This window comes from Sciurus vulgaris, assembly GCF_902686455.1.
Source record: "Sciurus vulgaris genome assembly, chromosome: 10".
Taxonomy (NCBI): domain Eukaryota; kingdom Metazoa; phylum Chordata; class Mammalia; order Rodentia; family Sciuridae; genus Sciurus; species Sciurus vulgaris.
This window is the reverse complement of record NC_136470.1, coordinates 17,710,168-17,998,525: the sequence shown is the minus strand read 5'-3', so window position 1 is coordinate 17,998,525 and position 288,358 is coordinate 17,710,168. Positions and strand designations below refer to the sequence as shown.

At 37.4% G+C, this 288,358-nt stretch overlaps 1 protein-coding gene across 1 annotated transcript; it reads right to left on the bottom strand.

Annotated features, from left to right (window-relative positions):
• Positions 1-65,782: 65,782 nt before the first annotated feature.
• On the bottom strand, positions 65,783-189,230 carry CYYR1 (cysteine and tyrosine rich 1). The gene is made up of 4 exons (XM_079100530.1): positions 188,735-189,230; positions 183,953-184,055; positions 89,558-89,715; positions 65,783-71,304 (listed from the first exon to the last, which is right to left on the bottom strand). Exons 1-4 carry the CDS (start codon positions 188,805-188,807, stop codon positions 71,171-71,173), a joined length of 468 nt encoding a protein of 155 aa, XP_078956656.1. The 5' UTR covers positions 188,808-189,230; the 3' UTR covers positions 65,783-71,170.
• Positions 189,231-288,358: the final 99,128 nt, after the last annotated feature.

Below are 288,358 nucleotides of genomic sequence, written 5' to 3'. Positions count from 1 at the left end.
AGATTAAACATCAGTATTATTCTAAAAGCAATCATCTGCAAAATTTGAATTTTCTGTACAATGACTGCCTTGAAAAATGAAAACTTCAGTCACAGGATTGGTTTTTTTGTATTGAGAATATCAAACAGTGTATTTGACTGACTTTCACAAAATTGACTATTTAGTCACTGGTGAATGATGTGTCCCTTAGGTAGGACAGCTTGGGAAATTGCTTCCAAAGCATTTAGGACTCTTTCACCCCAATTTTCGTCACAGTTTTATGACCATCTGCTTAGCTATCAAATATCTTCCAGGTAGAGACAGTTCTATACAAAAGGTTGATTAAGTGCTTTGCTCTGCCCTCTCCAGAGTGGTACTTCAATTGCTTATTGAAGACAACTGGTCTTATAAGTCCCTTTTCATTTCTTTATAATCCATGGGTTTTCTCACTTTTGTCCCAATCAGAGGTCAGAATGTTTTCCTTCCATTCTTTGGCATTTTCACTCACCTGTGGTCACCATTCAAAAGTACCCTGGAAACTTTCCCCAGTATGGTATAAATTTCTACAGGCAGTGGAGTCCTGTGCCACGCATGTCCTGTGCATGGTTATCATAGCTCACACAGCATCCAGCTGGTTGGTGATCAATAACTATTTGTGGAATAAATGAAGAAATGATTGAATGAATATAACCCAAGAACCAATCTGCAATGATGAGGCTAGGCATTCCTCCGGTAATCAGACACCATAGGCATCAACTTAAATATTTTTACTAGATTTCAATTAAGAATGAATTTCATCATTTCCAATGTCAGGCCAACTCAGGATATCACCCAAGGTCCAGATAGGAAATAACAAACTTAAAAGGACTGTAGAAGAGAGTTTAAGAAGGAAACATTTACATAGTAGATAGGGTTCAATGCAGGATTACATCAAAGAATAGTGTGGTACCCTAGAGCCAGCAAAAGTCCCAGAGCTGAGCGGGCAGGGGTAGGGGGCACTTGGTTACTGGAACATACAGAAGCTAGATGAAGAGTTTGCCCAACAGGAAATGGAGCTTTGGATCAGAACCAGAGCCAATTTGCAATGACCTGGCATAAGCATTGCTATTCGATAAAAGACTTAACTCATTCTCCACTAATCCCTCGATTTCCTGGCAATTTTGTCTTTCATTGGCAGAACTGGAGGCTAGAGGGCAAGGAAGCCTACTGGTGCAATCCCCAGAGGTTAAATTCTTGAGTTCAGAGAAGGTTAGAGAAAGGGGAAGTGTGGGTATAGAGGGGTAAACCGAAAATATCCAGAAACCTTCTCTCTTAGCTGACGTGGCTAATTGGTGATCTCTAGAGTACTGATGCTTTTCTTTTGTTCTCTGTATAAGCAGGATAATCAGAGGTAGGGAAAACATAATTGAAAACCTAAATTTCAACCATGAAAATGTCACAATAAGAAAAATAAAGTCCTGTGACAGAAATAAAATACAGAACTTCAGGGTTTTCGATTCCTATTGGTCTACATTAAGACAATCAAAATTAAACACTATTGATCTCTCTCAAGTTTGTTTGATTGAAGGTCTAAAAATTGTCCATAGGATTTTTTGCCACGTATATTTAAAAAGCAAAATATCTTCAATTTCTGTCTTTTGAAAAATGTACTGGGTTCTCTAAAAGGGGAGTCTGGTTAGGGATTCTTTAAATTAGTGCTTTCTGGAGAAAATTGTAAGAACATGAGGAAGGTAGGAGAGTGCAGGGGAGGAGACTGTACGAGATGCTGTTATAGCTGATGGGCAGCCTCTGCTAACTCCAGGGGCAGCTCGGGAACATGAATGGTGCCCAACACTGTCCTGTGGGGGGGGGGGCCCACCACCAGCACTGGGCTGCTGCTCCTCCAGTGATGGTAGAGGCTTAGCTCCCAGAAAGGTCCAGCAAGGGGCCTTTCCTGGACTGAGGGAAGTTTTTCAGAAGAGGGTGCATCTGCAAACCACTAGAAGTCAATACTTTAAACAACTGGAAGATGAGGGCCTCAGTCAGTAGAGGGGACGGCAGGGCTGGGACCAAACATCTACCAGATACCTACAGGCGGGTAGGCAGAATCCTTCAGACCCACAAATATTGTCAAGTTCCAACAGCAGAAGCTGAAAATGTCTCTGGTCACTTTAGAGAACACAGTAAATCACCTTGTCACTGAGAAAATCCCATAGAGCAATTAGGGAATTGGCAGAGATAAGGTTGATCTGAAAGAAAAATGTGAAGTAGAAGAAGTTTGCTTGCAAATATGTTTGCTTTCAAGACTCCCATCAGAAACCCTCTACCTATCCTTTCCCCTCTTTTCTCCCTTGTAGTTTTTTCTTCTCTCATGTTTTCTTTCTGTATATTCAAGAATTGTTCCAAGACCTATTCTGCGACAGTTTAAGTATATTTTGAGTGTCCCCTAAAGGTCATGTGTGAAGTCTTATTCTCCAGAGTGGTGGAATTGGGAGGTGCTTTGAACCTTGAAGAGATCAGGCCTAATGGGAAATCATTAGATTACTGGGGGCATGCCTTCTAAGATCACTGTGGGGCCCTGTCTCTCCTCCCCACCCTGCTTTAGGTGGAGATGTTGTTCTACCTTACATTGTTCTACCCTATGCTGGTCTCATAGGAGACCAAGCTGAAGCAAAGGTCCACCCAGTCTTGGAACCTTCAAAACTGAGGTAACTGAAACATTTTTCTTAATTTTTTCTTAATGATTAGTTGCTTCCCAATAAGACCATTCAGTTGTGAACTTTGAATCCTGAAAACTGTGAGCTAAACGAACCTTTCCTCTTTATAAATTTAGTTGCTTCAGTATTTCATTGTAGTCATGTGAAGCTGACTGATTTATATTCTCACTTGGTTTTACTGTCTCAAAGATAAAATATTAGCTGAAATGGAAACTGATAAGATATAGTAAGAAATTACATAAAAATATTTATGACATATACATTTACCAATCAGTAGTGCCAATCAAAACATACCATGGTTGGAGCTCCCCAGCTGGAGCTGACCTCTAAATTGCAGTCCTTTAGAGATGGGCATTTTGGAAGAGGAGCTGAGTCAGCCCAGGTGGAGTAGCTGGGCACTGAGTTAGAGAATGCTCAGGGTAGAGCTGATTTTTCAGCCCATAGAAAGTATTGCATTATGGCTTTGTAAGTTCCTACTGACAAAATATTAGCCTGGGAGAGCTTCTTTCAATGTATTTTTGTTGTTGTTGCTTTAAGTGAAGCTTTAATAACTGTGACAGTCACTCAAGTCACAAAAAAGTCAGAAACTCATAAAACTAGTCTCAGATGCAATGATAATCATAGCTGTAACTGATCTCCAAATTTTTTGCTGGTATAAAACAAAAATTAGAAGCTAAATAGGAACAAAGTAACGTGCTTATCATTGCAAGTCATTTTTTAAAATGCATCTTGACAGCAAGGTTGATAAGCTATTTCTAACAAGCTATAACCTTGAAGCAAAGAAAGAGATATGAAGCCATCTTAGCTGGTATGTTAGTAGTCTATGCCTTTTCTATTCAAAACATTTTGTACTGTGGCACCTTACTGCATTGCACTGCTAATTTATTTTTTGGTATCATTTGTACAAGGTCTTCTAAAATCCATCAGAGTTGAGAAGAGAGTCTAGACAGTTATTATGATACAATCAAAAAAGATGATGGCAAAATAAATAAATAAATAAGTGAATGAAAGGAGAGTGAATAGAAGTGCTGATTAAAATAACAGCATAGTTTATATGAGGGCTATTTTAAATTGGCATTTTCCAAATTTCATTTTTGGAAGACTTGAATCACACTAAAATCTTTTCATATTAGAGGTTGGCTTTATTTTACAGGTCTAAAAAGAAAAAAGAGTTGCATTTATTTCTCCAAAGAAAGAGTTCAGCAATCTAATTAAATAAATATTGTGGCAGTGCACATAAATAGTATTCTTATCAATAAGGAGAGAAAATGCTCTCTTTCCCCAAAGCCACATGTTTTTGTCACCATTGAGAAAGGGCAAGTCAACCATTGCTGAATGAACGGTTTTGTCACGTCTATATTTGATTTGATGAAGTCAACTTTTTTTTTATAGGAACTAAAAATCTGAAAGGCACATTAATCCAGTCGCTGCACATCATCTTTCTTTTTAATTTTCCAGAAGATCTCCTATTTCAGCTGTATAACCATCTGCTATTGCCTTTTGCCACCAAGGATGTGGATAGATAATTTCTCAGGGTGCAGTTAAAGGAATATGAAGAAACTAGTTCATGCTATAAAGGGATCTGAGAGAGCTAAACCATAAATGATAACATCTGTGCAAGGTATGGAGCAAGAGAGGAGGTAGAAGCATGCAAATTAGTCACACACTGTCAACACAGAAGTACAAGTTCCAGAAAGCAAGCCGAATGGGAAGATATTTTAAAAACGCACCGTCTCCTCTGTCAAGGGATGCATAATTGGTCACATGCATTCATGTGGCATGAAGAGGCTAAAGTAACTCACTCAATTATGAAAAACACCCCAAACACAAAACAACAGAAAAACAACTATTCCACCCCTCCCTGCCCCTAGCAAAAATCAAAAGCAACACAGGATGCATGAAAAGACTAGTTTAAAATATTCTGATCTTAGATTTGAAATGACTCAAGTTGTTAACATGTAATCTCATTAAGTCCCAGTGTCACGGAGGAGCTAGTCATTGGCAGGTGCGTGCTGCGGCAATTCACTTCCTGGAGGTGGGCTACTGTCCTTCATACCCGGAAAGTCACAAGTTTGGCTGAGTGTGAAGAGATTTAATTTCACTAAAAGCTTATAGTTGAGGTTTCATTCCCATATTCAACACAAAGGCTGCCTTCTAGACGATTAATGTAACTTTTACATCCTCTTCAATTTGGCTCTAAAATGTCTCTTTCAATTACCATAATTCTCTGACTGATAACTCTTAACATTTCCGGATGGACTATTTGAAGCTTTTTTCACACTTCGGACTAATGTTAAGAAAGTTCTTCATTAAGTTTTTGCCTTGGTAGAAAATTCAGGATGTTTTTCTTTTTCTTTTTCTTTGCAGTACTGGGGATTGAACCCAGAGCAAGCACTCTACCACTGAGCTACATCCCCAGCCCTTTTTATTTTTAATTTTGAGGCAGCCTGGAACTTGGAATCCTCTTGCCTCAGCCTCCAGAATCACTGGTATTACAGGCATGTATCACCATGTCTGCTGTGCCAATGGTCTTAAGTATCTTATCTTCAGGGTCCTTCCAACCTCAGGGTAGTACAATGTTTGGACGTCAAGTACCAAGCTAAGGATCACCAGGACAGGAACGTCCACTCATGTTATTTCTGTATCTCTGACTGCCTCTCCTCCCTCTCACAAACCACCCCTCTTTTAGGGCAACTCCCATTTCTCCCTTTTAACATTCTTCTATCATTCTCTACTCATTAACTGCACTGAACAATTTATAGCTACACTCTTGAACCTTCTCATCTACAGCAGGGCTGGACAGGTTTCAAACTCTGACCTGCCTCAGCATGACATGGAGGCCTAAACACAGATGTTTGGGCCCCACCCCCAGAGTTTCTGATTCAGTAGGTGTGGGTTGGAGACCAAGAATCTGCATTTCTAATACATTGCTCACCTGGGATTGCACTTTGAGCATCACTAATGTAGAAAATACCTTTTCCCTCATTTCCTGCTTCCCACATTCCACTTCATCCATCAAGATTCTCCTCCATGTCCAGGGCCACTGGTGTGCCTATAATCCCAGGCTGCAAGGGAGGCTGAGGCAGGAAGTAGATCACTTGGGCCCAGGAGTTAGAGCGATTTGAGCCTCGGCAATATAGTGAGACTCAGTTGAAAGAAAGTAATGGAAAAGAAAGCAAAAGACAAGAAAAGAAACATTGATTGATTACCCTTTGTGTAACCTCCTCCATGAAAGGTACTCCTGTCAGAGTTAGGATTCCTTCAGTCTATATCCTCACTCACAAATTAAGGCAAGGTAACAAACTCAGACACCTAATAGGGCCAGACAACATGAATATGTATTTGGTGAGACGGAAGACATGAAAAATTAAAAGTGTGTCTACTGGGTTGGTCCATGACCTATTCAGTGGATCATCAACATGGTCACAGAATTATAAACTGTTCAGACAGGTCTACACTGTGAACAGGTTTGGCACAAGACAGGACAAGGCCACATGCAAACAAAATGGCTGAAGATCCCTGCTTTGGTCTTCTACTTTCCCTGTGACAACTCTAACCTCAATTTAACCTTGATACCTGCCTCACAGATGAAAGTTCATATGCTTAGCAGTCATAGAAAGACCTTGACAGCCTCTATTCCAGATATGGCTCGGATTCCATCAATCCTCCTTGCACTCCTCCAGCCAGGTCCACATCCTGTAAGAAGCTCCGTCCGATTCCTCCTGACTGCCCTAAGAGGGCTTTTGGTTCCTAGCAGAGTGTTTCTCCTGTGCCACAGCCAAGTCAATAACATGAACTCTTTGACTCCAGCTTTGTTCCTGGTGCTCTTTGATCAGTGAGCTTTTTCAGACACTAGGAATGATGTGCCTGGCTTTAACAGGAGAGGGCATGCCCTCTAAAGGCATTCAAAATAAACACAACATTTTTCATTGCAGAGGACAAATCCCAGGGACAAATCCCACGTGGAGCCAGCAGCATGTCGCCAGCTTGTGGTGTTGCTCAAAGTTCAAGACCAACTTTCTGGTTTTGAGTTCTCTAATTCTTGTCATATTTTTCTCTTCTCTTGACTGTGTTAACTTTCTGTTATGATAACAAAATACTTGAGACAATCAGTTTACAGAAAGGAAAGGTTTGTTTTGACTCATGGTCTCAGAGGTTTAAGTGGATGGTCAGTAGGCCCCATTGCTTTGGGGCCTGTGGTGAGACATCACATCATGGCAGGGAATGTGTGGTGGAACCAACTGCTCACGTCATGGCAGCTAGGAAGCAAAATGAAGGGAAAGTAAGGGGTCAGGGTCTCCATGTTCCCTTCAGTGACACACCTCCAATGACTTAACATCCTTCTACCAGGACTTGCCTCTTTAAAGTTCCCCACCTCCTAATAGCACCATGGGCTGTGGACCAAGTCTTTTTAGACATGGGCATTTGGGGGACACTTATCAAAACCATAATATTTACACATTAATAGTTATATAAAGAGCATCAAATATTTGCATTATCCCTTATGATTTATAAAGCAAGTTTATAACCATTACCTCATTTAATTTTCATAACACATCTGAAGATAAGTATAGCAGATGCATTCGAAAGATGAAGCAAATGATCCTCAGAGATGTACTTGGGTTGACCAACCACACATAGAGTGATCAACCTCATACAGAAATTTAGTTAAAAACAAAAAGGGGGGGGCTCTGAACTTGGTTTTGGTTGCTCTGTTTTGCTATACCTTGCTACCTCAACAACCTAGGAGCATGGAGTTGAGCAAAAAGATGTTCTCCTATGTTGTTGAATGTTTTATTTTCCTTCCTATCTAGCCTATAATGTCCTTATAGTTAGACACTATGTTATATATTTCTTTGGCATCTCCTGTAACTAGATCTAGTGTAATACTGAGCACATCACAGACCCTCAATAAGGAGTTACTGATTGATTGAAACCCATAAGCATTTCCCAGAAGGAGAAAAGGGAAGAAATTGTTTTAAAACAGAGGAACTTTTCTTTGTCTTATAATTGCAAAGCCAGAGGCTGCTGCTACTTTAATTCTTCAGGGTTTTTGGCATCAAAGCATTTTTCATGTTTAGCAACTTTTTCTTTTCCTGCTATGGTTTCTAAAAAAGAATGAAAGATTCAAACTTCAATTCCATGCTTGTTTTCTGAAATTTTCTGAATCTTGAGAAAATGTAAGTTGGGCTTGTAGTATTCCTTGTGATGACTGTCCAGATCCTGGGGAAGGTGGTCAGCACCAGCCTTCACCTGCCAGGCCCTGTGGGGACTTCAGAGCCACAGTGGGCTGCCCTGCCTAGGGTTGTATCCACTCCTGGATTGGCCCAGTGAGGTAGTGAAGGTATAAAATCCATCTCTGAAAGGGTGGTCTTAACTCAGAGCTGCCCATGGACTGGTCAAGGCTTCCATTTTTTCACTGTTATGACTTAGTGTCTTCTGCCATTTCAAGTTTCCTTTTCCTTCCTTGCTCAGCTGTTGAAACTATGGGCTCTCCTGGCCAACGGTATTTCATGTGGAACTCTGTCTCAGAGTCTGTTTCCTGGGAACCCAGCCCAGCAGGAATGCTCAATGAGCAGTGAGGAGGAAGAAGTGCTCTGCCAGTCCCTATAAAGATGATGAGCACTCCATGAACCACCCAGAGCAGCTCTATGAGTCTGTAGAATATGTTTGGCTGGGGCCTGCTCATGTCTGTATCTTTTCCCCTTCAAGCTATGTGGATGGTTCCCTTGATTGTGTAATGTGTGTGTAATCCTGCTGGTTCTTGATCCACTCAATGGGGTCAGTGTTTATCATGACAGCCCTCATATTTTTTTCCTAACATTGCTTCTGATTGGTGTTCATGACAAGACATGTTTTTTAATTTTCATCCAAGTTCAAGTCTGGTTATAAGGATTTTAAATGTTCATTGGTTAATACTTGGAATCTTCACTTTTTCTCTGGAATTGAAGACACATCTCTTCTAATTAGCACTCTTTTGGCTAGGATGTCCAAAATGGCAAAGAAAGGGTTCTATGTGCTTCTCTAAGTGTCCTGTCACTTAGATAAATTTCAGGGCACTCCTTGGCTCCAGGGTTCTCTCTGGAGTTTCCTCAACAAGACTAATTTGATATATTGCCTCAACAAATCCCATCAGCCCAGCCCGATTTGGAGCTGAGGGTGAAAATGGTTTATAGGGGCAATAACAACAGAAATGTCTTCTCTGAGACAGGCAAATCATTTCCTCTCTGCTCCAGTCCAATACTATTTCCCTTAATCTTTTTAATGCTAGGGAAGCTGCTGCTTCCTCTGTCCTTAAAGCCAGTTTTCTCCCTTGAAAGTTAATGTATTGAAAAGAAAGCACACCCACTGTTTCTGCTCCTCTGGGCAGACACCCTATTTCCTTTACTTTCTTTTGTCATTATATTCAAAAGGCTTATTTAGAGTTGGAACTCATGATTCATATTCACTGGTGTTCCAGGTTAAGTTAAAGCCCCAGGTTTCCTCATGCAAAGGTCCTTTGAGACAGTCCCAGTTGGCTTCCTTGCTATCTCTTTCCACCTGGGCAGGGCTGCTGATGACCCATGAACCTCCTTACCTGATTCGTGCCCTTGATGCTGTTAGTTCTCCACATCCCCTTCCATTTTTCATACATTCCTGCTGGCTTTATTCTTACTTGTCATCCTACATGGGCTTTCCTATCCTTCCATCTTTCCTTGACTGCATGAAAGAGACCTCACCTGGGATTTTAGACCTCAGTGCCATCAGCTGACATCTTCCTCCCTCATAATAACCCCGTGTGAAGGAAGGAGGTTCTGGACCCCAAGGGGGTGAGCACCTCTCTGGATCTTCAGGGACTTCAGGGAAATCTATTGCATTTCACTATTTAGATAGTGCCTCTGTTTACATAATTTAAGACACTTCCTTTCCTTTTAAAAACAATTCCTGAATTTAATACAGAATATGTGCCATACTTGTCCAACTATCCTTGCATTTTTCTCAGCTCTCTTCCTGGAGGAAGACATGTTGTGTTCTGTTGCTAAAATGCAATGGAAAAGGTCCAGGGCACCCTTAGATTGGATGCCCTTTGTCTGCAACCAATTCCTCCAGGATTCCATAACTTTTTTCCGTCATTTTGATTGAACTTAAAATGCATGCAAATTTTTGGTAACCTTATGGTAATCATCAATGTGGTACATGTATCATTAGAACATAAAACTTTAGCTCTAGAGCATTATTTTTACTATTTAAAATTTTCCCTGATCTTAGTTTCATTCATAAATAGGGAATGTACTATTGAGGTTCTTGGATTAATCACCTTTTTAATGATCCTCTGTATTAATAGCTGGATTCAAATGTTCTCAAGGCCCAGATGGAGTTAAGAAGATGGAACGGGGAGTGGAATACCCCAGATCCTCTACCAACTGGAAATGGCAGCAGCATGACCCTGGTCCAGTCTCTGGCTTATCTTGGCCTTAGTTTATTCATGAACAAATGGGCACTTTGTATCAGAAAACCCTTAGATTCCTTTCTAGGTCTTGCATTCTCTATATCTGTGATGATGGTCAACATTTCAAAGTTCTCAAATCACATTGAACCTGATATTTTGAAAATCATTATGATTCTTTTTTTTTTTTTTCTTTCTTTTTTTTTAGAACAGTTTTTCCACACCCTAATTGGGGAATTGCTTGAGGCAGTATCTCTCTCCCAGACTCAGGTAATAAAAGAGAAATGGGGAGGACCTTGAGAGCCATCAGATAATTGAATGAATGAGCCTTTCGAAGATTGTGAACTGCTACTTTCCAGCCTGCTATGAATGCTTGGAAAGAAGAAATTGAAGAACAAAGATTAAAACTAAGTATTTGGTAGATTTTCTGGTTCCAACAATGCAGTGAGAATCAGAATTTACTATTGGTTATATTCACTGTGATGGTCTCAGTGTAAATACCCCTTCACTGAAAGTGACAGCCTAGTCATCTGCACGTGAGTCCTCCTCATGTTCCTTTCTTAGTCATATGTTTGATAGGACATATTTTATACACACACATACATGTACACACACAAGAATATACATACATATTTATATACACACACACACACATATATATATATATACTATACATATAATTTAGTTACAACATGAGAGATATCCACACATATTATTTGTGTTAGATATCTCTGTTTTGGCAGTTAAATATTAAGTGTAGCATCCTGCTACTTTTCTAGTTGGAAATAAAAAGCTTTGCATGGAATAGAGAGTTAGCTCTTAAAGACATTAATTTTTCATATCACATTTTTCTCCCATTCTTGCTTCTAATCTGAATCTTGGCAATCCTTCTTTTTTGAACCTTTGATAACTAACGGCATTTGTTCCTTTCTATGTAATCTCTTTGAACCTCGTAATCCAGTTGAGAATGCCTGTCTGACATCTTGAGCAATAATTAATTCCCTTAATAGCCATTTCCACGAGCGAGTCTTTCTCTTTCCCAGACGTTCTCTGTTAGTCTGGACATGATTTTTTCAGCAGCTGTCTGCGGCTTTCTGGTGTTGCTCTTTGTACCTGATTTACTTCTGCTTGCTATAGTGCTGTGATTTCTACCTCACTCCTAGCCCTTGGTCCTCTGTCCCCAATCCAAGTATTGGATTGTCTCCAGTTCAAGTATAAACATTTCCTTGCCTTACAGATTTATTTGTAATCAAAATTTTAATTCTTCTAAATATTATATGTATATTTAATGTTATTTCCACCTAACACTGGAGCAAAAGTGTATACAATGATATTTTGGACACCTGTATATATGCTGGGATGAGATATTTCTTCCAGAACTCTGGAAAAATAAGATTTTCTCCAGTGCCCAAGGACTGACCATCTAAAAGAGACAACATTTTAAAGACATATAGTGTAGGGCTAGAGAAGGTGTAAATGGTGATCATTTCACATTCACTGTGGAATTTCATAAGCCACGGCTGGTGAGTGAGGGAAGATGTTTGCACAGGAAGGCACTTGTTCCTGAATTCCTCACACTGTTTCGTTGGTGTCTGTTTGCAAGGTCCCCATCATGGTAGAATGTGAATTATTTGGAATCTCGCACCTGCATGTGATAGGAACCAAATTGGAGCTATGTTAAGCAGAGGTGGGCACGAGAAGGTAAAAAGGAATCTCTTGCTCTCCAAAGTCTAGGATTCAGGGACACTTTCAGGTCTTTCTCATTCTGTTATTTATATACATCTATTTAATTCCTCTTTCCCTAAAGACTTGCTTTTCATTTTCCCATAAATGAGAAATTAATAAACAAGTATAAATGCTTCCACAAATCAGGCCTTACAAGAGAGACTGAGGCTCACTTCCAGGTCCCAAAGTCTTATAAGGAACACAAGGAATGTTTTTATCCATCTTGTGTGAGGTCATCCCCCGTAGACTTATCGCTGAGGTAGAGATCATGGGAAAGACACTTTTGCACTTGAACCCTGGGACCTCATACTCTTTAGGTGTATTCCTCCCCTATCTACACATCCTTTTTAGTCCTTGGTCTCCTTTGCTAAAGCCTCCTGGCTCTAAACACTGGAGGGTATCACACTTGGATGTTTTTTTCTGTCTATACTCACTTGCCACATAGCCTCACCCAGTCCTATGACTTCAGGTATCAATGAAATGCTGATGTGTGTCGTGTTGATGCCTTTGGTCTTTTCTTCATCCTTGAAGGACACACTCATATATTCAGCTGCACACCTATGTGTAGGACAGGAGGCAGAGAAGAAAAGCACAGATTTTGGAATCATGATGCCTGAGTTCATGTTGGCCAGCCAACTTGAATGATTGGTACAAATTACTTACTTTCTCTGTGCTTCTTTACTCTCATCTGTACAATGGAGATAATAATAGAACCTACTCCAAAGGGTTGTTGTACGAATTAAATAAATGAATATATTCGGAACACTTAGCACAGTGCCTGGCAGATAGGAATTACTACATACACGTGTACTGTTATTATTTCTAGGCATCTCAAATGTAACAAAACTTAATCTAAACATTTATCTCTCATCTTCTTTAAACCTTCAGTCTACAGGGGTGATAGATATTAGTTCAATTAGTTCGGACAATTAGTTCTCCTCTCTTCTCAACCTTCAACATCTCTCTATTCTTTTCTCCTGGATTTCCTGTTTCTTACTTCACTGAATCAACCTCCTCCTCTTGCGTGACTTTTTCAACTGAAGTAAAGTCAGCTCTTTTTTTCACAGATAAAAAATTGGTGGTGTCATAATCTTGCCCTTTAATCTGGTCCACTTTTCACTTTACCATCCCAGGTCTAATCTGTTGGTGGATCTAATTGGTTCTACTGAAATCAGTGCTTTTCACCACCTTTTCCACCAGACTCCAAGATGCGTGCCGTCACCTCTTGCTTGGACATCAAGTGAGTAACTGATTTCCCTCACTTTTTTCTATTCTTTTTACCCAATATGGCACAGGTGTTTATTGTCTGCTTTCCTTAGTACAGTGTCACCTCCATGAGAGCAGGAATTCTACATGGAAGGATATGACAGGATAGAACATGACATGTCTCCAGAGACTGGAGAATGGGTCTAGAAGATTTCAGAGGAGAGGGAGAAAGACCCAGGGACCTTAGCTTGTCCTTCTTACCTCCCTGTTCTCTCTTTTCCTTCATCCTACTTGCACTGAGCATGGAGTACTTAGTGTGTGCCAGGCATCGGGGGAAGTGAAGACAGAAAAATCTGTGCATCTGTGGAGTTCATGGTACTAGATTTTGGGAGAAGGGAATACGGTCAACCAAAGAAGCACAAAAAGAACTGAGTGGTAGAAGCTTTGATATAGTGACACACAGAGCTAGGTACTCCCAAGGTATTGTTCTCACACACGTGGGGGGAACCTCTAAATAAGACTCAGGGGGAAAAGGGCAGTTTCCAGAAGATCTGATTTCGATTTTAAAGAATGAATAAGTAGCTTCTAACTGAAAGAGATAGAGAGAGAAATTTAGATTGACAGATATTTTAGATAAAGGTGTCAGCAATGTGGGCTATGCTGCAGATGCACCAGGGTGTGTTTGAGGAGTCACAACTGTCTGGGGGAGAGTCTGGGGAACAGATGGCATGTGAGTGTGATGAAGGAGAAAGGTAAACATAGACAAAGAAAATTAAAATGTTCATGGAAGCTAAAATGAGAAATCTAAACTAATTCTGGGACCTTTGGAAAGAAATGTTAAGATTGATATCAGGAAAGTAAAACAGCTAATCTGACTGATGTTGTAGTCAAATAACTTTAATAAAGGAAGGGTTACTCCATTTATTGAGGATTTATTTTATTCTAGGCAATGTTTTAAGAACTACTGATATAGTATTTCATTTAATTCTTCTAACAAGCCTCTGAAAAAGGTATCATTATGTTCATCCTAGAGTTAAGGAAACTGAAACTTAGTAAATTTTCCGATAAAGATATGGTCAGAATTCACAGACCTCTAAATGAAAATCCCAATTCTTTACCACCATTATCAAAGTTGAGACTAGAATACAGCTCAAAGTGGGAGAGAGGCACTGTGGATGCAGGGAGATAACATGCTATTTCACTAAACCTGAAGTGAATTGATAAGAGTATGAACTAAACTAAATGACACTGAAGATTGGGGGAAAGAGGATCTGGAGACAGTTGGAGACAATTCATAGGGTGGCAACTACCTTGATATAAAAGAGCAGTGAAGGAACGTGCTTAGCATGACTGTGAGGTGTATGGTTTTGGTGACTGGGCAGAAGCAAGGAGGAGACAGAGGAGGATCAGCCTTGGGTGGGTCCACCTGGGCTCTCTTTAGTGGCCTGCAGGACATGAGAAGTCAGATACAGAGGACTGAAACCCAATAGAGGGTGATGAGCTTGAGGATGACCATCAGCACGTGGCCCAAGGTCGGTTGGTAGGCAGATTAGAGCTGATGGTTTGGTATAGATCCTTGATCACCTCAATTGTTACTAGGTTATGAGGGAAAAGAAAACTGAAGAGAGAGTCCAAAAGGGAGCGGTGGAAGAAGTAGGAGTAATGGAGGAGAGAATACGATCCCAGAAGTTGAGGAGAAGGGAGTCCAGCTCAAGGAGATCATCAGCAAGAACCAGTGAAGTACAGACAGAAATATGCTCTTTTTATTGGAGGATATCAGGGCCATTGTTCAAATTATCAAAAGAATTCTGCTCAGTTTGAAGGCGTCTGGGCCTGTCAGATGGAGAAGTGGATGGAAATGAGGGACTGGAGTAACCAAGATGTCACCAAGGGATGGAGGTGACAGACGGTGGCAGGATAGGGCCAGGGGAAAAAATTGGGGGTGGAGCTATGGAAGTGATTTTCCACAGGGTACTTTCCACAGAAACAGTGGAAAGATTATCCTTGAATAACAATGAAGTTGTCAAACCTCAGAGACAGATTATTGACTTCTTTCTAATGATGCTAACTACATCCTTTTAGCCTTATTCAGGCTTGCAACCTGGACTAATGCCATTTTCTCTTTAAAAGTGAAACAGGAATTTAATTATTTTCCTCTCCACCTCCTCCCTGTTTACCTCCCTTTCTTCCTACCAATGAAAGCACAGGAGCTTGGAAAGTAGAGGTTCTGATCTGAATTCTCCACCAATCAACTATTTTTCTCCACTGAAGTTTATATTTTCTTTCGGTAAGTTAGTAATAACTCTCCTCATCACAAAGCTGCCAGAAGAGTTTGAGCTGGGTTAGGAGCCCATTTGATGTAGTGCTGTATCTAGAGTTATCAACAATATCAACTGACTTTATTTCCATAAGCCCTGATCCTTCCCTCAGAAGCAGGCTGGATCTTTTATTCTCTGACTTTAGTTCTTTTTGATTAAAAACTAAACAATGTGGTACTTTGAGTATTTTAATACAAGAACCAGAAAACAGCTTACTCCATTCTTACCCAGATTAAGGGCCCAGGCATTTATAATCATGGAGAGGAACCACGGTGAACACTCTATCTTGTATTCAAAAGTGAAAACCTTAAGTTGGAGGTCCGTGGTTTCAGAAGCATTTGATTCTGGTGGGGAAGGAAGTGCTGACCATGGAGGTGAGATGTCAGGAAGCTTCCTCAGACAGTTGTTTATATCTCAGGGAATGGGGATGTTGGCAGATGTAGCGTCCCAGGTCGGATCTGCCCCTGGGTGATTGCATGTAGGCTCTAACTTTTCCTGAGGTGAAGTGAGGCACATCTCAGTGCCAAAGACTTCACTTGCAGGCAGTTAACAAATAGCTGATGATGGCACTTGCTTGTTCTCTGGTGGGTTATGCCAAGCCTCCTTGGAATCTACAGTCATTGGGTAAGGAAGACTTAGACCATCTGGTCACCACTGGCTGTGTAAAGACTCAACAAATCTCATAGTTGCTGGTGGACACTCCATAATAGTTTAAAGTTGCTACTTATTGGGCTGAAACTTGTAGCTGGTCAATCAATAATAGTGCTTTGGAGCCTCAGTTCACCTTGACAAGTGTGTGAATGACTGTGGCGAATTGTTTGTTGTATGTTAGAATTGCGGTTTGCCTTCTCTCCTGTTTTCCCAAGAAGCCCAGGGCATGGATATCACTGATAATTTGCATACTTGTGCCACCCTTGGTAATTATTAAAAATGACAACTGAAATTTGTATGATGCCTTCTGTTTATAATAATTTATTTCTCCACATTTTATCTTATTTAAAGCTCACAACTCTGTTAAGCAGATAGTAATTACTACTGCTAATTTAGAGATGGGAGCAAACCATGCTCAGAATGCTCTAATGCTATAACTAAAGTTATAAAAGCAATAAATAAGAGGCCACAAGGGAACGTGATTTTCTGCCTCCCATGGCTTTACTCTGGCTACAGTTGTTCCCACTCTGGGATCAGGAATCTTTCAGAGTTTTAGTAGCCAGTGATGTTAGTCGGCTCCCGCAGTTAGAAGTTCCAGGGCAGAGAGAACTTGGAGGTTGGTAGAAAATGGGTTTCTTTACATTGGTCAGCCTTGAGGTCAAATGCAATAACTGAAGCAATAAATAGCTTTGTCATCCACGGCCAACTTGGGCCTCAAGGAATCAAAACTCCTATGCCTCCAACTAGGCTTGTATAAAATCTATTCTTAGTTTTCATAGAGCATCATATGAAGAATCTAGAAAATTCTATTTTAATGTAAAACATAGAAGATTAATTTTTTTTGCATGTTATCAGACAAATCATGTAAAGGAAGAATGAAAATAAAAATAACTGGAATAATAATCAATCCCAATACATTTTTTTCTGATTCAAGCATAGCATTTCCATAGGTCAATCTTCTAAAGGGAAAGCGATTTTTAGAATGAACTACTCTTTTAATAGATGGTCATCAAAAATAACACGTTGGTAGAGTAAATGATGGTGCTTCCACATGATGAGTCGCTACAGAATTTTTAAACTTGATGGTGCTGAAAATATCTTTTGAAACAGAAACATATACAAAATATTATGTCAAAAAGTGTCCTATTAAGCCTTATGAGTGTGTGGTGTATACATGTGTAGGGAAAGAAGAAGAGAGAAAAGGAGAGACAGGGACAGAACTGGGTGGGTAGATGCAAAATTTTAGTATCAGATGTGGGATGGTCTGGTTGAGTTATCTGGTGGATTTAAGAGTGTGAAAAAATTATTGTGGTCTCAAATGGTTTTGGGGAAACAATAACCACATGCAAAGGAATATTTTCATCATATACAAAAAATAAATGCAAATAGGTGAAAAACCTACATGAAAAACCTAGGACTATAAATCTCTTAAGAAAAGATAGAAGAATGGGGGTGTTGCTCAGTGGTACGAAACTTGCCTAGGATGCGTGAGGCCCTGGAGGTTTGATCTCCAGTGCTGCAATAAGCAAGCAAGCAAACAAACAAACAAAACAAAAGGACATAGGCAAGAAAATAAAACAGTGTCGGGGTCTTAAGCCCCCTTGCTCTTCTCGACCAGCGACAAGGGAAGGGAACACTCCCCAACAAGGTCAGACCTGGATAGGTAGGGCCGACTGACTGCCCGCTCCCAGCCCTCCGGCGGAGGACAATCAGACGTGTCAGGGAGACCAGTCACAGGAGGAACTCGTTTATTGAGGAAGTCACACAGCTTTTATGTAGGGTGGGGGCTAGGCGGGAACCAATCAGCTTAAAGGTCAGCAAGGCATGGGAGGTTCATGCAGGCGAGAATCCCATAGGACTATATGGCAAGCAGGAGGTGATCACGTACGTCGGAATTGTTGTTAACCAATTCCTGATGGTGGTCCGATTCATCGTCACCAACCCTTGAAACCGCCTTTGAGGCCCTGATCCTGCTCACCCATCAGGAAGTAAGGAGTCAGCCTGAGTTAGTTAACGTGTCATTAGTCCCAACAAAACAGGTACTTGATGACACTGTATTTGGACAAAGATTTCTTGGGACAACAAAGCACAGGTAACAAAATTACAGAAAAATCGAACTGCAGTAAAAATAAAAAAATTGTGTATTAAAGGTTACAATCAATATAGTGAAAAGGCAGCTTATGGGACGGGAAAAACCTTTGCAAATGTATCTACTAAATGGTTAATACTCAGAACATAGAAGAACTTCAACTCAGCAACAAAATACCAAATAGCTCAATTGAAAGAAAAGATATACAAATGAACAACAAGTATATGGATATGTATTTAACATCACCAATATTTAGGGAAGGGAAAAAGCAAAGGAGGTAGGTATCATCTCACACCTATTAGGATGGCTATTAACAACAACAACAACAACAACAAACTCAAAACAGGAAATAATATGTCATCAAGGATATAAAGACACTGAAATGCTTATGCATCAACTGTGGGACCGTAAAATGGTGCAGTCACTATGGAAATCAGTACGTCGGTTCCTCAAAAAATTAAAAATAGAATTGCCGTATGACCCGACAATTCTATTGCTGGGCATATATCCAAAAAATTGAAAGCAGAGTCTTAAGAAGATTTTTCACCTATGTTCGTAGCATCATTATGTACAATAGCCACCAAATGGAAGCAACCCTAGTGTCCATTGACAGATGAACGGATAAAAAAATGTAGTATATACATACAAGGAAATGTTATTCATTCTTGAAAAGGAAGGAAATTCTGGCAGAAGCTAAAGCATGGATAAACTGTGAGAACATTAGGTTATGTGAAATACGTCAGTCAAAAAAGAAAATATGTATGATCCACTTACATGAGGTAATGAAATTCGTAAAAACACAAAGTAGATGAGTGGCCTCTGGGAGTTGGAGGGGAGAAAAATGGGAGTTTGTTAGTGGGTAGAGTTTCTGTTTTGCATGATGAAAAGGTTCTGGAGATTGGTTGTACAATGTAAAAATGCTTAACACTAAAGTACTTAAAAATGGTTATGATGGTAACTTTAATGTTATGTATACCTTATCACAATAAAAATCTGAAAGAAGCAGAGGGAAGAAGAAAGAGAATAGGCAGGGGATCTATCTGATGCAGACCTGACCCTCTACTAAGCAATGGAGCTTTAGGGGCAGATGGCTCATTAGAGGCAGCTGTGTGAAGCAGCAATGGCTGGACCTTTGCATACTTCAGCTTCCCATCACCTCCTTGACTTTGGCTACCACGGCCTTGCCCAGTCCTTGACTGGGATCTGTTCTGTAGGAGCAGGACCTTGGACACTGAGACAGATGCCAAAGGAGTTAACAGCTGGAGCCTGTCAGTCAGGCATAGTTCTTGCAGCTGGGCAGCATGTCCTTCTTTGACAGGAAATCTGTGATAAATCTTCGTATCTGCTATATGAGAATTAGGGTGAGTTTTCTTTTCCCTTAGTTTACATTTTTATGTATTCTATATTTTCAGGAATGAATCTGAAAAGAAGTAAAAGTTATTATTATGATATATGGCAATCAGTAATCTTCATTGTTGAGCAGTTGGTCACTTATTAAATATCTACTTCAGATCTTTAGGTACAGATTCCTGTCAAGTAAACACCTGACATTAAAATAAACCAAGGACTTATTAATTCTCTGTGAAATTGAAAATAACAAAAGATTGCTCTGCTGTCTCAGTTGATATCATGTTTGATACTGGCATATGAATTAGATATCAACTTTAGATATTGTCTTCACTTTATTCTGACCTGTGTCAGGGTGTAAAAGGCATGGCTCACTGCAAAAATATTAAATGCAAAACACCAACCTTGGAAAGAATCATTTGATCATCTGTTGAAACAATGGAGTTTTCATAGCAGACTTAAGACACTGATGAATATTTCCAAAGTGGGCCAGGGTAGAAGCAGAAAGTTATGTATCATCATCTAACAATGGTGAAAAATTGTCAGATCATCACAAGAAAGAGACCATCTAAGAACAGATGCAAGTGAAATCATCAGAGTGATGGCTTTTTAACTATAAATTATTTATGAGTTAAGTACCTGGATCCTGGGAAGGTTCATGTCAAGAGGACTTCATTCACAAAAGAATTAAGTTTCCTAATTTCAACGAACTAAGGGAACGAGAAAATTACAGAGTGAATTACAGACTCATAGTCTGAGAGAGATGCAGGGCTATTGGCTTTTCTACAACACTCAGGAATAACTGCACTGAGATATTGGGAATTCATCCATGCAAAATTGCTTGAGTAAAAAATTACTTTCCCCTACAAACTCACAAAATAGAGGATCAATAAACTGCCAGGAGATAGAAAACACTGAGTAATCACATGTATCAAACTGAAGCTGTTGCTGCTGTACACTCCTCAGACCTGGTTTTAAGTCTAATTAAGCAACTGAAATGATTTATGGACTATAACACGCACTTTAAAAGTACAGTTTGAAGGGCATGTCTATCTTTTTGAGACTTTACCTGTTCAAATAGAAATCTTGAGTCTCCGGGGGTGAGACTCAATAAAATATCTAGTTAAAGACTCGCCAGAGTTTGGACAAGACTAAACTGCTCAGACTCATTTACCAGAACTTGCAAACTCCACAAGCTCTCTATGTAGGGGCTTAGGAGGGGTTTTGGTGTGTCTAGTTTTGTTTTTTATGAATTAAAAAAATGTTCATTTCATGCTGACTACCTGAAACTAGGCACTGTTTTAAGTATTCATGGTGTAGCTAAGAATAAAACCAAGCAAAAACTCCTGTCCCTGAGAAGTCTAGTTTCCAGTAGGGGTAGATAGCCAATAAATCACACAAATTAAGTGGATATTTTGAAGAATAGTGAGTACCATAAATTAGAATAGAGTAGAAAAGATACATAGGGAAAAGGGAGAGAGGAGAAGTGAAATTTCTAGTTTGTGAAAGAGGAAGTGTCTCAATGAAAAGGTGACATTTAAGTAAAAACTTGAAAGAAGCAGAGAGTATGGGATGTGTCTGGAAAAGGAGGGTTACAGGCAGAGGAAACAGCCAATTTAAAGACCCTGCATCACCAAGAGTGACAAGTGACATTTTCAAATCGGATCTTTTGAAAAGTTGAAAAAATTGATTATTTATGAAGCTGTGGGTAGGTTGTAGGGAGACACAAGGGTCTTTGCAGTGTTGAGGAGACAAAGTCTGTGAAGCATTATCTCATCACAAACCTGGGTGAGTGACAGATGTGTGGATATAGGGACTTGGAGTAATAGACAGCTGTGTTGGGAGGAGCCATAACTTTGGGGTTGAGGGGTGCAGCACCTGCACAAACAACCAGGAAACAGACACTGGAGTAAAGACCCTGTCCTCCCTCTCATCCCTCCTCAGATCTGCTGGGCTCCCCATTGTCTGAAACCACCTGGAAGCAGAAGTCCAGGGAGACCATTGAGGTGGATCTTGGAGTTCATCTTTCCAGGACACAGCAGAGCTGAGAAGTGTGGAGAGTTCATCAGGAGGGATGATCAGAGGACATCTGGCACAAGCAATAAGGATCTCACTGTGATTATGGAGGAGTGGCTGAGGAGAGTTCCCAGAGATGAGGTCAGGTAAGTAGTAGACTAGAACTGATGGGCACTCTCAAGCACTATGGAGTCCTTGGCTCTTACCCTGAGTAAAAATGAACTGGATAGTTCTGTGTGAGAGGGTGACATGAGCTAATGTAATTTACCAGATTCTCTGGCTGTCAAGTAAGACTAGACTGGAGCAAGGGTGGGTTTCATGAGATCAGTGAGGATGTGCTTGACTCCCTCAATTGGAGTGAGTTAGGAGGGAGAGAGAAGCCAGGGAACTGAGATGACTCTAGGTGGAAGGATGGAGCTGCCATTGACTGGTTTGGGAAGACTGGGAAAAGAGCATAACTTTTGAAGAAAGCTCAGCAACCAATTTTAGACTTGGTGAGTTTGAGGCCTCTCTTAGGACCTGGTAGCTGGCTTTATGAGTCTTGAGTTTAGGCGGAAGGTTGTAGCCAATTGTTTTAATTCTTTGTTGCTTCAGCATCCATTTTGAATGTGAGCTGGACTTTCTCATGCCAGAAGCAGGGTCTAGCCACCCTTGACACGGATTCCATTCTCTACCTCCTACCTGTTCCTCAATGTGCAGCTATCTCTCTAATACAGCCACCTCCCACTGACCATCTATCTATTGGACCTCTAGATACACTCAACTTGACCCACACCACACTGGCTGCAGGAATAAGTGACCACCTCTCAGTCACATCTTGATTCTGTGCAACTCGGGCCTATTTGCTATAAACCCACCAACTAGAACTCCCCCCGGGAAGCCTGGTTGGGTAATGCCCTGGGCCACAATCGATGCTTTGGCCCAGTGGCCTTATCTCTCTTTCTTGTTCCCTACCCATTGATTGAGTGTGCCTGTCTAGATGGCTACCCACTTCCCACTGACCCTGCTAAACATGCCTTTTCTCTCTGGGATCTGTAGGTAACATTTACTGTTTGTGTTATTCCATGTGTTTTTGTTGTGCTGACTCCTCTGTGTCTTGCCTGAGCAACACCCCTGAAATTATTTCTTTCTGGTCAGGGCTATCTTGGTAGGAATAAACTGGACAATGGTCAGACAAAAGCATGAGGGCATTTGCCAGTATGAACAAGTTTGCTGTGAGAGGGAAAAATGTTTCCCAAATGGCTCTCGAACTTCAGCATGCATCAGAATTCTCTGGAGGACTTGTTAAAACACAGACTGCCCCCTGCCCCAGAGTGTTTTATTCAAGAGGTCTGGAGGATCGATAATATGCATTTCATTTTTATTGGTGCATTATAATTAAACATACAAGTTGGATTCATTGTGATATAAATGCACCTACCACAATTTGGTTAATTTCATTCCACAGTACTTCTCTTTTCCCTCCCATCTTTATCCCCTAACCTCTAACCCCCAACCCCTTCCTCTACTCTACTGGTCTCCCTATATTTTCATGAGATTCCGTTTTTATTACTTTTTCCAGCTTGCAAATAAGAGAGAAAACATATGACCCTTGACTGTCTGAGCTGGGTTTATTTCAGTTAGCATGATGTTCTCCAGTTCCATTTATTAACCTGCAAATGACACAATTTTGTTCTTTATGGTTGAGTGAAACTCTACTGTGTATATGTAGCACATATACTTTACCCATTAATATGTAGATAGATACCTAGTCTGGTTCCATAACTTGGCTATTGTCATTTGTGCTGCTATAAAAATTGGTTTGTATGTATCACTGTAGTATGCTGACTTTAGTTCTTTTGGACTAAGGAGTGTTATAGCTGAGTCATATGGTGATTTCATTCTTAGTCTTTTCAGGAATTTCTATATTGATTTCCAAGTGGTTGTACTAATTTACAGCTCTACTAACAATGTATAAGTGACAACTCAAAGTGAATTAAAGACCTAGAAATTAGACCCCAAACCTTGCAATTGCTAGAAAAAAAACAGAGGCAATGCTCCAATATATAAGTACAGGGGTCAACTTCTTTAATAAGTCTTTTAAATCTCAGGAAATAAAATGAATGCTCAAGAAATGAGATATCATCAAATTAAAAAACTTCTGCACAGCAAAGAAAAGAATTCAGATCAAGAAGAGAGAGCCTACAGAATGGGAGAAAATATTGCCGTCTACTCTTCTGAGAGAATATATGAAGAACCCAAGAAACTTAATACCAAAGAACCAAAGAGCTCAATCAACAAAAGGGCAAATGAACTGGACAGATGTTTCTCAAAAGAAAAATCACAAAGGACCAACAAATCTTTGGAGAAAAGTTGAACATCTTTAGCAATCAGGGAAATACAAATAAAAAAAAAATGACACTAAGATTTCATCTCACTCAGGTGAGAGCGCAATCATCAGAAACCAAATAGTAATAAGTGCTGGTGAGATGCAAGGAGAAAGAGAACTTGCATTCTTAACACCCCAGGTGATGCTGATGCTGGTGACCTGAGACTGCACTTTAAGTATCCTGGATGTTTAGTAGCAGGACAGTTGCAGGTTAATGTAGTGGTGGTGGGGACTCAAGGAAGTTCCCTTCTGGTTGAGAGTGAACTATTTCAGTGAAGGTAAAAGAAAGGTCATAATTTGGGAAGGAGAAAGAGTGGGAAGCTGTTGAAGATTTGAGGAGAAAGGAGAAAATGCCTTACAATCATTTAATAAATGAGAGTATACATATATTAGACTAAAGAAATATAGCATACATTTTGGGTAGCAATAAGGGCCCACTAGAGGTCAAAAGTCATGAATTTAAAATGAATGCAACCAGAATGTTTGTACATTTTATTATAGCAATGTTTAGTTGCATAAATGGAAGTTTAGACAGGTGGAGAGATGAATTTGTCCAGGGTTCAAGTTTTGATTAGAGAGTGGTAAGAAGTGAGGACAGAACAAGGGATTGAGAATGCTTTCAAGGAAGGATATATGATGGAAATGGAATTTCAATTTGATAAGGAGGAAAAGCAAGAGAGTAGAAGACTAAGGGACAGTGGAAAGGGAGCAAGTGTGAGGGAAGGTTTTATTATGGCTGCGGCATCATTGAATATTAGAGAATAGAAAGTCTGAAATTAAAATTAAGAAAGGTTTGCATTTAATTAGCATAATAAGGTATGGTTTATGATCATGGAATTTTGTGGTTGATGGAAATATTGAGATCAAGATGACAGATAAGAGGAGTTCATGATCCCAAAGTCCGGGATGTTAGAAACACCATTTATATCAACAGTGAAATGACTAAAATTGAAGATAAAAGTAGATTTTGGAGAAAGAGAGTGACAGTAAGTTGGGTGTTCAGGGTTTTGAAAATTGAGACATAAAAACCTGGGTTTTAAGGTGGAAGCTAGGAGAATGGGCTAGAATGGCAGCGAGTGCACTCTTCAACTTCCCTGCCCAGGGTTTGGGGTGTGTGTAAAAGAACAGCAGAGAAGCAGGAACAGCAGGCCCTCGGGAACATCCAGGCTTCAGTTAGACTACGAAAGCCAGTGCAGCCCCAGAGTAGAGGCTGAGATGTTTGGATGTTTTGGTGATGTCTACCTGACATGCCAGAGAGCATGGTGGAAGAGTTTCCTGTTGGGAAGGGATTGGGATTGAGACCAACCAGGGATACGGAGAGTTGTGAGGATTGGAGTAAGAGATGGATCAGCTGGGATTCTTAGTTTCTTGGGGAAACTGATTTCAGTCGTGGCAATGGCCGTCATTTGATGACTCCTGGTGACCTCAAGACAGTGAGTGATGTTGAGCTTATGCATATGGAGAACTGAGGAGGAGTAGGGGCCTGGGACCACCCTCCACCTTCTGGGTAGGGCATGAAGGACGTGGGGTGGGGTGGCCTTCCTCTGAGAGCTTGAGGCTATCTCTGGTCTAAAGATATAATCCTGGATGTACAGAGAAGTAATTTCTGACCCAGACTGCACAACTGAAATTATTTTAATTATAGGAAATGATTTTGTAAATGTTGACAGACAGAAAAGACTCTCAGTCACAGAGGGAATGGATGCAGCATTTTAGAGAGGGCTCACTATTTCTGCTGTGTAAAGGCATAATAGACTCAATGATGGGGAATTCCTATTATCTATCTAGCTCATGATTGGCTAATTTTTTTTTTTTTTTTTTTTTTTAGCTATTAAAATTGGTTTCTTTTTCAAAGTGTTTCTTATCCAGCTGTCCATATAGTTGCTTTGGCTTTGCACTAAACTGTAACAGGGCCATCAAAATTTCTTCCAGAACCTTGATCTATAGGTAACCTCAGATATTTTCTTTTGGTGTTCCTTTAAACTTTAACTTCTATGGCACAAAAAATGAATCCAACAGTGTCTATTTCATGTTTCTGGTATGTGCACAGTAATTGGTTACATCCTCTGGGAGATACAGAAGAACTCCTTAAATGCTTGGTAGCTTAAGTGAAACTAAATGCTGCTTTGCATTTCTCAGCATTTTTTTTTTTTCTTGCTGAACATTTCCAGATAATATCAAAAGTGCATTCTGAGTTTAAATTTATTTTATTATGGCCATTATTAAAATTTATAGTTTAAGAGAAGGCCTGTTCATTTAGAAATTTCCACCTATGAACATTGCATTGATTATAGGACAGAACCAATTTTATAGTTGTGACTGAGAAAATCGAGAATATATAAACAAGCATCACTTCCAGCTACTGCCATATATCTCTGTTGTTTACAGCAAAACTCCTGGAAAATGACTTTATAGTTGATGTCTGTATTTCCATTAACTTGGCTCTCTCTTGCACCTGCTCGGTTTGTGCATTTCCCTATGCTGTCCATGGACCTCAGCAATGCTCTCTGTGGGTTGTCCATTTTTAGCTTCCATCTTCATGTTCATATAATTAACGTTTAGCCCTCATCTTGCTCTCTTAACACACCTGACACAGTTGTTAATGTTTTCCATCTTGAAATATTCCTTCCTTTGTCTTCTGGGATCCCAAATCCTTCAGGTTTTCCTATTTTCCCACTGACCTTTTTTTTTTTTTAAATCACACTCTTGCTTCCTCTCCTCATTTTTTAGATCTGTAAAATGTTATTAAAGACCAGGCTTCTATCTTAATGTTTAAAGGAAGGGTCATGCTGTTTTCCATAACAGCTGTACTAATTTACAGTCCTGCCAAGAGTATGCCCATGCATGTTCTGTACTCTCCATATCCTTGCCAGCATTCGTTATACTCTGCTTTTTTATGGTGGTCATTATAACTGGGGCAAAGGGATATCTCACTGTGGTTTTGAGTTGCATTTCCCTGATGACTGGTGATACTGAGCACCTTTTCATATACCCATTGGTCATTTGTATGTCTTTGGAGAAATGTCAATGCAGGTCTTCTGCCCACTTTTTAAATTATATAGTAGTGCAGAGCAGAATGGAGATTACCAGGGGAAGGGAGATGGGGAGATATTGGTCAAAGGATACATAATTACAATTTGATAGGAGGAATAAATTTCCAGAGCGCTCTTGTACAACAAGGTATCTGTAGTTAATGATGATATATTGTGTTCTTGAAACACAAAAATGAAAGTGAATGTTAAGTGCTCTCGCCACAAAAATGATAGCTCTATGAGGTAATGCATTTGTTAATTAGCTTGAGTTAACTATTGAACAAAACCACCGAGTCACGGTACTTCAGAGCATCATGCTGTACATGATAAAAACATAAATGTTGTCAGCTTAAAAAATGTTTAATGAGAAAGAGAAAATAAAAAGAAAGGAAAAAAAAAAAAGAACAGGAAAGAGAAATTTAGAAGACCAGGTCTGATTTTCTGGTCCTCGTCTTTTTGAATCCACATTCATCCTTCCGGTGCCCTCATCGAGCCTCCTGACTTTAAAATTATCCACAGGATGGAATGCGATGGTTTGTGTCTCCCTCAGCCCACTGTGATTGAAGGCTTGGTCCCCAGGGAGGTGACACTGGGGAGTGCTTTAAGAGGTGGGGCCTTGTGGGAGGCTTTTAGGTGATTGAGGCCGTGTTTTCAGAGGGGATTGTGGGGGCCTGTCTCTCTCTCTCTGAGTTATGGTGATGTAACCTATTCCACACACAGATGCCTCTTCCATGATGGGATGTAACCAAGAGGGAGGGCCTTCACCAGAACCAAGAGGATGCAAGCACCAGGCTGCAGAACCTTCAAAACTGTGAGTTAAGTAAACCCTCTACGTGTCAGCTGCCTCAAGCGTTTCATTGTAGAAACACAAAGCTGACAATATGTGATGCTTCCCAAATCTGTTTCTACCTGCAACCTCTCCCTGAACTCCACACTGAAGTATTCCACTCTTGGGAATTTCCCATTCACAGCAGGTGCCTCAGACTTAGCATGACCCAGCACTGGACACTGGTTTCTTCCTCTCTCCTATTCTTCCCATTTCAGTACCTGGTTTGCTCAGCCCGGATCTTGACAGTGCTGGTTCTTTTCCTTACACTCAAGATCCATGAATAAATATTTTGACTTTACTTCTGAAATATGTCCCAAATCCAGCCACTTCTGAGCACCTCATTGTTATCACCCTTGTCAAAGCCGTCGCCTGGGCTGCCACCAAGAACCGTACAACTTGTCTTCCACTCTTGTTCTCCTGGAGTCTAATTTACATACAGAAAACAAAGTGACCTTTTAGAAATGCCAATCAGATTATGTCCCTTCTTATCTCAGAAACTTCCAAAATATTTTCTGTCCCATTTTTTTTAATCACACTCTAAAACATGAAAGAAAGCCTTTTATTTCCCATTCATTTTCTATCATGCTCGCCCTGTCTCATGCACTCCGTCACACTGTTCTCCTTCCTGTTCAGCAAGCATGATAAGTGTTATGTTCCTACCTGAATCTTTGCCCTCATTGTGCCCTGGGCTGCAATGCTTTCTCTTAACATGTACACAGGCTCACTTTTTAATTTTAACCAGGTCTCTGTGCAAATGTTATCTACTCAAAGAAGAATTCCTGGACACCCTAATTTAAGGAGTTCTCCCTCCCTCTTTACTTACTATCTTTCTACCACACTTTACTCTTCTTTATCAACTGACATTAAATGACCTGTTTGTTACTTTTGTTTCTTCCATAGAATGGAAGGTTTCATAGCTTTCTTTCATAGCTTCCTGAGGTCAGCGATTTTTATTTTGTTTCTCTGTTATATCATAGATTTTATACAATGTCTGAAACATAGGAAAAATTACATTAAGTTATTTCCAGTGAGGTGAGTCAAAGCTGAATCATCTTCCAAACAGAGTTTGGTAAACATTTGATAGCTAGCTTCGAGTTGTTACTTTTTTGAAGAGTTACGGTCTAAATGAACATTTCTGATAAGGAAACAGAAAGAAAAATTTAAGCCCTTTTATATTTTAAATCTTGTGGTGAACCAGGTCGATAATAAATACTCATTTTATTTAATAGATGAGTTAAATAAAGTAATGAGTACAAGTATGTGTGTGTGTACACACACACACACACACAGACACACACACACACGAAGACATTAGAAATTACTAAAACCTCGAACAGTATCTTTCTTGCAAGGACTAGGCTTCTAATGTGAAAGTACTATTGAATGAGGCAAATAAAATGCATTTCACTATTAGAAAGATGTAGAATTCTTCTACGAGAACTTCTCAAAGCTTAAAAGGCAAGGAACTTTTTGTAATTGAAAATAACAGAGTGCATTTTAATTAACCAAAAACATGACCTCTTATACATAAGATTTACTTTGACAACCATTTGAGATAAAAATTATCTGTTTTTCAAACTTTCACATATCAACAGCACATAACAGAATTTCTTGAAAAGCTACACATGCAATAAAATGATTTGCAAATGTAAGTTTTTATCCTGTAAAGATACTAGGGGATGACATTGCTGGACGTGAAGTTCTGTCCTTCCTTACTGTGGTGACAGTGTGCACCTCCCCATCTCTCCTCTGCATTTAGTACACAGCCTAATGACAGGAATTGAGAGTGGACAGAGCAGGGGCTTGAGAAGACTTGGTTCAAGTTGTTGGGAATCGTCATGTCCAGTCCACATTTTAATCCCTAAACATGTATTCTTCAGCAAAATACCTAATCCCTCTCTGGCTCCAAAAAAAAATAGGATATCATTTGAACTTTAAACTGGATTTTTTCATCTGTAACTTGCTAGATTTTTGAGGTCCCAAGTCATTCATTTCAGAGAGATTTCCTCTTCATTAGTGCACTTGACTAATAAGGCCAATGTGGCTTAAAATAATGTGGAATCCTTGGTTTCAAATGATCTTTTCATTACTTCATTGCATGACATTACCTTAACTGTATTAATATTTTTACGTGATTTTTGTTGTTGTTATTGTAGTTTTTTTTTTTTTTTTTCCAGTGGTGCTGGTGGTGGAAGACAGTGGTGTGTGTGCTAGGCAAGCCCTGTACCACTGAGTCACTTTCCAGTCCTAGTTTCTTATGTTACCAAAAAAAAAAAAAAAAAAAAAGAGCTCTTTTAATAAAAAAAAAAAAATCACCTGGATTAGGTAAGATATAAGCAACACTCAAAAAGAGTTGATTACTTTCATGTATAAGGCTGTATGGGACAACTTTTTTGTTGCTTTGGAAATGAGTTTAATATAGTTAGGAAGAATCCAGGACAAAATAGAATTTTAATATGTTCATTGAGGAGCATATTAAGTTTTATTTTACACTAATACACATTTTATAGATATCCAACTTTTCTAAAATTTATTTTATTAAAGTGCAGTTTGTATGTAATATAAGGCACACATTTTAAATAGATGTTATATGGGTTGTGAAAATGTAAAATCATATCTCATGGACTGAATTACATACCCCTCAAAAAGAGAGATTGGAGTTCTAACCTCCAATATCTCAGAATGTGACCTTATTTGGAGAAAAGGCCTTAATAGAGGTAATCAAGTAAAAATGAGGTCATTAGGGTACTCCCTGATCCAATATAACTGGTGACCTTATAAAACGGGGAAGTTTGCACACAGAGACATGTACATGGAAAGATGCCACGTGAAGACTAGATTTATATGCTTCCACGAGCCAAACAGCCGTCAGCAGCTGGGAGGGAGGTGGCATCAGATCTTTCTCAGGCCTTCAGAGGAAGCATGGCATGCCAACATGTTGGTCTTGAACTTCCAGCCTCCAGACCCCTGTCACAGTAAATTGCTGTTGTTTAGGCTACTCCGGTTGTGGCACTTTGTGATGGCAGTTCTAAAAAACTGACATCCATAAAACTCTACTCTCTAAATAAGATATAAACTATTTCCATCACTCCGGAAATTTCCCTGGTATCTCCCTGAAGTCAACCGTCACTCCTTATTCCAAGCAAATACAATCTGATTTCTATCTCTATAGATTAGTTTTGATTGTTCTCAAACTGTGTATGAATAGCCTCATGTAGCATGTTCTCTTTTTTGTCTGCTTTCTTTCACTCAGTGTACTAATTTTGAGATGCTTCTGTGTATTGAGTGGGTCAGTAGTCATTCCTTTTTATTGTCAGATAGTGTTTTCAGTTTTTCTTTTCCCAAGTTGTTACAGTGGACCTGATTGATGATAAATATGTTTGTCTATTTGTGGATTCTCTCTTCTATTCCCTGATTATTTTTAAATACTATTTTATATATTCTGGTACTCTAAATATAACTTGAGAATAAATAATTAGTATGATATTCAAAATGCATTATTTCTGAAACTGAACTTCAAACCTAAAAGAAATGAAATTTATCTGATAAGGCTGTATCGTTTTATCTGATAAAATGATTATTATTAATACATCTCCGTGCAGAGATGGCAAATGATGTCTTCTTTGGGGTCATTCAATGGTACCATTTTGTCTATTGTGTGAAATTCAAATACTTGAAAAAATTAACATGGGCTCCTATTCTGGAATGCGGCTTTCCTCTGCTTCATCTTTTCCCATTCCTGTGATTTTTCCAAAATCCCTCTGCACAGTGAGCTGTGTTATCCTTCAGTGCTGAAAGTGATACATCAAATATATATGCCGGGTTGGGCATGTGGCCCAGTGGTAGAACACTTGTCTAGCATGCATAAGACCCTGGGTTTGATCCCCACCACACCAACTCACACACACACACACACACACAATGTACTCTAAAGAGCTTATTTTCAGCTCTTATCCTGCATCCATGAAGATAATGACTCTTCAAAAGTTGCTATAAAAATTCTTTAATAGGTGGCACCAACCTTAGATGCTAAAATATGCTAATTTTATGTTTTAGGACACACTGTACCCATTATAGTTACAAAATTCTTCAAGCTGTCCCTTAAACATACAAACAATTGTGATTTTTTTTTTTTCTGTGATCTTTTAATTCATCTGGAATGTTTTTTCTTCTGTTACCTACAGGGCTGTACATGGATTTCCATTTCTTCTATAAAGCATTCCTTGATAGTTCCCTTTGACGGTGACTATTCACATGGTCCATTGCATTAACCACTATGTAGAACGCATGATGAGCACTCCGAATGTGTGTTGCAAGAGTAAAAGAAGTCAGCATTGTATTAGTACACTGTAATTTAGATTTGGTATTCTTCTTCTGGACTTCAAGTTCCACAGAGCAAGGCTAATTTCATATAGAGTAGAAGAATCTTTCACGTGAAAAGATAAACTTCAGAGCTCAAGCCACATGATCATTTAAAAATGATTTTCTAATGAGCTTTGATTTGAGAAAATCAAGCACTGGTAACATTTACCAAACATCTATCCTGATTCAAGAGAAAGATGCATGGTAGAGGGTTAGGATGTGATTTTCTGGGGGTTAGAGGTAAGGTTCTGCAGATTCTATGTCTATAAGACAGGAAGCCCTTAGAGGAAGCCTTTAAATGGAGAAGCCTGATAGCAGTTGAAAGCTGGACAGGGTGAATGAAAGTCTGAAAGGAGGAACCAGTTGTAAGAACACAGTAAAGGTTTTGAGTGTGAGGATTTAGATTAGAGAAGTAGCAATAAAAAAGAGAAAGACCAGAAGGGAGACAGTCAAGAGAGTTTCAGTGACCAGTTAGATAGAACTCCACGAGAACTTAGAGTTTAAATTAGAATATTCATATTCCCAGCTGGCCAGTTCTCCAGCTCACTTTCCCCTCTCTCCTTTCCTTTCCTTAAGTGTAAAGAAACTCATAGTAGAAAAGTGGCTTCACAGTTTATCTTCATTTGTAGGAAAGTTTAAAACAATGACTCACACTGTCACTGTATTATGTAGACATTTAGAAATAAGGTATATTTTAATAATGTTTCAATGTATAAGCCAGTGATTTAAATCCTATCATAAGGACAAGAAGACTTACTTGGTAGAAAACCAGGTCAATGAGACCCTTTTGGAGGAGGACAAAGTAAAATGTACCATGTGGGAGGGGGAATGTGTCAAGGGGGAGGGTCACTGGGGATGTGTGCAATCAAGCTGAGCATGCTCACCTTCTGCTAACAATTGCTATGCAGACATTATCTAACAATTGCTCTTAATACGTAGTATTTATGATGAGTCTGATGTTCCAAAATCCCTAATGGTTTCTGTATACTTCATTGCATTGTAGTAAGATTGTAAAGATGTTTAGTCCAGGAAACACATTTCCCATATACTTACATTGAAAAAAAAGATTTGGATTTTTAAAATGTCCACATAGAAGAGAGAATATGCAGTATTTGTATTTCTGTACCTGATTTATTTCATGCAACATAATGTCCTCCATTTTCAGCCATTTTGATGCAAATACCAGGATTTCATTTTTATTTATGACTTAATAATATTCCATTATGTATAACACATTTTCTAGTGCACACTGTATGCATATGTTGAAATATCACACAGAACCCCACTAACATGTAAAATTAATATATGTTAATAAAAAATAAAATAAACAGGGAGGAAGAACAATGAAATCGTAATACCACAGAAATCAAAATGTCATTCATACTATCTTTTTTTAAAAAAATTATTTATTTATTTGGATTCATTGTGCACAAATGGGGTACAACTGTTGTTTCTCTGGTGAATAAGAGACTCATACTATCTTTAGATAACCATAATTTACCTTGTAGTACTACATAATCTTCACATTTCACTTTCTTTTTTTTATTGTAAACAAATGGGATACATGTTGTTTCTCTGTGCATGGAGTAAAGGCATACCATTTGTGTAATCATAAATTTACATAGGGTAATGTTGTTTGATTCATTCTGTTATTTTTTCCCTTCCCCTCCACCCCTCTCACCCCTCTTTTCCCTCTATACAGTCCTTCCTTCATTCATTCTTACCACCCTCCCTAACCCTAACTCTAACCCTAACACTAACTCCTCCCACCCCCCATTATGTGTCATCATCCGTTTATCAGAGAGATCATTCTTACTTTGGTTTTTTAATATTGGCTTATCTCACTTAGCATGATATTCTCCAATTTCATCCATTTGCCTGCAAATGCCATAATTGTATCATTCTTTATGGCTGAGTAATATTCCATTGTATATATATACCACAGTTTCTTTATCCATTCATCAATTGAAGGGCATCTAGGTTGGTTCCACAATCTGGCTATTGTGAATTGAGCCGCTATGAACATTGATGTGGCTGTATCTCTGTAGTATGCTGATTTTAAAGTCCTTTGGGTATAGGCCAAGGAGTGGGATAGCTGGGTCAAATGGTGGTTCTATTCCAAGTTTTCTAAGGAATCTCCACACTGCTTTCCAGAGTGGCTGCACTAATTTGCACCCCACCAGCAATGTATGAGTGTACCTTTCTCCCCACATCCTCTCCAACACCTACTGTTGCTTGTGTTCTTGATAATTGCCATCCTAATTGGGGTGAGATGGAATCTTAGGGTGGTTTTGATTTGCATTTCTCTTATTACTAGAGATGTTGAACATTTTTTCATATGTTTGTTGATTGCTTGTAGATCTTCTTCTGTGAAGTGTCTGTTCATTTCCTTAGCCCATTTGTCGATTGGGTTATTTGTATTCTTGGTGTAGAGTTTTTTGAGTTCTTTATAGATTCTGGAAATTAGTGCTCTATCTGAAGTATGATTGGCAAAGATTTTCTCCCACTCTGTAGGCTCTTTCTTTGCATTGCTGATGGTGTCCTTTGCTGAGAGAAAGCTATTTAGTTTGAATCTATCCCAGTTATTGATTCTTGCTATTATTTCTTGTGCTATGGGAGTCCTGTTGAGGAAGTCTGGTCCTAAGCTGACATGTTGAAGATCTGGACTTACTTTTCCTTCTATAATCTGCAGGGTCTCTGGTCTGATTCCGAGGTCCTTAATCCATTTTGAGTTAGTTTTGTGCATGGTGAGAGATATGGGTTTAGTTTCATTGTGTTGCATATGGATTTTCAGTTTTCCCAGCACCATTTGTTGAAGAGGCTATCTTTTCTCCATTGCATATTTTTGGCCCCTTTGTCTAGTATGAGAAAATTGTATTTATTTGGGTTTGTATCTGTGTCCTCTATTCTGTACCATTGATCTACCTGTCTATTTTGGTACCAATACCATACTGTTTTTGTTACTATTGCTTTGTAGTATAGTTGAGGTTCTGGTATTGCGATACCTCCAGCTTCATTTTTCCTGCGAAGGATTGCTTTAGCTATTCTGGGTTTCTACATTTCACTTTCTTATTTGATGTTTGTACTAATATTAAGAAGGCAACATTATTACCTTAATTTTATAGATAAAAATTCAGTTTCCGAATGTTTAGGCAATGTCGAGGATTTTTTTAACTTCTGAGTAGCACCTCTTCACCTTATTCTTGGTTCAGAGTTTCTTGTTCCAGTGTGTGTGTGTGTGTGTGTGTGTGTGTGTGTGTGTGTGTGTGTCTGTATGTGGTGGTGGGTGATGGTGGGAATCACTGAAGGTTAATCGGAAGACATGGAAGACATAGTTCTTTGCCACGCCCGTTGCTCCAACTTGCACTCTGCTAATTCCCTGGTGGTGGAGAGCACTGTTTTACAAAGTGTGTTCTGCCCAATTCTCCTCCCTCAGACCCTGCAGGTTGCTGTGGCCATCTCTTTTCTTTACTGTCCCTGACTGGGCAAGCTGTGGGTGTACCTGAGTCTACTCTTTGATTGTCTGTTTTGTCTCTGAGGTGGCTTCCCACACCTGATCCCTCTGGCACTTGGAAGGTGATGTTGGCAGTGAAGAAAAACCAGGACAAGAACTAGGCAACATGTGCCCTGGGTCAGAAGGTCCAAGAACAAGGTCCTCGTGGAAAAGAAGAACCATTCATTCCCCGTGTCTTGAGGATCTGCCCATAGCATTACTGTGTCACCTCCATGCCACATCTTTGGGTCCCAGTCTGATCTTGACTTGTGCAGACAGAGCTCAGTTTTGCCCTGACTCAGCTGTCTCTGCTCTGTCTCCGGCTGTTCCCTTCGTCTCTTCTCCCTGGTGCTCTGCCTCCCTGTTCCAGCGTTCTCGCCACCATGCCTCTCAGCAGTTCTAGCTCCAACAGGTGTTGGCCTTCTGCCCTGTGACTACTCATCTCTCTGTTCCCTGTTTCTGTTCTGTCCCAGATTTCCCAATCTATGTGGCATTTTTTTCTTGTCCAACAGGTGTCATGTACAAGGTTCTTGGCTCTTTTCAATGTGAGATTTCCTCCTCTTCTAGGGCACTTGAATTCCATCCTCTGACGCTGTACTTGGGAAAAGAGCCAGTGGATGATACTGGCTATCATGCCTTTCCCCCTGTCCCCACATCTGACTCTGCCTTTCTTATAAAAAAAAAAAAAAAATTGTTCAGTTATACCTGACAGTGGAATGCATTTTGACACATCACACAAAAATGGAGTATAGCATCTCATTTTTGTGGTTGTACATGATGTAGAATCACACTGATCATGTAGTCATATATGCACATAGGGTAATAATATCCAATTCATTCTATTGTCCTTCCTACTCTCGCATCCTCTCCCCTCCCTTTTATCTTATTTAAATACCTCTATTCTTCACTAGGCACTCCCCACCTTTGACCTTATTGTACCTTGGCATCTGCATATCAGAGAAAACATTTGACCTCTGGTTTTTTGGGATTGGGTAATTTCACTTAGCATGATATTCTCCAGCTTTAACCATTTACTGCAAATGCAATGATTTCATTCTTCTTTAAGACCGAGTAATATTCCATTGTGTATATATACCATTGCGTGTATTTTCTTTATCCATTCATCTGTTGAAGGGCATTTAGGTTGGTTCCATAGTTCAGCTATTGTGAGTTGAACTGTATAAACATTATGTGATTGTGTCAATGCTGTATGCTGATTTTAAGTCCTTTTGGTATTAGAGTGAAGAGTGGGATAACTACATGAAATGGTGGTTCCAATTCAAGTTTTCTGAGGAATCTCCCTACTTTCCATGATGGTTGCACCAATTTGTGGATCCACCAGCAATGTTTGAGTGTAACTTTTCACCCACATTCTTATTTTTATTCTTGATAATTGTTATTCTGACGGGGGTGAGATGAAATATTAGAGCAGCTTTAATTTGCATTTCTCTAATTGCTAGAGGTGTTGAACATTTTATCATGTTTTTTGATCAATTGTATTTCTTCTTCTGTGAAGTCTATGTTCAGTTCCTTAGCCCATTTTTTATTGGGTTATTTACTTTTTGGTGTTACGTTTTTTGAGTTATTTATATATTTTGGAAATTAGTGCTCTATCTGAGGTGACTGTATATTTTCTTCCACTCCGTAAGCTCTCTCTTCATGTTATTGGTTGTTTCCTTTGCTGAGAAGAAGCTTTTTAGTTTGAATCCATCCATTTCTTGATTCATGATTTTACTTCTTGTAGTGTAGGAGTCTTGTTAAGGAAGTCAGATCCTAACCTACGTGATGAAGATTTCGGTATACTTTTTCCTCTACTAGACACAGTATCTCTGTTCTGGTGCCTAAGTCTTTGATCTACTTTGAGTTAATTTTTGTGCAGGATGAGAGATAGAGGTTTAATTTCATTTTTTTTACATATGAATTTCCATTTTTCCAAGCATCATTTGTTGATTAAGCTATCTTTACTCCAGTGAATGTATTTGGTGCTTTTGTCTAGTACGAGATAACCATATTTCTGTATTTTCTATTCTGTACCAGTGGTCTATGTGTCTGTTTTGGTGCAAATACCATGCTGTTTTTTTTAACTACTGCTCTGTAGTATAGTTTAAGGCCTGGTATTGTGATTCCTCCTGCTTCACTTCACTAAGGATTGCTTTGGCTATTCTGGGTCTCTTATTTTTCCATATAAATTTCATAATTGCTTTTTCTAGTTCTGTGAAGAATGTCATTGGGACATTCCATTTTAATAGGATTTGCATTATATCTGTATAACACTTTTGGTAGTATAGCCATTATGATAAAATTAATTCTGCCTATCCAGAAGCATGGGAGATCTTTCCACATTTTAAGGTCTTCTTTAATTTCTTTTTTTTAATGTTCTGTAGTTTTCATTATAGAGGTTGCTCGCCTCTTTTGTTGTTTCCCAAGTACTTTATTTTATTTTTGAGGCTATTGTAAATGGGGCAGTTTTCTTAATTTCTCTTGCAGTACATTCATCACTGATGTATAGGAATGGGTTTGATTTATGGGTATTGGTTTTATATCCTGCTACTTTGCTGAATTCATTTATTAGTTCTAAAAGTTTTCTAGTGGAATTTTTGGATCATCTAAATATAAAATCATGTCAATGGCAGATAATGATAGTTGAAGTTTTTCTTTTCCTATTTTTTTCCCTTTAATTTCTTTCTTCTATCTAATTGCTCTGGTTAGACTTTCCAGGATGATGTTGAATAGAAGTGGTGAAAGAGGGCATCCCTGTCTTCTTCCAGTTCTTAGAGGGAATGCTTTCAGTTTTTCTCCATTTAGAATGATGTTGGCCTTGGGTTTAGCATACATAGCTTTTACAATGTAGAGATGTGTTCCAGTACAACTAGTATTTTAAACATGAAGGTGTGCTGTATTTCCTCAAATTCCTTTTCTGCATCTGTTCAGATGATCATGTGATTCTTATCTTTAAACCTATTGATGTGATGAATTATGCTTATTGATTTCCATATTTTGAACCAACCTTGTATCCCTGGGATGAACCCCACTTGATGGTGGTGCACTATCTTTTTTTAATGCATAAGTTAATTTTAATGCTTAAATTCTTTCACTGAGGGAGTTCTGGATTTTTTTAAGCTCTTCATTAAACCTCACCTTCTGGGCAACTTTCTAAGATAATTTAAATAAGTCATGAATTTGGGTACAGACTAAACTTCAACAAGGCAAGATCACATTATGCAATTTTAATGAGGTTGGTGCTCTATATGTTTTGTATGTGATTTGTCAGAATTTTATTGGAAATTTTTGCATCTATATTCATCAGGGGTATTGCCCTGGCTTTCTTTCCTTATGTGTCCTTGTGTGGTTTTGATATTAGGGAGATACTAGCCTTATAGAATGAATTTGGAAGAGTTGCCTTCTTTTCTATTCCATGCAATAATTTGAGGAGTATTGGTGTTAATTCTTCATTGAAGGTCTTGTAGAACTCAGTTGAGAATCTATCGGTCCTGGGCTTTTCTTGGTTGGTAGGCTTTTGATGGTGTCTTCTATTTAATTGCTTGAAACTGATCTGTTTAAATTGTGTGTCCTCCTGATTCAGTTTGGGTAGGTCATATGTCTCTAGAAATTTGTCAATGTCTTCAAGGTTTTCTGTTTTATTTGAGTATAAATTTTCAAAAGAGTTTCTATCTTCTGTATTTCAGTAGTGTGCATGATGATACTTCCTTTTCATCACAAATTTTAGTAATTTGAGTTTTCTCTCTCTTTGTTAGCATGACTGGGGTTTTATCAATTTTATTTATTTTTTCAAAGAACCTACTTTTTGTTTTGTAAATTAAAAAAAATTTCTTTTTTGTTTCAATTTCATTCATTTCAGCTCTGATTTTAATTATTTCCAGTCTTCTACTTTTTTTTGATGTTGATTTGTCCTTCCTTTTCTTTTTTTAATTATTTATTTATTTTAATTAAAAATCATAAATTTACATAGGGCAATATTGTTTGATTCATTCTGTTATTTTTTCCCTCCCCCCCACCCCTCCCACCCCTCCTTTCCCTCTATACAGTCCTTCCTTCCTCCATTCTTACCACCCTCCTTATCCCTAACCCTAAACCTATTCCTAACCCTAACGCTAATCCCTCATACCCCCCCTTATGTGTCCTCATCCGCTTATCAGCGAGATCATTCGTCCTTTAGTTTTTTGAGATTGGCTTATCTCACTTAGCATGATATCCTCTAATTTCATCCATTTGCCTGCAAATGCCATAATTTTATCATTCTTCATGGCGGAGTAATATTCCATTGTATATATATGCCACAGTTTCTTTATCCATTCATCAACTGAAGGGCATCTGGGTTTTTCCCACAATCTGGCTATGGTGAATTGAGCAGCTATGAACATTGATGTGGCTGTATCTCTGTAGTATGCTGATTTTAAAGTCCTTTGGGTATAGGCCAAGGAGTGGGATAGCTGGGTCAAATGGTGGTTCTATTCCAAGTTTTCTAAGGAATCTCCACACTGCTTTCCAGAGTGGCTGCACTAATTTGCACCCCACCAGCAACGTATGAGTGTACCTTTCTCCCCACATCCTCTCCAACGCCTATTGTTGCTTGTGTTCTTGATAATCGCCATTCTAACTGGGGTGAGATGAAATCTTAGGGTAGTTTTGATTTGCATTTCTCTTATTACTAGAGATGTTGAACATTTTTTCATATGTCTGTTGATTGCTTGTAGATCTTCTTCTGTGAAGTATCTGTTCATTTCCTTAGCCCCTTTGTTGATTGGGTTATTTGTATTCTTGGTATAGAGTTTTTTGAGTTCTTTCTATATTCTGGAAATTAGTGCTCTATCTGAAGTATGATTGGCAAAGATATTCTCCCACTCTGTAGACTCTGTCTTCAAATTACTGATAGTGTCCTTTGCTGAGAGAAAGCTTTTTAGTTTGAACCTATCCCAGTTGTTGATTCTTGCTTTTATTTCTTGTGCTATGGGAGTCCTGTTGAGGAAGTCTGATCCTAAGCCAACAAGTTGAAGATTTGGACCTACTTTTTCTTCTATAAGATGCAGGGTCTCTGGTCTGATTCCAAGGTCCTTGATCCATTTTGAGTTGAGTTTTGTGCAGGGTGAGAGATAGGGATTGTTCTTCCTTTTCTAAGGCTTTTAGGTACAATGCTAGGTCATTTATTCATTGACTTTCTATTCTTTAATGAATTAGTTCAATGCAATGAACTTTCCTGTTAGCACTGCCTTCATAATGTCCCAGGGATTTTTATATGTTTTACTGATGTTCTTATGTACTTCTAAGTATTTTTTTTTATTTCATCCCTGATTTCTTCTGAGATCCATTTGTCATTTAATAGCATATCATTTAATCTCCAAGTGTTGGAGAAGTTTATATTTTTTATTTTATCATTATTTCTAATTTCACTTCTTGAAGATCTGATAGAATGCAGGATATTGTCTCTATTTCTTTGTATTTGCTAAGAGTTACTTTGTGGCATACGATATGGTCTCTTTTAGAGAAGGATCTGTGCACTGCTGAGAGGCAAGTGTATTCACTCATTGATGGATGAAATATTCTATGTATGTCTGTTAAGTGTAAATTGTAGATTGAATGGTTTAGTTCTATAGTTTCTTCATTTAGTTTTTGTTTGGAAGATCTATCCAGTGGTGAGAGAGGTATGTTAAAGTCACCCATTATTATTGTGTTGTGATCCATTTGATTCCTGAAATTGAGAAGGGTTTGTTTGATATACATAGATGCTCCATTGTTTGGGGCATAAATATTCATGATTGTTATGTCTTGCTGATGTATAATTCCCAATCAGTATGAAATGTCCTTCTTTGTCCCTTTTGATTAACTTTGGCTTGATGTCCACTTTATCTGATGTGAGGATGGAAACCCCTGCTTGTTTACCTGATCCATGTGAGTGATGTGATTTTTCCCATCCTTTCACCTTCAATCTGTGGATGTCTTTGCCTATGAGGTTCTGACTTTGCTTTTCTGAGATCACATCTTGACTTAGAATGAGGGTCTTACTTTCTTAAAGGTTGGTTGCAGCATGGCCACCTCCTCACAGGGCTTGCACACCATTGCTGGGGATTGCCATAAGGATTGACAAGCTGCAAAAGGAAGTATGAATTAGATTCAAACAATAGTCTTGGATTATCACACAACTGACAGCAGCTCTGATTCCTATCTCAAATCCTCTAAAGATATAATTTGTGGCTGAAGCTCCTTGTTTCTCCTTAGAACACTTTTTCCACATTAAAAATAATATTTCCATGTACATTAGAAATTGCACAAAAACTGACTTGGCCATTAAACACTTTAAGAGGCTCAGGAGGGTTAACCATCTCATTCTCTTGCTGGCTTGATCATTTTTGTGACTGTGCCGCAGTGACACTGAGCACAGCTGACACCAGCGTGAATGGTGTGCCAAGCCACCCCTCAGCACCATTTGCTCCACAACAGGTTTCAGCAATAATTCAAAGTTGAGAGAGTCGAAGGTGAGAAGTGTCACATTTAGGGTGAGAGAGTCCTATCCCAAAGTGGGGGAACCTTGTATTATTTGGGCTGGAGCCTCAAGTCTGATGCTGAACCCTCCAACAATGCCAACTGGTGGGGAAATTCAGGATTGAAAGGAACCAGTGATGGTCATAAAGATGGCTATTAGGACAGTTACGGTGTTCAGAGGGATATGGCTATCTCAGATATGAGTTCCCCTAGAGCCCATTTTAGGAGTGGGTAGAGGGTTGGTGCAGTGAGTGGACGGCCCAGTCTGGGAGGCGTTTCATGGAAGTTAAGGGAACAGGACAACTCACTCCCAAGTGGGTAGTTCAATGTGTTGAAAGAGGATTCCTGCCTTTATCAAGGAATGCAAAGGACAGGTACAGCCCCCATAGTAAGAATGGGGAAAGGGTATGGCAAGTTGTCAAGGCCATAGCTAGGAGGTCAGGGGGTCACAGAAGGATTGCAGACTTAGTATGGGAATAAATTCTCTTTGGACAGGCAGCTGGCCAGGGCTCTCCAGGCCCACTGGATAGCAGCTGTTATAGTTTCTTCTCTAAGACCTGTCTTGGTTGAGATGGAATCAGTCACTGGATGGAACTGAATTTCCTCATGGAAGGAGTTGATAACTGCAGGGAAAGGGAGATGTAGCAGGGAGTGACTGGTGTAATATTGTGATAAGACAGAGTGATAAATTCTCCTGGTTTGCCTGGACTGAGGGGCTTCTTGGGATATGGGGGTTAGAGTTTTTTAAAACTGGAACAGTCCTGGGCAAATCAGGATACACTGGTCATACTATTTGGAAATATATTTGATGGTCTTGGTCAAATGCCTCTTTACATGTTGTTCAAGATTAAATAAGAAAAGCAATCAAACAAAAATAGCTCTCATAGTTTATACAAAACATGAAATGTAGAACTGATAGTAATCTGGGTGAGAAGTAAATATTCACTTGCTTTTTGTTGATATATATACACAATCACAGACCTTCAAGTTTTTGACTTGAGAAGGAAGTTAGATGTCATTTTTAATCTCTCATTATGTGAATGATAAAATTGAGAGTCAGGAAGATTGGATAAATAAGTCAAGTTTTGGTAGCTAATTTAGAGCATGTATTTTCTGAGTTTAGATTCTTTTTCTGCCTTTACTGATTTTTTCTTTTTTTGGTTAGTACCAAATATTTTTCCTTTTTCCTCTTGGCACGAGACTTACCAGGCATGGTCTGGTTCTTTTATCAGTTCAATTCAATTGGCCTTTTTCATAAGGTTATAGTACAATCTACTATAGAACTGTAAGGATGTCAAGGGGTAATGTTTCTGTGACAATTATTACTACCACTACCAATGCATTATGACTATTACCACAGTTAAACAGCATGAAAGGAATATCAGATAGATTTTGTTGTCATTCCATTTCTTAGGTAGGTTGAAATGAAGAACACCATGAATTTAAGGAGTCTAGCAGCACTTCTTGACTACTTGATATCCCTTTGTGGTCCCTGCTGTAAATCTCTGGAATGGAAACTTGGCTCTGGAATCAGTCAATTTACTCTTTCCTCGCTGTTGTCATTTTGGTTACTGACTAGGCTGTAAGTCATGCTCAGGAGGAAAACAAATAAGGTACTGCACAGTGACCAAAGCTTCGACCCTAAAACTGTAACAAGAGAATTCCATACCTGCGGAGTCAGTGAAAATGACAAATAACTCTTTAAACTTCAAAGTTTAAAGGAGCAGATCGATTTCAACTGGAGGGTCAGCTTGGCATTTTTTCATTCCACGTATTGTCAGGTCCATGATGTCTAACATGCCCAGAGTAGCTCCTGGGGGATCGCCTGCCACCGAGAGTCACAAATAGAAGGATGTTTTGAACAAGTCCATGGATAAGATGTGTTTGTAATTTAAAGGTGCTTCAGGTGAGTAGTAGAGAAAAAACATTTCAGATTTTTCACTCCTTACAATTTATGCTAAAAGACTACCCTTGAAAGAGCTCCTTGTTATTTTGCTGGCACCTTTTGAGACTTCAAGAATAAATTTGATTTGGATTAGAAGTTGAAAATACATATTCATCTTTTGGTACTTGAACACTACAAAATTACCAAATGGGTAAATAAATAAATATTAATACCAATGACTTTGTTTTTTGTTTGTTTGATTGTTTACGTGACATCACAGATTTAGTTTGGTTGAATTGACTGATTTCTTTGTCCAACATAATGCCCTGGCTATTTTGGAATTGAGTAGATATTTTTTATGAAAATTCTTCCATCTGTTCCCAAGAGAGGTATGAAGTGTTTTGAAAGGCAAAGAAAGAAAATAGTTGTTACCAGGGGCCAAAGACTGCATATCTGGGATTAAAAATATGTTCTCACATACTAGAATCAAGGAAGACAAATTGATATTTAAAAGTTAAATGATCTGTCTCCAGAATTCCAACAAATATATATATATATATATTTTTTTTTTTCTATTACCCCAAAGTTTACCTTAGTATATTTTCTAGATAGTTCTACAAGTCCCTTGATGGCCAGTAGGTAATCTCTCATGCAAAGTTTTCTCTCTTTTTAAAATTTGGATAATGTCACCTCTATCATGGTCTTACATAAGAGCCTAGCTCAATGTTATGTAAGTTGTAATAACTAAGAGTTTCAGTCTTCAGTAGGTATAAGGTTTATTAAATACAAACTTAGTGAAATTCATTGTTTTTCCTACTTAGTGTTTCACTTTAAATAGTCACCCTCTTCCCCCACTCTGTATAAAAGACCTTGCATGTACTTGTTGAAGGCAGTTAAAAATTAGCTTCATGAGAAGATCGAGTTTAGATAGTTAATATACTCATATTGGGAACTTAGAGATTGCTTTCTCAGACAGAGTAAGAGTTTATCTCTATAATATATTGTTTTCAATAAAGGTTTGGTCCTTACATTAATGACACCAATATTTATTACAAAGGAAAATCCAATACAGCACATCTTGTCAGATTAAGGAGCTCCTGAATCAACCTTCAGAAGACAAGTAGAGCTTCTGAGTGCACAGATGGCATTGCGTGGGGCACTGCCAGCAGGCAATCCTAATTATGCCTTCCTCTGGCATGTGACAATACTTCCCCTGAAATATTGTAGGCAGGCACTCAGGACAGCAACCAATAGTGTGCTTTTTAGGTACTTATGTTGAATTGAGGCTCTTTTCTGCTACGTATAAAATTGCCTAGTTTTATCATTTATTTGATGTGATTCAAGTAATAATTTTATAATTTTATCAAGAATACATTCTTATTTTAATCTATAAAATACAAAAGGAAGTAAGAAAAGCATATTCCATGATATGCTGCAAAAGAGCAGTATCTGTTTTCTGTGGGCAAAATAAAAGTTGAAATCTTCATGTATTTTCCTGTGGAGCTATACTGCAAGAGAGGCAAGTCAAACCACCTTCTCATTTCAGTTTTTCCTATATGTAAAAGTGGAAAAATTGTAGTTAATGCTAGTTTTTAGAAGGATACTGCTAAAAGCAAGAGAATTACTTAATATACTATAAATATTATAACTACGTTTATACACAAAAACACTCCCAGAATTTTTTATCGTAATCTAGATCATGTGAATAGGAAGCTAAATTCGCCAAGTGGACTGGTTATTTGAAATGTCATGATTATTCTTTTATAAAAACAGATTTGCATATCTCATGCTTGCTTAAAGCACAGCAGAGACGATCAATCAAGGAAGCTGCTGTGTTTACAACAGATTTTACGAGGGTCTAAAGTTTCTGTATTTTGCCATGGGAGCCATTCTGCATATTAGATGAACATAGTCCTCCAGTAAAACATGAGGCTGTAGACTGGGAAGGACACTAGCTCCTACGGCCAGTAGGTTGCCAGCTCTTTCAATTCCAGGCTCTGCAGTCCCAGTTGATCCTTCTGACTGGTGTTCTAGCCTTGGTGGAGGTGTATCTGTCATTCACTGCAGGATAGCTCAACCACCCTGACTACAGAGAACTTACTGGAATGAGTGTATTTTTGTTATGTACTATAGAATTTGGATTTTGACCCAATGAACATGGTCTCTCCAAACAAAACAATGCAAAACAAACAAACAAACAAAAAAAAACAATAAGGCTCATATATGTGTGTACTGCAGGGGCTGGGGAGCAAATCAACTTTGTTTAGTACCGACTAGTGGCCTAAACTATAGTGCATTATTTTACATATAGTAACTCATGAGTGAACAGAATATGGTATGGGTATTTATAGGATTATAAGGAGTTGATTTGATTCAAACCTAGGGACCGGCAGCAGAATTATCATAGTGGAATATGGTTAATAGACATAATAGGCTTAAAGACCACGTTTACTGACAATCGCAGTTTTGAGCTATATCTATTAATCTGACAATCTCGCTCCAAAGAAGACCACATTCTATGCTCACTCATGTGGTAAGTGTACTACAGGACATTAATAGATGCACTAGAAAAAAGGATAAGAGTGTCCCCATGGCTAGCATTACTGCCATCATTGTGATAGATTATATGGAAAAATGGTAATTATCAGGGTGAAACTAATCTCATCACAAGATCTTCAAAAGCAGAGTTTTCCCTGACTGGAGCATAACGACGATGTCAGCGGGGGTTGTTGAAGCTGACATCTCGTTATGCTCCAGTCAGAGAGATGGAGAAGGCCACATATAAAGACCAGAGGGCAACCCCTAGGAGACCAGTGTGATCATCAGCTGACAGCCAGAAGAGAAAGGGGGACTCCAGCCTCTGGCTGCCATGAAGCTGAGTTCTTTAAACCACGTGGACAAATAAGTTCTTTTCCAAAGACTTCAGGTAAGGGTCAAGCCCAGGCAACCACCTGGTTTCAGCCTTATGAGATACTAAGTTCAGGACCTAGTTGAGCCCACCTGTGAACTAATATGTGGGCATGTGCTAAGTTGCTAATCTTGTGGTAATTTGTTACATGGCATAAAAAACTGGAACAATGGAAAGTAGATCCCAATCCCATTTTGGGGCAACACTCTTGTTATTGCTTAGAAATTGAGCTGTCTCCCAAAAGCTCATGTGTGAGACAATACATGCAAGAAAGTTTAGAGGTGAAATGACTGGGTTATGAGAGCCTTAAACTAAAAAGTGCATTATACAGTTGACTGGGATTAACTGAGTGGCAACTGTAGGCAAGTAGGATGTGGCTGAAGGAGGTGGGTCATTAAGTTTGAGTGCCATTGAGTTTATATTTTGTCCCTGGTGTGTGGAGCTGTCCCTGTACTTCCTGGTGCCTTCATTGTACTGAGCTGCTTTCCTCTCCAGACCCTTTGGCCATGATTGTTGCTGCCCAAGAGTGACAGTCAGCTGTCTAAAGACTGAGACCTCTACCACCATGCAGCCAAATAAACTTTACCTCCTCTAAATAGCTTTCTTGTCAGGTGTTTTCATCACAGCAGTAAAAAAAAAAAAAAAAAAAAAAAAAAAAGAAACTGACCTAACAGCAATTGTTGTGAAGAAAAACATCCAAGAGAAAACGAGGCTCTAGGCTTTTTATGAAAATGTAGGAAAGTCACCTTGCTTCGGCCTTGGGTTCCCTTGTACAAATCATCTTTGCTATTCCCTGCCTGACTCGAATGGAGACTGCTGAAACTTTTTGAGTCATTGTTTTCAGTAACATCTTAGTAGAACTGGCTTTCATGCTTGAATATGGAATGTACTTGTGGAATGAATGAATAATCCGACCAGTCTTACTGTTACAGGTCTTCAAATGTTCCTTTTAGGTCATCTGTCGTGGCTAACATACGCCCTTCAGCTTCTCTCTTTTGCTTGTAGGGAATGAGAGCAATGGCTCTGGAAAATTCCTATCTGCAAATTGCTCACATTCAAAAAAGAATTAAATAGAATGGTATGCATCTACATCGTGTACAACCATAGAAATGAAATTATGTACCCCATTTGTGTACAATGAATCAAAATGCAGTCTGTAATAAATAAATAAATAAATAATAATTTTTAAAAAGGAATAAAAAGGCAAGCTCAAAATAAGAAAATAATTCCAGGCAATACAAATACCACCAACAGCTGACTAATTGTGTGTTTTGTAGTCAAAGTCTGATATGGCACTAGAAACAAATAGGGTTATTTTGAAAAGAAGTCTATCCAAATCAAAGAATTCTTCCTCTGAAATGATCATACAACTCCATTTGGATTCACTTGAACAAAGCTTCTGTGTAGAATAGCAGAGAACAGTAAAGGGGTACTGTCAGTCAGTTCAGTAGTTTGATGTAAGAGACACGCCTTTCACCCACTTTTAATGCAGAATGAATTTGAAGGTATCAGAAATAGGTTTCAACCAACAGTTTCATATTCCAACATTTCCAACATGTGGTGTTTAAATATAGCCAAAATAATATAATGATTGCTTTCTAAAATGCTAACGCTAAATTCTTAAAAAATAATGTGCTTCTGGTAGATAATTGCTGACAAACTTGATTTTCTTAGGTAATTTCTCAAAGTGACAACCCTGCCATATGTAATGTGAGTTTTCTTTCTCTCCCCAATTTATATGACTGGAATTAGCCTGAATATTAAGGCCTTCTCATACCATATAAGATGTTCTAACATCTTATATGGATGCAGGATACTTTTTTAAAATTTAATTTTATTTATCTTTTATTAGATAGTACATTCACAAAGTTCAAAATTCAGAAGTCATAAAAGAATGTTCATTGAAAATTATCCTCCCACCCTCGTCTTTCATCACCCAATTTTGATTTCCTGGATGCAACAATGCCACTTTGTTGCTTGATTATTCTTCTAGGGATAATCTATGCCCCGTATACAGAAATAGACAAACATACATGTACGTACACACACACACACACACACACACACACACGCACACACACATAGAGTCAGCCCACCATATCTGTGAGTTCTGTATTTGTGGATTCAAACAACCACAGATCAAAAATAATTTGAGAAGAATACTTGTTTCTTTACTGAACAGGTACAGACTTTTTTTCTTGTCTTCCATATTTCCCTACACAGTAGAGTTTAATAATATGGGCTGGGGTTATAGCCTCAGTTATGGCCAGTATAGGGAACTGGGGTTCAATTCTCAACACTGCATATAATACAATAAATGTCCACTGACACTAAAGAAATTATTGAAAATTGACCATTATAATATGTACATTGTATAGTGTATTATAAGTAATTGAGAGCTTTAAAGTGTGCAGAAAGTTATGCATAGGTTATATGCAAATATGGTGCCATTTTCTATAGGAAGTTTGAGACCTTCAGGTCTTGAGGTCTGTTGGGGGGTCCTGGGACCAATCCCCTGAGGCTACTAAATGACTCTGTAGGGATACGTTATATGCTAGGTTCTGTCTGATGAGCCATGAAGTAAGAATCTCAGGTTGTCTCTTTTCCCATGTGGGAAAAGTACCTGCCCTGTACTTCCAGTGGTGTACACCTCTTGGAATGACTTTTCAGTCACAGGTGCACCAGGTGGCAGCAGCAGCAGCATCAGGGAAGCCCAAGAACATGAAATGGCAGGTGGTGGGTACAGGTGAGGAAAGGTGATGTGAGACCACACCTGCTGCGAGGTGGTGGTGGAACAGCAGCAACAAGGTTGAGCCAAGAGGACAGAACACAAGGGACATCCATCACAGCAACCATGCTGGTGTGAGTGTGCACAGCCCAGCAAGGTGAAAGAGGGGCAGGGAACAGTTGTTACTGAAATCCTAGCACAGATCCAAATTTTAATACATTTGAAAAATTCCAGAGGTAAACTCATCGGGAAATTCTCACTTCTTGGACTGGATTTTCCTCCTAGTTGTACATAATGTAAAATTGACCATTTTAAATTTTAAGTGTTCAGTTTGCTGGCCAGTAAATACATTCACATTTTTGTGCAACTCGGTAGACTTTAGTAGATAGAAAAGAAAGACTGAAATTTTTAGTTTTGCTAAGGTTGAAATTTGTTATTTATGCTTTTTTTCACTTAGGACCCTAATGTATTCAAACAGAAGTACGACGCCTGAAGAATTCTGCGAATTTGCTTTCTGTTTGATTCCATGCCATGAAAAATCACTAAAAGATGGTACTATGCCTGGAATTCTAGAACTCCAGAAATGGCTGAAAAATTCCAGAAGCAAAACAAATTCAAAATGGCATTACACACTCTTCCAATTGGCAATGTTTTTCCTTAACAACGTTTTGACATTGCAGTTAGGTGTGAAAATTATATGCAGTCATCAGAGATGATAGTTAGGATTTTTGAATTTTGCGGGTCTTTCAAGTTAGGGATAGGCAGTGGGATGCTTTCTAATGATGCTGGACAGTGGCAGTGAGCCGTGGCTTTTAGTGAGCCATGCTGTTGCCAATGAGAACACTCAGTACTCCACAGTGGACTGATGTTCGGTTCAGGTTAGATGTAATGCATTTTTAACTTATGATGATTTCAGCTCACAATGGATAACCCCATTGCATGTAAGTCGAAGATCATTTGTGTTTTACTCTTTGTTTTGAAAAGTGCCGATTTGTTTTAGTGTTAAAATTATCAACAAATTAATTGTACAAATCAATGGGTTTCACTGTAACATTTCCATATATGCATGGGTTGGGCTTTGATCAAGCCCCCCTTCCCTTCTCCTACCCTCTTCTACTTTCAGGCCATTTTTTCTTTAATTTCTACATATGAGGGAGAAACATCGGTCTTTCTGTGTCTGGCTTATTCCCCTAACATGATATCCTCTGGGAGGTAACCACACAATTTTTGAACCACTGGCTATGGGAAAATACACTGGGAAACGTTTGATTTGAGGCTATGTTCTACCATTGTTGGAATATGGAAATAATTTTATACCATTTGCTGGGTGTATGCTATTCTGAGTCCTCCAGATTTTCTTTCACTTTTCCCTGGGTATCTTCAGGACACACCCATTTCTACCTCCCAAGTATTCAGAGACTCAAGGACCAAGTTTGGCACTAAGCAAAGTACCTCCAGGACTGCCTTATCTGTTAAACTCAATCACACTTTATTTATTAATTTAATTATTTATATTTCTTCTAGTTTTATTATCCCCCCGTTGAACAACTCAGAAGAACCTATTGCACCTGTCTATTCACAGTTGAGTCCTAAGCAGAAAGTCAGATTATTTCTTCCAGTTGTCTGTTCCTACTGAGACGAATACCAGGTGTTTTCCTGCCCTGCATATAATCCGTCTTCTAAAACAACAGCTCTCTTCACCACTGAACACATGATAAAGCATATCTGACTTGAGTTTAGGTTTTAGAAGGGCTTCTTTTGAAAATCAATGTAAAAATATCCAGAGAGGAATCACACTGCAAACGTACAAAGTAAAAATAGCTCCAGCTGAGATGATAACAAAAGCTTCGTCAAATTGCACATCATGTTGTCAATGACAGACGGTGCTTGGAATCAGTCCTCATGATACTTAATAGATTCATTGACAAACTGCTCATGCGCCACCAAAGATTTAGAGACACTGACAGTCCAACTCTGTGGTACCATATTTCTCAGTTTACATTCTTATTTGCAGGATTCTTGAGCATTTGAATATTTTCTTGCAGATTCCCTCTATTTCAAAGAAGTCTCTGTTTTGTTTGAATTTGAAACAGCACACTCCTGTTTATGACTTCCTTAGGAATTATTTACCAGCTGGCTGTGATGGCGCACATCTGAAATCCCAGCAGCTTGGGAGGCTGAGGCAGGAGGATAGATGAATTCAAAGACAGCCTCAGCAATTAGTGGGGCCTTGCAGTAATTCAGTGAGACTCTGTACAATAAAATATAAAAAAGGGTTAGGGATGTGACTATGTGGTTAAGTGTTCCCGGGTTCAATCTTTGGTTACAAAAAAAAAAAAAAAAAAAAAAAAAAAAGAAAGAAAATATTATTTATTAATTGTCTGAAAATTCAAACATTAAAATTTCCCTTTAAATTACATGAAAATAAGTATTTATTTGAATTTTATCTAGATTTAAAATTTTAAGTTAACTTTTTGCTCACAATTTTTAAAAATCAATGTGCTATTTATCCAGAAAATAATATTACTTTTAAAAGAAATAATAAGTCTTTGTACAGCAAACCTAAGAATAAAAATTAAAAAACAATTTGTATCTCTTTTCCTGGATTTTATATGGAGATAGAATTTTTGTTAAAAGCTATAAAGCATACCACATTCCTCTGGTTTTTTTTTTTTTTTTCTCTGCTTTATGTAACGTGGACATAAAATAGTTTTCTTTATGCCTAGTTTGGTCGCTGAAGAGAGTTTCATCGGGTGGATGATCATCTATGTGTAATTATGTTGATTTCTATTTTATGTTATCATTCAACATTGCAATTATGATTAGCCTGCAACAGCTCTGCTTATTTGTCCTATTATTCCTGTAGATAATTTCCTCAAAGTGGCAACGTGGAGTTTAAATGGTATGATGCTTAGTTTGCAACTGGGTGCCTGGTGCCAGGCTTGCTCTCCGGAAGAGCTGCCCATTTCCATTCTAATAGGACCCCAGTGCGCCCGTCTCCCACTTCTTCACCAGACGCATAGTTTTCTAGAATAGGTTTCCAATACATTAAGAAGGTTGCCAAAATTCTGAAGTCTTGAATGGGTTTTTTAGTTTGACTGTGATAGTGTCATTATGTTTTCATAAGCAACTGATTATAAAATTCAGTGTTTTCCCAGATGAAGAATTTCCAGTTTAACCCACAATATAAGGTTGTCAGAGAGTGGGGGAAAGAAAAGAATGCATTAAATCATGGTTAATGAGACATAATACTGAATCCATTTGTCTGATGAGAAGAGTACCAACTCTGTAACTGAACTAACTTTGGTTTAAGTTTCTCCTTTAGAAATTTTGATAAAGAGAGGTGACGGTATTGAAGGCATTGCATTATTTTTATCACCTTCGGCAATAAAGGAAAGCCTAGTCTTGCTTTTCAATTTCTTCTGATGGAGTTATTTTTGAATCCTTTTTCTCTACTTTCTTTTTCCATGCCAGAGGCCCAAGAGAAGCACAGTTTGTTCTGATTTTTGATGTAGATGGTTTCCAGAAACTGGGCCAACAGCTCTCATTTTAAAATATAATGACTGCAGCCAGACTATGGCCCTCTCCTCTGGTGAAGTGAGACCCTGCCTAGGCTGGATCTGGGCCATAATGACAGCTAATGACACACTGGACTTTAATTTTTTTTTGTCGTGGGCAGCTGCTGTGCAGTGAATTGTGTTCAAAAGATGGATCAACACATAGCTCTTTCCTCATGGGAGACCCCTATTTCTCATGACTTCTCTCTCCTTCTACACCCTTTCTTTGCTCTCCCTGCAAAGCCCAAAGGACAAAGATGTTTTGCTTTTAGAGGTAGCCTTACGTGGACCTCCTGTGACTTTTTTTTTGTAAGGGAGAGACGAGGGTAATGCGTAGTAAGATTGAACACTTAGGAAATTTGGACCTTGTACGGAAACTTTCCTTTTATCCATGTAACAACATGAGACAGTATATTAGATTTCTTAGCAAAGAAACCACTAGGGGTCTGTGCATATGTGTGTGTGTGTGTTTGTGTGTGTATGTATGTATGTATGCATGTGTGTGTGGTTTAAGGAATTGGCTTATGTGATTGTGGAGGCTGGCAAGTCCAAAAATCTGTAATGTGATCAGGAGGCTAAAACTTGGCAGGGTTTCTATATTTCAGTCTTCAGACAAAAATTTCTTCTTCCTTAGAATGAAGATGCTTTTAACATCTTCAACTGATTAGAAAAGGCCCCTTTGTACTATGAAGGGTAATTTGTTCACTTAAAGTGAACTGGTTGTAAATGTCAATCACATCCACAAATACCTTAACACAGCACATACACTAGGGTATGACCAAACAACTGGACACTATAATCTAGCCAAATTGGCACAAAATATTAAATATCATGGACAGAGCTAAGAAGTAGAAAAATTAATAATCTATACTAAGTGGTTGATGACTTACAGATGAGGAACACTGAGTCTCAGAGAAATTATGTAACTTCAAGCAAGATCCTGCAGCTTGTAAGGAGTGGAGTCATGATTCAAATCCACCTCTCTGACTGACACCGAAGTCCACAGTGAGCTGAGTGCACACACCGACACACTCCCACACAGCATGCTATGCAGGCCCCCACCAACCACTCTTTTACCTTTTTAGACAAACTCCTGGAAAATTCATGTCATGGTAGAGGAAAATGTCCCAGAGCATCTTTTGTTATTGCTGGCAACTCCAAGGAGAGGCTGTGCCATACTATGTGGGCAAATTGAGTCAGAAAGGAAGGAAGTTGTCACAGGTAACAAATCGAAACCTCCGAATTTTGTTTGGGCCATGTTTTTTAAAAAAAGAATTCCACTGATGTTGGAAAAATAAAAATTTTGGGGGAATTTTATTTATTGCCTGAGTTCTAACATATGCAGGGCAGCATAAGGGACAACACTATCAACCAATCCATTTGTCAAGATATTTCAAAATATTGGGAGCTGTGGTGGGCATCCTCCTGAAGTCTTCAGTACTTTATAAAGTTCCTCCTCTCTCCTTGCCTTCCTTTTAAGAAAATTAGAAGATATTGTTTTTCACGGCTTCATGTTAGGAAATTGGGTGGTTCAGTAATTTCAATACTGGGTTCAATGAGTTTCCGTTCTGTATGTATTGAGGAGATTGTGTGTTCCTTCATCACTCAGAAATATAAAATGGGAACTTTAAAAGGTCAGAAGTGACAAAATGGCACTACTTCATTAGGATATAAGTGCTCAACCCATACCTTACCTTGTGCTGGTTCAGGACTACAAGGAAAATTTATTCTTTCAGAATAAATTGTCTTTAAATTTTATTTAAAATGTCCCCATTTCTTGACTGATTTCATAGGGGTAAATTTTAGAGACAGCTGGAAAATACCATGAATTACTGACTCAAGGCAAAGGGAAATCTTATAATGAAAAGCACTGTAGTTATTTTCGGATTCAAGGTTCTCCTTTCACTCTTCTATAGGATATAAGGGCTTAAATCTGATAATTGTAACAGAAGACATTTGAGTAGTTTGCAAATTTATTTTGTCATTGACTAATTTTGGAACAAGCAATGATTTATATTCATAAATATGTGATGTGTTCTCTAGATTTGACATAACATCCATCTATTACAAATTCTTAAATAATCTCTGATGTATGCAGAAAATTACTCATTATTGATAAGGTAGAGACTTGAAAATTCATGGTATGCTGTGTTAGTAAGCTTTTTGCTGCTGCAACCAAAGTACCTGAGCAGAACAACTTAGTGAAGGAGAAGTTTATTTTGGCTCACAGTTTCACAGGTTTTGTCCGTGGTCAGTCCACTCCAGCTCTCTGGGCCGCAGGCAGAGCATCATGGCAGAAGGGCTCACAGAGGAAAGCTGTTCACCTCATGGCAGCCAGGAAGTAGAGAGAGAGCAGAGAGGAGCCTGGCGACAGGATATAGTTCCCAAGGGCAAACCCCTACACACCCACCTCCTCCAACCACACCCCACTTACCTACAGTTATCACCCAGGACAGTAGTCCTTTCAAATTATTAATCAACTGGATTAATCCACTCTTTAGGTTATAGCTCTCATAATCCAATCATTTCATCTTTGAACATTCATGTATTAATACAGGAGCTTTTGAGGGAACACTTCATATTCAAACCACACATATACTAAAAATTCCTACTTTGGGAGATGTAGACACTTCTTAAATTCATTTTAAGGGGAAAGGACAGTGTGAGGGACAATTGAGTGGCCTCAGACCAACCCACTTTTGCCCCTTTACTGATTTGTAGTTCTATAATAACTGTAGAATGTGCTGGAAATGCAGCTTCCTGAGATAGAGAGGGACCTGAAGGAATAGCTCAGGCCTTGTTCTAGACCCCTGCATCAAACAGGAGGCTTCAGTGAGTGAGTCATATAACCTTGGGGTATAAACTCAGGCAGGTCACTTTCCAGGGTCCTTCAGCCAAGGTGCAAATGGGGCATGCACAGCTTAGACTCCATCTGCCCCTGGCAGCTTTCCTGAGCTTTGGGGGATAGGCTGTCAATAAATCACAGGCTTCTGTTGTTCCTTGCTGCCCATCTGTAAGTGATCAATCCACTTTCTGTAACTTGTTGCATATGAGTGTGTTCTGCCTCATTGGACTCGAGAAATTGGTTACCAGTGCACAATGGGCCTGCTGCACACAATAAAATAATATTTTCCAGTTTTACTTTAGATCTTCCCAAAGGCATGCACAATGGATATTAAATGTCTCAGATCACGATACTGTTAATAAACGAAAGGCCCATATTACATCTCAGTTCTATCAGAAAGCTGGTAAAAGTTTCATAAGAACATTTGTATGAACCAGGGACTCATCTGTCCTCACTTTTATATTATCTTATGCAAACTTTTGTCCCTTTCTGCCTTCCATAGAATGAATGGAATGAGCTGTGTGTTTTGGTGTAGTATGATACAGATGGTTAACATCTGGAAGCACAGATAGACCCACATGAAGAAACTGGTGCTCTAGTCCAGGAAATAACAAATAAACTGGTAGAAAATTTCATAGGTAAGACCTAAGGAATTTTGTTTTCAGTGTTGGGGATCAAACCCAGGGCCTCTCGCATGCTGGCCAAATGCTTTTACACAAAACTACACCCCAGTCCTACCCAAGGACATTTTACAAATAAAGATAAAGTTTTGAGGCCTGATCTTGGGCTGTGAAATTTTATTTTGGGTTGGTTTTGTTGGCAGGCTGAGCAGGGCGGGCTAGAGCTTTGCCAGTATTACCCAGGTATTGGGAGACATTTTGAAGTAAAAAAATCTTTGGGAACAGTAACTTCCCAGCTGAAGCACTCTCCGTTGTATTCTAGTACTACCTCTTTGCCAGCCAGTCCCAGCTGCTCCCCAACAACACAGCTACTTCTCCAGCCCCTTCCAGATTCATGGCAGTGACCTCAAATTTCCAAATGTCCTGTCTCTTCTATAGTTTGCAAATGCCCATTAGAGATGTGCTGGATGAAGCCCTGTAAAGAGAAGCTGTGTATACCACGATGGCCATCCGTGTGCGGTAGTGTCAGGTTATATGTTTACCTTAACTCAATTATCTGTTTCAAGGCCTCCCTCAATCAGCAAGCTCCTCTGTGAGGAGAAAAATACAGTTATATAAGCAGAAGCACTCTGGTACCTGAAGAACAATATATTGTAATGTATACAAAATGTTATACATTGTGACAGAGTGATATATACGAGTGATTTTATTGTTTGAATTAAACACATCATAGTAATGCCATACATCTACCTATACCTCTTTATACCTGTTTATCTATCTTTTCTGTTTCAACATCCTCTGGTGAGTTTGCATTTCACTCAGAATAAATTGCAAAATCCTTACTGTGACTTATAAGCCATTACGTTTCCTGGGTTTGGATTCTCCAGTGGCCTGATCTCCATCCTCTCGTTGTTCAGCTCATTCTGCTGGAGCCACAAAGGAATCCTGGCTCTTCCTTAAATAAGCTGGATCTCTCCCCACTCCAGGTCCTTGGCACTTGCTGTTCCGTCCTCCTGCCACCCTCTTGCCCTAGGTATCTATCTGCAGAGCACTGTATCAAAAGTCTCCTGATCTTCTATCAGGAACTCAGCCTGGGGCTTCCTAACCCTATCATTCTCTCTCTTTTGACCTTCCTTATTTTTGTCAGAGCTTTTTCACATCTGATGTGCTATGTATTTGCTTATTTTGGTCCTTCTCCCCCATGAGAACGAAACTCTAGGGAGTTTTGGTCGTCTGGAGAATCCCCAGCATCTACAGCCATAATAAGACATAGGCAGTGCTCGGTTGATAGATGTTGATCAAATGAAGGACCATTAGCAAAGGTAGGTCTATGAGCATCACTAGTCTTCTCCTTGTTTACTCAAGGATGATTTGTGTCTTGTACAACTGTGAGATAGTTGAGCCATGCTATAACCAATCAGCCAGCAAGTAAATTATAGACGTATAACCAATAGGTATGACAAAACCAAATGAAAACCATCAATCCTGGTCACATTAAATTAATAAAAAAGGAAATTTCACAGATTTCAAAGATAACTATTCTCAAGGAAAATTCTTGAGGTAGCATTAGCTAAAAGCCTAACTTTAGTTAAAACAAAGAAAGAATGGGATTTTGCCCTTTAGTGGTCTGGTCAATCTTATGCACATAGAAGATCCCGTATACGTCATCCTTGTTGCCTAGTGTGAGCACCAAGTCTGCTGTTTCCTTTGTCTACACTCAGCTGAGTCATTCATTCATTGGTCTGTTTTCTGTTGCTATAACAAATGTCTGAGGCTGGGTACTATATAAGGAAAAGAAGTTTATTTGGCTCACAGTTCTGCTGGCCAGAGGCAAACAGCATGGCACTACTGCCCCCCTCGCTTCCTCAGACAATGGAAAAGTGGAAAGGGGACTGGCTGCATGCAGAAAGGGGCAAGCGTGTGGGGTGGCCACACAGTGTAACAACCCACTCTTATGAGGACTAGTGCATTCTGTGAGGTCGTTCCAATCAGTGGTCATGACTCCATCGACCTCATTACCTCCAAATGGACCCCAGCTCTTAATGGTTCTATCACCTTTGAACATTGCCACACTGAGGGCCAACCTTCCAGTATTCAAATCCTCCAAGGGTGCGGACAAATTGTATGTAAACTTCAGCACTGTCCCTTCCACGTCAGCATCCCCACTTCTGAGATCATGACCTCTAAGTTTTCATGTGAATGGTTGTGTCTTCACGGCACATCCCACAATTAAATTTGATGAAGTGATTTTGCATTGACTTTCATTTTTCATGTTTGGTTCACAGAGACAACTGTATTTCTATGAGCCAAGGAACCATGTCCATTTTATTCATTGCTATAACTGCAGCATCTAGGGCCTGGCACAAGATACTTTCTCAGTTATAACCTGTTGATTAAATACCATGCATGAAATAAGGGAATAAATGGGATTCTAGAAAGATGTCCATGAATGTGTCAGGCTTACCTTTTGGTAACTTGCTGGCAAGAAGTGATCTTGCTGTAAAACTCATCAACCTTATTTCAGTTTTAAATTTAGGCCTAGCGATGTCATTATATTAATGGGTTCACTTCATTAATTTTCTTTTTTGTTCTTCTTAATGTAAGTAGAAATGTTTGCCTTTAATCTTTTTAATTTTAGTTCTTTCTTATGGATATAGGACTTAATTCACTTAAACTCATGCTTAATGCATGTAAAAAGCCACTGGTTTTTATTCCCCAAGACATACTTCAAAGCTGGTGACATGGGAACAGCTCTGCCTGATTGGATTTGTCCTAATGAATGGAGAGCATAAAAAGACTTATGCCCAATGTCAATTATTCATACTCCAGCAACTTGTGCATCCACCAACTCACCTCTTCACACAACAATAAAATGCAGCTTCTCTCTGGGTAGAATTCAGGTTGCTGTCAGGTAAAAATATTTGCTGACTCGAACAATGGCTATTTGCATCCATCTCTGGGAGACAGTGGCATGTGGCCATTACCTGGGTAAAACATAGCTGCCAAGCAGAACTGCAACAAGAGACCAAAACATTGCTGGAGATATTCTTGCTGCTTACTCACTGTCTTGCAAGTTTGAAGAAGCGGATTGAGTTAGAATATTTCTTAATACTCCCTTGTTCCCCAGAACAACACAGTCAGCTGGTCTATCTTATGGTTATTAAATATCTGAAACATTTCAGGAGTAAGGATGCCTCAGATAATTCTCCATTTTTCTGGTTGACTTTCAGGCATATTCAGGAAGCAAAATCTTGTGGGAAGTGTGATCCTGGTGTATTTGGGCAGGATGATTCCTTATTGTAGAGGACCATCTCTGACAGTGCACTGAGTACCAGTAGGATCACTTAGGCTCTGCACCAACTGGAGTGTGGGGAATGGTACCATCTCTCATTGTGACTCCTGCCTGTTAGGAAAAGCAGCAAGGAAAAGGAGTGGAAAAGGAGTGGGGATATAGCTTCTTGTGATGATAGTTTCATGCGATGATCACTTTGAACTGGAGAACTTTGGGCTTAAATCCAACTTTGCTTTCATAAGAGCACTTGTGCAATTACATTCTATACCCTAATTTGTAGATCTGTAAACACATTCAATAATTCATTCAACATATGTTTCCTTTTGAATACCTGTACCAGGTGCTGGATAGAGTTGTGCATTAAACAAACATATCCCTGCTATAAAGAATTTTACTGTTAGTAGAGAAAAGGGACAGAACAGAAATAAGTAAGAAACACATGTTTAATTCACCTTGGGATAAGTGCTATGAAGACAACACATCTGAAGTAGAGGTACAGAATAATGGACAGGGTTGTTGGACAGTTAGTTGGGTGGGAATATCAGGAAAGCCCCATATTTAAGGTTGACCTGAAGAATGAGAAAGAGTCAGCTATGTTCCAGACAGGAAACAGCATGTGCAAAGGCCCTGAGCTTGGAAAGACTGTGAATATAACAACCTGAATCAATAATTGTATAGAGAAGTTGCATTGTGTAGTAGATAACAGAAAAGATGCTAAGGTCCCACTGTTCAATGTCAACAATAGAAAAATTACACAGTACACTGTAATACAAGTTTGGTGAATGTGGCTCTCTCTCCTCTGAAAGTGTCTTACTGTACTTTCACCTTTTCACTTACAGGAAACATTTTATAGCTTCTCTTGGCATGTCCCAACTGCCAGCATCACTACTTTTGTTCTTTGGTCCTATTAAGTAAAATAAGGGTCACTTGTACACAGGGACTGGGATACTGTTGCAGTCAACAATCAATCTGAAAATTGAAATGGCTACATTTCAGGTGGGTGGCCTAGTGTAAGGATGCTGGACAGAGGGATGATCTGTGGCCCCCTGGTGGGAGGGAGCAGCTCTGTGAGTTTTTGACATCTTTCCAGAGTACTTTGACATTACAAATTGTTTATTTCTGGAATTTTCTATTATATATTTTGACTGCATATAAATGAAACTATGGAAAGCAAAGCTACAGATAAATTATTGTGTTTGGACTACTGTCCCAATTTTTGTTGTTCTCAGTCAAGCTTACCAGCACTTCATGATTATCCTCGCAAAATTAGGTAAAAGTTCAAATCATTTTGCAGATGTCCCCTTCTATTGCCCCTTTTTGCATAAATACTGATTTATTCCTTCACAGGAAGGAAATATAAGGCATCCATAGAAAGTTCATGGTGGTTTCTAACATGCAGGTGAGTGTCAACGTGGGATGTGATCTAGGGATGGTTTCTGCTGGGACAGGTGCTGCTTCAGACGTAAAAGAGCCCTTCTCTTCTCTGTCTTGTCCATGGAGTACCTAGGAACTGGAGCCGGTGAGGGCTAAATGAAAAATTGCAACAGAAGGACAAAGTGAAGGATGTGAGTCTTCAGACTATTTATACAGGTATAATCATCCGCTTGAAATAAACCAGGCAAGGCAGCTTCCATGACCAGCCTCAAGGTTGTCACAGGTAGCATGTGCAAATAAAGAGCAAATCTGGGTGTATTTCTGTGTAGCATTAAAAGTTTATTCTTACTGAGAGGAAAGAAAAATTGGACTACAGAGCATCCCATTTACAACTTCTAATTCTGCAAAATGGGGACAATGATAGTACCTGCCACTATTATTGGGAGTTGGGAGAGGATCAAATGTAGATTCAAAGCAGAGTTCCTCAGAACAGTGCTCAGCACACAGGCACACAAAACTTGCTAGTATTGCTATATAAGATAAAGCATTTCTAGGGATGATTCCACTGAGAATCAATCTTTTTACTGGGTTGTTGCTGTTTTTCAGAACTTGGACAAATGCACCATTTTGCTCCCTAGATATTTAACAACCCCAGCACCAGAGCTAGTTCCATTTGTTACCCATTTCCAGCCAGTTTTGTTTTTTTCATTTCAGAATATTCAGTAGTTTTTCAATATACCCCAAAGAAATGGCACTACAAAAGCTGAGGCATCTTATTACAGTAAAAAATGCTTTTAGTGAATCCTTTGGACATTGCTCGTGATGTTTAAATCACATTAGAATCCATGGAAATGTGATTTATAAGGCAATTCTTTTTTATGTAAAAAATGAGCAGCTCCGTTTTACTGAAGAATCCTGAAGTGCCTGTCTCATACTGGCTTGTGGGTTTGTACCCACTGAATGAGTCAGAGTAGATGAGCACGTGCATTTATAGAAAATGGACACAATTAACACTGAGCTTAACTTCAAAATTCACCAGTCTCTGGATTGACACAGTTGATGAAAAACTCCCAAATTCCAGCCCTTCATCTAGTTCCCTGATCCACACCTTGGATTGTTGGATTTTCGTCCTTACTCAGAATGTTACTCCCTGTCATCTCACTTCTTCTCCCCCTTAACTTTTTTTTTTTTTTTTTTTTTTTTTTTTTTTTTCAGTGCTGGGGATTAAACCCAAGGTGGCATGCACTCTAGGAAGTACTCTCTTTACTGCAAAACTACATACCCAGCTCTAACTCTTACCACTTTTAAAGGTCAACTATTATTTGCTAATGATACATTCAGCCACTAGTTTCATGATCCAAATATGCAGGTACCCACCTGGAGACTACAAAAGTCTAAGAGAGAGTCCTTGCTCTCAAACAGCTTATAGTCTGAAGGGGAGGCAGATGTTTAAACATCTGTGACGAGGCTGTGAGGGCTGCAGAACAGGTACAAAAAAGGAAAGCGGTGGGAAACAACCCTCAATGGAGAAATTACTGAAGTCTGCTCCCCAGAGTACAAGCCCTTTAGCTTGGTCTGCTTCCATAGAATAAGCTAGAGGCACATCTACCCCAGAAAAGCTGGGAGGGAATGAGCGTTAGAAGCCCCGCGTTGGGGAGGGGCCTGAGCCTTCATATACTTTTTCACCGGCAAATCAGGAGTTGAATTCTGAATATCTAACTCTTCTAGTCAACACAGAAAATGACACACCCCCTTTGAGATAAACAAGACATTAACTGATAATAAGATAGAAAAATGAGGACTCAGATCTCTTGGTTGTCTTTGGATTTTAGTCAGAAAAAAAATTGAGGGATCTGTTTTTCAGGTCATGGAAACAGTGCTAGATCTCTTATTCATTTATCGACCATGGTAAAACATGATTCAGAAAATGACACCTCTGCCTCTTTCTCACACTCAGAAATGGCAGGTGGCACAAACTCCAAAATTACTCATGACTGGGTTAGAACAGAAGCAGAAGAAAAGAGAGTCTGTGAACAATTTTTTGACCAATTGTTTCTTCCTGCGTCCAGTGAAGCTGAACATTCCTAACACATGGCTCTGAAGTTCCAAACATTTCCTTGGATTTACTGTGTCTCCATTTTTAGCAAAGGTATTCAGGATTTGGTTAGGTAGCAACTTGATCCACTGAACACTCATCTGGAAACTGGTCTTTGAATTCTTTTCTTGGAGGAGATTAAATATCTTGGCACGAAGCTGAGACAAAGGTTAGAACTGGGACTGTGTGAACACTTGTCCATAAAGATATGTGGTATGTGGCACATTTCCTTCTCTGCTAAAAGTGATGTGTGGCTCGTCAATGAAGTTTATGAGAAACACAAACCTGGGTGTCTCCTTTCGATATTCCTCAGGAATGGAGACTTACCTAGTTAGTGTGGCCTTTGCATGCTGCCAGCTCCAGTCTTCTCTCCTCAGTTCAATAAAAGCATTTGATCACAGATGGGCAGAGCCCTGGGATTCTTGCAGCTGCTGAGTTGGTTTCTTCTTGTTAGAGGGAAGGTATTACGTTTACATTGCTTAAACTCCAAATAAGGGGGTGAGAGACTGTGATGAAATCTTGGCTCTGGTGCGCTGACTATAAGAGAGCCCCCGAAGCTCTTTCTGTTTTAGTTTCTGCACCCTGGTGTTATCACTCCCCTGCCCAGGCCCACCATCAGGATGTGCCCTGATTCTAAGGAACAGAAGTTGTGGATGTCACTTCCAAGATGAGGAGCCTGGGACTCCTGTCTTGCTAGCACTGTCATTTACGATTTACGAAGATTCTCTCATTGTATGGCTCTTCTTGCGCGCTTGCTTGCTTTGGGGAAGTAAGTTGCCATGTTTCGAGGTGCCCTGTGGAGAAGCCCATATGGTAAGAAATGGAAGGTGGCCTCAGGCTAACAGCCAATGAAGATTTAAATGGGTTCCTTAGTCCAAAAGCCTTCAAGGAACTGAATCCTGTCAACAAGTCTGCATGGGACTGTAACCTGGAAGAGTCCCTGTGCCAGAGGATCCTGATAAGTCATTTCCAGGGTTCTGCTCTGTAGAAGCTGAATTAGCAAATGTTTCAAGCCACTTAGTTTTGAGGTAATTTGTTATGAAGCCGTGAATAATGCAACTGATTATAGAAGGAGTAAGGTTTTGGGTGGGGCACAAAATTTGGAAAAAGAATCCATATATACATTTGCATCTGAGTCACCAATTCAGACAGTGTCTTTGTGACAGAGGCCCTACATATATTCTTTATAATAATTGCAAAGCCTGACAAGGGTAGTTTTGTTCACATATTTTGGAAGAAACTGATATTATGGAAATCCAGTTACTTGACTCAGAACATATGGTGAGAAGATGAGCGTGATGAGAGAGACCAGTGACTTCTGCTCTGAAATCTGGTTCTTTCCTTTACATTAGAGATAAGAGGAGTGGGCAGAGCTGGAGGAGGGCAGTCAGAATCACCTGCTGATCTTTTCAAAGTTACTGATGTCCCTCTCCTTCTCTGGAGGTACTGAGAATGTAAAGTGAAACTTACCACACAGTGAGGTTTGCCAGAAAAACTGGGATCAGTGAACAGACGATAAATTTTGCTCTTTCCTTGCAGTTTCTGATTGAGGATCCAGTAGTCTTTAAAAGCCTGCTTAGAGAAGTGGTCACATGAGTTTGGTGTTCTGGTCTTAAGTTGTTTGATGAAGTTAAAAAATAAAACAATGGCACTCGGAGTCCTACTCTTTGATGGTTTCTATATATCATCCAATGGGGGCTGAACCCTATCTCACCTACAACCAAGATTTAGCAAAATGAACTTGGCTGAACAAGGACAAGTTGGGAATGAAATGGGTGTGTGGCGAGTTTTGCTTCAGTTGGTGTGAGAACAAGACTATTAAAAAAAAAAACAAAACAGAAGGGAACATGGTAGGACAGCATCTCAGGAAGGTGAGCGTGGCCCTGTACTCTCCTGTGATGGCTCTGAGAGCTGAGCAGAATGTCTGGCTAGATCCAGCAGCAGCTCCAAGGTCTCTCTTCTACCATCAGCCCTTCAGCCCTTGCAATGGCGTCCCCATTCTAGCCCTAGAAAGAGGGGGAGATGGGCCTGTGGTTGCTCCTGGGTCCTCGGCCAGGTCACAGCCTTGCTTTCATGGCAATGGCTTCTTCACGCATATTCATGAAGGACGTCACAAGTAACTGACAAAGTCCATAGCTTCTACTGGAGGAGATGAGTGGAGCAGCTTCATCTTTAACACCCTCCTGCTACCTCATTGCTTTTTATTTGCCTCTTAGGACACTGGGGATTCCCAGGGCCTTGCACATGCTGGGCATGCTCTGCCACTGAGCCACACCCCAGCCCTACCTTGTTAATTTTGCATAGAGTTTTCTGGGTACCATTAACCAGTATGGTGGTCACCAGCCACATGAGGTGAGGCGTTACTTGCAGTGGAATTAGTGGGACTAAAGAACTGGAGGGTTTTTTTTTTGTTGTTGTTTTGTTTTTGGTGTGTGTGTGTGTGTGTGTGTGTGTGTGTGCTAGAGATGGAACCCAGAAAACTCAGATATGCTAGGCAAATGCTTTACCACTGAGCTACATCTCCAGTTCAAAAAATGATTTTTTCACCTAATTTACATTCAATTAATTTAAATTTAAATGATTGTATGTAGCTGGCAACTACTATGTTGGATAGCGCAGTTCTAGAGGCTGTTCTCATTATACTGAATTTTTTGCTAATTTATTTTTGGTTCATGTTTATAGGACATTTTCTAAGACTCAGGCAGTATACTTATAAATTTGCGTATATTCATACAATTTTCATAAAACCTGATACAGTCCTTATTATTATTTACATTTTTCAGAGCAGAAAGTTGAATTGCAAAAAGATGAAGTCAGTGGCCTCAAATCACCAGGAGATAGGATTCAAAATAAAGTCTGTCTGGCTCTAATCTTCGTTTCCTGTACAGAAGAATGAGACTGAGTAGGAATGGTGTGCGTGTGGGGGTGTGTGAAACAAATGGACTCAAGACAACTAAAATATAACCCTGGTTATAATGGATTCTTTCATTTTATTGCTTATTGTAAACAGTTTGGCCACAGCAAATAACGTCAGTTTTGAAATCACCATAATTCAGAGCTTTCACATCACTTACTGTTTTCCCCTGAAGTTGCATCATCTGTGAAAATAATCAGTGAACTTCAAAAGTCTATAAGATGCACATTTGTGATATTGTTACCCTAAACACAAGTAGTCAAAATAGTCATCTATCATAGAAATATGGTTTTGCAATATCCCTTAAGAAGGACATAAACACAGGAGACACGGTATGGAGTGAAAAGGCTCCAATGGGCAGTATTTGTAGAACATAGAAGTACACAATAGCAGAAGTGTTGAAAATTCAATTTCCCATGGTCTTTCCTCTCCATGATTTCTTCAGGAATATATAGTGTACTTGCAATCAACATTTGCAAAATTGTGGAGACCCTGGAATGTTGAGTGTCATACCTGCAGTGTAATTGGATCTGATTGCACTTGCAGAGGAAAAATAAATTAAAACATAAGTGCTACTAACATTGTGTTAAATACTACAGTGAGTCAGGGAACCTCTCACTAGAATAGACTAGAACTCTTGAATGCTGTGTATCTTAATAAGTAAGAAAATCATCTGTGCCTAAAAATCAGGCAAGTGATTCCAAACAAATCTAGCCTTTATACTTCATTGGCAGACTATATTTAGCCAGATCAATGTATTTACAGTATAGATATTTGAAAGTATATTATATAACCACTTACATTAACTACTAAGTTTCCTAACTATAAGTGCAGATACTATAATTTATACCTTAAGGAATATCCTTTGATTGTTTTATTTTGCAAAGTTCTTAGCATCATTTGGAATTTCACAAACGATGGTGATGATATTGGATCAAGCATTTTAGGTTTAATTGTATTCTGACACAAAAGTCCTATCATCTATCCCCAAAGTTCAGTATACAATTTTAAATACATGAAAAGATCCATATAAAATATAAATGTTAAGGTCACTTCCAGCCAAATATGGCACATTTAAATTATTTATTAAGTGCTTTTACAGCTAAAGGTAGGCACTTCATAAAATTTACATTTTGGTAAAAGGCAACAATGTGATGTCAATATCTTATCCTTTTCCATTTAGCTATATAACTTTTTCAAGAGAATATATAATCATAGTTTTACAAAAGAGAAATATAAATTTGTCTCAGTTACATTTAAATGGATTCCCACAGAAGGTAACTCAAATTTTATTTTTCCCTTTTCTTCTTGTTAGTCTGTTGTATATTTTCATGGCTAAGTTATGAGATTTTGCTATCTGATATAAAATCTGGATGAATATTTGACTTCTTATCTTTTACTCTAAAGTGAAGTTTTTGTTGCTTTGTAGAATTTGGTACAATTTCTCCCCCAGAGTTGGAAAAAGCTGTCATAATCCACTGTCCAAAGTCAGATGATTTTCAGGAGGTGGCAGCTGACATTGAAGACTGCTTGGCTTTTAGCAGCTGTGGAGTCTCTATGGTTGTGTTTTAACTCTCAAATTAAATATGTAAGATTCAATTGTTGCTTTTATTCTTAGAGTCATAGGAATTCACTTGCATAAAAAAAACACAAGCAGAACTTTTGGTTGTTCAGTGGGCCTATCTACCATTTGATTTAGACATCCTTTCTAGAACATATATTAGGTTCTGTTTGAAGTCCTCATAATGAGACTTTGCAAAGCAATCTTGTCAATAAGGATGCTCTAAATGCTCCTTTTAATTAGAGGGATACCTTGGAGATATTGTGGGTTCAGTCCCAGACCACCAAAATAAAGTGAATATCACAATAAAGTGACTCATGCAATTTTTTGGCTTCCCAGTGCATGTTAAAGTTACGTTCACATTGTACTGAGTCTAACTGTGCAATAGCATTATGTCTGAAAAATATTGCTAAAATTGCTGATGATCATCTGAGACTTCAGTGGGTCATAATCTTTTTGCTGGCAGAGGATTTTTAATTCAACTTTGGTGACTGCTGGCTGATCAGAGTGGTGTTTACTGAAGTTTGGGGGAGGAGTTGCAATTTCTTAAAATCAGGCAACAGTGGAGTTTGCCACATAGACTGACTTTTTCATGGAAGATTTCTCTGTAGCATTTGATGTTGCTTAATAACATTTTATCTACATTAGAACTTTTTTCAAAATTAAAGTAGATCCTCTCAAACACTGCTGCTAATTTGTCAACTAATTTTTGGTACTATTCTAAAATCCTTTGTTGTTATTTCAACAGTGTTCTTCACAGCACCTTCACCAGGAGTAGATTCCACCTCTGTCAACTGTTTCCTTTGCTCACCCATAAGAAGCAATCAGCCACCTACTGAAGTTTTATCATGAGACTACAGCAGTGCATCACATTTTCAGGCTCCACTGCTAGTTCTAACTCTCTCACTCTTTTGACCACATTTCCACCACTGAAGTCCTGAACCCTCAAAATCATCTATGAGAACTGACCTCTTCCAAACTTCTGGTAATATTGATATTTTGACCTCCACCTACAAATTATGAATGATTCTAATGATTCCTTGAATCGTGAATTTTTTCTGTGTGATTTTCCATTACTTCTCCCAGATCCATCAGGGGACTAACTTTCTATAACGACTATTGCCTATGAATAAATGTATTTCTTAATAGCAAGATGTAAAAGTAGAAATTGCTCCTTTATCCATGAGATATAAAATATATTTTGTGTTAGCAAGCATGAAAAACAACTTTAATTTGCTGTGCATCTCCATCAGAGCTCTTGGCTCAGGTGCATTCCAATGAACGGTAGTTTTCTATACAATTTTTTTTTTTTTTCTGAGCAGTAGGTCTAAACACTGGGCTTAAAATATTCAATAAATCATGTTATAAATAGGATTTCTTGTTCCATGGATAGAACACAAGAACAGTATATTTAGTATGGTTTTTCAGGGTTTTAGGATTTTTGGAATGGCAAATGAGCATTGGCTTCCATTTAGCATTACCAGTTGTATTAGTCCTTAAAAAATTGAGTTGTCGTGTTCTTTGAAGCTTTGAAGTCTGGGCATTGGCTTCTCCACAGCTGTGAAAGTCCTAGAAGGCATCTTCTTCCAATACAAGTGTGTTTTATCAACACTGAAAATATATTGTTTAAAAAACTAAGAATAAAATCTGTTTAGTCCTTTCATGAATTACCTGAGCTAGGTGTTCTAGATAACTTGCTGCTTCTATATTGGCACTTGTTTCACTTGTGCTGTCTTGTTATGCAGATGGTTTCTTTCCTTAAACCGCATGAAGCAAACTCTGCTAACTTCAAACTCTATGTCTGCAGCTCCCTCAACTCTCGAAGTCTATCAAGTTGACGAGTAGATTAGTCTTCGGCTTCAAGGAAGGTTGAGGCTGGTGTGATCTTCTGTCCAGACCACTAAAACTTTCTCCATACCAGTAATAAGGCTACCTCTCTTTCTTATCATTCATATGTTCACTGGAGTAGCACTTTCAATTTCCTTCAAGAATTTTTTCTTTATATTCACCACTTGGTTAACTGGTATAAGAGGTTGAGCTTTCAGCCTGTCTCTGCATTCTATATGCCTCTCACTAAACTTAAACGTTTCTAGTGCATGATTTAAAAGGAAATGCTGATACATAATGGGGGGGGAGGTGATAAGGGAAGAATGGAGGGACATTGAATTGTGTAGAGTGAAATGAGGGGAGGAGAGGGTGTGAGGGAAGAAGAGATGGTGGAATGAGACAAATATCATTACCCTATGTACACGTATGATTACACGAATGGTGTGAATCTACATTGTGTACAACCAGAGAAATGAAAAGTTGTACTCCATTTGTGTTCAATGATTCAAAATGCATTCTACTGTCATATATAACTAAATGGAACAAACAAACAAAAAAGGAGAGACCTGTGACTTCTCCTTTCACTTAAACACATAGGGTATTAATTGACCTAATTTCAAAATTTTTGTGTCTCAGGGAATAGGGAGGCCCAAGGAGAGGGGGAGAGACAGGGGACAGTCAGTTGGTGGCACATTCAGAATGTACACAATATTTACCCATTTGTTAAGCTCATTGCCTTACTTGGGCACAGTGTGTGGCATCCAAGCACAACTACTATAGTAACATCAAAGAATCACTGATCACAGATCACCATAATAGATACAATAATAATGAAAATGCTTGAGATATTGTAAGAATACCAAAATGTGTCCCAAAGACAAGAAGTGAGTACATGCTATTGGGAAAAATGGTGCTGGTGAACTTACTTAATGCAAGGTTGCCATAAACCTTCACTCCATAAAAAACAATATCTGCAAAGCACAGTAAAGAAAAATGAGGTATGCCTGTACTAAAACCAAAGTTCCCTTCTGGCAACTTACATCCAGTGCCTTGAATAGTGCCAGGCACAGAGTAGGCCTCAGGTACTCAGTATACATTTCATGATAAAGGAAAGAGTGAGCAATTCTGATTCTGACTCTAAAGCTACCTAGAATAAAGCTGTTGGCTTATGAAGTCCAGGTCATTTTCCTATCCTATGACAGTCTTCTCTTTTACAGAATCAATATTGAAACTTCCTTCCTCTAGTCCTTAAACAACAATTATCAGAAGTTCATTCTCATTCCTTTCCTCTGAATGTGCTTCAGTGGATCCCTTAAATGTGGTTCCAAAGAACTATGCATAGTGCTCCACATGGGGTCAGCTCTGTTCAGGGTGGGAGTGCTGTGTCTTTTAATACAGACATTCCACCAGCAATAGTATCTGACCTATAAAAGTCTTCCTTAGAGCCATCCTTTCCTGCCTGTTTCTGAGTAGAGGCATTTAATCTAGGCAAGATCATTGATTGACACATATCTATTCCAGGAGAAAGATTATTTCCTTGAATGTCCAGGATAAGGAGGGGGTGGAGAACGTTGCGCTGAGGCCTGTGGGGTCGGGGAGTATGGAGGAGGCAAGTCTGCACAGTATTCCATCTCGTGGTCATAACCATAGGGGGGTGGTGGCACTGAAAAATAAAAGGAAAAGACCATCAGGCATTTGGTGAATATTTGTGTCTGCCGTACTTGAACCAATGGACTAGATACTTTGGGAGGGGGCATACCTTTTGTTTGAAAAATAATTATTTCAGGTTAAGGATATGTACCATGAAAGGATAAGTGTTGTGAAATGTGGCATAAGTCCAGGTATTTAGAATTGGTGGCAGAGGGAGAGATCCTGGAAAGTATGGCTGAGGGGCAAAGAGAGAAAAAGAGGAAGAACAATTCAAGTTTGACCCACATCAAAGAAGCAGGAGAGCATTGTTGTTTAAGCAAGATGCATGCAAAGGAGATACGGGGAAGTCCGGCTACATTATCATGGCAGGCTCTGAGTGTCTTTGTGGGGTGCAATGCAGAGTTATCAGAGATGTTTTTGAATATGTTAGGGAATATGCTTTGGGAAGACCATTCATTGTTTCAGCAGCATGGTCAGAGGAAAGCTGAAGAAAAGGCGAACTGATTTAACAGCATACATCAGGAATGTTATAGGCAGCATTTTCACTGCTGTGACTAAAAGACCTGACCAAAACAATTGGGGAGGAGGCAAAGTTTATTTGAGGGCTCACAGTTTCAGAGGTCTCAGTCCATAGACAGCAGACTCCATTCCTCAGGGTTCAAGGTGAGGCAGAACATCATAGCGAAAGAGTGTGACAGAGGGAAGCAGCTCACATCATGATCAGGAAGCAGAGAGAGACTCCACTCACCAGGTACAAAATATACACCCTACTGGCACACTCCAATGACTCACTTCCTCCAGCCACACCTTCAGTTACCACTCAGGAGGTTAATCCACTGATCAGGTTATGACTCTAACAACCCAATCATTTCTCTTCTAAACCTTCTTGCATTGACTCATACGTGAGCTTTTGGGGGACACTTCACATCCAAACCATAACAAGGGACTCATGACAGTGAGGGGAAAGCACTCATAAAAGCCCTGAGCAGCCAAGTGGTTTGAGCGCTTAGGTGATTAGGTGATACCAAAGTATGTGGAAAAAAGGGTGAGAGCAAGAAAGAAAAGGTAAAGTTATGATTGATCAATTGATCTATCAATCTATCATCCATCTATCTCTATCTAATGCCAAGCAGGTTTGGGAATGATGAATTTAATTTTCTAAATATTTGAAAATTTGTCTTAAATTTACTATAGTGCATATTAGTGTGTTTTAAAATCACAACACTTTTTTGATGATTATGTGTCTATTTTGTAGTGATCTCAATTCTGTCTCCAGGATCAGAGGAAAGACTCTGCTTTAAGTTGAATTTCATCCAGGTCTTTGAGAAATTAATCACTCTGCAACAGCTGAGCAACCCTCAGCAGCCAATCTGAAGATATGACAGGAGCTGAGTCGTCCTCAGAATCCTGGCTGTATTGGAAATCGACATGCCTTAATTGGTTACTGTGAACGCAGTCTCAATCTCAAGATTAGTGTTCTGATAATGCAAATAAATGGCTAAGCCTTAAACATTAGAATGCAACACTAAATACATATACATATTTCTAAGTGTCTTCTAAATTGTGCTCTTTCTTTAATTTTTAAGTTTTACTTGTTCTAATTAGTTGTACATGACAGTAGTATGCATTTATGCATTTTGATAGATTGTACATAAATAGAGTGTAATCTCTCATTTCTCTGATTATACATATTGTGGGATCACATTGGTCATGCAGTCATGTATGTACATGAGGTAATAATGTCTGTTTCATTCTGCTCTTTCTAATAAGAACTTAACCATGTTCTGCTAAACAGAACTGCTAGGCCGATGCCAAGTTATGTTTCCTCCTAGATTGCTCTGGCTTGCCTCTCTTTGTCAAGTGCTTGAACATGGAACAATTTACTGACCTCCCTATAGTCGGAGGATATGAGGAAGCAGAACTGAGTTACCTGCAGAAAGGGGAAGAACGAGTCAGAGAACTAAGTGGGATTTTCCTGGGGCAGCTCTGTTGCTAAGTCCCTAGTGGACACTGAGCAGGCAGAGGGCTTTCAGCAGAGGACACAGCTCTGTGAAGAAACTGGTGAAGTTGCTTTCAGTCTTTCAATACTCCCTCAACCTGTGCTACTCTAAGCTCCATTTTTAACAACACTGTGGAATACCTGTGATGGAGTCCACACACTTTCCCTCTGAACTGAACACTGACTCATTGGCTGCATTAAATCTAGGAGGACTGAGAAAAACGGTCCATTAAAAATTTTATCCAAACCCTGCAGCCTCCATGTACAGTGGGGGGTTTCAGTTGGACGCCCACTGCACAGCCCCTGTGACAGTGCAGCCCTACGCTGTTTGAGGATGTCCCCCTTCCTGCTGAAGGAGCACACTCTGACTTATCCTGTTGATTGGCTCTACATCGGCCTCTGTTGGACTCCTGGCGTGTGTCAATGCATCCGTAGCAACGCAGTTACACCGGGTCAACTACACAAAAACGGCTGGAGGATGTTTGTGTGAGAATCCTTAGGGTTTACACTGCTGTATGTTGGACATGAACCTCTCTGGTATGAAACAGTGGTCTTCCGTTAATATAACCTTGAATTTTGATAAAGTAATAACATAATATTGAAAGACGGTATTTTAAGGACTATTCATTATGAAATAAACATGGTACATTTTTATAATAATAGTTGCTGGAAGACATTTTCAAATAATACTTGTATAATGGTGAACTTTGCTTTCTGTCTTATTGATAACAAGGTTGTACTGGGAAGTAAACTTTTTCAAGGTATCAATTATAGAATTCTTGATTAACCCTAAGAGGTTTTGTTCTTTTTTTATAGGTCAAGTAATCTTTGAAAAATGTGTGGATGAAGTGGAGATCTGAGGTCTCTGAAACTCTTTCATAACCAGTATATAAGTCTTTACTATAAGTAGGGTAACTTATGCCGTGTCATGTTGGGGGCTGTGCCATGTTGGCGGCGCCAGGATGGCGCCTGATCACATTGGCAGCGAGGAGGTTAATTGACATAAGCACACTCAGGAGATTTTCTCGTCCACGCACACAATGTATGCACATGTGTTCTCGAGCACTAATTGCCTGCTCAGAGCGACTCGCCTAATCTTTGCGTAAGAGGCGTGGCCCTGCTCTCCGCCTCCTGGAGGTGATATAAGCGTAGGCGGAGCGAGACAGGGACACAGCAGCCATTAGAAACAGCCAGAGGGAAAAACATGGACAGCAGCCATTAGCAGAAAAGCAGGAGAAGGACACACGTGCGAGTAGGGGCAGCGGCGGAAGGCAGATCACGGAACAGAGAAAAGCCTGTCTTTCTTTCAAAGTTTCTCTCTTAACAAAGTTTCTTTCTCTCTGATAAGCGGGGTCTCTCTCTCTCTCCTCTCAAAGCAAGTAAACCTCATTTCCTCTATCCTCTATAAACAAGCAAGAAAGCAGTGCACTAAAGAGAAAGATAGAAGTGCCTCAGTTTCCACTCCACCACCCATAAGACCCGTGCAAGTTGTTGCTGCAGGCAGAGACAAATATCCATGGATTTTGGAACCGCAAAGAGCCAGCGATGATGTCAGATATAGTTGTCTACAATATAAAAAAAATATGGAGGGATACTATAAAATTCAGAGGAGAAATTTAGTATGTTCACCCACTTAGACCACTATCTCTAAAGATGCATGGTGTCATCAAAACTATTCAACATTATTTTATTTGTTTTTAAAATACATATCAAATAATTTATTGTATAGAAAAACATTTTTTAATGTTATTTTCACTGCATTATGATTATACATAATAGTCAGATTCACTGTGACATATTTATACATGCACCTAATTTATTCCAATTCATTCCCAGTATGTCCCCTTTTCCCTCTCCAACTCCCTCTCTGCCCCAGGTCCCCTTTCTCTACTCTTCTGGTCTTTCTTTTATTTACTTACATGTATACATTTTTTTTTCATTGGTGTATTAAACTTATACATAAAAGTGGGATTAATGTGGTATATTCATATGTGGATATAACAGTTAGTCCCTTCATCCCTCCTCCTTGGTCTCCTACCTCTCCTCTACTGAAGGCTCTTGTATTTTCATGAGAGCCCTCCCTGCTTTGTAATACCTTTTACTCTCTAGCTTCTAGCTTCTGCATAGGAGAGAAAACACATGATCCATGAGTTTCTGATCTGGCTTATTTCACTTAGCATGATGTTCTCCAGTTCTGTCTATTTACCCACAAAGGATTTTAGAAGAGTTTTAAGTGGACGAAAATCATCCAGGATTTTGTCATCTCAATTTAACAAATGAGACCTTTAGATGTTATCTTCCAGTTGCTTATGTGTATTTATATCTTTGTAGTCACATACGATGCCAAATGCTTTTCCACTTTGCATTGTGTCCTTTTCATTCTGCTACATATTCTTCATAGACTTTATTTCTATGGTTGCATAAGACTCCACAGATCATTCAGTTATTTTAAAGTTAAAATTCTACCATTTTTTTGGTAGGAATACTGATTTTTAAAAAAATTTTTAAGTGGATTGCAATCAACTTTTCATTTTTAATGAAATAGAGCAGAAGAGAAGAGAAATCTATCTCAGCACATTATTCCTAAAAGGTATTGCACCTAAAATTCTTGTTACCATTACATTTGTTGTGGGGTAGGGGTGGAGAGCAGGTGTATACAATGGCCACTGTATAAAATGTACTTATCATTGTACATGTCAGTCAAAAATGTTTGAAAGCCTCTGCCTTATTTGTCATCTTGCCAAAACAATATGTTTCAACATATTTTCCATTAGATAAAAATATTTGAAGGATCTAGCATGTTGGGGGAGCTTCAAAGCACATCAGTGCTTCTTATTATAAATATGTTGTGATGGATATCTTCTTGAACAGAGACTATTTTGAATGATTTCTTTAGAATAAAATTCCAGAAATTGACTAACTGGCTGAAATAACATAAATTTTATTGTTTAGAGCATACTTTTGATATTATTTTCAAAAGGAATTATTTCAATTAGAAGAAATACAGCTCTTTATTTTACTTTGTCTTTTTTTTTTTATAATAGCTAGGGTTCACATTATTTTACATTAAGTTTGCTGTTAAAAATTCATACCAGGTGAAATTTTTGTTTTGGACTGATAACTTGTAATCTGAGCTTAGAATTAGATATAATTAAGGTAAAAAATATAAACAAGCATACAAAATTACATACTTTTCCTCATAAGGATAATTTGTCAGAATAGTTTATTTCATTATGCAATTTTACCACCTTACCATATTAAAGTTTAAAACTTGTATATAACAAAATGTGGTTTTTCATCTTCATTGTTTCTTCCATGTTGTTTATAAGCATAAACATTAGCCTTATTTTTCAGATATCTGATACATAACCATTTTGAGTTTATCCATGTATGTTTAATATATTTAATGCTGCTTTACATTTGTTATTTTATTAGTTATATATATTTTTTGCATCAAAGTTTATTTTTTCTCAGTTTTTAACTTTTGCTTAAGTCAAATTACCTAAGTGTGGCTTTATCAAATAACCCTCAAGTTTCACTGTTTTGCTGTGTACTTTAGAATATGCAAAATCCTAATATAAAGTTTGTGTTCCAAGAGTAAGTTGTGTTTTTATACCAAAAAATGCCTCATTTTAACTATTTCTGATATTAGATGGTTTTAATGTCTGGTCAACTGTGAATCTCATCTTATTTTTAAAGACAATTTCTGCTTTTATTGCTAGGTGCAGATCTCCTCCTCCACTCTTCCACTCCCCCTCCTACCAATTCACCTGAGTCCTGTCCAGAGCAGAGGATTTAAACAGAAGCCCACACAGCTCCTGCCTAGGCCCCTCCTGCCTGGCTCAGCCACACAAACAGAACCGCCTGTTTCTTCTCCACAATGGTCAAGATGCTGAGAGATATTAGAACCCATTGTTTTCCTTCCTCTCAGATGACATCGAGAAAAGTTCTATTGTGTTTTACATCTCTCTGTCACCAGGAGAAGGACAATCTCCCAGAACAGGCTTCATTGTAGACTTAAACCAGGAAGCCTCTGCACATCTATTCTGATTATCGTTCCAAAACTCCTCCACCCATTTAACTGTGCTCAGTGGAAAACAAAACCTGTCACCGTGTGTCCTGTGCGTCCCGAGTGTCCCTGTTCCGTACTTTACCACTCCAGCTCAGAACACGAGGAAGTCCTTTTCTGATTGTGTCTGTTTCTCTGGGAAATAAGATGTGATGAGAAGACAACTGCTGAGAGTGAGAAAGGCCTAAAAAGCCTTTTTAGGTTCGAGAAGGGACAAGATGGTATGAGACAGTTCTCTCAGGGATGAAGTGAACAACCAAACCACCTGTTTACTCAAACTAAAATCTGATTTTCCACCACAGGATGGCCTCCTCTGTAGCACTGTCAAATTGGAACTGCTGTTTCTCCCACATCCCACAATCTATAGGGTCGGGACTTTTTCAAAATATGTCTCATCTTCCTAGTTATTTTTCCAACTATTATCTATTCTCCCTCTTTAAAAATCTGAGCTCTTTTGTAACACTATGCCACCAGATTACACTGCTTTCTATGTCTTTTTATTGATGTCTCCAGCCCTTCCCGCTCCAAACCCCGATTCACTGGAGACTTAGCATCTGGTCCACCTTTCTTTCCATCCCCTCATCATTCTGTCATTTCAACATCCGGGTAAGCCTGTCTCTCAGTTCCCTACGTTTTTGCCTTCAGTGTTTTTCCTCATCCATATCATTAGTAATAACAGTGCTATTTTGTAAATCCTAATTTTATAAATCTGACCAGTAGCCTTCCTCTTTCTAGAACTTCCATTCTACCACAACTTGGATTACACTTGAATTTCCAGTTTGCAGGTGGTGATTTTAAACCAGTTTAAGTTTATGTCATCTCTTTGCCATCTTCACAAAGTTCTTCATTCAACCTTAGATTTGTGCTTCATCACTAAGATGGTTCCTTTGCATCTATGGTCAATGACCTTATCTATTTCTCTCCTTACTGCCTGGCAGGACCCTATCCTGATTAAATCCAACATTTTGGCCACCCTGCATTTTTATCCAAGAGTTTAATGTGCCTGGAGACAAAGTATAATCATGCTGACTGATCTCACTTTAAATAAATGACCATTTTCTTAAGTGTGGTGACTGTTGGTATGGGGTTGGAAATTACATATAACTTTAGGCATTTTGCACACCTCTTTTTCTGAGATGAGTTTCATGCTTTATTCTTTGTTCTTTACCCTTTTCACTCTTAAGAGGAAGACTTGCTTCTTATTTTACTGAAAAGATAGGCACCAGCAGAAGGGAAGATCTTCATCCTCTGATCCCCACATCTACGTTGACCTCACTTATGAACTGCCTCCCCTTCTGCAGACAGTGATAGTTAATGCACTGTCTCTGATCCCAGCCAAGGCTACCTAGTCCACAGTGTGTTGGATCCTACTCTTCCACATACTCAAGGACCTTGATTTTCAATAATCTCTTCTACCTTCAACATTTATCAGTTTCCTCCTTTACCTTTCCCATCAGTTTATTTATTAGAGGAACCAGACACCATGATCTGGATTAACTAATGGAAAACCCAAAAACCCTCTGACTTCAGGTCCATCCCACTTTTCTTGACCCATTGTATGGCAAAACACTTCAAACATTTTGTATTTGCCATCTCTACTTCATCATATAATACATTCATAAATTTATCTACAGTACTGGTTCTGTACGTACAATTCATATGATATCAGAGAAAGTTTTCCTACCTCATGTTTGAGCTCTCTGAAGCAGGTGACTGAAACATTCATTCCATCTGTTTTGTTTTACTCCAGTATGAGTTGTGTTGTCGAGCTCACAGTCACAACTTTATTACAGAGAACCTCTCCAGTATGGATTTTCCATGTATAAAAAAGTCACATAGGAGTTGGACCTTTTTTTTTTTTCATATTAAGTACAAACACAGGAATTATCTTCAGTATGAATTTGGGGTCTGAAAGAGATTTGGTGAATACTCAGAAGTCTTCCTGTGTACATGTACTAAGTTCCTTAGTAATGTACTAAATTTGCCTTTGTTTCTGAATTCAGTGAGATAAATGGAGCATTGTTCTCTAATGAAGTATTTCCAAGAGATCTTAAAGATCACAGGACAGCTGTTTTAAAGAGTGTAAAATAAAATGAAGTAACTCAAATGAAGACTTTCTAACAGGAAGTGGGAGAGTGTGATACAACTGCACTTAACATTGCTAAAGATCAAATCACAGAGGTTCCAGTAGACTGGATGAACAATTGGAGTCAGAGTCCCTAGTACTCTGTTGGCAGTGCCCCGGTTAACTAGCCAATCAGAACTGGTTTGCAATTTAGGATTCCTGTCTGGCCAATGAACTGCCCTTGAAAACAGCTTTCTGTGGTAATCCCCTATAAAATTTCTCCTGCACCTGCCTTACGGGACACTATTAAGGGCTACCCTGATGCAGTGTACCTGAATTGTGATTCTTTTTCTCCCAGATAGATGCTGTATATTTTTGTCTCTGGGTCAATGACAACTTGGATTTGTCAGACATTTTTCATGCCAAGGTTCAGGCTGTGAACTCACAGAATACCACAGACATGTATTGTAAGACATCCATCTGTCCTTCTACAGTGCTATTAATTTTGATAACCTGGTCAAGATGTTATCTGAAGTTACTCTTTTTCCTCTTATTAGCTGAGAAAATAAATCTGCTAGATACATTAAACACTGCAAATATCTTGCTCTTTGACAACATTATCCTCTAGTTTTAGTGACTATTGATAAAGATTTTGGTCCAAATCTTATGATGATTTTAAAGGGATAATTTTCTCCCAATTTTATAGTTTCCTTCTGTATTTATCCTTGCCCTTCCATCAGGAAGGACCCTGCCCACTTCTCCATTATCTATCCATCTACCATCTCTCTGTCTTAGGAGACTCAATACTGTACTTCGAACTTCCATTTTCTTGATGGCATTGAAACCCCTTGTTTTCTTTTCTGTTTGCATTTGATTTTTATACCTGCCAATTTTTGTTTCAACTTCACTGCATTATTTTCTTTTGGATGTGCATCAGCCAAACCTACTTTTTGAAAAAGTGCTAATATGATCATTCTTCTTTGTTTACTCTGAGGTTTTTGAAAAGAGTGAAAATGTATAACTTGACCATTCTTATCTTCACACTGTTTTAAAAATAATTGCAATTCAAGAAGACTCCTGTTCACTCTACCCAATATGGCTGACATGAACAGCTTAATTTGGGAAGGTCATTCTCTAGGAAAGGGTTAGAAGTGACAGCAGAATGATATTCTCTTCTCCCAGGTGCAGAGCAGTAATGTTCACTGTAGGGTTCCCACTAAGTACTTTCACCATGGGATAAGGCATCTTTCTCTAAATGACGTTCTCATTTATCTGGCTTCTAGGCTGAAGGACTAGACAATACAATGGGTTGGGTTGTTATCTCAATTATCACAGGGTTAATTAATTAATGTGGGTGAAACTCTTGTATTTTCACACATGAAAGATTTTGAAAAGCAGTCAATACTATTATGTGTAGTTTCCTGATCCTTTAAGTAAAAGCTTAATTAGTGACTTTGAGAAAGAAATGAGAAGTAATCAAGCACATTATGCTTTTGAAGGTCTAGGCTTTTTTTTTTTTTTTTTTTTTCAGGGGAAACACTTCCAGTATGGGGTTCATTATGTTTCTTGCATTGCTCTGTTTCCAGAACAGTGCATTTACTGGAATTGCTGTGACATGCCACTATGAAAGACGCCACTGAGAAGCATGAAAACAGGATTCTAGGCACCAAACAAACTGCACACCTAAGAAAACGTGAACCCACTTTAAATTAGTGATGTTTTTAATCTTCCAGTTTGATACAAAGTTTGGATTTGAAGAAAGATAAATAAAATATAAAATATTTTATAGCACTATATTTATTTGATTTAAATTGAATATAATGAAATCCTTTTTGATCAATCAAATGCATATCTAGAATATTAATTATGGAGCACTTCTCTACAATTAATGTCTCTGTTTGATTTTCCTCTGTTCTTCTCTTGGGTTATGGGTCGATTCAAGAGGGTGGATGAGGAGATGTAAAGAATAACAAATAGTCTCATCTCTTCTTTTCCTTGTATCCTAGTCCCAACATTGTTACATTATTCCAATGATATTCTTGAAATGTTGGGTATATTTTAAATAAAAAATTGTTCTCTGTTATGCTTTGGATATGAAGCGTTCCCCAAAGACTCATGCATTGAAAGCTTTTGTACCCAATATATCAGTGTTCTGATGTAGGGCCTTTGGGAAATGACTGGATCATGAGGACTCTGACTTTATTAGTGGGTTAATCCATTGGTAGCTGAATGGAAGACTGAGAGATAGTGGAAACTATAGACAGGTGGGGCTCCGTAGGAGGAGGTAGGTCACTGGGACACATCCTTGGGGACTATATCTTGCCCCTGGCCCTTCCCTTCCTCTGCTTCTTGGCTGCCATGAGCTGAGTAGCTTTGTTCTACTATGCCCTTCTTCTATGGTTCTGCCTTGAAGGCAGCTGACCATGGATTGAAATATCTGAAACCATGAGCCAAGATAAATCTTTCCCTCTCCAGGTTTTTTTCCTTAAGTATTTGTCACATTGACAAAGAGCTAACTAGCATGCTTCCATAGTATGTAAAAGCTACATAGGCCAAGGTGAAACTTAAGGTCAATTCTATAGGTATTGATCTAAGACTAAATCATGTCTTGTCATGAGGTGCGCTTTTCATTTATCAAGCTGCGTTTGCTGTATGCCCACTATGCGCTAAGCCTGGCATTAGATGCTTGAGACAGAGAGGTGAATGACAAGGGTGGAGATCTGCCCCATGGAGTTAGTATTCCAAAAGGGAGAGATGGACAATTGACAATATCATAGTGTTATTAGGTAAACTATATGCATTTTAGAAGATCAAAAGAACCCTGAGAAAAGAGTAACCTAAGGTGGACTGGGATGTTACGAGGTGAGACACATTAGAATCTTAAGAGGGGGGTCATTTAGGATATGACCCTTGAGCAAAGAGTTGAATGAAGTGAGTGAGGCAGTGACCTAGAAAAAGCTCTGAGATGGGAGTGTGCCCCATGTGTAACACAAAGCTGCTCCCCTGCCCTTTACACTGCATCACAACCTAGCTTATCAGTCTGAAAGCTGCTCCCCTGCCCTTTCTGCTGCAGTCATTTCCCCACCTCCCAACTACTTGTCAGTCTGTGAACATCCTAGCTAGCTATTGGTTCATCAGTCAGCTTGCAAGTATCCTTCTCCATTATTGGTCCCCGTTAGCCCTGCAGAATTCAACTGCTTAGGGATAGCACCCCCGCCATCTTTTCTCTTGCTTTCTCTCTCCTACTCACTTTCTTTCTCTCTCCTCCTCACTTTTCACACTCTCTCTAGCATGTGCCCTTTCTCTTTTCCTCTCATTTTCTCTCTTACCCTGTAGGCAGACACTTTGTTTGCTTAATAAACTCCCTTATGTGATTTCCCGTGTCTAGTGTGTTTTTCGTGGGTTTCTTACATTGGTGCCGTGACTCGGATGGGCTCTTCCACTAAAGCAAGTGGGACCCCATCTGATGACCCAGTGCCCCCGGACACAGCCTCACCTTCCATTCTGCCCAGTTGCTCTGCTCTGCTCTGCCTCCATCACCAGACTTCAGATTGGTGATTCCTAGGCGGGCTCCCCTAGGCCGATTTAACCCCCAGCCATGACTTTTATAGTTATAGCTGGCCCCCCTTAGTGGGTCTTATCTGCTGGGTGGGTTCCTGATTTTATGGTGGAGATTCTCTCTCAGGGTTGAGGCTCGTCTTCACGCTTATGCTTGCACTCCAAAGCCCTGGTGTCAGGTCCTCAACTCTCTTTGGCTTTTGCCTGGCACACATTGATGTGGTTGTGTCGACACCATCACTGGGTTGACTCATCTCCACCTGACCACTCTGTGGCCTCAGGACGCCGGGGCACAGACTCGACTGTATCAGTCTCCACCATGGGATCTGGGTCCTCCATTCTGGCAGATTCACCCCGGGACCATTTTAGAACCCTTTGCCTGATCCCCGGCTTAAAGCCATCAAAATTCGTTTGTGTACCTTTAGATAATCAATCCAAAATGGCCACATAATGGCACACAGCTTCTGTGAACGAGCGGGCAGATGGAAAGGGATTCCTTATCTTCAAGTCTCTTCTTTCTTGCTTCTTGGCCCTTCCTGCAGGCTCAGGAGCCTCTGGCCCCTGCTTCTCCATCTCCCCCTGCTTCTCCATCTCCTCTACCCCGTTCTGTTTCTGCTTCCATTCCCCCGCCCAGCCCACCTAGTCCTCCTGCCATGAGGTCCCACATACGCCGCTGTGGAGGGAGTAACCAGTCCAACCATCAGTGGCGTGTCCCAGTAAGGAGTATGATATAGCAGCCCCATTCCCCACAAGTAGTGGGAGATAATGTTTCACAATTTTCTGCATCCAAACCTGAATTGATTACTAACCAGGAAAAAGGGTTAAAATGCCCTAGGCATCAAGTTTCTGCTAGAACCTGTTAGCCCCTTTCAGGTCTCAGTCAAGGCTTACATTGAAATGTAAATGGAGGAAGCCAGAATGCTCAGTGGGAGACCAGTCTCAAACCCAAGGAAAAAAAAAGTGTCCATTTTAAATGTCTCCTGGGTTGCAACACAGAACACTTTATCTCTCCCTTTTACCTCTTATCTCTGACCTTCTCCTTCTCATTCTCTCATGCTATAATTAATGGCCATTATCATTTTTCTTCTAGGACTTTTGTTTTTCTTAAATGCTTTATTTTTGAGCTCACAATTTTGATCCTACATACCTAGGTTAATGATATTTGATCAGTTCTTTTTATCCAACTCTCGAGTTATTTTTGAACATCTGTTACATTGCAATGAAATAAACATTACAAGGCCTTTACTTTTGTGTTAAATATAAGTGCACATAAAATTTAAAATTAAAAAAATGGATCCAAATACTTTTAATTCACGTGATTTAAAATGGTTCAATTTAAATTGGATAAACTAATAGAAGTAAAATGTCCTTAAAATTAACTCACAAGTCTCTAGGTGGTCAAACTAATAAAATGTTGATGTTTATAAAATGTCTAACATCAATTTTTTCTAGGACTTTTCTTCAATAGGAAAGAGATGGCAAATACTGTTGATATACTTGTCTGATATCTTGTTTTTTTTTTTTTTTTTTACAATAAGATGAGTGAATTAGAGTTGACATGTATAGGATTACTCAAATGTGTTTGTTAGAGACATCTGATTAATTTACAAAGTTATTCCATGGAGTAACATACTTAAACATTATTCTTTGTATAATAAATGTGTTCATATTTTCCAGCTATACAAACCTTTAAAGCAGAAAATTTATCAAGCTGCTATTCTCCAAATTAAACTTGTCTGTAATGGTAATTTTAAACTTATAAGAAGAATAAATGTTATTGGGGATTTATTTCTATCATTTAATGTTCTATTAAAAGTTAGTGAGAGCCTGATTTGTTTAAAGGTTTAATATCGTGAAACATGAAAGCATTTTGCCACTTTGCCACACAAAAGGAAAGTTAAAAGCTTTCTCAGCCTTTCTTTAACTTATGTTTTAGATATATGTTAAATTGTGTTACCTAATGTTCATGTAGACTCAGGAGTCAATATATGTAAACTTCTTAAAATGACATTTAAGAAAGAGTGTAATGCGCAGTAGCAAAAATGGGACAACAATGACTGAGATTGGGGTCTCTGACCTCATGACTGTGGCATGCCTGGTGTCTGGGAGTGCTCTTGTGCAGGGGCACAAGAGGCCTAACTGCTGTGGCAGTACCCTCCCTGGGGAGGCTCTATACAGGAGTCCTATCAGCTCTGACATTGATCTCAGGCATATGGCTCTTGGGCAGGAAGGAATTCTTTTGCTAACTGGTGTTTCATTGGCTCCATTCTCAGGTTCCTGCCCACCCTTACAGTAACTTTGGACAGTGGACTTCCTTGAGAGCTACACAGAGCTCCTAACATTGCACTTTGCAGCTGTGAAAAGTTACGTAGATGTCCTAGTCTCTGTAACTTTTCTGAAAACAAAGAATAATGCTTACATAGTCTTTAATCTAATAATAAGACATATATAAAGATTGCTGGCATAACTCTTTAGATCTGCATTTCCATCAGAGAACAGAGCTCCATCTGATCTCAGCTTAATCTTCAAAATCTGTGTTTATAAACCTTTATTTTCTAATACTCCTTTGCCCCTCACTGAACTTGAGAATTTGGTCATGCTGGTCATCATGGCAAAAGAGGAAAAAATTAGCTTCAGGATTAGAACATTTTACTTAAGATTTGTGAAGAGCCCCGCCTTACCTGAGATAAGCTTTGCCTCACCCTGCTGCATGTTAGAATGTCTCCAAAGTAAGCTGGACTTTAACTCATTTAAAGTTGTGTTCAAAAGTTTGATGTTTACTGTAAAGATTACTGTGATCAAACAGAGAAACAACATGTATCCCATTTGTTTACAATAAAAAAAAAAAAGATTACTGTGATCTCAGATGGAATGTAATGAATAACTTAGCCAAAATTCAAGATAGCTATTGCACAAAACTGAATGTTTTACTGTTGGTGATTCCATTTTGTATTTTCCTTGTAAACTCTGTTGCCTGATTAATATTTTGCAGAAGTACTGCTTCAAGAGCAAACACCGTAAATTAACTTGAAATCATATAGGACAGATAATGTAGACCCCAATTAGATAAAAGGGATAAATAACTGTAAAGTCATAGACATTGAAATTAAAGCCCAGCACTCTTACTTTATGACTGGTGAGACTGACTTGCTGGATGGTTAAGATCGAACTTAGAGATTGAGATTAAATACAGAGGCCAAGAAAAGCCAGTATTGGGGTCTTGCCCTCAGTCAGCCTGAATCCAGGGAACAAGAGAACTTTTCTAAGGAGCTTTGCAACTCTGGGTCACAGGACCTCCCGATCAGGGTGATTGATGAGGCCACTAGAGGATGAAAAGCCAATCAGTGCACCTGCTGCAGAGGAGGGTCAAGAAAAAAGGGAGACATCCATGGTGCTTTCAAGGGAAGCCACCTCATCGAGGAGCCCCTGCCTAATGGACGGCACTAAAGCTAAGGCTCTCAAGTTCTCTACGAGTGACCCCTGTGGGAACTCAGCTGACTCTTTAACAGACAGGACCAGGTCACTTTGACCAGCTTAATCTTAAACATTTAGCAAAACAGTTAAAACCAAAATATAGCCATTCTTGGGCAATTAAAAGAAATAATAGCTAAATGTAACTTAAGATGTACACTTGTGTTAGCCCACTAGAATAAAGACTAAAAGCTACAAAAGAGAGATTCTTAGGCAAATGTGCCTGATAACTATCAAGAGAAACTGCCAGAGTCAGAAGTTTTTAGTCAGTTTAAGACCTACAGATACAGGTAGGCTTAATCTATGTTTGCTAGTAACAGAAATATAGAGATCTCTAGTAAATGTTATGTTTACATTCCTGATAACCTGGACAATGTTAAAGTTCCCTAATAAAGGCCTTGTCTTCTCCAGCCTTTGCTCGGCCTTGTTATGAGAATAACCTTCTCAGTTCTTCCACCCCCTGGTGAGGAATTATTGACTTCTGTCATCTTCATGATATTCATTGACATGTTCCAGATTCTGCAACATTTATCTTGTACTAATCTCATTTCAGTACTCATGTCTTTTTGTTCTTATCTCATAGAAGCACCATCCCAGATGCCTTTACAACCTGCTCTTCCCCAACCAGACTTCTACCATGGACCCCTCGATTATCCCTATTTCTAAAAAGGGAACTCCAAACTGCTTGCCCCATGCTGCCTGCTTCCAGTTTGAAGAAGGCAGAGCAGTCATTGACCCTGTTTCCCTAAAGCATTAAAGGAATTCCTAAAATTAGAGGGGTGAATGAAGCCAGAATTGGGACAGGCAGTTAGTGTAGAAATAGGGGATCAGTCAAAAGGAGGAAATGAAGTCCATGAAAACCATCTGCCTCTAGAAGTCTGGAAGTTGAAGACTGCCCCTGGAAGAATGGACGTTTTACATCTCACCTGCAAAACCAGCTCTAGTCACTTAGGCAGGAAGGAGACATATGGCAGGAAAGAACTGGAGAACAAAAGATTTTCTTATAAAAACAGAAATGGGGGAATGTAATACGAAGCTGCTCCCCCACCCTTTGCATCACAACCTAGCTTGTCAGTCTGAAAGCTGCTCTCTCTGCCCTTTCCGCTGCAGCCATTTCCTCGCCTCCCAACTACTTGTCAGTCTGTGAACATCCTAGCTAGCTATTGGTTCATCAGTCAGCTTGCAAGTACCCTTCTCCATTATTGGTCCCCTGTTAGCCCTGTGGAATTCAACTGCTTAAGGATAGCTTCCCTGGCATCTTTTCTCATGCTTTCTCTCTCCTACTCACTTGCTTTCTCTCTCCTCCTCGCTTTTCACACTCTCTCTAGCATGTGCCCTTTCCCTTTTCCTCTCATTTTCTCTCTTACCCTGCAGGGAGACACTTTGTTTGCTTAATAAACTCCCTTATGTGATGTCCCATGTCAGGCGTGGTTTTTGTGGGTTTCTTACACCATGTATTCATGGAACAGGAAGAGATAAAGTGTGCTGGAGACAGAGTAGTAAGGGATAGAGAAGGGAATGAGGCCCAAAAAGTGGTGGGGTTTGGCGGGGAGAAAGAAAAGGAGAGAGCCCCACTAAAGAAATGGCCTTTTACATGGGATAAATCCTTCTAGGAGAAGTTGGGAGCCACTGGAAGATTTTGAGCACAGGAGTGTATGACATCTAGGTAAAGAGTTTTGCGCTGCTGGTTTTGTTGAGAATAGACCCCAGCAGGCCAAGGGAGGATGCTGGAGGCCTGCCAGAACTTTAAGGCAGTGACAGAGGTGAGGGCTGACAGTGTGTTCCCACAAGGGAAGTAACAGTTTCTGCTTCTCACTGTGGGAAGTAGTCAGATACTGAATATATTTTGAAACAACAGCTGAAAGTTTTCCTGGTGGACTGCATGTAGGGAAAAGAGGAATCAAGGGTGACTCCAAGGGTTTTGGTCTGAAACAAAGGGCTAGAGATGCCGCCAGTTGAAATGGTGGAAGTTGTGGGTAGAAGGGATTTGGGGAAATGGTTAGAAAAATAGCTTTAAATATGTCACAACTGGTATTATTAGGCACACAAGTGGAGATGTGCAATATACCCTGGGATAAAATGAATCTGAAATTCAGAGAAGAGGTTTGGATCAGAGATATTATATAACTTTGAGGAGGATTACCATATAAGTGGTACTTTTTACTGCAAGGTCAAATGGTATAGTTAAAATACGTGTGGAAGAAAACACAGACCGTACACTCAGGCACTGCAGCATGAAGATAGTAGAGAAGAGGAAGAGCTGGCAAAGAGGAACCGGAGAAACTATCATTTCCACATTCATTGGAAATTTGCTCCCTCAAACTGATAGAAGATTTAAAAAGGAAGAAAGAATCAGAGGATTGATACATGGGTAGACTGTATTTTGAAGGCACACTGTTCCTTTACTTCAAAGACTGAGAGAGGATGTGAAATTCTATGGTTGTGTCAAAGTAAGAATTTGCTAACCTTTTATATACCAAGTAGTACTTGTGCAGATTGACAAAGAAAGCACTATTAAAATCTCTAATGCACAAATGCAGTATTTTCTTTATGGAATCACACGTAGTCAGTATATTTATATGTGGAACTTCTAGCAGGTTCTCAACAAATGCTTATCAAATCATAATATATTATCTTTCTCTTTGTTGAGATTTTTAATATTATGTGAAAGCTTTTCTTTTAGTATAATGAGGACACATGAAATCTTTTTAAAATACTTTTTTTTTTTCAAGACTATATGCTATTGAATCAGATGCCAGTTTACTGAGACAGGCTTTCTCTGTAATGACCTGGCAGGACTCATCGGCAGGTAGACACAGTGTGTGTGAATTGTCTATTTATCTTCATTCTGGCAGACTGGCAATTAAAGTCAATGAGTAAGCCATTGAAAAATATGAATATCCTCAAATACAAGATGGATTTTCTTCCTTGGGTCTAAGTAATCTCTATTCAAAGCTAGAGCTTCGATCTACATTTACTTAGAAATACCCTAGAAACCCAGAGATGGTTTCGGTTAGAGTCTTTAATGTTTCTTTCACTCTCCAAGGAGTAGAGCATAACTAAGAAATCAGACTCCTCCATCAGGAGGAAGCGCGTTTGCTCACCTGGATAGGAGGAGATGGCGTTGACGTGGGTGGTTCTGATGACGCCCACCCGAGTTCCCCGGTTGTTCTTCATGCACATGCAGATGCATATGGCGATCCCGGCAATGACGCCCATGATGAACACGATCCCAAAGACGATGCCAGCGATCGCAGTGCCCCTGAAAGGCCAAACAAAGCACCTATGTTAAAAAGAACTTCAGGGATTCTTCAGTTGTTCAAATACAGCTCCATGGCTATGTGACAAGTGCTTTCCAGGTGTTCTCATGGATGATTTTTTTAAAAAGAGAATTCCTTGAATCAGTCAAACGGTCTGCATTTCAATAGGTAAGGACAAGTTATGAACGTTTAGGGACTCCTCTTCCAGCAGAGTTGACCAGTGCTTTATTCTGATTCTGGTTTTAAGAATGCATGTATTTGTACAACACACAAGTCTCCAGAAATGCAATCTAAAATATAATTAATACCCCATTCTGCTATGCACCTAGGCAGCAAAGAACTTGATCTATGGAGCCTGGTATGTATGTGTTTAGTGAAGACAATCTGATAAATGACATGAAATCAAATATGATTTGATATTTATTCTCAGTTCAAAGACTTTGTAAGTTTTTTTAACCATGCAATGCAAAACCAAGCCAATCACCCTACCTGTTAATATTCAAAATTATAACAAGCATTCCCATTAAACTCAGGAACAATGTTGTAAGCAAAATCTCTATTCCTACTCATGTTAATGATTTTCTCCGAAATGTTTTAGCTCATACAACAAAATCACAAGTAGAAAAAAATGCATAGATAAAACATTATCATTATTTGTGGATGATTTATAGACAACTATATTCATCTATTAATTTGAAAAGTAATGAAAAAATCTATCAAATGAAAATTTCGACTAGGCAGTATCATTTCCTACAATGGTTCCCTAAATGTTACACATATGTACACAAACAAGGATGTTCATCAACATGATTGTGGTGAAATGCCCAGAGCACATGGTTAACCTAATAGTTATATGATGAATGAAAAAGCAAGTACTAACAGTAATTACAGAACAACTGCAAAGGGGTAAAACTGCATTTCTATATGTTAATCTCTTAAATACATATTGTATTAGTCAAGTTCTCTAGAGGAACAGAATCAATAGGAAGTATGATTTTAAAAATGGGATTTATTAGATAGGCTTATAAGACCAGAAGCTGGATAGTCCAGAATGACAGTCTGCAGGCTAGAGAGCTGGAAGAACCAGCAGCTATGAGTCCAAGAGGTGGAAACCCCAGAACAAAAAGGTTCAACAGTGCTATCTTAGTCTGAGACCAAGGCGTCTGGAAACTACCTGGAGACTCACTGGCAGAGTCCGCTTTGGAAGAGTGAAGAAGCAAGAGTCCTATATCCTCAGATGATCAAAGCAGCAATCAAAGACCCGTTCAAGTAGAGTGGAACTTGCATCTGCATCTGCTTCCTTGTTCTTCCATCCAAGCTACCACCCTATTGGGCAGTGCTGCCCACGCTTAGGGAGGGTCTTCACTTCAGTTCACTATCCCACATTCCAATCATTCCTAGACACACCCTCATTGACACACCCAGAAGCCTCTTAATCATCGGCATCTCTTAATCCAATCAAGTTGACAATTCAAATTAACCATTGCACATATATAGCAGTTATTTTATAAATATGGGAAAATAAAGGAATTCTCCACTTTCTAAATTTGTGTATTCTTCAAAAGCAACTAATTTCAACTCTTTTAGCTACTTTTTTTTCTAGTACTTGTTAGCTTCAAAATGTTTTTATGAATTCCTTTATTTATTTTTTTATTTTTATATATTATCTATTGGTTGCTCTTATAGTATTTAGGAAAGTAGATCTCTCAGGCAAGCTTTATTATTGATTAAATCAGTTATGAGTATTTACATTGCTATGACATTGCTTACTATTGGATCACACAAATCACAATAGTTACCTTTCATTTTTCTTACAACTTTTTTTTTTGGGGGGTGGTGCTGGGGATCAAACCCAGGGCCTTGTGATTGCAAGGCAAGCACTCTACTGACTGAGCTATCTCCCCAGCCCCTACAACTTTTTTTAAAGGAATTTCCATGTGTTTTTATTTTTCCATATACCTATTACAATTTCCCTCCCTTACAATATTCCTAGACATATTTTACACAGTAGTCAGTAACTTTTTCATACTGAAACATAGTAAAAATGCCTTACAGTTTTCTCTACCTGGGCAGATTTCCCTCTGACAGTTCACTGATCTCATCTGTTTCTCTGTTCCCAGACCAGGATTAGTGGTTCTCAAATCAAACTTCTGGACCACTTTCTTGCTATTTATTGATGAACTGCCCTATTTGTGGAGGCACATTCTTAAAGACGGATTCAAACAGAGGTAGTCTTTCAGGTCTTTGCATGCCTATAAACTCTCCTCTAAAAAAATAGCATTCTGTTTTGGGTTTGTGAATACAGTCTTGATTCTTATTCTCTGGGGTACTAATGATAGCGTCACTAAAACTTGCTCTAACTTTTCTATTTCCTCTATCCTATCCATGTTCCTTTTCATTGATTGTTCATTTTGACCTCTTTTATGTTTGTTTTCCTCAAATGTCTGGTGATCTCTGAATTCACTCTACTATGGTTTGCATATGGTTTAAATGTGTACCCAGGGATTCATGTACTGGGAGCATGGTCACCAGTGTGACGATATTAGGAAGTGGTGGGATCCTTAAGAGGTGGGCATGGTGGGAGATTGGGAGGTCACTGGGCCATGTCCATGGAAGGGCTTAAGGTGATTCTCCAGTTGCTGCCTGTCTTCCTGTCTTGTCGTGTGATTGCTCCCATCACGATGCCATCTGCCATGATGTGACATAGTCACAGAAGGCCTTGTCAGAGGGTTTTGGACTTTCAGACTTCACAAGTGTGAGTTAAACAAATCTCTTTTTAAAATAAATTACCTGACTTCAGGTATTTCATTATAGTAATGCAAAACAGACAAATACATCAATTTTTTTTTCAGGGCCAAGGACTGAACTCAGGGCCTTGCATGGGCTAGATAAGTGCTCTGTAACTGAGCTAAATCCCCAACCCCTAAATACATCTTATTATTTTAAAAAAGAGTCTTTAAATAGCTGCTTTGAAATTCAGTATTCATGACCAGAATTTGACAGGTGACCTCCATAGGCGAAGACCACCTGAGGTCAGTTGTCTTATACCTTTCCCTATGGGCTGTTCATTTTTCTCCAAGAAAAGATTCTCCAATATCATATGTGGGAATGTGCATCGGACAGCCAGTATCCTAAATCTTGGACTTTTGTTGGAAAGAAAACAAACTTTCACGAAATCCTCTTGCTTTTATCCCACAGACCCAGTCTCTCACTAGACTATGACTGCTGCTTTGGGGTTTAAAAATATAATCTCTGAACTCAGACTCCTACATTCCAACTGAAGCCAGAGAACCCTGAGCAAGTTTCTTAGCTTCTCCATGACTCAGTTTTCTCATTTATAAAATGACAATCAGTTTGGAGCTTATGGGTCAAATTTCTTGTCATGAGTCTTGTGCTTATGGACTTCTGTGCTAGATAAGAAGTTTCTATGCCCAGTGCTCTCTGAACATCTCTTCTATATTTTTTAGAGAGACCCATAATCTTCCATTGCAGATCACTGGGGCCAGTCACGTTTCACATGTTGAAGAATTTCAGATGTGGGAAATACAGTATACTGCATCTTCTATGACACTTATACAAGCAGCTGTGCAGTATCCTGAGCATATTTACATTTCTCTAGTGAAGGTGGGAACATGAACACTCATGGATTAAAAACAGATTCAAAGAGAGGTAGTCTTTCACATCTTTGCATTCCTGTAAACTCTCCTTGTTTAAAAAATAGTGTCCTTACAGATTACATAGAGACTACCCAAAAGCCCCAGGATTGTTCTGGTCTAATCATGCCACCAATTGATCCTGATCTGCAATTCTGAAATCTTCAAAAACTCTGACAAGTGAAAGTACAGATCGGGATTGTGAACCCGTATTTATACTTTCCACAAGGTATCCTCTGAGATTTTTTTTCCCACTCACTTAAAAAAATAGAATATCATTCAAAATTTCAATAAACTCCTTTAAGATATTTCTACAGGCATTTTCACTTTGTTAGTAAATTATGAAAGCAGAATGTAGGACACATTTGGAGGTGCTGCTATTGGTAATTAAAGAACGTCAGAGTCTATTAATTTATTAAATAAATCATTTCAAGAAAAAAATTATTAAAGGAGATAATTTGAAATAAGAAGATGAAAAATTATCTGGAAACCTCTTTTTTATTGTAATTTCATGTCTAAATAAGATTAAATTGGAGGACTTAATTTATGTTCCAGAAATAATCAATGGCCCAATTATTCAGGCACAGAGTTTTCAAAGTATGTGTTTGGAAGCTTTTAAGATATCCAATTGGGGCATATTTATATTCATTAATTCCTTTTTTAAATGGAAGAAAGTAGAATATGAGTCACATTTCCTTTCCCTGTTGACAGCTGCGGCAAAAGTGTCTGCTCTTAAGGTCAATAATGAAGTTGCAACTAACATGTTAAAGGAGGAAATTTGATTAAATCATGATTTTGGTGTCCTTGATCCTTTAACACCCATTAGCAACTGTAAATTAGAGTTTAACACATGGTAAGTATAGAATTTGTAGAATTATTTACTCTGTTATTAAAGAAATAATGAACAAATAGTAATCTTCCTGTATATAAACACTTTGATTTGGCTAACTGTTGGAAGGAGAAGGTATTGAATTGAGAAATTTGGCACCTTGAAAACATTTTAGGGAATGTGATTTTTTGTTTGAATGAATGCTTTGCAGGATTTGCATATTGCCTGCCTTTTTAAACTTATTTTGGAATAATTTAAAATTCATAGGAAGTTATAAGATTAGAACAGAGAGGTCTGCTGTATCCTTCACCCAATTTTCCCCTAGGATGACATCTTAGGTAACTAAAGCACAACATTAATATGTAAAAGCCAACAGAAGTGTAAAGAGTGTGTCCAGTTCTACGTCATTTGAACACATGCTTATGTTTGTATGATCATTATAGCTAGCAAGGTGCCAAACTATTCCATTACGATACCGCCATGGTGCACCTACTCCATGGTTCACTTATCCTCCCCATCCTTATTACCCGTTGGCAGCAGTAATCTGCTTTCCACATTTACAGTCCTGTCATTTCAAGAATGTTGTACATATGGCATCCCATGGTACTGAACCATCAACGTGGTCAGTTTTCATTCAGCACAATGCTCTTGGAATCCATTCTAGGTTTTTCATGTGAATTACAGTTGGTTCCTGAATGGGTCGGATTCCATGGTCTGGCTATTTCACTATATTGGTATGGTTATAGCTCCATTTGGTTATTTCAAGTTTTGAGTTTTACAAATAAAGCTGCTGTATATACACATGTATGAGTTTCTGTGTGGAGATAACTGTTCATTTCTCAACAATAAAAGTCCAGGAGTATGACTGTTGAGATGTATAATAAGTTTATGCTTAATTTTCATTGAAACTGCCAAACTCTTTTCCTCAGAGTAGCTGCACCATTTAATTTTCATATCAGCTATGTATGAGATCCATGTTTCTTGCATCCTTGCCAGTTTCTCTGCAGCCTTGGTATTGCCATTATAATTGCCATTATTTTAAAAATTTAATTGTTTTAATGGTGATATTTCTGAACATGGTCTTTTTTTTTTTTTTTTTTCCTTTTAAAAGTAGTACTGGTGTGTGTGGGTGTGTGTGTGGGAGAGAGAGAGAGAGAGAGAGAGAGAGAGAGAGAGTGAGAGATCTGTTAATCTGCATTTGATCTGCATAATGGCAAAAGAAAATATTTTATTTTAAGTAGTTGATTTCATGGAACAATTCAAAATACTTTAAATGTGTTCAACTTAAAAAAAGAAGTAAAAAAAAAAAAATAGTACTGAGGATTAAACCCAGAGGGACTCTACAATTGAGCTATATCGCCAGACCTTGTTAAAAAAATTGTTGCTACAGGGTCTTGTTTGAACTTGTGATCCTTCTATCTTGGTATTTTAGTTGGCTTTTGGGTTGCTGTGACCAAAAGACCCCACAATAATAAGTAGAGGAGGAAAAGTTTATTTTGACTCATGATTTCAGAGGTGAATTCCATGGTTAATCCAATCCACAGTTCTGGGTCTGAGGAGAGATAGAACATGATGGTAGAAGGGAGTGGCAGAGGGAAACAGCTCAGGACACAGCAAAACCAAGAAGCAGAGAGAGGGCTCCTCTCACCAGGGACAAAATATAACTCCCAAAGGCAGGCACTCGGTGGCCCACTTCTAGCCACACCACCTTTTACAGCTGTTGCCCAGTTAATCCCTACCAGTGGATTAATCCATTGATTAGGTTATCCCTCTCATAAATAATGACTTCGTCTCTGAACATTTTGGCATTGTTTCACACATGAACTTTTGGGGGACACCTCATATCTAAACCATAATACTCAGCCTCTCAAGTTGCTGGGGTTACAGGTGTGTGCCATCTCCCCTATCTTCATCATGGTCTTAATTTGCATTTCCTCAATGGCAAGTGAGGCTGGACATCTTCCCATGAGCTTATTTGGCATTCCTATATCTTCTTCAATGAAATGTTTCTCCTTTTTTTTTTTTTTTTTGTTCCCTAAGTGGATTGGTTATTTCACTGTTAAAAATTTGAGAAGCCTTAATAAATAATAGATGTAAGTCCTTTATCAGATTGGTGGTTTGCAAATATTCCTCCCACTCTATAGCATTTTTGTTGTTGTTCTCTTAACAGAGAGCGAATAAAAGAGCTTTAAGGAAGCCTCCCCATTGTTTCTCTTATGAATATGCTTTGGCGTCATGTCTACGAACTCCTCACCAAGTCCTAGGTCTTCTTCCGTATCTCTAAAAGATACATTTATAGCTTTATATTTGATATTGAATCTTTGTATCCATTCCGGTTTACTTTTTGTATAAGGGGTCAGGTTTAGGGCTTTATTTATATACTTATTGCCACAGATTGCCAATTAACTGAGTTCCATTTATTGACAAGAGTGTCCTTCCTCCATCGACTTGGTTTTGACCCTTTTTCAAAATCAGTTGGCCATGCTTGTGTGGGACCATTTCTAGGTTCGGTGCAGTTTGCCGTTGTTGCAGAGATGTTTTGTAAATGTTGATGAGGTTCAGTTGGTTGTGAAGTTGCTAAGTTCTTCTGTATCCTTTGCTGATTCTTCTCTGAGTTGTTTTCAAGTCAGTTTTCAAGGTGAGTGTTCAAGTCCTCAGGTATAATTGTGGGTCTGAATTTTCCCCTTTCAGTCCTGCTTTTGTCTTCTTTCTTGGCAGCTCCATTATTGACTCCTGCTGGTTGTCCTTGGAGTGGGGCTCTATTGATTTCTGCCTGTGGTGTCTGACCACAGTCAAATGGTTATGTCTAGAAATTTTCTGTCTTTCTAGGTTGCCTCTTTTTGATGTTTTGGCTGGAGAGAGCGACTTTTCTGTTGGGACTTTTATGATCTGAACCCACTGGTGTTTTCGATTTCCACCTGGAAACTCAGGGAACGCACAGTTGTCTTCTGTAGTCCACAAGGTTTCTAGTTGCTCTACCTTTTTCTCTTCACTTTTCAGAATCTTCTTATTAGGTCTCATTGAAAAATAAAATATTATAATAAAAGGTATTGTTTAAAACTGCAAAGTGAATTTTCCTTAAGAGCACAAGTAATATATAAATACCTTTATAGGCAAGATAAAAAGGTGATAAATGTTTTTAAAGACTCAGCTTTTAATACTGCTTAGGTTTTTCATGTAAAAGCAATGTGATACTGGCCTACATATATTTAATGATTCTGGACCTTTTTCTATGCATACAAATAAGCTATTCAACCACATTTATTTAAGGATCTAAAACCTGCAGAACTTTATAATAGAAATGGCACCCTTTCTTAAAACCACATAAATTCTAAACACAAATCAAACCTGAAGTCATATTTTTCCCTCCTTGGGAAAAGAAAGAAATATAACTTTTTTTTTTTTTTTTTTTCTGTATGGGGGATTGAACTCGAGTACTTGGCCACTGAACCACATCCCTAGCACTATTTTTGTATTTTATTTAGAGACAGAGTCTCACTTAGTTGCTTAGCACCTTGCTTTTGCTAAGGTGTCTTTGAGCTCTTGATCCTCCTGCCTCAGCCTCCCAGGTCACTGGTGAAATACAATTTCTTTTTGACATTGTTAATTATTTTTATTTCAACTGTTGATTTTCTGGATTATAAGGCATAATTTGGGTAAAAATATGGAATGAAAACATTCTGTTTTCAGGATACGGCTGTATTTTCATGAAATCTGCAAATTTCAAAAATAATTATATCTCATTATTTTAATAATTTTGAGTGAACTTAGTACTAAATAAAACATTTAGCTTTCTTATTTACATATGATGATTGACAGCAAAACCCCAAGGTGTTCATTATGGTTTAGATGTGAGGTGCCTCCCAAAAGCTCATGTGTGAGGCAATGCAAGAAAGTTCAGAGGTAAAACGACTGGGTGATGAAAGCCTTTGTCTAATCAGTGCATTGATCCGCTTGAATGAATTAATTGGTGGTAACAATAGGTGAGTATGTTGTGGCTGGAGGATGTGTGTCATTGGAGGGTGTAACTTTGAGTATATATCTTGTCCCTGGTGAATGAAGTTTCTTTCTTTATACTTTTGGGTACCATGTTCCCAGCTGCTTTCCTTAGTCACACACATCCACCATGATGTTTTGCTTACCTCAGGCCCAGAGGATTGAAATTAGCCAGCTAAGAACTAAGACCTCTGAAACCATGAGCCCCAAATAAACTTTTACTCCTCTAATTGTTCTTGTCAGGTATTTTGGTCACAGTAGCAACAAAGTTGATTGAAACAATGGTACAAACAAGTTATTCTTTTTAATCATTCATTATAATTATTCTGAATGAATGCTTTCTTAGTCAATTTAGTGCAAGAGTAGACAGATAAAGACCAGGGGCCAAAAGAGACCCACAAGTTGTTTTCATAAATAATGTTCTGTTAGAACAAAGCCACAGCCTTTCATTTTGTGTTTGACTGCTTAGGTGCTACAAAGTGAAAGTTAAATAGTTGTGACAGAGACCACATGCCTACAAAGCTTCAACACTTATTATCATTGAAAAAACATACTGTCTCCTGACTTAATTCACTCAAATATATTAATGTTGTTTTTCCCTAGATGAATTTTTCAAAAAAGTTATGACATTAAAGATACTATAACAAAGCCAAGTTGTGGCATAAGTGGGGCAATTTGTACTGACAATTTAATACCCTATGGTATTGGGATGTTCTTTTTAGTCCTTTAGTTAGAAACTCATAGGAGTTGCAAAGTTTGAATATTCTTTTTGATTAGTCCTATTAATATTATTAACTGTAGTACATTTCTGATGCTACCTTAACACAAAAAATCATTTATGTTCCATGGAATAATAAAAAATAAGTGTGGGATCTGTTTCCTATTCCTGGCACCCAGCTCCTAAAACCCTTGGAATCTCTGGAGTAATGAGTGTCTTTCTCAAGCTGATGGAATGACTGTTTGCTGGAAGCTCCTAGAAAGCTTCAGGATTGGGGCTGGTCACCAGCAAGATTCAGTAGTTGGAATTTTCGGCTCTACCAATGGACCTTCAGGAAGGGGAGGAGGATTCAGGGTTAAATTTATCACCAATGGCCAGTGATTTTAATCACAGATGCTGTTTTAGTCATCTTTTTGTGCTATCGTGACTAAAAGACCTGACCAGAACAATTGTAGGAGAGGAAAAGTTTATTTAGGGGCTCATGGTTTCAGAGGTTTCAGTCCATAAGAGGCTGCCTCCATTCCTCAGGACTCAGGGGGAGGCAGAAGAGTGTGGCAGAGACAAGTGGCACACAAGATGATCAGATAGCAGAGAGAAAGAGAGAGAGAGAGATGTCTTCACTTGCCAGATATAAATATAAATCCCAAAGTCATGAGCCCAATGTCAACCTCCTCTAGCCACACCCTACCTGCCTTTAGTTACCACTCAGTTAATCCCTAACGAATTAAGACTCTCACAACCAGATTGTTTCTCCTCTGAACCTTCCTGCATTGTCTCACAAATGAGCTTTTGGGGGACACTTCATATGCAAACCATAGCACATGCCTACTTAATGAAGCCTCTGTAAAACAATGACGTCCAGATGGTTTTCAGCTTGGTGAACGCTTTGAGGTACTGGGGCAGTTGTGTGCTGGAGAGGACATGGAAGCTGCAAGCTCCAAGCTCCCCTTGTTCTATGCATCTCTTTCATTTATAATAAACCAGTAATAGCAAAGTTTTCTCCTGAGTCCTCTGAGTAGTTCTTGCAAGTAATCAAACCTGAGGAAACCCTTTGACTTCGTAGCCAAGATTGCATAGAAATGAGGGTGTTCAGTACCTGGGACCTGAAACTTGTTTCTGGTGTCTGTATGCAGTGAGGGTAGTCTTGTGAGACTGAGCCCTCAAGCTTGTGAAGGCTGAGGCTAGCTCCACATAATTAATGTCAGAATTAAATTGAATTGTAAAGGACAGATACCCTGTTGGTGTCAAAACTGGCTGATGTTAAGAGGGGAAAAATATCTTTGCAGATGTATGGAAGTATCAAGTGCCTATTGTTCAGTTTCATGGGTAGATATTGACTACTGGATGATAATGAAAGAAATTGGAACAAAATTATGGATTGAAAATTTGCAAAAAAGTGAGATTTTACAATCCAGACACTAAATGTATTTGTAGAGGCTATAACAATAATATTAAACTGTCTTTCATAACAAGGCCCAGAGATAATTTATTTCATTCAATGAATAACTTTTATGTATAAAAAAGATTCCGATAATGTTGTATTGTTAGAATAATAATAGAATAATACTGACAACACAATTTTAAGTTCATCATTACTGTACAGCAACCTCATACAACCTCATACCACCTCATACATATCTTGACATGATTTTACTATTAAATAATATTTAAGTAAAATAGTAAATGTGAGAAAAATACCAGTGTAATATTTCTATTCTCTGACATGATTCAATTTACAAATGCATTTTAGCAACAAGCATAATAAAATAACTTGTGAATATTCTAAATAATTATTTAATAACATCATTCACAAAAAATAGGAAAATAAAAAAGAACATAGAAGTATTTGATACTCCTATAAAAATTATGCAAACTGTAGAACATTTTTGTTAGGAGAAACTTTTCATATGGACATAGACGGTTTTAAGAAGTATATAGCAAAATGTAAAATTTTTAAAAGAGAGTTTTCTGGAAAAATGACAACAATTTCAAAAGAATAAGTTTGAAATGTGCTGGGGTCCAGCCTTAGCAGGGGTCGTAGTGGTCACAGGTGATGGAGGAGGCGTCGGCGAGGTGGAGAGCAAAGCAACACAAACTCAAGGAACGGATGCTAAGTTCTAAATTTTATTTTTCCCAGCCAACTTTTTATACATTAAAAGGTTGACAGTTACACACGTTTTTCCAGAACAGGAAAAGATCACAAGAAAAAAATAACAAAAATATCTTGTATAATCATTACTAGACCAGGCAATGAAGTATTCTAATTATTTTTAGTAATTGCTTACTCGTGATAACCTACAACTAAACAATAAGACATATCAATATTGTTTAACTAATCATAAAGGTTAAAGCAAGTTCAGCAGAGTTGAGTAAATGTCAGTTGTGTGGCTACTGCTGTGGTTAATAAGTGCTAGACAGTTTAACCTACCAATAATATGACATCATCTTCTACTGTGTGAACTTAACATTGAGGAACTTTTTCTCCGGGGGATAGGTGGCCAATAATATTTACAGCAGTTAGTAAATCCTAATCTTTAAGAAATGGCATATCTTGCACTCTTGTATGTATGCTTTCAAGCCAGATTATAACATGTCCCGATTTTACATCTAAATATCCCGTGGGAGATAAAGGAGAGTCTAAATCCAGGGGCTTAAGAGGCATCCCTCTGTAAGGATGTCATGGCTTTCCATTAATTAAATAAGCATTGTCATAAGGTGTTCTAACTGTAGGAACTCTATTTTCTTTATTTCTTCTGTTCCTGTTAATCATTCCTGATGGGGTTGGAGTATTTGCCTATATACTTCAGGTCATCTGAGAGTAGTCAACAGGGGATCAGCAGCTAGAATCTATTTTTGTATTTTCTCATAACATTCTTGGTTACTCAAAGTTTCATTACAAATGACTAAATCTGAAATCACGGTTCCATTAGAAGTCTGGTTTTTATGTTTTAACCCTGGTTCTGTTAAGACCCCTGTTTTGAGGGAAAACACATAAAATATTAATAGTAAACCTACATATATTAAGCAAGCAAGGAAGGAAAGTCCGCAACCGAATTCCCAAAACAATGAGACTTTGCAAACACCTTTATTACTCAGTGGAATCCTTGTCAAGCACTGAGGGGAATTGCAGGTGGCGTAACAGAAATGAGTTCATTTCTTATCATAATGTACAAATAAATTAGACATGAAACAAAAATTTTAAAATCTTTTTATTAAAGGATATGTTAAATCATTCTATTTATCAAAATCCATATATGATGAATTAGAGCAATAACAAAAATCCTTTCCCAACAATATACACAAGAAGAATACAACCTGGAAAAAATTCCCCATTAGACTACTGTGTTTACCCAACAATTATGTTTTTTGTGTCAGTGCATTGCAGTATTGTAATACCCTTCAAAACCAATACTTTATTAAACTCTTTGGAGATTTGTAAGGAATATAGTTCAGTAAAATTTTGACTTGCTTAACTTTAAAATAATGCATTTTCTTACCTGGTGCTTTAACAAATCATTACAGACTGGGAAGAATGGAAAAACAAACTCAATGGAATGTAGTTTTCAATATTACTTTTACAACTTCCGCTAATAATCATAGGTCCTCAGAACTCTAAGTATCTCTTGATATCTAGCTACATGCACATCTGAATTTATTAAATAGAACTATAATTGAAAATGGTTAAATTGTTTGTAAATATTGTTACTACTCCATGCGTGTAATATTTATGGAGAGTAGGAGTACCTACCTATATGATTTTCCCAATAAGTTTATATTACTTGCAAAAAAAAAATTACTGTGACATTTAAATTTACCAAAGATAACAGTAAAATAAGAAAGTAATGACTCTGAATGGGTAAATGGGTACCTGATTTGCTGAATCAAGCCTTCTGTAAGAGACAGTTGTCTACTTCAATATCTCTCTTCTGCATTTTCCTTGAATAACTCTTGAATGTTAACTGAACATATAGCTATCTGAAATAAATATTTTGATTTTCTAGGTACTCTTCAAGATAGTTTTTTCTTTAATATAATGAAGTTCAGAAAATAAGTTGTAGGTTAAATATTTTGTGTCTTCTCTCAGGGAACCCCCTTAAGAGATGACTTGAATGGGCTTTTTGTCCCACTTCTTCATCCTACCCTCTATTCTGCTTTCTGAAATAAAAGGTGCAGTGACCACCTCTCCATACCATGAAGAAAAAGGCCATATCCTAGGGACAGAGGAGGTATGAATTTGATGGTTTTCTTTCCCAGTAGCTACCTGGAAATGCTATATCAGCTCCCAGTCGCCTATCCCTGAATTTCATTTACACAAGAGATTAAACAATTTTTTTTTATTCGTAAAAATTACTGTTACTTTGAGTCTGTGTCTGTGTGTGTGTGTGTGTGTGTGTGTGTGTGTGTGAGATATGCTGCCTGACCTAATCTGATTGAATATAACTCCTTTGCCAAGGTTATTATACAATCTCAGCTATTGTAAACAAAATGAAATATTTAATGTGGAAATAGCAGTTTCAGGGAACATAGAGATAGTCTGCAAACCTGTAGAAAATTTCTACACCAAAAAAATAGAAAATGTATACCACTAACAAGAGAATAAGAGATCACATTCAAATTCTATTACATTGGGATTTTTCATCTTATATTTTACATAGACTTATATAGACTTATACTTGAAGGTCAGTGAGGACCTTCAAGAAATATCTACATTGCTTAGGCATCAAAGAAGACATAAAAATGAAAATAAAAATAGTCTTGAATGTGTTATGAATTGTTGGGTGATCTATACAATAATACCTCTATCACTAGAGTTCAATGTAAATGTTTTGACTAATGAACAAAGCAAGAATAATTCAAGACAAAAAGGATCCTTTGAGAGTTAATTAGTTTACCCTTATCTCCACTGATCATGTTTTCTGAAAAAATTCTCAATTCCTACCTGATTTGTGCCAATATAGATTCAATGAAGATTAAGTGTTATGTGGTTAAACAAGAGTAATATTAAAAATACCAATTAATATTGTTTTCCAGTTTGCCACATAGAGATATAAATATATATGTATGTACTATCATACCGTTCCTGCCTATAGTTACCATCCAGTTAATCCCTATCAGTGGGTTAACACATTGATTAGGTTAAGGCTTTCATAACCCAATCATTTTACCTCTAAATTTTCTTGCATTGCCTCACACATGAACTTTTGGGGGACACCTCACAACCTCACACCTAAATCATAACAGAAACCAAATGTCATTATTTGATTAGCTGTTGGTATAGCTCTGAGATAATATAACAAAATGTATTCATTGCCAAAATATAAATACTGTAGCTCATGGTTATGGAAGTTTCTAGAACTTTTTCAAGTTATATTTTCATTTTCTACTCAAAAGTTTTTCATTTAACTATTTATTTAACAGTAATATTTGAAAAGGTGGTACTGACCCACAATTGAATAGATTTAATTTTCCAATTTTGATCCTGAAGGGCTTTGATTTATTCCTCAGTCCCTATGCCTACCATTACTCCAAATGGCTGCTACTAGAAAGCACTATTTACTACATCATTCAATAAAATATATATTGAGCATCTAACACATGTTGGCACTGTTCTGGGTACTGAAATAAGAAGTTGAGAAATACATGATATATGAGAAGAATTTTAAAGTCAGATGTTACATAGCAAACAAGGACAGAAATTCTGAGGGCCAACTATCACTAGACATGGAAGACTAAGACTGGAAAACAATGCAAGAATTGATCACAGTCAGCAAAAGAGAACTTTTTTTTTTCCTTCTGAAAAAAAAAAACTGCATGAAGATAACAAACTAAAGGGAGTAGTTATGATTTCTCAATACTTCTTCTCAGTTATATAGAATAGTTTTTGACTCAGATTGTGTTTTGTGAAATTGAATCCAACCCACGTGTTTTGCAGGTACAAAACCCAAATGTGCGAGAGGCTAAAATAAAGTACTTGTGAAAGATCTTGTGTCTCGTTTTGTGCTATGTTTAAGAACAGAGCTTAGCAGTCCTAAATTGTCACCACAAAGCTGTTCAGGGGGCAGTGGATTGTCTTGCTCTTACTCTTTACAGTGTTCATGGTGTTATGATTTGGATGTGAGGTGTTCCCCAAAAGCTCGTGTGTGAGACAATGCATGGTTTCGAGGAGAAATGACTGGGCTATGAGAGCCTTAACCCAGTCAGAGAATTAGGGGGTAACTTATGGGGCGTAGGGAATGCCTGGAAAAGATGGGTTATTGGAGGTGTGATTTGGGGGCATATATTCAGTGAAATGAGCTGAGTCTCTCTCTGCTTTCTGATCATCATGTGAGCTGCTTCCCTCTACTACACTCTTGCACCATGTTTGCCCTTACCTTGAGCCCTAAGGAATGGAGCTGGCTATCTAAGGACTGATACTTCTGAAACCAGGAGCCTCCAAATAAATTCTTCCTCCTCTACCATTGTTCTGGTCAGGTCTTTTAGTCACAGCTAAAAAACTGACTAAAACACATGGAATCTTATCACTGAGTCCAATTCTCTGTGAAGCACTAGGCATATAAAGATGAAAGGAAGTCTAGTTGGGCACTGGAGAGGCAGAGCAGAGAAAGGATTCCTGATATATTTGGAAATTTAAGCTCAGAGATCTGGGGACCGATTGAATGGGGGAGTGAGAAGCAGGCATACATGGCATACAATACAGTATGTAAACTGTGTTGACATGAAAAGAAGATTTAAACAGGTGGACTCACTGCATATGAGTTCTTCTGCCTTCTGCTTTTGAACCCTAAAACGTTCTCAATTACTTCTAGATATAATACTGTCATTTGTATTATGTCAGCATAGGTTACCCTTCTGAAGTAAGGTTTGCTGAAACTTCCCACTGAACTAATCAACTTAACTTGCTTGTGATTACTTTAGCCCAGACGTTCTATACCTTTTATCATGTTTTGAGTCTAAACAAATAAAAAAAAAAATCACAAACCAAGTTTTTAACAGAGACTACAAAGATTTCTATTGAAAGTCCACTTCTTTCTGAGATTAAGTCCTGAAAGCATATTAGACTTAAGAAATTGGATCTTATTATGAAAATTCAGAGCTAATCTGCTTTTCTGTCCAGTTACTCAATGATGGAGTTTCAAATACCTATAGAGTTTCACAGTCTTCTACCTGACAGAGCAGCTGCCTTTCAGGTCCTACAATTTAAAGGGTCATGATGGATCTTGTAAACCTTTCCAAATTGGCTGCCAAAGTGAGTAACAGACTCTGATGGCATGACGGTCTCCTGGCAATGAGTTCCTGTGCCAGTCCAGTATTTTCTTCTGTGGCTCTTCTGACTGCCTGAAAACACATTACAAGCTGGCCTCCTCTTTCTGGGCCCTGGTGAGTTCCATCCTCTGCCAAGACAAGCACGTGATTGATCACTGTCAGTTGGGGAGGTCTTGTGTTCCAGCCCTGCCAGCAATTTACCTGGTTTTGACATTAGTTATCCACACCTAACTCTCAGGAGCCTGAGGCTGCTCAGACCTGGCAGCTGCTGCCTGCTCATGCCTCTCAGAAGGTCTTACTCACCTCACTTATGCCAGACTGATGTGATTGATTGGAGCTGTCACATTTTGATTTTCTCTTAGGATCTAGCCTCTTGCTTAGTAAAGTCATTCACAAGCACTTCAATCTCATCAGAGCATCAATATCATTCACTCGATGTAACTGGTGTAACTGGCTGCTGCTAAGAGCTCCAGATAGTTCCCGCATTTATGTCTTACCATTACCTATCAGAGAAAAACTAATTTTTTTTTTTTTAGTTTTCTTTAATATCTTCTTTAATAAGACATTACAGCACACAACTGAGGCCCCAGTGTGTCAATTAAACATGGGGATATCCATTTGAAGAGAATGGAGACAAGTTTAATCTTAATCCTGTTTCTTTTGGCAACTAATGTAAATACAGAATGGCATTCTCTCTCAGTGTATTTTATCAAATTTTTGAAGACACCATAACAGTGTTTAAATAAACTTTGCTATTATCTGTTATAGAATCTTCAAATTAAGTAATAGAGATATTTAAGACTTGGAATTTTTTCCTTATAGCAGATTTAACTCAAACACAAAAAGGGGATTGTACTAATAATCCCCATATTGAGAATTAATGTCTTATATAAGATCAATTTGTCTATTTCCCTATCACTGAGATACAGTTAAATATGGTGTCTTCAGCTGCTTATAAAAAAGGGTTAAATACAAGAACAAAAATTTTTATTCTGAATTACAGTCAATAAAACAAATGAAAAAAAATTAAACCAAAATCTGTGAATGGGTTTTAAATGATTTGTTACTAAAAATAAACATACATATGCTCAAAGCACTTTCAAAAACTTATAAACTGTAATTTAACCAGAACTTCTACAACAACCACCACAAGAAATTAAGTAGAACTAATGTTCTGGCAATTGACATATTAGGAAACACAGATATTAAGTATGAAACTTAGGAAATTAAATTAAATACATGAAACAAAAGAACTGTATTTTAAAAATAAGGGTCTAAGAATAGGAGTTGCTAAGAAACTATCAGCACTGAAGCTTTTCCTTGCAAACGTCTTATTTTAAACTTACAGTGAAGACAAACAAGGTGGGCAAAATATGTGGAGCTACAAAACAAATGCAGCAATGAGTTACAGCAGGAGGAGGGAATGCAATTTGTAATCCACAGGATCAGATATGTGGCTCTTAGCAATTAGCAATAAATACTTGAGTGTTCTTCCTATCATGTTAATTTTAAAATTTAAACTGAATTACAGCAGTTTCATTTGTACAAGTTAATAGTTGACAAAAGCAAATTAAAAGAACACTAAAGTTCGGATTTCCTTAGTTGGGTAGCATTTACCTTATCCAACAGAACAAAACCACTTCCCCAACCTTAGTTCCAAAAGAATGAACATATTGGCTGACTTTAATACTTTTCTAGTTCAAATGGAAGTCATAATGTACACATGGTCTGATTTTAGAAAACACCAGAAAGCCAATTCCTAAAATCAACAATTCAGGAGAGAGGATTCTGGGAATTAACCAACCACAAATAATCCCAATATTCTTGTTAATGCAAATATTCATTCACAAAGTTGGCCAAATAACTTCCTAAAACTCCTTCAAAAATTAATGCTTCAATCCCAGAGAAGGAATGTGATTGGCCCAGATGGGTTGGGAACAAACCTGTAGATCAATATACAACCAAGGCCAGGGGTTAACATGAGTAGTGCAGCTTAGGTTAGATGTCTGTCCCTAAATCTGCCATTTGTAACCAATGGGGAACATAAAGGTAGTTGATTCAAGAGCAGAAGCAGGAGTTGGCAAATAAGAAATAGATGTTCACCCACATTGTAAACATAGTTGGAATTGTTAGAATTCCAGGTCCAAGTCTGCATCTATAAGTGTAAGTTAGAATTATAAGGAATGAAGGACAGACATGGACAAATGCCCCAAATCTCAGACCCATTTTTATCCTTTACCCAAACATGTAAGTGGCACTAAAAAGTCAGAAAGATAACTTTAGGCAAATTTGCAAGTGTGAGGATTTCTGTGGCCGTCTGTTCTGGTAGACCCTTACTTCAAATAATAGTTTAATCTAAATGTTGGTGAAAATGGTAAATTATGCAACACCAAACATTTAAAAATATCTCTTCTATTCTAAATATAATGTTGAAGGTTTAAGAAAGCAGAGTCTGGGGATAACATATGTATATACACACATGTAATTGTAAAGTAAGGCATTAAGAGCAAATGGGAATCACAGACATCTTACTCCAATTAGAATGGCTATTATCAAGAACAAAAACAATAAGAGATGGTGTGGATGTAGGGAAAAAGGCACACTCATACATTGCTGGTGGAGTTGCAAATTGGTGCAACCACTCTGGAAAGCAGTGTGGAGAATCCTCAGAAAACTTGGAATGGACCCTTTTGACCCACTCCTCGGTTAATACCCAAAGGACTTAAAAACAGCATACTACCGTAACACAGCCACATCAATGTTTACAGCAGCTCAATTCACAATAGCTAGATTGTGAAACCAAACTAGATGCCCTTCAACAGATGAATGGATAAAGAAACTGTGGTATATATACACAATGGAATATTATTCAGTCATAAAGAAGAATGATATTATGGCATTTGCAAATAAATGGATAGAATTAGAGACTATCATGCTAAGTGAAATAAGCCAATCCCAAAAAACCATAGGCTGAATGTTTTCCCTGATAAGTGGATGATGATATATAATGGGATTGGGGGGTGTGGGGAGTGAGGGAAGAATGGAGGAACTTCAGATTATGTAGAAGGAAATGAGAGGGAGGGGGTATAAAAAATGGTGGGATGAGACAGATGTCATCACCCTATGTACATTTATGATTACATGAATGGTATGAATCTACATCGTGTACAACCATAGAAATGAAATGATGTACCCCATTTGTGTATAATGAATCAAAATGCAGTCTATGAAAAATAAATAAACAAAACAAAAGACCAAATAGGATGGCACCTAATCCAAACATGTTAGTTTGTGTGAGGACATGTTTTAATGTGTGATGAGCAGAGATTGGTGTGTGAAGGACAGAAATTGTATGTGCATGTGTGGTGCCTGAGAAAGGATTTCTGAAGGAGGAAACCCTATCTGAATCCTAAAGGATGATACAGAATTAATCAAAGAGAATTGAAGGGATTCAAGCAGAAGCACATTTCACACCAAAAGAACAATATTTAAGTGCCTAGGAATGTAATATATCATGATGTGTTCAAGGAACCCTGAAAATTCAAGAGCTGCTGGAATAGAAGAGAAGGGAGGTAAGGGTGCAAAAGAAGCAGGGGTGTAGATAGATTGGGAAGGTCTTCAATGACACTTTCAGGAGCTTGGAGTTTTTACTGGAGTTCATGGGAAACAAGTGAAAAGCTGTCAGCATGGATTAATCTATGAGTAATGTGGAGACTGGATTTGGTGGTACCAGACTGTACTCAGGAAGCCCTATTAAAAGACCATTGCAATCATCTGAGTAAAAGATGGCAAAAGACTTAAAGTGATAATGGCAGTGAGTCAAGGAAGAAGGTGGGGAGGGGGGAATCCAGGAACGACAGAGGAAACCAATTCATTTATGTCTCAAAGTCACCAAGTTCTAACTCCTTAAGGACTATTAGAACTATACCATCACCGTCACCGGAAGCTGTTGAATAATCCCAGTACTTAAAAGGCACTAAGTCTGGAGGACATGTATGTGCTTGGCTTTGAGAATGAATTTAATCTATCAGATCTCTTAGCTCTCTCCTAAAGAAGAGACCTCTACAGAGGGAACATTCTGACTCCTTATAGGAAAGAGGGTCAGGGTCAGACCCAGCAAGGTGTCATAGAGAGGGCAGGACATAAACTTTTCCTATGAAGCCTTTGTTATTGGTGCTTTCTGGTCTGCCTGTAACCAAGTATGTTTTCCAACATGAACATTTTCATAAAAGGCATGTCTATTTTTTTTAATACTGCATTCCATAAATTTTTGGGATAATGAGCATGCAGACATAGGAGGTTGGTTTTATTCATACAAGCAATGAACTCTTAATTGTCCTTCTCCAGAACTCATGTACTTAAACCTCTATAAAACATAAGTTAAAAAATAATAGTTTTTGAGTTATTCTTAAATTGCTTCATGTAGTCTGATCTTCCCACTCAGGTCTTTGTACAGTTAGAATCTAATTAGATTAGATAATGCTTGAGCTTCCCTTCAGCTCCCTAGTACCATAATTAGCAGAAATTTTACCTTATTGATACAGTTGCTGCAGGTCAATAAAGGAAAGCAAAGCAAAGGTGGAACTCTTAGCCTAATGAACTTGGAAAAAAGATTGGAAGTAAGTAAACTTAGTGTGATTATTAACTACAGTACAATACGAACAAAATTCTATATGAATATTGACTAGTTGTAATTTAAGCTGTATTTATTCACACAATTATCTTCTCCAATATCATCTTTGGTTCTGAAGGGGAGAGAAAATATCTTTTTCCAATAATTCTTATCTCATTTATTGTCAATATAAAAAACAATCTTGTCTGTGAGAGATAATAATCACCAAGGCAGTAATGAATATTTTATATAAGTAATTATAACTGCATCTTGATAGTCAGCTCTAAATCAATGACTTTTAACTTGGAAATGCATAGTTTTATCTCACATGTCTTGACAAAAGAGACTAAATCATTACAAAATACTTGATATAGAAAACTATATCATCTTACATGACACTTTTTAAAATATTCAAGAGCCTGGTTTGCTGATTTCACTACATATATTAAAAGAGTGCATTTTATTCCATAAGCACATACATTTTTTCAATTAAAAAAGAAAGAACATTTTAAAAATGGGTAGATTTTCTGCCTTTTTTAGAGCAGAATGCTTTATTGCATTCTTTGAAATTCTTACAGGCCAGGGAGACTCTTACTCATGAAGCCATATGACTCACAAAGAAGGAATTTATTCCTGGTTGGAGCCACATCAGAGTGATGGTTCTTATATCACAGTTTGGTCTCTCTGTATGTCTCAGAAATCAGTCAAAGTTCATCCTGATCCGTGTATTAGGACAGGCAACAGGGAGGAGTAGCCTGAGAACTGACAATTTTCCTACTAGGGGAGTAGAAATTTAGTCAATATAAGCTCTGCAGATGACTGTCAATATATAACACTATAAACAACAGTTATTCAAGTAACTTATATTACTGGTGTAGATAGGCAGAATAAAGCACATTAGTCTAAGATGTCCCTACAAATTGACGATTCTTCTGATGAATTAAGATTAGGCAGAGATGTGGATCTAATAAGGAGAAACTCAGCAACAGGGAGTAAGAGGTTCCAGAGATCCACCATAATAGGGGAGCAGACAGACATGGGTAAGGACCACCAAACATCCACATGCCTCTTTACATTTCCCACTCTCCCATGTCTCCTGGTGGGCTCTTGCAACTAATGCTCCCCTACTGAATGCTAATGGAGGCAATAGGTCACCTCCTGTCAGCTTCAGTTAGCATCAATGCCTCTTCTTCAACTGTCGAGACTCCCCTGTCTGTCTGTATGACTGGAAGCAATGGGCTCTCTAGAGATGAGAGATCCCACCATATGGAAGGAGGGAGGGTCACTAAGTCATGGACTGAGGGAGAGTCGCACAACTGAGATGGTGCTGTGATCAAGAAATGAAAGTGTGTTGGGTTAAGCCACGGAGATGCCAGGTTTTGTTGTCCTGGAAGCTCTGACTTTTTTCATTAACAGGACAGATGTGAATTCAGCTTACCACATCCCGTGTTTAAATCTAGTTTCCACTAATAACAAACTCTGTGCCTTGATGGCTCTGAGCTTCCGTTTTTGGGGTAAGAATCTTGTTATCTGGATAGACTGCTGTAAGGGGTCCACTCAGGAAGCAAAATGGAAATAGTGGAACACTCTTGTAAGGGTTTTGAGGTGGCCACTAGGCTAATCCAGAATCTAATATAAGAGCTAATTCCATTTTCTCTGAGCGAAGGCTGTGATCCTCAACTCTGGCTCCACATTAGATTTAAATTAAATCACAAAAGAGGGATGATGCCTGGGTCCTAACCCAAGTCAATTAAATCAGAATCTCTGGGGATGAAAGCCAGGCATTGTGATATTTTACAGCTACCCTGGTCCTGTTAATACATAACCAGTGTTGGGAATTACTGAATTGGCACCACTAGAGGCTAAGATTTGCATGATGTCATCTAGAGCTGCTTAAGAGTTGTCTCAGTAGAAATAGGTTCAGAGTCCACGGAAAAGAAACATCACATGGACTCAAACGTGTAAAACTGGAAAAGGAAGTAATTTTAGTAGCAATTTCTCAACAACAAAAAAGAGATAGTGATTTAACTGAAGACATTTTTTACAGAGATTACAAAGAAGAAAAACCATTATGAATATTATTATTATATTCTCCTCAGTCCTCATTTTATTTCATATTCTTTTTTATTTTTCAATTTATTCTGATTAGTTATACATGAACGTAGAATGCATTTTGACACATGGTACACAAATGGAGCACAACTTCTTATTCCTCTGTCAGTACATGGTTCTGAGTCACACCGGTAATATAATCATACATGTATATAGGGTAATAATGTCTGTCTCATTCTACTGTCCTTCCCATCCCTGCACCCCACCATCCCAATTATGGGTCAGTATCTGCTTAACAGAGAAAACATTTAACCTTTGATTTTTTGAGATTGGCTTATTTCACTTAGCATGATATTCTTTGGCTCCATCCATTTATCTGTAAATGCCATAATTTCATTCTTAAGGCTGAGTAATATTCCACTGGGTATATATACTACATTTTCTTTATCCATTCATCTGTCGAAGGGCATGTAGGTTGGTTCCATAGTTTAGCTATTGTGAATTGAGCTGCTATAAACAGATATGGCTGTGTCTCTGAAGTAAGCTGATATTAAGTAGTTTGGGTATAAACTGAGGAGTTGGATAGCTGGGTCAAATGGTGGTTCCATTCAAGTTTTCTGAGGAATCTCCATACTGCTTTCCACAGAGGTTGTACCAATTTGCAGTCCCACAGCAATGAATGAGCGTACCTTTTCCACCAATTCCTTGCCAACACTTGTAATTGTTTGTATTCTTGATAATTGCCATTCTGACCAGAGTGAAATGAAATCTTAGAATAGTTTTGATTTGTATTTCTCTAATTGCTAGAGATGATGAACACTTTTTAATATGTTTGTTGATCAATTGTATTTCTTCTTCTGTGAAGTATCTGTTTAGTTCCTTAGTTCACTTAATGATTGGGTTATTTGGTTTTCTTTGGTGGTAAGTTTTTCAAGTTCTTTATATATCCTGGAGATTAATGCTCTATCTGGGGTGTGTGGGTGAAGAATTTCTCTCATTCTGTACATTCTTTCTTCATTTTATTGATCATTTCCTTTATTGAGAAGAAGCTTTCTAGTTTGAGTCCATCCCATTTATTGATTCTTAATATTACTTCCTGTACTTTAGGAGCCTTGTTAAGGAAAACAGGTTCTAAGTGATATAAAGTTTTGGGCCTATTTTTCTTCTATGGGGTGCAGGGTCTCTGTCATAGTGCCTAAGTCTTTGATCCACTCTGAATTGATTTCTGTGCAGAGTGAGAGATAGAGGTTTAATTTAATTTTGCTACATGTGAATTTCCAGTTCTCCCAGAACCATTTGTTGAATAGGCTATCTTTACTCCAATGTATATTTCTGGTGCCTTTGCCTAGTATGAGACAACTGTATTTATGTGGGTTTGTCTCTGTGTCTTCTATTCTGTACCATTGGTCTATGTGTCTGTTTTGGTGCCAATACCATGCTGTTTTTGTTACTAATACCATGCCATTTTTGTTACTATGGCTCTGTAGTACAGTTTAAGGTCTGGTATTGTGATGCCTCCTGCTTCACTCTTCTTACTAAGGATTGTTTTGACTATCCTTATTATTATTCCAAATGAATTTCATAATTGCTTTTTCTAGTTCTATGAAGAATATCATAGGTATTCTATGAAGAATATCATAGAACTAGGAATTTTAATAGGAATTGCATTACATCTGTAAAACACTTTTGGTACTATAGCCATTTTGATAATATTAATTCTGCCTATCCAAGAGCATGGGAAATCTTTCCATCTTCTAAGGTATTCTTCAATTTTTTTTCTTTAGCGTTCCTTAGTTTTCATTATAGAGGTCATTTAACTCTTTTGTTAGAATTGATTCCCAGGTATTTTACTTCTTTCTTTCTTTCTTTTTTTAGGCTATTGTGAATGGGGTAGTTTTCCTAATTTGTCTAGCAGTGGAGTCATCACTGATGTATAGGAATGGGTTTGATTTATGGGTATTGATTTCATATCCTGCTACTTTGCTGAATTCATTTATTAGTTCTAGAAGTTTTCTGGTGGAATTTTTGGATCTTCTAAATATATAATCATGTCATGGGCAAATAGTGATAGTTTGAGTTTTTCTTTTCCTATTTGTATCCCTTTAATTTCTTTCTTCTATCTAACTGCTCTGGCTAGAGTTTCCAGGATGATGTTAAATAGAAGTGGTGAAAGAGGGCATCCCTGTCTTGTTCCAGATTTTAGAGGGAATGTTTTTGATTTTTTCTCCATTTAGAATGATGTTGGACTTGTTTTTAGCATATATAGCTTTTACAATGTTGAGGTATGTTCCTACTATCCCTATTTTTTCTAGTGGTTTGAACATGAAGGGGTGCTGTATTTTGTCAAATGCCTTTTCTGCATCTGTTCAGATGATCATGTGATTCTTATCTTTAAGCCTATTGATGTGATAAATTATGTTTATTGATTTCTGTATTTTGAACCAACCTTGTATCCCTGGGATTAACCCCATTTGATCGTGGTGCACTATCTTTTTAGTGTTTTAGTATGTGATTTGTCAGAATTTTTATTGAGAATTTTTGCACCTGTGATCGTCAGGGATATTGCCCTGGCTTTCTTTCCTTATGTGTCTTTGACTGGTTTTGGTATCAGGGAGATATTAGCCTCATAGAATGCGTTTGGAAGAGCTGCCTCCTTCTCTATTTCATCCAATAATTTGAAGAGTATTGGTGTTAATTATTCTTTGAAGGTCTTGTAGGACTCAGTCGAGAATCTATCTGGTCCTGGGCTTTTCTTGGTTGTTAGGTTTTTGATGGCATCTTCTATTTAATTGTTTGAAGTTGATCTGTTTAAATTGTGTATGGCCTCCTGATTAAGTTTGGAAAGATCAGATGTCTCTAGCAATCTGTTGGTGTCTGAGATTTTCTATTTTATTTGAGTATTAATTTTCAAAATAGTTTCTAATGATCTTCTGTATGTCAAGTAGTGTCTTATTTCATATTTTTTTCTTTTCTTCTCTCCTTTTTATCTTTTTGGTATGGGAATTGAACCCAGGGGTGTTCAGCCACTGAGCCACATCCCCAGACTTTTTTTATTTTTTTATTTTGCAACAGGGTCTTGCTCAGTTGCTTAGGGTCTTGCTTTATTGCTGAGGTTAGCTTTGAACTTTTAATTCTCATGCCTTAGCCTTCTAAGCCACTGGAATTATTCCATATTCCTAGTCTACTAGATACACGTAAATTAAGAAGAAATCACTGATGCAAAGTGAATGTTCAACGTGGAAAACTATTTTTGTGGAGAGGAGTTGCTAGGAATTGAACCAGGGCCTCAAGCAAGGTAGGCGCACATTTTTATTTACTGAGCAATAACCCTAAACTCCTCAACTTAGGAAATGTTAAGCCTGGTAAATATACAAAGCTAGTAAAACATTAATACAATGTTATAGAAATACAGACATTGAACAATCGCTGGCAATCTTTTCTCTTCACATTTAGTCATTAAAGACATGTTTGACTAGGAAAATTGACCAATTGGTGTTTCCTAGAAAGGGAGAAAATTTAGCCCAGCAAACTAGATATTTCCAGATTGGTTTAGACCCATCATGTATCTGATTCCCACATTCCACTGCTCACCTCACCCACATTCAACAGGGACAATCAATTTACTGCTAGATGTGAATGAATCTTAATGAAAAGGTATATAGTAATTCCTTTAGTCATCTATAACTGTCACTCATAAATTGCCCCTGTTTCTTGAACCACTAAGTGGTGGTGGGAGGAAAAATTTGAAAATATCTTTGGGTAATGAAAGATCAGACAGTAATGTATTATTTATTTATTTATTTATTTGTTTGTTTTTACTTGAGATCAAGGTAAAAATTCTTAATAACTTTGGCCCCCCAAATACTCTCATATTTGGTCATATTTACTCTGCAAAGGATCCCTTTCATACTAATGTACCCTTAGCTGAAAATTCATATCATAAAAATCCCAGGGAACAACACCAATCGCTTACTTTATAGAGTTAGTTTGGGATTATACCAATCAATTCACCAGTTCATGATTTCAAAGATTGTTTCATCAATCTTCTATCACTCAAGTCATAGAACATAAAATAAAACCTTTAACAAGAATCTGGATTTGATTCTTTAAGAAAGACAAGGTCATTTTTTAAAAGCAAATCAACTCCCAAGAGTGCTGTGAGAATTGTGACCACAAAGAAAAATGGTCACAGGAGCCTTCAATCCTGTTTCAGAAATCTTGACCTTTGCTTTTCACTTCTGATACTAGCAGATAGTTTGCCTCTTATATATTCCCTAAGGGAGATTCTAAAACTCTACAGAGCTAGAAAAAAATACAATTTGGTTTCTCACTATTTTAAGTTCAAGTTATTAAAAAGCTGTGAACTCCAGTGAGATGCAGTTCGTGCCCATCTGGCCCACCTGAGAAGGACGTGCTGCCTCCAACAACAATACTGTAAAGATGTAAAATGAATAATTACCCTTTGGGGGACCAATCAAATTAGAATCAAGACCCCTCTTATGTGGTAAAATGCCTGAGGAATGGACATTGTTTTATGCAGAGTCAGATGCAAATATTGACTTTTATGCTTTCCATTAAATTGAAGAGTCTAAGTGGAGTCTCAAACCAAGCCCATGGGTTTCACTTGTATCATATATTTTTATTTGGTTTGAAATTTCAAGCTGCTGAATTTGTTGTCAACTCTATATAATTTCCATCCTTTATATTTCGCAAGTTCTTAAAAGTGAAGAACATGTCTCTTCATATGTTTATCTTCTACATATTTTTTTTTTTTTTTTGGTATTGGGGATACAATGATGACCTAGAAAGTATGACCGGCCTCTTTTAGGAGAGGGAAGTTTCAATAAAGCAAGTACTATGTATGGTTTTATGGTAGGCAGGTGTTTGAGTAATGGTCACACAGAAATGAACTTGATGATAGGCCACAGGTCAGTGGAGACTGTAAAGTAAGAGGCAGTTGGCAGGAAGAAAGCTATCTTTCAGGAGGATGCAAGTAGAAGGGAAAATTGATTAGAAGAGGCAAGACTGGAGACAGGGACACCAGGAGAGAGGCTCTTTTGTATGTGGAGAGGAAAGGTACTGCTGTGTCTAGTGGCTGAATGATGGTCACTAGAAGACATGTCCATGTCCTAATTCCAAGAATCTGTGAATGACACTGTGTTTGGAAAGGGTATTTACAGATGTAATTAAATTAAGTATTTTGAAATATAGAGTTAGTTCTAGATTATCTGCATAGGCAGTAAACCCTGTGTGTCCTTAAAAGAGACACCAGGGGCATTGTGCAGATGGGAAATGAGAAGGCAGTGTGACTGCGGTGGCAGAGTCTCAGCATGCATCAAGGAGTGGCAACAGCACCAGAAATTGCAAGGGGCTAGGAGGGCTTCATGATTAGGGCATCCTGAGGAAATATGGTCCTGCCCGACACCTTGCTCTCAGACTTCGGGTCCCTGGACCTTCAAGAGAATACGTTTGTTGCTTTAAGCTAGAGATTTTAGTAACCTGTCACGGTAGCTATGAGTAACTAATGCAGCAAGGTAGGAGAAGAACCCAGGAGGAGAGTGAGAATCTGGTGCTCTGGGGACTCTGAACAGAAGATCTAGATCTAACAGAATCCATGAGTGAAAAGCTGGAAATGAGGCTGGACAGGCAAGCGGGTTATGTTTCTGAAAAGTTGCTGGGTGTGAATGCACATGCCATAAAATTAGTGAGCAGATCAGGCTGGTTGGAGGAGGATCATGCTTTTGGGAAGTGGAAAGGAAAATTGGAAAGGGAAGAAAAATGAATAGAATGCAATATTTTCTACAGTAGAGTGGCAAGAGAGGGGCCAAGAGCCTGGGTAGGGGAGGGATTTATACCCTGCCCCAAATAGAACAAGGCTGTAGTCACCTTGGGCTGCTATAATACCATACAGGCTGAGTTGCTTAAATAGAGGCATTTATTTCTTCCAGTTTTGGAGGCTAGAAAGCCCCAGGTCAAGGTGCTGGCAGATTTGCTTCTCCGTGAGGACCTGCGTTCTACGTTCAGATGGCTACCTTCTTATTGCACCCTCACATGTCAAAGAGAGGAAGCGCTGGCTTCTCTTCTAAATGGGCACTGATCTCATTACGGGGTTCAACTCCCCTGATCTCATTTAAGCCTCATTGCCTCTCAAAGCCTTGACCATCCTGAGAACATCACCTTGGGAAGTAGAGCTCCAACATGTGCATTTTGTGGGGATCCACACCTTCCATTCGTAATAGACAAGGAATTTGACTATTGTGTAGCTGGTGTGGGACAGAGTCAGCCTGGAGCTGGTTAGGCCTGAGAGATCCACTTGGAAGGGCAGTGGGGTTACACCAAAAGAGTTGTCCACATGGCATGAATGAAGGAAGGACAGGAGGGGAAACAGAGGAAAAGACAGTGGCCACTTATAGTAGATATCTACAAGGTCACCATCCAACAGAGGAGATGCTTTAAGTTTTGGAGGCTGCTTATGCAAGCATTCTAATACTTAGGAAAGTACCTATCAGGAGGGGAACAAGGACTTTCCTTTGCCACTTTCTTCTCTTTTTTCCCTCTGATAGGTCAGGTACTGATGGATCCACACTGGGAGAAAGGGAACTGCTGGATAGACGTGGGTGGGAATAGAGGGAAAGTGTCCACAATCCTGTTCCCAAAGGCAGGTGACCCAGCAACTGCTGGCCTCTGCAGGTACAAGGGAAGAAGCCTCGCAAAAAGTCTGGAATGTTTACCGACACCTTAGGGGAAATGTTTAAATTTCTGAAATTCAGTGTTTTGGGGTTTAAAAGACTTAAGGACTAACAGTGAGCAGAAAAGTCATAGATGTACCACATTTTCAGCCATCAGAGGGCAAAATCTTCCTGTAAACAGAGGAATAGTACTGAGCTCTGCTTCTCAGTCAAGCATCATGGTTGTTTAATGCATGTTCAAACATTGAAGGAAAAGGATGAACATTTTCTCTAAAAAATATCAGTGAGGGACTTCTTTCTTCAGAACAAAATCAATAAGATGCCAAAGGCTTCTTCTGCTTTTCCTATTCCCTAGTGCTAAACTTAGGATGCACAAGTCATGGTATGCAATGCACTAGGTGATTTTATCACTTCTAATTCTTAGAGAAGATTTTATAGAGAACTTCCTAAGCATCACATATAGATTCCACTTATTCTCCCTAGTCAAGGGAGAGGTCTGTAACAAGGTAAATACAAAACATCCAGGATTGAGAGGTGGAATTGAAAAGGCTTTTCCACTTTGCTCACGTGGGCTCTCTGCCCTTGGTTCACCACTTAATCTTTTGGTCTCATTTTCTTCATCTGTACAGTGGAGATAATGGGTCCCAATTTCATCTTATGTTATCTGGATGGAAGGATTCCCAGTTAGACTGAATGGAAATCTGACCAGTAATATCCACTTATCTACCTCTCTGAAATATTGTTAAGAATTAATGACAGCCTGCAAAATGTATTAAAGATATTGAAGATGAAGAGAGAGGGAGCCCAAAGAAGGAAGGGAGAGAGAGGGAGAGAGAGAAAGAAAGAACTGCTGAGTATTAAAGTGTCAGAGGATAAGTATATTTTAATGAATGTGGAAAACCATACAGCAAAGGATCTCGGCTTGCTTGCTCTAGGGCCACAAAGCTGCACAGTAGCATGAATATTGTAGAATATCCGTGTAGAAAAAGTAAAACAATAACAAAGTCTATCTGAGACATTAATAGTGAATTATTCTTTGCATAGTGAAAATTTCATTCTCATATTTTAAAATAAAGCACTGATCGGTACACTCAGACTTTAATGAAATCAAACAACACGACTTGGAAATCTAGAATCATCCATATAGGAAAGCAAAAGATTAAAAACAGAGATATTCAGAAATAGAAACAAGACAAAGGGTTCTCTGCTCCCAATTCAAAATGCACCATGAGTAGAATTTATGTGCTGTGGATGCACTATGTCCTTTTTTTTTTTTTTTTGGTCTTGAAAGGGAGGATGTTGTAAATGCTTCTTGCTTAGGAAGATAGTCAGGGGACACAGGAAATGCATAGTACTTTTGACAGGAAAAGTAACTAATAATTACTTAGGCTAGTACTTAGGCTAGTTACATTCTTACATTTATAGAGCAATAAAAGGGTAAGTTATTCATGAATTTAAACAATTTTAAAGAAAGTTAAAGTCACTGTGTCCTTCCTATGAACTAATTATTTCAGGCTATAAACTTTCCAGAATAAAAATTATTTTGACCCTTACAATCTCTTTTGGTCTTTGCACACACAAGGGTGAGATGGACATGTCACTTTCTTCCCTTAGAGGACTCGGATTCCCTGTAAACATAAAATGGTTGTCCTTGTCTTGCTATATATTGAATTCTGAATATGTTTTATTTTTCCTATTGTTTGTCTCTGTGTTGTAGTACAGTCAGCTATAGATAATGTTAAAGAAAATTTATTTTTCTTAAGTCATTTTTAATATCATGTGGATATGATGGTTTTCTGTTCCTACAGATTAACATTTTTGATGATGAATTTTTTTCTTCTTAGTCCTTATTCACATACACTAGCTTATTTTTGCCAAGATGTTTGTATTCCACCTTGCAAATGTGATTGAACTTTTTTTTTTTTTTTTTTTTTTGCAGTTTTTTGCTGCCATGATCAAAAGAAGACAAGAACAAGTTTAGAGGAGGAAACATTCATTTGGGGCCTCAATGGTTTCTGAGATCTCAGTCCATAGATGGCTAAATCCATTCCCTGGGGCTTGAGATGAGGCTGAACATCAGGGTGGAAGAGTGTGGTGGAGAAAAGCAGCTGGGAATGTGGCTTTTCCAGGAAGCAGAAAGAAGACAGTCACCACATTACAGGCAAAATATAAACCCCAAGGGCACAGCCTCAGCGACCCATCTCCTCCAGCCACACCCCAACTGCCAGTTAATCCCTATCAGGGGATCAATGCACTGATTAGGTTAAGGGTCTCATCACCCAATCACTTTACCTCTAACTTTCTTGAACTGTCTCCCATATGAGCTTTTAGGGGACATGTCACACCTAAACCTTAAAAAATGTATTTCCTATAGTCAAATAGTCTATTTTATACTTGATTTTGAAATAGGTGAGAGAAGAAAAAAAGAGTGGATGGAACTGATAGTTGGGTTAATATTATTATTTTTTTCTGGTTTTCAGGTTCAATTTTAGAGGTGCAGCAGAATCCATGACAAAATGTGAGTCTGTAGGGACTGGGGTTGTGGCTCAGTGGTAGAGCATTTGCTGGTATGTGTGAGGCCCTGAGTTCGATCCTTAGCACCACATATAAATAAATAAATAAAGTAAAGTTTCACGGATGACTAAAAGATTTTTTTTTTAAATCAGTCTGTATGAAAATAGTGTCAATTTCAGTAGAGTAATTTTACCATTAAAAGTACTTGAAAGTAACTATTATAAAGAAGAGACTATGTGGGAACTTCATTTATCTCATTAAAGTGAGGTTGCTAGTGAGGTGATTTGGAATCTGCTCTTGAGTGGGGGACTGATTTTCAAGATGTTAAGCCCTGCGTTCTTTAAACATTTGTTTCAGTCTTGGAAAAGAAAACAGTTATTTGAGGTATATAATCAAAATTAAATAAAAGTTCTACTTGAAAAGCATGCTATTGAGTATTGTATTTTTTGGTAAAAGTTAAAATATTAAGCAGATAACTAAAAATCCTGTAGTCTAGTTTAAGAAATCAATTTGGATTGAAAAATTTCTACTCTTCTAAGATAGTAGAACACACACACACGCACACACACACACACACACACACACATTCGTATGTATGAAATTCTTCCTTTTTTTCTAAATTTACTGCCTCTCATCTAATTTATGTTCACTTTTGTGTCCTTAGCAGTATCTTCCTGGAAGCCTGGTTGCCAGGAGACCATTCTTGAAGAACATCCACTGCTGTGTCCTCTTGGAGACTTAGGATGTCTAATGAGGAGCTGACAGAAATCATCAATTTGCTCCTAAGCAAGTAATAGTTTTTTAAAGTCACCATAAAGTACTTTTCTGTATAATACCTATTCTGGTAACCATAACAATAAAGAATGGGATGCAAAGGAGAAAACAATCTAAATTTTATAAATCCATGCAAGAGGAAACTGGGATTAAAAAATAAAATCTGCTCTTTATTTATAGGAGAATCTTTTTGATTACTTACTTATTATGATTTTTTTAGAACTAATCTAAAAGGATCTATCACCTGTGTTTGTAGCTCTGTTGTCTATTATTGTTTTCTTTAGCCCATGATGATTTCAAAGCAGCAAATTCCACGGAATAGAATTAAGGACGATCATAAATAAAAAGAGAGTCAGTGATAAGGGAGACAAAAGGTAGCTGTAAGAATTCCATATTGACTTGGGGCATTGTGCGTAGTGTCCATTTTAATGGTATCCACATAACTTACTGTATTATGACAAAATAGTGACCAGATAGAGACCTCAAGAACAGGTAAATATATGGTGGAAGGTGTACTCTAGGTGAGAAGTTAGCAAGACAGCCAGCCTGTATTTTTCAGTTTTGAAAGATAGTTAAAATAGTTTTAAAATCTTTGTGCTCAAAGGAAAACAATTCTCTAATCTGTAAAATTTATGTGAATTAAAATACAACTCAGAGATGAAATCAGAAGGAAAACATGTCCCTTCTTTGCTAAATTTTTTTAGTTTTGATACTATTCATTATTACTTTGCTTTTCACGTGATGGCTCATGGTCACCAAGGTATGATAAAGTATTTAGAATGAATATAGTTTATAAACTCTTTATTCCCAAGCATGTAAAGAGCAATTAAAGCCCAAGTTACAAACTCTCCTCTATGAGAGTTTAGCTGCTGCTAGAAGATGCTACAGCTTAAGATTAAGTTTTGATAACCAAAGTTCATGTTTCAGTATGACCATGTCCTGGCTGCTTGACCTCACCAGATTTTGTTCTTTTTTTTTGGTAGAAAAATGCACATACTTAATGAACTTTACTTGTAGGATTGTTTTGAGCACTAAATGAAAGTACGTATGTAACTAGAATACCAGGAACATCATTAAGTACTTAATACACATTAGCTATTATCATTATCATTATGATCAAGTTACATTAAACCAATATGATCATAAAGTTCCAAGACAGGGTTTATGAGAGCAGCCTCAGAGCCACACAGCTAATCATGAACTGAGGTTGAGTAAACAAAAGGAAGTTATTGTCTATCTAACACCATACAAAGAGGACTTTCTGAAGAAAGTAGGTTAACATGGAAAAAACAAACAAGAAAGGGGTCTAATGTTTTTCATAGGTGGAAGAGAGAAAATTGATATCAGATTGTGTTAAGGAACTATTCATTCTTGGGGAATGTCGAAAATCTACGTCTTGCCCCAGTTCTACACACTCTCTCTGTTTTGTTTATCCTTTAAAGAGATAAATTTTACATCAGCATATAAATATTAAATTTGCTGCTTGATGAGTTTATGATTTTTTTAATATACCTATGGAATCATGATGACTTTAACATGTGGGACATACCAACAGGTCCCACTTTCTACCCACTTCTGTTGATTATAGATGGCTTCAGATTCTCTTCTCAATCTGGAAAAATGATCTTGAGAAATCCGAAGCCCTCATTCTCTTCCCTAGCTAGACTTAAATCCTGACCCAGGAATCCCACTTTGCGTATGTTCTGGGTCACCTTGGTTCTAGTTATTCTACCATCAGCATGTCCCTAATCCTAACTCATCTGTACTGTGACATAATTCTGACATTAAGGGGCTTTCTCTCAACTACAATGTTACTGAATTTTCACTTTTTAATATTCACAAGCCCCATAAATTTCACTGTATTTTTAACCATCATTATCTTGTGTTTTCCAAAGCTTCTTGGACCAATACTAAATAAGAAGACAGAGAAAATGTGCTTTAAGAAGACATAAAGGTGAACTCTAGGGGCAACTATACTCTCAAACTCAAGCTCTGGAAGATGGTTTCTTGGTTCTAGTTTCGGAGTTAAGTCAGGATGTAGGAGCAGAAGGTACTCGGTGTTCCTGGAACACTCTCCATGTGCTGCCACCACCCATATCTCCTGTGCCCTCTGTCTTCCCCTGGTCTCCTGAACATGTTCATGTTGTGAATCCTTCCACTCCAGGAGAGAGAGACAGGTTCAAAGGTGCACGGACCTCTGCCGGGTTTCTACTTAATCTAGGTGGGTGCATACTTGCTAAAATGACTCTGGTCCCTCATTTGACTACTGATTCACTGGTTGTTCTACAAGCAAGGAAAGCCCCCAGTGAACAGAGGATCAAGATTTATAACTACAGAGAAATCAAAATCATTCCTAATAGCTTTTTCATGACAGTATCAGTAAGCTGTGGGTTTAGATGTTTCCTAAGTGCTGCATGAAAATACAAACAGTATAATAAAAAGCAACTTTGGTTAAAAAAAATCAAATAGTAGTTCTGAAAATCCTCAGTCCTTAGGTTGCTGTGATTTCCTCTTAACTATGTTCAAGGGTTCATTTTACTTTCAACTTTAAAATTCACACTCCAATTTGACACACGAGACATATGTCTCAATTCCTTATGGCACCAACCCTGTGAAATCCGGGGACTCAGCCACCAGTTATAAGAGCATATTATTGCAGTATTCAACCCAGCAGGCCTTATGTTGACTAGAGAGGGGTTTCAAGTTGATGAGGCAGAACCAGTAATGTCCCGTCGCAGAACATACGCTACTCTGTAATTAAAAAAAAAAAAAAGCCAAATACAAATACTAAACAATATTATAGTGCCGAAATATAATATCTCAAGAAAATTAAGTATCTCTGTTTCTCATAATTTGTTAGTTTTAGAATGGCTCTCTCTTCAATGAAATCTATCCTTATACAAATTTCAAAAATCAGATCTCTACATGAGGCAAGAAGCAGGGGCAGATTTATTTTTTCAACAAGTTTCTCCTTTTACAGTCAAAGATTTCAACATATGAGAGGATGAGGTGAGCCTTCAGAAAAACCGCAATCATTTAATAACAACTGCTCCGAGACAGAGAAGAATAGAAAAGATAAATCGATCCAGGACAACAAAATGACAGACAGACAAATAGGACACAAATGAAGAACCCCATTCTGAGGAAGAACAAATTCCATATTAAAATTCCGTTTATTTTCAAGTTATTAAGCAAACTGCTGAAAGAAATGGCCACAATTTCCCTCACAAAGGACACGTCAATGCAATGCCTTTTTCTACTCAGAGAATCACAGGATGGGTGTTGTGATGTAGTTATGATGTCCTCTTAATTATGTTAATGCCAGGCATTTAACCAGAATGGTTTTTAGAGTTCCACAAGGATCCAATACCATATATCCATCTTTATCTTAGGGGTTTGCCATACAAAGGATTGGCTTGTGGGGCTGCCAGACATAAAGTCACCCCTGAAGAGAAGTGAAGGTGAGGTCAGGGAAAACAAACCTCACAAACGGCATGACATCTAGACAGAGGCTGAAAGCAATAGGAATTTGTCAGTTTGACATCTAGACAGAGGCTGAAAGCAATAGGAATTTGTCAGTTAGACCAGGTAAGAAAATATTCCAGTAGAGAACATGTCATTTGCAAAGTCACAGATGGGTGAAGTAGCTGATGGCGATTGGAAAGCAGCAAACAGCTTTGTTTGGCTGAAGCAAATGCAATCTTGAAGTAGCAAGAGAATGGGCGGAAAACGAAGGCAGGAACAGGATCACAAGGGAAGCTCAGGCCAGCAGAGAGAGGGGAGTCACATGACCAGATCTGTCCTTCAGCGTGACACTTTCTGAAGCATTGTGCAACGTGAGACCCATAAGCAGCGATCCCAGCTATTCACAAGAGAGAAAATGAGGGCTAAATTTGAGGTTGTGTGGGGTTGTGGGAAAGGTAGATTTAAAGATGTGTAGGAGAAAGAACTTTTACAAATTGCTAGGGTGTCTGACTTGAGCTACTGTGGTAAGGGGTATTTTCTGAACCGAAGAGAAGGAATATAATGGGCACAAATTCTGGAGTACGTAGAGAAGGATGAAAACAATTTTATTTTTTGAAAACACTGAGCCAAAGCTGTCTTTTGGGTATTGAGGTGAAAATAACAGAGTAAACTATTTGTGAGATCAATGCATCCACTCTGCCATTGCCTAGGATACTACTACTCCAAGTAATAGTTTCACATGCTATGAAATTATAGCCAATGATTTTTGATTTACACTGGAGGGCCTTGAGAATAAAGACTCTTGCAAAGATCTCTGAAAGTTTTATGGCAGGCATTTCAAGTCATGGAATTGCAGTCTAGGGTCCTAAGAACCTCAGATAGAAGCCTAACTATCATAAATATAAGATAAACTGTGAGCTGATACCACGAGCACTGGTTTGCTCAGAATCACTCATAGATAAAAAAACACCTGATCAAAGGCAGAATTATTATATTGCAACAATACCATCCACTGTAAGTAATTGTTCAGTGCCATAAATACGCTCACAGAAAATAATCTGTCTCAGTCAACATTTTTGCTACTGTGACTGAAAGATCTGACCAGAACAATTTTAAAGGAGAAAAGGTTTATTTGAGGGCTCATGGTTTCAGAGGTCTTAGTCCATAGAAGGCCAGCTCCATTCCTTGGGGCGTGAGGTGAGGCAGAACATCATGGTGGAAGAGCGTGGCAGAGGGAAGCAGCTCACATCATCAGAAAGCAGAGAGAGAGAGAGAGAGAGAGACAGAGAGAGAGAGAGACTCCACTTTCCAGATACAAAATATATACCCCAATTCCAATCTCCTCCAGCCACACCCTATTCCTTCAATTAATCCCACCAGGGATTAAATCACTGATTGGGTTAAGATTCTTACAACCCAATCATTTCTCCTTTGAATCTTCCTGTATTACCTCACATGTGAGCTTTTGGGGGACACCATGCAAACCATAATACAAACCTTTAAAAACATAAATCCAGTCATGTCACTACATTGCACCATACTTCCCAGGGGCTTTCAGTTTTACTCAGAACAGGAGCAAAGTTCCTAAGAAGCTCACATGGCCCTCCATAATTCTCCTTAACTTTCTAACCTCAGTTCTCTTTGCTGTCCCCTCCTTTCAGTCACAGAATTTTAGCTCCTCTGGCCTATTTGCTGCTCCTAAAACAACAGATGCTTGACAATTCCCTTTTTCATAGAATTCACTCTCTGTGGATGTCTGCCTAGGACTAAGTCATTGGACAAATGTTACCTTTTAAGTGAATTCTTTCTTGACCACCTGATTTAAAATCATGGCACCTAAACCATATCCACTCCCTGTCATTTTCTTCTGTTTTATTTTCTCCATAGCACCAAAGAACAGTTGCTGTACTTCCTTTCAACATCATTACTGGAGAAAATAGTATCCTGGGAGATGATAAGGGTATAGTGCTAAGACTAGCTGCAGAAAGAATCTAGATGAGTTGTGTTAGAAGATACGTATATATTGGAATAGACTGAATTTATGCTGCTGTCATAATGGCTCCTAAACTTTAATGAACTACCCGAAAAAGTTTGTTTTCTTCCTCAAAGTATGCTTAAGTCAGGTGACTCACCAGGAAACCTCTCCTTCATGCAGTGACCCAGAGATAGAGGATCTTTTCATCTTATGAATCCACCAGCTCAACATATGGCTTCTGTGATTGCCACCAGAAGGAAAACCCAAAGTGTTGAAAGATCCTGTACAGCTTTTACCCACCTCAGGCCAGAAGTGATGCATGTCATTTCTGCTCATGGTCTATGGTCAGAACTAGTGCCATGGAAAGAGAAGAGACACAGCTATTGGTAAGCAGTTCTCCCTCACTCAGACATTTATCATTTTATCATTTCTTTGTGTTAAGAACATGCAAAATTCTCTCAACTAGCTATTTTGAAATATTCAATTAATTGCAATCAATTCAAATTAATTGTCATCTTACCATGCTGTATAATATTAGAAATTCTTGCTCCTACTTAACACTGTACCTGTGTGTAGTTGTTCAGAGACGGTTTTGCTGAGGGTGAGGGTGAACGATGCCTACCCTACCTAGCCTTACTCAGCGCGCTTACCCAGAGATCAAGCTCTGAAGGCACAGATCTAATTTTATTTAGGGTTGCACAGGACATATATAGACACATTATCCAATCAGGTTAACACACTTGTTAAAGTATAACAGAGTCAGCCTATAGGTGAACTATACATTGAGGGTCCAGGTAGTGTAAACAAATCAAGCCTGCCTAAGCAATTCTGCCCAGCAACATGTCTGAGACAAAGGACTGGGGGAATGGCAAGCTCCAGCACACAGCATGAGGCAAGGCAGTGCAGGGAGCTCACATCACAGCTTTCTGTGATGCATGTCAGAACGAGGCCTCCCCTCAGCTCAAACTCAGCCCAGCAACTGCAAAGACCTTCTTTCCATGGCGAGTCTTTACCATTACCTCAGTTTCTCTGTTCAGACTGTTTGGCTTACTTAGACCATGGTGTCAGTGAGTGCTGTCAGATAAGCTTGAGGAAGGTTCCCTACACCTGTGTACCTGTTAACCTTTCTGTTTCCATCTCTCCTCCCCCAGGGTCTTCTACTCTACTTCTGAGTCAACATTTTAGCCTCCCCATAAGTAAGAACATACAGTGTTTGTCTATGTCTAATTTATTTTACTTAACATATTGTCATTTGGTTCTTTCCATGTTGCTACAAATGATAGATTTGCATTCTTTTCATGGGTGAATAATATTATACTCCATTTCCTTTATCCATTCTTCCATTGATGGACATATGGGTTGATTCTATATCTTGACTACTGTGTGTAATGCTGTAATAAACATGGGAGTGAGGATGTCTCTTTGACAAACTGATTTCATTTCCTTTGGATATTTCTCCAGTACTGGGATTGCTGAATCCTATGAGTTTTACTTTTAGCTTTTTGAGGAACCTCTATACTGTTTTCCAGAGTGGCTACAGTAATCTACATTCCCATAAACAGTGTGTGAGAGCTCCTCTTTCTCCATAACCTTGCCACATTTGTTTGCTTGTTGTCTTTGATAATGGCTACACTAAGTAGGATGAGGAGGTATATCATTGGTTTTGATTTGCATTGGAATAATCTTCTAAGCTTCAATGTGAGGCAATGCAGAGAGCACTGGAGTAGAACTCAGTAGGGCTGGGCGCCAGATCTGGCTGACCAAACCACTACCCTTGTGGGTTAAGTGTTAGGGATCTGTTCTGGGGTTCTGTTTTCAAATGCATGATATGGGGGACACAACACATATCCTGTTTATAATAGAAAGACTTACAAGTCACCAATACAAAAGTCTACACACAGAATTTTTAAAGGTAGGCTACCATTCAAGTGCTAGTGTACAAATAGTACAGTATGATGCATGTACTGACCAGATAGGAGAAAATGAATCATGCTCCTATGGACATAAATATTGAAAAAGTTACCCTATTATTGGAGCCATAGAGAATGTTCCATTTGCACACATGCTGGCTCAAGGGTTGGTGAGGTAAGGAGTTGTGAATGCATTAGCATTGGGCTTATTTCCTCTGTATTGAGCAAGAAGAAAATGTGAAGGAAATTCAGATATATAAAAAACATTAAAGACTGCGAAAACCATGGGCTTATAGACTATGAGAACATTTGTCTCATCATTGCCTTCAATGAATTCAACACTGGCAGCTTGCATGGAATCTTAGGCTCTGTTTCTGGGAGACCCCTCCTGGATGGGCAATTGTACAGTACTGTCAATCATTGTTTCAAGGACTCATGCATATTGAGCACTGACCAAATATAGCTATTTAAAGTCTTAATAGGATCTATTTAAGGATATGTCAAAAATCTTTTAAAAATATTAAGATTTGGATCATTAATGAATACATTTCCTGTCAAACCTCAAAAAGATAGTGAATTTTGTTAGTCACCTCAAAGTTGTTGATGATAATAAAATGTTAATGTTAATAATGACAATAATGATGTTTTGTCAGTTTTATCTATGTGAAAGTCTGATAAATAGCAAAGCTACTTTTAAAAATACCTTTAATGCAAAATGTTCAATTTTGTGGGTTCCTCTATTTAAATTTGGTTTGGATCTTCTAGAAAACTCAGAGTTATTTTACAATATCAGGGTACAGAGAGGACAAGCTTCCTGCCAAATGAACCAATTGCCCCTATGGAGAACTTTTCATCAATTTTCTGTAGCATGTCATTGATTATCTGGGAGAAAGCTCATTCCGTTCACATGTGTCTCTATCTGATGCAAAGTATCTCACATAATAAGCAGATACTTTATGCTCACCCTGGAACTCCACCTGTTACTTACTAGATTAGAAGATGCTTCTCGCTGCTAATGTCCATATTGCACACACACAAACCAAACACTGGAAATATTTTATGATTATTTAAAGGTCACAGATTGAGGTTAAAGTATTAGTAACCACAAAGGTGTTAGTATTAGCCCAACCAGTACACAAAAAGCCAGATGTGAATCTCCTAATTGAAGCTTGTGTAATTTTCCTGCCCACTCATTGGCCTATGTAGGTCTATTGTGATGAACCAAAGAAGATGGAGTCAGGCCAAACACAAATGCACATCCAGAGCCACGTGCTGGAAGGCAGGCAGCTTATCAACAAGGAGATGGATCTTTTTACAACAGAAGTTCTCTGAACCAACATTCTGAGATGTGCCACGTGCTGGCTTAACATGGAGGGTAAGAGAAAGCACAGTGGATTTTATATGCTGTTTTTATATGGTGTTGTGATAAAACAAAATTGGGTTACTACAACGTGAATGCCTCTTTGTTTTATTTTGCTGACAACTTATCCTACTGCTTTCACTCAGGAGTTTGAGTTACTCCCCCTCCTGCCAAATATTATAACCTCGAGAATGATAGTTTTTCTTCTTTTCTTTGGATGCTTCTGCTATTCTCTTTAACAAGAGATACTCAGAGAGCTGGTCATAGTGCCAAGGTGAAAGCACAGTGTGTAGATAATCTAGAGTAAAAAGTATAGGAAAATAGTTGTATAAAAATAGAAGCTCAGTTCAAGAGTCACTTTCTACATGACAGTTCAGAAATATGTCAAAAATATCACACACGCACAGAGAGCTTGTTCCATCGTGGCAGGGGTCTCAGAAGCAGATCCCTTTCTCACATGGCTTCTACTAGTCTATTTCTTATCCTGATTATGTCATGTTTGCTTTAATGAGCAGCACCAATGGCTTTCCACCAGGGTCTGCGTGTTCCAGGGTGTCATTCATATTGAGTCCAGGGGTATCATTCATATTGGGGGTCAGCAAACTACAGTCTGAAGGCCAAATCTGGTCTTTTGCCTGTTTTTGGATAGTCTGTTACCTAAGAACAGTTTTTGCTTTTACATTTTTAAGTGGTTAAAAAAAGTCATAATATTTTGTAAAAATTTAAATTTCAGTGTCCATAAATAAAACTTTATTGGGACATATCCACACTCATTTTTTTCACACATTGTCTACTATGACTTCTGAGCTACAAAGACAGAATTGAGAAGTTGCAACATAGACCACATGGCTTCCAAATCTGAAAATATTTGATATTTGGCCAGATAAAACACAAAAGCTTGCCAATCCCTAGTATAGATGAATGGAGCCCCTGGATTTGGCAGTGCATAAACTGTGTGGCTGTCTACCATGGCTCTGTGCTCAACTATCCACAATGTTAAGTGCTTTTTCACTCTCAGGCATTTAAGATTTTCTGTACTTGGGACCCAGACCAGATTCTTTCTACCTTCCTACCCAGTGTTTACTCTTCCCTTGCTACAGTCCTTTTCTGACATACTTCCCGCATCTGGCTTGTGCTGATCTTAGTCATGCACTCATGCATTATGTGATCCTTAAATATAAGGGCTGTCCCAGTCATCTTTGTATCCTTCAGAATGCTGCAGATGTGGCAGGCCTGGTACAGATAGCTCAGTCCACCCACAATCCCATATTTAGTTGTGAAGTCCTCAGGAAATTCTAGTGGTGTAGCAAAAGACTCAAGTTGGTGTTCTAATAAAACTGCTGTGGGAGGACTCGTTCCATCAAAATCAAATGAGCTTTAAGTCACAAGCCCAGGACTCAATCCAGAAGTAAACCTGTCAGGCCCTAAACATCAAGGAGGTGCAAAATCCTATTAACCAGACCAGTTTGCATGTCGACAGACCAATAGCAAAGAGGATAAAGTGGGGGCTCTGGAGTTGGGCAAGGAGAATAGAGTGGCTGGACCCTGGGCACTGGGACCCTAAGGAGTTGACCGGGTATAAAAGCTGGAGTTAGGATCAGCTCCTCCTTCACTGCTGAGCACCACAGCTGTTAAGCCAGAGGGTCTGCAAATGGTACATTCTCCATAGCTCTAATAATGGGATAACTATCAATATTGATGCAAAATAAAAATATAATTCATTTTACTTTACATGGTCAGGTTTTCTGTGCATCATACAGCATTATCGTGTTAGTATTTGAATGGTAGCCTTTACTTGGGAATTCTGTTTATAAACTTTTATATTTGTGAAGTGCAAACCCCTCTGATATAAATAAGATATGTGTTATTTCCCTCATATTTTGGGTTTGCAAACATGACCCAAAGACGGTACCTTTCTTGACCTCACAAGGGAAGTGATTGGCTCAATCAGATCTTATGCCAAATCCTGCCTATTCAGAAGATGAGAAACCACACTCAAGATCAGGGAGAAACCACTACAGAACAGGTGATCTGAACAGACGTCCAAATATGGAGTAATTTACCCAGGCTCTACAGAGAAGAGAGACCTATAAAGAAGGAAAAGTGGCCCAAGCTGTGGGCAAAGACAAGAGACATAGAGGAAGGGACCAAACTGAGGGAGGAGAGGGCCAGAGTGTGAGGGACTAATTTATCTTGAGCAGTAACCATTTGTGAGGTCCTGTGATAAGGCTGTCAAATTAATATGCACAGTAGCTCTACAAGGAAACCACATTATCCCTATTTTATAGATGAGGAAATTGAGGCTTAGATTCAGTGAGTATGGAACTGAGATCCAAAGGTAGGCCTAAATGAACCCAAACCACTTCTCCCACATACTCCCCACCACCATATCACATTTCCTCAACAAATATTATTAAACAAATAATGAAGATAGAAAGCTATAAATGGATAGGCTTTTTACAATTCAATGTGGTCTGCATGAGAGTATTAATCTTTTCCGTGTGTGTGTGTGTGTGCGTGTGTATGTGTGCATGTGTATTTTCAGTACTGGGGATTGAACTCAGGTGTTCATTGAGCTACATCTCTGTTACCATTGAGCTACATCTCTGTTACTTTTTAAAAATTTTATTTTGAGAGCGGGTGTCCTGACTGATTTTCCCAGGCTGGCCTACAACTTGTGACCTCCCTGCCTCAGGCTCCTGAGTAGATGAGAATTCAGGCATGTGACAGCACACCTTGTCTCTTTGCCCCATGATCTCTTTAGTCTTTCCTTTTAAGTTAGGTTGCTTGTGTCTACTATTGCTGGCCCATTGAACACACAACTCATGTATATTCTGTGTCCCAAGTGCCAAAAGGCACAGGAAGTAACTTAAGAGAATACTGTTTGCTCTAGGGAGTTGCTTTAGATTTCTGACTGTCAAAGCCTTCAACAAAATAGTCCCAACTTTCTTTGCAGGCTAGTTTTATTTCGTTCAGTTCTCTTGGGTTACTTTTGCCATTCAACATTTATACATCTTGCCCACTCCGTGTGCAATGCTACCCCCTCAATAGAATCCACTCTGATCTCTGCATTCAGAAACAATCTTTTCCTATTCTTTCTCTTTTGTTCCAATTAGTTACACATGACAGTAGAGTGCACTTTGACACATCATTCTTCTGGTTGTACATAATGTAGAATCACATCAGTTGTGTAGCCATACATGTACATAGGGTAATAATGCTGTTTCATTCTACTGTACTTCCTTCTCCTCCCCTTCCTTCACTCCCCTCTACCTGGTCTGAAGTACCTCTATTCTTCTTTAGCCCCCTCTTATTGTGAGTTAGCATCCACATATCAGAGAAAACATTCAGCCTTTGGTTTTTTGGGATTACCATATTTCACTTAACAGGATATTCTCCAGTTCCATCCACTTACTGGCAAGTGCCATCATTTCATTCTTCTTGAAGGCTGAGTAATATTCTATTGTGTATGTACACCGCTTTATCCATTTATTTATTGAAGGGCACTTAGGTTGGTTCCATAGTTTAGCTATCATGAATTGAGCATCTATGAACTTTGATGTGGCTGCATCACTGTAGTATGCTGATTTTAAGACCTTTGGGTATAAACCAAGGAGTTGGGATAGCTGGGTCGAATGGTGGTTTCATTCCAAGTTTTCTGAGGCATCTACATACTGCTTTCCATAGTGGTTGTGCCAATGTGCAGTCCCACTAGCAATGCATGAGTGTACATTTCCCCCCACATTCTTGCCAAGACTTATTATTGCTTGTTTTCTTGATAATTGCCATTTTGATGGGAGTGAGATGAAATCTTAGTATAGTTTTTTTTTCTAATCTTATAGCATTTTTCTTCACCATTTATGTGGTATTATAGTTGTTTGGAAATAATACTTGTACATGTTCTATAAAATTCAAGAAGTATACTACAAACAGTATGTACCCATTTTTTACATTTTTGCTGGGTATTTTAGCACCTGCTAAGCAAGTGCTCTACCATTGAGCCACAACTCCTGCCTGGTACTCATCTTTTTATCTTCCATGGTGCCTAACAGTGTCCTACACAAAACAAGTGTTTAAGATATTTTGTAAGTACCAAAGAATGATTTATACATAAAATTTCACTCTTAGTTTCCTCTATATGGATAATTTTCTCCTCTAAAGTTTATTTACACACTTACCCTCTATATTCTGATTTGGTTCTTTTTAATTACTGCAAATCTTTCTGATCACCAGAATTTCTCAGAATTAGCAATTCTTAGAAATGGCAGAAGCTGACATAGTTGTGATAGACTGGATTTTTTCCTTATACTGCTTGCAAAACTAATGTGAAGATTTGAGTCAAAAAACACTTCACTGCCAATAGCATGTTCAGGGTTAGTGGCAGACAATCTGATTTTCAGTCTTCAGTGAAATACTGTGCTGATCTGCATTGGAGAACAAGCATCCTTCCAAGAAGTTCTATTTCAAATCACTGCATAATTTCTTTTACTACATAATTTACAGTGTTTTGATAGTCTCAGAGTTTACGAGGTTCTATGAAAGCCAATTTGAACTGGAGGGCAAAACAAATTTAGGACATTTTAAGGAATATTAAAAGAGGCTTTCTTTCCCATCTGATAAATATTAATGTCCTTATTAGTGGATGACCAATGGATACTAAATTATGAAAAAAGTAATCTTGAGTTTTCAATGACCATGAGAATATTTGCCTCTACTAAAGTTAAAAGTGTGAATATGAATTATTCTGAAAATTGCACCTTAAAAACATTAATGGAAGAATATCAAACTCCAGTATTCTGCTAGAAAATAACTTCCCTAGTTTTGATAAATGTACAGAGGCTTTCCAAAATATAATCAATTTTTAATTATCTGCTTAACTAGGCAATAGTAGATATATGTGTATATATATACATATATATATAAAATGAATGATAAGTCACACTTATATTGTCCTCTAGAATGTGTTATATATTTAAAGAAATATTTTCTTCAAAATTTTTCTTATTTTAATATTAAAATTTGTCTACAAGCTCTCAAAGAAAGAAGGGATTCCAGAGAATAAGAGATTAGCCAGAATTTAAGAATTCACTAGGACAATCTATCCAATAACAATTTTTACTATAATCAACGTTAAAAAATAATGTGCCTATCAATAAAGTGAATTATCATGGAAGAAACAGAAAAGGTTTATATTAAGAATATCCAGGTCTGTTCCTTCTAGAATCTATTTTTCACTTTTCACGTTATTATACTTGGTTTTAGTATATATTACTTCTAATCTTTTAAGTACCTTGTCAGATAAACCTAATTATTTCCCAGAAGGGGCTTGCAACTGAAAGAAAAATGCAGAAAAAACTTTTTCATCCATCTAGAGATATTTGATTTGTATAAAAGTATTGTCCTCTTCATCCTTTTGTTAAAAAGAAGAAGACTCATGGGGAGTCAGACATACTAACCTTTTTGGGTGGGGAGGAGAACCTTAATATTTGAGGTGCTGGGATGATTCTTCATTACACCTCTAGGAGACTCCAGATGATTTGCACATAGGCAGAGACAGGTGCTTTGGGGGAATCCAGAACTTGCTTGTGACCTGAAGATATATTCGTGTTCCTCTCACGTGGCGCTGAGGCCTATGCTTATTGATTGGTGCACAGCCATGGTGAAGACTTTGGCTCTTTAAAAGGAAGGACTGATTTCCTATGAGGGTGGGGCCTCTCCCTGATCTCAGAGGAGGCAGTGTCTGTGTGATGGAAGAAGAAATGAGAAACTACACATGTGCTACCACCTGAAGTTCCAAACTTAGAGACCCTTGACATGGTCATCCAGGCCACTAACTTGAACCTGCTGCTTTCACTTCTCCAATGGAGAGATGCGGAAGTCATACTACTTTGTTCTTTATAGCTCTATGCTTTCCGATGGTCCCAGAATACCAGTGTCCCAGAGCTTATTAACTTTCTGAAACACCTGATGGACCCTTCAATTAATTTTGAACTTAGTTCCTCACCAATTGAGTGCCTTGAGAAACAAACAGTGCCCAGGGTCAGAGTGTCACTCTGAGTTCACAAATGGGACAGTAGTTCACATTTTCAAAGGGCCCACCGAAACCCCCTTCAGCAGATGTCCTTTCTCCAAGGTAGAATAGCTTTGGCAAATCATCCCGGCTCCTTCATCAAGTATGTTTGTTTCCGGAGTAGTAAAATGTTTGTAAACTTTTCATACAGTTTCTAAGGTTAGAGGGTTCGCAGGTTAGTTTTTGGAAAACAAGATCAAATCTTCTTTTCAATCCTTCTATTTTCAGAGTAAAAGAATAAGAAAATCTTAGGATGTACAGCCAATCCATCTATTCGTTTGATTCATCACGTACTTACTGGGAGTGTCTGTGTGCCAAGCCACTATTTTAGATGTTTGGAATGTATCATGGAGTAAAATATCCACCCTTGAAAGATGACATTTTGGAGGGGTAGAGGAACAGGCATCAAATATGAAGAAAGCATTACTATTTTCACTAGTTATTCAACTCCACAGGGAATAACAAAATTAGCAGAATAAGGAGGAACAGGGAGAGGGTTGGGGGTGAACTGAGAAACAGAAGAGGCGAAGGTGGTGATGGAGTTGGTCAATCAGAAAACTGGCCCAGAACATTCCAGAATGATGTCCCTGAGAGAGCAGGAGTCTGAGGAATGCCTGACATTTTTAAGCAAGGAGGTCAATGTGGCTGAAGCAAAGTCCCCACAAGGAAAAATGGCAGCTGGGGACAGAGGCTAAAGGACAGGTCATAGAGAGACTAGTAATTGGTTTAAGGACTTTGGCTTTTACTCTGTTGGAAAATGGGGAGCTCCTAAGGGTTTTGAGCAAAGAGTGACATGTTCCAACCTCAAGTTTTTGAAAGAATATCTCTGGTTCCTGGGTTGAGATGAGATTGACCATAGTGAGGCCAAAGTTAGGGAGATGAATTAGTAGACAATGCAGTATTTAGGTAAAACACTTTTATTTTTTATTTTTTTGGTACTGGGAGATTAAACCCAGGGGCCCTTAACCACTGAGGCCCTTTTAAAATGTTATTCAGAGACGGGGTCTTGCTGAGTTGCTTAGGGACTCACTAAGTTGCTGAGGCTGTCCTTGGAACTTGTGATATTCCTGCCTTGGCTGCCTGAGCTGCTGAGATTACAGGCATGCGCCACCACACCCTGTAGTAAAAACATATTTTTAAAAGATGAAATCTGCAATCTTGGTTTCCCATGAGCTAACCTATCAAACTAACAGCCCAGAGTGAAACTGTTTTATATGTATGCTAAAAAGAAAAAAAAAAAGAGTTAAATAAATATAGTACTGCAATAAACTTTTACCTGGAGATATGCTTAGGTACTTCCTTAGTTTCTTAAATTTTATAAATAGATAAGATTTATTTTTTCTGGATGAACACTGACTTCAATTACATATTCCAGTATGAACTGTCAGGACAAACTTACCCAAAGGAACATTCAAATTAATACTAATGAACAATAGAAAATAATGGCCTCCTTCAACTTGGTCTGATTTTGATATAGAGTGGTATTTCTATCTATTACTTTTAAGGAATTCCTCATATACTGCCACCCCCTATGGAACTCCTACTATGTCTCAAACAAAAAAGGATGGTCAACAAATATTGTTTCATCATATCTGCTTACCCATACTTTACCCATGACACAGCCTATAGGTCAAAGACAGGAAAATCATCACAAAGAAGCAAACATGAGAGACAGGTAAAATACTTGCTCATGTTTGGGAACAAAATTCAATTCATTTCTTCATCCAGAAGAGATGGCATTTATAATGTTTTTCTCTTGTTTTGAAGCTATACTGTCTCTTTGTTAGGTGTTTTGACCTGCAGAAAGGACCTGTGATGGTATGGATTGAGAAGTTTTACACTATCATCATTGTATAGTTAATGCACATGAATGAAAGTCCACCAACAGTTTTACATTGATGTCATTGTTCCATGTGACACTCTGCAAAACCTTAGGCCTTCTAGAACACAGATTGCCATACCTTTGTATTTTTGCACATTAAAACTGACCTACACCTACTGGACACCCATATAGGATGTTGCTAACAACTAGTAATATAGGTAGTATTCCCACAAAGGAGATTATTGTATATTATTATTTTTAAAATTATATTTATTTTTATTTTTTACAGACTGCATTTTGATTCATTGCTCACAAATGGAGTACAACTTTTCATTTCTATGGTTGTACTTGATGTAGATTCACACTGTTTGTGCAATCAAACATGTACATAGGGTAGTGATGTTTGTCTCATTCCATTATCTTTCCTTCCCCCACCCCCTCTCCTCCCTCATCTCCCTCTAAGCAATCCAAATTTCCTCCATTCTTCTCTTACCCCCTCTACCCCCCCATTATGTATCATCATTCACTATCAGAGAAAGCATCCAACCTTTGGTGTTTTGGAATTGGCCTATTTCACTTAGCATGATAGTCTCCAACTCCATTCAATTACCTGCAAATGAAATAATTTATTCTCTCTTTATGGCTGAATAATATTCCATTGTATATATATACCACAGTTCTTTATCCATTCATCTATTGAAGAGTATCTAGGTTGATTCCACAATCTAGCTATTGTGAATTGAGCAGCTATAAACTTGATGTAGCTGTGCCACTATAGTATGTTGATTTTAAGTCCTTTGGGTATAAATGGAGGAGTGGGATAACTGGGCCAAATGGTGGGTCCATTATAAGTTTTCTGAGGATTCACTGCTTTCAGAGTGGCTGCACCAATTTGCAACTCCACCAGCAACGTGAGTGTGTCTTTTTCCCCACATCCACGCCAACACCTATTATTGCTTGTACTCTTGATAATAGCCATTCTAATTTGAGTGAAAATAGCCAGGTAGACCAGTGGTACAAAATAGAAGACATAGAGACAAATCCATCCATATAAATACAGTCACCTTATACTAGACAAAGGTGCCAAAAAACTTTACACAATGGAGAAAAAATAGCCTGTTCAACAAATGGTGCTGGGAAAACTGGAAATCCATGTGCAGTAAAATGAAATTAAACCCCTATCTCTCTCCTTGCACAAAATTCAACTCAAAATGGATCAGGGACCTAGAAATTAGACCAGAGACCCTGCACCAAATATAAGAAAAAGGTAGGCCTGCATCTTCATCATGTCGTCGTAGGAACAGACTTCCTTAACAAGACTCCTAAAGTACAAGAAATCAAAGCAAATCTCAAAAAATGGGATAGATTCAAACTAAAAAAGTCTTTCTCAGCAAAGGAAACAATCACTAATGTGAAAAGAGAGCCTACAGAGCGGGAGAAAATCTTTTCCACACACACTTCAGATACAACATTTATCTCCAAAATTTAATTATAAAGAACTTAAAAAAACTTTACATAAAAAATACTAATAACCAAAAGAATAGATGGGCTAGGGAAATTGTCAGACACTTCACAGAAAAAAATACATGAACAATCAACAAATATATAAAAAAGTGTATATTATTTTTAAAACTTACAGAAGATAAACTAGCCTGATCTTCATCTATTCCATGATTTCATAAGTAGATTTTAGTTTCATTTAGTAGGTTTTAAAGTCATTTGCAAAATTGTCAATATGTTAAATAATCTTAACAGTTTTCTTCTCCTCCTCCTCTCCTTCTCTTTCTTCTTTTTGTGGTACTGGAGATTGATTCCAGGATTGATCTTCCACTGAGCTATAAACAATGTGTGCATATGGGCCATTTGGAATTCTTATTTTTTAGCCACTATTTTTCTCAAAAAGTTCACTCTGACATTGAACACAATTAAGTGTTTACTCTGAATTTGAGTCCAGGAGAATATCCAAATTTTCTATCCCTGAATTTAACCCAATAATTTCAAATAGCTTCCATTTGATGTTTTTGGCTACTCTGATAGCAGTTGATGTTATAAGAAGCAGGAAAATGTATTTGGCCTGTACAATGTAATCCTAATCCCCTTTCCTCAGTAGCAAAAGCTAAAGACGTTTCTAAAATAAAGTACATTGTAGTGGAGAATAATGGCTTAACTAGCTAGTAGCTTAGGCAGTTCTGTTGGTTTCTGAAGCTAGAAGCTGAAGGTGCTTGGTCATCAACTCTGTTAGCAACTAAGTAGTGCCTCTCTCTCTCTCTCTCTCTCTCTCTCTCTTTCTCTAATAGCCACTGTATATTCTTTATGTTAATTTTAAAATCTTGTCAATTTAACAGATTCCATCATCAAACAAAGGGTCACTTCACAGACACCATGTATTCCTCACCCAGGAATAAACTGCCATGAGCATTTGTCACTTGTATCAGATATTTTATTTCTTTAAGGAAAAAATAATTATCACAGATAAGAATATGTCTGTCTAGCTGGACCATATTTTAGACTCTCTTGAAGATATACAGATATAATATGGAAAATATATATGGAAAAATAAACGTAAATTTTTATCTGATAATGTTTTGTTATCAAAATTTTACATATGTATGTTTTCCTACAAGCTTCTGCTTTATTTTACTCAAGCCTGATTTCTTTTCAATCACTGTATCGTACTCTACTTCATCATTGCCACAACTTATCTTTTCCCTTCTTGATTGACATTTTTGATGAATATTTTGTTTATTTACATCTTTTTCCTGCTTAGGATAATAATGATCCAAAGGGTACTTTTCAATGCCCTCTTCATCCCGTGTCAGAAGTTCTGATTTACATTCCTATTAGTAAAAGGTGCAAAAAACATGGTTTTGTCATTTCCTTCCTTGCACTTTCTTTGGGATTCTATTTCTGTATTCAGGCCTCCCGAGATGAATGCTTAACTTGATTATTTTCAATCTTTTTAAGATTAGGCATTTTCCTCTAAGTAGTCTATTTGCATTTCATAAAGTTTGATGTAGTACTTTTGATGATATATAAAAGAGCTGAATTCAAATCATTTTGCAATTCCCATTAAGACTTTCCCTTTATTCTACAATTTACTTAGGAATACTTCTTTCTTTTTTCCTTTTCAGTTTCTAAACTCAGGTTGTTATAGTCTGTGTGTGTATGTATGATATTTAATTTAATTGCATCTTGAATTGTCTGAATGACATCATTCCTTGGTATCTGCTTAATTTTCTTTGTAGTCATAATCTGTAAATGTCCCATGTGTTCTTGAGAGAAATTTGAATCTTCTATTTTTTGGTGCAGAGTTTTTGATTGATAGTCTTACCTTTGTGTCCTAATCTTCTAGATTCTTACTCATTATTTGTCTAAAAGATCTTTTAGTTTCTTAGAGAAGTGTGATAACATCTCCCTTTAACATTTTGGGGCATTACCCATTTTTTGCATAATTCTATCAAATTTAATTTTATATAATTTCAGGAAATGTTGTTAGTTGTGCAGGGTTAGGATTGTGTATTTTTATTATCATAAATGGACTGACAGGTTGTTATTTTCTTCCATAAGTAATAGTCTTCTTTATAAAATAGTGCTGATGGGGAAAGGCAGAAATGAGTGGGGGGTCATGAGATTAAAGGGATAATTCTATAAAATGCACCCCCCCCCTGGTGCTGACCCCCATATGCTTTCTTTTCCAAGAAAGCAATTTACCTGCAGGCCTGCCTAGCTTAAGTAAACAGGATATGTCACATTCCTCAGCAAAATGACCTGTTATCTGAAGGAGAAAATGTAGGCTCCAAATGCCAATGATAAGAAGAACACAGGCTACCCTGAAGGTGGAGGACTTTTGTGTCCCTTGCACAGATGAGATCCCAGCACTCAGTGAGATAAAGGTAATTTCTTCTGACCATAAAATCTATAAGAACAGGTTCCAATTGGAATCAGTCAGCATGGGTCAAGATGACCCATAGCAGTCCCCATGACCGTGGGGACTTGAAAGTCTGATGTCATCCTGCTGTCAGTCGAAAGTCAAGAGGGATACCTGGTGTCAATCTCTGGAAATTTCCCTGGGACCCGGCTAAAACTTGTGAGCAGGAGAGGCTCACACCATCAATTTCCTCTCTGAGAGGACCCAGTGTCCCTTTGCCCCATTCCTATCCATTCCAATGAACTCATGCTCGTTACTCTGAATGGCATGTATAAAATCTTTCTGGCCTGACTACAAAAATCGGGGTAAAGGGGGGGTCTTTGGGCTGCCTCAGTTTTGTGGAAGGCCTATGCCCCACAACAGGCTTCTTGTTCTCAATCTTGCTTAATAGTGCTTTTTAATTTAAAGATTTTTAAAGAGGTAATAAATTGGTTACTGGCATGGAAATTCTAGAACATTTCCTCGGCCATCGCCTTTCTAATGCCCTGTGTGATTTCCCAGTACCATCTTCTCATTCCCTTCATCTTTTCAGAGATTTTATGGTATTGAAATTTTTAAAAATCTCAATGCCATATTTTTCACTTACAGGATTTCTGATGCCTTATCCTCTTCCTCCTACTTCTTAATAATCTACTTTTTTTTCATTTCTGCCTGTTTTCTTGGTTGTGCTTCATATCTTTGAGTGGACTTCTTCCTTTATGTCTTTGAGAATATGAATATATTTATTCTGAACTAGTTACCAATGTCTATCATATCATTCCACTGCAGTCATTTTAGCATCTCTGACAGCCAGGGGAGCTGACCTCAGCCCACAGCAGTCCACAAGTTCTAGCAGTGAGTCTGGCTCCACCCCAGCCATGTGGGACCCCACCATGAGCCCAGAACTTTGGAGCTGAACTCCAGTTGTCCCCACCTGCCTGTCTCCCCAGGGGCTTCAGCACAGACTGACACATGCGTGTTTCTCTTCTTCTTTTTCATGTTTATTTTTTTCATGGAGTTATTTGTGTTATTATTGATCCCTAAAATTTTTTAATTAAAAATGTTATTCTTATGTGTATTTGGGACACTTAATGAGTGAATTTATTAGTACTATGTTAAATTAAAGCTTACCTGTTTTCTGAAGGGATTCTTTTGTTAATTAGAGGAACACTTGGCTATCTGACCCCCCCCCCCCCCGAAACCACTATAATCATGTCTAAATCATTTTACTCTGCTATCTCTGTAGGTAGTTCCCATTGATTAAAAAGTTCTTTCTTTTTTTTCTTTTTAGTCTCCATATAAGCAATCCCTAATTCACTAATGACTGTTTAACAACACATTTTAAACCTCTTATTTGCAAGGTAGTAGCTACTTTCATGTTAAGATTATGACAGATGTTTGAATTACCTGATAAATATGAGTGTCTTCCATACTAGAAATAATTTTTAATTGTTTTGAGTGAAAATATTGAATTTCAACACTACCTAAAGGATTCCAGGAACATATCTTTCCACCTTGGTATCCTGGAGTAAGATTCAGAAAAGCCAAGTTATAATCTCAGATCAACTCTTTTTTAGCTAACTGACTGAGAACACCATATAAGCCTCTTCATCTATTTAATTCTTGGTTTAATTTTTTTCCCATCTTTAAAGTTGTATAATAATTCCTGTCCTTGCTTCAGGGTCCTAGGTATCAGAAGAAATAAGAAAGTTAAAGGCATTTTGAAATTTAGGAACCCATAGGAATACATCAAGTGCGCTCCAGGCATTATGGCCTTGTTCTTTCTCATGCCCCCTGAGGAAGATTTTCCTGTCCCTGCATAATAAAGGAAGCTTGAGTTGATGTCAATCATTTGTAATGAATTAGAAAATAAAGTAAGTTGACCCCAAAGGTGAAGACTCTGGCTTCGTTTTTTTTTTTTCCCTCCAAATATATGATTGTATTCATAACATGAGTGATCAAAAGTCAGGGAAGGGCTGCCCTCACATACTTATTCTGCACAACAAACACATAAGAAAGGCATTCGAACATTTGGACCAAATTAGAGCCAGAGCAAAGGCTAGATGCTCTGCCAGTTTCCCTCTTTTTATCCCTCCACAGTCCAAAATGTTATGAAAATAAGTAGTCTTGTCAATAAACCAGGGCTTGGGATTTAGAACTAACCAAGCATAATTTCTGAAACATTATGGCTACCTCTCTGTCCATTTTATTTATTTATTTATTTTGGGTCAGGCCTGAAGTTGGATAAACTTGATCTATTTCAATTATGTAAAATAATCAACTTACATAACCAAAGGAAATCCAGATCGTTTTTATTTTTACATAATGAATGTCCTAGAAACCTCAGGGGTTAGAACAGCAACTAGAAAGGAATGTCTGATAAGTTAATTTTTAAATTCTCTCTGAATTCAGTTATCTGTCATTATATGGATAATTACTGATTGTTGAATAGATCTGTTTTCATCGTCAAGTAAAAATGGCCCATGTTGGCATGGATATAAGCCACTTCATTGTTGCTTTTGTACATTTCTTTTATTTTGCATGAATATGGCCAGATGAATCACACATAAAGAAAGCTCTGTTCCTCCTGAAGAGTGCTGTTCTACAAAGGAGTACTGCTGCCAGATTCAAAGCTGAATTCAGGTTTGAGGTATCAGAATCTTTTATAGGTCCCAGGAGAATAGTTGTTCAAATAATATCACAGCTCAGTGGTCACCAGGTCTTTTCACCTGTTGGGCATCTAGAAATATAGCATTCTACCAAGTCAGAGAAACCGATGGTAAAGTCACCATTATTATGTAATTGAAAGCTCAGAGAAGTGAACAGTTTTGTAAGAATAACACATAGAAATTTCAAGCAACAGACACTACATTCTATAGATAAAGAGCAAAGGAAAAATTTAGCAGTATCTAAAGTGAGTAAAAATCCAGAGATTTTTCTGGTAGAAATCTGGTTAACATTCAAACAGACAGAACCAGATAAGACTAGGGAAAAAATACTTTGACAAAACAGAAACATAAATATTTGTTTTACATAAAATATCATTTTGTTAATAATTAGATTTCTGCTTTGCAATCAAGAGCTTAGTATTTAAAATATTTTTATTTCTTTTAGAAATTTGTTTAATAATATTTTCTAGAACTTTGTTGATGCAACTTTGGAAAAAGCTTAAAAATAAGGGAAAAGTGAAAGTAAAAATGTAATATTCAGTCCAATCTATTGAGATGGCACCATTATTTATATACAGAAGCCATTTCCTAATCTGAAATCAATTTGATTTAATTTTACCATGGAGCTTGGTTACTAATTATATTTGATCATCAGAGAACAAAACCTATCAGAGAAGGAGGAACATTCAAGTAGATTTCTTATAAACCTTTTCAACAAAGTTTTTCTCAGGCAGGAGGGCAAACACTATAAAGTTTTGTTGGTTTAGGATTTATTTCATACAACCATAGTCCTTCATTAGCAGCAAACAAAAGGTCATAAGTAAAATTAAAATGAATTTGAGTCCTTCTCAATAATTAGAAGGGCCTCTCCATGGCTAGTACATAGATAAGTACTTACTTCTCACAAAGTTGTGCATTAATGCTATCTAACATCTAAAGAGAGTAAGGCTCAGAGGGGTCTCACAACTTGCCTAGGGTTACTTAGTAAGAGACAAAGGCAGCAATTTTAAGAACATATGTTTAATTCAACGTCCATTCTGTCTATCACATCAAATTTTCTCACATATGTTCCTTTTGCATATTTTTTAGAAAGGTATGAGGATTTTTATGAAATAACTGAGCTTCTGATAAATTAGATATAAACATATAACTTGCTCTAAACCGAGTCCCATATTAACATACATTAGAGATATTCACTGTTTAATGAATATCATGCATTATATTGGTAAGTATTCAATTCTTCAAAACAGGTAGTCTTAATTTTTAGTTAAACTTTAGATGCAAATAAACATCCATAGCTTTATCCAAAATGGATCGAATCTGTATACAGAAAGGTTTTTCTGAATCCAGCAGCAGTCATTAGCATGGTTTAGAAGAAAGTGCCCTGTTGCAGATTTAGAGGCTAGCTAAACCAGCAGCATGGCTCATAAAACAGGTCATGAAGGCACAGGTGAGTATTGTTTCTAACAGCCAAGGACAATATCATCAGTTCCTATTTCATTTAATCTGAAATTAATTGCTGTAGGTGGTGTTGTTTTTGACAGAGGTCAGTGTGGTTCATTTCTATTAAATTTTATCTTATTAAGCTCTTAGTTGTTTGCTAGAATGATTGATGGGCAGAGGTATATTCAGAGAGGTTAAGGAGTTAGCCCTTAGACTGTTGGTAATAATAGTTGATTTTCTAAAGTTCTTTTCTTGACAAATTAATGTTATTGTTGCCTGTGTTAGTCAACTTTTTGTTGCTGTGACCAAAATACATGAGAACAACAAATTAGAGGAGGAAAAATTTATTTGGGGCTCATGATTTTAGGTCATGGTCGGTGGACTCTATTGGTCTGGGTCCAAGGTGAGGTAGAACATCATGGCAGAGAAGTGTGGCAGAGGAAAGCTGCTCAGCTCAAAGCAGCTGGAAACCAGAGAGGGGGGGAGAACAAGAAGCCAGGGACAAGATAATCCAAATGTATGTCCCCATGATCTACTTCCTCTAGCCATATCCTACTTTCCTACAGTTCCAACCAGTATAGTAGTTCTTTCAATTTACTAATCCATCAAATAGATTAATGAATTGATTCGGTTATAGCTTTCATAATCTAATCATTTTCGGTTCTGAATATTCCTTCATTAACACAGGAGATTTTTGGGGAACACCTTATACCTAAACCATAACATAATCTATCCTATCCTTGCTAGTGACAACGATGAACCAGGTGGAAGCACATATATATCAACAGGAATATTGATATATGTTGACTTAAATTAAGTATTGGTAAGCAACAGTACAACTATGGTAAGTCAATAAACCATTCTTCAATGGTAGATTAGAACCAACCCAAGCTATATGACTCAGGATGCACTGTGAAGCCTTAATTTGTCAGTTTATTTTCTCGTATTTGTGTATTATGAAAGACACTAGAGTTGAGAAATAGCTTAGGGAATTAGAGTTGCTCATAAGCAGCCTAAATGATTATTTTGCCCATTATGAAATATTTCTAATGGAGGAAAGTGTACTGTTTTCTAGAATTTTGAGTCTTTGGTGTTTTTGGCTACCCTACTGGCACACATTCAAGAAAAAAAAAAATTAACTAGTGTAAGAATCAAAGTTCTCTAGTACCATCATCCATAAATTATAAAAATTGTCTCACAGGATTATGGAGTTTCAAGTGTCCCACAATCTGCCAGGCACAAACTGGAGAATGGGTGTGATTCAGTCTGTCAGAAAGTCTGTTAGGTGGATAGGGGTGGGTGGCTGCTGGTTGATGTAATTTCTGGAGTTTAGAGGACAGGAAAATCCAATACCAAAATCTGAGGGCAGAATTATGAATGTTCCAGATCAGACAGAAAGAGCGATTTTGCCTCTCCTCCTCTTTGTTATTTTAGCAGGGCCCTCGATGGATTGGAGGATGTCCACTCACAGATGAGCCTGACCTTTACTGTAAGGATTCAAATGCTAAACTCTTTCAGAAACATCCTCACAGACGCATCACAAACAATGTCTTATCAGCTGAGTATTTCTGAGCCCAGTCAAGTTGACACATTGACCATGCATCCAGGTTGCTGTCCCCGCCATTTGCCGTTGGTGGTGACTGTGCTTGTGTTCAAGGCTTTGCTATTGGTCCTGAGAGTGAGAACATTTTTATAAAAGTGAAGGTCAGAAAATACTAGTTTACATACGGACCAACTAAAGCCACATATTATTTCATGGCAAACGGCACCAGAAGTGTTTGTTAAGAACTTATTCATATATTTTATAAAGATTTACTCAAATGGTATAAATTTCCTTATCAAAGTCTAATTGTACCAGAGACATGGAGCTCCAAGCATACACAGTATGCCACCCACCACTATTTCTGGCTCTATGTCAGCACTTCTTTCAAATCAGTTTAAGTAATTTGTCCACCAGGATCTTAAAACCAAAATTTCAATAATACTTTACTAATACAGCTGTAATATATATTCTCATTTGCCCCTTTACCTAATTTCCCCACTAGAACACTTTGAGGGTATAAATGATATCAAACTTTGTGGGAAGCTGGCAGTTTCTTTACACATTCAGGGCTTAGTACAGCTCTAATGTTAAATAAGCGGATTAAAGAATGAATCGCTCCTTGCTCATGTCCTCAGACTCAGTGTCAGAGAGGTAGTGGCCATGCCTCACATCTCTGTTATGTGTTCATGTGTTCTTACCCCTCCTGATCAACTCTACTCTTCTCTGTTTTCCTCAGTAGTCAGGACGACTGACTGTCAGTGGCTCTGTCAACCAATCAAGTTGCCCTCGACCTCTGTTGTGTTCAGCCAGTGGAAGCCGGAGGCTGGAGAATGGAGGTGGACGGGGGCGTGGGAAGGAAACCTGTGGTCCTCTGGCTCTTCTTCAGTCTACTGCTGCCAGCTGGCTGCCTTGTTTCTGGACAGCCATCATTCCTGTGGATGGCCCCTTGCATACAGCTGCCCTTTCCAGAGTTTAGGAATTGCTCATTCTCCTTTCTTCTCTCTGGCTTGAGATGGTAAAAGCTCTCTATCGTTGGTAGCCCAGAATGCTGTACCATGTTTTGTTGGTTTCTGTAATCCCTGCCTACACCTTTCTAAAAGGTCCTCTTACCAAACAGCTTTCAATTTCCAGACTGAATGTGCTATTTGTTTTCTGCTATGATGGACTGATAGGACCAGGTATCATAACCGTGGATCATATTGGTTTTACAGAATTAATTTGACTCCTTGCACCTGCAAGGCAAATACGACTATTCTCATTTTACAGGGCAACTGTGATACCTACATGGAATGCCTCTTTTGTTTTATTTATTATTTATTATCCTATTTATTTATTTTATTCATGCATTTTTTTTTGTTTTCCACGTCATTGGAAATTTGTCTTCTGACACAATTGCTAGAAGAGGGAGGCATGGAGACAGTCTGGCCCCAAGTGAATGCATCTATTAGATCAAAGACTAAGTCAGTTTAAGAAGGCTCTTTGTTGAATTCAGGCAAAAAGGGAGGGAGGCTTATGAAAGGAAGGATGGAGGAACTTAGTTCAAAATAATTTTGCTATTATAAGGAACTGTACTACTAAAGTGCTACTCTTTCTATTCATGTGGGTGGAGGGAAGAAAGCGTGGGAGAGTTTTCCTAGCACCTAGCCCCATGGTTATGGATTCAATGTTTTCCAAACCAAGTTTTATTTCAGCACCCTCAGAAAACCAGAGGGTTGTCTAATTTCATTTGTTTTATACACAGTGTCTGCATTCTGAGCTCCTCCCCTGGCCTCTGCTCCCAGGGTACAGCTGTGGCCATTGTCGGAGCCCCAACCTCCAAAGGCTGCTTCAGTTTCTCCTCCAATCTCAAGAGTGGAGTGAACTCTGAGACCTCTGCAGGAGGATGTTCATAACTTCCCTATCCACAGGGATCAGTGAGTTTGGACGTCTCCTGTGTCACTTAAGCATTAAGTTGCCAGAGAATTACGAAAAAGAGGGCAGATGTATCAAACCGCTGAAAGCAGCACGCAGGCGCTGAGCCCCGCTTGGCCACGAGATGCCTTAGTGTGCTTTTAACAAATGGGTCTATGTACAGTCTGTGCGAATGAACAAAGAGAGCACATTATCAAAGAGAGGTAATGCCAAATGACAACGGTTCAACATCAGGGATGGCAGCAACTTAAGACTTTTTTTTAGAAGGTATAAGTCAGTCACTTTAGTCCATTTTAAACACCATTTCCTCCAAACTTCAGAGGTTTTCATGTTAGAAAAGCATGGCAGGAGTCACTGTAATGTGATTATAAAGGGCCTGAAGCTTGGCTTTTAAAATTCAATACTTAGGTAGAAAGAGAATGATAACTGTTTCCTTTTGATTTTTATTCACTATTTTTATGACACTGGCAGTCCTGAGACACCGGAATGAAAATGTATATGCTTTGTGATGTTTCGTGGGCACCATCGCATCACAGTCCTTTAACAGGGTCTGCTTTCATCTGTGCCTTGATCTTTATTTCTGCATTTCCCCCAAACTACGTCATTTCTGTATTCTCTAGATGTATCCTCAGCTTTCTGGATGCTTCGTTTGCTTGTTCATTCATTCATTCAGTAAATAATCTTTGAGCATCTGCTGTGAGCCAGCCCAGATAGAGATTCGGCACTCATGGAGATTGCAGTCAAGCAAAGGAGCCAAGAATGTGTCACCATAAATACTGGGAAGCTGTGAAGCAAAAATATATTGTAGGAGACTAAAGCAAGGAGCCTTCCCCAATAGGTTAGTTTAGAGAAGTTTCCTAGGGAAACAATAGAGGAGGAGCATGTGACTGAGGAGCTTAAGTTAATTAGTAATTTGAAGGGTTTGGGGAAGGTCCAGGGAAGAGTTTATTGGAGAGAGAGAACAGCATCTTCAGAGGCTCAGAGAGTCTGTGATTCTGAAATTAGGTATGGATATATACCATGTTTGACTGAAACCACTGAATGAAACCATTTCATTTAACAGGTCAGGTTTCAGACATGAAGGAATCTCAGTTTGCTTTTTCTATTCTATTTTATTTTTCTGTTCTATTTTGTGCATCATTTCCCTTTAGCTCATATCTTAGTTCGTTTTCCGTTGCCATAACAAAATACTGAACACGGTGTCATTTATAAAGAATAGAAGTTTCTTTGGCTCATGGTTCTGGAGGCTGGGAAGTCCAAGATGACTCTGGCATCTGCTCAGCAACTGGGAAGGGTCTTCTTGCTGCATTGTAACATGACAGAAGGCATCACAGAGTAACACAGAACAAGCATGAGAGTTCAGTCTTCCCCTTTTTATAAAGCCATTAATGCCATCATGGTAGCCCCATCCTCATGACCTTATCTAATCTTAATCACTTCTAAAAGACCCACCTCCAAATACTACTGAGGTATGAATATGGGGATTGATGTTCAAAAACATGAACTTATGTGGGACATATTCAAATCATAGCAGCTCATAACTCAAGATATATAAACAGATACAGGGAGGTAGAAGATAAAGATTCTTGTTCTCATTGTGACACAAATAACCTCAAGCTCTTAATGTATGGTCCAAGCAAAGTTTACCTACTGTTCCATCTTTATGTCCAATTTGGGTTGGCAGAAAGGAGGCCTTGTCCTTAACTGGCATTCTGCAATTTGGGCTGGCAGAGGCTTTACTGTGATAAAGAAGAGCATGTGCCAGACTGAACAATTTCTAAGGGCTTCTCTCCAGAAGTGGCGCACATTTCACTGGCCAAAGCAAGTTAAGGCAAGCCAGGGCTGATGCATAACCTCAAGGGTGAGGAATCCTGCCATGAAACCAGTCATTTGAAAGCTAAGAATGCTTGGTGAATGTTTGTGTTTCCCCCCAAATTCATCCATTGAAACCTGGTCCCAGTGTGACAATATTAGGAGGTGGGCACTTTGGAGAGTGATTAGGTCATGAGGGATGAACCATCAAGAATGTGATTAATGTGCTTATAAAAGAATGCCCTGCCCCATCTACCACATAAAAATACGCAGAGAAGTCCTCGTCTATGAGAAAGCAGGTCATCCGCAGACCTGGAGGTTGGCAGTATCTTGAGCTTGGTCTTCCCAGCTTCCAGAACTATGAGGAATAAATTTCTGTTGAAATTTCTTATACGTTTTTAAAGTACCCGGTTTATGCTGTTTTCACGTAGTAGTTGGAACACAGCAAGAGGAGCAACAGCAGTGACCAACACAGAGACGAACCTTCCTTTATCAGATACTGCAGTCTATGGAAACAGAAAATTACGGGTGCCCTACCAGCACCTAATCCTTTTTCAAAAGGTCCATTATTTTCAGCCATCTGTTTCTAACTACAGGTAGATGGGGGTGGGAGGTGGCATTACACTAGTGTCACAATCTGCAAACTCGGAAGTTAGAAATTATTTACTAAAATGCACAATGTTTTTTAAGTGGAAAATAATCATAGTGGATAAAATACCATTTCCATCTCTTTGACCTTTTCTTCTACTTTCTAGAAAGAATTACCTCAAAGAGTAATTTTGTCCCAAATATTGTTTTCCATCTGCCTCCTGTACGTTTATTCAAGCTATCTTTTTAATTTCCAAGATCTCCTGGTGACTCTCTTACTTTTGTATGTATCAGACTGGTCTCATTTCATGAAAGCAATATAGTCCTTTATTTCTGTCAGGATATCAATCACAATGCTTCCTTCGTGTGTTCATCTTTCCACTTTGTCTCTTTCCCCTCTTGTTCAGTGATGCTCTGTTTTGTTCTGTCTCTACCTTTCATGGCAGAGCCTTTCCTGAAATGTCAGGTTTTCCTCAGATGCCAAATTATATTTTAAAATGGGGCTCAAAAGAACCTGATTTGGCAAAACTACATTGAGATTCTATCTCACTCCAATCAGAATGGCGATTATAAAGAACACAAGCTACAATCGATGTTGGCAAGGATGTGGGGAAAAAGGCACACTCATACATTGCTGGTGGGATGGCGAATGGTGCAACCTCTCTGGAAAGCAGTGTGGAGATGCCTCAGAAAACTTGGAATGGAACCACCATTTGACCCAGCTGTCCCACTCCTCGGTTTATACCCAAAGGACTTAAAATCAGCATACCAAAGAGACACAGTCACATCAATGTTTATAGCAGCTCAATTCAAAATAGCTAAGCTATAGAACCAATCTAGGTGACCTTCAACAGATGAATGGATAAAGAAAATACAGTATGTACACACAATGGAATATCACTCACCCTTAAAGAAGAACAGAATGATGGCACCTTCCCGTAAATGGATGGAACTGGAGAATATTATGTTAAGTGAAATAAGCCAATCCCAAAGAACCAAAGGCCAAATGTTGTCTCTGATATGCAGATACTAATTCACAATGGGAGGGGCTAGGGAAGAATAGAGGTACTATGGATTAGACAGAAGGGAGTGAAGGAGGGGAGGAGGTAGAGGGGTAGGAAGGATAGTAGAATGAGTTGGACATTATAAACCTATGTGTGTATATGACTACACGACTGGTGTGATTCTACATCATGTATAACCAGAAGAACGAGAAATTATATTCCATTTAAATATCATGTATAAAAATGCATTCTACTGTCATACATAATTAATTAGAACAACTTTGAAAAACACTGATTTGGAAGGCTGAGTGTGGCTTATCCGTATGTGACTCTCACTTGTAGATGCTACTGTGGATCATTATTGTGATTGAGAAGAATCCAAATGCTCATGTCCACAGTTCAGAGGCCCTTACACCTCTAGTGCCACGATATCTGGTGATGCCTGTTGTTATGGCTTGGATATGAGGTGACACACAAAGCTCTGTTAATGAAGAAATTTTCAGAGGTAAAATGATTATGAGAACCGTAACCTAATCAGTGCATCCTAGTGTGAAGGATGGAATGGGAACCACAGGCAGGTGGGATGTGGTTGGAGAAGGCTGGTCACCAAGGGCTTGTTCTGGAAGGGTTGTTCTTCCTGTGGCCTCTTCCCCTCTCTCAGCCCTTGCTGCCATGAGGGGAAGGAGCTTCCTTCCCTCAAGCCCTTCCCCCCATGAGGTTCTGCCTTACTTTGGGCCCAGACCAATGGAGTTGGCCTTTCATGAACTGAGACCTCTGAGCCATAATAAACTTTCCCTCTTCTAAATTGTTCTTGTTGGGTGTTTGGGTCACAACAACACAAAAACTGACTGAAATGGCTATGGACCCTGTTTCAGAATTATTTCTTCAGATTGCTAATTTTGAAATAATGATGAGTATAAATGCTATTTTGAGATCAAAGCAATGAGTCAGGTTGTAAGAAAATAACTGAGTGCTATTGGTCACAAAATCATAGGCACAATTATATCATGACGATGGGCCACCTACATTCAGAAATGGAAGAAATGTTCACTTTCAGAGGTGAGTCAAAATGGAGATGAATTGTTGTGCTCCCTCAAGCTCAGGCCCTCTGGTTAAACATTCCTGCTGTAGGTCTTTACTTCTGGGTAGATTGATTTTTCCAGGAAGCAGTTCACCGATCTCTAACCTTAAACTTTAAACCCAGCTGCTGGCCATTCGCGAGGCATGCAAAGAATAAATCTCTCTTCAGTGGGAAGATTTTCCCATAACCCTCAGATTTCAGCACAGTAACTCACCTTCCCATCTCAAATATACTGTCTGTCTCCAAATTCAGGGGCTGTCTGATGAAACCTCTCCAGTAACAGACTTCAGGTTTTCTCTTCATGCAGCAGAGTTGGAGGGCAAACAGGGAAGTCTAACTTGTCTTAAAGATGTTCCATACCCACCCCAGTTTTTATCCCCATTTTTGGCACAACTGTCTTTAAAGCACCAGTTGTCTCCAGTCCCAGAGGATTACTGTACTTTGTGTGGAAATGACTAGCTTTTTGGCTTTCTGCCTCATTCAGTTTTCTGCATTCTCTGGACTGCAGCAGTTACCAGGGCTTAAATTATTTTCCAGATTTCAAACTATCACCTCTTTTTGTCCTTGTGTGTCTTAAAAAATGTCACTGCTTTGTGAAGATTCAGAAGGAATTACAGAGAGACATTTGCATTCAATCTACACTATTTAACCAGAAGCATTGGTGCATTCCTAAGTAGCATTTTATTATGTCTGGGATTCACATCCCCTCTCCCTGCTTCATAATAGCATATCTACTTCTTTCTGATTTAATATAAAAGTAAGCGGAAAAACAAGGTTGATACGTAATGCCACTTCAGGAAGACATCTATTTTGTATTGTAAGTAATCATTTCTTGAAAGAACTTTTCTTGGCCTCTCTCCAGATGCCTTTGGCATCTCTCTTCTGGTCTTAAGACTGAGTTCAGGGATGTAGCAGTATCTTCTATGGGGATGGTGAAAGGGGAGTATTTCCTATTGATATAACCCCACCACAGATAATAACCAGAGGTTATCGACAAATGTAAAAGCAACTCCCTGAAGTCACTGGAAAGAAAGCAAAAGCAGACATGAATAGGAAGTGAGTCAAAACTGGGAAGAAGGAACTTGAATCAAGTGAGTTTGCAATTGATGGGGCTTTTTGCCTAAGGGCATGCTCCAGTCAGAAGAAGCAAGTTAGCTCTAATTTAGACAGAAGCTGAGCAGCACAGTAGGCTTAAAAACCAAGGGAGGGAATTCAGGATTACAAAGTAGAGGGATAGTGAAAGGGGAAATCAGAGAAAACCAAAAAAGGTGGGGTATCATATTTGCCATATAAATCTTGGGAAAAATCTCAGGTAAACCTCAGAATTGTGCCTACATGAAGTAAACTCCCAGCAGCCCACCTTAGGTTCAAAGAACTAACAGAGATTTTAGATTTTTACCCATTGCAGGAGTGACATGAACGAATTTGAGTCCTCTCAAGTGAACTCCCTGATAAATCACACAAAGAAACAAAAATTAACAAGAAGAAATAACAAAATCCAATCCCTACCATGTATTTTTAAAGCAATGTCTGGTATATAATTTTAAATTACTAGACACATGGTCAAGAGGAAAGGCAATTAAAAAAAATCCTGAAATAACCAAGATGCTGCTAGAATTAGCTAACAAGAATTTTAATGGAGATATTACAACCATGCTCAAGGAACCAAAGGAAATATGTTTGTGATGAGTGGATAAATAGAAAATCTCAGCAGAGAGATGGTAACTATAAAAATGTACAAAATAGAAAATTCATCAAATGACCAATAAAATATCTAAAATAGAAAAATTCATTGAATGGGCTTGTCAGCATATTGCAGATGGAAGAAGAACTTGTGACTTGGAGATATTTCAATCAAAATCATACAGACTGGAGAAAAAGAGAACAAAAAGAGAAAAAGATGGGTCTTAGTGCTTTTGTGGGATTGTATCAAAAGGTCAAATGCATGTGGAGCATTAGAGGAGATGAGAGACAAGATGAAGAACTCAATGTTTGAAGAAAGAATGATAAAAACCCTATATTTTACAAACCCTCAAATTTTAGGTTTCCTATGTAGTATACAGGAAAATATAACAACAAAAGCAAAAAAACTCCCGAAACTTTGGAAATGTCATAGTGAAATTGATAAAAACAAAAGATAAAGAAATCTTGAAGGCATCCAGGGGAAAAATATTATCTATATGAGAGCAAAAGTATAAATTACCCCTGACATTTTCAGCAGAAACAGCAGAGGCCAGAAAATAGTGGAATGATGGCTTTAAAAAATGTGAAATGAAACCACCAACCCAAAATTCTATACAGAGCAATAATAATTTCCAGAAATAGAGGTGAAATAGGGGCTTTTTCAGATTAACAAAAACAATGATAATTCTTCACCAGTAGACCTTCCCAAAAAGTAAAGCTAACAGAAGTTCTTCAAGTAGAAGGAAAAGGATGTGAGGAGAAAATTCAGATCTTAACTTCTTTCAAATTCTTAAGACTGTTTAAAATAATGATAGTGTGTGTAATAAACAGGAAAGCCATAGCATAAATTATAATGGCTAAAAGACTTGCAAGACTGCAAATTTATTGCATTTTATGAGAAGTGTTACAACATTAATTTCCAGAATGCCGAAAAATTGAAGGTACATATTGTAATCTGTAGAACACCTCTGAAATAATAATACAAAGGACGCTAAAAAGCCAAAAGATCAATGAAGATGGAATTCTAAAAGCAATCTCAATTAATGCAAGATGGTAGGAGAGATACAACAAGGGAACATAATACTAACAAGACGGACAAAAAAATAGCAAACTGACAGAACTAAATCTAAGCACATCAGCAATTGATTCAAAGTTAAATACTTCAGTTAAGAAGCAGGGATAGTCAGAAAAACTCTAAAAAGCACAAATTATTTGCTGCCTAGAGGAGTGGAGCTTTGAATACAAAAATTAAGGTAGATATACCCTGAATGCAGACTTAGTTAAAGGCTGGGAAGACACTATTGCATTTGGCAGCACAAGTAGCATGAGAAGGTGGTCATGGTGTGTTTGTGTGTGTGTGTGTGTGATAGAGAGAGAGAGAGAGAGAGAGAGAGAGAGAGAGAGAGAGAGAGAGAGAGAGAGAAAGAGAGATTTTCCCCAGGAATGCAAGGCTGGTTTAAAATTTGAAAATCAACCCACTTTTCAGGAGAATGAAATGTGAGCATTTCAATAGCCATGAAAAGAATTTGATGAAATTCAACCTCCATTCCTTAAGAAACGCTCAACAAACCAGGAACAGAAGGGAATCACCACAATCTGATAAAGAAGGATGGGTGGGAAAAAGTAGAGTTAATGTCACACTTAATTGAGAACTTGCTCCTAAGTTGTAGAACAAGGCAAAGATATTTTCTCTAACAGTTCTGTTCAATATTTCCAGAGAAATAAGGTAAGAAAAGAAGACATATTAAAAAAAAACTAAAACTCTATTTTCAGATTATAAATTATATATATATATATACATATATATATAATTTATATTTATAATTTATATTTACATATACATATATATGTATATATACATATATATATATATTGTTTACACAGAAAATTCGAAACAAGGTATGAAATAGTTACTAGAAGTATTAAGTAAATTAGCAAGGTGGTTGTATTCAATAAATGACCACTAATTGCATTTTTATGCTCTTGTAGCAATTAGAAAACATCTAAAACAATGTTCTATATGATAGGGCTCAGAAACAGTTGTACTCCATTAATATGTATAATTTTTATTTATCGGTTAAAATTTAAGCTAATAAACAGAAATTTTAAAAAGAAATTATTATTATGGTAAATTTAATTAAGGCAAAGACCAAATCCTATGTACCTTTATTTCCACAATGAGCAGTAGAGTGCCTGACAATCAAAACATCGAACACATTTTATTGAATAATCAAAGAACGTTTGTCTGTTATACAAGAGGTGTCAATTACTCTTTAAAAATTGTAAACTGTTTTCTCCCTGACCTGTTTTTCTAGCCTTATGTGCACCAGGGATCTGAAGATGGCATGTCCTGTCAGGGGTCTGTGCTCCTCCTGTTCTGCACCTGGACCTGAGCTACTCTTGCACCCCCACCAGAGTAGGCACTGACATTGCACACAATCACCTGCTCACACCCCACTGGCCAAAAGTCAGTCAGATAGTCACATTCACTATCTGACTGTGACATGGTGCACCACCTGCACAGCAGGCTGGAGGAGGTATGTTTATCCCAGAGAGCCATGACACTCTACTGAGATTCAATTGCTATTGAATAAAAGAGATTGGACATTAGGAGACAACTAATCATCTCCGACACCAGTGCTGTCTGCTATGTAGAGTCAGCCACCAATTCTAACTGCAATATTTTACTATTCTTAAGGCTAAAATACTTCAAAATCTTCCATGAATTTAGAACTTGCTTCTACTAACCCACCTGCCAGAATACAGAAAAAGTTCTCAGCTACTCCTTATATTTAACCGAATCACAGGCAAATAATCACTCTCTTCTTCATCAAAATTCTCAAATATGGACTTAGAGACTCAGTGCTAAATGTAGGGTGTTTAGAAAACCCAAAACATAATACTGACCAGGATTTATGAATCATGTGTTAAAACAGAAATTATAGAATAAGATTTATGCCTGATCAAATTATACATTTCAGCATGCTGATTCATAAGTCAGTCAACTGAATTCCAAGGCAAATAAAATGATTTATAAATCAAAGCATGTTTAGGATTTATTAGCTGAATGTCTATCATAAGAATGCCATGTTTATAAATCTATTTTCTGACTTACAAAACTAAATTTCATAAACCCTTGGCAGGCAGGATCCATCTCTAATGACACCAGGGCTGGGAAGACATCTTGGTGACACTTGGAATACACCAATCAATGAAAATGCCAGAAGGAAAGATAATTTTATTCACATTATTTAATATAATAAATTTTAAATATTAAATTTATTATCAAATATTTATATATTTTAATGTTATGGGGATACAGGTTTAAATCTTTAAAGAATAAGATAAATGACTCTTTGGGCATAAAATGACACATATGTGAGAATTTAAATAACCATCAAAACATCTTAAAGTAGTGTTTCAGAACACATCAAAAAGAAGTAATTTCTTTATTATATATTCTGGTCTGTGTCAAATTCCTAACCTGGTAAATATATTTAATTTTATATTAAACAAATTTAATTATAAATATAAAATATTCAAGCCATTTTGAAAGATCTTATTTTTCAGGTTCAGCGTTCTCGAATGTCATGGTGTTCAGAGTCTGGATTTGCCTCCTTCCTGGTGGGACTGCTCTCTTCAAAAGCTTCACAGTGCTCAAAAGTCACCTCCTCAGCACCTCCTATGTGATCCCTCCCAAGTATCCAGTGTGAAGTACACCCCTCCATTCTCTGTCCTTTAGCCCACTTTCTCTTCTTTTATTTCATTGAGAGATACTAACGAACAATTTGAAGGTTTGATCCCCAGATACCAGTTTTAATGAAATGATAGGATGGGCAAACAAGGCAGGGAGGAATGGTTTCTATCTTCTGGCTAATATGGTACATATTCCTAATATTAAAGACAGTTTACATTATTTGCTTCTCAATAATGAAAGATTAAACAGTTAATTGAAACTAATTTAAATAAACAGACAAATTATGTATTTCTTTGGGTCAATAGACTGCTATTCAGGGTAGTTATCAGACATTTCTTAAAAACATGGAAGAAATAGCTTGTACCTTTTAAAATAAAATGCAAGTTCAAAAAATACTTCAGGAAATCACTGATTTGCTTCGTTCTTAATTTTCAGAAACAGTTGGGGTAGCATTTCTTTGAGTTTTAATACTCTTGAGATGTTCTTAAAATTCAGTTTTTAACAAGTGAAATAGGAATTGTGATAATATTTTAAAAAATATTTATATTATTTAACTGGTTTGGTTATTTACATACACACACATGTACCTCATTGATCTTTGCAATATCCAACAATTGTAGTGATAATAATCATCATTGCATATCATATTATTAACCTAATAGGTGAATCTACAGTAGCATGGCATATCCCTTCTGCAAAAACAAAACACCCAAGTTCTGCAATATTATGAATAAAAAGTAATAAGACTTATGGGAAAAACAGGTTTGAGGCAGAATAATTAAAATTTGTGCAACTACCTAATCAAAGCCAGCTGTGGATCTGTTTTCTCAAGTTTGAATCTTATAAAATTCTGGGATTTCTCTTTAAGGAAATCAATACATTAGAGTAACTGCTCAACACAACTCAGTAGTATAAATTCCTGCATGGTTTATTACATTTTTTGGCTACAAAAGTTTCTGATCCCGTGTTCACGTGAGAACAACTTTGTAAAATATCTTTTTCCAAACTGGGATGAGAAAACTAGTATAGTATTCTACTAGCATCAGGGATTATAACTTGCTTTTGGCTATTCCTGGTTTAAGAATTTTTTTTTTCTTTCACAGTATGTTAGTGTCAGTGGGTAAATATGTAGGACTGTTATCAAATTTGAGAAAATTTGTATTAGGTATCATTCATATACAAGTGGTAATACTATATTTGGAAGAATTTTCCACAGACTCTCTCCTTGCTCCTATATTTCAAACTGTGTTTCTCCATCACTATCCATGACTTCTACTCTGCATAGCCGTGGGACACACTTCACTCACATAATCAAGTAATCCTTCCTTTCAGAATGTTGAATAAGTGGTGCAATTGCTACCTGATCATTCTTGGGAGTTTTTCCTGTATAGAAATGACCAGCAACAACTTAACTAACTGTACATGAATATGACTATCACTCACAAGAATACATACTAAAATAAACTCAGAAAATGCATCCATATTTCCAGCCGGATCCCCCAAAGTGGTGTAGCCATTCTAAGCCATTAAAGAGAGAGAAAATTGAAATGGAAAAAAGATAATGATCTTAAAAATTAAAATAATTTCTCAAGTGCTATAAAAATTCATGACCACACATTTGCACCCACTTAGATGCAAGAAAGGGGCCTGCTATATGCTGATCATTGTTTGCCCCACAAAGATTTAACTGCTAGAAGTTTGGTCCCCAGAGTTCTAGTGTTGTGGGCATTTAAAAGATGGTTAATAGGTTTTTAAGAGATTAATGCTTCCCCCATTAGGAGTGAGGTAGGTCTCATGGACTGGATTAGTCAGTATTTTGTTATAGCAATACACAACAGATTAAAAGACCAGGCAGAGGTAGAGAGGAGACCTGAAGAGAAAACTTCACCCATGTTACCATAGATTTCGCTCTGCCTAGTGTACTATTGCAACAATAACGGAAACAGCATGCCCAGCTCTGGCAGGAAGCTAATGCAGCCTGAGACTGCCTCCAGAGGACATGAACAGATGTAGAAACAGTCCAGTAGAAAGATCAACTTGCCAGCATCAAAACATGAAAGATGGAAGTGGCTCTTGAGCATAGGGGAAGGACACGTCTAGAAGTCAAGAGCTAAGCAAGGAGGAGGGCACCTATTTTTGATTTGGAAGCCCTGGAGCCAGCACTCATTTTAGTTTTCATTAAAAAATTAGGGTCCACTCTCTGAAACACTCAGGTTTAGAGTCTGTCCTTTTCAACTCAAGGTTATAATTTTATTTGCACTTTTTTGGTTCTTTTTGCCAAGGAAGGATCACATTTAAACCAATACAACTTATCAGTTATAGCAATACCCACTCCTGATTTACCCATCATGTAGGTATTAATTGATATAAAGGAAGAATACACTGGTAGCAGTAATTACTGAGAACCAGTTCCAAGTGGTTCATAGGTTTGCCTTCATTGAATCCACATAGCAACCAATGAGGCAGATTGTAATGTTATCTCTATTTCACAGTCTATTCATGGTAGAGGTAGAAACTTTGTAAATTTGACCATTCCGACCAATTTGACCATGCTTATGAGATGTCATTGGTCTCCCCTTTCTATTTAATGACTTTGACCAAACCTAAGCAAATCTTTATAGTATTTTATTTTTAATACTCCTGATATATATTTATGAGAGTAATTTTAAATAATCCTTTACATAGGTCTAGGTAAGGGTAAGGAAGTTAAAATTCATGAAATGACATGAATTGTATACTTTAATTTGATACTAAAGAGGGTAGTAAGAATCTGAAACAAAATGCTTTTTGGTGTGGTTTACTTAGCCTAGTGTGGTCCAAGGGAAGCTTTTCTTTCTCTATTTTGCACCTTTTGAATCTGAATTCCTAGATTAGGACCTGAGAAAATGTGTTTTTAGCAAGCATTCCTAGGTGAGTCCATGCATGCTTAAGTTTGAGAACCTCTAATTTAAATGCTATGAAATCTCTACTTTCTGCTGAACAGACAATAATTAAGGCCTGATGTTTACAAATGCAAGACATTTAAAAGCTCAAATGCAATTTAAGAAATAAAGTATGTTTTTGTTTCTCGTATGCAAATGCAAGTTTAAAAATGCTATTTGAAACAAATGGATGCAGAAAAAGAAAAACCCTACAAGATTTTGCACATTTTTAAATCAGACCATTGATTAATTGAAACACCTGGGGGTTGGACTACCTAATAGCATAATCTGAAAAGTAGAACAGATTTCATTGGCTTCAGATAAATCGTTTCAGGATAAGCTCTTTTCCCTTATGAACAACTTTCTTCCTGCACCCAGAAAGGAATGAATTTTTGGGTCTCTACAGTTCTGCGTGAGCTCTCCCTTCTCATAAATATTTATACCAGAAGGCAAAAGCCAGGATCATTCTTTTAAAAAGTTTAATGAATTTTTAAAAATGTATGAACACAGTTGGGGAAGGCTGCCAGTGATTAAAGAGTTTTGGTTTTGTATTACTTTATTTTCCCTTCCAAAATTCTCTTACACATTTCATGAAACAGTGTTTTTCTCTTAATAAGCCTCAGTTGAAACTAATTATTTTAGTATTTACATCATCAAATTTAATTATTGACATCCTTAACTTTCTGTTTCCCATGTCTTTGTCTTTATTCCATGTCATCTATGGGGTTTGCTCACTATATAGCATGAGAAATTAGTATTTCTGCCATCACTTGATGGCTTTTTGGTGCATGAGGGAAAATATCAGAGCAGGCCCACTCCTCAAAGATCTCAACTCCTAAGTGAGGTGTTCACACATGTACAAACTATCAGGGAAAGTCAAATGTTGGACTGGTTTAGAATAGACTGGCATAAATCTAAGTTTTCATGATATTATTTACAGTCTGCCAGCATGACACTCAAGTACAGAAGAAAAAGAGAAATGAATACAATTTCACTTATAGTAAGTCAACATACCCATATTGTCCTCTTTCCCCTGAATGTGAGTTTTGATAAAGTCGTTTCCCTGTTTATTGTTCATTATATCAAATATCAAAAAGTTTTTTTCTTCTGACTTGTTCTTTAACTAAACAAGTTTGTCATGATTTTATTCAACATTTGTTCCACAATGTACGGAGGTTCACTCGGTGTCCTGGTGAAGAATGGTTAGCTCAACCACTTGTTCTATTTCTTTTGAAATATTTAAGATATTTTAACAAGTGCAAATGAAACAGGCCTGAATAGGTTTTTCTTTTTCTTTCTCTAATGATTGTTATAGTGCCACTTATTTGTCCCCTCATACCAATACAGGATAATATGTGCTTTATGTTTTAAGAGACTTTATAATAAGCATGTCAGTGCCAACTGAGAGTGACATTTTGGTTAAGTGAAAAAAATGTTAGATCTTCTTTAAAGTAGATTAAAATATCTACAAAATAATTTAAACGCTTTGCCTCAAGGCTTTTAAAGGGCAGAGCTAGTTTGAAGCTTGATCTCTTCTTTCCTAGCTCAGGGTTTCTCAACCTTGCCACTACCAACATTTGGAGCCAGATACTTCTTTGATGTGGAGGACCAGCCTGAGTCTTGTAGGATATTTAGTACATATCTGACTTCTACACTCCAAATGCCAGTACTCCTATTCTTATTTACCAAAAGATATCTCAAGTCATTTCCAGATGCCCACTGTGGAGCAAAATCACCTCTGGTTGAGAACCACTGATCGAGATATTTAGATTTTTAAAATTCTCTGTAGTACATGGTGACCTAATGGAATATTTTATCACTTTGATAAAAAATCAACAGATACAGCTTGTCTTTCCCAAAGTATACTCAATGAACCATTTTCTCCCTTACCTTAGTGTCTTCAAATTTTTATAATCATTCACCACATCTGGAAAAACATTTTTATAGACAGTTTCAAAATATGTGTGCTTATTAAAAATTATATGTATATATTTCTGCATTACTGTACTATGTATGTACATTATAACAGAGGTGGTAAATTTTAAAATGATAAGACAGAGAAGATAAATCCTATTATTTCAAATCTATCATCTATCTATCTATCTATCTATCTATCTATCTATCTATCTATCTATCTATCAGTCATAGATTGTTTAAGCCAATAGTTGCCCTACTGTGATAAAGGACCAAAAGTAATTCATTCAAAAATGTTTCTATTTCTATGATTTCCTGATGACACCCCAGTGGATCATCTTTTTTTGGGGGGAGGGGCTACTGAGGATTTAACTTAGGGGCACTTTACTTCTGAGTTACACCCCCATACCTTTTTATTTTTTATTTTGAGACAGGAGCACTATGTTGCTTAGGGCTTCACTAAATTGCAGAGGTCGGACCCGACCTTGAGATTCTCCTTTCTTAGCCTCCCTAGCCACTGGGATTAGAGGCGTGCACTACCACATATGTCTAGATCATCTTTATATTCCCAGCTGAAGACAATTTGGACACCACTCTTCTATGATGTAGTTCCAGCTGTTCAGCAATACACAAGCAGCATGGGTTAAGGCATCCAACAATTTTAAGCATCTGCTTTAACACAGGCATGAAATTAAATACTGTTTTCATTTAGACTTTACAAGAAATTCGAAAGTTGATACTATGATCTCCTCTTAAATAAAAGAAAATAGAGAGTCAAAGAGTTTGAATTAGTCCAAATTTATTAGCTAATATGGAGCCAGGAGGCAAACCTGGTTTTACTTGTCTTCACAGTTCTTTCTCGGGATTACACAATCAACTGCTTATTTAATAGTTTGCAAGTATCTACCATATGGTTAGCTATTTGTCAAACTTGAACTATCATAAGACTGGGTATCATATTAGGAAAGAAAGACACTAAAAATGTGAATATAATATAAGTTTTCACTCAGGAATTTAGTCAAATTTATGTCTAAAAACACATAAAAAACAAAAATGGGCAAATACTGCCAGAATTGTGAGAATAAATTGCTATAGGAATCCCCCCACAAAAAAAGAATTATATGATTACTTATTTGCAGTATGGGCAATTGATAAATGAGGGGGGATTTATATAAAATTTAAAAATCAATATGCAATTTTGTATTTTTCTGTATTTTATGACTATGTATCTATCATATTGCGGTGGTGATAATATATTACAAAGAATACCTCAGATATTTCAGTCACTCCTAACACTGGTAATTTATGCCCTTTCTGTTTTTCTCTTGGTAAGTCTTATTGGAGGGTTGCTAATTTCATTAATGTTTTGAAAGAATAAGCTTTGGTTTCACAATTTTTCTCTATTCTTCCCTTTTCATACCCCTATTTTGGGTTTATTTTGCCTTTCTTTTGTGGTTCCTAAAAATAGAAACAGATTACTGATTTAAAACTTTTCTTAATAAATTTAATGCTCTAAATTTCCCTTTGGACACTACTCCTCCACTACTCTTTCCCAAAGTATACTCAATGAACCATTTTCTCCCTTACCTTAGTGTCTTCAAATTTTTATAATCATTCACCACATCTGGAAAAACATTTTTATAGACAGTTTCAAAATATGTGTGCTTATTTCTTATGTTGAATATTCACTTTTGTTTGAAGTATTTTTAAATTTGCCTTAAGACTTCCTCTTGACCATGGGTTATTTTTGTATATTGTTTAGTCTTCAAGTGTTCATGACTTCCCCGCCTGTCTTTCTGTTTTTGGTTTCCAGCATAATTCCAGTATTGTCAGATAACATTTTTCATTAATTTCAGTGTTGCTGTTCTGGGACCCCAGTTGTGGTCTATCTTTAAGAATGTTCCAAGAAGGTGCTTGAGAAGGACACCTTCAGCTTGAGAGGAACATTCCAGACATTTCAACCATGTCCACTGAATTATGGAATCCCTTGGGTCTTCTGAATCTTTCCTGATTTTCCCTTGACCACTTCTATCAATTCTGTCTTTGGAGAGAGAAGTCTACCATAATTACAGGTTTATCTATCATTCCTTTCAGTTCTTCCTGTTTCTGCTTCAGATATGTTCTCTTTCTTGTTAGGTGCATCCACATCCAGGATTGCTACATCTTCATGATTGACTGATGGTGCATCACTCTGCAATGTCAGTCTTGATCTCTGGTAATATTTTTTGCTCAGAACTTTATGTCAATGGAGCCACTCCAGCTTTCTCTCAGTTCATGGTGGCATGGCACATTTTTTCCCATCCTTTTATTTCTAATTTCCCTATATTAGTAGATTTGGGTCAGTTTTAAAAATGTCTATTCTCTGTCCTTAACCTGGTACAGACTATTAATGTACTTATTGATGTTTGAATTAGTCTGTTTGTTCCTCTGTTTTACATTCCTTTGATTCCCCTTTCCAGTTTTTGTTCTGGTGATATGAACATTTATATATTAATTAATTAATATTCTATTTTAATTCATCTATTGTGATTTCAATTATACTGCTCTGTAGATTTGTACTGGTTTTTTTTTTTTTTTTTTTTTTTTTTTTTTTTTGCGGTGCTGGTGATTGAACCCAGGGCCTTGTGCTTGCAAGGCAAGCAAGCACTCTACCAACTGAGCTATCTTCCCAGCCCAAGCACTTGTTTTTTAAATAGTGGATTCTGTAGGGAATTTCAGAATATGCACTTAATTTATCATTGCTTTGAACTGATTTTATACCACTTTAGTTAGAATATAGAAACTTTACCATCTTCTCCATCTCTGAACACATCCCTTTTGTGCTGGAGAGGCATCAACTCTTATGACATCGATACCCATTGAAAGCAGTATCATGCCACTTTTTTTTTTTTTTTTTTTTTTATTTCAGCTGCCAAATGCATCTTAAAGAACTGAAGAGGAGAAAAATCATTGATATAATACTTACCCAGATGTACACCAATGCTCTTATTTCCTTTTTGATATTCTGGTATCATTTGCTTTCTTTAAGAACTTTCTCTAGCATAATCGTTTTAGACCAGGTCAGCTAGTTTAATATTTTCTTAGTTTTTCTTAATCTGAGAAGTGTATGTTTAATGTATTCGGGTGTGGATTTCTGGGTTTATCCTTATGGAATTTGTGGGGCTTTTTAAAGCTGTAAGTTTCTCTCTTTCACCAAACTTGGATCTCTTTTAACACCACACTTCTTTTTTTTTACTTTTTGGTGCAGGAGATCAAACTCACGGTGCTTTACCAATGAGAGACATCCTCAGTTCTTTGTATATTTTATTTTTGAGACAAGGTCTCACTATGTCACTGAGGGTCTTGCTAATTACTGAGGTCAGCCTTGAACATGCAATCCTCCCACCTTAAGCTTCCAGGTTGCTGGGATTACAGGTGTGTGCCACCATGCCTGGACTTAGAATCATGAGCTTCCTCCTCTTCTGAATGACAATGAACTCCAGGCCCTGTCTATATTCATGTCAGTCATTGCTCTACTGACATTAGAGACTTTTCTTTTTCTTTTCCAATTTCTTTTTCTTTTTTTAAGTACTGGGGATCAAACCCAAGGGTACATGTATGCTAGGTAAGCCTTCCACCCCTCATGCACTTCCAAAGTCTCATTGTTTTTCAGTATTTTTCTCTTTTGTTTTGGAAAGCTAGCTGACTAGATACTTTCTAGTAGTTTGTCTTGAAGTTTACTTATTTTTTATTCTTATATCACTATTCTGCTTTTGAGCTCACATAGCATTTTTTGACCTTACTTACTATCTATTTTTTGTTATTGTTCTAAAATTTCATGTTGTCTTATCTTTTTTGAGATTTTTGGCCTTTTCACTAATCTCCAATAGTATTAGTCATTACTTTGTGAATCATTTTTACAATAACTGCTTTGAAGTCTCTGCCAGATAATCGCAACATCTCTGTCGCCTGACTGTTGTCAGTGAGACTGATACCTTGCTTGCTTATGAGTTAAAATTTCCTTGGTTATTTTTATGCTGAGTAGTATTGAATCACAACCTGGGATTTTTGATTATGTCAAGAAACTTTAAGTTTTGTTTAAGCTTATGGAGAATTTTGATATTTTCATTTTAGAAGACAATCAATTTAGATTCAGGTAAGACAATAAGTTCCAACCAGACTTCTATGGGTTGTGGTTTCAATGTAAATTCCATTTCCAAAGCCTTTGTATTGATGTTCAGATGGGCCGCTTTGTAACCACTCAATTACCACTGTGGAATTTTGGTGGCTGTCTCACCTGTATTCAGTTCTTGGGTTTATGGTGGACTGTTCAGGGTCAGATCTATACATGTGCAGCTGGAGGTAAGCCCAGGAATCAAAAGTAACTACAGCAGCCCCTTCCCTGAGTTCTCCATCTCTACGATCTCCAGAGCACTTGTTAGCTCCTGGGGTAACCCTTTCTTTTTCTCTGGCCAAAAGGATGGGCTTTATTTACTCTACTCTAAGCATATGTCAAAAAATGGGCTCATATCCATGGTGGAGTGGTAGGAGGACAGGAAGAAAAGAAAAAGCAATGGGATTCACCCCATCTCCTACTACTAAAAAAGTAAAATATCAGAGAACATCTCCCAGCATCTTAAAGCATAAAGAGCCCTTGCTTACTTTACTGAACTAGAGAGCTTCTCCAGCAGCTCTCTCTAGCCTTAATGCCCTCTAATGTGTTTTGAGCTATTTAGTCCATGGTGGGGAAAAGAAAGGAAAACAGTGATGAAGTCAAGGTTGATTAGGTGGTACTGCTCCCCCTCTTCCCGCTATTCACTTTCCACAGCCCTGAGTAGCTGCTCTCTTCATCCTGCCCAGACCAGAAACAACCCTTCCAGTTAAAGGTGACGAGACAAAAACTATTGCACCACAAACACTAAACAAAATATACAGCTGGTCTAACAGTTGTCTGTGTAACGCCAACAAGCTGAATGAAAGGAAAGTCACTTTGGAACTGATAGACCTCAGTTGGTCCCTGCTTTGATCAATGACTTTTTATTTGGCATACCATCTGGCATTTATCTGCTACCCCTGAAAATATGTGCAGACTGGAGATTGTTGTAAATGTAGGTTATGTGCAATAATGTCAGAGGCAAGTCATTGCCCCTTTTCTTGTAAATTTAAAAGCACTGACTTGTACTGAGAGAACTGCTGATTAACCGAGTTTTTAAAGAGCCTAGTCAGGGTAAATCTCAATGATTACATGCAAAGACACACTCATATCTAGAGAGCACTGTGATCACTACTGATATGACCACCAGTTAAAACATGTGTTGTGTGCACAAATTATTCCCAGAAGAACCAGGCATATGCAAAATAAATATTTCTGAAAAATTGTGCATAAAATAAATTTTGAAAAGAGAACTCATTGGAATTTTATAATGAAACTATAAAGCAAATCATTACCTCCTGATCACTGGTGTTGCATGTGGGGTTCTTCATAAATCAGGTTTATGTACTTTCATTTAGACTTGTCTCTGTTTCTGAGTTGTTTTCTCTAACTCATAGGTCGGCCTAGGGCAGCATGGCAGATTTGTATACCTAATGCATCTGACTTTTCGGGCTGCATTATGCTTTTGGCAATTGCTGGGCAGCAGGACACCAGACTTAATTAGCTACCTTTGCAGTTATCAGACTCCAATCACATTTGATTAAGAGGGTCATTTGTTTCACGCAAGGCCGCGAGTGCACTCTTGGGGGGAGGATGCCCGAGTTTCAGCTGGTGGCATCCTCCTGTTGAGGAAGTCCAGAGGGCCAGGGACAGAGCCTCTCACCCGAAGTGGCACTCTGCCCAGTCAGTCTGTTTAAATGACCTTGGAGAAGTCACTTTGCTCTTTCTCTGTTTCCACTTTTCCCCAAATCCAGATGTTTTCAAAGCCCAATGTTTTCATTAATGACAGAATAAAATTGAAAAGCCAGGGCTAGGAGTTTTTATGTACAATATATCCATTGCCTCAAATATGAGAAGGAGGCAATTTGTTTGTAAGATTTTCCTTTTGTACATTTACAAACTGAAGTTCAGTGATATAAGAAAAATTAAGTTCACATAGCAAAAAAGAGCAACCCAAACTTGATTTTTCTGAATCTAAACCTTTGTGACTTTTCTTTTACAACTTCCTATTGCTAAAAGTACTGGTAATAGAATCAAAGATTTGTTTCCTGTTTGAGTCTACCTGGCAAAGGGTGAGGTCTATCTACTTAATGTCAAGATGGGTATTAGCTGAGATTGTAACCTCAAAGTCAAGTTTTCAGCACTTTTTGATAAATATATATTCTACCTGTTCACAGTAGCTAAAAGATGGAATTAAGATAGGTGTCCATCGATGGATGAATGGATAAAGAAAATGTGGTACATATACAAAACGAGATATTATTCAGCCATGACACAGAATAAAATTCTGTTATTTACAGCAAAATGGATGGAACTGAAGGACAGCATATTAAGTGAAATAAAAGCATATTAAGTGAAATACAGGAAGAATAAATACTGCATTGTTCTCTTTCATATGTGGAAGTTAATGAAACTGAACGTAGAATACTGAGAATACTGATTAATGAAGGTTGCAAAGTGGGGGGGGATTGATAAAGGGAGGCTAGGTTTGATAATTGATATTATATGCATGTAAAATGTCACAATGAATCACACTAACATGTACAATTAATATTAATAAAAATCAAGTTTAAAAAATCCTCAATTCAAATATATTTGTGTGATATTTTGATTATTTGCAACCAACTCTATACTGTTAATATAGCATTTCCCTCCTCTACAAACACCAGATATAACACAAGATCAGCCTCCAAAAAAGATAAGGTAACACTTATCTTTTGCAAAATGCAGCAGAGAGAAATAGTTCATCTTGCCCTTTGACAGTGTGAATGCATACAGAAATACATTCGAAGTAACGTGAAATGTTTTTCTCTATTTTTTGTCTGATTTATGCAAAGGCACAAAATTTTTTTCTCTTTACCTGTAAGGTCTTTTTTCTTCCTCCTCACTCCATAGCAGTGATATAGAAACTAGAGATTGTGTTTGTCTTTGAGTCACAGAGAGTTGGTATGGGTTAAACAGCTAAGGCTTTCACCCATGGCAATTTTGGATGAATTCCTATTAGATTTTATGAGGTTATCATCACCCTCTGCAATCTTCATTAGCTATGGGTGTGTTCAGCCTAACATTTTGCAGTTGGGAGACGGCTGGGAGTCATTGTGCTCTATGCTGCAGCTGCCTGCCAGAATTCTCCCAGTACAAGGGAGTAAAAATCACTGAGAGTATGTAAATTTTCTTCCTCAATTTTATCAATAAAACATGTAATCTCCAAAAATTATAGAAGTGCATTGAGTTGCTCGGGAGCCTGTTGTAATGGTCATAGGTGGGCAGATCACATTGCCTCATTGATTGACAGCATTCACTGGGGAACATGACAAGAAGTTTAATCATGATCATCAAATTGGCAGTTCATTTCTAGTCCCTCTCATCTGATTTTAAGTTATCATAAACAGTGTGATTAGAAAGTGACAACTGAATCCATCACACCTTTTCTTCTGCAATGACATCTAATCTGCATTCCAGGAAGACAGTCTCTGAAACCAATAACATATTCAGATTACGATTTGACTTGTCTAAACAAATATTTATCCACATGATGAATATTAATTTAGGTCCCACAAAATCTCAGGTTTTTCATGTTTAAATGCAGGATTGTCCTGCCTTTAAATGATCTGTCATTGGGTCTTTCAGGCCAACAGCCCCTGTATCTTGGATGGTGAGTTAGCAGATGGACTCCTTGTACTCTTATGTGTGATATGTGAACCTGACAGGACACTCTGATAACTTAGGAACTTGGATAAACCGATAATAGTAACGTGGCCCCGAAAGGATACTGTCATGGCAGCATATAAGAGGGATTTTAGTTCAGATACTGAGGGCAAGAAAAGGCTGTCCCCAAGCACAGTGCAGGTCTTCCTAAGAATAGCAATCATTTCCATTCAGCCTGTCTTGAAATCTCTTTCAGATTATCAGAAGACGGTGAGTAAAGCAGAAAGTACAACTAGGTTTAAATGCTAGTCCACTAAATCACAGCTATGTGAAACTGCACAAATTACACAACTCTAAGCCTGAACCTCAGAAATAATAGCACCTAGGCTACGAGTGCTATTTTAAAGAATAAATTAATACATAAAGCATCTTGGAAGGAGAAAGCATTAAGTAAATTGTAGTGCTTTTCATTCTAACAAATCCTATCACCAAACACACAATCTTTTATAATATAATAACTGTGATTTATATTTAATGAAAAGAACCCTAAAACCTGGAATACATGACCAGATATGAGTCGATCTGCTTTGGGCACAGATTAAATATAGATGGGCCATCTCCTAAACTGCTTTGTTAGGGCGCCATATGCCATTCAGAATGAACTGAATTTAATGAATCCTACATTTTATGCAATATAAAACACAAAAACAAATAAAAAATATAGAGGTATTTGTCCCCACTGATATGGTAGATATATTTAGGTGAAGAGTGAAGGGCAGATCAGTTCTGATAGAGGTGAAGGAGGCTGAAATGGCATCCCAATGTGAAAAAGGAAGACATCCCAGCATGCTCCCAAATTTCTCTGGAGTTACTTGATTGGCTTGCTCTTTTGTTTCTTCCACCTTTCTTCAGCGCAGCTCATTCATCTTGGCACAACTTTTCCATCAGCAGCAATAGGCTCTTCACTTCCAAGTCTCTATGTGATTCTCTGTGTTTTCCACGCAGCTTCAGATTGGGGCATTCCACCATTGAAGGCTCAGACTTTGATGAGTAGTCTACTAGCCTCCCCCCATTCAATAAGCCAAAAGAAGAATCCATTCCCTTCTCTGAACCTCTTGCATATCCTCCTTAGTTCTCAGCATGCCATCCATCCAATCATCCCAAACAGAAACTCCAGAAATTACGAGGACTTGTTCTCCTCATTAAGCCCCAATTCCTAGCCCTACATCCCATCAGTACATAAGTCCCAATCTCTTCTATCATTTCATCCTGTAGCACAAGACATTGTCAAACAACACCAAATGGGGAGCACCAGCATCACCTGGGAGTCATTAGAAGTGCAGAATTTCAGGCCCCACCTGAGCCTACTAAATCAGATTCTGTATGTGAACAAGGTGTCCAGGTTATTGCATTACAACCTTCATCCAAATTTCCATTTCTTTATTATCTTTTTAATTACAAGGATTTTCAAATTATGCATTACTAACACAGAAGCTCCACAACTTATAATGTTATATTTAGAGAAACTCATGATTAATTGAAAATATTATAAGTTAAAATGAATCTAATACCCCCAACCCACAGAGCATTAACGTTTAGTACAACCTACCTTTAATATAAACAGAACATTAAATTAGCCTGGAGTTGGGTGACATCATTGAACACAAAGCCTATTTTATAACAAAGTGTTGGCTATCTCATATATTCTCACAGATGAGCATTTTGTAGACATGATGGGATGCAAAACCACAAAACACAATATCCCAAAATTCTGGGTCAATAGCTTCCATTTGGGATCACCTGGCTGACCAGAGATGGCACTCGCTGTCACTACCCAGTATCATGAGAGTTTTGTATTGCATATCACTAGCTTGGGAAAGTTCAAAATTCAAAATTTTAAGTACTATTTCTTTTCATGTATTTTTTGATGGTATTGGGGATTAAACCCAGGAGTGCTCTACAAATGAACTACATCCCCAGCTCTTTTTATTAGGTGACAATGTCTCGCCAAATTGCTGAGGATGGCCTGGAACTTGAGATCCTCCTGCCTCAGCCTCCCTAGTTGCTGGTATTACAGGGGTGAGTCACAGTACCTGGCCTGAAGTACCATTTCTAGTGAATGCATACTGCTTTCACACCAGCGTGAAGTAAAATCACAAGTGAAACCATTGTTAAGTCAGGGATCACATAAATACCCACATACCCAATCAGAGTCATTGCATTTTAATGATTTGTAATATTTGCTTTGGTTGTTCAATTTAAGTAATAAAATATTACAGAGTTGAAGGCTGTGTGGTCTTACGCTTCTCTCTGTGGTGACCAACTTGTCTCAGTTTGCCCAGTGTGATCTGTTCCTGTTGCAGCACTGGAAATCCTTCATCCCTGTACATCCCTCAGTCCTGGGCAATCTGAAATTCACGTGCACCCTTCTCTCCTTCATACATTTGCACTTTCACCATGTGCACATTTCCATAAATAATACACAGAATTATTTTACGTGTTTATGTAAATTGCATCATGCTGTGCACATTCATCTTCGATTCATTCTTTCTCACACAGCATTGCAGTTTTGAGATTTACTATAATGATATGTTAATATACGCTGATTTATTTTAATCACTTGCCTCTTCCATGGAACAAATATACTGTAATTTATTTATCTACGCCCTTCTGGCAGATATTCACGTTGCTTCCAATGTTTTGTTATCCTAAATAATATGTCATCCAATGCTACCTATGTCTCCTCATATGTGTTTGGAAATTTCCAGGAAATGCTTATTGAAGAGCTCCTGCTAATTTCTAAGGGTTGCTCTTTTCAGCTTTACAAGATGGGGTCAAATTGTTCTCCAAGCGTTTCAAGGGGTTCATGTTCTCCTTTTGGTAGTGTGGGAACCCTCCCTTTCAGTCCACCTTGCTTGGTGCTATCAGGATTATGGAGTGTGTCCAGCTGATGGGGGTGGGAAGGCATTTCATCGTTTCTAATGGCTTCTCCCTGCTTCAGGCAGCCACAGGGTACCTCTTCTGTTCGTGGCCCTTCAGTATTCTGCCCTATGACCTTTTTGTACATGAATTGCTCATTTTCCTATTGAGATATCCTGGATACTAATATCTTATTAATCATAAGAATTGCCAGTATCTTCTCCAAGTGGGGAATTTTCCTCTTACTTCTATCTAGGAATTCTGTTGGCCTATATATTTAACATTTTAAAAAAACCATATAATTCACATACCATAAAACTCACCATTTTAAACTGTACAGTTCAATGATTTTTAGTATCTCTCTCCTTTAACTGTTTGTTCTTTTTATTTTTTTATTTTAAAAACCTTTCTTATCCTGACACTATAATGCCAATCTTCCCTTCTTGTTGGCTTTTTACATTAAATTTATTTTCTGATATGATACATAAAAACATAAAAACTGCATATATTAATTATCATGATGTTTTCATACATGTATACATTTTCTAATGCACCAGGTTAAATATATCTATCTTCACAGAGAATTATTGTTTTTATATGGTGAAAACATTCAAAATTCTTTCTTTTAACTTTTTAAAACAAAATGTACATAATTGTTGTATTTCCCCTTTTTAAAAATTATAAATGTTTGATTTCTGCATTTATGTAATTAGTCCAATAGGAATGGAGTTGTGGTTGCACAGCAATGGACTAATCTAGATTGGTGTTCATTCAAAGGGTAGCTGATACTTTCAGCATCATTTATCTAATAACCCATCCACCTCTACTTGTTTCTAATGCTATTTGTGTTACCTATCAAGCTCCCCCACATATGAGTCAATTTGTAAGCTCTTTATTATTTGCTTTATCTGCGATCCAGTATTACATGATATATTTTCTATGCCTTTATAATAAACCTTAATGTCAATGAGGCATGTCTTTTTACCTTGCTCTTTTTTCACAGTTATCTTCACCTTTCTAGGCCTTTACTATCTCAGATAAATTTTAAGCCTAGTTTTTAAATTTGATTAAAAAAAGAATCCTGTGGATTTTGATTGGAATTACACCAAATTTGTAAATAGTTCAGGAATAAGTGACATATCCCAGCACTGACATCATTATAATATTCCCATCCGTAATTTATATACACTTCTCAATTTCTTTAGGTTTCTCTTTCATACCTTGAATTTTTATGTATTTGTATAATTATATAAATGCAAAGCATATATTATTTGATTTCTTATATCTTACAGTATTTAATGTTGTATTTGAGACTTGTTTATATGTGTATGTACACATATATATATAGTCCATATACCTATAGTGTGTGTGTGTATATATATATCACATATTTGTTGCTAGTATATAGTGATAAACTAATTTTTGTGCACTGACCTTGTATCCTGTGATAGTGGTGAATTCTACAATTAGCTTTTATAACCTGAAGAGTATTGAAAATTATATCATTTGTAAATAAAAGCAATTTAATTTCCTCCCTCCCAATTCCTTTCACCTGTCTTTATACTTGTCTGTTGATTGCTCTGCCAGGGTTTTCAGTACTATAATGAATAATAGTGGCAACAGACACTGGCTTGTCCTATTGTTATCTTTAAAGGGAAGGGTTTCACTGTCCTATCATTGAGTACTGTGTTCAAGGTGGGGTTTTATTTATTTATTTTTTTAAGATTATATATTAGGTTAAAATATTTTTCTGTATTCTGAGTTTCCTAAGTGTTATATTTTGAGTGATGAATTTTATCAATTGATTTTCTACCCAAGTTCTTAAAAGTACTCTTCTTGTAGAAGATGTGAGAGCATTCTAATGTTGAAGTAAAAGCTTCTTCTCACGGATTCTACTGCATTTTGTGTTTTCCATAGCAGTTAAGCTGTCTGCTTAGAGGTCTACAGTCCTCAGTAGCTTCTAGGCAACTCACTGGCAGGAAACTCATTTGTAGGAACCATGTTTGATTCAGCGTTGCCTCATTTCATGGCTTCCATAGGTTACTGAACATCCCTGTGTATATTTGTAGCAATAAACTCTTGAGAATATGTTCTAGAGATTACATTTATTCCATTATAAAACCAAATTATAAATTCTGACAATTATCCTTGATTTACCAAGGTAATTAGGATACACTATCAATTTGATGGAGAAAAGTTTTAGATAGTACATATTTATATTTGTTCTTACTAAAAATAACCCATAAGATGTAATCATGTGTCTCCTGAGAACCACTGGCCTTTTTATTTGTCTGTGTTTGAGGTTTTGAGATCAGACCCTGGGCCTGGTGCTCTACCACTGAGCTACAATCCCAGCCCCTGGCTTTCTTATAGCAAATATGTTATTGTACATTTTAAATCAAGTTTGTATTTTGTAAACATCATATTAGTTACTTTTCTTTGTATCATTATTAAAACAAAAATAAGACCTCACAAACTTTGATTCCCTCAGTATGTATTTTTCAGTTTTTTCCACATCTAAGACTAAAACTATTTTAATTTAAATGATGTCTTTAATAAATGCTGAAGACCTATTAAAATGCATTGTTTCTTCAGTGCTTTAGTAGCCTCCTGTGTTTAATTCAGAACACTCAGTTCATGATCATAGGACCGCAAGTGCCATTTGAAAATATGAAACCTTTATCTTTTAATCTAGTTTTGCTTTCATGCACAGCCTGGCTCTGAAATCACGGTTGTGATATTTATTAGCTGTCTTTGCAAAACCGCGGGTAATACATCTTTCACATTTCATTGAGAAGAAAAGAAACTTAATCCCACCAGGATCTCCATTATTAGTTCTTCCTCTTGATTTTTTTCCCCCATGGGGTTTTTATGATGACCAGATGGTGCTCTGAAGAATCCTTAGACAGATCAGCATTTTAGAATGGCAAATTAGAAAAGCAAAAACCTGTTTCTGAGTTAGTGAATTAAATCCTATATCTTGTCATCTGGCTCACTGTGTCCAAACCAGTCAAGTTTTAGTTCATATTTAATGTTATTCAATTATTCTCTTACTCACATGGCAGAATAACTTAATTTACAGGAGCATCCATTTTTTATTTTGTCCCACTGGGTAACAGTAATTAGCCACTCATTTGTACCCCTTCTTCCCTTGAATTCTACCAATTTTAAAGAGTACTCCATATTCTACAACTTTACTGTGGATCCACTCTTCAGGAAATGTCAATTAAATTTCATCATCAGCAAAAATGTAAATGTCCTTTCCCATATTCATCACAGAGTATTTCATCTTTTATGGAAAAGAGTTACTGAATGAAATGTTTGAGAATCAATCTGGTGGCCAATTGTTTATTTCTCAACCTGGCCAGAATTCTCATTTTTAAGCATACCAATGCTTCTAATCTTCAAGTAGTTGTCCTCCTGGTCAAAAATCTCTTAAGCTGAAGAAATAATTATGAGGTTGCACGTTTGTCATAAAATCTTACATATAATGTAACATCTCAAAGTTTATATTTCATGCTTTTCATCAGTGGAATAAATAAAATCAATCTTCATTTGGAGCCTGCTCACCTTTGTCTAGGGTCTTAAGTGGTGTCTAAGCATGCATGCTTCCTGAATAAATCAGATGACTAGTTTTACCAGAAAAATACCGAATTATTTCTTTGTAGTTTTGGTAGGAATGACCAACAAAAGTACGTTGGTAAGAATCTGTCTTGTACTGACCCAGTTATTCCCATGGTATAGTCGGAATTTAACCCCCCCCCCCCCCCCCCAGCTATGCTGAACAACATGGGTTTTTCCCAACTGATCACTTCCTTCCTCCTATCTATGTCTTTGTACGCAGGAGTCTCTCTGTCCGGAATATGCTTCCCTTTTTTCACTGTCCATTTACATAAATATCTACTCTTCCTTCAAAACTCTGATCAAGTGCCTTTTAGGAAGCTTCTCTAAATATCTTATTCTAAACAAACACACACACATGCACGCATGCACGCACGCAGGCACGCACAGACCATGGACTAGTCTGTTTTCTCTCCAGTCCTTCACTAATACTTCATGGTCACACCAATGATTATTTGGCTGCACTCTCTTTTTAGATTTCCAGGTTTTTAGAAGTCAAGATGCATCTTTTATTCATCTTCGGATCCCAGGACTTTGTCTAGTTCTGCATGATAACAGGCTCTCTGTGTGCATTTATAAATAATTAATTGATTGAATAGTATATGCCAATGAGTGTGAAATTTATTCTTAAATTCTGGAAGATAACACAATTCTATACGGAAGTCAGTATTTGTGACTATAAGGACCAAAAGAAGATATTCTATTTTTTTAAGTTTAATCTTGAAAGTTTTTCATGAGACAGAAATGAATCTTAAAACTCCTAGGTGAAACAGGTAAAATAAGCAACAAAATTGGGGTGAGGGTCCTAAATTTATTTGCCCAAAGTAATTCATGCTTGGTATCAAAAATATCCAAAAAGAAGGGAGAAACAGAGCAAAATAAAACTTTTCAACCAAAAAGTAATATAAGTCAGCTCCTATAATTTCTTTAAAAGTGAATCTTAATAATTAGGTTGCAAAAGAGTAAAATCTGGTGAAGTAAACAGAATTAAGGGCTGAATATCTCTCCACAACTCTGATAACTAGGTTTGTTATGGGGTGACCTCAGTAAGAAGAGTCATGTGGACCTAACTTTACCAACTTAGGAACAGTCTAGAATGTGCCAAATTACACTTTCTACTCTTTTTAGCTCATTTTAAACTCAGCCATTTTTTTACTTTGAAAATAAACAAAAGTAAAGCAAATTATAAAATTACTCATTTAACATATCTAACATTTTATTGTATTATTGCTGTTTTTCCTTATTACTTTCCTGATAACCAGAAAATATTAACTTTCTGTTAAGATCATTAAACTGATTTTTTTAACAAGAATGTGCCTGGATGCTTGAAAGGGGGAACACAGTTTATGAGTTCCAAAACGGCAATATTTGAAAATATTGTGCATGAAAGGGACTCTGGTATGTATTCTTAGAATTGATTATTTTCTAACTACTGCACCTCTCCCACCCTCCCACAACTTAAAAAAAATAAAATAAAGCTTTGGGTGGAGTTAAGAACTCTTTTCAAATGTTAAACAATAACTGGAAATCCTGAAAATGTATTCTTCTTTATCCAGTGGGGAAAAACACTTTAAAGTCTCTCTCTCTCTCTCTCTTTTTTTTTTTTTTTTGGCTAGGAATTGTTTAGCAAGGGATATAGTCAATGGCTTCTATTTTGAACAGAAAGTTCAATTTTAACTGCCAAAAATATAATTCCATCTGTGTTTATTTTCCCTTCTAAAACACAATTACTTTTTTCCCCAAAACAACGAGTACATGGTTCTAATAACCCAAATAAATATATGAATACCACTAATGATTTACTTTAGCTAAAAGGTGAAATTTGTTAGAGCTCTGAAACATGCATCAAAAGAGTGTGGATTTAACTGCATACATAAATCACACATAAAGTACATCTGTAAATTTAAATTTTTAAAATATTGTGATTAATGAGTCATTACACATTCTATGCATATTTACCAGAGTGCAGGTAGTTTGAAGTGAGAAACAGGGATACTATGCCCACCACAATGTAGTTAGTGGACAGAGCAATGGGCCAGGAGATAAGACCAAACAATCCCAGGATCTCTCTGATCTCAAGTTCCCCAAATCTGCATTATCTGCTGGTGCCATCTGGAACAGTACCATCTAACATATGAAGATTACTCAAAAATAAATTTCCAATTTATAAATAAGGAATTTTAAATTGCTTTAAACCCTTTAAATTACTTTAAAACTGTAAACATCATTAAATATTTACGTATGAGCTGATATAATTCCTGTAAAAATCATTCTGACAGTTTTCTAAGGTAGAAGATGGGCTTAACTCTCTTTTCCTACCAAATCTTCCATGAGGGAATATTCAAATATTTAATTTAGCATTTATTTGCGTTTCAAAGAATACTTAAATTCCATATTTCATTTTTTATTTCAGCCTGACATTCCCCCATAGTCTTCAAGAGTGTCCCAAAGTATGACCCTTTTTTTTTAAGCCACGTTCAAACGGACATGATCTCTAACATCAGCCCCAGTTCTGATTCTAGAAAGTTTCTGTGGTGCCAGGTTTTCTATTCTCAGGAAGTGGAGGATGTGTTATAAGCCTGCTCAATGACACGTCCCTAAAGTAGCTGGGCAGGTGACTTAGTGCCTAATAGTTCCCATTTCCACTAGGTCTTCACAGGGCACAAGTTAAGCAGACTGGGAACAGAAATCATTACAACATTCGCTTGAAAAGCAAACGAAGAGGACAGCAGTCTGACCACCACTGCCATCTGAAAGTCATGGCAATTTTGACGGGAGGCCATTTTAATTTCTCATTCTCTACTTGACGGGAGGCCATTTTAATTTCTCATTCTCTACCTTCCTTTCCTCAGCTGCATGTGCAGAGGACTGACAGGTGCACGCTCTTCCACATGCTCAACCCTGAAGGCAGGTCCTGACCCTCATTGCCCTTTGTTTGGAAGCAGCTCTAAAACACATTCTTAATTAGTTACGGGGAAATAGTTAACATATCCTGCAGGTACCTATTTCCATATTGTGTTTATGTCTTTGTGTGTGTGTATGTGGTTTGATTATTTATTATTTTACGCCATTCCACCCATACCTTATCTTGACCTCTAAACTTGGTTTCTGAAGTTGTTTTCTGAGTATTATATAGAGATTTGATATTTTCTATCTCAACTGCCTTTTATTCATGATATCTCTTTTCCCTGGTTATCCACTGGATTGCATTAGACAAAATAATACCTGGATGGTAAAATAAACCAGCCATAATTAAATAATAAATGTTAACATATAAATACTTCATCACAGCAGACGAAAACATATCATTGACAACATTTAAAAATTATCAAGTATGTTAGATCTATTTAAAACATTATTGTAGTACACAAAATTAAGAAATAAAACAATCATTATAAACTCTTTTCTAGTCAAGGCAACTTATACTAACATGCCCATTTTGTCAAATAATACAACATACTCGGTAATGATGAGTGATTAATATCTCCAATAAACACTTTATGCTAATAACCAATCTTCATTATGTTTCCGATCTACCATTTCGAGGCAGCTTAACAATAAAATGCACAATTGCAAATGAATAGTTCCAAGTATTGACTTATGTCCAGTCATATAACCTATACAACAACATGATGTGAAATAGCCCCATCACTCCAAAAGTTCCCACATGGGCCAGGTGTGATGGTGCATGCTTGGAATCCCAGAAGCTTGGGAGGCTGAGGCAAGAGGATGGCAAGTTCAAGACCAGCCTCAGCAACTTGAAATAAGAAAGAAAAGAAAAGAAAAAGGGCTGGGTATACAGCTCAGTGGCAGAGCGCCCCTGTGTTTAATCCCCAGTACCACAAAAAATAAATTAATTAATAAAATTTAAAAGATTTTTTTTAAAGGGCTGGAGAGGTAGCTCAGTGGTAAAGTGTACCTGGGTTCAGTTTCCAGGACCAAAATAATCAACCCATCTTAAATGTTTTAACCCATACCTATAATTTAGTACTGCTTGAAAACAACCAGACGAGATCAATATTGCCAAATTTGACCAATACTCACGAGAGAATGTTCCCAATGTAGGCATAGTAGGAGCAACAGTAGGGTGTGGTTCCATCGCAGCAGTATGACCTGCAGTCTTTGCCACACTGAGCAAGGCAATCCTCTGCAAAAGGAAAACCACAAGAGCGCTTAAGAGTTGTGAGATCATATTCAAATCTTAGTAGGTCGACCATCAGTTTTCAGTACACTTGAGTCTTCTTTGTCAGGCTCCAAATTCCACTACGTTTGCAAGAGTCTAAACTAGCCTTTCTTCACAATCACACTCCAAGTTGGTAAAGGCCAAGACCATGCTTGAATCTCCCGCACCAAGCACAGGCACAGGCAGGCGGTGTCGGTTGACTGAGACAACCAAGGGAGAAATGATTGAATGAGTCACCTAGTCAGTCATTCAATTTGTCAACAGAGTTCTTTGAATAGTTTTTAATTGATAATATTTTCTGATTTTAGGGTGTTATATTCTCAATCTCAATGAATGGAAAGTGTTTTTGAAATGGGTATTACCAAACAGTGATAATTTAAAACTAATGTATGATTGTCATGACAATGCATTATATGCTTTTCCTTTAACCCCCATTTTTACCCTCATAATTACAGTTTGCATACATAGGGCAACACAAATGACTTGGAAGGTGATGAGTTACTTATAGAAAGAGTTCACATAGATAATTAATTTGTGAATAATTAACAGTTTAACATTACAGGGAAGAATTCATAAGCTATGAAAGAAACATCAAGTATAAAGGGGGAAAGGGTGTTTTTGGATTAACAGGATATGTTGGAGTCAACAAAACCAAATTACTATTTTTTTCAATGTATTTTTCAATAAATAAAATTATACCAAAAAATATTGAGTAAAAATTGCACTAGCTTTTGTAATTCTTTATTCTACCTAAGTGATTTATGTCCAACAGTTTAAGGTTATCACTGAGTTATAACCAGTAATATAAATTATAATGGATGTGCGAATTTCAGGCATATGATTAGGAAAATATAAAGTAGTCTGATAATTTAAGTTATATGTTCTAGAATCACCAAATAAGTCATTTTCAACTCAATCCCTGAAGATGATATCAATTATCTATATTATACAAAGTTTTTATTTCCTATAAGTTATAATATTTAAAGTACAAGATATTATATTTGTGTCTACACATCCCTGTATTGCCCTCTTAGAAAAGAAAATTTAGACTGGTTTTAAATTCCCTCTTTGCTAAAATAGTTCTTTACAAAGGAATGTGTTCAGAAGGTCCCAAAGCTCAACTGCCTTCATTAATAATGCATGGCTATTGTGGAACAAGCAAGAAAGTTCACATTATCTTTCCCTCAATTTTCTTTGTACTTTATAGATTAATAAACATGAACCTTGAGGTTTTCAGTAACTTTACTGAAATCCACTCTTAAATTTCAAAGAGAAACACAAATTATTTAGATCGAAGGGAGAAGCTAATGTATGACGGTCACTATTTTTTGCAAAGGGTGTCACACTTTTGAGGCTCCTTATTTTATAATTTTCTCAGTAAGTTTTCTGTAGCTCTCTTTTTTTCTTTAGGGCTATTCAATTTGTTCAAAATTTTAAATTTGGCAATTATCTCTGGACTTAGCAGATACATTGCTTCATGTTCTGAAAAGAGCCACTAAAATCACGAGACAGCCAAGTCCTCACTATTCTGTCAGAGGAAGATACTAATATGTAAATAACTTCACAGGTGCTTTTTAAATGATGATCAGGGCAGTGAAACCCTCTAAAACTCTCCATGAATATCAAAGATTCAATTACTACTATTGCACTCCAATTACTACTATCATAAGAACATGGTGTTATCAAAATATTTTGAGCCAACATTACAGGAAACCAAGCCCAAAATCTTGTAGCCAAGAAACTGGATTATACCTACAGTAAACATCTAGATCATGTCACACATTGTCCATTATTTTTATGGCATTTTCCAGTACTTTGGTCTATGTCCTAGAATTAAGCTACTACTGAAAAGGGCAAATTTAATAGTATGGCAAATACAGTCACAATCACAACCTTTCCAAACCGAGGTTTCAATCATACCTCAAAGCTTATTTTGTTATGTTAATTGCTTTCTCTGGCTGAGTTGATGATAATTTTATGAAGATTAGACTCTGAACGGGGTCATTTTCTCACTTGTGAAAGAATGGAACATTCCAATTGTCCTTGAAAGATAAATAATATTACTTCTAATATCCAAGTTAATATCCCTGAAAATCAGCCAGTTCAAACTTTCTTCAAAGGCTTTTTAATTACAGGCATGATGTGGAAGACGCTTCCCTTACTCACCCCGCACCCCGTTTAAGGAATGTGCAGCACAGGAAAAGCCATATCTGGTTTGAAGCACATGCTTGCAAATGGCTTTTGCAAACTACAGCTAAGGACAAGAGAGGAAGGAAAGGGAGGGGACAGAAGGCACTGGTTACAGCCAGGAAGGTAAAACCTTGACCAAATCCTGCCTTTGTAGCCTGCGGTGGGAGTTGGACAATTATATAAACACTACGTTAGGTCTCTTTCCAAAAGTGACCCCGGGATTAATCATGACACTTCAGATACAGAAATCTTACTGTTATTTGCAAAAATAAATGGAATGTGAATTTTAATGCATTACTTTTACAAAAATAATTGAGAAGATAGGTGGTTTATCTACTTAAGTTTTTGTCCCATGAAACTGTCAATTTATTTACCACTCTGTCTTAACTATTTTTATTTCTGTGGTGTTCCAGCATCCAGCCCCAACAGACACTTGTAATCTTGTATCTTAGTTCCAACCAAACTGAGTTACCCATCATTGCATATACCCAGCTCATTGTTTATGCCGTTGTTCACTCTATATGCCCTACCCCATCTCCTCTTGTCTGGGGCATCCCTATTTTTTGGAAAATCTTGCCAGCAAAATCTCAGAGCATGACCTCTGCTTATTTTCCAATAAGTAGGGTAAGCTTAAAAAGGCCTCTGAAATAAGGAGTTCAGGAATAAACACCAAATAACTCATTAACTATACATTTCTTATGAAAGACACTAAGACAACCTAGCATTGGCTTGGGATTACTTTGCAGTTTACTAGGTAGGAATTGAAGCACAGAAACTGGAATGGAAGCTATCCCTAGGAACCACCTATGCAGTGGGCCAACCCTTCTGGTTTCCTGAGCCCTAGAGAGCTGGGGACCTAGCACTGAGAGAACTGGAAGAAGAGAAGGACAGAAGTGCAAAGTAGAAACTTTCAGTCCACCACAGGGAACAAAATACACATAAGAGTAAGAAAAACTGGTTCAGTGGAGTGGTTGGGTAAGGGCAAGCAAGGATTAAGCAAATTTCATTTGTTTATTGTTTTTCTATTCTTATTTTCTTTTGATAAGCAGAAGAGGAGGAAAGAATCATCACTGTTTCAAATGAACTAATAGATTTTTACACAAAACTAACATGAATGCAATTGATACTCCATCACATATGGAAAGCCTTATAGGAGTTAAGTAAAAGGAATGTTGCAATCTGATTAAAACCGTGGATTCCTCTCATAGAAGGAAACTTTTCTACTTCTACGAATTTCTATATTAGGAAGTCAGCATTTCCCCTACAATAAAATATCTTTAAGTGAGTACTTTTAGACACCCACTGTTTTGCATTTTAATAAACAGATCAAAAATTTCTATTGAAGTTATTCTGACTCCTTTCTGTCAAAATTGGATAAGAAATTCAATTCTCTTGATGCTCAGGTAATGAAGTAGAAGAGCATCTTCATTTCATTTGCAGTATTTTTGTAAAGTCTCAAAAGGTAAACTGCAAAGTTATTCATATATTTAGCATTGCAAGGTCACGGGTAAGACTGTGATTTTTTTGTCATAGGAACTTAGAAACATGAAAACATTTTACAAAGAACTTTGCTGCTGTTATTTTGTGAACCAAACAGATGCAAGGAGCACATGTGGATTAACTTTATACTTGAATAACCAATGAAAGGCCATTGAGGGCTCTGTATCAATCACAAAACATGAAAACTCACTTTGCTTCATTAATTATTAGCCATTCTCAGTAAGAGTAAATGGAAGGAGGAAAATGAGATGCCCTTCACGTACGAGTGCTTAACTACATCAAAGAAAAGAGATTAGACTCTGGGTGAATTCATGCCTCTCAAAAGCTATGTTTAACTCAGAGCATCTAACTGTCCAGCCTTCAATACTTGTGAATCTCCTAAAGAACAAAAACAAAAGTGTAAGGCTTTTATTTCTAAAAGGAAAACGAGACAAAAATAAATAAACAAAAAACAAGAAACGAATAGAATATTCAAGAAAGTCCGAGATGGAAGGGATCATGAGTAAGCTATAACAAAATGGAAATTTCACCAAATTGGATTATTTTTAAATTCAGCAGCGCCTCTCTGCTTCAGGTGCCTTTGGAAAGCGCTTTCCCATTACCCCTTAGTCCCCGCCCTCACCCCAGATTCCCCTTGAATCCTTGATACTTTGTGCCCTGCTTAGAGTGAAATCCCCCAGGACTGGATTGCGGTATCCAAGTTGCTTGGCAGAGAGAAAAAGAGGGGAAAAAGCAACAGGAAAAGTTAAAGGAAAGAAAAAACAAAAATTCAGAAACAAAAGGCGGAGCAGAGGTCTCAGGCGAGCTGGTTTCTGCTGTCGCCTCCCGGGGACCCCACAAGGTCTGCCTCCTACAAAGGTGCTCTTCTGTCCTGCCCAGCCGCGTTGGCCCAGCTGGGACCTAATCGAAGTCCCCAGAGCCCGGACCTTCTCCCTCCGTCCTCCATCACTGACCTGCGTAGACAAAAAGCAGGACCAACTTCGGAAGCAAGACCCCTGGATGCCCGGGCAGCCTCAGGGCGTCCATCCAAGCCGGTGGCCCGAGACTGAGCGCCAGGACGGACGGACTGACAGGACCGAGGCTGGAGCGAAAGGAACGCGCGGAACCGGGAGGGAACGGGAGGATGGAGTGCCGTCAGATGGAGAGAGCAGCCCTCCTGAGAGCCGGGTCAAGCGGGGACCTGGCCATGGCCCAGCGAGCCTGCGAGGAGAGCCGGCCCGCGCGTCGGGCAGGAGGTGCGGGGCTCGGGCTGGGGCGCGGTGGCGAGGACCCGATGCGCCGGGGGGCGGAGGACTCTTTGTCCCTCCCCACGGTGCTTGGGCACCAGGGAAGCGACTGCTCTGGCGTCGGGGGCCACCCAGGCTCACATTTCATCTCCGCGGTGGCACTAACGAGGGGCAGAGGGCGGGGTGGCGCGACTCCTCCCCACTGTGCTGCGCTTCCTTCTGTGCAGTGCCCGCACGGCCTTGTCCTGAAGGAACTTTTCCTGACCCTCTGTCTTGGCTGTTGCTATGGTGTTTCACCAGCTCCTTTTTCTCTCTGGCCTCCAGCACTATTTTTTCCTTCATCGGCAATGGATAAAAAACATCGCTTTTTCTCTTTAAACAAATGAGGGGAATTTTCAGGGTTGAAGGTAATTGGACAAAAAATGACAGTGGTGAAAGTCCAGGAGAATTGGAAAGTCCAGAAACTGTATGGTATCTTTGCTGAAAGCTGATAAAATGTTTTTATTAAATACATGAAGCATGCCAGTAAAGCAAGGGAAAACTAAACAAAACAAGAATGTACACAGTCATTGCTACTGTTGAATAATATTCTGGAGTGACTGCATCGTGCCATTAGAAAAGAGAAAGAAAAAAGATTTTATAAGGATTGGAAGCAAAATTATTAGCAAGTGAGATGCTTGGGTATGTGGAAGATCAAAGGGAACCGACTCCAAAGCTGTCTTCTAAAAAAAATCAATTTTTCTTTCTTGCAAATAAAAATCAGAAAGTACTCAATGTTATGAAGAAAGGAGAGAAAATTGAGGGGGAGTAAATATAGATACTTCTCTTAACTAAGAGATAGTAGGCTTCCTAAACTAGCCTATAAATTTGAGAACAAAACTATTTCAGTAAAAATACCAACATGATTTTTTTTCAAGCCAATGTGATCCTAAAGTTTATGTGTAAAATAAACATAGAAGAATATACATTTTGAAATGAAATAGTGCATGGGACTAACTTTAGCAGATATTAAATATATATTATAATATCACAATAATTAAAACAGTTTGGACCAGTCATTGGAATATATAGGGTCAATTGAAGAGAACAAAGAAACCAAAGGCAGACATAATGTTGTACTATAATTTAATTTATGATAAAACAGTGTAATAATGGGAAATGACAAGTTATCCAATGAATTAAGTTGGGACTATGCATAGGCATCTTTGGAGCCTTATCTTCTTCCATTGAAGTCAGTGCCATATGAATTAAATATTTAAGAATTTTAAACATCCAAATATGAAAATATTAGATAAAAGAAAGAGGGGATGACATTCAAATAATTTTGAAAGAGGAAAGTCTTTTCTAAACATTTCCCAAATTCAGGAGCCATAAAAGAAAATATTGACCAATTTGACTAAATAAGAATTAAAATGTCCTGTTTATAACATGCTAATCATTTGACTGATAAAAAACATTTGCAATTCATAGAATGAACAGAGCTGATACCTTACTATTTAAGGAGCTTAAAAATCAATAAGAAAAACAATCAACAGAAAACCAATAAGAAAAAGAAAATCATCAATAGAAATTGATATTAACAGACATTCCATTAAAGTGTGTGTGTGTGTGTGTGTGTGTGTGTGTGTGTGTGTGTATGTGTTTTGTGTTACAGGAAAAAGCTAATGTGTGAGATGATGCAAGAAGGTATAGAGGTGAAATGATTGGATTATGACATCCTTAACCCAATCAGCGAATTAATTCCCTCATAAGGATTAACTGAGTGGTGACAGAAAGCAGGTAGGGCTGGAGGAGGTGGGAGTCTGCCTTTGGGGTTTATATTTTGTCCTAGTGGGGAGAGCTCTCCCTTTCTGCTTCCTGGTCTTCATGTCCTGAGCTACTTTCCTCTGCCACACTCTTCTGCCATGATGTTCTGCCTCACCTTGAGCTCTGAGGAATGGAATCGGCCACCTATGAAATGAGACCTCTGAAACTTTGAGCCCCCAAATAAACTTTTCCTCCTCTAATGATTGTTGTCAGGTCTTTTGGTCAGAGTGGCAAAAAAGCTGACTAAAATAGAAATTGGTACCAAGAAGTAGGATCACTGCTTTGTCTAACCTAACTATGCAGTTCAGAGCTTTCTGAAATTTGTGGGAGGAATTCTGAAAAGTGTGGAGATGCAAGCTTGAAAAGCTTTAGATTCTGGTGGAAGCTCAGCAGACTCAAATGCCAACAGGACTGTGAATAGTAAAGGGGGAACTCAAGGTTTCAGAGGAAAAGGAAGATGCTTGATATCTGGATTAGAGGCCATTCGTGTTATGTTCTAGTTAAGAAGTTGTCTACATTTTACCCATGTCCTGAGATTTTCTGCTAGGCTGAATTTAAAGGTGATATGCTTCTTAATCTGGTAGAAGAAATTGATAGGTAGCATAGCATTCAGGTAGTGGCCTGGATATTTCTGGTGGCTTTCAATCAAGTTTGTTGTGATAATCAGGAGCAGAAAGCAAAGCAGAAAGCAAAGCAGAAAGATATGAAAAAAATTGCAGTTTGAGCAGAAAACTGAGGCTATGAAAAAATGTGGTTGTTAAAGACATTATAGCCACTAATGAACCTCCAATGACTTTGCCTAGAGATAGTTAGAAAGATGGCTTAAGGGATCTCAGAAATTGGCAAGATCACACTCATCTCAGGCTCAATGAGGAAAAGTAAAAATTCCTTTGAGAAGAGACCAGTGGGGCACCCTGCTTGTACAGGGCAGCCTAAGGAAGTTGCTTCCCCATGCTCAGGCTCACAAGTACTCAAAGACTGCTGCAGTTATGGTCCCTGGAGGCTTGACTTTTGCTCAATATGGCAGCAGACCTTGGTGGCAACCACATGGTACTGGTTCTGCAGGACTGCAGGATGATGGGATTAAAGGGTCATGGAGGCTTCCACCAAGATTTCATAGGAAGACTTGGAAGACCAGGCACTATTCCAGGGTCAGAGTCCCTGCAGGTTGCCCCTGAGAAGGTGATATGTGCATATGTGAGGAGAAAACCAAAGCTCCAGTAGAGAGCCCTGAGATTAAGAAATGCCAATGAAGTAGGACATGGGCTGAGGGAAGTTTCAGGAATTAAGCAGAGGTAAATCAACAGAAAGGCCATGTGGGCTACAACCAGCAAAGCTATAGGGACAGAGCTGTACAAGCCCTCTGGAAACATCATGATGCCATGTGCCCCAGAAACTGGACATGGAGCTGCAGGACCTGTTTGCCCAGCTGGGTTTTGCTCTTGCTTTGGTTCCATTCCTTCTTTCAATGCCCCTATTACTCCCTCGAGGAATGGAAATGTTTGCCTTGTGCCTTTATGTATAGGGTATAGGTAACTGTTGATTTTTACAGGAGTTCACGCTCTGAGATTGCCTTGAATCTTAAAAATTATGAGCATTAATGATATTTGTTTTATTTTTAAATTTTGATTCCTTGTACACGAATGGGGTACAACTATCATTTCTCTGGTTTTACATGAAGTAGAGTCATACCATTTGTTTTGTAATCAAACATGTATACAGGGTAATGATGTTTCTCTCATTCTATTATCTTTCCTTCTTCCGTCTCTCCCCACCCCTCATTTCCCTCTACACAATCCGTCCTTCCTCCATTCTTCCCATACCCCCCCCCCCCCCATTATGTATCATCATTCACTTATCAGGGAAAACATTCGACCTTTGGATTTTGGAATTGGCTTATTTCACCTTGCATAATATTCTCCATCTCCATTCATTACCTGCAAATGCCATAATTTTATTCTTCTTTATGGCTGAATAAAATTTCATTGTGTTACACAGTTTCTTTATCCATTCATCTACTGAAGGGCATCTAGGTTGGTTCCACAATCTGGCTATTGTGAATTGAGCTGCTATAAACATTGAGGTAGCTGTGTCACTGTAGTATGGTGATTTTAAGTCCTCTGAATATAAACTAAGGAGTGTGATAGATGGTTCAAATGGTGGTTCCATTCCAAGTTTTCTAAGGAAACTCCATAATGCTTTCCAGAGTGGCTGCACTAATTTCAACCCCACCAACAATGTATGAGTGTACCTTTTCCCCACATCCTCACCAACACCTATTGTTGCTTGTATTCTTTTTTTTTATTGTAAACAAATGGGATACATGTTGTTTCTCTGTTTGTACATGGCATAAAGGCATACCATTTGTGTAATCATAAATTTACATAGGGTAATGTTGTTTGATTCATTCTGTTATTTTTTCCCTTCCCCCACCCCTCCCACCCCTCTTTTCCCTCTATACAGTTCTTCCTTCCTCCATTCTTGCCCCCCTCCCTAACCCTAACTCTAACCCTAACACTAACCCCTCCCTCCCCCCATTATGTGTCCTCATCCACTTATTAGCGATATCATTTGACCTTTGGTTTTTTGAGATTGGTTTATCTCACTTAGCATGATATTCTCCAATTTCATCCATTTGCCTGCAAATGCCGTAATTTTATCATTCTTTATGGCTGAGTAATATTCCATTGTATATATATATATATATATATATATATATACCACAGTTTCTTTATCCATTCATCAATTGAAGGACATCTAGGTTGGTTCCACAATCTGGCTATAATCACCATTCTAATTGGGGTGAGATGAAATCTTAGGGTAGTTTTGATTTGCATTTCTCTTATTACTAGAGATGTGGAACATTTTTTTCATATATCAGTTGATTACTTGTAGATCTTCTGTGAAGTGTCTGCTCCTTTCCTTAACCCATTTATTGATTGGATTATTTGTATTCTTGGTGTAAAGTGTTTTGAGTTCTTTATAGATTCTGGAGATTAGTGCTCTATCCCAAGTGTGTGTGGCAAAGATTTTCTCCTACTCTCTAGGCTCTCTCTTCACATTGTTGATTGTTTCTGTTGCTGAGAAAAGGTTTTTTTACTTCGAGTCTATTCCAATTATTGATCCTGCTTTTATTTATTTATTTATTTTTTGCTTTGGGAGTCACATTAAGGAAGTCTGATCCTAAGCCGACATGATGAAGATATGGACCTACTTTTTCTTTTATTAGGTGCTGGGTCTCTGGTCTAATTCCTAGGTCCTTGATCCACTTTGAATTGAGTTTTATGAAGGGGAGATATAGAGGTTTAGTTTCATTTTGCTGCATATGAATTTCCAGTTTTCCCAGCACTGTTTGTTGAAGAGGCTATCTTTTCTCCATTGTATGTTTTTGGCATACAATGTATATTTTGTCTAGTATATTTTGTCTAGTAATTATGTAGGTTCATCTCTGTGTCTTCAACTCTGTACCATGGATCTACCTGTCTATTTTGGTGCCAATACCATGCCATTTTTGTTACTATTGCTCTGTAGTATAGTTGAAGTTCTGGTATTGTGATACCACCTGCTTGCTCTTCTTGATGAGGATTGCTTTGGCTATTCTGGATCTCTTATTCTTTCAAATGAATTTCATGATTGCTTTCTCTGTTTCCATGAGGTACATCATTGAGATTTTAATTGGAATTGCATTGAATTTGTATTGCACTTTTGGTAGTATGGTCATTTTGACAATATTAATTCTGTCTATCCAAGAGCATGGGAGATCTTTCCATCTTCTAAGGTTTTCTTCAATTGCTTTCTTTAGTGTTCTGTAGTTCTCATTGTAGAGGTCTTTTACCTCTTTTGTTAAACTGATTCCCAAATATTTTATTGTTGAGGCTATTGTAAATGAGGTAGTTTTCCTAAATTATCTTTCAGAGAATTCATCACTTATGAATAAAAATCCATTAGATTTATGAGTGTTGATTTTATATCCTGCTTCTTTACTGAATTCACTTATGAATTCCAGAAGTTTTCTGGTGGAATTTTTGACTCCTCAAAATATAGAATCATATCATAAGCAAATAGTGATAGTTTGAGTTCTTCTTTTCCTATTCATATCCCTTTAATTTCTTTGGTCTAATTGCTCTGGCTAGGTTTCAAGGACAATGTTGAATAGAAGTGGTGAAAGAGGGTATCCCTGCCTTGTTCCAGGTTTTAGGGGGAATGCTTTCGTTTTTTCTCCATTTAGAATGATGTTGACCACGGGCTTACCATAGATAGCCTTTACAATGTTGAGGTATGTCCCTACTATCCCTATTTTTTCTAGTGTTTTGAGCATGAAGGGGTGCTGTATTTTATCAAATGCTTTTTCTGCATCTATTGAAATAATCATGTGATTCTTAACATTAAGCCTGTTGATGTGGTGAATGACATTTATTGATTTCCAGATGCTGAACCAACCTTGCATCCCTGCCATAAAACCCACTTGATCATGGTGCACTATATTTTTAATATGTTTTTGTATGTGATTTGCTAAAATTTTGTTAAGAATTTTTGCATCTATGTTCATTAGGGATATTTGTCTGAAATTTTCTTTCCTTGATGTGTCTTTGTCTGGTTTAGGTATCAGGGTGATATTAGCTTCATAGAATGAGTTTGGGAGGGTTCCCTCCTCTTCTATTTCATGAAATACTTTGAGGAGTATTGAAATGAGTTCTTCTTTGAAGGTCTCGTAGAACTTGACTGTGAATCCATCTCATCTGGATTTTTCTTGGTTGGTAGGCTTGATTACTTCTCCTATTTCAAACTTGAAATTGATCCATTTAAAATTGCTTATGTCCTCCAGATTAAGTTTGGGTGGATCATATGTCTCTAGAACCCTGTTGATGTCTTTGAGATTTTCTATTTTGTTGGAGTATAGATTTTCAAAATAGCTTCTAATTATGTTTTGTATTTCAATAGTGTCTGTCATGATATTTCCTTTATCATGATGAACTTTAGTAATTTGAGTTTTTTCTCTCCTTCTTTTCATTAGTGTGGCTAAGGGTTTATCAATTTTGTTTATGTTTTCAAAGAACCAACTTTTCATCTTGTCAATTTTTTGAATTGTTTCTTTTGTTTCAATTTCATTGATTTCAGCTCAGATTTTAATTATTTCCTACCTTCTACTACTTTGGTGTTGATCTATTCTTTTATTTCTAGGGCTTTGAGCTGTAATGTTAGGTCATTTATTTGTTGACTTTTTCATCTTTTATTGAATGTGCTCTATGCAATGAATTTTCCTTTTACTACTGCTTTCATAGTGTCCCAGAAATTTTGATATGTTGTATTGTTGTTCTTGTTTACATCTAACAATTTTTTTTAATGTCCCCACTGATGTCTTTAGTTATCTGTGTATCATTCAATAGTGCATTATTTAGTCTTCAGGTATTGGAGTAGTTTCTGTTTTTTCTTTTATCATTGATTTCTAATTTCATTCCTTTATGATCTAATAGAAAACAAGGTTGTATCTCTATTTTCTGAATTTGCTAAGAGTAGCTTTGTGGCATAACATATGGTCTATTTTAGAGAAGGATCCCTTTGCTGCTGAGAAGAAGGTGTATTCAATTGTTGATGAATATGCTATGCATGTCTCTTAAGTCTAAAATATTGATCGTATTATTGAGTTCTATGGTTTCTTTGTTAAATTTTTGTTTGGAAGATCTATCCAATAGTGAAAGAGGTTTGTTAAAGTCACCTGGTATCATTGTGTTGTGGTCTACTTGGTTCCTCGAATTGAGAAGGATTTGTTTAAAGTACATGGATGCACTATTGTTTGGGCATAAATATTTATGATTGTTATGTCTTGCTGATTTATACCTCCCTTAAGTAGTATAAAATATCTTTCTTTATTCCTTCTGACTAACTTTGGCTTGAAGTTCACTTTATCTGATATGAGAATGGAAACCCCCTCTTTTTACTGAGTCTGTGTGCATGGTATGATTTTTCCCATCCTTCCACCTTTAGTTTTTGAGTATCTTTTTCTATGAGATGAGTCTCTTGAAGGCAGCATATTGTTGACTCTTTTTTTTTTTTTTTAAATACAATCTGTCAGTCTGTGTCTTTTGATTGATGGGTTTAGGCCATTAACACTCAGGGTTATTATTGAGATATGACTTGGATTCCTGGTCATTTTGGCTTATTTTTGGCTTTTAACTTGACTTGGTTTCTCCTTTATTTGGTTATTCTTTTAGGGTAGTTTCTCCCTTTGCTGACTTATATTGTTGTTTTTCATTTTTCTTCATGGAATATTTTGCTGAGAATATTCTGTAGTGCAGGCTTTCTATTTGTAAATTGTTTTAGCTTTTGTTTATCATTGAAAGATTTTATTGCATCATAGAACCTGAAGGTAAGTTTTACTGGGTATAAGATTCTTGGTGGGTATTCATTTTCTTTCAGAGCTTGGAATATGTTGTTCCAGTCCCTTCTTGCTTTTATGATCTGGGCTGAGTAATCTGCTGATATTTTTATTTGTTTCCCCCTATATGTAAACTGATGCTTTTCTCTTCCAGCCTTTAAAATTCTATCTTTATTTTGTATGTTAGGTATTTTCATTATAATGTGCCTTTGTGTGGATCTGTTGTAATTTTGTACATTTGGTGTCCTGTAAGCCTTTTGTATTTGATTTTCCATTCATTCTTCAAATTTGGTATATTTTTTGGTATTATTTCATTGAATAGATTATTCATTCCTTTGGATTGTGTTTCTGTGCCTTCCTGAATTCCAATAATCCTTTAATTTGGTCTTTCATGATATTAATTCTTGGAGGTTCAATTCATGATTCCTTACCATCTTCTCTGTTTGACCAACTTTGTTTTCAAGACAAATATTTTGTCTTCATTGTCTGAGGTTCTGTCTTCCAAGTGATCTAGCCTATTGATTATGCTTTCTACTGAGTTTTTATTTGGCTTATTGTTTCCTTCATTTGAAGGATTTCTGGTTTTTTTTTTTTTTCAGAATCTCTCTTTATTGAAATGATCCTTTTCTTCCCTCATTTTCTCTTTTAACTGTTTATTGATGTGATCATTGATCACCTACATTTGCTCTCTTACCTCATGGTTTGCTTCTTGGATCCTTTTAATTATGTACATTCTGAATTCCCTTTCAGACATTTCTTCTTCCATGCTGTCATTGGATTCTATTGATATAATATCTAGGTTTTTTTGGGACACTTTCTTGGCCTGTTTTCTCATATTGTTCATATATCTTCCCCTCTAGCAGTGTGAACTTGAAGTATTACAGTTTTCCCCCATAGGCTTTAGTGTCCCTGCAGGTTTCTAATACCTCACCTTGAAGTGAGAGATCAATATTAGCAGCACACAATACAAACAATGTGCATCCTTAGCCCAAATAGTCCCTATTATATATTAGCCATATTTTCTTAATAAACAGAGCTGATGAGTTCAATTATTATCTACAGCATAACCCAATAGGTTTACAATAAGGACCACAATTTCTAATGGTGGACAAAGTGGATAGGAATGAGTATAGGATATAACATTAATGAGGTAAGAAGTGAGTCTATAGAGGTACTATATCCTAGGAATAAAAAATTCTGAAAGCAGAATTAAAAGAAATAGGTTGTTAGCATGAGAAAAGGGAGAAAGAGTCTCCATGAACCCAAATAGATAAGAGGAAAATAGAGTAAAAAAATATAAATAAAAAAAAGTAGGAATAATAGTAGGTGTAATAGGAATAATTATAATAATACTATTAAAAAATATACAATAAAACTATATTGTACTGTTCAAACTTCCTAGTCTTCAGTAGCCTGATGCCTGAGGGGAACTTGATAATGTGTGTCCCAAGAAGGGTGCTGTCTCACTATGGATGGTGGCCTCCAGGTCAGGAATAATCTATGCTAGCGAGCAGATGCACTCCTGCGTGTTGATCAATGTCAGCTGCAGTGTGGGAACTAGACCATGGACTGGGGCACGCTCCTGGTCTTCGTTTTGGAAACGGTGAGTACTGGGCCTGGTGTCTGGGCTGCTGTAATGATATCTGAATGCTCAGATTTTAAATGGTGGATTCTAAAGAGAATTTTTGAAATGTTTATACACACACACACACACATACATACATATATATATATATGTATTTATATAGAATCATACAGATATATATCTCCTAGAGGTCTATGTTAACAACTATATATTTTAAAAATGTAAATTTCCATATGTGATAAAATTTTTACTTAAAAAAGAATATCAGGTAAACATTAGACTTCTGATTTACAACCCTAAAATTTAAAAGAGTGAAAATATTTCAAGATCTTTGAAAGATGAAGAGTAACATTTTATGAATCCTATTTCCAAATCAGTTTCTATGTCTATGTGAGTCCATGAATATCAATGATTATAACTATTTATTCTGATTTTAAAAGACACCAAAAAACTTACATGTCTAGCAGAGATAGAGTATTTAAGTAAATTAGGATACATATGTGAATTAATATTTAATATTTTTAAATTATGGGAAAATCCTTGTAAGATATAAAGGAAAAATAGGATTCAAAAATATTTCAATAATGAGAAAATGCTCATCAAAGAAAGTTTAGTGCGTCTTTTATTAAACATTTTCTCTTGACCTTCCTCCTAGGTGTCTCTTTCTTTTTTTTTTTTTTAAAGTCTCAGCCTGTGCTGACTTTTACTATTTAATTTTTAAAATTAAACATGTAACAATTAAGATCTTATCTGATCATTCCAATGATGACCTTCTATATAAAGTCTTGGGAGAAAATGAAGTAGGCAGAGTGGCTGTTTCACAGTTTTGATTAAATGTCACATCTTTGATGAGGTCTATTTGGACCACACTTTCAAGATTCCATCCAACCTCTCTTCTTCCCTATGATTGACCTTCCACACTGTGCGTGCTCTACTTTTTTCTCTTTGACATAGCATATTTTATCTGCTACCCTACCATATTATTTATTTATTATGTTTATTGTAGGATATTTAGTATGAATATGTGGGTATGTTTTCTGTCCCAAATGAGAACTTCATTTGTTTGTCCTAGTAATTGATTCTGCTCCACCACTGGCTGGGTATCAGTATACAGCTAGTGGGAATGAATATTGAGGACCTGCTTTCTTCCTACTGGTGCATGTATGTCTCCATGAGAGACTATAGTGCTGCTGAATTGATAGAACTTGGAAGAAGTTTAGGCAGAAAGCCAGGGAAATGGAGCAGACTTTGGGACTCTGGTACTGGCAGCATAGTCCTATCAGGGAGAGAACTGAATAAAACTCTCGGTCACCCACACCCTACCCTACAGCAGCATTCACTTTCAGCTGGTAATGAGGACCATGCCATCTGACTGATATTGCTTATAAAAATGCTTACCTAACGTAAGCCTCTAGGACGGAAGAACTGCAAGGCCTCCTAAGAGAGTTAAAATGAAGCAGACCGTTTATACAGCCAACCACACTGGTCCTGATAATGAAACATTCACATCAGGAACGAAGGACAGTTCTCCAAATGCTTCAGAGCAATATTATGGAACTCTGGTCTCAATCTTGAGCCCTCTAGTTGGTCTTCCTGTTTTCTGAGCAGCACAGGCTGTGGCTGCTATGGGAGAAACTGAAAAGATTAAGAAGTGAGAAATAACAGCGTGGATCACAAAAAGTAGCAAAGAGAGGGCAAAGGAAATACAAAGGGTCCAAATAAAAACGGCAAAAGCAAGATGCCTTCATGCGGGAAGGACAATCATAGACTTTTCTTCCCCAAAGAAATTTACATAGCCCAACCATATGTCATGGGACCATGGGGACAAGTCTAGCCTGGGGGGCAAACCTGACACAGTATGGATGTTTCATGATATTAATGATGCGATGTTAACTTCTGAGTCTTTTCCTCACCTAGAGAAGGCAACTCAAACTGTGTGGTGTATCTTTAGGAGAGAGTATGGACCATTGACCCTCCACATTGCAAGGACCTGGGCTGTCTGCCAAGTATTTGGGGCTATCTGGTTGGGGTATTGCTGTTAAAGATAAAGTCCAAGTTTCCCTATTCCCAAACAGTCACAGAACTTCTTGGGAACGTTAAAATGCTTTTGTCCCTCCAAAGGAAAGCCTGATGGTACTGGGAACTTAAACATCTTGAGATCTTTTCTCAAAAAAATGTAGCCGCAGAGCAATTGCAAGAATCAGGCATGCCAGTCCAGGAACAGCCCTAGGTATTAGATGCTTTTAGCTGCCCTGATGGGCTTAAGGGGATCCTGTGGCAATGGCAGGGCAATAAACAGATTCCCATAGGTCCCCTGTCACAGCTATGGAACAAGGCAAAGATATGGAAAGACATCTGGAAGCAACTTCATTTGAAACTGTGCATAGTTTCTATGGCAGCACACGGCCGTACTCTTCTGCCAGGCTCAGAAAGCAGATGACCTAACAAGTTAAATGACTGGAAGATAAGCCAGTTGAAGATGTAACTGCTTGGCTATCTAGAAAGACAGATCATGAAGAAACAAAGCTTTATGGTCCACAGCAAATAATGGGGCTCCCATGAAGATAATCAGACCCTGTATGTACCTGTGCCTTTTACTCTGTATGTTCCATGCAGCAGCCATGGCTAATGCTTCAGGTGATGGGTAAATAGCTTGAGAAACAAAGGCACCCCAGTGGCAGGGTGACTTCACTGGACCCTTCCCCCCATCAGAGGCTGCAAGTGTGCCCTCGCATGTGCAAACACATACCAGACTGCCTCAGGCATGTGTTTGTGGAAACATCATGACTGTTATTTCATAAATTTCCTAACTTACTGCTTAGCTCTTAAGATAAATGTTACATTTTGCAATGCTATCATATTGTAGCGTATTTAACGACATAGAGCAATGGTCATGGATGCTTTAAAGAGGAAGCAAAACTATGTTTACTATTGGATCATAATTTACTTTTTATTGCTTTTTATGTTTTCAAATACTTATGATAAACATGTATTGTGTTAGAATGATAAAAACTGGTTTTAAAGTTAAGATCTTTCAACCTGATTATGCCTATTAGAGTAGATGTTTCCTAAAGACTAATGTCATGTGAAAACTTTCAAATGCATTTGAAGATTGAATGATTTCACCTCTGAGAAGTTTAAATTCCAGTCATAGTTCTGAAAATGTAAAAGCAACATTCATCAATGAGCATTTATTAGCATATCATGAGTAATTTGGTGTTGTGTTTGTATTACAGTTATGTCTCTAGATGATGTATACTTCTACATTATAAATGCTTGAAGATGATCAAAAAAGCTATAGATCACATATGACAGATGAGCAGTTTTAACCTTTAGTTTTATTTAACTAGAATAAGAGAGAATTTCATACATTGTTGTGTCAGTTTTCTAGTTTCATAGATGGGAAAACTAAGGCCAGAGTACCACATCAATTAGAGGGAGGCAAGATTCCACACAGAGAGGTCACACAGAGAATTTGCAGTTATATAATAGAATGTTCCAAGTTTGATGACAATCCCCATCAGTTCTCTTAACTCACAATTCTCTGTTCAAATAATTTCTTTCTTCATAAAGTTATGCAGATCAGTTTCACTTCTTATGACTAGTTATCCACTAATAAATACAACAAAACACTTTTATATGTACATAAGGCTTCTGCTTCCTCTTCAAGATGTGTGGATGCCAAGAAATCAAAGTGCCCATACAGAAGAAAAAAACTAGAAGAAAGCAAGAAGAAAAATCATGGTTGAAGTGTGGCATTCAGAATACAGAAAGAATACTGAAAGCTATTACACACCAAGACCATTGCTACATATTCTTTGGATATGTGAGTTAAAACTCTCAACATTCCAGTGAGATGGATGCTATTATTACAATCCTATTGTGTGAGTGAAGTCCTTGAAACTCAGAATAGGAAGTAAATTTGCCTTTTAGTCACATATCTAAAGAGAGTGCTTTGAGCATATAACTCCTGAGCAGAGATTCCACCCTTAACCACCAAATCTAAAATGTCAAAACTGAAAAAAAAAAAAAAAAGTTTGGTTCAAGAGAAATTAAAGATTCTTAGTTTGGCTATATCAAAAACAGAAGATAAAGCACTTTCTGAGGGCTTTTCTCAACAGCAATTATCTCAGCATCAATACAGCTCTACTGAGGCAACTCCCTGTTGCAAGACCTGGGATAAAGCATGGGAAATAAAGTTTAAGGAAATAAACTTTAAAGTTTCTTAAAAGATTAATTTGATAAAAGCTCAAAGTTCTATTGATTTCAGGATTTTTCTCATACAATTTTATGTCACACAAAAGCAATCTGCCATTAGCAATGAGTTTTTAATTACAGTTTGGAAAATCTTCACATAACATCTCATTTACTTATCCCAATAATCCTGAAATACGCTATATTATTAATATTAGGTTATAATTTAGAATAGTGGTGCTGAAAATTAATACATCAAAGTCACCGCACACTATAATGTAATGATCTCAATCCCAATTCAGAAGTTAAAGGTTAGCACCTGAGAATTTGCATTTCTAACAAGTTCCCAGTGGCGGATACCATTGAGCACCACAACGAAGTGACTAGTTTTGAAAATTCTGCTTTAGGGAATACCTTCCCTTATATTTAGCTACTTTTAAAAGAAAGAACCAAGTTTTTAAAAATTATTTTAAATTGTCATGTAATATTTATACGTATTTGTGGAGTACATTGTGTTTTGGTATATGTGTGCATTGTGAAACAATCATATCAAAGTAATAACCTATCCATTATCTCAAATATTTATCATTTCTTCATGGTGAAAACATTCAAAATTTTGTCTTACAGCTTTGAATATACAATATGAAGTATACAATATTGTTGACTGTAGTCACCCTACCACACAACAGAACACCATAACATCTCTTCTACCCAACTCTACCTTTGTACCTGGGTTAATCAGCATTTTGCCCCTGTGATGAAAACACTCAATGAAAACGACTTAGAGGAGGGAAAGTTTATTTTGGCTTCTGGTTTCAGAGGTTCAGTCCAGGGTCAGACAATACCATTGCTCTGACCAGGGACGATTCAGAACATCTTGGCAGAAAGTTGCACAGTTTATGGTGGTCAGGAAGTAGAGGGAGAGGGAGAATCCAGGAAGATAAGCTGTAGTCCCCAAGGAAAGTCCCCAGAGACCCACCTTCTCCAATCATGCCCCTCCAGTCTGCAGTTACCACCCAGTATAGTAGACCTTTCAAATTATTAATCCATCACATGGATCAATCCACTCAGTAGGTTAGTGCTCTCACGATCGAAACACTTCACCTCTGAACACTCCCGTATTGCCTATTATAAGAGCTTATTAGGAGATGCCTCATATCCAAACCATAACAATATCTTATTGATGAATCTCTCCCTAATTCCCCTTTCTAACCCCAGCTCCAGCCTCAACTAGGGGGCCTAGAGGACCTACCTTTTTAGATTCCACTTCTGAGTGAGCTACTGTGGTGCTGGCCTTTCTGTGCCTGACTTATTTCACTTAGCATCATGTCCTCTGTGTTCATCCATGTTGCTACAAATGACAAGATTTCATGTTGTTTAATGCATGGGTAGGATCCCATTGTGTGTGTGTGTGTGTGTGTGTGTGTGTGTGTGTGTGTGTACATATATATCACCCTTTCCTTATGCATTCATCTACATTTGGACCACTTAGGTGATTAGGTGATCAACTTAGGTCGATGCCATATCTTGACCATTGTGAACCATGAACCGTGCCACAATAGACATAGGAGGGCAAGTAGCAGGAAGAAGGAGATTTAGATTCCAGGTTTCTGTTTCTGGATCTCAATGTCTATTTGAGTGCACCATTTCAACATGGTTTCACTAATAACTATTAATGTTATTGTTTTTCTGAACCATTCGAGAATAAGTTCTTCATATTGTAGCTCTTTCCTCTTAAATATCTCAGTGTGTATGTTTGTCTGTTAGAAATTTCCAACATAGAGTTGCTATTTTTTCCTTTCCTAACAATATGCATTCTATGGGGATACATTAAGTCATGCAAATACCCTGATCTTCAAGAAATTTTCTTTTTCCATATTTAACATGCATTAATGGTTTTTGCTTGAATGATTTTTACTGTGGTGGCTATAAGATGATTATGTCTTGTACTTCAGTGCTCTCTCTGTGTACACTACTGGGAGCTTGACATGCAAAATGAGAATCCCTTCTTCCTCATTTATTGATTGATTATAGAAGTGGTCTCATGAAGTCCTATTTTTCCAAGGGTGGTTATACCATTTGTTCATTTCAAATTGCCCCGTATTCAGCCAGTGGAGTGCCTTCGAGCTGACTTCTATGTCATTGTGGCAACACCACAGTGGTTTCAGGCACCTTCTAACTATCTGACATAAACAGTGTTCCAGGTTTGAATGGATCTTCCATGTTCCAGCCCTGTACTCAGTCTGTCCTCTGAGGAGACCTGACTATCTGTAATGGATAATGGCATCAGAAGACACTCTCAGCACTAGCTGTGTTTGTTGCCACTGGATTGCCTTTGATTCTTGTCTCTTACAATGGACAGAGCTAGAAAATAAAAACATGTTTTCATTGTCACACATACACTTGTACACACACACACACATACATATATGTCTTAGAAATCTGAGTTCACACTGATATCTCTAATTCTAATCCATCATCATAGGGCTCTTCCTGAAGTTCTCCTACTCCAATCTGTAACTCTGAAGCATTAACTTTCATGTTCACTCCTATAATACATTCAGAACTGTTTCAGAATCGCTTCATCTACATAATTGCCCAGAACTCCAATACATACACACACCAAAACAAAACAAAACAAAAAAAACACACAACAACAAAAAAATCAACAACAAAAGACACACACTGAAAGGATTCAGGGTGTGCTTTTGTTTCATCCTCCACTATATTCCATTCTGGACCAAGGGCATAGATTCAACTAATGTGTTCATAATTTACTTGACCTTGTGCCTTCCCTTCCCCGACTTTAATTCAATTAAAATGCCCTTGGGTTCATCCGTTTCAACTTGCTTTCAGTTTTACTGCTTTGAGGTTCTTACTGTTTGTTTTCTTTTTCCATCCTTGTTGGTTTAATTTTGTTTTCTGAATATGCAGAATATTAGAAAGCTTCTAAAAGCCAAAAACATGCAGGGCAAGGTGGTGCACACCTATCATCCCAGAGGCTCCGGAGGCTGAGGCAGGAGGATGGTGAGCTCAAAGCCTGTCTCAGTAACTTAGAGAGACCTTAAGCAGCTTAGGAAGACCCTGTCTTAAAAAAAGGGGAGTCCCGAGGATGTGGCCTAATGGTTAGACTCAATCCCCGATACAAAAACAAACAAAAAAATAAGAGAGAAAACATGCAGAGGTTTATTTAAAGACGAGTCAGTCCTGCCATACAACCACCACAGTCTCCAAACACCTTGAAAATAACCACCTTCATTATGTGCTGGTTTCTTTTTCTTTTTCTTTTTCTTTTTTTTTTTTTTTCTTTTTGTGACATATTTCTTTTATTTTTTTCTTAGTGAAGACAATCTTGTGCCAAATTAAAAAGGACCATGATATTTATTATACATAAAAATAGACTTATAATTTAGTGTTATCCTTTTTGGGGGACTGGGTAGGCACCAGGATTTAGCCCAGGGGTGCTTAACAACTGAGTCACATTCCCCAGCCCTTTTTTTTTTCTTTTATTTTAATTAAAAATCATAAATTTACATAGAGTAATGTTGTTTGATTCATTCTGTTATTTTTTTCCCTTCCCCCCACCCCTCCCACCCCTCTTTTCCCTCTATACAGTCCTTCCTTCCTCCATTCTTACCACCCTCCTTATCCCTAACCCTAAACCTAACCCTAACCCTAACGCTAACCCCTCCTACCCCCCCTTATATGTCCTCATCCACTTATCAGCGAGATCATTCGTCCTTTAGTTTTTTGAGATTGGCTTATCTCACTTAGCATGATATCCTCTAATTTCATCCATTTGCCTGCAAATGCCATAATTTTATCATTCTTCATGGTGGAGTAATATTCCATTGTATATATATGCCACAGTTTCTTTATCCATTCATCAACTGAAGGGCATCTAGGTTGGTTCCAAAATCTGGCTATAGTGAATTGAGCAGCTATGAACATTGATGTGCCTGTATCTCTGTAGTATGCTGATTTTAGATCCTTTGGGTATAGGCCAAGGAGTGGGATAGCTGGGTCAAATGGTGGTTCCATTCCAAGCTTTCTGAGGAATCTCCATACTGCTTTCCAGAGTGGCTGCACTAATTTGCAACCCCACCAGCAATGTATGAGTGTACCTTTCTCCCCACATCCTCGCCAACACCTATTGTTGCTTATGTTCTAGAAATTTGTTTTGTTTTTTGAGGTGGTATAGGCAAAAAAACAAAAAACAAAAAAAGAATCTGAAACTATCTTATACACATTAAAAGATTATGGAATTGAGAGGAACAAGAAAGAAACTTTCCCTTTCTGTCTTAAGCATTGTATACATTCTTTTGCATTTTTCACTGAAAAATACATCTAGGCAGTCATTCCATATCAGTTCACAGTTATTGTACGCATTCATTTTTTTTTATTGCTCCAAAGTGTAACATTGAGCACACCGAGTCCCTGCCCAGCTACCAGGCCCACTGCCCACCTGCATCTTCCTCGACAAGGCCCAAACCCCAGCCTGAACGGCTGTCTTCTGTGCTCACACCCCAGCCCATGGTCTAGCACCTGCACTGCAGCTGACCACCTATCAACATGTGAGGTAGCCTCTGCCCACTAGCACTGATTATTTCTGACCTGGACAGCACCCTTCTTGGGACACTACATTATCAAGTTTCCCTCAGGCATCAGGCTACTAAAGACTAGGAAGTTTGAACTGTACAGTATAGTTTTATTGTAGAATTTTTAAATAATTAGTAGTAGTGTTATGATTATTCCTATTACATCTACTATTATTCCTACTTTTTCTTTTACTTATATTTTTTCACTCTCTCTCTTTTCCTCTTATCTATTTGATAAGAGTCCTTGGAGACTCTTTCTCCCTTTTCTCATGCTAACAACCTATTTCTTTTATTTCTGCTTTTACTATTCCTAGGACATAGTACCTCTATAGACTCACTTCTTACCTCATTAATGTTATATCCTACATTCATTCCTTTCCACTTTGTCCACCATTAGAAATTGTGGTCCTTATTGCAAACCTATTGGGTTATGCTGTAGATAATAATTGAACTCATCAGCTCTGTTTATTAAGACAATATGATTAATATCTTAATAGGGACTATTTGGGCTAAGGATGCACATTGTTTGTATTGTGTGCTGCTAATATTGATCTCTCACTTCAAGGTGAGGTATTGGAAACCTGCAGGGACATTATAAGTCTATGGGGGGAAACTGCAATAACTTGAATTCACACTGCTAGAGGGGAAGACACATGAATGACATGAGAAAAAGGGGAAGAAAGTTTCCCAAACAAACTTAGATGCTATATCAATGGAATCCAATGATAGCATGGAAGAAAAAAATGTCTGAAAGGGAGTTCAGAATATACATAATTAAAGTGATCAGAGAAGCAAACAATGAGATAAGAGAGCAAATGTAGGCAATCAATGATCACACCAATAAACAGTTAAAAGAGCAAAAGCAGGAAGCAAAGGATCATTTCAATAAAGAGATAGAGATTCTGAAAAAAAAGCCAGAAAAACAGAAATCCTTCAAATGAAGGAAACAATAAACCAAATTAAAACTCAATAGAAAGCATAATCAACAGGCTAGATCACTTGGAAGACAGAACCTCAGACAATGAAGACAAAATATTTGATCTTGAAAACAAAGTCAACCAAACAAAGAAGATGGTAAGGAATCATTAACAGAATCTCCAAGATTTTGAGATATCATGAAAAGACCAAATTAAAGGATTATTGGAATTCAGGAAGGCACAGATACACAATCCAAAGGCATGAATAATCTATTCAATAAAATAATCTATTCAATATCAAAAAATACCCCAAATCTGAAGAATGAAATGGAAAATCAAATACAAGAGGCTTACAGGACACCAAATGTACAAAATTACAACAGATCCACACAAAGGCACATTATAATGAAAATACCTAACATACAAAATAAAGATAGAATTTTAAAGGCTGGAAGAGAAAAGCATCAGTTTACATATAGGGGGAAACAAATAAAAATATCAGCAGATTACTCAGCCCAGATCATAAAAGCAAGAAGGGACTGGAACAACATATTTCAAGCTCTGAAAGAAAATGGATGCCGACCAAAATTCTTACACCCAGCAAAACTTACCTTCTGATTTTTTAATGCAATAAAATCCTTCCATGATAAACAAAAGCTAAAACAATTTACAAATAGAAAGCCTGCACTACAGAATATTCTCAGCAAAATATTCCATGAGGAAGAAATGAAAAAAAAAAAAACAAACAAAAACGATGTAAGTCAGCAAAGGGAGAAACTACCCTAAAAGAATAGCCAAATAAAGGAGAAACCAAGTCAAGTTAAAAGCCAAAAATAAGCCAGGATGACCAGGAATACAAGTCATATCTCAATAATAACTCTGAGTGTTAATGGCCTAAACCCATCAATCGAAAGACAGATTGGCAGATTGGATTTTAAAAAAAAGACCCAACAATATGCTGCCTTCAAGCTACTCATCTCATAGAAAAAGATACCCACAAATTGAAGGTGAAAGGATGGGAAAAAATCATACCATGCACTCATGTAAAAAGCGGGGGTTTCTATTCTCATATCAGATAGGGTGAACTTCGAGCCAAAGTTGGTCAGAAGGGATAAAGAAGGACATTTCATACTACTTAAGGGAGGTATAAATCAGCAAGACATAACAATCATAAATATTTATGCCCCAAACAATAGTGCACACATGTACATTAAACAAATCCTTCTCAATTCCAGGAACCAAGTAGACCACAACACAATGATACTAGGTGACGTTAACACACCTCTTTCACCATTGGACAGATCTTCCAAACAAAAATTTAACAAAGAAACCATAGACCTTAATAAAATAATTTAGACTTAACAGACACATATAGCATATTCCATCCAATCAACCAGTGAATACACTTTCTTCTCAGCAGCACATGGATCCTTCTCTAAAATAGACCATATGTTATGCCACAAAGCTACTTTTAGCAAATACAAAAAAATAGTGATACTAACATATCAAATCAAAATGGAATGAAATTAGATATCAATGAAAAATAGAAACTACTCCAACACCTGAAGACTACATTATTGAATGATGCATGGATAACAGAAGACAACAGGGGAGAGAGATTAAAAGAAAATTCCTAGAGGTAAACAAGAACAACAATACAACATATCAGAATATCTGGGATGCTATGAAAGCAGTACTAACAGGAAAATACATTACATGAAGTGCATTCAATAAAAGTAGAAAAAGCCAACAAATAAATGACCTAACATTACAGCTCAAAGCCCTAGAAAAAGAAGAAGAGATCAACACCAAAAGTAGTAGAAGACAGGAAATAATTAAAATCTGAGCTGAAATCAATGAAATTGAAACAAAAGAAACAATTCAAAAAGTTGACAAAAAAAGTTGGTTCATTGAAAAAATAAAATTGTTAAATCCTTAACCACATTAACAAAAAGAAGGAGAAAGAAACTCAAGTTACTAAAATTTGTGATGACAAAGAAAATATCACAACAAATACTATTGAAATACCAAACATAATTAGAAGCTATTTTGAAAACCTATACTCCAACAAAATAGAAATTCTTGAAGACATCTATAAGTTTCTAGAGACATATGATCCACCCAAGTTGAATCTGGAGGACAATTTAAATAGATCAGTTTCAAGCAACAAAATAGAAGAAGTCACCAAAAGCCTACCAACAAAAAAAAGTTTGGGACGAGATGGCTTCACAGTCAAGTTCTACAAGACCTTCAAAGAAGAGCTCATTCCAATACTCCTCAAACTATTCCATGAAATAGAAGAGGAGGGAACTCTTCCAAACTCATTCTATGAAGCTAATATTTCCCTGATACCAAAACCATAAAAAGACACATCAAGGAAAGAAAACTTCAGATCAACACCCTAATGAACATAGATGCAAAAATTCTTAACAAAATTTTAGCAAATCACATACAAAAACATATTAAAAAGGTAGTACACCATGATCAAGTGGGTTTTATCCCAGGGATGCAAGGCTGGTTCAGCATCTGGAAATCAATAAATGTAATTCACCACATCAACAGGCTTAATGTTAAGAAACACATGATTATTTCAATAAATGCAGAAAAACATTTGATAAAATACAGCACCCCTTCATGCTCAAAACACTAGAAAAAATAGGGATGGTAGGAACATACCTCAATATTGTAAAGGCTGTCTATGCTAAGCCCGTGGTCAACATCATTCTAAATGGAGAAAAACTGAAAGCATTCTCCCAAAAAACTGGAACAAGGCACGGAAACCCTCTTTCACCACTTCTATTCAAAATTGTCCTTGAAACTCTAGCCAGAGCAATTAGATAGACCAAAGAAATTAAAGAGATATGAATAGGAAAAGAAGAACTCAAACTATCACTATTTGCTGATGACATGATTCTGTATTTAGAGGAGTTAAAAAATTCTACCAGAAAACTTCTAGGACTCATAAATGAATTCAATAAAGTAGTAGGATATAAAATCAAAACTCATAAATCTAATGCATTTTTATTCATGGTGATGAAACCTGTGAAAGAGAAATTAGCCTCAATAAATAAAATATTTGGGAATTAATCTAACAAAAGAGGTGAAAGACCTCTACAATGAGAATTACAGAACACTAAAGGAAGAAATTAAAGAAAACCTTATAAGATGGAAAGATCCCCTATGTTCTTGGATAGGCAGAATTAATATTGTCATAATGGCCATACTACCAAAAGTGTTACACAAATTCAATGCAATTCCAATTAAAATCCCAATGACATTCCTCATAGAAATAGGGAAAGCAATCATGAAATTCATTTGGAAGAATAAGAGACCAGTCCTTAGCAAGAAGAGCAAAGCAGGTGGTATCATAATACCAGAATTTCAATTCTACTACAGAGCAACAGTAACAAAAACAGCATGGTATGCCACCAAGATAGACAGGTAGATCAATGGTACAGAATAGAGGACATGGACACAAACCCAAATAAATATAATTTTCTCATACTAGACAAACATGCCAAAAACATACAATGGAGAAAAGATAGCCTCTTCAACAAATGGTGCTGGGAAAACTGGAAATCCATATGCAGCAAAATGAAATTAAACTTCTATCTCTCACCCTGCACAAAACTCAACTCAAAGTGGGTCAAGGACCTAGGAATCAGACCAGAAACTCTACACCTAATAGAAGAAAAAGTAGGTCCAAATCTTCATCATGTCAATTTAGGATCAGGCTTGCTTAAATGACTCCCAAAGCAAAGGAAACAAAAGCAGGAATCAATAATTGGGATAGATTCAAACTAAAAAGTCTTTTCTCAGCAAAGGAAACAATTAATAATGTGAAGAGAGAGCCTACAGAGTGGGAGAAAATCTTTGGCACACACACTTCCAATAGAGCACTAATAGCCAGAATCTAAAAGAACTCAAAAAATTTTATACCAAGAATACAAATAACCCAATCAACAAATGGGAGAAGGAAAGGTGCAGACACTTCACAGAAGATCTACAAGCAATCAACAGATATATGAAAAAATGTTCAACATCTCTAGTAATAAGAGAAATGCAAATCAAAACTACCCTAAGATTTCGTTTCACCCCAATTAGAATGTCTATTATCAGGAATATAAGCAATGATAGGTGTTGGCAAAAATTTGGGGAAAAAGGTTCACTCATACATCATACATTGCTGGTGGGGTTGCAAATTGGTGCAGCCACTCTGGAAAGCATTTGGAGTTTCTTAGAAAACTTGGACCCACCATTTGACCCAGCTCTCCCACTCCTTGATGTATACCTCAAGGACTTAAAATTAGCATACTACAGTGATGCAGCCACATCAATGTTTATAGCAACTCAATTCACAGTAGCTAGATTGTGGAACCAACCTAGAAGCCCTTCAACAGATGAATGCAAAAAGAAATTGTGTTATATATACACAATGGAATATTATTCAGCCATAAAGAAGAATAAAATTATAGCATTTTCAGGTAAATGGATGCAGTTGGAGAATATCATGCTAAGTGAAATAAGCCAATCCCCCCAAAACCAAATACTGAGTGGTTTCTCTGATAAGTGGATGATGATACATAATTGGTAAGGGAAAGGTAAAGAAAGAATGGAGCAAGGATTAATTGTGTAGAGGGAAATGAGGTGTGGGGAAGAGGTGGGGAGATGGAAAGATAGTAGAATGAGACAAACATCATTACCCTATGTACATGTATGATTATGCAAATGGTACAACTGTACTTTGCATATAACCAGAGAAACAATAGTTGTACACCATTTGTGTACAATGAATAAAAATAAAAAATAAAAACAAAACAAAAAAATGTAACATTGAATGGGTGCCTTTTTTTTTCTTATCTGTTTGGATATTAAGTCACTTCCTGATGTTTGCAATTCCAAATGATGCTGGAATTAATGACCTTGAAAATATGTTTGTCTTCAGGATAAATTGCTAGGTTGAAGGGTAAATCATAGGTAACAGTGTTGAACATTGCCACTTTTATCTCTAGGGGGCTGTGACATTTTGCGTTCTGACTAATACAGATCCACAACAGCTTGCCTGCATACTATCTTGTCCAAGCCATTGATTCTTTTTCTTTCCCTCCCCCTCCCTCCCCATCTCCCTCCCTCCCTTCCTCCCTCTCCCTCCCTCCCTCCCTCCCTCTCCCTCCCTCTCTCTCTCTCTTTTCTTTCTTTCTTTCTTTCTTTCTTTCTTTCTTTCTTTCTTTCTTTCTTTCTTTCTTTCTTTCTTTCTTTCTTTCTTTCTCTCTTTCTCTCTTTCTCTCTCTCTCTCTCCCTCCCCCCCTCCCTCCCTCCCTCCCTCCCTCCCTCCCTCCCTTCCTTCCTTCCTTCCTTCCTTCCTTCCTTCCTTCCTTCCTTCCTTCCTTCCTTCCTTCCTTCTTCCTATCTTTCTTTCCAATTTGATATGAGAGGTGGTATTTCTTCTGTTTCTTTTTCTTTTCTTTTTTTAGTGTTGTCACATATTTTATTTTTATTTTTTTTTATTGTAAACAAATGGGATACATGTTGTTTCTCTGTACATGGCATAAAGGCATACCATTTGTGTAATCATAAATTTACATAGAGTAATGTTGTTTGATTCATTCTGTTATTTTTCCCCTTCCCCCCATCCCTCCCACCCCTCTTTTCCTTCTATACAGAGCTTCCTTCCTCCATACTTGCCCCCCTCCCTAACCCTAACTCTAACCCTAACACTAACCCTTCCCTCCCCCCATTATGTGTCATCATCCACTTATTAGCGATATCATTCTTCCTTTGGCTTTTTGAGATTGGCTTATCTCACTTAGCATGATATTCTCCAATTTCATCCATTTGCCTGCAAATGCCATAATTTTATCATTCTTTATAGCTGAGTAATATTACATTGTATATATATACCACAGCTTCTTTATCCACTCATCAATTGAAGGACATCTAGGTTGGTTCCACAGTCTGGCTATTGTGAATTGAGCAGCTATGAACATTGATGTGACTGTATCTCTGTAGTATGCTGATTTTAAGTCCTTTGGGTATAAGCCAAGGAGTGGGATAGCTGGGTCAAATGGAGGGTCCATTCCAAGTTTTCTAAGGAATCTCCACACTGCTTTCCAGAGTGGCTGCCCTAATTTGCAGCCCCACCAGCAATGTATGAGTGTACCTTTCTCCCCACATCCTCGCCAACACCTGTTGTTGCTCGTATTCTTGATAATCGCCATTCTAATTGGGGTGAGATGGAATCTTAGGGTGGTTTTGATTTGCATTTCTCTTATTACTAGAGATGTTGAGCATTTGTCCATATGTTTGTTGATTGCTTGTAGATCTTCTTCTGTGAAGCCCATTTGTCAACTGGATTATTTGAATTCTTGGAGTAGAGTTTTTTGAGTTCTTTATAGATTCTGGAGATTAGTGCTCTATCTGAAGTATGATTGGCAAAGATATTCTCCCACTCTGTAGGCTCTTTCTTCGCATTGCTGATAGTTTCCTTTGCTGAGAGAAAGCTTTTGAGTTTGAATCTATCCCAGTTATTGATTCTTGCTTTTATTTCTTGTGCTATGGGAGTCCTGTTAAGGAAGTCTGGTCCTAAGCCGACATGTTGAAGATCTGGACCTACTTTTTCTTCTATAATCTGCAGGGTCTCTGGTCTGATTCTGAGGTCCTTAATCCATTTTGAGTTTAGTTTCGTGCATGGTGAGAGATATGGGTTTAGTTTCATTCTGTTGCATATGGATTTCCAATTCTCCCAGCACCACTTGTTGAAGAGGCTATCTTTTCTCCATTGCATATTTTTGGCCCCTTTGTCTAGTATGAGAAAATTGTATTTATTTGGGTTTGTGTTCGTGTCCTCTATTCTGTACCATTGATCTAACTTTCTATTTTGGTATCAATACTATGCTGTTTTTGTTACTATTGCTTTGTAGTAGAGTTGAAGATCTGGTATTGTGATACCCCCTGTTTCACTCTTCCTGCTAAGGATTGCTTTAGCTATTCTGGGTTTCTTATTCTTCCAGATGAATTTCATAATTGCTTGCTCTATTTCTGTAAGGTATGTTGAAACTGAACATTTTTCTCAGGGTTATTTTATTAATCCTTTTTTGAATTTTTTATTCATAACATACTTATTTGTCCATAGTATTTGGGGGAGTTTCCTTAAACAATTCTTTGTATATTATGAATATCAAACCTTCTGCATGTGATATATATTTCAGTATGTTCTACCAGTTTGTCATTTTTCTTTTCTTGCCTATGGTGTTTATGTCATACAAATAATTTTAATTTTTAAGAGGTAAAATTTATTGGTGTAGTTTTATTTATTCATTTTTGGTCTCTGAATTTTGAATTATTTTGCTTCTCCCAGGTTATAGGAGAATTTATCATCATTAATGATACTTGTACAGTTTCATTTTATACAATTAAATCTCTGTGTTGTTAGATGCAGATTTAGTATGGTAGCAGGATATAAAAGTAGCATGTAACAATAGCATTTAAGTCCCCAAGTCATCACTGGTTAGAAGGTAGGGTGTTGGTTTTGTCAGTGTCTAGCATATCAATGGCTCACCTTGTTTCCCAGTTCAAGGTCTGATGCATTGATACTAATAGAGACAGAAATTCTTCAAATGGATGATATGTCATGTGCGCTTGTAGCACAGAGAATGCTATGGAAAGACACACGGAATACCTCCTTGTATTAAAAAAGGAAAGTGAAACTCAATCTTTGGTGATAAACACAAATACAAATATTGCCCACATTATGACAAATTTATCTTCTTGCCGAATAAACGAATTCCACTGAACTAAGAGGAATGGTGAAAGAAATTCTTCATTTAATTACACCAAGCCTCTCAATCTATGTTGCTTTAAAATTTTACATTAATTTAAATTTTGAAAAAGGAAAAAATATCATCCATACTTCCTCTGTTTTTCTTCTTTGGAGAGGTGGGTTGTATTCTCACTTGGCCTTTTCCGGTATGCACACAGAACTCCGCACTGAAGCACATTATCCATATCATTTATTTTCTTCTCTTCAGTTAACATTGCTTCCTAAGCACTTCCCACGTTTGTAGTCTTGATAATCATTATTTTCAACAGCTGTTTAGGGTTCCATCAGGTCGTTTTGCATATGTTATATGCCCTCTCTTTATTGTGGCAATAACTTCTAACTTATCTCTCAATTTCCACTCTGGTTCATATCTAAACAGGATTCCAGATACTAGCTGTGTAAACTTTTAAAAATTGAAATATATCTGAATCCTCCACTGACTGAAACTCTTTTGTGTATTCTCTTTGGCCTTGGAATACTTCAAACCCTTCACCAAGACTGGAAGTCATGGATGGTGTAGTTTCCATCTGCCTTTCTTGACTTTGTTCCCCACTAACTCTGAGCACAGAATCCTGGGGAATTCTCAGAAGTGGTAATCATTTCCTTGCTACCAGTTATCCCATCTCTCTGTACCTGTCCTCTCTCCAGATCTTAAGATCATAACCAACTTACCACTTTCTCACTCACTCTCCTTTATTCTCAATCAAAACATCATTTTGGTTTAAAGATGCCAGACAATTCTTATGCATATTAAAATTGAGAACCACTGGTTTAGAAAATTGCCGTCCAGTAAAAATATGTGAGCTACACATGTAATTTCAAATTTTCCATATCCATGCTAAAAAAATGTAAAACAGATTTGAAATTAATTTAATAATACATTTTATTTGTCTTGACCCTTTCAGAATTTTATTTCAACATGTACATAATATAAGTAATCATTAATGATATATTTTACATACTTATTAACACTGTCAAAAAATTCTGTGTTCGTTATCATTTGCAACTGATCTTAATTTGTGAGCTAAATTTTCATCAGATAGTCTATGTTTAGATTTTATGTAGTTGAGAAGGTAGATTTCCAACCAAAATTGCCTCAAGCATACTTTAAAAGTTTTTCAGTTAACTGAAGGAAGTATTTCAAGTTAAAATTTAAATAAATTAAAATGAAATAAAATGGGAATTTTTGATCCATCAGTTTTACTGGCTACATTTTAAGTATTCAATAGATGCAAATATTTGGTAATGATCATATTGAACAGTACAAATCTAGGAAATATCCAAATTATGCCATGAAGTTGCTCAGTTGAAGACTTTACATCTCTGTCAACAAGTACATTACAGGAATTCTTGTCACTGCTTCCAATCAGACTTTGCAATGCCACTCACGTTTGTAAGACATAGATTCTGCATGTGTGTCCACATTCCCAGCATTTTCTTCTGTGTTCATTGTCTTACAAGCATCATCAGAATACATTTCAAGAGTCAAATCATGTGCTAGAGTACTAGCTGCAAGAAAGTCCAAATGTTGTTTCTGACATCTTCCTTGGGAAGGCGATCCTCCTTAGATGGCTAATTTGCAAAAAAGGAACAAAACAACAAAAGAAGACAAAACAAAACAAAGGATATTAGGTAATAAGAGATGTATGGCAAATATTCACCAAATGAGCACAAGCTCCCAAAGGCAGGGACTGGATCTATTCTGTTCATTGATATTTTATTAAGAACTTTAAACATGGTTTGGTTCAGAACTGGTGCAATAATTTTTGGTTGAATACATGATTCACACAGGGAAAGTGAACTAAGAAAACTAAAGCGAATTATCTTTTCACTGTCTAGGGAAAATCAGTTTCAATCTTATGCTGTTGTGTGGAAGACATACACTTATCTGTTTGCTTTTAACCTCTGCTACTGCCAGGACTAGCTTTCTGATGTCTTCCAGGAATTTCTCTCAAAGGCAAATTAAAAACGGAACATGAATGATAGCAGAGCTGAGGGTAGAGTGACCTTGAGCACACAGCCAAGGTTGATTCAGTTGGTGATTCCTGGAGATGTGTCAGTCTGGGGGCTCATTTATCTGCCCTCTGGAGGAAACTGACTTTACTGTAGTTGTACAAGAGTAAGCACAAAGGGAAACCGCAGGCAGGTGTTTTGGTACCAAATGGCCTTTCTCTTTCTCTGCCTTGTTGAGTACATTAGGAACGGGCATTGGATAGAGGAGTAGCAAATCTCTGGTCTGGCAAGTGGTTTATAGCATTGCTTAGGGAACTAAAAGGGGGTAAGTGCGACCAATCGGATTCTAAACATGCCAGAGAGAGCACACAGTTTTAATGAGTCATTTGCTGGCCTAAATTAATGAGGGATGAACAATGAACACAACAAAAAAGTAGAGAAAAAAGTTAATTTAGATGCATATATATATATATATATATATATATATATATATACATAAACACACAAACACATATATGCACACACACACACAGACACACACACGCACACACACACATGCTCATAGCACTGACATTTCCTTCTCCTGGAGTCTATTTTCTAGATTTTCAAATGGGAAACTCTTAATTATGTCCTTGTATTGTGTTTTGGGTTTTGAGTCAGATGTCACCCATTTACTGATATTTATCTTTTTTTAAAAATATTCTTTATTTGTCAATGGGCCTTATTTTATTTATTTATATGTGGTGCTGAGAATTGAACACTGTGCCTCTGCCACTGAGCCACAACCCTGGCCCTAGTGATTTTCATCTTAACTTCTTAGTCTAATCTTCCCCTCTGTGCCTCCTCCCCTGCCACTCTTCCTTTCTATTACATTACATTTTAGTTTTCTGTACAGTACTTATGACCAGTTGGGTTAAGTACAGATTCGTTTATTATTTACTAACAATTGCTCATGAATGAATATAAATGCCATAAATTTAGGCACCTAACTATCTCATATATTGTATGTACAAGCCCCCTCAATGGTGTCAGATAGACTGTAAACGAGAAACAATTTCATTAAAAGAATATGATGAAATAGAAATTTACATATGGCGCCTGTAATGGAGGATTGGTAGGTGAAAACAACTGAGAGTGCAGGCTGGAGAATACTGCAAATAGCACTGGAAATGGTGTGAAGAGCAGAAGATTCGACTGCTGAGTCCCCTAGAGTTTGTCTTGGATCCTTTCATTTCCCGCATTTCCTGGGGTATGACTTCATAGACAGAGCAAAGACACCCTCAACAGCTGTAACAGGTATTTGTATTGCAGTGGTCAGATGTTGGAAGTACTAGTTGAAATGGAGGAGAAGAGCTGAGAAGGTTTGAGAAGAGAACTGATTAAAACTATTTAGTAATGCAGGGCCTAAAGTATTGGGCTATGTCTTGATGCAAGACTTAGCACTTTCCCAAACTTCCCTTAAGGAGAATTAAGAATTGAAAAGGTATTAGTTCATAAAGTCAAAGAGGACTGAATAGAAAACATCTACTGACAAGAGATTTCTATAAATTTTGAAAGATAGCAAGGCAGTCAAGGAAAAGCACCTAGCCTGGCAGAAAGAAAATAATCTCAAACTAAACATCTGCAAAAGGAATTCCAATTGCAATGCTCAGAACTTGGAGGCACCAGGTAAAGTGTAAGGCAGCAGAGTAGTTAGCAGGGCTGAAAAGAGATGGGTTAGTTTAAAGTAGGTATACTGAAATAGGTGGATTCCAGATCTCTGCAACCACGAAATGCTCATTCCTGTTCTTCCCTTCTCCTCTCCCTCCACCTCCATTTCTCACTCCTCTTATCTCCAGGAACACTTCGTGTTTACACTCTGGACACTTTGGACAAGAGAGTTTCTATAACCAGTGTTCCCATTCATGACTGCACCAAGATAAATCAGGAGGTAGTAGTATGAGATACTGGCATTAGATTCCAGTCTTGTTAGCCCAGGCGGGCCATGATGAGTTCAAATTCATTCTAAATATGGTAGAAAATCTTTGAGGGTTTCAAGAAGAAGAAAGTGAGGATTTGATTTATATTTTTGAAATATTTATTGTTGTATGGAAAATGGATTGTAGCGAGACAGTGAGATAAGCAATAAGATAATTTAGGAGGGTGTTTTTATACTCCATGGTGATTTTGTAGTAGCAGAATAAAGGAGAGAAACAGGTGATTTGGCTCTGAGTAGAATGGCAGAAAGAGTGGGATATTGTTAAGGTATTAGGTTGAGAATGCAACAAAGATGACTTTTAGATTTTTAAGTTAAACAATGAGGCAGATGGATGATATTAAATTTTCTATTGAGGTGAGGCAAGCAGAGAAAGAAAAGCTTGGAAGTGAGGGTTTGGGACATATATTCAGATGTCTCTTCTGCTAATCAAGTGAAGACACCAAGTAGACCATTAAGAGATCTTTCAGGATTAACATCAGAGATATAAATTTGGGAGATTTCAGTATATAATTGGTCTCTTGGGTTGAATTTTGTCCTTCCAAAAGAATATATTAAGGTCCGAATGTCTGGTACCTCAGAATGTGATCCTATTTGGAAATATGGTGGTGCTGCTGATGGAGTTAGTTAAGATGAAGTCATATTGGAGTAAGGTGGGACCTTAATCTGATATGACTGGCGTCATCATAAAAAGAGGAGAGAAACAAAAATACTAGTGGAGAACTCCATGTGATGGTGGAGACAGAGACTGGATCATTGCAGCTTCCATCCAAGGAACTCGAAGGCTTTCCAACAAACTACAAGAAACCAGGAAAAGTCAAGGAAAGATCCTTCCTCATAGGTTTCAGAGGGAGCATGGCCCTGCCACCACCTTGATTTTTGGACTTCTATATTGCAGAACTGTGAGATGATACATTTCTGTTGATGTTAGGTATATAATTTGTGGTATTAGGCTACAGTGGCCCTAGGAAACTAACGCAGATGGTATTTAAATATTTGAGGAGAGAATATATAGCAAAAATAAGGCCCCAAACTGAGCCATGGATGAGGCATTCCAGTTGTGAGGTTCTGTGGAGTTGGCCAAGATACTAAGAGATTGCAGATCCTAGTGGTACTTACCTGCTTCCTCCTCACCGGGGTCCTCTGGGCATTGTGATCATGGTTTCCCCTGATATTGTCCTTGTGTTTATGCCTCTTTTAGTACCAGAACCCCCTCATCAAGAGGAAAGACAAAAGGGACAGGAAACCTAGGAGGTACTGCTTTTATTCCCATCTTGTGAAGGAATTCACAGATCTGCCTAATTCTTGCTAATAAATAGTGGTACCAGAATATTAAATGTGATCACTTCAAAATTTCTTGTATTTCCACTGCTAACTCTTGTGCCCATTCTGAGGTATGGGGCACCTTTACAAATGAACATGATGATATTCTGCTCTGGTGAATCATAACATCTGATGTAATCTAAGTTCCATATCATAGATTCAATATGATCCTACCTTCAGTAAGAGATATTATTCGAGTTGACAAGGAGGAAATCTGGCTTTCCATCTACAGAAAATAATGCCTCTGGTTTATAGTTACCAGGCAAACATATAAGCCTTCTCTAATTACACCTCCCTTGATTATTTATTTATTTTTATACCAGGGGTGCTTAAGCACTGTGCCACATTTCCAACATTTTTATTTTTTATTTTAAAACAAGGTTTCACTAAGTTGCTTAGGGCCTCACTAAGTTTCTGAGGCTGGTCTTGAACTTGTGATCCTTCTGTCTTAGACTCCTGAGCCACTGCTGGGATTACAGGCATGCACTACTACACCTAGACCCTTGATTATTAATTATACATCATATACTTCTGTGCAGGTTTACCATCTTAACTTTATGCTCACACTTTCTATATTCTAAATCAAGAGTGCAATCTATACTTTCCTTTTTTAAAGTCAGTTCAAAGTCAGAGAGGTAGAGAGGGTTATTTGTAAATCACCAAGGAGTTAACTGTGGTACTAAAATGAATCTAATGTTTTATCCTGCAGTTTCTCATGTCTTAATAGAGATTTCAGTTTTATTTTAGAATCTTTTTCCAGATCTCTACTCCCAAGCCAAGATCAGCTTTTCCTCTTGTCCAAGGTTAATCTGTCTACTTGTGTTATGACTTCTGCCTTTTTCTATCTCCTAACTGTTTTGCACCTAAGGGATTTTTTTTCCCCCACATACATCTATTATTCTGCATTTTGGCATATCTTTCTATCGTCTCTGGCTCTTTTCCTCAGTATGTAAACATGACTGCAGATGTTATAAACTGAGAAGCTATGTAGTCTCTTTGGTAATTTTAACTGTTGTGCATAAGTTTTTGGCAAAGCTATATGTCTACAGATTTTGTTGCTTCTTTAAGAGATGTGTTTCTGTTTTATGAATATATTTATAATACAGTCTGCTTATATACTGTAATTTATTCTTGGAGATTGTATGTATTCTTGCTTGAGCAGCTGTTTTCTGGAATAAGGATCTCAAATGAATTGGACTTCAAGAAAGAGATAGAGCCACAATTTTACACTTGCACTGGAAGGAAACCAGAAAAGGAAGGACATTTCTTTTCACATAGTATGAGCATTTGGGATGACTCTTGATTTCTTATTCTTGTCTAAAACCAAATAACTGGGAAAAGGTCTCATTCAGGCCATCTATGTTCAGGTATATTTGTTCTGACTGGGACAGAAGAAAAAGCCACATCTCTGTGAGGGTAAGATCTCTTTGTAAGGGAGAAGTATTCCCTCAGTTCCTCAACTTCCCTGTGGAAAGAGGACGAAGCTCTTAGTAGGATGAAGGAAGGACCTTCCTTCAGTTGGAGTTTTGGGACTGTGGAGACTAGTATCAGAGGTATGATGGTAGTCAGGACACCTGTAGAGGGATAGGTTGGCTCTTCCATGCCCCAAGCTGAAGGTAGGTAATCATTAGGTCTATGGTACAGAACATGGATTGTGTCAAATGCTGCTAAAGAAGGTCCATACATTTCATAACTAGAAATTATGTATGAATCCTGAAAATGGACCTGACCATCTATCGAGAGCAGAGAGGGATATTTTCTCTCTGTGTTGTAACCTCATCAAATCTACCTTAAGGAATCAAAAGATCCAGCCTGACCTTGGCTTTTTGGTTTGGGATACAGTCAAACATGCTTAGCATGGTGGCAGACATTATGGGTACCAGTCCAGGAAAGGTGAACTTCGTGGAGTGGCTATCTTAGGCAGAAACAGAAGGGGCCAACTATGTAAGGCCACCACACTTGAGAAAGGCTCATGGGAATCTCACATTTACAACTGGAAGTTTATCAAGTCTCTAGGTGGGTGGGGATGTACTCAGAGTCATGCCATTTGGGGGCATTCACAGATATGTGAACTTCAAGACTGATAAACACAGCACTCTCTCAAATAATCCTTTATATCTCCTCCTATCTAACAAGAAATCATTTCTTTTTCTTTTATACCAGAGAATACACACACGCGCGCGCGCGCGCGTGCGCACGCACACACACACACACACACACACACACACACACACACAAACAGGTGGTGTATTCTTTGTGACCCAAGAAGAATATCATTCTGGGAATGTAAGACAAATGATAATAAGCACTGCCATCTACCAAAAGAAGTGTTTGCAGTTTGCCAATTTCTCTGGCTCTGTATTTCTTTATTTGATTTTCTTAACCATGTTATAATAAAGTGCTATGGAGTTATGTGTCTTCCAAAATATAGAACTTTTCAGAGCAAAGAGTATTTGTATGGACAGTGTTACAAAAACATAAAAATGGCTGTCTGGGTTATTCTCCTGGAGCTACTCTCCACAAAACACCACTAACTGGGTGGAACTTATTTTCACGCAGTTCTGGAAGCTGGAAGTTTAAAATCATGGTGTTGGCAGATCTGGAACCTCCTGGGTCCTCTTCCACAGTTTGCAGGTGACCACCTTCTCACTTTGTCCTCGTGTGACCTTTCCTCTGTGTCCACCCATCCCTAGTATCTTCCTCTCTCTTCGTAGAAGGACATAAGTCATACTGAATTCAGATACCACCTGTTCAACCTCATTTAATCTTAGTTACCTCTTTAGGGCCTTCTGTAAACAATGAGTCACACTAGAGGTGAGGGATTCAACATATTTTTTTTTTCCTTTGAGGGATGCGGACACAATTTATTCCCTAAAAACATCACAAGATATTTCCTAAAATGAAAAAAATACAGAAACAAAAAAATAGTAAAATCTGAAGTATATTGGCAATGTATATTTTTTATTTTTATTTTTATTTTTTATTATTTATTTATTTTAATTAAAAATCATAAATTTACATAGGGCAATATTGTTTGATTCATTCTGTTATTTTTACCCTCCCCCCACCCCTCCCACCCCTCTTTTCCCTCTATACAGTCCTTCCTTCCTCCATTCTTACCACCCTCCTTATCCATAACCCTAAACCTAACCCTAACCCTAACGCTAACCCCTCATACCCCCCATTATATGTCCTCATCCGCTTATCAGCAAGATCATTTGTCCTTTAGTTTTTTGAGATTGGCTTATCTCACTTAGCATGATATTCTCCAATTTCATCCATTTGCCTGCAAATATCATAATTTTATCATTTTTCATGGTGGAGTAATATTCCATTGTATATATATGCCACAGTTTCTTTATCCATTCATCAACTGAAGGGCATCTAGGTTGGTTCCAAAATCTGGCTATAGTGAATTGAGTAGCTATGAACATTGATGTGGCTGTATCTCTGTAGTATGCTGATTTTAAGTCCTTAGGGTATAGGCCAAGGAGTAGGATAGCTGGGTCAAATGGTGGTTCCATTCCAAGCTTTCTGAGGAATCTCCATACTGCTTTCCAGAGTGGCTGCACTAATTTGCAACCCCACCAGCAATGTATGAGTGTACCTTTTTCCTCAAATTCTCGCCAACATCTATAGTTGCTTGGGTTCTTGTTCCTTTGCTGAGAGAAAGCTTTTTAGTTTGAATCTATCCCAGTGGTTGATTCTAGCTTTTATTTCTTGTGCTATGGGGGTCCTGTTAAGAAATTCTGATCCTAAGCCAACAAGTTGAAGGTTTGAACCTACTTTTTCTTCTATAAGATGCAGGGTCTCTGGTCTGATTCCGAGGTCCTTGATCCACTGTGAGTTGATTTTTGTGCAGGGTGAGAGATAGGGATTTAGTTTCATTCTGTTGCGTATGGATTTCCAATTTCCCAGCACCATTTGTTGAAGAGGCTATTTTTTTCTCCATTGCATATTTTTGGCACCTTTGTCTAGTATGACAAAATTGTATTTATTTGGGTTTGTGTCCATGTCCTCTATTCTGTACCATTGATCTAGCAACAAATCAGAACCTCAATGCTAGCTAACAGTAATAAAAAGAACAATTAGCTGATTCATTAAATTTCCTTTGGGATAGAGTTTAATTAAAGAAAATTATTAAAATAAAAATTATATTTCAATAGCACGTATGGTGCATTGACTATGATTGATCCCCTGGTATAAAAGTATAATTCATAACATTGAAATATGGGATACAAAAAGTATTGTTTCATAGTATGGTAGGGTGACTATAGTTTAGAACAATTTATTATACATTCTACATTATAAAAAACCTGAAGGGATTCAAAGGCTCCCAATCCAAAGAAATGACAAGTGTTTAATGAGATAGAAATGCTAATTACCCTGATTTGATCATTATATGTTGTATACATGTATAAATTGTCACACTGGACTCACAAAATACATACAATTTTGTATCAGTTAAAAAGCATTTTTTTGTTGTTGTTATAATCAAGGTCCAAGATTTCATATGAACCCACATGAGGAGGAATCAAGAAAAGTTTATTAACTTAATTTTACTTGAAAAATTTTATAACATCTTTTTCTATAAGATACTTCAAGGCTCCATTGATTTGTAGAACATGTAAAGAGTTGGTTTCCAAAGGAAGATATCTTAGAGAAGAAAATAGGACGCTTAATCTATTTCTAAGTAGTTATATTTTATTTCCACAGTAGTATGAGCATCTGGTCTACTGATATAAAGCACCCCAAGCAAAAAAGTGATAGAGATAGAGATGTGGGGGAAGTTTGGTGATTTTTCTCTCAATATAAGCTGATTTGGGCTGAAACATTCTGGAAAGGATACATTTTTAGGAATCCTCGTGAGAATGTTAGATTATAGCTCATAGAAAATGCAGGTGGCCAATTACTTCGGGCAATTCATAAGACCCCAGTGAAGACCCACTTTGGACAAATAACCATTTCTGTTAGCTCTGTAAAAATTTTGAACTCTTTTCCTAGTTTTTGTTTGTTTGTTTGTCAATAAGAAAGATTCACACCAAACCCATGATCTAATATTAACCTGTGGGGATTTGCATCCTTCATCCATCAACTAACAAATCAGACATTGCTGACTACACTCTTGATTTCTGCTAGCATTCTGGGAAACAAAACTGGTATACCTAATGCCATTCATCTAAACCACCGAGGTTTTTCTGTGACTATGTTGCTGTGACTTTTGTTCAATAACTGCTCTTGGAATAAATATTCCCTGAATAATCATCTTGATTCTTAAAATCACTAATTGTTCCTGATTCTTAAAATGGGTGGGATTTTATTATCTTAGACATCCATTAAAAATTAAATTGGTTGGCATTTCTGTGCAGCTATGTGCTTGTCACATGTACCAGAAATTTGTCTTAGTGGCTACTACATATTTAACTACACTCTGTACTTTAAATGTATGTCTCACTCTCCATCCACAAGTGAACAGGGAGTTAGAACTAATTTTAATATAACACAAAGCAAAACATAATTAAAAATATGCCTAAAAAATTTAAAAGCTGAAATCCTCATAATGCAGTTCAAAACTAAATAGAAAAGGATTTTTTGATAATATGCTCATTTGAGTTATGTGCCATGCATTTGTTTAAGTCCAAATACTGACCTCGGTACTTCATTATTATACCATGGGGTGGTATAAAAGGAAGTAAGGTTATTTGTCTCCCTCCTCCTCTCTTTCCTTCTTGTCTGAGTCTGGGAATGGAATATGGGAAGGATATGGCCCCTCCATACTCAATCCAATACTTACTCCTCTTTTCAAGGATGTGCTCAGTGCTGGGGCACTAGTGTGAAGAATCTGTTAAGGACCTGTGTCTTATAGGGAATCTCAATCATTCCTTCTGCTTTGAAGCCCAATCTTCCCACCATAGTTCTTCACCTCTTTTGTAGTTCTGCAGGGCCAACTGCTTTGCTTTATGGGCAGCCGGTAGCTTTTGGCTTTCTCTGACCAGTTAAATCCATGATCAATCATCCATCTGTTTTCTAGCTTCTAAATTTTTGCTGACCTGTCTTCTTGTCTCTTCTGTTGTCTTTATCCTTGAGGGATTATGAGTTTACCTTTGTTATTCTTCACTGTCATTTTGGTTATATTCCTGCAGGCAGCATGGAAAATGTACCGGTGTGATCTGTCACTCTTAAGCAGATGCCCCTGAAAGGGTGTTTTCAATGAGGATGAAATTGATCTTTGCTCTTTGCATTTCTCTCTACAGATTTTGTCCTTCGTTTTCATCTCGCTTATGCCTTGAAAGGACCTATGAGGTTCTCAACCAGCTGTCGATTCTTGCCCAACAAGACCCCAGTTGATGGCAGCTTAAAGAAGTAGCTTAAGTAGGAAAGTCGCATGTATTTTTAAATACACGAAAAGGACTACATTCTCTTTGAAGAAAGCAAAATGACACAGAAGCATATGAAGGCATAGTGGAATTCCTTTTAATGAAAAGCTAAAAGACTGAAAAGATTTCAAGAATACCAAGGACCAATAAATCTTGACTGAAATTTAAGACCGTGCCTAGTGCTTAGAGGTGCACTAGGCATGTGCACAGATTCCATGTGACAGATGGAAATGGATAAATTCAGGCAAACAACTTGCTCCTCTGGAGATTAACATAGCTCAAGTGATATTAACCCAAAGATTCCCATTGTAGATAAACAACTGAGTGAGTTTTTTAAAAAAATCATATAAAGAAGCACACCCCCCCCCCTTACCCCAAAGTCAGTAATTTTACACAGGGTCTACTTTTTCATTAACTTAGGTGACATTTTAAATAGCATTTATACTCTAAACGATTAGAGGGAAACCCCTTCTCAAAATTTCTAAGTGTCAGTTCACACTTAAGAAAACATGCATTTTAAAAATCACTTCAGTCAAGGACATAAAGACAGGTTAAGTTAATAACCTCATAGCTAATAGTGTGAGATTTCTGAGAAAAATTACTAAAGCTACTTTCTTGAATTACTATTTTGGTTAAACATAGTCCTGGTAACTAGGGAGACCCTGAGCCAACGTAAGAAACAAGGTCTTTAATGTATTCATAAATCCTTGAAAAATAATTCTTGAGTGTATTATTTCTTCATAAAGTAGACAGAAAATGAAATGAATCCCCAAATCACAAGAAAAAATAAGTAGTAATTAAAAATCTATTATTAAACAGTGGGAACAGCAGAATTTATTTTTATGGCTCTGTGGCAATAATGGAAGTGTTTTTTAAAGCTATGTATGTTACAATATTTACTACTAGTCAGTTCAGCATATAGAATATCCTCAAATGAAAATTTTAGACTTTTTCTCTGCTATTAAATCTTTGACAAAGAAGCTGACATAGTAATATCCTTAAGATATCCCTTGGAAAATCAGTTAGGTTTTCTGTCTGTTTTAAAAAGAAACTACTTAGGTTAGATCATTTTTCTCTTAGGTATGAGCAATGGTCAAAGATAAAGCTTGCAGAGAGGCCTTGGCCTCTGCCTTTGTTTTGTTTTTGCTTGTTTGTGGTTTTAATGACGCACTGTAGCTATACATGATAGTGGTACTGCGATGTATGTACACGCACAAAGCATAATTTGGTCAATTTCATAATTTGGTCAATTTCAAAGCATAATTTGGGCAAGTTCTTTGTCTTTGTGCTGACTGTCCTGCTCTTCTCTACCTCCGCCTGCCCTCCTTTAGAGTCTTAACTCCATACCTTCAATTAAGTTGCAGAGCTCTGATGGAGAGGTTTTTGAAGTTGATATAGAAATTGCCAAACAATCTGCGATGATCAAGATCTTGCTAGATGATCTGAGAATGGATGGTGAAGATATGATGACCAGGTTCCTGGACCAGATGTCAATGCAGCAATACTAAAAAGGATCCTTTTTTCATCCCCCCTCACGGGGATGACCCTCCTCCTCCTGAGCATGATTATAACAAAGAAAAGCAAAACAGACAGTATTTCTGTTTAGGACCAAGAATTCCCGAAACAAGGAATGAATACTGTTTTGGACTTATGCTGGCTGCAAACTCAGACATGGAGGATTTGCCTGATGTTATGTGCAAGACTCTTGTTGCCAGTATGACCAATGGGAAACTCCTGAGGAGACCTTCAAGACCCTCAATATCAAAATTATTTTACAGAAGAGGAGGAAGGCCAGGAGACCCAGTAGCTGCAGAGAAGTGAAATGCTGTGCTGACATTGTAACCCTGTAAAATGGCTCCAAATGTTAGCTGCACTGCTCAGGTTTTGACTGTTAACTTTGGACAAACAGGGGACAAAGGCAGCAGCGAATCAACTGTATTAGCATAATATTTTCCTGCATGTGTAGTTTGAGTACCCATTTCAAACCTAAGGCTGTGTTTCTTCCTGTATGATTGAAGGTTATTATTTGCTCTGAATAAAACTGAGGTATAGGTTCTCTGAATGTGGCATTTTTGGCTTTTCCTATTTTTTGCAAAGTGATATCTGACTAGTTTATCATCCATTTAACTCTAGTGAGCTTTCTAAAGTAGACATTAAATAAAACAACTTGCAAAAAGTTTTCTGAAATGGAATTAACAGGATTTTATCTGCATGCATGGACAAAGGCTTCCTAGAGTCAAGCTGTGCTACTGGTGTTGATCATCCTGGATGCTGCAGGGCTCCCTTAATTAGACCTGAATATTTGTTTCTGTTTTTGAATTTTTAATATTCTCAGGTTTGAATACATTGCCAAAGGACTCAGTTTGTACCTAGTTTGTGTACGTGTGTGTGTGTGTATGTGTGTGTGTATGATAAATATAAGTAGACGGTTTCTTAACTTTTCAATGAAAAAGACACTTATTTGCAAAAAAGTTGTTTGCATATCAAATACCATTCTTTCATGACTCTAAGTGGCTGGAGTGCTGAGCTGAAGATAATGAGAGACAAAATAAAAATTCTAATTTAATCACAGAATTTCCAACATTATTTGAGACTTCAATTTTATCACAATGCATTTCATTTTTGGGGGGCGGGGAAGGGTACTGGGGATTGAACTGAGGGGCACTTTACCACTGAGCCACATATCCAGCTCCCTTTTTTTTTTTGGTATTTATTTTGAGATAGGTCCTGCAGAGTTGCTTAAGACCTCCCTAAATCGCTGAGGCTGGCTTTGAACTTGTGATCTTCCTGCCTCAGCCTGCTGAGCTGCTGGGATTACAGGCATGCACCTGGTCACAGTGTGCTTCTTAATCTGTCTGCAGGAAGGAAACCCAAAAGGGGACTGAATTTGAATGAGTTTAGGGAAGAGTCTACAATATTAACCTCTGTTCTCAGGCAGTGTTAGAAACATTTTGGAGTGCTTTACACTCAATTTATGCTCCTGCTGATCAGAGTCTTAGACTGTTTCCAAAAATTCAGTGGTGCAGAGGAGGAACAGGAGGTGCCTGAGAACTTAAAAGTAAATGCATGGAAACTTCTCCCACCTGGTTTATTTACTCTTCTCATGGATGAAATCATGCAGAGTAGTGCACCCTTACTCTTTCACTATTTTCTGAGAACTGTGAAACTGCCCTCTGTGTAATCCTCTCCTCATCTAAACAAGCCCATACATTCCCTGATCTTTTGTCATCAGCTCAGCTCTTAACCTGTGCTTGTTGACTTCTTTCTACTGAGAACATCACCATTTCATTATAACAATACTCTGATTTTGACCATCCAAGACTTATTATCAGAAGTAGATCTGTTTTCTGAAGTGTAAAGACATAACCTCTGAAATGTAGGAAGTTACAAACTTGTACTCTTAGATTAACATAGGAACCTACTAAGATCCTGCTCTTCTATACTTTCTTCTTTGTATTTTCTTGTAAATCACCATGCGTTCATTTGAGCATTGGGAAAATCCCATATCATTTTAGGCCATGAAAGACTTCCAGTACCAGATCTTTCTAGTCTCTTGGGGAAGTCTTCTGTGACACCTCTTTACGTTCACACAGTGAAGTTCTAGAGCCGGTTCATGAAAATCAATTGTATACATTTCTTCCCAGGTTTGCATTCATCAAAAGGCCAAGTTGGCAGCATAAATCAACCAAGGTGTGAGCATTGATATCATTGGAATTGACAGTCACTACACAACAGGCCTTTTAATGCCCTCCTTCCCCTGAGCAGGTTAAATGTTTACCAGCCTGTTACTGTTTCTAATTGTCTAAATGTTGAAACACATCTATTTGAATGCAATGTTAAAGCATAAAATGTTTGTAGGACCAAAATATTTCTTCATAGTAATTTCCCTAGACCTGAAATATGCCACATTTTCTTCAATCATTACCCAGCTCTTGATTCAACACATTTAGCTATTTGCAAAGTTGATTCACAGAATCAAGTCTCAAAGCACAGCTGCTTCTGTGTCTCCCAAATATTCTAGCTTCAACTCCTCTTACTTTTGTATACTTTCTAAAGGATCCTTTTAGGAATTGAATCTGTGTTCACTTCTGAGCAGTTTAGTGACATAGAAGAAAATTTATTACAATTGTAAAATGTTTCAGATATAATACAAGAAACGAGATACTTAAACGATTTCTCATATATTCACAGCCAAGTTTATGAAAGTTAATCAAAACTTCTGGTGTCTCATCTACTTCCCACTTCTGCACAGGTGACTTTTATCCTCCATATAATGTTTATCATTTCTATATGTTTCTTAATATATTTTTTGTACATATGGTATTCTTTCACTATTTTCAAAGTTTGAATAATTGGTATTATAGTTTTTTTACTCCCTTTTTTTTTTTGCTCAATATAATATTCATGAGAATTATCCAAGTAGATACAAGTGACCCACATTTAGTTACTTTCATTGCTACATAGTGTTCAATTTAGGGATCTATCACAACTTATCCAGTCTTCTTTTGACCAGACATTTATGCTCATTTGACTTTTTGCTTCTATAAAAATTTTGCTGTGAACATTTTTTTAGATTTTTTTTCCTCAGGTATATGTCTGAAAATGTTTTAGAACATAAAACTAAGGGTGGAATTATTGGATAATGGAAAATGCACCTCTACCACTTTCTTAAATATTGCCAAATTTCTCTGCAAAGTAATTAAAATGACTTATAATTTTCCAGTAGAATGTAAGAATCCTTTTTTGTCTACAATCTTCATTAAATGCATAAACATATGTTTGGTTGATATGATGGATATAAAATTAATTATTTTTAAGTATAAGCCTATTAGATCAATATGTTATTAAAAATAATGGAGGGGGAGAAAACAGCAATGTGTCTCAGCAAAAGAATAAACAAAAGATTGTACATTAACACAACAGAATACCACCTTGAGATAAAATAGTAATTAAGTCCTGATACATGAAAAATATGGATAAATAATAAAATGAAGATACAAACCATTAGAGTGACTATCTCCATTAATTGTGAAGAACTGTTTGACAAGGGTAAAAAGGAATATCTGGGTTAATGAAAATTATCTATACAGTTAGAACATTGGGTATTGCTTGAAGAGGTATATTTATTAGTAAAAACTCATTACAGAGTACAGTTGAAGATCTGTAAATTTTAATAGAATATAAATTATGCATTTAAATAAAGAGATCTGGGAAAAGATGACATTTAAGAGATCAAAGAAAACACACAGAGTAGAAATAGCCACAGCTTTTCCTGCCTCTGTGTAAAGAAAAAGACTCCTTTGTTGGTTAAGCCACTCCTGGGATTGCTTTTTTATTTTTATTTATTGGTATTTTTAAAATATGTGTTTATCAGCACGATGGAAGCAATTGCAAAGATTTAGGGTGAAGAAATTTGGGGTAGCTAGATGCAGAAAGAAAAAAGGTAGGTAACAACTCTCTTGCCATGTTGTATAAGATACTGAAAGAGAGTGTGCAAAAGAGATATTTAACACATTGGACTCAGAGTTATAAATATAGTCTCTCTTTAATTCTTTCCAAAAAAGTAGTATAAATTTAAATGGCCTTGCCACCTCTCTTCATAATATACTGGTGTTTCACCTAAATGTGTTCTTTCTGTTCACATAGATCAGGAAACAGTGTTTCCTGGTATTATATGTTAAATCTTATATATGTATATTTTTTACTATTCTTAAAATTCACTGGACAGATTTCAGCTTTTTTCAAATAACAACTGACATCTACCAGTTAATTTATTTTAAATGAATTACAAAAGAAAATTGTGATTTAAAAATAAATAAATAAATATATTGGCATAGTTTATATTGGAAGTGAAATGTATATAGAATATTAAGTCCTGTGGTATGAAAAATCATGGAACAACAGCTTTCACAATACATCGTCGATGACTCCTGCAGTTTGTATTTTTTTTTTATCATTTTGTGTTTTTTTTTAGATTGAATGAACTCAGAAACCCTTTGGGTTTATTTCCAACCATGCTTTGTAAACATATATCTGCTAATACACATTTTGAGTATTTAGTAATCACTATTTCTGAAGAGGCTAAAGTCAAATTAAGGACAGTCCATTGTTATGTTTTGTCTTTTTCACATTGAGTTTCAACTCAGAAGAAGCATTTTAAAATGTTAGTTAAGAATTTGATTAGCCAGATCTAATAAAGATTACTCTGAAATAAAATTTCAGAGTAATTTACCTTCATTTGCTTCTCTTTATCTGTAGTTCAATATCCTTCTACCTATGCTTCCTGCTGTTAATGACTGTTTCAACTTGAGTCCATATTATATAGTGTACAGTATTATATAGAATGTACATATTAGTTCCATAGGATTATCTAGAATTAACATTAAAATTAGCTGAAAATAATGGCTCATGTTCCTGTCAACTTACACGACGTCCAGTGAGGTCCACTGAGTCATGAATCCGTGAGCCATCTCTCAGGTCCCAGAGCACTCTCCTGACCTCCACCAGCTCACATCACATTCCACTGGAAAGAAAAAAATTTATATATTTTGTTTTGTGAATTGATTAACAGCAGAGAAATAGGAATGACTGCCATGAACTCTCTGGAATGCTCATGGTCATTCACAAATCACTGAGTGCAGAAGAACCCATCTGGCTCCCATGCTTAATCTTGGGCAAGATAATAAAATCATTTCTTTAAATAAAATGCTCCACACCCCAAATCCCTAAGGTATTATGACAGAACAATGGGAAAAGATCATGACATGGTAGTCGTAACTCAAATGAATATATTTATGTATTTTCCAATTGATCAACAGGAATATTGAGTCATGCATATTAGGTAAATGAATGAACGAAACAATTCATAATTTAATGCACTTCTAAGTATTTATAAAAAAGAATTGCAAACTGGTTCTTATAGAGATATTTGTACTCTGTAAGTACAAGCTCATTGAAACATTATTCACAATAGCTAGAGATAGAAACAAACAATGTACATAGATAAAAGGATAAAGAAAATGTAGTACACAAACATGATAAAATATTGTTCAGCCATAAAAGAGAGAGCAATCCTGTCATATGCTGCAACATGGATGAATCTTGAGGACACTGTGCTACATGAAATAAACCCATCACGGAAGGACAGATACTGCATAGTTGCACTGATATGAAGCTTCTAAAGTAGTCAAATTCCTAGAAGCAGAAAGTAAAATAGTAGTTGCCAGAGGCTGGGGATAGGACGATTAACTGTGTAAAGGGTACAGTAATAGTTCTAGGGATCTGTGGTATAAGAATTCACATTTAATTAGTAGTACTACACTATACACTTAATTTTTTTTTAATTCACTAAGGTATATTTTATGCTAAATAATTTTTACCAAAATAAAAATTGTAAATACATGTAATTTGATTTCATGTTCATCATTTGCAGGCAGTTGTCTATGTGAGTTTCAGTAGCGTTGAGGGAACACAACAGTTCCTTACTATTGATAGGCTTCATGGAGAGTTTAGGATTTCAGGCAAGAAGGCAATATCTCAGGACAGGCTCTGCCAGGAAGGTGACTCTGAGGTCATCTTCAGCATTTGGGAAGCTTCCCTGGGGAAAGCTTTGGGGATTAACACTCATAGGAGAGCAAAAGAAGCAGAAACAGACCGAGGGAGGAGTGAGTTCTTTTGCTGCCACATCCCGACCTCCACCAACTGTAGTTGTCCCTGTGTGGCCTGCAGAGTTGGGCAGACAGGACCAATGAATCTGGGCCTTCATCCCTTCATCTACAAGTCACTGGGTGCCAGAAGATCCCCAAAAGGAGATGTGACTTTGAGGAAGGTGGCTGGTTTCATTCAGTGGAGGGTAAACCCATGGAAGGTGGTGGGGAGCAGGAACTTGGGAATGGGGTGGGGAGACCTAGCGTTGAAGAAGGAGCTCATCAGCTGGAAGGAGAGTTCATGAGGGAAACCAGAGGGCGTTAAAAGAAATGAAGACTGAGGAGACAGACTATTCAGAGGCTCAAATGGGGTGTAGAAAGTGAGACTGGCAAGAGGGAGATGGACACATTCGAGGCAGGTAGTAATATTGCCCTTATGAAGAATCTAAAAGATACTTCTGATTATGAAAAGAAATTTGCTCAAATGAGATTTTATGTGTGTATCCTTAAAAGTTGTCACAGTAATCTGGAATGTGATTATCCAAAAATTGGTTTATCTGAATGTATTTTAATATATGTCACAAACAAATTTATTATCATTATTGAAGCAAATGTCATTTTATATAAAAATCAATTATGTTGGTATAAATTTACATTTTTAAAACCGTGATTGAATGTTTTCTAATGTCATTGTAATTATCAATCTTCCTTGTGTACGTTTTACTAATATATCACAGGATCTTAATGAAAAAATTTCTTTACCCTCTAAGCTCCTTCAGGAGGTCATAATGACAATTATATACCCTTCTTGCTCATACATAATACATGAATGCTGAAGAAGTAGGTTATTGAAGTATTTCACTTATTTCCTGCATCACCTTTTCAGCTGATATATAGTGAGGAGAAATTTAATATACAGATGTTTTCTTCCACTTTCATGCCAAAGTTGTAAATCTGAGCTGCATATACAGAAAAGGAATTTAATGGAGTTACTGAATTTCAAAATAAACATTATGCTGAATCTGGATTCCAGTCATTTCTTTGTCATTAACTTTATGTGGGACCTTGGTCAAGGAGTTTTATATCTCTCAGTCTCATTCATTATTTGTAAAGTACAGTTTTGGATTGCTTGATTTATTGTGACATCTTTGTAAGAAATTGAACTGGGATAAAACTAGCTCTGAGTCCCTGCTTCATTGTCTGTTGAATCTATCTGAAGTTTTCTGTCTATTTACATTTTCATTTAAAAAAAAAAAAGAAAAATGAATCTCATTCACTATGGCTTAACATAGAATAGTTCCAGTTAGCTGCAAGAGGTTTGTGCCAAGATCCCCAGTGGTTGCATAAAACCATACTATGTTTTGTCCTGTATGCAGCTTTGCTATAAGATACCAGAGTCAATCTGTCCTTCATGTTATGCCTTGGTACCTCTTCTGCATCACTACTCTTGGACTTCAGTGCAGTTGCTAAGTAAAATAAGAGTTACCTGAACAAAAACGTTGAGAATTGGTGACATCAACATGATCCTCAGGAGGACTACTGAGTGACTTAAACCATCATGTAGTATACAGGTTACAGAGCTGGGGCCTTCTAGAAAACTGAGGCAGTGTGAAGACCCCCCTCTTCAAATCCCAGTTCTTATGATCAAATAAGAAAGGCTTCAGACATGACACGCAGAGTAACAGGCATGAGTTTATTGAAGGGATAGGAAAGGGAAAGGGGACACTCTCAAGGGAGAGTGGGTCCTCTCAGATAAGAGAGGGACCATGTGCTTTCCTGCACTTTAGTTTTATTGACGATCTCAGAGGAATTTTCCAGAGAATCCTGTCCAGGTCCACCTCTTGACTTTTGAATGACAACAGGATGACACACTTTCAAATCCCCATTGCCATGACAACTCTATGTCACCTTGGCCCATGCTGACTGGTTCTAACTGGATTCTTAATCATGGTTAGGAGCAATTATTCTTTTTTTTTAAATTTATTTTTATTGTAAACAAATGGGATTCATGTTGTGTCTGTTTGTACATAGAGTAATAGCATACCATTTGCATAATCATACATTTACATAGGGTAATGATGTTTGATTCATTCTGTTATGTTTTCCTTCCCCCCACCCCTCTCACACCTCTTTTCCCTCTATATGGTCCCTCCTTCCCCCATTCTTGCCCCCATCCCATCCCCCATTATGTGTCATCATCCTCTTATCAGTGAGATCATTCACCTTTTGGATTTTTGAGATTGGCTTATCTCACTTAGCATGATATTCTCCAATTTCATCCATTTGCCTCCAAATGCCATCATTTTATTATTCTTTATAGCTGAGTAATGTTCCACTGGAGGGAGATACATACATATATATATCACAGTTTATTTATCCATTCATCAATTGAAGGACATCTAGGTTGGTTCCACAGTGTGGCTATTGTGAATTGAGTAGCTATGAACATTGATGTGGCTGTATCTCTGTAGTATGCTGATTTTAAGTCATTTGGGTATAGGCCGAGGAGTGGGATAGCTGGGTCAAATGGTGGGTCCATTCCAAGTTTTCTAAGGAATCTCCACACTGCTTAACAGAGTGGCTGCACTAATTTGCAGTCCCACCAGCAATGTATGAGTGTACCTTTCTCCCCACATCCTCACCAACACCTATTGTTGCTTGTATTCTTGATAATTGCCATTCTAATTGGGGTGAGATGGAATCTTAGTGTAGTTTTGATTTGCATTTCTCTTATTACTAAAGATGGTGAACATTTTTTCATATGTTTGTTGATTGCTTGTAGATCTTCTGTGAAGCATCTGTTCATATCCTTAGCCCATTTGTTGATTGGGTTATTTGTATTCTTTGTGCAGAGTTTTTTGAGTTCTTTATATATTCTGGAAATTAGTGCTCTATCTGAAGTATGAGTGGCAAAGATATTCTCCCACTCTGTAGGCTCTCTCTTCGCATTACTGATAGTTTCCTTTGCTGAGAGAAAGCTATTTAGTTTGAATCTATCCCAGTTATTGATTCTTGCTTTTATTTCTTGTGCTATGGGAGTCCCGTTAAGGAAATCTGATCCTAAGCCAACAAGTTGAAGGTTTGGACCTATTTTTTCTTCTATAAGATGCAGAGTCTCTGGTCTGATTTCAAGGTCCTTGTTCCACTGTGAGTTGATGTTTGTGCAGGGTGAAAGATAGGGGTTTAGTTTCATTCTGTTGCATATGGATTTCCAGTATTCCCAGCACCATTTGTTGAAGAGGCTATCTTTTCTCCATTGCATATTTTTGGCATCTTTGTCTAGTATTAGAAAATTGAATTTATTTGGGTTTGTGTCCGTGTCCTCTATTCTGTACCATTGATCTACCTGTCTATTTTGGTACCAATACCATGCCATTTTTGTTACTATTGCTTTGTAGTATATTTGAAGTTCTGGTATTGAGATACTCCCTGCTTCATTCTTCCTGCTAAGGATTGCTTTAGCTATTCTGGGTTTCTTATTCTTCCAGATGAATTTCATAATTGCTTGCTCTATTTCTGTAAGGTACATCATTGAGTTTTTAATTGGAATTGCATTGAATCTGTATAGCACTTTTGATAGTATGGCCATTTTGACAATATTAATTCTGCCTGTCCAAGAACATGGGAGATCTTTCCATCTTCTGAGGTCTTCCTCAATTTCTTTCTTCAATGTTTTGTAGTTTTCATTGTAGAGATCTTTTACCTGTTTGGTTATATTGATTCTCAAGTATTTTATTTTTTTTTAAGGCTATTGCAATTGCTGTTGTTTTCCTCATTTCCCTTTCAGCTGTTTCATCACCTGCGTATAAAAATGCTTTAGATATGCGTGTTGATTTTATAGCCTGCTATTTTGCTGAATTCATTGATGAGGTCTAGAAGTTTTCTGAAGGAGGTTTTTGGATCCTCTAAATATAGAATCATGTCATCAGCAAATAGTGTAAGCTTAAGTTCCTCTTTTCCTATTCGTATCCCTTTAATTTCTTTGGTCTGTCTAATTGCTGTGGCTAGAGTTTCGAGGACAATGTTGAATAGAAGTGGTGAAAGAGGACATCCCTGTCTTGTTCCCATTTTTAAAGGGAATGGTTTCAGTTTTTCTCCATTAAGAATGATGTTGGCCATGGGCTTAGCATAAATAGCCATTACAATGTTCAGGTATCTTCCTACTATCCCTAGTTTTTCCTAGTGTTTGGAGCATGAAGGGGTGTTGTATTTTGTTGAATGCTTTTTCTGCATCAATTAAAATAACCATATGATTCTTATCCTTAAGTCTATTGACATGATGGATTATGTTTATTGATCTACGGATGTTTAACCATCCTTGCATTCCAGGGACGAACCCCACTTGATCATGGTGCACGATTTTCTTAATATGTTTTTGGATTCGGTTTGCCAATATTTTGTTAAGGATCTTTGCATCTATATTCATCAAGGATATTGGTCTAAAATTTTCTTTCCTTGATGTGTCTTTTCCTGGTTTGGGTATGAGGGTGATATTAGCTTCATAGAATGAGTTTGGTAGGGTACCCTCGTTTTCTATTTCCTGGAATGCTTTGAGAAGTATTGGAATGAGTTCTTCTTTGAAGGTCTTGTAGAACTTGGCTGAGAATCTGTCTGATCCTGGGCTTTTCTTTGATGGTATATTTTTAATGGCTTCTTCTATTTCATTGCTTGATATTGATCTGTTTAAATTGTGTATGTCCTCCTGGTTCAGTTTGGGAGGAGCATATGTCTTTAGAAATTTGTCAATATCTTCGGTAGTTTCTATTTTGTTGGAATACAGATTTTCAAAGTAGCTTCTCATTATGTTCTGTATCTCAGTGGTGTCTGTCATGATATTTCCTTTTTCATCACGAATTTTAGTAATTTGAGTCTTCTCTCTCCTTCTCTTTGTTAGTGTGGCCAAGGGTTTGTCTGTTTTGTTTACTTTCTCAAAGAACCAACTTTTTGTTTCATTGATTTTTTTAATTGTTTCTTTTGTTTCAATTTCATTGATTTCAGCTCTGATTTTAATTATTTCCTGTCTTCTACTACTTTTGCTGTTATTCTGCTCTTCTTTTTCTAGGGCTTTGAGCTGTAATGTTAGGTCATTTAGTTGTTGACTTTTCATTCTTTTCTGGAATGTACTCCATGCAATGAATTTTCCTCTTAGTACTGTTTTCATAGTGTCCCAGAGATTTTGATATGTTGTATTGTCATTCTCATTGACCTCTAAGAATTTTTTATCTCCTCCCTGATGTTTTTTGTTATCTATGTTTCATTCAATAGCATATTATTTGGTCTCCAGGTGTTTATTTAGTCTCCAGAAAATAAAAAAAATTTCTGTTTTTTATTTTGTCATTGATTTCTATTCTCAGTCCATTATGATCTGATAGAACACAAGGCAGTATGTCTATTTTCTTGCATTTCCTAAGGGCTGCTTTGTGGCATAACATATGGTCTATTTTTGAGAAGGTTCATGTGCTGCTGAGAAGAATGTGAATCCTCTCCTTGATGGATGGAATATTCTATATATGTCTATTAAGTCTAGGTTATTGATTGTGTTATTGAGTTCTATGGTTTCTTTGTTTGGTTTTTGCTTGGAAGATCTATCTAGTGGTGACAGCGGTGCATTAAAGTCACCCAGAATTATTGTGTTCTGGTCTATGTGATTCCTGAAATTGAGAAGGATTTATTTGATGTACGGGGATGCACCATTGTTTGGGGCATAAATATTTACTATCGTTATGTCTTCCTGATTTATGTTTCCCTTAAGTAGTATGAAATGTCCTTCTTTATCCCTTCTGACTAACTTTGGCTTGAAGTCCACTTTACCTGATATAAGGATGGAAACCCCCGCTTTTTTACTGAGTCCATGTGCATGGTAGGATTTTTCCCATCCTTTCACCTTTAGTCTTAGTGGACATCCACCTTTAGTGGATGTCTTTTTCTATGAAATGAGTCTCTTGCAGGCAGCATATTGTTGGGTCTTTCTTTTTAATCCATTCTGCCAGTCTATGTCTTTTGATTGATGAGTTTAGGCCATTAACATTCAGGGCTATTACTGAGATATGATTTGTATTCCCAGTCATTTGGCTTATTTTTGGTTTTTAAGTTGGCTTGTTTTCTCCTTTGAGTGGTTTTTCTCTAAGGTAGTTCCTCCCTTTGCTGACCTCCATTGTTGTTTTTCATTTCCTCCTCATGGAATATTTTGTTGAGAGCATTCTGTAGTGCAGGCTCTCTATTTGTAAATTCTTTTAACTTTTGCTTATCATGGAAGGATTTTATTTTATCTTCAAATCTGAAGGTAAGTTTTGCTGGGTATAGGATTCTTGGTTGGCAACCATGTTCTTTCAGAGCTTGAAATATGTTGGTCCAGGCCCTTCTAGCTTTTAGAGTCTGGGTTGAGAAATCGGCTGCTATCCATATTGGTCTCCCCCTATATGTAATCTGATGCTTTTCTCTTGCAGCCTTCAAAGTCCTATCTTTATTTTGAATGTTAGGCATTTTCATTATAATGTGCCTTGGTGTGGATCTGTTGTGATTTTGTGCATTTGGTGTTCTGTAAGCCTCTTGTATTTGATTTTCCATTTCATTCTTCAGGTTTGGAAAATTTTCTATTATTTCATTGAATAGGTTGTTCATTCCTTTGGTTTGTATCTCTGTGCCTTCCTCAATCCCAATAATTCTTAAATTTGGTCTTTTCATGATGTCCGAGAGTTCTTAGAGATTCTGTTCATGATTTCTTACCATCTTCTCTGTTTGGGCAACTTTATTTTCAAGATTAAATATTTTGTCTTCATTGTCTGAGGTTCTGTCTTCCAAGTGGTCTAGTCTTTTGGTGATGCTTTCTATTCAGTTTTTTATTTGGTTTATCGTTTCCTTCATTTCAAGGATTTCTGTTGGTTTTTTTTTTTTTTTTTTTTTGTTTTGAGAATCTCTATCATTTGTTGAAATGATCTTTTGCTTCCTGCAGTTGCTCTGTCAGCTATTGGTATTATCATTCATTGCCTGCATTTGCTCTGTCATCTCATCCTTTGCTTCATGAATCATCTTAATCATGTATAATCTGAAGTCCTTTTCTGACATTTCCTCTAACTTACTGTCATTGGAGTCTATTAATATAGAAGTTAGATTTGTTTGGATCATTTTCTTCCCTTTTTTTTAATGTTGTTCATGTATCTTCCCCTCTAGCAGTGCAGATCTGGGGTATTACAGATTTCCCCCTATAGGCTTATAGTGGTCTTATAGGTTTCCAAAACCCTTTCTTTAAGGGGAGATCAAGATTAGCAGTGCCCAATTCAGACACTATGCAATCCTAGACCAAATACCCCCTATGAGGACAATAACAAAATTGTCATAATAAACAGAATGAGTTCAGATATTATCTTCAGTAAAACAAACAGATTTGCAATAATGTCTGCAGTTTCTAATGGAGGACAAAGAGGATGCAGAGGGATGTAGAATGTGGCTGTTAATGGGATAAGAAAAGAATATATGGAAGTTCTAGATAATAGAAAGGGTGAGAGTGTAATCAAAAGAAATTGGATGTTAGCATGCAAAAAAGGGAGAAAGAGACTCTGAGGAAACAGGTAAACAAAAGGAAAAGAGAGCAAGAAAAGAAAAGAAATAAAAACTTAAACTTTTTCAATAAGGAGAAAAAAGAAAATCTACAGTATAACAAACATATAGTAATGAAACCTCCCAGAGTTCAGTAGCCTGATGCACAAGAGGTTCCTGACAATGAGCTTCAAGCCTCCAGCAGGCATTTCAGGATGAGTTTTGCCCCAGGTAAAGATTGGAGCTATGGCTTCCAGGATTATCCAAGATGGTCGCTCTGGCTTCGAAATGTCTTGGCAAATGGGGAGCTGCAGCTCAGGGTGTGGATGTGGTCAGCAGGAGGTCCTGGAGGCGGGATGCGGTTGGTCAGGCAGGGGTCCTGGAGGTCGAGTGTGTTTGGTGTGGTTGTGGGATCCTGGAGGCTGGTTGCAATCAGTCGGTCTGGGGTCCTGGTGATAGGGCGCAGTCAGTTGGTCTGGGGGTTCTGGCAGCAGGGAGCAGTCAGTTGATGTGAGCACTCCAGGGGCAGGGAGTGATCGGTCAGGTTGAGGGATCCTGGAGATGGGGCTCAGTCAGTCCAACCAAGGGTCCTATGGAGCCTGGCTGTTGTCTCAAAATGGCGGCAGCCACGTGTAATCAAACCTGCAGGTACTGTAACAGTGAACTTCCAGGGAACAGCAGGGAGGTGGTGCTCCACTGGTGGTCTGTGATCAGTTTGCTGATTGCTGTCGGACGATCAGGAGGTAAACCTCATGCGTTGGGTGATGGATAGGTGTAAGGCAGGAGATGGACAGGCAAGAGGCAGGCAAATGGCAGATGATAGGTGCCTGACAGTGAGCAATCAAGAAACAGATATCCTCTGCTTGAAACCGGAGTTACGGAGCTACAAGGAATGCAGCCTTCCTCTAGTCCGCCATCTTGGATCCCCAGGAGTAATTATTCTTATCTTTTGTAATCTGGCCTGTGTAAAGGATAAAAATTGCCTCTCCCTTCAAAGTAAATTGGGTTCCTCTTATAAATGTTATTTCCTGCCTGCATTTCCTTGTAGATAACTACCTGTTAGATGAGGAATGTGACATACCTTGTCCACTTAGGCCAGGCAGGTCTTCATGTAAATGCTTTTTGGCAAAGAAGACATGTGGGGGTCAGCACAGTGGGACCATTTTATAGAATTATTCTCTTATCTGAATTTTCTTATCATCCTCTTCTGTCTGTTTCCTAACACACAGAGTGTGTACAGATTTGTGTTCTGGGAAGGACAGAGTGGGATGCTGTAGGATTTCATAATGCTACTCAGAATGGTTAACAGTTAAAATTTCTTAATTATTTATTTCTGGAATTTTCCATTTAATATTTTCAGACCATGGTCAATCACAGGTAATTGAAACCCAGAAAAACTAAACCACAGAAAAGGGTGGACTATTATAAACAGATTGTTTTCATGTACAACTAAATTTGAAGCATTACAGATTCACATGGTTCCACAAAGTTAATCCCAGTTCAAAACTATAGTAGGATCAATTATCTACATGTATAATGTTCATAACTATAGTAGGATCAGTTTTGTACATGCTGTATAATAATTTCATTATTTACCATAATTGATAAAAAAATTCCTAAAATTCTTCCAATGCCTCTTAAAGCAAGAAAAACTCAAACTCCTTTTCAGGTCTATTTCTCTCTTCCCCATCCTATGACTTAAGTGTAAAGACAGCTCCCATGTTCGCATGGGAACAAAGGGAGGGGTTCAGATTCACATGTGAATTCTGTGTGCTCTCAGAACTCTTGTGGGTCTCTTGTCTAGCTGATCACAGACACTGTTGCCTATCACTGTTCTAGAAGTTGTAGACTATATCATGGTCTAAGTTTCCTCCTCCATTGAACTTTCTAATGAAACTTCTTTTAAAGCTCCACCTTATGGAAGCAAACCCTTTTCTTGTACCTGAAACTATGACTTGAGACTGTTTATTGATGGTCTTAGACACTAGCTGGGCAACTTTTCCACAGCTCCCCAGAATTGAGAATATAGAGGAAACTTGTTTCCTATCTGCCTGGGATCTTCAAGAGATGAAGTCTCACTATTTGGGGGATCTTTCAGATTATCTGGTTGTTTTTCAATTGCATTTTTCTATTCTATAAGTCTAAACCAGGATGTCTGGTCCTCTGTGTATTCTTCCTCCCTTTTTCCTTCATCTCCTCCTAGAACCTAGAAGATCTTGCACTTACTTTTCCATCTGATGGACTACTAAAACATGTAGTTTATCTTCTTAAAAACTAAAGAAAAGTTGTTGCATCCTGTGTGAAGGGATAGGAAGAATGCTTCGCTGGCCCTTTAAATTTAATGCCAATGTAGAGCAAGTGGAGGGTGCTGCTTTAACCCATTTCCTGGTGATTCTGTGGGCTGCCAGACTTAAGTGTGGTCCAGAGAGTCTTTTCCAGCAGACACTGCAGGGCGAGCAGCTCTGCCATTTGGACCTTTTGAAGCAGTAGAATCAATTTTGCTTGAACTTTCTGTAGCCGATTGGATTGTTCTATGGCTCCTCTAGCAAATCCCAGTTGGAGATTTACCATGAGACCTCTGGGCAGCATGTTTCCAACTGTGTGTTGTGACCCATTAGTGAGTTGTGAAATCCATTTAGCAGGTCTTGAGCAGCATTTTAAAAATATGAAAGAGAAAAGAATACAAAGAAAAATATCAGAGTACATAGCTTGAAGTAACAGCACCATTTATTAAAACTTGTCTATCTTGTTCAGGATTTTCTGGATGCCTTGTCCTGAATTTCAAATTAAAATGCATTTCTTGCAGAACCCTGAGATCAAGTATTTTGAATACCACTTCTCTAGGAAATTTGAGCAAATTTCGTTTGCTTAGTTAAATAATCTGTATCCTTTCAAAAAACAGATTGTGGTTGGTACTGGGAACAAGATGATAGAGACTGGGTCCCCAGGGGTGATACCAGAGGACCATACTTCTCAACTTGGGTGTCATCTGATCACCCCTTGATAAAGTAGGGCCTGCCTCTCATCATTACATCGTTGAATGGAAGTGGCATATATAGAATGAGGCATACACAGTCTGAAATACACAAGTAAGTAATAGGGATAGTTTGATCTCACCCCCAGAATGTATCCTGCTGGATAACCTGCCACCTGTTCCATGCCTACCATTAGAGTCATATGGAAGCTCTATTTGATCCTTCATTAAATAAAAAATGAATACATCCCAGTTTACAGATGGTTCCTCTCAAAGTTCTAAAGTGGTCTCTAAGTAAATTCACAGCATTACAGTCCTACCAGTTGTGATTCTGAAGGACAGCGGACACAGTTGTCCTTTTTGCCTGGAAAAAATTATCTGAATAAAGGTGCATATCATTGCTTTGATTTGGTTATTTGGTCTGGGATTTGATAATCAGGGGCAAAGAAGTTTGGGGAATACAATTGAGATGAGCCTAGAGCATGAGGTTATTTGTTTCAGGTAGATGCTTACTTCTGAAGAGATGAGTCTTAACAATTAGAGGGAAGGATGACCTGCTCTGTGGATTCAATCTGCCTCATCTCCCAACACCACCCACACTGACTCAGTGGTGTTAGAAGTAGCTAAAGCTGCCTGTAAGAATGCCTGGATTTAACACTCCTCCTTATCAAGGCTTATCGGCCACCAGGATAAACCAAACCTGAGTCTCTATGGAAGATAATACTGGTTACTTAGTAAATAGGAAGTAAATGTCTGCTCTATCTTTCTACATTTGCTGTGTGTCACAGTATAGCATGAATCTCAAGACTGGCTCCATTTGGCCACCTGGAGAAGAGAGCCAAGAGTCACAGGACAGTTAGGCCCAGAGCTCTGTCCTTCTTAGAGAGTGGAATTAACCAACCCTGGCGTTTTAGTCAGTTTTTTCATTGCCATGACTTAAAAACCAGACCAGAACAATTGTAGAGGAGGAAAGGTTTAAAGGCTCACAGCTTCAGAGATTTCAGTCCATATACAGCCGGCTTCATCATGGCTTCTGAGTATGATAGAGGGAAACAGTTCACATGATGATCAGGAAGCAGAGAGAGAGACTCCACTTGTCAGATACAAATATGTACCCCAAAGTCATGCTCCCAATGCCCACCTCCTCCAGCCACACCCCACCATTTCAAGTACCACTCAGTTTATCCCATCAGGGATTCATTCACTGATTAGGTTAAGACTACAATCCCATCACTTCTCCTTCAAACCTTCTTGTGTTGTCTCTCACACGTGAGCTTTTTGGAGGATACCTCACATCCAAACCATAACATTCCAAACCTGGCCCCCAAAAGCTCACACTCATCTGACAATGTGAAACACACTTATTCCATTTCCAAGAGTTTCCATAATCTCAATGGTTCTGAGATTGCTCAAATTTCACATCCAAAATCTTCTCTGAGGCTCGTACTAATCTTGTATTGTGAGTTTCTGTAAAGTTAAAAGCAATTTACAATCATTATAAATATATAATGATACAGAGTAAATATTTCCAGTCACAAAATAAGGGTCATAGAAAGAAGGAATGGGACCAAAGCAAGACCAAAATCCAGTTGGCAAACAAGTCCTATAGTTCCACGTTTGGCATCTGGAACACATGACAATAATGATGTTCTTTCTAAAGGGCTTATGTAGCTCCTCCCCTATGGTTGCAGTCCAATTGGCCTTCCTCTTGACTCGTCTCTGCTTGATTCCTGCACCTTTCCTAGGACAATGTACCACATTACTGGATTTCTCTTTTTTTTTTCTTTAATTTTTTTGTAGTTATAGATGGACAGATTGCCTTTATTTTATTCATTTATTCTTAATGTGGTGCTAAGGATTGAACCCAGTGCCTCATACATGCTAGGCTAGTGAGCTGCCCCTGCACTACATCCCTAGTCCCATTATTGGCATTTCCTAATCTTGGGGGTCTCCACTGCAGCTTTGGTTTCCTCCTCACATCTCTGCACTCTGACTTCTCGGGGGTGCCCACAGGGACTCATACTCTGCTGCACTTTTTCCTGGTCTCCGAGGTCTTCCTTTGAAACCTTGATGGAAGCCTCCATAAACCCCTAACTCAAGCATAATACATTCCTACAGAACCAGCACCACGTGGCTGATGCCAAGGTTTGCTGCCATCTGGATCAGTAGCCAGCCTCCAGGGATCCTGGCTGCAGTGGCTTCTGAGTACTAGGAAGGCTGAGCTTGTTGAAAAAAACTTTCTAGGACCCCTTGTGCAAGAAGGTCTCTTCTCAAGAGAATTTTCACTTTTACTCCCTTAAGCCAGAGATGGTGTTGTCTTGCCAGCTCCTGAGATGCCCTCAAGTCATCTTTCTTATTGTCCCTGGGCAAAGTCTTCAGGATTTCTTTAGTGGGAGTAATGTCTTTAACAACTGCAACTTTCTTAGCCCCAATTTTACTCCTGCCTTTCAAGTCCAAATTTTTCAAATCTTTCTGCTCTGCATTCTTCTCCTGAATATCACAAAAAACTTGGCTAAAAACCACCAGCAATGTCCATACCACTGCCTGAATGTTATGCTGCCTAGACATTTCTTCCACCAGATTAAGAAGTCCATTGCTTTTAAAATCAGCCTCACAGAAAGTCTCAGGACACAGGCAAAATGCAGACAATTTCTTAGCCAGGCCATAACAGGAATGGCCTCTAGTTCAATTACCAATAGTGTCCTCCTTTTCCTCTACACCCTTTTGAGTAATGTCTTTGCTGTCCACAGTCCTATAGGCATTCTGGTCTCCTGAGTTCTCACTGGAATCAACAATTAAGATCCCCTTACAATAATCTAAAGCATTTCCAGCTTATACTGCTAAAGTCTTAAACTTCCTCCCACCAATTCCAAAAATATCAAAAAGCTTCTGAACAACCTGGTTGGGTTAGTCACAGCAATGACCCACTTCTCAGTACTAATATCTGTTTTAGTCAGCTTTTTCACTGCTGTGACTTAAAACCCTGACCAGAACAACTGTATAGGAGGAAAAGTTTATTTAAGGGCTCACAGCCCCTGAGATCTCAGTCCATATACAGCCAACTTCATCATGGCAAAAGAGTATGGTAGAGAGAAATAGCTCTCATGATGATCAGAGAGCAGAGAGAGAGACTCCACTTGCCAGATACAAATATATACCCCAAAGCCATGCTCCGGATGCCCACCTCCTCCAGCTACATCCCACCATTTCAGTTATCATTGTTATTATCATTGTTAATCCTGATGGGTCAGGGATTCACTTACTTATTAGGTTAAGGCTGTAGCTCCATCATTTCTCTTTCAAATCTTTTTGCATTATATTACATATGAGCTTTGCGGGCACCTCACATCCAAAATATAACACCTGGATTGTTGTGATGTGAAAATAATCACATAAATGTATTGTCACTTTTTATCAAGGATACTAGTTTCCTGTGGAAATTATAGCAAACCATCACAAACTTGATGGCTTAAAGCAATGTTCAGTTATTCTTTTATATTTCTGAAGGTCAGAATTCTGAAATCAGTTTTATGGGGTTGAAATCAAGGCAGGGTTGTGCTTCTTTTAGATGGTATAAGAGAGAATCTGAGTCCTTGCCCTTTCTAGATTCTAGAGTTACATTCCTTACATCCCTGAGTTTGTGGTCCCTTCCTCCATCTTCAAGACCAGCAGTGAAGTGTCTTTATGTCTCTCTCTGCTTCATCACATTGCATTTGGTCTCTGTAGCTACATCTTTCTCTGTCTCCCTTTTATAAGGACACTTGATAATTGTAACTTGGCACCACTTGAATAATCCATAATAATTGCTCATGTCACAATCCTAAACTTGATTGCAACTTTGAAGTCTCTTTTTGCATTATAAGTTAACATCCACAGGTCCTAGAGTTTAGGGCCTGAATATCTTTGGGGTCAATACTAAGCCTACTGTATTGACAGCTCAGTCTAGTGAGGACTAACTCAGGATTCCATGAGAATTTTCTTAATCCCTTCCAAGGGCAGGCCTCCAGTGACCTCCCACTAGTTTCCATTTCTTAGAGGTTCAAGACCTCAACACCTCCATAGTAAGGACCAAGTTTCAAACACATGAACATCTGAGGAACAAACACTTCCATACTGTAGCCTTTTCAAGTGAAAACTTCATATTTGAAATTCCCTCCAACAAGGAAACATACAGTGGTTGGATACCAGCAATTTTCTAAGCTCCTGGTTGATTACTTTGAACTTCTTCAATCATGGAAAGAAATAACTTTTCCTTCCTTGCCTATGATCTTATGTTGAATTTTGCTTTTCTATTCCTTCTCAACATGCAGCAAATGCTTTCATCCTTCATCTTATTGGATGTTTGAAAGCTTCATCATTGTACAGAACACAATATTGATTGTGATCAAATAACTCATTTCATATTTAAAAAAATAAAAAGAAGGAGCATAAGGGACTTACTAGGCTTTTCATGTCTCCTGTTAGTTGTAAGCTTGGGCTCTCCCATAATATAGAAAAGCACTATTGTGACCTAGTTACAGTCCAGCTGGTAGACTATATTTTGCAGGACCCAGTATGACCAGAAGCTGCTGATTCTCCCATTACCAGAATGGATTGACTGTGAAAGCGGGAGGTAGAAGTGAATGCATAAGTTCTCATATTTACACATGCATACAAAATGTCCTTTTAATTTCTCAAATCTGAAATATTATGGTTTAGGGATTTGAAGGACTAAGGTATAAAGGACTTCATCATGGAAAAATAATTTCTTCCTATTTACATGGGACATGTAAGGCTTTTCAGCTACTAGATGACTATCCACCAAAAGATAAAGGGAGAGATAGAGAAAGAGAGAGATAGAGAGAAAGAACGTGTGGACAGGCAAGCAGATGGTGCTGGAGGCACTGTTAGAAATTGTGACTGGAACCCTGGATGTGACGACCTCATGAAGTGGCATAGTAAATGCAGGCTGTCATCCACATAAAGTAATGATCTGAATGTGACTTGGTGGCGGAATGACCGCTGGCTTTCATGGAAACTGGCAGGACTTTACAATGGTCAGACAGAACACTGTGACCAGATGTCCAGTGAAATCTTGGGGCTACTCAAGAGGTCATGATTGCTGAACACCCTCCAGCCTAATATCAACTCCTATGGTTTATTGAACATTTGTCCTTTGAACTTATCAACCCAAATTTCCTACCAATAAACCATGTTCTGCTCACAGTACAATATTTACTGCAGGGCATGTTCTTGTTGTTCACTTCCCATGAAAATATCAAAAGTACTTCAACTTAAAATGATTTTACCTAAAGTGTACTGAATGGACTTCTGAACGAACATATGGAAGTAAATTCTCCTAAGCACACACTGCTGAAGAGCTGTGTCATGCTAAGTCATTGAATATAAGACATCTACATGTCAGGATTAATTCAAGGGATCTCAGCCTTTATAGGGACATGAATTGTTTTGACTGTCCAGTGAATCCTATGGCACCTTGCTGGGGATAATGTTAACCACAAAGCAAACAAACAAACAAACAAACACACACAGGATCATAAAAGAAACCAATAATAGAGAAATGTAATCATCAAAAATAAAAGCATTCAAATTTTTGAAATAGTAACACATGCATTTTTTTATTAATACACAAAATAATGTCCTGAAGTTTGCAGTAATTTCAATTTAGTTTTAAGCATAAATGATATTTTACAACTGTAACTACTTACTAGAATGTGGTGAAAGTAAGGTCAACACAAACACGGTTGTTGCTGTACCACTGTATTTTGTTAACATTAGTAATGAAAAAGAAATGCTAACTTATCAAATTAGAGGTTAATGAAAATAAAAGTTTGTGCTTTAAACACCCGGGTTTAAAGATCACTTAATTCTATATAGAAATACCTTGGTTCAGGGACCCTAGAACATTCAAAAGTTTCTGAGAGGCATCTGCAGGAATTTTTTTCATGTGGAGACTACCATAATAAAAACTAATAAGGTTTTTGTATCTTAATGTCTCTGATTTGAGAGATGGCCTTCTTATATATGTTTAAAGGTATGTATCTTATCTGCTTGTTTCATCAAACTGTGTACTTCTCTGGATTCTGCAATGTTTCTGTTCCTGAAGTTTATCTCTCAATTATAGTACTGGAGTTCTCCTTTCTTTCTTCTTTCATATCTCCAGTCTGTCTAGGAAAGATTTCTTTTTCTTTTTTCTTTTTTCTTCTGCCAGGCTAAAAATGGCTGATACTCTTGATCTACAGACTACACATTTAACCATATATTTTGGTCCATAATTCGCGTGCCAGTCAAAAATAAATATGAGCTTTTAGCAGAGGTCACTTTTGTACAATGACATTGTCCACTAGATATAACATTAAAATAAAATTTGTTCATAAAATTGCATTGTTTATAGATTTCATTCTTCAACCTTTTGTGGAAAATTTGAGAAGACTTCATGACATTTCAGAGTGACTCAACTCTTGTACATGATATCATGTCATGAACAAATCATATCTTGTATATGATAAATTTACTCTCCTAGTCCTCTAGAATTGACAATATGAAAACAAAAAGAAAGGCATGCATGAAACCTAAATAGACATAGAGGTACAATGATTATATAGGTCCTAAGAGGGATTTCTGCTGGTAGGCGAAAGAGAGTGAAATTGAATGAGAAAATTTTTTGGCAGACATGAGACTGGGGCTATTGTTTAGAAGAGAGGAATGCAAGAGGGCAGCAGGAGGAAGAAAGGTTTTTCACATAAGATGGTGTTCAGAGGGAGACTCAGTTGGGCAGAAGGAAGAATGAGAAATGTGTGTAGAGGAGGCCTGTTATGGTTTGGATGTGAGGTGTCCCCCAAAAACTCATGTGTGAGGTAGTGCAAGAAAGATCAGATGAGAAATGATTGGGTTGTGAGAGTCTTAACCCAATCACTGATTAATCCCCTGGTATGGATTAGCTGAGTTATAACTGAAGTGTGGTAGGGTGTGACTGGAGAAGGTGGGAATTGGGGTGTGGCTTTGGGGTATGTATTTGTATCTGGCAAGTGGAGCCCTCTCTGCTTCCTGATCACCATGTGAACTGCTTCCCTCTGCTACATTCTTCCTCCATGATATTCAGCCTCACCTGGAGTCCCAAAGAATGGAGTTTACTGTCTATGGATGGAGACCTCTGAAACTGTGAGCCTCTGAATAAATCTTTTCTCCTCTAGAGTTGTGCTGGTTGGGTCCTTTCGTCACAGCAACAAAAAAAGCTGACTAAAACAAGGACTCACAAGGAATTAGGCTCATATTAATGGGTTTTGTATTACAAATGTGATAGATATTGGAAAAGGTGGATAAAGTGAGAAATATGAGATGAAATTAATACAGTGAATTTCTGATACAACAAAATTTTCTATTTGATTCAGTGCCATAAAAGATAAGAATGTGCTTATAGGATTTTATTTTATTTATTATTTTTATTTTGTCCTAATTAGTTATACATGACAGCAGAATGTATTTGGATTCATTGTACATGAATTGAGCACAACTCTTCATTTCTTTGAGCAAATACATATTAAAGGAAGATAAAAGCCAGAATTATTAATTGAAAAAATATTCTGGAACCATATGTTGGTAAAATTATACTACAAGGATATAGACTATATTAATTCAATGGGTGTATTAAGATAAATAACATTTGATTACTTTTAATCCTTTATTATGCTGGGAAGTTTTTCATATTTAATGAAGATAACATCAAAAGTAAATATTGATGTATTTGCCATATTTTTGTAATTTTATGATTTTTAGAACCAGCCTGTCATTAGAAAATATTCACTCAAATAGCTCTGTATCTATTTGGAATTTTTAGCCATTTGTCAATTTGGCTATATTTCATTAGTGTTGGCTATTTCTTTTCCCAAACTTTTCTCATCAACTAAATATTCTTTGTAGACAAGTAAAGTTTACTCTTCAAAGAAAGTGTATGCCTTAACCTAAAAAGCTGTATTTCATGTCCAGAAGTTATCCAGTTGGTGTTATACATCCTAATAAAATGTATAAAAGCTAATTTCCATAGTTCTGCACTCTTATTCTAGGTGTCTTAATTCCATTATTGTCAAGTCAGTAGCAGAAATAAAAAAAGTGTTGAAACACCTATTAAGATCTCTGCTGTGTACATACTCAAATTTCATACTTCAGTATTTTGGGTCATTACAATGAACTCAAATTAACTTTATAAGTTTTTTTTATTATTTAGAAGAGACATATTATGAAAGAATTACTTGTTCAACAGATGGTATAAAATACTTTCATTAGTTTCCTTCAGGTTTGTCTCATGAATAATGTTATTGGTTAACAACAACAACAACTTCTGAAAAGTCTCTTGCCTCACCTAATTATGCATTTAGCCAATTTAGTCAAAGCTCATTTTAGAATTCTTTAAACAAAATTGAAATGCATTTATATAGTTGTAATACTATACTCTTAAAAATGCTTGCAGCCCTAAAATGAAAGATTTTTACATAATGCTTGAATACTGAGAAAAGAAAATTTAAACTTAAGTAAAAATTTTTACTTTTTCTAGGAAAAATCCTTTAAATAACCAAGAAAATTAAAAAAAATGCTGCCAATTTCTTCTTCCCTTCCATTTCTTCTTCCATTCCATTTCCAATTTCTTCTTCCCTTCCATTTCTTCTTTCTTTCTTCTTCATTATCTTTTATAAAGAAAAAGCATGCATTATTTTCTAAGCAACACTACCTAGTCTGGTAATATAAATAGACATTTATTAGCAAAATAATTAAAACAATAATAACTCTCTTTCTTGAGTTAATTCTTAAAGAAAACAGAAAAATAGAAAGATGTGAAATGTTTCCTGAGCTTTTAATCTTACAAACTGGATTTTTATTTGATTCTTGAAGGAACTTCTTTGTTGAATTTCCAGAGTCAGGTTTAATAGCTAACTCCCCACATTTCAGAGTGAGGATCAAGTAAAATTTTTAATTTCAGGAGTTTCTCTAAGATTTATCTTAAATCTTCTAACAGTATATTTCTATAAAAAACAGTATTATTCCACTTAAATGCAAAGCAATCTTTTATGTCTACAAAGCTCCTTTTTAATGCAATGAGACCCGTGTGAGGGCAAAGAATAAATGGGATATAGGGTAAAATGATAATCTGACCTTCTGCTTTTCCATTAAAAATAAAATAAAATGCAGCATTTCTGGGCCTTGTGAAAATGATGTTGCTATGGCGACTGCCTTTATGAATCCCAATGAAACTGATGTTAGCAACGTTCTTCCAATTTTGACTGCCGGTGAGTTAAGGCTGCTTCTATATCCAGATCTTTGTACTCGTTGTTGAATATGCATCTCCAGGGTACAGAGTGGCATGTAAATCTGTAGGAAGTCATCTTTTCCCAAAAGAAAGTAGAAAATAAGGAGTTAGGGTATTGTCACTTTCCAGGAAAGAGACACATTTATGCACTGTATGGTGAATATTCATAAAAATATCTTTCTGTACTTGTTCTGCACACTGGGGAAAAGAAGAAAGAGCATAAGAAGTTAAAAATTATTTTGGTGTGTTTTTAATAGCTTTCTTTATGGAAATACTGCATAAGTAATATTTAAACATGTTAATTCGATCTTCGTTAACTTTCAAGAAACATAGAATACATCAAATAAGATTTTTTTCAGTAAAATTTAAAAATTTTTATGACAATAACAGATGTCCTTTTCTATGTTTCTGTATACAAACACAAACTTCTCTTTCCAAATGTTACTTCAATCCCAGTTGTACTGTTTAGGAAGATGATGGCAAAACTCAAACCTACTCAATCCAAATCAGAAGGAAAATGTTTCTTAAATGTAAAGACACTAATGGCCAAGCTGAGAAAGGGTAAAATAGCTTTCCTTGTTTAGGAGTTTTAATATAGTGTCATACTGTAATTTGCAAAGTGTTAGTTTCTAACACATTGTCTCTTTTAAAGCTGTCTCTTTTAACTAGTATCAAAATATCACTTGGAGGTTTTCCCTTGTGTTAAGGTACTATTCCCAAATATCCAAATAGTTCTCCAGGTCCTTTGAAGGTAAAGACAAAAGCTTTATTTTTATCCTGGAGCCCAAAGCATAGAGAAGTCAAGCTGCTCTCTGCAATAACCCACCACGATTTGGGGTAGGAACCAGCTTATAAGCTTATAAGGACCTGAAACCACAAAGAAGGGGTGAGGGGTAGAAGCAGCAATTATAATCACAAAATATACTTCATAAAGTGGAAAAGTACCCAGTTACATTTTCTCAGAAATTACACTCTCAGAAAAACACTTCGGCATTAGTCCCATTAGAGCAAGGCTATTGTGGTCAGGGTGCAAGCAGGTGGGAGTGGAGATGGTAGTTTCTTTGGGAGTGGGCTCATGTGGAAGGGGGGAGCAACTTCACACAGGGCGAGGTGTCCGAACAAGAGGGAGTGAGTCCGGGCTAATTTTTAAATCAACCCATAACATTTCCCCCTTTTCTAGAAACAATCAAATCCTTGATTCTGACACTTAAAAGGGCCACCAGCATAAAGTTAGGGGAAATTTTTGTCCAATCTGAAAGCCAGGTCGTATCATTAGGTTCACCTCTATAGGTGTCTATCTTAACATATAACCAGGAGGGACAATAAAATGAGGGAGATCTCTACAGTATTTAGGTGTGGGTGAGTCTTCAAGACACACATATATCATGTCATCTCGGGGTATAAGGATTGCCATTAAATTGGGGATGTATCATCCAAATGCACAGTTAACTAAGGCTTATCTAGACCTTCTGACCTGGTCTAGGGATCCATTTATCTACTTGAGCTAGAATTTCATGGGGAGAAGACATGGTAAAATTGTACCTAGGGAGTTCAGCAGTCTGGGCCTTAGGACACAGACCAAGCAAAATTAAAAAATTAGCATTTTTTAAAAAAATTTTATCTTTAGAAGATGGATGGGGTCTCAGTGGGCAGTTCAGTTCTCTGCAGGATGTGTCCTGGCAAGCTTTGCTCAGATGCGATGAATCCATGCAGTGAGACTGTTCACCTTTACCACTGTTGGGGTGGTCAGGATGCTAGAGTAAGGTCCTCTGCAGCGGGGTGTCAGCCCTTTCCTTTGAAACCGTTTGATGTAGACCTTGTCTCCTGTTTGGAATGGGTGTTGGAAACCAGGTCTCTTGGGTTGGTGCTCACGAAGGAATCTGTAAGCCGTTTTTATGTATCTGCTGGAGAGACGTAAAGTAGTTAACCAGAGACTGGTGACTGATTTCAACCAAATAAACATTAGATACCCGGGGGAGCAAAGAGGGTGGTCGTCCATGTGTGACCTCTAAGGGAGAAAGATTTTCCTTGTAAGGGGTGCATTGGGTCCACAAAAGAGCAACAGGCAAAAGCATTGGCCACCTAGCACTGGTCTCTGATGCAAATGTACTGAGGATACGCCTTAGAGTCTGGTTCATGTGCTCAACCTGCCCCGAACTTTGAGGCCAGGAAGCGCAATGAAGCTTCCAGTCTATGTTTAAAGCCTTTGATATTTTATGGGCTATGGCTGCAGTGAATGTTGGCCCATTATCTGATACTTTGGTGGCAGGCAGTCCATATGATCTCATTTAGAAGAAATTTTGTTACAGTCCAGGCAGTCTCATTTTTTTTTTTTTTCCAGCTTCTATACTCCATGTTTATTTTAAAAACATATTTTTATTGGAAGAATTTTAAAAGACAAACATGCAGAGTAGTAAAAGATAGAATTGGAAATACAAAAACTGTCTAAAACTCCATCTAAATGTCATTCTGAAATGTTACCACTGATATCATTGATTTTTTAAAATTTATTTTGATTCATTGTAAACAAATAGGGTAAAATTTATTTCTCTGGTGTACATGAAGTAGAGATGCACCATTTGTGTAATCATATATGTACATAGGGTAATGATGTTTGTCTCAATCTGTTATTTTTCCCTTTCCCCTACCCCTCCCACCCCTCTTTCCTCTATACAATCCATCCTCCCTCCATTCTTGCCTCACTCCCACACCACATTATGTATCATCATCTGCTTATCAGAGAGATCATTCATCCTTTGGTGTTTTGGGATTGCCTAATCTCAGCATGATATTCTCCAACTTCATCCATTTACCTGCAAATGCCATAATTTTATTCTTCTTTATGGCTGAGTAATATTCCATTGTATATATATAACACAGTTTCTTTATCCATTAACTGTTGAAGGGCATCTAGGTTGGTTCCACAATCTGGCTATTGTGAATAGAGCAGCTACGAACATTGATGTGGCTGTATCTCTGTAGTATGCTGATTTTAAGTCTTTTGGGTATAGGCCAAGGAGTGGGGTAGCTGGGTCAAATAGTGGGTCCATTCCAAGTTTTCTAAGGAATCTCCACACTGCTTTCCAGAGTGGCTGCACTAATTTGCAGCCCCACCAGCAATGTATGAGTGTACCTTTTCCCCCACATCCTCGCCAACACCTATCATTGCTTGTATTCCTGATGATAGACATTCTAATTGGGGTGAGATGAAATCTTAGGGTAGTTTTGATTTGCATTTCTCTTATTACTAGAGATGTTGAACATTTTTTCATATATCTGTTGATTGCTTGTAGATCTTCTGTGAAGTGTCTGCACCTTTCCTTTGCCCATTTATTGATTGGGTTATTTGTATTCTTGGTGTAAAGCTTTTTGAGTTCTTTTAGATTCTGAAGATTAGTGCTCTATCTGAAGTGTGTGTGGCAAAGATTTTTTCCCCATTCTGTAGGCTCTCTGTTCACATTATAGATTGTTTCCCTTGCTGAAAAAAGACTTTTTAGTTTGAATCTATCCTAGTTATTGATTCCTGTTTTCACTTCCTTTGCTTTGGGAGTCATGTTAAGGAAGTCTGGTCCTAAGCTGACATGATGAAGATTTGGACCTACTTTTTCTTCTATTAGGTGCAGAGTCTCTGGTCTGATTCCTAGGTCCTTGACCCACTTTGAGTTGAATTTTGTGCAGGGTGAGAGTTAGAGGTTTAATTTCATTTTGCTGCATATGGATTTCCAATTTTCCCAGCACCATTTGTTGAAGAGGCTATCTTTTCTCCATTGCATGTTTTTGGCATCTTTGTCTAGTATGAGGTGACTGTATTTATGTGGGTTCATCTCTGTGTTTTCTATTCTGTACCATTGATCTACTATGACTATTTTGGTGCCAATACCATGCTGTTTTTGTTACTGTTGCTCTGTAATATAGTTTAAGGTCTGGTATTGTGATACCTTCTGCTTCACTTTTCCTGCTCAGGATTGTTTTGGCTATTCAAGGTCTCTTATTCTTCCAGATGAAGTTCATGTTTACTTTCTCTATTTCTATGATGAATGTCATTGGAATTTTAATTGGAATTGCATTGAATTTGAATAGTGCCTTTGGTTCTTTTTTTTTTTTTTTTTTTTTTTTTTTGGGATCGAACCCAGGGCCTTGTGCTTACAAGGCAAGCACTCTACTGACTGATCTATTTCCCCAGCCCCCTGAATAGTGCCTTTGGTAGAGTGGCCATTTTGACAATATTAATTCTACCTATACAAGAACAGGGGAGATTTTCCATCTTTTAAGGTTTTCTTCAATTGTTTTTCTTTAGTATTCTGTAGTTCTCATTGTACAGGTCTTTTACCTCTTTTGTTACATTGATTACTAAATATTTTTTTTGAGGATATTATGATTGGGGTAGTTTTCCTAAATTCTCTTTCAGAGTATTCATCACTTATGAATAAAAATGCATTATATTTATGAGCATATTTTATATCCTGCTACCTTCCTGAATTCATTTGTGAGTTCTAGAAGTTTTCTGATGGAATTTTTCGGCTCCACTAAACATAGAATCATGTCATTGGCAAATAGGGATAGTTTGAGTTCTTCTTTTCCTATTCTTATCCCTTTAATTTCTTTGGTCTGTCTAATTGCTCTGGCTAGAATTTCAAGGTCGATGTTGAATAGAAGTGGTGAAAGAGGGTTTCCCTGCCTTGTTCCAGCTTTTGGGGGGAATGCTTTCAGTTTTTCTCCATTTAGAATGATATTGGTCATAGGCTTAGCATAGATAGCCTTAACAATGTTGAGAAATGTTCCTACTATCCTTATTTTCTCTAGAGTTTCGAGCAAGAAAGGGTGCTACATTTTATCAAATGCTTTTTCTGCATCTATTGAAACAATCATGTGATTCTTAACTTTAAGTCTATTGATATGGTGAATTACATTTATTGATTTTCAGATGTTGAACCAACCTTGCATCCCTGGGATAAAACCCACTCGATTGTGGTGTAGTATCTTTTAAATATGTTTTTGTATGCGATTTGCTAAAATTTTGTTAAGAATTTTTACATCTATGTTTATTAGGTCTATTGATCTGAAGTTTTCTTTCCTTGATATGTCTTTGTATGGTTTTGGTATCAGGGTGATATTAGCTTCACAGAATGAGTTTGAAAGGGTTCCCTCCTCTTGTATTTCATGGAATACTTTGAGGAGTATTGGAATGAGCTCTTTTTTGAAGGGCTTGTAGAACTCAGCTGAGAATCCATCTGGTCCCAGACTTTTCTTTGTTGGTGGGCTTTTTATGACTTCTTCTATTTCATTGCTTGAAATTGATCTATTTAAATTGTATATGTTGTCCTGATTCAGTTTGGGTGGATCATATGTCTCTAGAAACCTGTTGATGCCTTTGAGATTTTCTATTTTGTTGGCATATAGATTTTCAAAATAGCTTCTAATTATGTTCTGTATTTCAATCGTGTCTATTGTGATATATCCTTGTTCATTCGAATTTTAGTAATTCGGGTTTTCTCTCTTCTTCTTTTTGTTAGCGTGCCTAAGTGTTTATCAATTTTGTGTATTTTTTCTAAGAACCAACTTTTTATTTTGTCAATTTTTTCTATTGTTTCTTTTGTTTCAATTTCATTGATTTCAGCTCTGATTTTAACTATTTCCTGTGTTCTACTAGTTTTGGTGTTGATCTTTTCTTCTTTTTCTACGGCTTTGAGCTGTAAAGTTGGGTTGTTTATTTGTTGACTTTTTTGTCTTTTATTGAATGTGCTCCATGAAATTAATTTTCCTCTTAGTGTTAGTATTGCTTTCATATTGTCCCAGCAATTTTGATATGTTGTATCTTTGTTCTTATTTACCTCTAAGAATTTTTTTACCCCCTGATGTCTTCTGTTATCCATGTATCATTCAATAGAATATTATTTAATCTCCAGGTGTTGGAGTAGTTTCTGATTTTTATTTTGTCTTTGACTTCTAATTTCATTCCATTATAATCTGATAGAATACAAGGTAGCATCTCTATCTTTTTGTATTTGCTAAGAGTAGCTTTAGGCCATAGCATGTGGTCAATTTTAGAGAAGGATTCATGTGCTGCTGAGAAGAAAGTGTATTTGCTCATTGATGGATGGAATATTCTACAATCTCTGTTAAATCTAAATTATTGATTGTGTTATTGAGCTCTATGGTTTCTTTGTTTAATTTTTGTTTGGAAGATCTGTCCAGTGTGGTGAGAGGTGTATTATCGTGTTGCGGTCTATTTGGTTTCTGGAATTGAAAAGGATTTGTTTGACGTACATGGATGAGCCATTGTTTGGTGCATAAATATTTATGATTATTATGTCTTGCTGATTTATGGTTCCCTTAAGCAGTATGAAATGTCCTTCTTTATCCCTTCTGACTACCTTGGCTTGAAGTGCACTTTATCCAACATGAGGATGGATACCCCTGCTTTTTTGCTGAGTCCATGTGCATGGTATGTTTTTTCCCATCCTTTCACCTTTAGTCTGTGGGTATCTTTTTCTATGAGATGAGTCTCTTGATGGCAGCACATTGTTGGGTCTTTCTTTTTAATACAATCTACCAGTCTATATCTTTTGGTTGATGAGTTCAGTCCATTAACATTCAGGGTTATTATTGAGATGTGATTTGTAATTTACAGTCATTTTGGCTTATTTTTTATTTTTAACATGACTTGGTTTCTCTTTTATTTGGCTATTCCTTTAGGCTAGTTCCTCCCTATGCTGACTTACATTGTTGTTTTTCATTTCTTCTTCATGGTATATTTTGCTGAGAATGTCCTGTAGTTCAGGTTTCTATTTGTAGTTTGTTTTAGCTTTTGTTTATCATGCAAGGATTTTATTGTGTCATGAAAGCTGAAGGTAAGTTTTGCTGGGTATAAGATTTTTGATTGGCATCCATTTTCTTTCAGAGCTTGAAAAATTCTGTTCCAGGCCCTTCTAGCTTTTAGGGTCTGGGTTGAGAAATCTGCTGATATTTTTATTGGTTTCCCCCTGTATGTAAACTGATGCTTTCCTCTCACAGTCTTTAAAATTCTATCTTTATTATGTATTTTATTCTTTATTATGTTAGGTATTTTCATTATAATATGACTTGGAGTGTGTCTGTTGTAATTTTGTACATTTGGTGTCCTATAAGCCTCTTGTATTTGATTTTCCATTTCATTCTTCAGATTTGGGAAATTTTCTGATATTATTTCATTGAATAGATTGTTCATTCCTTTGTTTGTTTCTCTAAGCCTTCCTCAATCCCAATAATTCTTAAATTTGGTCTTTTCATGATATCCCATAATTCTTGTAGATTCTGTTCATGATTTCTTACCATCTTCTCTGGTCAACTTTGTTTTCAAGATTAAATAATTTGTCTTCAAGATTAAATATTTTGTCTTCAATGTCTGAGGTTCTGTCTTTCAGGTGTTCTATCCTAATGGTTATGTTTTCTATGGAGTTTTTAATTTGGTTTATTGTTTCCTTCATTTCAAGAATTTCTGTTTTTTTTTTTTTTTTTCAGAATCTCTATCTCTTTATTGAAATGATCCTTTTGCTTCCTGCATTTGCTCTTTTAACTGTTGATTGGTGCGATCATTCAATGCCTGCGTTTGCTCTCTTATCTCATTGTTTGCTTCTCTGATCATTTTAACTATGTACCTTCTGAACTCCTTTTCAGACATTTCTTCTGCCATGCTGTCATTGTATTTTATTGATGTAGCATCTAGGTTTGTTTGGGACACTTTCTTCCCTTGTTTTCTCATATTGCTCATGTATCTTCCTCTCTCCTAATCTTCAATAGCCTGAAGTCTTAGAGGAAGTTGATAATGCAATGAACCAAAAAACGTGCTGCATTTCTAGTTATGGTGGACTCCAGGTGGTGTATATTCCCTGCTAGTGGGCAGAGGCACCTCCACGTGTTCATAGATGGTCAGCTGCAGGGACACTTGACTGTGGACTGGGCCCTGGCTGGTCTGGTTCCAGCTCTCTGGGCCTACTTCCCCAGCAGGCAAATCTCACCCCGTGGCTGTGTTCAGGCAGTCTCATTTTTGGTAGGATATGCTTCTGGCCAACCCAAGAAAGTATCCACAAAAACAAGGAGATATTTATAACCATTGGAGAGAAGGAAGGTTGGTTTTGGGATATAAAGTTGGGGTTAGCTTGGTGTCCAGTATGGAGACTTGAGCCACTTGTTTTGCCGTCTTATCTGTTAAACTGTTGCCCCTGATATCTGGAGAGTCTCCTCTTTGGTGGCCCTGTATTAGCTGTGTATGAGAGCCACCTGTTTAGGTAACCAAATTGTCTCAAGCAGGGCTAATATTTCATCTCTAATTTTTATAAACTTTCCCTCAGCAGCTAGTAACCCCTACTAACTGTAAATGAGCTCCGTGCACATGTAAAGTTGAAAGGCATATCTGTTGTATGTGTAAATATTTACTTTCTTATCTTCAGTCCACCTTAAAGCCTGTGTCAGGGCAAGTAATTCCTTTTTATGGCCAGGTTCCTGCTGGGAGCACTGGAGTCCAGATGACTTTGGTTTCTGGGATGACCGCAGCCCAGAGCCTTTGAGTTCCACCTGTGATTTTTCTGTTGTCACTCATGAACAGCTTCAGCCTCTGTCAAAGGAACATCCGTCACAATGGGCCTTCCTGAGTTTTGGTCAAGCATATTTTTACATTTGTGGAGGGGCTTGAGAGGGCCGTCCTCTGGCTTCAGTGAGGTGGGGCTAAGGACCCGAGTTGGTCAAGCAACAGACTCTGGTATTGAATAATATGTTACCAACCATCTGTCTAGTGCACCATTTAAGACCATTTAGGAGGGTCCCTACAAAGTGTGGGCTTGTCACTGTGAGGGATTGTCCCAAAGTTAGTTTATTGCTCTCCTTAACTGAAAGGGCAGTGACAGCTGTGGTATGTACACAGGCTGGCCATCTGGATACTACCAGGTCTAATTTTTTGAAATAGATAAGCCATAGGCCTTTTTAAGGTCCTGGATCTTGGGTGAGAACCCTCTTGGCAACTTTGTGCTTTGTTTTGTTTTGTCTTTTGCAAAAAACAAATTGAAGGGCTTAGTGACATCGCTCTGAGGTTGATTTTTGCCTCTTTTTTAGATATCATTTTAAAAAGTTTACATATGCTGTTTCCTGAGTCTATATGAATGTTAATATGATATAACATTGTGTTTAAAACACAAACCAAAGAAAGGCTGAGAGAGGCTTTAAGTTTTTCATTTGTGTGGAAAAGTGGCAAAATGATTTCATATTTTATATTGTTAACCTTCGAACCGATCAGGCTCTCATTATCTTTTAGAAATACATTTGCATTCTTCTCTTATCAGGGAAAACATTTGGCCTTTCGTTTTTTGGGATTGGCTTATTTCGCTTAGCATGATATTCTCCAACTCCATGCATGTACCTGCAAATCCCATAATATTATTCTTCTTTATGATTGACTAATATTCCATTGTGTATATATACCACAGTCATAGATACAAAATGATGTACCCCATTTGTGTACAATGAATCAAAATGCTATCTGTAAAAAATTTTAAAAAATAATAAAAAAATACATTTTATTTTTTATCCCAATATAAAAGGTTACATAAGGTTTAGTTCAGTTACAGAACATCAAATGATATAAATAAATTTGTAATAAAACTTGTTATCCTAATAAGTCTAAAATCACCATTAGAGACAACTTTAGTTTGGAGAACACCAGCTTGATAAAATGATTTTTAAGTCTTTTACTCTAAAGATTTTTATGCCTGGAAGATAGAAACACATTTGATATACAAAGAAGAGTAATAGCATCATAATACATTGATGTTTTTATATTAACCAAGCTTAGTTTTTAAAGAAAAATTTAAACTTTGTAATGTACTACAATACTCTAATATAACAGTTGTTGTTTAAGCAGCATTGTACAAACCCTAATTTTTAAGGCTAGTTGCTCTGGAGAGTAAAACGTAACAGAAACAATGTTAAGAGTAAATTAACATTTTAAAAAATCCTTATCATTTCCACATATAAATTAAACTTTGGCTTGTATCATTGCATTTATATTTGCCTTTATTGAAAAACCTTGACTAGCTCTAACTGATTGTTTTACTTATGTATAATGAACTTTTAGTTATACACAAGACTTTTATTTTTAAGTAACTCTTTATTTATGTAAACCTTTTAAACAATTAGACCCTCTTGTTTACCATTACTTTATAACATAAAGACTTTCTTACCTAGAAACATTTCTCTTTTTTTTTTTAAATTCATTTTTATTGAAAACAAATGGGATACATCTTGTTTCTCTGTACATGAAGTACAGGCATATCATTTCTATAATCATATATTTACATAGGGTAATAGTTTGTGATTCATTCTGTTTTTTTTCTTCCCCACACCCCTCCCACCCCTCTTATCCATCTATACAGTCCCTCCTTCCTCCATTCTTCCCCCATTCCACCCCCCCATTATGTATCATCATCCGCTTATCAGTGAGATCATTCGTCCTTTGGTTTTTTGAGATTGGCTTATCTCACTTAGCATGATATTCTCCAATTTCATCCACTTGCCTGCAAATGGGATAATTTATCATTCTTTATGGTGGAGTAATATTCCATTGTATATATATATACGACAGTTTCTTTATACATTCATCAATTGAAGGACATCTAGGTTGGTTCCACTATCTGGCTATTGTGAATAGAGCAGCTATGAACATTGTTGTGGCTGTATCTCTGTAGTATGCTGATTTTAAGTCTTTTGGGTATAGGCCAAGGAGTAGGGTAGCTGAGTTAAATGGTGGTTCCATTTCAAGTTTTCTAAGGAATCTCCACACTGCTTTCCAGAGTGGCTGCACCAATTTGCAGCCCCACCAGCAAGGTATGAGTGTACCTTTTTCTCTGCATCCTTGCCAACAACTATTGTTGCTTGTATTCTTGATAATAGCCATTCTTATTGGGGTGAGATGGAATCTTAGGGTGGTTTTGATTTGCATTTCTCTTATTACTAAAGATGTTGAACATTTTTTCATACGTTTGTTGGTTGCTTGTAGATCTTCTTCTGTGAAGTGTCTGTTCATTTCCTTAGCCCATTTGTCAACTGGGTTATTTGTATTCTTGGTGTAGAGGTTTTTGAGTTCTTTATAGATTCTGCAAATTAGTGCTCTGTCTGAAGTATGAGTGACAAAGATATTCTCCCACTCTGGAGGTTTTCTCTTCGCATTGCTGATAGTTTCCTTTGCTGAGAGAAATTATTTAGTTTGAATCTATCCCAGTTATTGATTCTTGCTTCTATTTCTTGTGCTATGGGAGTCCTGTTAAGGAAGTCTGATCCTAAGCTGACATGGTGAAGGTTTGGACCTACTTTTTCTTCTATAAGATGCAGGGTCTCTGGTCTGATTCCAAGGTCCTTGATCCATTTTGATTTGAATTTTGTGCAGGGTGAGAGGGGTTTAGTTTCATTCTGTTGCATATGGGTTTCCAATATTCCCAGCACCATTTGTTGAAGAGGCTATCTTTTCTCCATTGCATATTTTTGGCACATTTGTCTAGTATTAGAAAATTATATTTATTTGGGTTTGTGTCCATATCCTCTATTCTGTACCATTGATCTACCTGTCTATTTTGGTGCTAATACCATGCCATTTTGTTACTATTGCTTTGTAGTAGAGATGAAGGTCTGGTACTGTGATACCCCCTGCTTCACTCTTCCTGATAAGGATTGCTTTAGCTATTCTTGGTTTTTTATTCTTCCAGATGAATTTCATAATTACTTGCTCTATTTCTGTAAGGAACATCATTGGGATTTTAATTGGAATTGCATTGAATCTGTATAGCACGTTGGGTAGTATGGCCATTTTGACAATATTAGTTCTGCCTATCCAAGAACATGGGAGATCTTTCCATCTTCTAAGGTTTTCTTTAATTTCTTTCTTTAGTGTTCTGTAATTCTCATTGTAGAGGTCTTTCACCTCTTTTGTGAGATTGATTCCCAAGTATTTTATTTTTTTCGAAGCTATTGTGAATGGGGTAGTTTTAGTAACTTCTCTTTCTGAAGATTCATCACTTATGTATAAAAATGCATTGGATTTATGAGCATTGATCTTATATCCTGGCACTTTACTGAATTCATTTATGAGTTTTAAAAATTTTGTGGTGGAATTTCCTGATTCCTCTAAATATATAATCATGTCATTGGCAAATAGGGATAGTTTAAGTTCTTCTTTTCCTATTTGTATACCTTTAATTTCTTTGGCCTATCTAGTTGCTCTGGCTAGAGTTTCGAGGACAATGTTGAATAAAAGTGGTGAAAGAAGGCATCCCTGCCTTGTTTCAGTTTTTAGGGGGAATGCTTTTAGTTTTTCACCATTTAGAATGATTTTGGCCATGGGCTTAGCATAGATGGCCTTTACAATGTTAAGGAATATTCCCACTACCCCTATTTTTTCTAGGGTTTTGAGCATGAAGGGATGCCGTATTTTATCAAATGCTTTTTCTGCATCTATCGAAATAATCATGTGATTCTTGACTTTAAGTCTGTTGATATGGTGAATGACGTTTATTGATTTCTGAATGTTGAACCAAACTTGCATCCCTGGGACAAAACCCACTTGATCGTGGTGCACTACCTTTTTTAATATATTTTTGTATGCGATTTGCTAATATTTTGTTGAGAATTTTTGCGTCAATGTTCATTAAGGATATTGGTCTTAAATTTTCTTTCCTCAATGTGTCTCTGTCTGGTTTAGGTATCAGGGTGATACTGGCTTCATAGAATGAGTTTGGGAGGGTTCCCTCCTCTTCTATTTCATAGAACACTTTGTGGAGTATTGGAATGAGCTCTACTTTAAAGGTTTTTGTAGAACTTGGCTGAGAACTCAACTGGTCCCAGACTTTTCTTTGTTGGTAGGCTTTTGATGAATTCTTCTATTTCATTGCTTGAAATTAATCTATTTAAATTGTGTATGTCCTTCTGGTTCAGTTTAGGTAATTCATGTGTCTCTAGAAACCTGTTGATGTCTTTGAGATTTTCTATTTTGCTGGAGTATAGATTTTCAAAATAGCTTCTAATTATGTTTTGTATTTCAATCCTGTCTGTTGTGATATTTCCTTGTTCATTCCAAATTTTAGTAATTTGGGTTTTCTTTCTCCTTCTCTTTGTTAGTGTGGCTAAGGGTTTATCAATTTTGTTTATTTTTTTCAAAGAACCAACTATTTATTTTGTCAATTTTTTCTATTGTTTCTTTTGTTTCAATTTCTTTGATTTCAGTTCTGATTTTAACTATTTCCTGTCTTCTACTAGTTTTGGTGTTAATCTGTTCTTCTTTTTCTAGGACTTTGAGCTGTAGTGTTAGGTCGTTTATTTGTTGATTTTTTTCTTCTTTTATTGAATGCAATCCATGAAATAAATCTTCCTCTAAGTACTGCTTTCATAATGTCCCAGAGATTTTGATAAGATGTTTCTTTGTTCTCATTTACCTCTAAGAATTTGTTAATTTCCTTCCTGATGTCTTTTGTTATATATTCATTGTACAATAGTGTATTATTTAATCTCCAGGTGATGGAGTAGTTTCTGGTTTTTAGTCTATCATTTATTTCTAATTTCAAACCATTATGATCTGATAGAATAGAAGGTATTATCTCTATCTTCTTCTACTTGCTAACATTAGCTTTGTGGCATAGAATATGGTCTATTTTAGAGAAGGATCCATGTGCTGCTGAGAAGAAAGTATATTCCCTCTTTGTTGGATGGTATAATCTATAAATGTCTATTAAATCTAAATTATTGATTGTGTTATTGAGATCTATGGTTTCTTTGTTCAATTTTTGTTTGAAGGTTCTGTCTAATATTATTGCATTGTGGTCTATTTGCTTTCTGGAATTGAGAAGGATTTGTTTGACGTACATGGATAAGCCACTGTTTGGTGCATAGATATTTATGATTGTTATATCTTGCTGATTTTTGATTCCCTTAAGCAGTAAGAAATGTCCTTCTTTATCCCTTCTGACTAACTTTGGCTTGAAGTCCACATTATCTCATATGAGGATGGATTCTCCAGCTTTTTGCTGTGTCCATGTGCATGGTATGTTTTTTCCCATCCTTTCACCTTTAGTCTGTGGAAATCTCTTTCTATGAGATTAGTCTCTTGCAGGCAGCAAATCATTGGATCTTTCTTCTTAATCCAATCTGCGAGTCTATGTCTTTTGATTGATGAGTTCAGGCCATTAACATTCAGGGTTATTATTGAGATATGATTTGTATTCCTGATCATTTGACTCATTTTTTTCTTTTTGACACGACTTAGTTTCTCCTTTATTTGGCTGTTCCTTTAGGGTAGTTCCTCCTTTTGCTGATTTACATTGTTGTTTTTCATGTCTTCCTCATGGAATATTTTGCTGAGAATGTTCTGTAATGCTGGCTTTCTTTTTGTAAATTCTTTGAGCTTTTGTTTATCATGGAAGGATTTTATTTCATCATCAAATTTGAAGGTAAGTTTTGCTGGGTATAAGATTCTTGGTTGGCATCCATTTTCTTTCAGGGCTTGAAAAATGTTGTTCCAGGACCTTCTAGCTTTTAGGGTCTGGATTGAAAAATCTGCTTATATCCGTATTGTTTTCCCCCTGAATGTAATCTGATTCTTTTTTCTCACAGCCTTTAAAATTCTGTCTTTATTTTGTATGTGAGGTATTTTCATTATAATGTGCCTTGGTGTGGGTCTGTTGTAATTTTGTGTATTTGGAGTGCTATAAGCCTCTTATACTTGATTTTCCATTTCGTTCTTCAGAATTGGGGAATTTTCTGATATTATTACATTGAATTGATTGTTCATTCCTTTGGATTGTTTCTCTAAGTCTTCCTCCATCCCAATAATTCTTAAATTTGGCCTTTTCATGATATCCCATAATTCTTGTAGATTCTGTTCATGATTTCTTACCATCTTCTTTGTTTGGTCAACTTTGTTTTTAAGATTAAATACTTTGTCTTCAATATCTGAGGTTCTATCTTCCAGGTGTTCTATCCTATTGGGTATGCTTTCTATGGAGTTTTTAATTTGGTTTATTGTTTCCTTCATTTCAAGGATTTCTATTTTTTTTTTTCAATATCTCTAACTCTTTATTGAAATGATCTTTTACTTCCTGTGTTTGCTCTTTTAACTGTCAATTGGTGCGATCATTCAATGCCTGCATTTGCTCTTTCATCTCATCATTTGCTTTCCTGATCGTTTTAATTATGTACATTCTGAACTCCCTTTCTGACATTTCTTCTGCCATGCCATCTTTGGATTTTGTTGCTATACCGTCTGGGTTTGTTTGGGACATTTTCTTCTCTTGTTTTCTCATATTGGTCCGGTATCTACCCCTCTAGTAGTGAAACTCTGGGATATTGCAGATTTCCTCTATTGACTAACATTGTCTCTGTAGATTTCCAATAACTCGCCTCTTAGCCTTCAGTAGCCTGAAGTCTTGTAGGAATTTGATAATGTGGTGCTCCACTAGGAAGCTGCCCCTCTAGGGGTGGTGGCCTTCAGGTGAGGTATATTTCCTGTCAGTGGGCAGAGGCGCCTCCACTTGTTGACTGATGGTCAGCCAAAGGGGGACTAGTGCAGACTGGGGCATGTCTGATCTGGGCCTGTGTCTCTGGTTCTACTGCCCTAGTGGGAAAGCCTTCCCCCTGGGGAAGTTTTGCTGGGCAGCTCTTCTTTGAGCAATTTTGTTTGGTCCAGAACTACCACCTGGACTGGGAAGCCCTCTTCTGTGATGTTCCCAGGGGTCTTGATCTACTGCCTGCTCTGGGGATCCTGTCCCTGTGAGGGACTCCCTCTCTGAGCAGCCCTCCTTGCTATGTTCTCTGGGGACGGGAGCTACCACCTGGGCCTTGGACCCTCACTCTACATTGACGCCTCTCGCTGTGGGGCCCTCCTCTGCAATACTACTGGTTGACTGGGTTCTGGGCTCCAGCACGGGAGTCTCATTGGGCCACTCTACTCCATGAAGTTCCCTGCATTTTGGGACTACTGCCACATCCGTGGAGCCTGCCCATTGGGAGAGACTCACCCGGTGGCTCTGAGTCGGTCCTGAGTCTCTTGATACCTCCTCTTCTTGAATCCTGAGTCCTGTCAAAGATCCTCTAGCCTCCTGTAGGTGTCTCAGGAAGGGAGCTGCCCTTCCAATGATGATGGCCACACCCTCAGGAATAATTCAAATTGTCTGCACCAGCCTATAAAGTAGCCTCTGGATAGCTCCGCAGTGCAGGCGGCCCGACTCACCTGCCAGACTGCGACTGACCAGTGATGGCGCCATCCCAGGTGCAGGGGTCAGGCGGGGTTGCTCAGTGATGGCATCTGTCCTTGGCCTAATGGCTGGGCAGGTTGGCTGCCCGCCGCCTAGCTCTGCAAGGCAGGCGGCCTGACTCACTCACCAGCTCACTCTGCGACTGCGACCGACCAGTCCATTTTTCTTTTTTACTAAATATATTTCATATTTAGAACTTTAAAAATTTTTTTTGATAATTTTGAGGACCTTCATTACCCTCCAGGGTCAGAATCTTGACTGACTGACTTGCCTCCTTAATGCACTTTTGCAACCATTTTGGAGGGTTCAGAATTAAATTCGGCCATTGTTCTCTATATGGGAACAGTGAGGGTGGCCAGGACTACCAGCTACCATATTTCAGACCTTATGGACAATTTGGGGGTCCACAGATCCCCTGCTTGGCCATCCCACACTGAACGTGGGTCATGCTAATTAGGGTTTGGAGGCATTAAAGGCACCCCATAATCAATATGGAAACCTGATGAGAAATTTGTTAACATACATCTCAGAGGGTCAGATGATGAGATTGGTTAGAGCCCATCATCCCAGATGATGAGGCTAAGGGTTAGAACAACAGGCAGAAATAGGAGGAAACTGAAAGACAGAAATCTAATCAGTGAGTTCGTAGATCTGGGGGCAGCGAGACAGTGAGTCACTGACAGGTCTGATCTGTCAGGGAGAGAAGAATATTTTCTCACTGGGGCAACAGTGAAGGAGAGTGTTAGAGACAAGTAGACAGACACAAATGATCAACAAAAGGCAATTATCCACGAAAAAAGGAACTCTCTCCTCTCTTCCCAGTCTCAGACCATCCTCATGACCTGTTTATCTGAGGATCTGGGCCAAACCGGATGTCCTGTCAGGTGACCAGCTAATTGAAATACCTATAAGAATTTAGGATCAATCTAGCTGAAACACCTCTAAGGATTTACAGTCAACCTAGTTGACACACCTCTGAGTTTTACATTCATTCTAGAGGAAACACCACAGAGGGTTTACCATCAATCTAGTTGATACACCTTGAGGCTTTACAATCAATCTAGCTGATACACCCTTAGGCTTCACATTCAACCAAATGGAGAGAACAAATGAGGTACCTTTAAGCACGTGTAGCTTCTTTTATCCTTCTTCATGGCAGCACTCCAATGGGTCACCACATAGGATCCAAACCCTGGCAAAGCAAAGAGTTCCCACAATCAGAACAGAGGGAGCCCCTCTCTGTGTTTGTGGGGTGGGGGTCCCGGGTGGCTGAGAGCCAAATCTGGACTCCGGAAGGTATCTTGCTGGGGCCTCCAAAATGTTAAAGTGCTATCCCCAAATTTCCAAATAATTCTTTGGGTCATTTGAAGGTGAAAATAAAAACTTTTATTTGCTGACTGGGTGAAATTTGACCCCAATTGGGAGTAGCACCCAGCTTATAAGGAACCAGCTTATAAAACCACAGAGAAGGGGTGGGAGGCAGGAGAGACAATCATAATCACAAGATATACTTCATAAAGTGGAAAAGTGCCAAGTTACATTTTCTCAGAAATTTTGTTCTCAGAGTAACAGTTTAGTCCCATAGAGCAAGGCTATTGTGGTCAGGGTGCAAGTAGATGGGAGTGGAGGTGTTAGCTTCTGTGGAGTGGGTTCATGTGGAAGGGGGCCAACTTCACACCGTGAGGTGTCTGAACAAGATGGAGTTAGTTGGGCTAATTTTCAAATCAGCCCATAATACCTGAGCTCTCACAACACCTCATATATGCTTTTAAGAATGGTGGCACATTCTAGTAATAATTTACTTCCTTATTTATGCTTTTCCCAGACTATGGGACATTGGAGCAGGAGCTGTGTTTTATATCCTTTTGTCCCCAGGATACATACCACATACCACAAAAGGAAGGCACTTAAATTTTGTTGACAACCATGAGACACCTGCTAAAGATTTGGTGAATTCTTCCCAACCTATTTTTTTTTTAAAGACCTTTAAAAATGTCTGTTTCTGATTCAGTTGAGTGTATGCCTTAAACTTTTAAGTTATTTCCTTATTCATAGAATGAACTTGTTTGCCATGTGGGACCACATTAAGGACTGGACAGGTGGGTATTAACTGGAAGAGAATCTCACTTAAATTTTATTTCAGTAAGAAATTCAAAAGTAGTTAAAACAAACTATGTTAAGAGTACAGAAAATATCCTTTTAAAAAAAATGTGGTACTGAATACACTCTGCGAACTGGACATCAGAGGACAGAAGAGTACAGCTGATCTTCTGAGAAGTCAAAATGACCTCTGGAAATCCTTTATGGAAAAAAATGGGGGCAAATATGTACGGTTTTAGATGACATTTCATTAAATGCAAGGGTACCAGTTGATTAAAATCCTCTTCTGTTAGATTTAGAAGAGGGACTCTCTGCTTCTCTTTTCTGTTTTTGCTTCCTTCACTTAAGTGTCCTGTTTCTTCTCATAAGTTTTTCCCCAGAGTTCTGTTCGGACCCCTTTCTTTGTAAATTCTGGAATGTCTTTGTAGTTACTGTGTCTGTTCCTCTAATATTTACTGAAGTATATGTTGACAATCTGAAAATCGGCTGTTGATTCTCCTAGGGCTCTTAAAACTTAACTCATGTTTTTTTACCCAGGTCTCTTTCAGTCTCTCTCTCTTTCTGTCCCACTTCTACTCTGAACCTGTGCTTAGGAAATCTTCACCCACCCAGCCACCCCAGCATGAAACCTGAGAGTCATTTTTATCTTTATCCTTTTCTCTTAATCTACCCAATCAAGTCTTCCCAAATGTATAGCTCCTCAAATATTTCTGGAATCTTGCCCTTACTCACCATCCCTCCTCCTTGAGACTCTCATTGTCTCTTGCCTGCACGTTTATAAAAGCTCCTTAATTGGTCTCCCATTTTCTAGACTTGACCTTTTTGATATCATCCACCAACCAGAAAATAGCTATCCAAAATAAATCTGACCTTTAAAAATAATCCATCTAAGGATGCTCGTTTTCTGCCCATTTATTTAAGGTCCCTATCAGCAGGTCCTTGCCCATCTCGAGAGCTTCTTTTTCTTAATCCGGGCTTGACATTTTACTCCTCGCAGTTGTTATCCAGCTAAAGAATTTATATCCTCGGGCACGTCTGCTTTGTCTGTTCTCCCTGACTGAAAGGCCCCTTTCAGTTAAAAAAAAAAAATCTGGTTTGGTCTAATTCATCTTTGAGTACTCAAGTTAGCTATCACCTTCTTTCTCAAACCATCCATTTATCATTTTGTTGGATTTAGTTTTCCTACTCTTGGGAAATCCTATAGCTTATTATTAATTCTATTACATTGCAATTATGTTTGTGTATTTCTTTCCTACTGGACACTGAATTTATTGAGGGCCCAGATAATTTCTTATTCACCTATTATACATACTGCCTAACACATAGAATTGAGTAATTATTATTAAAATAAACTGGGTTTAAGAGAAGGAAAAATGTTTAATAATTGTCATCACTAATTAGTGTTTTGTGCAAGCCCTAATAAGAAAGACTCCCATATTTTTGGTGTATATTACTGCTTACAATTCTGCTCGATGCTGCAACAGATGTTAAACTTTTATGCCAACCATGAACTTAAGAGAGATCATCATCTTTCTACCATTTTAGAGCTGAGAGGAGAAAAGTAGTTGATATCATATAAGGGACACGTTGGAATATTCACAGAGATAGAATCTTGCCATTATGACTTAAAATAGGGTAAGAGAATTTTGTGCTTAAGTTTTTTTTCACTTGATAACATTAATTTTTTTATTAAGATGATAGATATCTTATAGTACCTCTTTTTTTTTTTTTGTAAAAATGGCATACATGAACTAATACGAAATGCAAATGGGAACATATGGATATGGAGTTTCTTACACTGTAACATTATCCGTTTACACCTTAAAAACAGAACTAGCCTAGAGGTAAAAATAAGACGTTGGTGTGTGTGCTTAAGCTTTGGAATATGGTAGACATCTTTTAGGAGAGGTGTGTGTGTGTGTGTGTGTGTGTGTGTGTTGTCATGGTGGTTCTTTTTAATTTTTTTACCTAAATAAATACCTTGCTTCAAAGGCGAGCTCCCAAATATCTCTATAATATGTTTAAAAGTGTTCAACAGGAATCATGCAAAATGCCAAGCTAAATTGGCATGTGCTTCCATGATCAATTAAATAACTCCTACATGATTATTTATTCTCCTGTTGAAGTTTGATGTAATGACCTTGGATAAAGAACCTTTTATGCTTATTAAAGTCTCAGACTAAAAATGTCTCTGACACTTTTGGAACTTGGAAATCTTAGGAAAAGAGACACTGCACCAATTATCTTGCTCTGTCTTAAATAAATATTTTAATTTCTTAATGTCTATCACTAGAATGATGTATGATCATTATTTTATATGCCACACTTTTGAAAAACATTTACAAAGTAATCATGGACTCACCTATTGAAATTACAGACTTCTACTATAATGTGTTTTTTCTTATAAATTGTGTATGTAGAGCCTACACGATTGTGCTACTGCATATAACATCATGCAGAAATCATTACAGAAACAAACAGAATGCTAATGATACAGAAGTAATTCAGGTCACCGTTAAAATATTAGCAGTAAAATTCAACCAAATGCCAAATTTTGATAATCTTCTATGCTTGCAGATTTCAAATTTTTACTTCAAAATAAAGTTGAAAAGTAGAATGTATGCATGTGAAAATTTTCTTTCTGCCTCAATCACAAGGTAAGTTACTAGCCCAATAAATTTGACTAGTTTTGCCCATTTGGTCATTCTATTCTGCAGTGATAGCATAGAATCAAGATGCTTTATCTCACAAAGCACTAACTTTGCAAGGGTTACTTTTAACTTTATGAGAACGGAATTGCATTTTGACAATTATTCATATTGATATGTAAGGCTTTAGTTCATTTTTCCACTGCTGTTTTATATTACTTCGTTTTTTGAACATATTCCAATTTCTTTATTCATGTCTCTATTGGTGAAATATTAATTTTTATTTATTTTTGTCTGCTGAATACAAGGATGCAATGAGCAATCTTGTAATCTTGTTTGTGTTCAGTTCTTCTAGGTCATATACCTGGAAGTAGAATAGCTTGATCATAAGATAAGGAATAAACAAATGTTCAACAATAAATATTGTCAAATTACTTTTTAGATTAGCTAAAGCTATTGGCACTTCCATCAACAGTGTATAAGAATTGCTTCACAGTTTTTGAAAAAAAAAACAAACAAACAAACAAACAAACAAACTGATGGACAAATTTTTTTTTCTTCTAAATTTGACTTATCTGATCAGGTTAAATGTTATCTTTTTACTCAAAGAAGTATATAAGAGTATCTCATATTTGAATTAAGGATCAAATAAGAATTTTTAAATTTTTATAGTAATTGAATTGAAATAAGTATTTCTTATAGGAGATAGAGCATGTTTTCACATGCACATTTTATGATTGCACTATTTAGAATTGCCTTTGACATCCATTATCTATACTTCTATTGGAATGCTGTTATGGTTCCTATTCTATATTCAAACACTTTTATCAATTAAATGCACTGCAGATATCATTTTCATGCCCAGTGCTTGCAAATTAACTTTTTAAATGATACCGTTAGATATATTGAAGTTCTTCATTTTGATGCAGTTTAAGTTCTCCCTTTATGGTTTATAATTTATTTCCTTTTGAAATAAAAACTCACCCACACCTTGATTTCAAGTATGCAATTTTTATATATTTAAAAAAATTTTTCATATCTTCCTGTATCACTTTATGTCTTAACAAACTTGAAGGAGTATGTGTGTGTGTGTGTGTGCACACTCATGCATTTGTGTAAAGTGTCTCAGAGATTTGTTTTGTTCCACTGGAATAATCATCTTTCCTGGCACCATTACTGATAGGTTCCATCATTTCCTCCTTATTTGTACATTCAATAATACTTCTGATTATATTGAGTTACAATGTTGTTCTGTTGTTTTTTAACAGGATCTCTATTTTGTGCATTTGGTCTCTTTACTTATTCCTTTGTCAGCATTGTATTGTATTTATTATATACTTTCATCATGAGCCTTGATATGCAACAGAGTAACAACCCCTCCATTAGTCAAAATTATTATTTTTTTCAAATAGCTTTTAATATATATGACCCATTCTTCTCCTGAATACATTTTTTAAAACAGTTGGTTAATCTCATCTAAAATCCTATTTAATTTTTCATAATTATATTCAGTTTATTCATAATTAAATTGACATCTTCATGATATTTACCTTATCCATGACTTCATGTTTCCATTTGATTTTTAAAGTTCCCAAAATATTTTAGATAAAGTTTTATAGCATTTTCCATGCAATTTTACAATATGGAACAGATTTTTGTATAATTGATCCTAGAAGCTTTATTTTATTTATCGTAATTATTTAAACATTTCTCTTTTAAATAAAGTTTTATATGGATTAACAACTATTAGGAAAACACATGATTTTTACAATAGGTTCTTATTTTCAGGAAACTTGCTGATTCCTACCTCTAATAAAATTTCTGTTTATCTCAGATTTTCTATGTATATAATTCTAATGTTCCTGAGGTTGATTTGCCCACATCTAATCTTCATTTCTTCATCTTGTCTTACTGCTCTAGCTAACAGCAGAATATAATTTATAAACAATAGACTGCTGTAAGTATTCATTCATATTTGACAATTTTTATTTTTCTAAGATATTGCAATTCATTTATGTTTTCAAACATATTGAGCAGAGGACATTGGAAAAATGATGGACTAGCAGGAGCCTGACTTTTCCTTCTCCTACAAATGCACCAAATAAACAGTTATGCACAAATCAATTTCCTCTGAGAGAAATCCAGAAACTAATTAAGAGACTTTGGTATATCATGCCACTGAGAAAATATCAAAATGGATAAGAAAACTGTGATACATTCATACCATGAACCTTATCCCACTACAGCACCTTACAGGTTGGGGTTGGTGTTATCCTAATGCCTAGCTTCTCTCTTAGCAGTTAAGAGTTTGGATCACACATGTAGCACCCAAACATTTGCAGTTTCCATTTGAGAGACTGGTTTCTAAACCATCTAACTCTGGGAACTGATATGGTTTGGCCTTGGTGAGTCCCCTGGGATCACAAAATCAAGAAATGATTTTATTAGCAAACAAAGAAATCCACCTCCCAGTCTCTCACTGGGAATGGTTTGACTATATAGCTAACATATAGATTTTCTTGGTTACTGCCCACTGGTTGGGAATTTAATTAGCTTACATCTGAGAGCTGAATGAATTGGAAAGTTTTCTGCCAGAGGATTTTCAATAGAAGGGTCAGAATTAATGAAATGATTATTTCAAAGTATTGAAAGAATTAAAAAAACCTGCCAACAAAGAATAATATACCCAGCAAACTTGTCCTTCAAAAATGTAGGGACATAAAGACATCCTCAGACAAACAAAAGTTGAGGGAGTTTATCACCATTAGTTCTGACTTACCAAAAATGCTAAAGGGAGTCCTTCAAGTAAAAATTAAAAGACATGAAAAAATAAGAAGACAGCATAAGAAAGTAGGAAACTCAAGAGCAAAAGTAGAAATACTTAAAGACTACTGTTATACAATAAAGAATACTACAGTGCTATAAAAGGTTGTCAATGATTCACTTTTGCTTCTATTATAAAAGACAAAAGTATTTTACAAAACTGCTAATGAATGTTGTTAATACACGATTAAAGCAAAATGGTACAGAAAAGTATATAATGTGGATGGAGAAAAAGGTGAAAATGGAACTTTTGTATGTAAGTGAAGTTGTGATCAGTTTAAAGTAGACAATAATAAAAGATAGTTTAACTGTAATACAAGACTAGACCAAAAGGTAGTTTAAATAACCACAAAGAAAATACATGTAGAACTTACTGAAAGTAGAAAGGAATAAAAATTCTTTTTAAAAAAAAATCTACAAAGAAAACATCCAAAGAGAAAAAGAGGGACAAATGAACTATATGACAAATATATAATACTAAATTCTTCTCTATCAATAATTATTTTAAATGTAAATAAATTAATCTTCCCAATACAAAGATACAGAATTACTGAATGTATTAACAAATTCAAGTTCCCACTGCATGCAGTCTACAGAAAAAGCCACTTTATATCTAAGGATACATACAGGATGAAAGAAAAGGGATAGGAAAAGATATTCCATGCAAACAGAAAACCAAAGATAGCAGGAATAGCTATACCTATATAAAATAAGGTCAACTGTAAGTTAAAATCTGTCTCCAGGGGCAAATAAGGTAATTGCATAATGATAAAATGGTCAGTTCAAATGGGATATTTAAAAATTCAAAAGAAGCAATATATATATGCATATATATTAAATATATTATGTTTATATATTATATTTATACATGATTATACATAAATATATATGTATTAGTGTATACATGTATATTTACTTATATACATATATATATATACACTCACATATATACCTAAAAACAGTGCACTTAAATATATGAAACAAATATTGCTTAATATGAAAGGAGAAATTGATAGCAACACAGCAATAGCAGGACATTTTGATAACCCTACTTTAATAATGGATAGGTCATCTAAGCAGAAAATCATTAATAATGGACTTACATAATAATACAGACTGAATTAATCTAACAGACATACATAGAACATTCTACAAAACTGCAAAGGAATACATATACTTATTCAGGACACATGGATCTCTTTCCACTATAGATCAAATGTTAAGATCACAAAACTAATCTTAACAAACTTAAGACAATTGAAATCATGCCAAGTATCTTCTCTGAGCACAAGGGAATGAAAACAGACTAAGAGAATGAAAATGGGAAATTCTCAAATATGTGGAAATCAAATAACACACTTTTGAACGATCATTAGCTCAAAGAAGACATCGAATGAAAACTTGAAAAAATATCTCAAGAAAAGAAGAAATAAAAAAAGCAAGTTATAAGAACTTATGGGACAATTATTTTGATAAATACATATTTTTTTTCTTAAGACTCTGCTTTCCCAGCCATTATGAAGTGAGCAGGTTTTCTTTTCCACATGCTTCCACCATGATCTACTGCCTTAGCACAGGCCCAAAGCAATAGGGTTAAAACTTACAAAATTATGAGTCGAAATGAAAATTTTCTCCTTTCAAATGTATTTGTCTCAGATATTTATTATAACAATGTAAAACTGATGAACCCAGAAAATTGGTACTGAGAATTGGGGTCATTGCTCTGACCATATCTGAAGTCAGAAGTCTTTGGAATTGGTTTGTATGAGCTATTTGGAAATGTTGGGAGAAATGGATTAGAGAAATATAAATTTCTATAAGCAGGGCTTAATGGGAGCTTCTGGGGGTGTTTCAGAAATCCAGAATGCTGATAGATGTGTGGACAGTACAGTTATGCTCATGATTTCAAATGGGAATAAGGACTCTATTCAGAACTTGACTAGAGGCTACAGTGCTATGTTCTGTCAAAGAACATATCTACATTTTGTCCATTCTCTGAGACATTATGGGAAGCTATATTTAGAAAATGACAGACTGATTAAGATTAATTAAAAGGCAGCACAGTATTCAGGCTGTGGCATGGGTTTTACTGATTGCTTCAAGCAAATTTATGGTGAGTATTAGGAGCAAAAAAGGAGAATGAAAAGATTTGAAAAACTTTCAGTTTGGTCAGGAAACAATGTATGTAAAATTCTAGTCCAGGAGTGTGTGGTTGCTAAACAGGTTGGCACCATTAAAGAGAAGACAAGTACTTTGTATTGGTACAGTAAGAAAGATGCTTGAGGGTATCTCAGGAATCAGCAGAACCCTACTCATCACAGGTTCAAAGGTATAAATGCATAAACTTTTCATTGGAGAAGAGAGCTCTGGGGCACTGTGCTGATACAGGGGCTCAGGGCCACCTGGGGAATTTGTTTCCCTAAGCTTCTTTCCTTCTATTCAGTCATCAAGGCACGAGGAGGCCACAACAGTAATGGTTCCAGTGGGTCCCAGTAAAGCTCACCCTGGTGGCTGACTATGGTGTCATCCATGTGATTCTGATTTTGTTAGCATGCGAAAGGCAAGAGTGTGGGGTCATGGAGGCTTCCACCAAGATTTCAATGAAAATTCTGGGAAGGCATACAATGTGTGGCAGGGTTGTATTTCCTGAAAGCAACCCTTAATTAGACAATGTGTATGGAAGCTCTAAGAATGAAGTCAAGGCTCCAAAGGAGACCCCAGGAAGTCAGTGCTGTCAAGAATGTGGAATGCTTGCTGAAGAAAGCTGCAAGCAGTTAGCAAACCCAGCCCAAGAGAGTAGCCATGTGAACTGCTGCCAAATCTTTGAAGCTCATATGCCACTCTGAACCCTGATGCTGAACATGGAACTATAGATTTAATGCTTGCCCTGCTCTTTTGGTCTTTCTTTGGTCTGTTTCCTTCTTGATACATTCCTAATGCTCTTTTTTTGAATGGGGATGCTTACTCTGTGCCATTGTATGTTGGGAGTGTAAGTTTTTTATTATTGAATTTTAATCTCACAGTTAAAAAAAAGCTTGCCTTGAATCTGAGAGGGTACTTTGGAGTTACACTTTTTAGCAATACTGAAACTGTTAAGACTGGGGATGGACTGATTATACTTTTCATTGTTCAAATACTATATGTCTTTGGGGGACAGGGGAAGAATATTATGGTCTGAATCTTAGAAGACCCAAAAAGTTCATACGCAAAGTCTTAATTGCCAGCCTATGGTATTATTGGAAGGTGTGGAACCTTTAGGAAGTGGGGCCTAGTAAAAGAAGTTAGGTAATTGGGGATATAATGGTTTGCATATAAAGTGTTTCTCAAAAGTTCCTGTTAATGTGGAAATGTTCAGAGGTAAAATGATAGAACTGTCACAGTTGTAACCTAATCAGTCCATCCTAGTTTGAATGGACCAACTGGGGATAACCATAGGCAAGTGGGGCAAGGCTAGAGCAGATGGGTCACTGGAGACATGCCTGAAGGGTTAATCTTCCCTGTGGCCCTTTCTCCTCTTTCTGGGTTTCCTGACTAGTGGGAACGTATAATGCCCCTTCTCCAGACCTTTCTTCTATTATGTTCTGCCACACCGGGTCCAGTGAAGTGGTCAGCCTACCATGGGCTAACCTTCTGAAACCTTGAACCAAGATAAACTTTCCCTCCTCTACATTGTTCTTCTTGGGTATTTTCATCACAGTAATGAGAAGCTTACTAACTCTTGGGGCATGGCCTTGAAAGTGACAGTGGGACCTGTCTCTTCCTTTCTCTCTCTTGGCTTCCTGACTGACATAAGATGAACACGTTTCCTCCAGCAGGCACTCCCACCAAGATTGCTTCAGTCCTAAAGCAGCAGGGTCAATGGCTATGGGTTGCAACCTTCAAACCTGTGAGCCAGAATAAACTTTTTCTCATTCTAAGTTGATTTATCTCAGGTATCTGGCACAGTGACAAAAAGCTGACTAATGCAGACATGATGCATTATTCTCTATAATTATATATTGTTGGATTCGATGTGCTAAATTCTTATTTAAAATTTTGGTTTCTATTCATGAAGGATATTGGCCTTCAGTTATCTTATATTTGCCAGATGTTGGTATTATAGTAATGCTAACTTCATAAAATGAATAAGGAAGTGCTCCTCCTCTTCAATTTTCTGGAAGAGTTTGTGCAGAATTGGTGTTGCTCTTCATTAAATGTTCGGTAAAATTCACCAATGAAGCCATTCAGGCCTGAAGTGTTATTCTAGGAAAGTTTTAATTAAAAATTCAATTTCTGTATTAGATGTAAGGATATATATGTCATCTATTTTTTAGGAGATTTTATAGCTTTGTCTTTTAAGGAAATATTCAATCTCATTTTAGTTACCTATTTTACTTGCATATCATTCACAATATTTCCTTATTATTATTTTATCTGTAGAATTTGTAGTAATGTCATATCTCTCATTCCTTGTATTGGTAATTTGTGTCTCCCATTCTTTTTCCTTATTCAGTGTAGGTAGAGATTCATCAATTTTGTTGATATTCTCAAAGAACCAGTATTTGTTTTCATTAACTTTTCTTCTTTTTTCTGCTATTTCATTTATTTCTGATCTCATCTTTATTATTTTCCATTAACTTAATTTGTCCATTAACTTTTAACTTAATTTGCTCTTCTTTTCCTAGGTAGGATCTAAGGTCATCATTTTGAGGTCTTCACTCATCTTTACTGATTTCTAATGCAAGTGTTTAGTACTCTAAATTTGTTTTAAAGTCTGCTTTAGTGGGAATTCCATAGGTCTGATTTTTTTGTGTTGTAATTTTTGTTCAGTTCAAAACATTTTCTAATTTACTTTTTATTTATTTATTTTTGGCCTATAGATTATTTATGATTGTGTTTATAGCTTTTCTGCTGTTGAATTCTAATATTCCATTCTATAATAACAATTCTATAATAACAATTTTGTTATGGCTTAAAGACATACTTTATATGACTTAAATCCTTTATAAACTTTTGAGACTATTTTATGACTCAGAATATGATCTATCTTACTAAAAAGACTGTGTACATTTGAGAGCAGTGGATTTATAGGAGGGTATAAAATTTACAACTATAATTGTGGGTCTACTTGGAATTGTAACACTCAGCTTCTTTTGAGAAGCTCTACAATTAGTTGTGTGCTTAGCATTGCTATTTTATCTTGATAAATTAACCACTTCATCGTCATGAAATGATCTTTATTTCTGTTACTGCTTTTTTGCTTTGAAATCTACTTAATGTGGTCACTTCAGTTCTCTTTTGATTAATGGTAGCGTGTTATAACTTTTTCCATCCTTTTTCTTTGAAACTTCATGTACTTTTATTTCAAGAGTGTGTCTTATAAGCAGTGCATATTTGGGTCTTGGATTTTGTTTATAAATTTAATCTAACACCTTCTGCTTTTTAATAAGCATGTTCAGATCATTAGCATTTGATGGTTATTGAACTTTAGATTTAAACTACCAACTTTGTATTTACTTTCTATTTGTCCCATCTTACTCATTTTTCCACCTAATTTTTGATCAGTTGAATAATTTTATGATTCTATCTGTTCCTTTTGTCATCTCATTAGGCATAACTCTGTTTTGTTGCGTTAGTACTTATTTTCAGGCTTCGTCAAATACACTTGGAATTCACCACAATCTCCTTCCACATGGTAACATACCACTTCATATGAAGTATAATAACTTTGCAATGATGTCCTTCTATTTCCTCTGTCCTGGCTTTTATGCTACTGTTACGATAGATTTTATTCATGCATACATTATGCATCACATAATACATTTTATTATGATTGTGGTCTCCACAATTAGGTGCAGTGTTCTATATTGTACCCTAGACTGAAATTTTTAGTTGTATTTTTCAAATCCCCTGTAGATTCCTGACATGCTTGTCTGCTTAATTTAGCAACCATTGAAAGAAATATTAAAATCTCCCACTCTGATAGCAGATTTGTCTATTTTTCCTTGTAATTTTGTGATTATTCCCTATTTTTTTCTTTGAGGCTATGTCATTTCATACATATATGTACTCCATCCTTACCTGTTATTACACACATTGAAGTTACGATTTTTGATATTATTGTTTGGCTACTGAATTAAACTTGTTATTACTAGGTAGGGACTCCCTTTATCTATGGTTATGGTGTTTTTTCTTTTTGTTTCAGTGCTTATTTTGTTATTAATAAAATGGAAAAAGAACAGCTTTTGAAGAAGAGATCTGTGCTTGAGCAAGAATGCAAGGAGGGGCTAGGTTCAATATTTTATAAAAACCTGCTTCTACAGGAATTAGCTGATTCTGTCTAGACCTGAACTACTCCTATGAAACAGCTTTTAATCCACCATGAAAGTGAAGTCCCAAGACCTAATTGCCTTCCACTAGGCCCTGCATCTTAAAGTTTCTGGCACTTTAACACTACCAATCAGCAGACCAAGCCTCCAACAATTAACCCTGATGGAGAAAGTATAGCATTATCAAAAATGATATACAAATTCAATGTATCCCCTACCAAAATTCCAGTGACATTTTTCAAAGAAAGAGAAAAAAAAATCTAAATTTATTATGGAAATACAAAAGACCCAACATAGACAAAATAATTCTGAGAAAGAAGAACAAAGTTGCAGGCATCGTAGTTCCTTGTTTCAAATTATATCACAAAGCTTAGTACTCAAACAGTATAACACAGGTATAAAATAGACATAGAGATCAATGGGACAGAATAGAGGGCCTGGAAAGACACAAAGGCATATGTGCTCTGCTGGATAGTCCCTTCTGTAAGCAGTGCTGGGAAAACTGGATATCTACATGCAAAAGAATGATATTTCATCCTTAGTCTATACCACACATAAAATTAATTCAAGGTGTATTAAAGATTGTACATAAGACTGGAACCCATAAAACCCTTAGAAGAAAACATAAAGGAAAATACCCTTGATGATGGATTTGACAATGATCTTTTGGGCATCAAATCAAAAATTCAAGAAACCAAAACAAAAATATTTGTGATACCACACTAAAGTAGAAAACTATTGCACAAAATAAACAATTAACAAAGTGTAAAAGCAGCACATCAGTTGTGATGAAGTATTTGCAAACCCCATATATGGAGTTAATCTGCTATGGCAAAAATACACAAGGAAATCATGCAAATCAGTGGTAAATAAGTAAGTAAAGAAGAACGCAATTAAAGATCTCCTGAAGAGACCTTTTCCAAAGATCAACAGTCATACCAATAACCAACAGCAGTATGAAAGGTGTTCAACAATACTACAATGTGATGTCACCTCATATCTATTAGGATAACAATTATCAAAAAGACAGATAGCAACTGTTGTCAAGTATGGGAAGGAAAATGAACCCTGTACACTGTAGATTGATACAGTCACTATGGAAAACAGTATGGAGGCTCTCCAAAAAAATAAAAGCAGAACTACCATATTATAAAGCAGTCAAAGGAAATGAAACCAGCATGTCAAAGATTTATCAGCACTTCTATGATTATTACTCTCTTATTCACAATAACCAATATATAGAAGCAAGCCAAATGTTTGTTGATGCATGAATGGATAAAGAAATGGAGATTCCTCTATTTGCAACATCACAGATAAACTGGAGACATTCTGCTAAGTGAAATATGCCAGGCACAGAAAGACTAATGATACTGCATGTTCTTACACATGGAGTCTAAAACGCTGACGTCCTAGAGACAGACAGTATCAGCAACAGTGATTATTAGAGGCAAGGAAGGGTTGTGGAAAAGGAAAATGCTAGTCAAAGTTGTTTATGTCCAGAGGTTTCAGGTACAACACCAGAACTACAGTTAATATTATTTCAAATATTGGAAATTTGCTAATAAGCATATTTCAGTTGCTATTCACACATATGCACATATGAAAATACCCAACAAAGGTAACTGTGAGAAATGAATATGTTAATCTGTTTAACTATAGCAATTATTTCATTATGTATATTCATAAAAATGTCATGTTGTACAACCTTCACAGATATAAAAATTAGTGTTCAAACTTATTGGTATAAAATTTTTCTATGAATTGGCTTAATGAAGTTTATCGCTTTCTTTATCTATTTTCATGGTGTAAAACACATATTTGCCAAATTTTGGAAAAACGTCTTAAAATTGTAACATGTATCGAGCTTAAAATATCAAATTTATTATCATCTTTACCTTTTCTTTGAGCCATTTAAGTGCCCATAAAGTGCTTCAATCTGAAAAGTATTCTCCCTTTAGTGAAGTCACTTTCATCTCTTTATTAGGTTGCCATTTTCATCTCTAATTTTTGTGACCTTCATCTCTGAAGTCTGGGGATACAAAGTGGTGGTATTATATTCTAGTTATATTCAGTTTGGACATAAGACAAATGCAATAAACACACATATGAAATAGAAAAACATAAACTTACATAAACCTTTAAAATAAAAATAAATGAAACTCACATAAACTGAAGAAAATACAAGTTTTTGACACTGAGATCAGAAAGAAAAAATAAGTAAAATAGAGAAAAGAAGGCATTTGTTAAAGAGCTAATATCCACAATAAGAAGATAACAAGCTTGGCTAGTTTCACATAATTCTTTTGTAGCATGCAGGAGTGGTAGAGAAAGAGAAAAAAGGAAAACTGCCTAATTCCTTCATGTAATTGACATACCTTGGTTGCGTCTTTTCCTGGAATCTTATTAATAATGGTTATTTTAAATAACTATTGATCTGCTTCTATGTATATTAATTTGAGGATAATTTCTACAATGTATAGATTGGTAAATTTGATAACACAAAAAATTTTAACAAGGCAAAAAATTATTTAAGAGCATAAGTGAAAGCAACAAAATAGGGAAATTCTTTGCATCAGAGAAACAGTGAAATTTATTAACTCACAAGGACTCCTAGAAACAACTACTGAAAGATCAACTCCTCCATAAATTCTAGCAGAATATAATCAAGCTGAACAAGAAAGAGACTTACAATGTCCATTACAGTAATACAGAAGATCAACTTGCAGTTTTTAAAGTGGACATTTTTAAATGATTTACCATTCCTTACGTATCAGAGTGGAAAGATGAAAGCAGTTTGTGTTGCCCAGTGTTGTCAACGGGGAGGGAA

What these genes read in the sequence shown, in the direction of transcription:
- CYYR1 (XM_079100530.1), bottom strand. Translation starts at nt 188,807, where the DNA reads ATGGACGCCCTGAGGCTGCCCGGGCATCCAGGGGTCTTGCTTCCGAAG. An exon ending in TACATTGGGAACATTCTCTC is followed by an intron (nt 89,716 to 183,952) that starts GTGAGTATTGGT and finishes TTGGCCTTTCAG; the next exon opens with GGGCACTGCGATCGCTGGCA. An exon ending in CGCCATCTCCTCCTATCCAG is followed by an intron (nt 71,305 to 89,557) that starts GTGAGCAAACGC and finishes TTTATTTTTCAG; the next exon opens with TGCCACCACCCCCCTATGGT.